We start from the raw sequence: 202,859 nt of genomic DNA on the forward strand, positions 1-202,859 counted from the left end.
CCAGCAGCTGACATGAAAGAACAAAATCAAAACATGCTCAATTGAAACAAATTCGTGAAGACTTCACTCCATTTTTCTCTCTCTGAGCGGCCACGGCCACTTTCGTTAGATCACGAAACTCTTCTTCTTCTACTCTGTTAAACGGCAGATTACAGCCATGCTTCCGGCCTGTAGCGCCCAACTTCTGCTGAGTTTCACTCCAACCCATTTGATAAAAATTGCGCCTAAATTCGCATTTCGTTTTTCACGACACTACAAACGTTTGCTTGGCAGTTGAATGGAAACATGACTTCATTCCCATTGCTGCAAATAAAATGAGCACGCTGACTCAGCGATGTCCGTTGCACATTGTTAAAGTTTGCCAACATTAGCCACCACGCGCTATTGGTCACACCAGACATACGAACGCTGTAAAGCCTTATGTGTGTGTTGACATTAGCAAGGCTGTGTTTTATTGCGTATGATTCAACTTTTCATTTGCAAAGAGGAACAATGACTTTTCTTCTTTCAAAGGTTACGCCGCCTCGCTTCAAGCTCACACCCAGAATGTCGACCGCTCGAACAGAAACCTTGTCACCCGACAAGCTTCGTTCGTCGTGTGTGCAGCTGAAGGTAAAACGAGAAAGTCAGGCGGGCCGGATGACTGACAAACTGACAGATGCCAAACAGAAGGAAAATGGAGACACAGGAGGCCCTTGAGCTTTAAAAGGAAAGAACATTTCATGCAACCTTCAGTTCTCCACAGATGGAGAAAAAAAGAAAAAGATTTGAAACGCAAACGTGACTATTGCTAAAACCTCACTGCAGCTGCTGCCACCTGAGAGAGGGGGGGGGGGGGTGGGGGAGAGAGAGAGGGAGAGAGAGCGAGAGAAAGAGAAATAGAGAAGAGAGAAAGACAGGGAGAGTGAGAGAAAGAGAGACAAAGAAATAGGGAGAAGAGAGAGAGAGAAAGAGACAGACAGAGAGAGAAAGAGAGAGAGAAGATAGAAAGAGAGGGAGAGAGAAAGAAATAGACAAAAGACAGACTGATATATATATATATAGTACATATAACCACATGCTTGTGCAAAAAACAAAAGGTGCACTCATGTTAATCTAATGTGGCTCAGATGAAAGCATTCACACATCCTCCACATCTCATCGCTCTGGAACTCAACTCCCCCCCCCCCCCCCTTGTTTATAGCGCAATCGATGGCAATGGGCGGTTCTAATCGCAAACGAATATAAATATTTGGGTCTTTTTTTTGTTCATACCGTTTGGCGATATTACATCTCGCTCGCTCGCTCATAAATTTCCATCGCTCCCATCCCTCCTCTCTCCCCGGGTTTTTCCCACGGGAGGTGCCAGACGGCCAGTAATTTGGTTGTCTTGGCTCGTCTGGAGTAACACCTGCCCCCTCTCTGGGGAGGGAGAGAGCCTTTCAGCCAGGGGCACACATGGAGGCTACCACTGCCTTTAGCTGCTGACCACTGTGTGTGTGTGTGTGTGTGTGTGTGTGTGTGTGTGTGTGTGTGTGTGTGTGTGTGTGTGTGTGTGTGTGTGTGTGTGTGTGAATGAGAGAGAGAGAGAGCGAGAGAGAGAGAAAACATGTGTGTGTGCAGAATGCTTTTCTTATTTCATCTTGCATTGTGTGTGTGTGTGTGTGTGTGTGTGTGTGTGTGTGTGTGTGTTTGTACAGTGGGCTAAACATGAGTCTGTGTGTGTATTTTCATCTGTATGCTAAACTGGGTTTGCACTTATTTCACCTTGCATTGTGTGTGTGTGTGTGTGTGTGTACAGTCGGCTGAATGCGAGTGCTGTTGCGCGCGCCCGTCAGCTTGAGCGCGAGCTTGACGTCGCCCTGTGCGCGAGCATCATTCCAATCAGCTGAATATTAGCAGCTGTCGCTATTAGCGCTCTTTTCTTCTTCTTCTGACGGTGCAAACCTTCGTCACTTTCTTAAATATTTCAAAACAGGAAGTTGTTTTTTTTTCAAGTATTTCCGTTTTAATTCAAAATAAAAGCGGAAAATATGAAAAGTTTGTTCATTAGAAACCAGCTGTCACACACGACACCTCTACTACAAAAGATCTGCATAAAGCAACAAGTAGCCTACACAACCCTGAAGAGACAGAAAATCTTTGGATAGAGGATATGTTTGCTTTTTTTCTTCACTATAAAATTATTATTATTATTGGATTTCGTAATACAAACAGACACAAACAAACGAAACCAAAAAATAGAACATCAAAACATTGAAGAGAATAAATTCAGACTTTTCTTTTCTTTTTCTCAAAATTATTAATATTACTTTTTGGTCACAGCCCTCTGATAGGTGGTAGAAACTGTTTTACATCATTATTTATATGATTATTCTATCATTTTTAAATCAAACGCTAATTCTTGTTTTATTTATTTTTAAGCAGCCCGATTCTTATTCTCCGAGCGACCTCTGAACACAACAATTTCGGGAAATAAACATTTACGGGGCCAATGAACCCCATGTTGAAGTGCTTTATCGTTGCTATTGATAGGCAATAGACGTGACATTAAAATAAATTAAAAACAAAAAAACATGACGAACATTAAACTTACATCAAACCAATAAGTTATGTCATGGATCAACAGAAAGTGCCTTTTTTTCAAGAGTGGAACACCATCATTTTTTCAAGTTCAATTTCACAGCCTAAAATATAGAAGCAACAAACAATATACATTTATACAAAACAAAAAAGACGCCAGCCTATATCAACATGAATAAATTAGCCTTAAATATCAACAATCAAATAAATAATTCCATACAATAATTTAATAAAAAGAATGATTAAGGTCACAATTTCATGTCATAAGTGGCACTTACGCATCCCCCCCCCCTTCCTTTACGGAAAACATCACCTAAACTAGAATCTAAAGCTAGATCTCGTTTACATCCTTTCATTTCGATGTGAAAAATGTTTGTTTGTTTTATTACACCTCAAATAGAGACAGCGAGGGGGGGGGGGGGGGGCTTGAATGTGTTCATGTTATTAGGTAGGATTCAACTGATAGCGTTGTGTTGGGGGTGGGAATTGAGGTTTCTCTGAAAACCAAATTATTGAAATTCATGATGACATGATATTCTTATTATTCCTCTCCATTTCAACACCTTTGTTGAAGGAAAACATGAATGCTCGCGGGGCGTGCTCGCGGGGCGTCCTCGCGGCCGGCCTGCCCCCCCCCCCCCCCCGTCTGTCTGTCGGATCATAATCAGTATTCTCATTATTGCATCGAACAGCTCAAACGACTCGGCGCTGGTTGCTTTTCTTGTTGTTCAGTGAGCGGCAGGACTGGAAGTTGAGGCTTTCACTCAGGAGCAGTCCCCAACACACACGCAACTTTGCAACAACCACCATCACCACCGCTGCCGTCATCAATAACCGACGCTGGACTCACGCTTGGAGGGGGGGGGGGGGGGGGGGCAGGTATGGCAAAGTCCCAGCATCCGGGGACTATTCATTTGGAGCGAGAAATTCTTCCATATAGATTTTTGGCCCTGCATGATGTATTGTATTGACATTCTATATTAACATAGGGTGAAATATGTATTATATAACCTCCGTCAATTAAAGGGTTTTTAATATTATGGTGGATTGAGGACATTTTTTTTGCACCCGGAAATTGACAATATTAAAGGCAATGTCCGCACAAAATATGAGCCAAGGCTGCAAAGCCCCGCATCTGCTTCACAAAGTCCACCCTGCTGCCCACTTTGCCGTACCCTATGACCCCCCCAGCCAGAGTCCAGTCAGCTCCACCCAAACCATCTCTGTCCCTTTTTTGTTGTGTGCTTAAACATCCAACACGTGATTGAGATAGGAGATGTAGCATATCGCCAGTCTGAGGATCTCGATCTTGGAGAGCTTCTTGTCCGGGGGCAAGGTGGGGAGTAATTTCCTCAGCTCCGCGAAGGCCACGTTGAACGCCTCCACGCGGATCCGCTCTCGGGTGGCGTGGGCCGAGCGGTACTTGGCCGTGGCCCTCCGCCGCCGCCTCTTCTCCTCGCGGCTCAGGGGCTGGTCGGACCGGCACTTAGCCCTCTCCTCGCCCTCCGCCAGCTCGTCCGAGGTGCAGCCGGCCGACCTGAGGCCGTTGAGCATCGACTCCGGGTCGGACTGGGTCCAGGAGAGGTCCGCCTCCGCCTGGTCCGGGCTCAGCATCATTTTGAATTCTCCGGCGTTGGCAGTCGCTCCTCCTTAAGAACCTGTGGACGAAACCAGCTGTTAAAACATGGATTTGTGCTATTTACCCAGCTGAATTATAGATTACAATGAGCATCTGCTTAACTGTTGTTGATCGAAACTCGCAAAAAAATAACACAAAAAAACATGAACAAAAGTCAATTAAATGTAATTGTTTTAGTGTTTTCTGACACCCGAGGCCTCAGTGTGAGGGATGCCACAGCGGGGTGCCTGTCTGGGTGCCAGTCTACGTTCGTTGCATAATGACATTACACTTCATAAATAATGAATCCCTTGAAGAAAAAATAAATCGTGTGATGGTTCATTTATTAAAGCCGAAGGCCTTAAAATAAAGCCGATCGATTAGGAGACTTTCTTTTCAAATAAAAAAAGAAATGTCTGCTTCGAATATTTTTATTTGATAATTCTTAATAACGCGAGTTGTGACGACTTGAGGAGGAGAAAGTCCCTTTCTTTGTGAATTAACATAATCAGAATTGGCCATCTGTCACAGTGTGATGAACACATCTGCTTGGCTGAGGCCACGGTGACTTGACAGCATGGAGGATAAGACGGCAGAAATAATGTTGACATCTGGACATGACGGTATCTGAGCTACAGTGTGTTTTTATTAAGCGAGGGAAGTAAACATGTAGAAATCAGCGGAGGGAAAATAGCTCATAGAGGCACAAATATTTTAAAACACTTGTTTTTTTCCAATTTTCTTTTTCCTACATTTGAGACTCACCTTGACAAAGAGTTGGAGGAAAGAAATCTGCTGGAATCGAACTTCAAATCGCTCTCGAGCGGCGCTTCAACTCCAGATTAAGTCATATTCGATGTTCGATGAAAAGATGGACCTTAAAATTAGCGGACAATTTTAAAACAAAACAAAAAATGTAAAAGTAGTTTCTACTTTTTTAGCCTCGAACTTGCAACATGGGAATCAGGAGAGAGAGAGAGGGGGGGGGGGTTCAAACGTGAAGTGGGTAAAAAAAAAGAAAATGCTTCCGCGCATCAAAACAGTCCCGAAGTCTTACAGCTGATTAGCGATCAGTCCATAAAGAAATAGATGATGATGATGATGTGCGCGGGGATCAGTCAGCAGCCCCTACACCCCCCCCCCCCCCCACCACCACTCCGGTGTGATGGAGAGACAAAAGAGCAGATATAGTGGAGAAAGTGCAGCCGGGGCTACTCGTCCATCCGCCGGTGGAAGATGACGGGCGAGATAAGCGCGGCTCTCCCCGTGTGAGGGATGAGCGGATCGGAAGGCAGTTCGCAGATAATCCCCTCTCTCTCTTTTACCTCCAGTCCTTGTTCCGCCGAGTGTCATATGCGAGATAAGATCCAAACGATCCCGACTAATAAAGGCTCACTTCGGGGATGGAATATATTTGAGGAATGGTATTGTCTGACGCCGCCCCCTCTCTCTCCTTCCCTCTCCCTCTCTCTCACACACACGCACAAACACACACACACACACACACACCTCCTCCTCCCTCTCTCCTCACGCCCCTCAGCCCTCGAGCGCTCTCCCTCCCGTGGGAGTGTAGTGGGCAAAGGGAAAGCAGAGATGTGTGCATGATAAAAGGACGGGGAGAAAAAATAAATAAATGCCGTGTTGTGAGTTTGTGCACGTGCGCGTTTTTTCCCCCCTGATGAAGAGATGATTTAAAAAAGAAAGAAAATTTAACTCCGTTTTATATTTAAGCGCAGGTAGGAGAGGAAGATAGAGCGTGAGATTTTCAAATTAAAACAATTTTGAAAGCTTGAATCCTAAAATGTCTTTATTTTTCAATACATTTGAATTGAAGATGAAATAAGATAAGGGATACATGTTCCCATGGGGGTTATTCAACAACAGCTCAGTGAGGGAGAAGGAAACACCACACATGGTCTTAGAAAACAATAACACTTTCTGAATGATCAGACAGCATAAGTGCATAAGAGTTTATGTGAATAATAAACTTTTTTCGTATTTAATTCCTCGTTTCCGTGAATTCTACTCCTTGTCACGCGTTTGATTTGCCACTATTTGTTTTGAATTATTCTTGTTATAAAGTCTTGTTTATGACTCACACAAACTGTCTGCTTGATTCCAATTTTTGTCAATTTGGATTAAAAGTGTCAGTAATACAAAATACATTTCAACAGGAGCAAATGTCAGAGTTGGGAGTCATTTAAGATAAGATAATATCAGATCAATCAGAGTGGCACCAGCTCTTTAAATCACAAATTAAAAATCGAAATCTAACCTTTTGTTATGATTAACTGTCTTTTTCACGACTAATAGTAATTCATGCAATTTGAAAGTCCGATCTCGAAAATGTTTGGATCATTTTAGCTTTTTGGAAACTAATAAAGAACTGAAAAGAAAACTAAATCTTTTGATGGTGATTTTAACAGGATCTATTTTTTGTTTGTCCTACAATTTAAATTGTTCTTTTCTTGAACAATTCCAACAACAACAACCACTTCATGTCCTGTTAGTTTAGCCCAGTGATCCCAACATAGGGTTCACGCCCCCTTCAGGGTCAGGAGATAAATCTAAAAAGGTCCTCCTGAGATGATTGCAAAAATGTACATTTATCCTTCGGACTCTTCTCTTTGAGACACATTGGATGATTTGACATTGTCTAACCCGTAACAGTTATTGAAATGAAACAATGTGAGAAGTTTCGAGCAGGAAACGTCTCCTTGGTGGAGCTGCAACTCAAGACACATCTGAAACATGACAAGGAGCTCCAACCAGAACTTTGTTGGATATACTCACACACACACACACACCCTGCCCTCCTCCCATCATGCATCCCAGTGCCCAGTGGCACCACCAGCATCGGGTCACGGGGGCACAGTTCCAGAGGAGGGACAGTGGCCAGTAAGTGTGGGGACTAGCTGCGCCTAACGAGGTGATTAAAACGATAAGGGGAAGCACGGATGACTTGCCGTGGCCCGCAGCCACCGTTGTGCTTATTGCCGGCACACACACACACACACACACACACACACACACACACACACACACACACACACACACACACACACACACACACACACACATTGTGAGTGAGAGAGAGAGAAGAACTACCGCAGTGCCAGAAGGACCATATCAGTGAACACTCAGCATGTGACCGTGTCTGAGAGAGAGAGAATGTGTGCACGCGCGTGCGTGTGTGTGTGTGTGTGTGTGTGAGATGACGGACAGCTAGCCTCGGGTTTCGCGGAGTGTGTGTGACACAGAGAGACTCACAGCGGGGTGTATCGGAGACATGTCAGGACCAGGAGACAGAGGCCTCCTGACAGCTGGAGCCCACGGACACACACACACACACACGGACCACCACCCTAATTGCTCCACAGACGGAGAAGTGGAGAAGGTCTATGCTTGGTGGTCTGCGTCAACTACCTCCCCCCCCCCCAACCCTCAGTCCGCAAGGCCCTCGGCCAAAGACATGTAGGACCCCTCGAAGGCTGTTTTGCTTCTGCCTGCTGCAATTACATGCCACAGCTGATGTTCTGACCGCGGAGACGGGGAGGCGAACTGCAGGGTGGTGGAGTCACCAGAGGATGGTCATTTCAGTCAGAGGGATGACGCTTGGCTTGGTCATGACGTTGCTGGTGAAAGAGGTTTTTGTTTATGTGCACTACTGAATCTCACATTAGGTCACTCTTCAGTTTAAGAAAACAGAGTATTATTCAGATTTATGAACATCCAGAAGATGATGCCTGCGGTTGCGCACGTCTGCGTGTCTACCATCCTTTGATGAGGAGATGAAGGAATAAGCTCACAGACAGCTCTGTATGCATATATGCAATGAAATGTGTCATGTCATGTTGGTAAAACCCCAAAACCCAGTCGGCAGAAAAAATGTTGCCATTGTGCATATCTGCAAACCTGAAAACCATGGGATACTTTGAATGTCGACTTTCATGAACCAAAAATATGTTTCATGTTAACATATGTTAACAATGTAATGTAACAATGTCACGTAACAATGTAATGTAACAATGTCACGTAACACTGTAATGTAACAATGTCACGTAACAATGTCACGTAACAGCCGCAACAACATACCGAGCATGAATAAATTACTCAATGTTGGTAACAACATTACTATGGTAAATAAACTGCCCTTAGCGGATGTCCTTACGTAAAGTTATGTAACAAGCGCAACAACGTTACATGACAACATGATGTAACAACCACAACAACGTACCGAGCATGAATAAATTGCTATGCTCGTTATTAATCCACTTAATTTACAACTGGGCTGCAAAACCTCTGTAACACATTCATTTTAGAGTTCCTTTTTACAGATTAAGAGTAGGGGAAACTTGACTGCTCAACGCCAAGAAGATGGAAATTCGTATTTGACATTTAAAATATGTAAACACACAGTATCTATTGACATCTGGTCCTTTTCTCACAACGTAAAAAAAATCCTTCACTATTGCATTCAATGAATATTTCAACCTCCTAAGGTTATTTGTAAACCAAACTTTGCCACGATTGTTTCATTTCAGTTCTGGCAAGCTATGGAAATGAACAGATCCAACCTTTAACACTTCTTAAAAACTAAATCTAAATGCTTCGTGTATTCGTTTTAGGGTGACATATTCCTTTGAAAAGACCACCTCAGGAACAGGAGTTTAGTCTGGGATGAGCTGCCCTCTCACTGCGGTTCCCATAATCATGCAGAAGTGGCACACACACAGGAAGCAGTACACTGATTTATGGTTATGATTATTCTTTGCAGGGCTTATATCGCCGATGCAGCTGAGGCCTGTTACTGCAGAGTTTCTGCGGAAATAAGATGCAAATTTGAGACCTGACTTTTTGGAAGAGGGTTGCATTGTATTCCAGGCTAAGAAAAAAACATTTAAAGTCCACAAAAATACCTTCTTTTTTTTGCGTAGGTGGGCGTCGTTTTAAAAGGAGCTGTCATCGGAAAGTTGTGACGAGACGTCTGTAATGGAGCTGTTTCTCTAATCAGTCAGAGTAGACGACCCAGCTGTCTGAGCCGCTTGTTACAACAAAAAACACCTTGAACTCGCACGACATACTCCCACCTGTCACCTATCACACGCTGCGCACACACACACACACACACACATTCAGGAAGCAGTGGGATGGAGCTGTGAAATGGGAAGGATTAGTCACTTTGTCAGGAGATGTATGAGGCTTCTCTCAGGTGGACGGCGAGCCACGGGGGGCATCTGGGAGAGGGGAGCGAGAGGAAATTAGAGGCCGGAGAGGGAAGACGGAGGGGAGCAGACACGGAGGTGAAAAATGAAAGTGCGCAACAAAAAAAAATGAAGACGAAGCGCGAGGAGATGCAGTTTGCGAGGCACAAGAAAGGAGACGACCGAGCATTTAGCATATAGAAACTCTTAACTTGACAGCGCGATCGCTCGGCGCAGTTCGTGAATGCCCAACTTGTGCATGTCTTCTTCCAGGGTAGTGAATTAGGCTGGACCCTGGCCTTGTGTGTGTGTTTGGGAGGAGGAGGAAGAGGGGAGGGGGTGTGGATTCAGGCCTGAACAGGAGGTGTGGGATCCAGAAAGCTGGGGGTCCCATGTGAGAATGTGGCCGGCGTCAGCGCTGCGGTGGCAGGCCTCGGCACCATCTGTGCTCCCAGCAGGGCGCCCGCAGCGCCTTCCCCGCCACCCAGACACATATGGACACACAAAGGTGCTCTGTCTCACACACACTGGGGGAAAACAGTGAACGGTGAGAGATGGGAGGGAGGAGGATGATGGGTCCGTGGACTGCGCAGTGAACGTGGCGTCTTGTTGATGATGCTTGTTGATGACTTCAGAGAGCGAGTGGAGGCATTATTAGTCAGCAAACCACCCAGCTGTGTTTTGCCATTCACACAAATCCCCTTTACCTTCTTTTACTCTCATATTACAGGGTAGATGTGTGGGATTACAAGTTGTTTAGAATTTCTTCATTGTCTTTATATAACTTGCACACAAAAAAAAGTAAACAAGACATTCAGCCAGAAGATTGTCTATTTCTATATCGTCATTCTTACTGCCATTGGGTCTGATTCCGTGCAAAATCAGACAAAATCATGCAGGTTCACCAGAAACTGGTGCAGGGCCCGCTGGAGGGAAGGGAGGCGCGGTAGAACCGGAACCAGGACCGCGCGGTGCCTCTGCTGCAGTAAAATACGAGTCTTAACTTTTGTTCTTTAGGTGTAGAAACATTTCAGAACTTAAAGACATTTTGGGAAAGACAGCTTTCTTGCTGAGAGTTAGATGAGCATATCGGTACCAATCTCATGTCTGTACGATAGCCGGCTAACTTAGCTTAGCATTAAGAACGGAAACAATCTGAACTCCATTTTGGAGACATGAATCCAGTCCTCGCCTCCATCTCTTCCTCCTCCTCCCAGTTCAGCACAGACCGACATTTTCCATCTCCACAGCCTCTCATACCTCTTCCTCCTGCCCGCTGACCCTGCTGTCTTGGCCCCCAACCCCCCCTCTGAAGCTGCACCTGCCTCATTTACCATGTTGGTGAGCTCACCTCCATCTTCCTCATACCTAGCACCTCTCTCTCTCTCTCTCTCTCTCTCCCTCTGGCCCTGCAGCCTCCCCCCAGTGGCCCATGTCCCTCCATCCAGGGCCTCCAGCTGGCTGATGAGTTCATTAGGCCCAGAGCTCTGCCAAGGAGCATGCCGCTGTTCGGGCCAAACCGGGAGGGCATCATGGGGGCCCCTGGTGGTCATTGGGCACAGTCCACGGTCATTGGAGGCGGGACAGAAAAAGTCCCAGAATGCCCCACATGTCGACATTCAGGCCATTCTTGGAGCCGGAGACTGTTATTTCGCACATTAGCAATCTGGTTTTGGGGCCTGCTTCTCCCCCGAAACTTCGGCGGGGGAAGAGCGCGAGGCGTTGTGGTCTGAAGGGGTCCACATAAACAATGAGGGAAACAGATTTCTAATAATCCCCACAGGTCGCGGTGACATCTGGCCCCCACACTTGAACGTCGGCTCAATTAATTCGCAAAAACACAAAACAAAAAGTGCCGGGGGGCAAAGATCTGGGGGGACTGAGCGGGCCGCTTTGTACGTGTGTGTGTGTGTGCGTATTGATCGTGGCATTTGATCAAGTGGACTGTGGCGCATGAATGTGTGAATTTGGCTCAAATTAGTCGAGGTGCACGGCTGCTTTACCGAAAGAGATAATCACGCTCCTGTTGTTTTTTCCAGACGGGAATCTTGTGAAACAGCAACAAAGAGGCGAGTTAGTGGGATGAGTTTGAACTTTTCCTTCACGCGCTTCACCCGCAGTTCTGCCACGATACCTCCTTTCCTTGCGCGCTCACCTTTTCCCTCCTCCGTCCTCTGCCCTCCTTCTTCTTGGCGGCGGGTCAGCTGGGGTCGGGGGCCTTCCGTGGATGGGCTCAGGTGTAGCCTCAGCTGGGCGGGAGTGTGTGGTGGGGTGGGGGGGGGGGGGGGGGGGGGGGGGTTGGGGGAGAAGGAGAGGGAGGAGACGAGGATTCTGTCCCACAGGCTACCCGAGAGGGAGTCCGTCAAAAAGAAAGAACAAAATAGGAAACAAACACGTGCAAGTAAAAAAAACAAAAAAAAACGACAACAGCTTTGTCCCTCACCCCTCTTTCTACACCTCCCCCCCATCCTCTCTCATCCTCCCTCACTCCCTTCTCTCCTGGGAGAGGCCTGGCCGGGCTTGGCCTGAACGCCATCTGCTGCATAATGTAACGGGATGGAACTCCAAATCCTTCATTTCCACTCACTGCCTGTCATCTGTGTGTGTGTGTGTGTGTGTGTGTGTGTGTGTGTGTGTGTGTGTGTGTGTGTGTGTGTGTGTGTGTGTCCACTCGTACAGTTGCATATGCACGCGTACGCTGGAAGGGTGTGAATGTTTGAGCGCGTGTGAGATCTCATTTTACGGATGTTGTGACATTAGCTCGCCCGGCGATGATGTTGAGTGACGGGTTCGATGAAATAAAAAAAAAGATGACGCCAGGATTATTCGGCTGGTTATTAAATATGCAAGCCGCAGCGTCCGCGGAGGGGCAAAAAAAGGGACGACTCCCGAACTCCAGATCCGTTTTTCAGATGTAACAAATCTGAAGATCAACTCCTGGGGAATCTTTAACGATGGCACCTTGCCAGGGGACGTCACAAATCTGCTTTCGGTTTACTAGTTAACCAACACAGAGTCGTGTTTAAGTGCCCCGCCCCTCTCCGCGGTGCTGGTAACCCGGAGGTGCAAAGAGTGGTCCCTCCACGTCCCCGTGGGGCCGCTGTGAATTGGGGGGGGGCCATCTGTTTTCTGGTAATAAGCTTTCTCTTCATTCATCCTTTCTCTCTCTCTCTGCCCTCGTCTTCCTCGCCATGTCTCCCTTCCTCTCTGCGTTTGATTCGTTTTGGAGGGTTTCCCGTCGCTCTTTCCCCTCTGCACGCAACACAAAGACACAAAAAATAAAACAGAAATAAAAGACAGACAGAGAGACAGAGAGGCCGCGGAGCTTCTGGACACAGACACAGGCTCCGGCGCTGCGAGTTTCGGGGTAATCGGAGACATGGTGAAATATCACAGAGTGCACCCTGAACCCTGACCAGCTATCCGTGGCTGTTGACATAAAGTAAACGTGACACATCCCTCCTCACATAAACCCATGCACCCCCTCCAGCTGCCGGGAGGCCACTACAGCCCGTGCGTTTTATTTTTCTTTGTTTTACCGGTTTTATGCAGCGGCTCTGGCTGCATTTAGAGAAAAGCGCTTCATTTGTTTTGCATTTTTTGTATTCGGTTGCGTGTTGATAGTAACGGGCTCTCATATCGGTTCAGATGTTTTCTTCATTTGCTTTGGTTTCCTTGCAGTGCGCTGAGCTCTCGGGGCCACATGAGTATCTTCTTCTTTTTCTCCAGATAAGCTGAAAATAAATAAACGATTCAGCTATTTCATTGTGATTATTTGGTGTTTTCTTCGTCTGCAAAGCACATTTCCAGCAGAGGACGATAATAATTTGGGTCTTGTTGAAGACCGACACACTAACGACCTCCACTCCCATCATCCTCCTCTGCTGGAGCCGCAACCTCGCTTACCGGCGAGTAACCAACGGCTGCCTGATTGTTTAAGTTTTGGAGAAACATTCGGTATTAGATCGATTTGGGGGGGGGGGGGGGTAGTTGCCATGGCTACGGCGCAATGTGATGGGGGAGACGCTGAAGGGGACGACAGCGGAGGAAGGGGAGTAGAGTGGATCTAAGTCCACAGCCACGGCCACGCGGGCGGCGAGTGGCAATCGAGTGTGAATGGAAGCCACGGTCCAGCTCCAAGAGTGCACATGCAGCTCCTGCGCTTTCAGAACTTGCCCTGCACACTCAACAGAGCAGGACAAATGAACACACGCACGTTTGCAGCTGTGCGCCTGCTCCGGCATGGGCGCGCCAATCCCAACGTCACGCAACGCACATTTATGTTTCATTATTGGGGGGGCCCCCCGCGCGTGACAACGTCGATATGTCATCTGATATTGTTCATTATCCCGGCTGTTGCATTATCCGATTTATGCCTTCCTATGGCAGGTTTCAACACGGCCCGGTGTTATATCATGATTATTATGAGCGGGTCCGGGCGCCGGGATGCTGTCTGCATCTCGTTGAGGCAGAATGAAGTGGATCAATATACCAGAGGGGGCTGTATCGGTGGGCTCTGCATGTGTGAGTGTGTGTAGACAGACAGCCTTGGGAGATCAGAGCGCACAACTGCTCGCGGCTTCAAGCTTCTCTCTCTTTCTGTGTCTCGCGCACACGCACACACACACACACACACACACACACACACACACACACACACACACAGACTGTTGTGATGTTTTTTAGTTTTTTGGGGCGTCGAAACAAATATAATCTCACAGTATATCAGCCTGCGACTGCTTCTTCCCTCCTTTTGTTGTGTTGGTCGCAAACTTCATGAAGCCATATTTCTTGGGTGACGCAGCAGACAGGCAGCGCTCGCTTGCTCTCATTTAAGTGCAGATTTTACAAGCTGTTTGCGACGGGAGCTCGTGCTCGTCGAGCCGTGTGAATACATCTGTTGTGTCGACCAAAGTGCAGCACAACAGGCTTTCGGTGTTATGAAATTGAAAAGCCCTGTAATAGCTCAGGTGCACTGTTGGTTTGTTCTGAGAAACTGATTTGCTCTTGTTGGAGGGATTTTCCTTTATCACCTTTATACGCACACAAACACACACACACACACACACACACACTGCTGTTACCTTGCAATTACACTAATTTAATGCACCATTCCCCTCTATTAATCCCGAATTCTGTCCACATTTTTATTCAGGCTTTAAATGAAGGGGCTGCCACATGCATCACTCCGAACAAAAGGGAGGTTAGATTTATTCGCCATTTGGGCCAGTGTGGGTGGGTGGTGGTGGTGGTGGGGGGGGGGGGGGGGGTCATGCATGGGCATAACCCGGGCCCCTAAAGGAAGGCCCCCGCTGCCAGCTGCCAGCAATAATTAAAGCGGCCCTGCCGTGTCTATCACTGATTATGTTTGACCTGGCTAATAAGGCGAGTGCGTGCCACCTACGCGTGGCAGCGGAGCGCCACAGCCCCCGTTTCAGACGAGGTTATTAGTTTGATGCATTGCTGATGACAAAAAAACGTGCGCGTGTTGCTGAAACATCAGTTGCGTCGATGCTGCAGCGCTCGATGCGATGGGTGCAAAAACAGAGCGTAGGTGTTGTATCTCCGAAATGTCAACTTCTACGGTAACGAATTAAAGTTGTTGTGAAAGGAAAATTTCAAAATGATGCGATATTGTGACAGGCAGCTGTTTTCAGCAGAAAATGCTCTATTTGAAACCACGGCACACGAGCGGCTCAGCACTAAACGGACACGGTTAGCGAGCAGCGGGTGAACATAGCGGAGCACTAAGGTGGTAGGGACCAAAAAACGGAGATAAAAAGAGTGAATATTAGACGTCAAATAAAAATATTTGCCTGTAACTGCTGGACGTGTGAATAAGCAACTGTTCAGCCAGTCCACTTAAAGAAGGTTGTGTCAATGTTGTGTTCACAATTTTGGTTCAGCTGCAAAAACTATTATTATGGCAGGTTAAAGGGATATAACATTTATTTAAAACAAATAACTGAAAACAATGTCCAACACTTTGGGTAATTGATTAATTATTGAAGACATTCATTAAGCAAAACGATTTTTTATAGTCCAGACAATAAATTCATTAAAAAACATCCTCCGTTTCAGCCCGATGACATTTCAGGAACATCCGACTGGATGAGAAGCCGATAGAAGATCACGAGAAACTCAAAACTCACCAAACCTGCTGAGGAACAGTGCGAATGTTCACACATTTATTCCTACTTGTGAAATGATCACTGTCTTCCCAAATGGCAATCCCAGGGAGGGCTATCCTTTAGTAGCTGCCTCCGCCTGCGTGTACGCCAACATTGCAGCAATCAGTATAAATTAATAATCAGTGAATCAAAGTGCTTAATTTAACGGGGGCTATGAAAGATTAATACCTGACATTATCCAAGCTGCTGGGCTGTAAGGGGAACCACCCAGGCCCGGGGTAAACCAATCGCGTTTCTATGAATATGACATTAGACACATTGATGCGATGTGTTACATCAATGTCAGCCGGAGTCTTGAGTAGAGCAAGTCTGGATAGAAAGTCCACTGACTGTGACTGGTCTATTTCTGTCCCTACCTCCCTCCATCCCTCCCTCCTCGGTGGGTCTAGAGGCGAGAGATCAGTTCAGGGTGGAGGAGAGCTGGTGTTTGGCCCGAGGGGCCCTTGGACACAGATTCTGTCATTGTCCACAGCTGCCACTCCGCCCCTCCCTTTACCCCCCCACCGCTCCGTGGCCGTCCTCACCTTAAGGGCATCCCCCTGCTACCCCGCCTCCCTAATGAAGAGTGACACGCGTCCGGAGGATCTGATCTAGTCTGAAACCGGGCCCTTGCCTCTCCTGTTTTGTCTCCTATTATTGACTGCGGCGGCTCACACTGAGTCGCGGTGATGAGAGCGCCATATACCCAAGAGGCAACGCTCCCAAATCGGAAGGGGGGGGGGGGGCTCAAAGGGCAGATGCAATTGTATGGAATCATGAGGACCTAATTGTCTTTATTCATGAGGCGCGTGATTGATATTAGGGGAAAATGAGACACTCTAATTGTCCTCTTATATGAGGAATTTCTGACTGGATGAGTGTGTTGTGCATGCATCCATGTGTGTGTGTGTGTGTGTGTGCAGTACTGGGTGAGATATCAAACTGACAACTCCTAAAGGGCATCTATGCAGCGGTCTCCCGACATATCACTTGAAATAATTCATGTTGTCCTTTCTGACAGTTTCTTGCCTTTATTGCATCCAGAGAATCCAGACACGACATCATCAGCAAGAAATGGATACACAACAAAAAAACAAAATAAAAAATGGCAAGCACCTGCTCGGCTCTCCTTGTGGCCGGTACAGTGGCCAGTCAGGCACGGAGGACTTTAATACGAACGTAACATACCTAATGGTGATTTAGTTACGTCAAAGATACAGCCGTGTCCTTTTGTTTTCCCTTCAGTAGCTTTACAGCGGTTGAAATCATCTCGTTCCACGCTGTCTGACAGCCTTGTATATATTCTGACGCTTTATGGTGTTTACACAGAGTGAAATATTCGACTCCTTGTTTTCTACGGCTGCACCGTTCCATCAAATTCTAGATGTATGTTCGAGAAATTTGATATGAAGTTCAGTGGGTTTGCGGAAAAGGTGAAAAACGTATTACTTGTGATTTTGAATATCCACAACTGTACAATAAGGACATACCGAGACCAGACCAAAAAAAGATATTCACTCTGGAAAAGAAAAAGCTCAACCGAAGGTTGCCTTCTAGACAGGACCCTGAAGCAATATTACCGGCCCCGCTGTGGCGAAGGCCTCTGATTGGCTCACCCTGACGACCAATCTCACTCCTCATGCCGAAACCCAATCAATCCAACCAACAAATGCAACCGGCACCAGCCAATCAGAGGCAGTGTAGAGCGGGTTCTTGATGGAGCAATTCTGAAACGTAGCGATCTAGTGTTAGCAATATTAGCATTGTAGCTAGGGTGGGTCCATTTGATCCTTTAAGTGGCCATCTTTGGGTATAGGTTGAAAAACCACTCGGTTAAGTTATGGTTTTGGAGTTGATACTTTAATGAAATCGTTGTTTTTCCACCAATCGTGTCTGTTCCCTCAAGCTAAGAGAGACATCTCAGTGTCACAGTAATAGGTCCAGTGTGAGTCTGTCGGTCGGTCTATCCACGCAGCAACCCACCTAGCAACCTATGTGCTGCACATGAGGCATCCCGCTGAACCATAATTGGAATCCATGAGGGAAAACACCTTGACTGGCTCAGGTAAGCGTAAACTCCTGTAATGTTGCCGTGTGTGTTTATGTGGGCCAATGTGCACACACGCACACAAATGAAGAGATAGCAGAGCGTGCATGTTGATGCATATGTGTGTGTGTGTGTGTGTGTGCATCCACCAGTGTAATGTGATAAGCTCCAGCAAAGCACATACCTGATGCCATTAAATGCAATTTCCCCTGTGTGTCAGCTGAGCCATTTGTCAGCTGCTAACACTGCACGCTTTATTAAAAACCTCATCCGCTTCAATTAACGGCGCCCGCAAAGCAGTTTAACTCCACTCTAATCCTGTAAAGACGTTTAAACAGGCAGTACAGTAGGTGCAACATTTCAAACCCCGTCAGCGAGGTGTTTTTAAGGATTTCCTTTCGCCGCTCTCCTCATCACTTAAAGTTGGGGTTCTGGTCGGGAGGGAGTGGGTTCAGAGTGAGTGTGCAGATATTTCTCGGTGGTTCGGCCTCCGCAGTGGCATAAGTTGTGGTGGAGCAAAAAAGGGAACGCCTACAATCCAGCCGAGCCCGTTAGGGTTCTGGGTGAAACTCTTGGAATATAAAAGGGTTATCGGTAGAACCCCTTGGGTAGGTTGAGGTTTGCATTTCTTCCTTGTTAAAGGTTGTTTTGGGGGAGTTTTTCCTCACCCAAATGGAGGGTCTGGTATGCTGTGCAGATTGTGAAGCCCCTCGAGGCCAATTGTGATTTGTGATATTGGGCATGTATGAATAAAATCGACTTGACACTCCTCAGAGATGCAGCTCCCGGATCATATTGTGAGCCAAAAAATAAAAAAAGCAGCTACAATGAACTCAGTGGAGAAGTGGATTTGGATGAGCAGCTTCACTACATGTGTGGGCGTTGGATGTACATCCTTAGGTGCAGAATTGTCCAATATGGACGTTATTCCTGGGGATACCATGCAGAAATACTGCAGGTGATTGACAAAAAAATCAAAGCCACAAAGTTTACAGCCAACGGACCCTTAAACGCTCATTCTGCACAAGAAGGAAGGAGGGAACAAAATGACCTCTCCTTTCAAATAACACACCCAGGCTGAAGGTCTAAATCTGCTTCCCACAAGGATACCACACATGCTCTTCTGCTTTCTTCCACTCTCTGCTGCACACACACCCTGTTCGCACATAAACACACACACACGGTCATGCCAGCAGGGAGGTGGCGGTTAGCGTGGCGCTGTCACCGGGGGATTCTGGGTGGGGTTTGTGGGGAAAGGGAGAGGTGTAAATTGGGCGAGCGCTGGGTGCAAAGCCTCGTGAGGGAAAGCTTGGTGCTCGTCCTCTTGATGCTCTGTCACTCACTCACTCACAGCCCGAGAGATACAGGTGGTGGGTGAGGTGAAGATGCGGAAGGGTGGGGAGGGGTTTGGCTCTCATTTGTGTTATATTGTGGTTGTATCAGGACCGCGGGCTCCGTTGTGTCTTCCGCGGCGCCTCTTTCTTAGACCCCGTGCCTACTCTCAGTGCACTGAGAAACATCACATTCGATTTGAAAGCAGAACGAAAATGTGGCAAAGAGCGAGAATGTGAGAAAGTCCAGGAGAAAGACTTGCGATTGTGATGGTGTTGACCGCGAGTAAACAGGTTTACCCCGTAATTTCATATCCATCGACTTGACGTTGATGAAATTTGAAACTGGAATCAGCGAAACGAAAGCTAAAGGCGAGCAGGTGTGACTTGCCTTTGATCATAGCGGAGACCAATTGCAATTAGGCCCAAAATGGCTTGACGGAGGTATCAGGGGGCCGCTTGCAGATTATGTATTTTTAATCAGAGTTGTTAGCATCTGTGATGGATGCCCATTTTACTCACACCAGCCTCCGATGGCGTATGACATGTTTCCTGCCTGTGAATTACCTCAGTGTGTATGCTGTCCATTAACTGCACGAGGAGGTGCACATCCCCCCCGAAGTGTCGCCCACTATCTCAACTGGTGAGCTTCTGGGAAACAAATGTTTCTGAGGTAGCCATTGCTGCTAGTGTGGCTGAAAGACCGCACAGGCCTCAGCTGACATTCTGTTGATCAGAACTAAATGGCGTGACGGCGTCACACCTATTGTAGCCTTTTTATGTTGGCTCCCAGTCCGTTTAAGGATTGATTCTAATATTTTATTGATTACTCTTAAGCCCTTTGGCTCCTTGCTGTTTTTCACACCGGTGCCTTATGTCTGCATCGTCCCGTCTTAACAGATTTCGCTGGGGGCGGATGGTTAGGCTGCAGATTGTGCCGGTTTAAACGGACCGAAGCTAAACCCTAAACCCAGTAAAACCTATATTTGACAAAAGCTTTTGCCGTTAAGGCCGCAAAGCTCCGCAATGACCAGCCTGAGGAACTGAAGCTTAAGTGCTCCACTGTGCTCAGTTTGGTGCTCAGTGGGTTCTCAGAGACATTTTCCTGGTAAAGCGACGCCGGTGAGAGCTGTGAGAGTGAACCAAAACTATACGATAATATTATAGCTGATTGGAACCCCTTGAGTGATAATTCTCTGTGGATTCATAACAAGCGACACCTTCCACAAGCACACAGTCATTTGATCCACTGTTAACACAAAAACACGGGAGTACAACAGCTTGAAACATTCTGAGACTCAAAATGGCAGCTGCGTTCTGTCAACAGCCGTTGAGATTCAGACAATCATCCGGAGAAAATCATTCTCATTAAAGCACAACTTATTACAGTTTACGCGGCATAAATATTCCATATTTACTAAAGGCTGTGTTTGCCAGTGTGTGTGTGTGTGTGTGTGTGTGTTTGTGTGGCCCCTAACTCGACCATGTGCTAACCCCACACAGCTGCAGAGTCCCCTTGAGGGTTTGTGGCACAGGCAACAGAGGAAGGGCGGAGGAAGAGGGGGTTGGGGGGGGGGGGGGGACGTGGACTGAACACTCATCTCCATGCCGCAGTGTTCTGGCAAAGACATCGTACACCGCTGTGGATGTGCGTCTCTTGTGCTGTTGCTCAATCTTTTTAGGCCTGTCAGTTCGGCTTTTCATCAGACAATTCAGCGGGCGCAGGGGTTGGAGAGCCAATCGTGTACTTCGGTGTGTTAATGCGCGTGTACAGGGGACAGATACTCCTCAGAGGGAATCAAGAACCACCGACTCTGATTGTTTTCCTTTTTGCAGCATCTCCAGTATGGACACTAATTAAATCCAGGTGTCTTTTCATGTGCCATAGCTGAACGAAAATGTACGATTATGGGATTTGTCTTCATAAAACTACACAAATCTGTTTGCTGGCGACTTCTTTCAGAAAAAAGCAGCTCGGAGGAGTCCGGCCTGAAAAACAGCAGTGGAGAAACCAAGGAGTCTCAGGTTCCACAAATATCCCTGTCAATCAAACGTCGTTTCCTCTGAGTGCGTTTTCTATCTGTCAAGGGTCATAGAGAGTGAGGATGAGACCCGCTCCCTCCCTCCCTCCCGCTCCTTAGAGGTGTATCTCTACCTTGTGCATCACGTCTGGGCATGACCTGTTGCTAGGTAACCCTGGGTCACAGCTGCACACTATGGCAGAGCCTTTTCTTTTTTTATTTATCAGTGAGTTATGTGGGAGACGGGGCTGTAATTTATTAGTTTGATATTGGGCAGGCAGCGCAAGTTTGGGATTGTAAAAAGAAGAGACGGCCTATAGCTCATCAAAATGCTTATTCTGATCCCGGGCCTCGGTCCGCTGAAGAGATTCACAACAGAGCGGATCGCGGCATTATAAATTCATCCGCTTTTTTACTAAGAAAATCGAGCATCTCCAACAACAAAGCCAATGGTAATGCAGTTTCCATGCTGGTAATTGAACAGATGTGGTCAGAGCTTAAAGGACCGAGAAAAAGGGGAATTCATCTCAGTACAGTATGTGACTGATTCATGTCCAAGGATGAAGTGGGTGCAGACAAATAGTGTTATCAAGCTTTGTAGTCATGACAGAGACATTAACCCGCTGGTACGAATTGATGCAAAACTTGCACCAGACTGATTGAGCTAACATCCTGAGATAAAGGGTTTTCAAGGAAATAAAAGGCTAAATTAATGGCTAAATATGGTAAATGGCTGGTCTGTTCGTCAACTGGAATATAGTTTAAGCAGCTTTTTAAGGAAAAATGCCTGTTTAGTTTCTTGCAGAGCGTTAGATAAGAAGATCGATACCACTCTTAAAGCAACAGCCAGAAGATAACTAGCTTAGCTTAGCATAAAACTGGAAACAGGCGAGGTTAGCCAACACCTCAAAAGCTCGCTGATGTCACATTTCCTCTGCATGGTACGTGATACGTCACTGTATTTATTAAATAATCTGATTGGTCAGAGAGACACGGGACTTCCTGCACAAAGCTGCCATTTTGAAATAGCCAAGCTACCGTCAATAGTGACTTTTTTCATTCACTCGACACAGAAGTATTTTAAAATTTCAGCCCGCTAATTACGGTGTAAACTTCGCCATACACTAAGACGTACACAATGTACACTACGACGTGTGTCAAGCTAGCCGTTTCCCTCTCTTTCTATGCTAAGCTAAGCTGTGTGGCAGCTAACTGTATTTTGACCAGACAGATACGAGAGTGTCTTCTCTCGTCCAAAAATATTAAAATGTTGCATTGGAAGTCAAAATCTAGGAAGCAGTTCCACACTTTATACTTGACGACATCACAAATTTGAGTTTTAGCACTCTAGTTTTTTGATTTTGGAAAGTTGTTTATGTTTACTAATATCTTTGGACGTATGAATTTTGAAATTAGGCGTAGTTCCCCTTCAAGGCAGCAAGGTAGAAGTAAAAAAATATGATTACTAGCAGATCCAAGTGTGCTAATACGCTAAACTGAGATGGCGAGCATGGTAAACATTATACCTGCTGAACATCAACATGTTAATGTTAGCATGTTAGCATGCCTTAAGTTTGGCATTGTCATCTTGGTTTTTCGTTCGTCACCATCTTGGCTTTTTGCAACCACAAGTGTCACAAGAGGGTGGAGCTTAGTACATCGGAAAGATGAATAAGAAAAAGTTTCGGTGACCAGAAACCTGTCAATCACAAGGTAGCCCCGCCCTAAATCATCCCCTGCTTTATTGTCTATTTGACTCTAAATGGACCATAATCTACGACATGAACATCATGATGTACTGAAGAAGACTTGAAACTGGAGATTGAGACCATAAAATCATGTTTACAATGTTCACTGATGGAATAAATCAAGAGAGAAGTCTTTTTGCAACCAGAGGAGTCGCCCCCTGATGGTCAGTAGAGAGAATGCAGGTTCAAGGCACTTCTGCATTGGCTTCACTTTTCAGATCAGGAGGTTGCCACCTGAGCCCAAAGCACTGCTGCACCTAAACTAGCATGGCTGTAGACTCTTTGTCTTGTTCTTACATGATAAAAAAAGGTTACATTCAGTTTGTTATAATTACAAGGAATGTTAGTTTCTTTAACAACCATTTAATAACAATAACTTTAAGAAGTTATTTTAGCCTCTTTAACCTTTTAGCTCAATTTCTTCCAACATGTTTCTAACATTGGGCATTTCAAAATCAAGTGTAGAAGATCTGCATTTGTGTTTTTACATTTTTGGCTCATACATGTTGTTATTGTCAGATGTATGTATGTTATAAGCAGTGTAAATCCAGCTCGCATTTATGTTTTATAAAAGTTGTTTTGAATAATTAGTCGGGCAGTTATCGATGAACGCATTTAGTAATAAAATGTAAATGTATCAGAGGAGGTTCTCTAGATACTTCAGGAAAGGTTTCCACAGTGTCTGATTTGTTTCTTGGAAGAATTAGAAACCAACCAGTTTATTATCATATCAGAGATTCCAAAGTATTCTCACATTATTCATGGTGTCACTTTATCACAAAACCCTAAAATTAGGTTGGCAAACGTTGGGACAGACTGCTACCATCTGAAAGTTTTACAGTTTTTGAAACACGTCAACGTGATATTAATTTGTGACGCATCTGCTGCCGTTGACTCGGCCACAGATCTCCTCACCCTGATCAAAGCATCCCGGGTCCCCGGGAGAGGACTCTAACACTTTGTGTTAGAGTCCTCTCCTTAATGCGCGTGTGATGAATATTTCTCAGATGCTTCCTTTAGGCCATATCTGATCAAAACAAATGCACCTGCACTTTTTTTTCTCCACCCCCCCCCCCCCCCCCCTTCTTTGCAACTGCAACTCCCCCAGGACGAGTAAAAATTGACTCCCTGGCTTCCTCCACCAGGCAATTACGTGCCATCTGTTCCCATCTTGGTTGTTCCAGCTCGTTTTGTTTCTGCGATTGTTCGGCTAATATCATAGGCCTGAAAGTGTTAGAGAGAGGAAGGGGGTGGCGGAGGGGGGGGGGGGGGGGGGGGGGACACACAAAAATGAGGAGTGGCATGAAGAGGAATTAATCAAATCTAACAGCAGAACCAGATCTTCCCCTCTGAAAGGAGATAGTCCCACAAGAATGAGGACCATTACCATATTCATCACCTAATATTGCCGGCTGTATGCAAAGCGAGAGAGAAGAGTGCGATGTGACTTTCTTGACCGCCTTTCTAATTCCATCTGTGCAAGCTTGCAGACTTCTCTTTTTTTTAATTGTTTGTTTGCAACAAGTCTGCTTAGAAGCTGCTTTGCTGTGATGCTGCCATTTGTTTGGGAGTGGTAATAACAACCCATTAACTGCCCTGTCACACATCGCACTGATATTGATATATATAGATATATGTGTATGGTTGTTATGCTGCCATGCTGAATCATATTATTGTTTTGTTACAGTAACTATTGGGCCCATTACTCTCTGCCACACACACACGGGCCGTGGCGCCGCGCGGATTTAATTGCGGTGATGTTGCAGGCGAGGCGAGCAGCTGGATCGGAGAGTTTTAACAGTGATATCAATAACGGAGCGCCACCTTAGGCCCATATAATTTTCCGTCCCTCCTGACAGAGCGGAAGATAGAAATAATCAGTCACAACACCAGCCAGGCAGCCTGTAGGACCCCGCGTGACATGCAGCAACAGTGATGGCTCAGGACCCATCTGTGTCCGTGGGGGGGGGGGGGCAACGCTCTGTGTGTGGTGTGTGTGAGGATAATCGGTGAGATGTTGGATCCTATAAGAAGATGGAATCTGTCACACTGCTTTAAGGCTCATACAGTAGATAGCCACTTGATCCACTGATCCAGTGAGAAACAAGGTCAGGTACGTTTTCTGCGCCTTCGTAAAAAGTCGGTTCACTTGGTTCTAAAGATATGAAACAACTTTAAATATCTCGTCTCGTCTCGGGGGGGGGATGAGATGTATTACTGGACATTTAAGAGCATCATGAACACAGAAGAGGAATAAAGAAATGTTCTTCTTTTACAAAAGCCTCCACCGATTTTAAACAAGTGGAATAAAAACAGCGGATCGTCCTGACTGATCTGAGCACCACCTGCAGAACGGAACAGAACGAGTTCAAGTTGCTTCATATGACGTAACTTATATGTAAGAAGTCTCTCGTTAACATACATTTTTCTAAACAGAAGACTCCGTCTTGTCACTCAGTAGCCTCTGCGCGGTCGTCCATCCGCACTATCTCCATGACGGACTTTTGAAGAGTAAATTAGCTAAACAGCTTGAACCGTTATAACTAAGTAGACATCTATTTACCCCCCCCACCCCCACCGCTCCATCTATTTACTGTAAATATAATCACATTTGATTCGAGGCGCCCAGCATCAGCTGTACAGGTGGATCTCTTTCTTTGAAGCTTTGTATTTGATGACATCTAGTGGTCATATGGTGAAACATGCACATAATGGGATCATTTATAAAACACCAGATAATTATTAGTAGGTAATATGTATCAGTATAACATATTAAGGATGAAGTCCTTTTATTTCTTGCCACTTTCTCCATTTTTGGATGGAAATGATTTATTGTGAAGCCCCAAAACGAGCAACCTGAGTGTGCTTTTAAACCCTCATTTAAATGCAAGTAATTCAGCATCAGAAATATTGATATTACAAATGATATTCTGTTATAGATTTGACTCTTTAACCATCTGTGTTTTGAGTATTTCCCTCAAGACAGAATCTCAAAACAGTAAACCTGCTCTCACTCCCAAAAGTCCATCTCCATGTTTGCATTTCAACAACAAAACCTTCACTGTTCATCTTTTCAGATCAGTTTGTTGACAAGTTACCACCCAAAAAAAACAAATAATCCTGTGCCGAAGGCAATGAAAAGAAAAGGGGGAGGGAAAAGGGGGTGAGACGGGGGAGTGACGGAGAGAAGTGGAGAGAGGAACAACTGGAGGCTGTGGCAGAGAGAGCCGCGGAGGAGGAAGAACACACCTGGAGTTCAGGTAAGACGTCTTTTTGTTTGTTGTTTTAATGCACTGGTGTAATCGTATATTTTATTCTTACATGTTGCAGCTTAAATCTGAATAAAAACTTCTCTTCAGCTTTTGTGCTCGGAATGGAATTTTAAGATAAAGATTTTGTTGATTTGGGGCATTTTTCTGGCTATGCACTTCTTTGTTTTAAGCCACTGAAGTGCGTTTAATATACATTTCAAGGAGGCCTATACCTTTGAGCTCCATAACTTACGGAGAATGGCTCCTTTGTTTAGTTTCGCTCCGCTGGAATGCTCCTGAACATCCCGCGTAATCCTCTCAATTATGAATGGCATCATTTATTCTGTAGCCTCAGCACCTCGGCGATGGACGTCCGGTAACTTAGCAACTACCGCCTCTCATTCAACATTAAAGAGGGGTAACGTGAGACGATCCGGTGGCCTCGCTCCGGGCGAGCAACAGGGATTTGTTACCGACACACAACCTACATTTTCCCTCAGCCCAACAGACAGATTGATGACTCCTTACCTGTGAATGTGTGTGTGCATTAAGGGCCGTTTTGACATTGAGATTGTACGCAATATTATGTTGTTCTTTAAGTTCTTATTAATGTAAAATCTCAACCACTCTGAGCAGCATACGACAAATGTCACCCGCAGATAACATCTAGAACATCGTTTCTAAAACATGGGAAAGAGATTTGATCCTTTGGCACTCTTAGGTCACATGTTTCCAGGGGGACTTTATTGTGAATGCGCAGGTAAAATGACACCTCGCCCTTTCATCCTCGCAAAAGCCTTGTATTTTTTGCTCCGGGAGAGGCTATGAAAGCTTTATACTAGGTCTACACTGTTCACATATATGCACACACTGGTACCCACGATCGCCACCTTAGAAAATGATCCATTTTCCACATTTCATAAAGAACTGACCCTTCTCCTGGCAGTGTCTCACATACCTTGTGTTGGTGGTGAAAGACCGAGTTCAGTTTCAATGCCTTGAGCAGATAAGCGCTGGTGTTTCCACCAAGTGACAATGAGGGGTCTGTGCTGCATTCGGAAGCAACTGTTCGAGACCGTTGAGGTCTCACGATGAGTGATGTTAAGAGATGTGACTTGGCATGAACACATAAACCTCTCTGTCTCACCTTGTTACGCAATGACCATCCAATGATCACATAATGTCGGACAATAGCTATCAAATCTAAAAACATGAAGTCAAAGAAGCACAACATGGCTTTGGTGATCCAAAGCAAATGTTTGCTCAATAGAGAGGTACATTAAATTGTTGGTTGACACCCAATTTAGGTAATTTATTGTTGTAGTAATGTAGCGATCAATGGCTGCCAACAGTGTTGAAGTCTGAATACAATGCTGACCTCGGGGAAACAGGACAGCGGTTACCTGAGAGCACTTTAATGTCTCTTTAGAGAAACTGAATATTGTGAGGGACAGATGAAGTTGCAACGAAAGGGGAACCTGTGTCCCAGTTTTGAAACAGCAGCAGAAATGTGTACACAAGTCGTCACATGGTGTATGTGATACACCGGGGTCAACAGGTTGGTCAAATAGAAGGGTTCATTTACAAAACATTACAGGATGAATGTTCTAGACAAGACCGGTTTTCTCTTTGGTTGTTCTCGTAGGGTAAAAAGCACCAATATGTTGCTAAATGCTTTGTTGTAACACATTTGTTATTTGCATTTTCTCTTTGTCTCCACAGAAACATACTCAAAAAGTAGTGAAAGGTAAAACCCCAGAGAACAAGAGGAGTTTTCCGATCTACCATCCACAATGTTAGTGCGGTCTCATTCAGAGAGAAGAGCCCTCCTCGGGTTCTCAGCCCTCCTGACACACAGCACTCCAAAACAGAGAGATGTAACCCCCCCACCTCCTCTATCCTTCACCCCACGGGAGTCCATCTTTACACCCGCATCTCTTACTTCACGACCTCCCTGGGTGACTCAGGCCCTCTCCAACCTGGAGCAAGGAGAACGAGAACTGCAGAGCCTCGGGGAGCGGCAGCAGGCCGAGGTGGACGAGGTGAACCGTGAGTTGGACAGTGCTGCGATTGAAGCTCATAGAGAGGAGCGACGGCTTCTCGAGAAGGTGGAGCGGGACCACCGAGAGGCCCAGCGGCACCTTAGTCAGGTGAAGAGGGAGAACGCTGCAACGGTGCGAGTTGTGCAGTCACTTGTTGACCAGCAACTTAGAAAAATTGGACAACTGAAGGAGCAGATACAAAGGTGGGGCGGTACAGTTGGTGGATCCAACAAAAATCAACTCCAAAGAGGAGTGGCAGAGGTCACCCAACCTTGGGAGATCTCTCTAACAATGAAAAGGGTCAGTTTCCTAACAAGCCCTGCGTCCAAGACCCTAAGCTTAGGGGAAATTGATGTTCGAGAGCAAAGTATGACCTACCCAATTGGTGTCTGTGGTGTCGAAGGACAGAAGTGTGCCTTGCACTCAGGGGATAAAGCATTTTCAAACAATACCCCTTTTGAAATTCGAAAGGAACCACAACCAAACAGAGCTGGGCATCGGTACAGTCCAGAGGAGAGCAATACGGCAAACAGTGGGAACATGCGTGTTATCCGGAAACTACATCTGTCAAGCTCAACAGAGAACGAGGACGATCTCAAATCCCCCACCTTAAAGTCCCCCGTACCGAGACGTCATGGCGTGTCCGAGTCATCCCAAGATGAGGAAGTGGAGTCTGTGTGTTCAGACACACAGGGCCAAGACCTTTTTCTTGCTATCCCACCGGTCTCCAGTCAAGGAGAATCTGAAGGTGATGAATCTGATGGCAGGCAAACTGGTACAAAAAGGCCCTCCACGCTGAAGGGTAAGAGGAAGCAAAAGGCCCTTGTCTTGGTCTCATGTGAAGAACCATCCTGCCCTCCTGAAGAAACTGATGCAAAAAGCAGTTATGTGACAATATCTCCAAAGACTAGGGGCAAAGGTTCACTCGCCACGCACAGTCTTGTAGATCTTTCCACCAGACATCATCCACTTTCTAGACACACCCTACCAAAGAAAAATACCTCAAATCAATCATCAATGGACAGTGGAAGCCCTCCATCCCCAGTGGACAGTGAGGATTCCTGTTACACCTATACGGTGAATACTCCAGTCAATGGATCCCTTAAGCAAGGGCACTACCGCTCAATGTCCACCACTGAACTCTCAGGTAAACTTTGTTCTTTGATTAACAGTGACAAGGATGAGCGTAGAGGAATCAGGAAGGTTTGCAGAATGCGTCTTGCCTCTGAACCTTCAACTCTTGAACAAGGTAATGGCACGGAATCTGACAGGAACACCCTGAGCTCTAATGAGCGACAATCAAGATCCCAGACTCGTGTTACACAGGATTCAAGTTTATACCGAGTGAGCAGATCTCTGTCCATGTCCGCCATTGAAGGAGACAAATTACACCAAGGCAAGGAATCACAGCAATACCACAAGGACAAGAAAGAGAAAGTTGTGCCAGCTTTGGGGGAACTGGAGGAAGAGGGTGGTTCAACTGCGTTAGACTCAGCTTTTCTGGTCAAACAGTTTGGAAAACAAGGATCAGGTCGCGCTGACTTCAACCTACCAAGTGGCGTCCATGCAACTGTCAAAGGGCAACTATTTGTAGTGGATTGTGGAAACGCCCGCATTCAGGTGACTGATCTCCAGAAGAATGTTGTGCAGCAGGTGTCTCCTACGGGATCAGAAAGGTCTTCCCGCATCTGCAACTACTTTGACGTGGCTGTGAACTCAAAGGGCCTCATTGCCCTGACCTGTGCTGCTGAACGAGCTGTGTTGGTGTTCAGCCGTCATGGACGCCTCCTGCAAACGTTTGGAGGCACATTGATTGGTTCAACCAACGAAGAGCTGGATGCTCCCAGAGGGGTGACTGTGATCCGTCAAGATGAGTTCTTGGTCGCTGACATCAAGCGTGGCACCCTAACTTCCCTCAAGCTGGACCCTAAAACCGGGGCCAGATTGGAGCGCACGGTGGTGACCGGGTACCACAGGCCCTACCTAGTGGCAGCCTGTCTCACGACTGGGCTAATGGCCGTGTCCGAACGAGGAAACGAGACTGGACGTGTCCCATGCATCCGGGTCCTGGAGCCCGGCTGGAACACTATCCGAATCCTGGGGGTGTGTTCTGGCTTGGGGCCAGTTCTGACCTGCCCTTGGGGTCTCTGCATTGACAACGATGGGGACGTCCTGGTGGCAGACTGGGGCAAGCAGCACTACCGTGTTCTCCTCTACCCATCTAAAGGTGTCGGCTGGCCTCTGGTGAACGACAGCCTGAGTAGCCCAAGGGGCCTGGCGCTGCTCCCTAATGGCCACCTGGTCGTGTCAGACAGCATGAATCATTGCATCAAGATCTACCGCTACAAGTGAACCACAAAGAACGTCGAGGACAGAAAGAAAGAAACACGTAGAGTCAAGAATAATTGATATGATAGGGCGAGAGGGTTACATTTGTAATAGCAGGCAGTATAATATCATTTTTCTTTGAGTGTAATGTACAGCCTCTACCTCCAACCAGCTTTATTTTGTCGAACACCATTGATTAGATTTTAATTGATGATGGTACTTTATGCTTTTTTCATTACAGCAGATTAGTACAAATTATTTTCATCACATCTATTTAGTACAAAAGATACACATAGTGGATAAAAGTATGAATGCATGCTTTTAAATTACTCTCGAGTGTTGTTCTAATCTCGATTGATCTATAGTAATGCATGGTGGCCCATAATGCTGTGTGCCTGAATGATATTCAATGACATTTTGTGAACTATGGCCAAATTGGAAAACATTTCATTAATCAATAACCAAGACAAATTTGAGAAGTACAATCTACCGCGTAATCAGCAGATCAAACTATTGAGTTTGCTCAAGCTTAGGGGGGGCTTAATTATTTTTGGACTGTACATTTCTCTGACTAAAAATAATTAAACTTTGATTTAAATCTAGGTTTGCATGATTCTGTTGTTACTGGGGCTATTGCCCAACCACACCTAACCTAAGAGGCTGGTTTTTAGGCTTTTAGGTGTTTCTCTGGTGGCCGTGTTTGCCCAAAGTGTGTGTATTACTAGAAAAGTCTTTCACCAAACAAAAACGATCGAACAATTTGCCCCAATTTCTAGAGCTAGGAGTGGGAACATTTTAACCGGAAAGATCAATGATTTCATTTGAAATCCAGAGGGAGAGAGATTGTGAATGATCTTACTCATCATTTTGCAACAACTAAAATTCCAATGTACACACACACACCCACAGTTACCTAACTTGTCCATCCACATACGTCAGTATAAGAGTGTGCGGGCTTTGCACAGCTACAGCTCTGTTCCACATCTGAGGACTTCACAGCATGGAGCTGCTCCCCAAAACCCTGTTTCTGTGCTTAGCACTTGCCCTCACCAATGGAGGACCTGTGTGAGTATTAATTAACTCTTCAATCTTGAAATAAATTCACACTCAAAATAGGTGATAGGTGCTCTAGCTCTAATCTCGAGATGCTTTCAAATGTATTTTCAGTTATGTACCACAGCATTATATGGGCACATATCTATAAATACAGGGGGTACAAATAAAGTATAGCTTATACTATACGCCTTATAGTATAATGCAAACAGATACAATAACCCTGTAAATGGCTCCTTCAGAGTGCCAACTTTTGAGGCTGTGGGTGTGACTTTGGGTTTTTGTTTCATTGGATCACATTGAACTATATGATGTTTCCGTTATTTTGTCCCCCCCTCTGTAATTTGGATCATTCCTACTTTCCTGTATTTTCTCCTCAGCAGAAACGTGCAAGTCACGGTGCATTCATGTCACAACTCTATCTGCTGGCTCACAAAGGTCGCCATGTATACAAATACAGCGCAAAGCTGTTGCATAACTTTGGTGGTGTGTCACTGATTGACCCCCCTATCGTCATGATTCAAGGATTTTTGGAAATGTAATCTGATACTATGCTGAACTGCAGAAAAATCTATTTTTATCATCCACAGGCCGCCAACTGATGTAGCAGTAGATGGTGGGTTTTAAATGAACATATGAATTCACAGCCCTGCTTTCTCACAGAAACATTAATTTCTCTCCAATGATACACATATTCTGTATTTCAGTTGCACTAATGGTAACAAGTGCTGTTATCTCCATGTTTAGAAGCTGCTCTACCAGACCGGTGTGAAGGCATTGAGTTTGATGCCGTCACTCCTGACGAGAAAGGAAACACTTTCTACTTCAAAGGTTTGGAATAATTCTACAAATAATGATGGACTTTATTGTCTTTTGGGGTTATTGTCTTTCTCTATTATCCTTTTGAACCAGGTTTGGTGTCAAATAGCTGATAACCTAAACCTAACCACAGGGGGGCGCTATGACTTTAACAGGAAGGAAACACTATTAAACGGGGGAACGGATTTCGACATAACACCGGTACCTGGAGAAGCAGTTCACATCAAAACAAACACATGGAAATGACACGTTTAGCGTGTAGCAACATATTATTCTTGCACATCCACATAACGGGAAGAAGCTCGGCTACACGCTCATGATAACCATTCTAACAGGAACGAAACGAAACTCCAACACCAAGCAACTAAACGAGCGCACAGCAGAACACACGCTAGCGCGTGAAGTTGTGCTAATGTTGCTACTTCATGCTAACCGCCCAAACAATGTCACTCTGAAAGTGTCTGAAATATCGTGTCCAAAACTAAACCAACAGCAAGAAGAGGAACATAAACTTCAAGTTTAAACAGCCATAACCATAAAGATGTCTTACCTTTACTGTTGCGTGTTCAGAGTTGTGTTGAAGGGCGTGTTCACGATGCTAATGGCTAACGCTAGCGTACCCACACTGCTAATGTACAACGTTACTCCAATGTCTCGTCATCATTTTTGAGCATATTCAAGCCGTCTTGATAAACAACCTATGCTCACCCGTGTGTGTGATAACATGGTCTGTCTCGATTAATTGTGATACTGGCCTTCAATACAGGCATGAGCTGGTTAAATAGACCTTATGTCTTTTTTTAATGGGAATATGTAAAGAGGTCTAAATGGTTGATTTTTGTTGTTTTTACATCTCGTTTTTACCTATATTGACATATACATTCAATTAAATTGGTTTTAGTTACCTGAGAACATTTGAAATGGCACAGACGGTACACAAATGTACCAAAGTGGCCAATTTGTAGATTCCGCCTTAACATCCTCTACTGAACATACTCGACTGAAACCTCTCCATCTTTGCTGTGATTCACTTTATTGGTATCAGTCTGTGTGAAGGTAATGTTTAAATGTTGCGCTATGGTATTAAAGACATTTTGGGCTGTGACTGCATCATTCCACACGAGTATTCACTGTAAAAGTACGCAGGTTTGTTCGGTGGAAATAACATAGATAAATAATGCTGTGTCCTATCTTCATTTAATCTGACCCAGTAACATATGTACTGATGATTACACGTCTGCAGAAATACCACAAGTGGTGCCTTCATTATCATACCAAGATGATTTAAAAATACTTTGTAGTCTACTCAGTGCCTGAGCCAGAGGCCCAAACTGAATATTGATTGATTGCATTGACAAAGTGGATGTTTTCCCTTCAGGCAGCCACTTGTGGAATGGTTTCCACGGTGCGGCCCAGCTCTCCAGTGAGTCCTTCAAGGAGCTTGATGACATCCATCACATCGGCCACGTGGACGCCGCCTTCCTTATGCACAACGCAGACAACCCAGGCGACCACGACCACATCTATTTCTTCCTGGTATGGCCCCCGAGGTGCGTTCGTTTTTCTCAGCTCCAGAGCAGTATCTCTGTACCTACATGTTGTCTCATGTCACCTCCAGGATGACAAGGTGTTTAGCTATTACAACCACACTCTGGAGGCCGGCTATCCCAAAGAGATCCAGGAGGACTTCCCAGGAGTCCCCTCGCATCTGGATTCAGCCGTAGAGTGTCCCAAAGGAGAGTGCACGGCCGACTCGGTTCTGTTCTTCAAGGGTGCGTTGGCCTTCGCTGTAAAGATATCCATCTCACGAAATAATGTTTAAATTAAAATGAATAAATGAAAGAAGGAGTTGATTGTCTTAGGCTGCTGTGAATAGATAATTAGTAACTCAAACTATGTTATCCCCCCCCCCCCCCAGGACATGATGTGCATGTGTATGATATTATCACAAAGACAGTGAAGATCAAGACGTGGCCCCATTTGCCTGTCTGCACCTCCGCTCAGCGCTGGCTGGAGCACTACTACTGTTTCCACGGACACAACTTCACCAGGTTCAACCCGGTGAGCGGAGAGGTGAGCGGCTCCTACCCCAAGGACATCCGCCACTACTTCATGAAGTGCCCGGACTTCGGTGGGTTTCCTCTGTCGATTCGGTTCCGCTGATTTAGTGCGGAGCTATTTTTCGGGTAATCGCGTAATCGTCTGTGTTTCACTGCAGGTCATGGAGGTGACTACGAAGTCCCGAAATGCAGTGAGGTCAAGTTAGATGCCATCACCACTGATGATGCAGGCAAAAGTTATTTATTTGCAGGTAAAGTAAAAAAAGAAGAAGAAAAAAGTAGTCTTTAAAGGAATAGTTCAACATTTTGGGAACTACAGTAGGCTTATTTGTGTTCTTGCTGAGAGTTAGAGGTATGAAGCTCGAGCCAGGATACTATTAGCTTAGCATGAATACCAGAAGCAGGAAGAAACAAGCCTGGGATATCACGACCAAATCTTACAAAATGACACCCCCATCAGCATCAGCTGAACTTTGTACTGCGCTAACATGCTAAACGTAGAGCTGCTAGTATCACAAACGAGATACAACGTTTTAGTTACTTGGCAAGGCTAGCTGTTTCCCCCTTTATGCTAAGCTATTGCTAATCACCTGCTGGCTCTAGCTTTGTCCTTGACGCACATATATGAGAGTGGTATCTATCTTCTCATCTAACTCCCTGTCATCTTACCTACATTTAAAAAGCGTACCTCCCAATATGCAAAGCTATTCCTTTGGATTTTTTTTTTCTCGGGTTGATCATTTCTTTCAAGCTTGCTCTAAAGCTCTCACAAGACGCCCGCTCCATCTGCTCAGGCTCCATGTACATGCGCCTGGACACCCGTCGTAGCGGCCTCCACGCCTTCCCAATCACCAGGGCGTGGAAAGAGATCAGCAACGGGGTGGACGCCGTCTTTTCCCACGCCGACGACATGTACTTGATCAAGGTAGACTTTGAAGTAACCGGCAAAACTTCACGCGTCTATGCGTGCGTGTTGAAGTTAATACTAAAATTGCCTCCCGTGCTGCCAAACCCCTGCAGGATGATCAAGTTTACATCTACAAAACAGCGGCTCACTACACCCTGATTGAAGGCTACCCTAAAACCCTGGTGGAGGAGCTCGGAATCGAAGGACACGTGGACGCCGCTTTTGTCTGTCCAAATGAGCACACGGTTCATGTAATCCAAGGTAAGGTTACGGACTTCTTATATCTCGTTTGGTGATTTTTTTTGGGGTTGCTTGGAATGTTGACAAAACATCTTTCTTCCAACAGGAAAGACGATACGGTACGTGGACCTTATCGCCACACCCAGGGCCGTGACCGACTATCCCTTGCCCTTGTCCGGCATCGACGCCGCTCTGTGCGATGCGGAAGGAATCCAGTTGTTCAAGGGCTCGCAGCATTACAAGTACGCGACCCCCATGCTACTATCTATGAGCAGGATGGCCCCTCACCCTCTCCCCATTACCAACGCCCTGTTGGGATGTCGCGATGCGTAGTTTCTCAGTCACACTAGAGAGTGGAAGAGAGAGGGAAGATGTGTAAGCTTTTGATAACTCCCTCCCTCCCATGCATCGTGGAGTTTAAGTTGTTTCATGAATAAAATGTGGAAAACGTCATACTGGAGTCAAAGTCAGTGATTATTCTGTCAACATCTTATGATATCTTTATGATAAAAAGAACATTTGGTCACACTTTCTAGATAACATGTCTATGATCCAAAGTAAATGTATGAAGTAATGACAGAGTTTGTCCACTAGAGGACCTACTGTACAAATGAATGTGAAAGTCTGAATGCAGACGGGGGGGGGTTCTCTCCATTTACTAATGTTTTCTGTAGTGTACTGAGCTCTGAAGCAATTAGCAAGCAATATGCTTCAAAAGAGAAGCAATTTATGGAGACAGCTCTCCACTCAGATCACCTGAAGAGGGAGCTGCTCCTGCTGCACTGACTTTTCACGGATTTCAATCACAGAATCGCAGATGTAGACAGATGTGACAAATTGCTGGTGGCCAAAACTTTATTTTTTTATTTTTCCTTCAGTCACCGGGGTCGAGTAGTGCCGCGTAAAGCACGGAGAGGCCTCACAGTCGTGCAGACTGAGAGTGAAGCACTCGACCAGCTGAGCCACGACAGAATCCCAGACAGATTGGCTCTCGAATTAAAAAACAAGAACAAGAACAAAACGAGAACAAGATGTTCTCAGCAAGAAAATACAGTCAAGGACCTATGCTTTTCGTTTTTAGTGCAGTCATCTGCATATCTGTCAGTGTGCTGAGTAATTTTAATGGAAATGGTCGGACAGCCCAGAGGTCGGACAGCATTAGCAGGCATTCAAGGCCTTTTCACTCCCTGGAGAGGTTTTTTGTTCAGCCAAAATCCCTGGGACTTTCAGCGAGCATAAAGGAAGTGCTGGCCTCAGCACAGCTTAATGGGCGAGGCCATGAGCTCACACACGCACACACACACACACACACACACACACACATACCGGAACACACATGCATGTGCACATAGAAACACCTCCGCAAACACACACATGCATAGCAGACAGTACGTGTTTTCATCGCGCACACAGAGCGGCCGGCTATCAAGTAATATCAACATGCTGTGATGATGCTGAAATATTACACATGCTTTCTTTTATTTATTTCCTTTTGCTTTCCTGAACAAGATTAACTGGCATTAGCCTCAGGTAGCAAAGATCAAATGGAAAGGTATCATCTCCTGGGGAGCATGAATCTGATCAATAAATTCAATCCACAGGGTCACCAAAACATCCATCCTCTGGGGACCATGAACAGCTGCAGGAAATGCGTTCACAATCCAGCCATTGGTTTTCAGTATTTTGATTTACAACATCACAATGTTTGGGCATCTATCTTGTATTTTTGTCCCATGATTTGTAAATCATGGGTTCTTGAAATCAGAATAAAAAAGAAGAAGAGAGAGAAAGTCCAAAAAGAAAACGCCAACCATGGCAGGAAACAGTTATTGGTACAAAAAAAGTTTATTCAGTAACAGTTCTGTAAACATCTGAGGTAAATGAACATTTACATCAACATGTTCCTTAACAAAAAGGTTCAGACGCAAAGGCACTGTGGGGGGGGGGGGGGGGGGCACCATGAACATCCCATCACACAACGTCTGTTTTCCATCGCGGGATGCTTTTTGATTCATGGCACGTCCGTGGTGTAAAAGTTGGAATCGCCAAAAGTCTCCCAATCGATATTCAGGACAGAAAAGAACAATCACTTCAGATTCATTTCTTGTCCGTCGCAAGTCTAATTTGATGGTGTTATTTCCATAAATAAACACAAATATGTTAATATCCCTCCACCAAGGACACCCTTTTTCTTTTCCATTGATAATATCTTCAGTGGCCTACAACTAACTGTGCAACTCTTTATCTACATGTCAAAGGTACTAACAGCTACAACAAGGTTATGAAATAAGTAAATAGAAATAGAAATATAGAAATAAGTCAAATGAACCTTGTTGTCTTGTAGAGACGACGCGATGTCTTTTTAAAGTGTTATTTTAGTTGTCCATTCCCAGAAGGGTTGTTCAACTGATCGCGTGGGCGGAGCCATGATTGTTTGGTTCCCGCGCAAAGGCTCTTTAAAAATTCCTTCATGTATCGTGATTTCTTTGGCACAAATATCTTTGGTTCGTTAAATATCTTTTATTAAATCAAACACCTCATGTGCTTCCGCTGCCGTAGTGTGCTGAAGTTGTTTATTGGCACCTCAGTTTGATCCGACACAGCAGAGAACCGGTCTGTGGTTCATCCCATCTTTGGAAAACTTGTTGTTGTCGAAGTACAAAAGGAAAAGGGGAAATTTATTTATTTACCTGGTGGTAAAACGTTTAACCCGACCTGAGCAAGACTACAAAAAACACAAATGCCGTGAGATGTGGTTGAAAGCGTCGGGAAAAAGCGAGTAAGGAGACCTTGAGTTAAGATTATTTGATCAAACTCAAAAAACAAACATTTTGTTTGTATTTAAATGTGGAATCAGACTTTACTTTGACTTGTTTATTTTTGCCTGCAGTGTTTAAATGCTAATTGAGGCACATGTGGTATAAACTAGCCCTTTTTCTAGTATACTCGTAGTACTCTTTCAAGTATAATCAACTCATATTCTGCTCAGAGAGAAACGCAAAGAGACACAAATACGTAACTCTCCTCTGTTCACTTGCTCATAGGGTGCATTACTCCTGAATACAAACACTTATGATCTGATTTGATGAATTAAACCTGCTCGGGAGGGAATTTATATCGGCCATTTTCTGTTTGTTGTTGTCGGCAGGAATTAATGAGAAGAACAAAAAAAATGAGCATTCCTATGTGGGATGTCTGTGAAGAACTGACAGCAGAAATAAAAGTTTCTTTTTTTAAGATCATATTGCTTTTTTTTTTTTTTTTTCAAAATAAAAATCTAAAAGCTACTGTGTAACCTACAGCTAGTCTGGAAAAGGAACGTGGAGTCCTCCTATACAGAAGAGCGAGGGGGAACTCCACAGTTCTGTAACACACTGCAAACACAAGCGTCAGAAAGAGGCTGTACGATTCCTACGCTCTGTTCAAGCTGCAGCGCTCCTGTCAATGTAGTTTAAGCCCTTAGTCCTGTACTCTTTTAACAGATTACCTTCTAACACCGGAGCTTTGCATGAAGTGACCTGTGGGGCCAATGTCAGAAAAAACGCTAAAGCACTTTGGATTTTCTCGATAGAAGTCGTTATAAATTTGCAGCTTGACCAGTAACCAGTAAGTAGGAAGTTCTGTAAAACATCCTGTGGTGCCTGTCAACACGATCAATCATTATATATTTACATATTTATATACTTCATATAGTTTACCCTGATGTAACTGCAGAGATGTCATTTTGTAAACACTGAAACAAGATTAAGGTAACACACACACACACACACACACACTCACACACACACAGCCTGTGACGCCTAAGGACTACGTCTCAGGGTGGGACTGCTTTGTCGCTCTCCTGTCACTGCATCCCTCTCTTCATTGAAACTACAGGCTGGCTGAGCGCCGGACACGCACACGGACAGACGCGACGCGACGCCACGGACCGTTCAGCTCCATCATCACGTCACAAGGAAAAAAAATATTTTTTTTAAATAAAGAAACAAAAGTGCAAACCTCTCCTCAGATGTCTCCCGGCAAAGAAATGAAATGAAATGAAAGTTAAAAGAATATAGCATATATATATATATATATATATATATATATATATATATATATACTACAGTATATATATATATATACTGTCGGTGTGTGTGTGTGTGTGTGTGTGGTTTTATGCTGTTGTGCATATGTGGGAAGAGAGAATGCTTCTGTAGGTTTCCTGTGTGTACACAGCATGTCTGCACGGTTGTGTGAAATGTGTGAGTGTGTGTGTTTTAGCTACACTGCCAGGTCGTCGGGGCGAGCTCGGCTGGACCGACTCGGCTTCAGGACGTCTCTGGCGGCGGAAGCAGGAGGCGGATGCATCTCCGCCCTGGTGACCATGGTGAAGTCGTCATGGGGGACCACAGAAGGAGGCGTGTTGTCCTCATCCGCCGCCGCCTCCTTCGGTGCGAGCGGGGAAAGGGGGGTGTGACGAGGAAGTGTAGGAAACGTGGAGTGTTGCTCCCCTTGTGGAAGTGGCGGGGTGGTCTCCTCGTGAGGAGAGGAGGAGGCGGAGTTGGGAGGAGAGGGAAGATGAAGAGGAGGGGAGGAGGAGGAGGAGGAGTTTTTTCCTTCCAGATTGTGGAGCTCCAGCGCCATGTTGCTCCAGTTCTGCTCCATTGCCATCAGCTGCTCGTGGCTCCCAACACTCACTTTCCCGCCATAAAAAGAAGTGGGCAGCGCCTCCAGCAGGAAGTCGTCAGGGTGGAACGGCGTGCCGTACACCTTGAGCCTGGCAGGCCCGGAGGCGGAGTTTAAGGGCATCCCTGCGGCTCCTCCCTCTTCTGCCACGACCCTCACCACGTTCACGCTGGCGTACGCCGGCAAACAGTCGAGCGCCGGCGGAGAGGTCTGCTTGGGGATCGTCTCGGCGTCCCCGGGCTCGTCCCCACTCTGCAGCGGCGACTCACCGCCGGGTGCGAACTCGTTGGTGACCCCCTGCTTGACCTTCTTCCAGCCCAGGTGGTAGATCTCCAGCAGGTTGAGGAGCAGAGAGACACAGGCAACCACCAGCATGAAGATGATGAAGATCGTCTTTTCGGTGGGCCTGCGACAACAGACGAACAAAACCACATTTAATTCACAAATGTATTAACAGAGAATATATCTAACAGAGGAAATGCTACGTCCTTTTCCACGCATAATGCTTGGTGTTTTGAATAGGAGGGATATCGAGGGATCGCCTTCGCGCGGCTCTACAGTCTAACCTGGAGATGAAGCAGTCCACAGTATTGGGGCAGGGCCAGCGGCCACATTTATAGAGCGGCCTCAGGTGGAAGCCGTAGAGGAAGTACTGTCCCAGGATGAAGCCCACCTCAAACAGAGTCTTGAAGATGATGTTGAAGATGTAGGTCCTCAGTAACGCCCCGCGGATGCGGATCTTCCCGTGCTCATCGCGGATTGGCGGCTTCTCCTTCTTCCCGCCTCCTCCTCCTCCTCCATTGCCGACCCCGTTGCGATAGAGGGGGTCGTGGTCCTCCTGGTGCCGCGCGGCCTTCCGGAGGTCCTCCTCCCTCTCCCTCCTCTTCTCCTCCATGCGGACGATGTGCAGCACATGGCCCAGGTAGATGAGGGTGGGCGTGGAGACAAAGATGATCTGCAGCACCCAGAAGCGGATGTGGGAGATGGGGAAGGCCTCGTCGTAGCAGACGTTCTCGCAACCGGGCTGCTGCGTGTTACAGGTGAAGTCGGACTGCTCGTCGCCCCAAACCTCCTCGGCCGCTGCGCCCAGCACCAAGATGCGGAAGATGAAGAGGACGGTCAGCCAAACCTGGGGAGGAAGGATTAAAAAACACAGTCAGTCCAGGTGGAGACGAGGGCTCAATGAGTTCAAATACACAGAAATGTGAAATTAAATATTCTAAATTGTGGCCTTTCGATTGTGTGGGAAGAAGGAGGTGAGCCTGATGTCATATCATTTCATATTTATCAATAGTCCATCGGTCACCTTTCCAATCACAGTGGAGTGTTCTTGAGCATTCTCCAGCAGCCGCCCTAGAAAGCTCCAGTCACCCATGCTTCACTCGATGTTCTAGCCTGCAGAGGAAAACAAGAGTGTGTGATGAAGAACACAGGGGCCCCCCCCAGTGAGGAGGGTCAACAACCAGAGGAGAGGCAGGAGACAGAGAGGAAATTAAATCTTGTTCTTGCGTTAGTTTGCCTCTCAATACTTTTCGCGACTCTGTCATTTTTTTAAACAGCTGATCACTGCAGTTTATAGCAAATATCTCTCAAAAGAGAATAAATCGTGCATTTGTTTGGGACTATTTTCAGCGGTGGACTAATACACATTTAGGGCGCTGGGACTAATTACTGCAGAGAAACATGCAGCGAACGCTTCTCAGTAATAGAACAGACCAGGATCCGGATGTGATGTCTGTTCCAGGGTTCAAAGTCAGAGGTGACAAACAAAAAGTGCCACGATGAGGAAAAGAGGAAGGCCGACTTACTAAAATGTTGTTGTGTCGTCAGTGACAAATCCATCGACCAGAGATCAGAAGAAAAACTCGATCTGCAAAGAAGAGACAAAATCAACTTTACGCCTCACAAAAGTCACATTTACAGTCAAAGGTCACATACGTGGATTACATCTCACCACTTTTCTTTCTTGCTTATTCTTCTCGTCCGCATGGAGTCAGTTTATCGTACGGCACATTTAAATCTGCATGCATCATAAAACACAGAAGACAATATGGTTGTGGGGCCTTTCAGAAGAAGCTCTAGAAAGACAGAATAAAACTGTATCCGTGCACCTGTGTGCCGCTCTCTGTGAATGTGTGTATATTTATGCGTGCGAGTAAAACTTGCTGCATGCATATGCACATGCATTTTTTTGTGTACTAGTGTATGTGCGTCGCAGAGCTGGCTGGCTTGTGGACAAAAGGCCGGCCATCTGTGGGAAGTGAATGAGCGGATAACGGGTCGTCCCCGTTGAATGCCGGACTCATCGCATCCCAGGAATGCTGAGGCGGGCAAATGTTTGCCTGGGATCGACAGATACGTACGCACACGCAGAGTTACGGTTACACGCTACGCCACGGACGACTTATTTCACTTCTAATATGAAGGTTCTGTTACTTTTCCCCTCACACAGAGTAAACCAGCAGCCTGAGAAGGAAATGTAATTAACACAATAAACCTTTCAAAATACACCGTTTCAAATTCATACGTGTCTAAATAGAAGTGGACAAACTTTCCTTGTTTCCTTGACTTCTCCGAACTGTGAAAGGAAAAGGGAATGTTGAATGAATAGACTGATTACTGTAACTGTCTGCTGATAGGCCGATCTAACAGCGGCAGGAGTACATGTACATGATGTGTTGACGTGATGAAATACCATCTGTCAAGACAGACAATAGAGAAGCTCCCAGATGGACATTGTCCCGGCTGGCGTGTGCTTTTGATGGATCAGAGGTCTTTGTGCTAAAACAGCCCAAACAGTTAACTCTTGGCCTGCCGCGCGCGCCCCGAAAACCGCTTTAAGATATGCGGCCAGCGGCCAGGATACGCAGAATGTGCACATAGTTGTGTAAAAGTGCATAAAATGCCCAAAGGTGCATAAAGTGTGCAAAGGTGCGTGATATTTTGGTACCGATGCATAAAGGTGTACGGGTGCATTACGTGTCACAAAGGTGAGTAAAGATATAATGAGTATAAAGGTGTGAAATGTAAATAAAGACGCTGAATGTTCGTAAAAATAAAAAGGGTGTCCGTGTTTTGGCTCCAAAGAAAGTAGCATCCATTGAAAAAACATCCCAGAATAAACAGGGAACATGGAGCAGCAGGGTGCACTCACTTGAAACTACAGTCTGGTTTAAGTAGCCTGCTTACATATTCAATATATGTTAAAAATAGTAAAATGACATACATGTGTATTCAACACTTCCAGTTTTGATGCAAAATTGGAATTTTTCACAATATACCAACTGATGTTTGAATAAATACAACAATGACCAAACTCTAAGAGAATACAATGGCTGGTAATGGGGAGACACGTTTTTAAGGTTTATAGATTATTATATATATTATACAACACATCCTCATTTGCTGTGCAAGACCCAGATTGGTGTGTTATTAATGATAGATAATAATAAGCAAGCATCAAGCCTCTGTTATCAGAAAAGCATCCTTCATTCAATTGGTGAAATATTAGCGGCTTCCTGTCTGCCGTCTTTCCCACAGGGAAGTGAACGCAGCATGAGAGGTGCTCATAATCCAGCAGGTGATGGATGCTCATCCCTCCTCTTCCCTCCCACTCCAGCCCAACACCATCACTCCAGCTTCCACTCCACCTGCTTACCGCTCTCCTCTTTCTCTCGCTCCGTTCCTTCCTCTTCTTTCTTTTACTCCCACGGGTGGGCTCGTGGCGACCGGGCGAGGAGTGGGTGAGATTAGTGAGAGGGGGAGAGAGAGAGAGAGAGAGAGGGCAGAGAGAGAGCGAGAGAGAGAGAGAGTAAAAAAAAAAGACACGAGGCTAGTCTGGTCTCAAAAAAAGGGCGCGTGTGGAACCTGTCTCGCGAAGGCGAAGCGCAGCGGCTGCGTCCGCGTGGCCAAGGCCATCCGCCACTGTCACACATTGGTATCCCCGTGCCTGGGGCGCACGGGGGGGGGGGGGGTACGTGCTTGTATGCGCGCGAGTGTGTGTGTGTGTGTGTGTGGAGGTAGTGGCAGGGGCCACACGCGACTCCACCACATCACTGTTAAGCCAAATGTAATACTATTTCATACTCCACTGCTACGACTATTACTACGACTACTACTGCTGCGACTAATAAACACGTAGAGAAAAAAGGATTTATCAGAATAGTTTTTTATTTAAAATATTATTTGTTATGATTATCATTACTTCTGTAGTTGTCGGCAGTAGAAGTGGTATTGGGATTAGAAACACTTCATATTTAGCTGTAGACTAATATCTGAAGTTAAGTTGTGCCGGAAATATGCAATAATTATAAAAGTTAGGAAAAATAAACAAAAAATGTTTTTAAAAAAGCATAAAATCGCATTAAAGTTAGCATGTCTTTCATAATTGTACTTCTCCTTAAGCAGGATATCAAGGTTTGTTGTTAGAAGACGAGAAACTATTTCACGTGGTAACTTGTTATGGGTGGTGCAGTCACAGGTGGTGCAGTCACAGGCGGTGCAGTCGCAGGCGGTGCAGTCACAGGCGGAGCAGTCACAGGCGGTGCAGTCGCAGGCGGTGCAGTCGCAGGCGGTGCAGTCGCAGGCGGTGCAGTCGCAGGCGGTGCAGTCACAGGCGGTGCAGTCACAGGTGGTGCAGTCACAGGCGGAGCAGTCACAGGCGGAGCAGTCACAGGCGGTGCAGTCACAGGCGGTGCAGTCACAGGCGGCGCAGTCACAGGCGGCGCAGTCACAGGCGGAGCAGTCACAGGTGGTGCAGTCACAGGTGGTGCAGTCACAGGCGGTGCAGTCGCAGGCGGTGCAGTCGCAGGTGGTGCAGTCGCAGGTGGTGCAGTCACAGGTGGTGCAGTCACAGGCGGAGCAGTCACAGGTGGTGCAGTCACAGGCGGTGCAGTCACAGGCGGTGCAGTCACAGGCGGTGCAGTCACAGGCGGCGCAGTCACAGGTGGAGCAGTCACAGGCGGCGCAGTCACAGGCGGAGCAGTCACAGGCGGAGCAGTCACAGGCGGTGCAGTCACAGGCGGAGCAGTCACAGGTGGCACAGGTGACAGGTAAAGATAAGTACATAAAGTAGGAAATGGTGAGTGTATTTATATTCAATGAATTGTAGAATTGACAATTAAGTATTCATGAACAATCTCAGAGATTTGATGTAAAAATACAGTTTTGAGTTGTTGACGCCAATTCAATCCTCTCCACCTCTTGAATGTTACATTTAAAACATCAAAAGGTATCACAGAAAATGTTCACTTTTTGAGTGGTATGAGTGTTTTTTAAGTCCTTTAACTGCATGTATCGTCCATCTTGTTCCTGCTTCCTCAGGTTGAGACAAGTGACTCGTGGCTTGTTTTATTCCGCGTCCTCTCTCGGCTGGATTTTCCGCATGTTTTCCTCTCCTTCTGACTACAGAGACTCCTGAAAAAGAAGAAGTTGTGGACTTAAGGAACTTCTGCGCTTTGATAACCCAGATGAAGGATGAAGGACTTGATTTGAATTCATCACCTGACTGTCTGACTGATGAATGCCTCTACCTAGTGACAGCCTTGGCTACAAGATATGCAAGCTCAGCCATGTTAAGGACCATGCAGATGGAGGAGGCAGTGGCCATGAAGACGGTGAAGATGGTTTTCTCGGTGGGACGAGAGATGAAGCAGTCCACCAGGTTAGGACACGGCCACTGGTCACACTGCACCAGCCGTGGCATCTGGAAACCATCGTACACCACATAGAGGGCATACCTGGAGAGACAAAGACACATGGACAGCAACATGGCAGGATTATACCAAACCAGCAATATGACAGACACGCAGACAACCAGACTCGTACATGAAGCCTCCTTCAAACAGCAACCTGAACACCAGGCTGCAGGCGTACGTCCACCAGAGGGCACCAGCTATCGGGAGTCTCCTTCTCTTGAGAGTCTCCAGATCCTCCTCCTGGCCTTTGCTGCTGAGGGAACCAGCTCTACCAGAACCCTGTCAAACCACATGATGTGAAAACTTAAAACGAGAGAGGATACAACATTGAACATGTGATAACATGACATGACAAGATAAAGCAAGACATGACATGACAATACCTGACAAGACGAGACATGGGATGAACAGAAGCTGTCTCCCACCGGAGCAGCAGACAAATGAAACCGTACACACACCTGGAGGAGCCTCTTCTTGTCACCGTGGTTCCGATAGGCCACATACATTGCAACCAGGAGCGTCGGCGTGGAGACAAAGACAAGCTGAAGACACCACAGACGGATGTGGGAGACGGGGAAGAACTGATCGTAGCAGACGTTTTCACAGCCAGGCTGAAAAACAGAGGCAGACGCGCGGACTGTTGCAACAATGAAAATATAACCGAACGGTTGCTTTATAGATGTTGTATTCACATCTAAATAACATGAAAATGGACATATTACATTTGCACGACGGGATCACTGACTGGGTGCCCTACCTGTAGCGTGTTGCAGGTGAAGTCAGACTGCTCGTCGCCCCAGACGCTCTCAGCAGCCACGACCAGCACCATGACCCGGAAAATAAACAGCACCGAGAGCCAGACTTTACCCAGGCTGGTGGAGTGACGGTTTGCCCCGACCAACTGGGCGTACAGAGCAGGCCAAGACATCCTGAGGAAACAGTCGCAAACATGAGCAGGACAGCACAATGGCACGATGCTGCCGGCAGAAGAGCGGAGCTCTGCAGCAGGTTTGGCCGGTGCCTGACAGCAGCACAGAGGGAGATTCAGAGGGGAGGCCGTGGCAACAGATGAAAGCAGAGCGGGGCGATGAAACAAAAGAGAAGTTTGATACAAGAAGAGGATGAAAAGGAATGAAAGTGAGAGGAGGAAGAGCGAAGGCCCAGCGCCAGAATTCATGTGAACTGATGATCCTCTCTGCCCACTGTGGACTGTACTGAACGGAGCCCACCCGTCTAAAGACACACTGAGCACACTGTACAACCCCACACGACTACAGTCCTCACTGAGCATCACCATTCACACTGAACCATCGATTGATGTATTGATTTTTCATGAGAGAGAGAGATCAAGACGATAAAAGCTTTTGTTTTCTAAAATTTCTCTTCCAAAACTGATTCGGTCTTCAGGCAGATTTTCAAAAGAAAATACAAAATACTTTTCTCACCTTGTTTCTGCACAGTCAGGTTGTTTGCAGGAAAATATTCCACATCTTCCTTTCCTGCACGGAAACAAACAAACAGCTCACTGTCACTCCAGCCCTGGCAAAATGAAAACGATGAATGTTATCTGGGTCTGAAGTACTGAGCCAAACACAAACCTGCAGCTCCTCCTTCCTTCGCATGAAATAAAAAGATGAGCCTCCAGTGTCAAGACATCCAGAACATTATGAGGTGACTTCCTGTAAATGGTCACCAAGAACAAAGTTGCATTGTCGTGAAAAGGTGTGTGTGTGTTTGGAGGTACACGTGTGTGTGTGTGTGTGTGTGTGTGTGTGTGTGTGTGTGTGAGGTAACAGGACACAGGTAGTGACTTTTCAGAGCCCGACCATCACTTGGCAGCGGCACAGTGCGGCTCTGTGTGCTGCTAATGTGACCGAGGAGCGCTCCTCACTGTTTGTTGAAGTGTGGGAGCAAAACCAACTTCCTCAGTTTATAGCTGTAACACAGCTACAATGTTATGAGGTTCATCGACATACGTGTAGCAGTATATATATATATGCTGAAAAAGGAAATAATGAAGCTAGAGTTGTACACACTGTAGTTAGAGTCTCCTCCGCAGAATGAGCACCTCGAGGGGCAGGTAAACGTACTGCGTTGAGACAGAGAGGGCGTCTGTGATTCTAATGGTGTCATTATGGGAGTAACAGCCGCCCTTACTCCTGATGCATATCGATGAATGGATATCAGTGTCAGGACCGGACTCAAAGACCCAGTGTCTGATCTCTCAGTCGGGACAGAGGGAGAAAGGCGGGCGGATTGTTTCAAGCTGGTCCATGCCATCTATTCTGATGGGAGCTGGTGGTGGGGTTCACACAAAGTGAATGAGTAGGGAGAAAGGGAGAGGGGTAAAACAGAGCTGATTGTTAGGGTAGCTCCTGATCAGCTAGCCAGCAGGAGAACAGAGGGGGCCAGTGTGCACACACACACACTGTACAGCATTCACATATAAGTTACCCAGAAAGCCACACACACACATACAAATGCAGTAATGAATGAGGGGGAGAGCAGCATGTGACTGTGAGTTCTGTAGGTGGACTTGGCGGACTGATCCTGGACCAGCCAGTATGAAAGTCTGCGAGATGTCTTGATGATTTATGTGACTTACAGATTTTTGTTTTTCCTTTCAGTAACATTAAGCAGCTTCAAGGTGATGTTTATGTTCTACACTTTGCAGATATGTGATGACAGTGATACTATACTGTACTATACATAGTGATACTATGTATGTATGTATATATATATATATATATATATATATATATATATATATATATATATATATATATATATATATATATATATATATATATATATATATATATATATATATATATATATATATATATATATATATATATATATGTACACTATATATTATTAGATTACAATGCACAGGAAACAGGCAAACAACGATACGGTACATACTTGATTTAAGGACTTGACCAAGCAAAAACTTTATAATGTTGGCACGCGCTCAGTGATGCATAAACACTCCGAGTCAGTAGGGGGCGATAGAGTTCTCGCTGGTTTAATTTGGTAAAATGCACCGGAAACGGAAACGCTTCAGTCTCATTCGTTTCTGCAGCTACGAGAAAATATCCACGCAAGGTGGTAGAAGCTAGCACCGATACCTACGTGCATTAGTATATCTGTGAAAAATAACAATGGCCCTTGAATCACGGATTACGCAGGAAGAAATCAAGAAGGAGCCGGAGAAGCCCATTGACCGAGAGAAGGTAGACCGAAGCCCGGTTTTTACGTTAGCGTGTTTACCTTATGAGCGCTAAGCTAACCTACGTTAGCTCTGAATGCTACGCTAACAGCTTGGAGACTGTTTGACTTAACGTCCCGTATTTAGGATACATTCTAAACATTAGAACATAAGTACCCGAGTGTTGTAGTTTTACTTGATGATATATTATGCACTAGTCATCACAAGTAAAAAAAAAACAAGATTGGATTTTGGCGTTTATACCGTGCTAGTGCTAGCTTGCTAGTGATAGCCTATGGTGCTAGCTTAGCATGTAGTCCTCGTCAACCTAACGTCACAGAAAAATACATTTTATGGTTTAGTTATTAAATTGGTTAGCTTGAGAGGTTACTAAAAAGTGACTGAACATATCCCGCGTGAACTGAAAAACGAAATTTAAGTTTCTGGGTAGACACTCAAAACGTGCTAAAATGCAACTTAAAATAAAATAAAATACGATTTAGGTCTCCAATGCCAAGCAACACATTCATGCTTTATTTGTAGCTTAGCTCATAGCTCATTAACTATTCTTTAGTACACCATGTGTATGCATTAAGGTACTACTTACATTAGAAGGTTACTATCATGACAATTGACCAATTACATCACTAATTTAGTTAATATTTAACTTAACTGTATATTGGCACTCAAAATGTCGTGTGATGTAGTTACTCGGTGTGACCACTAAGGGGCAGCACACTTTAGTGACGCCACTACTGTACCTTTCAAAATAAAACTTTCAAAACACCCAGATGGGATCCCTGTTTTAGATCGTTTTCCATGTTTGTGTATAACAGGTTCACGTCCAAGGATTTGTGTTGATCGTTGTAGTGACACCAAATTGAATTATTTGAAGGAACTGATATATGCCATTAAAAAAACAAAAACATAATTGATATTGATGCGTGTTTTTGCTGCAGACCTGCCCCCTTCTGCTGCGTGTTTTCACCACCAACAGTGGCCGACACCACAGAGCAGACGAGTTTAACCGTGGCAACGTTCCCTCCAGCGAACTGCAGATATACACATGGTGAGAGCGCAAACATTTTGCTTTGTTTTCTTTGTTGTAGTAGTAGTGGTATGTGCCAATCCAGAGTTTTAAGATGAGTTAATAAAATGGAGGAGACTCTCCTTGTTCAGGTACTAATGTGTTTTTTTTTTTTTTTTTCCCAGGATGGATGCTACTCTGAAGGAGCTGACCAGCCTGGTGAAGGAAGTGTATCCCGAGGCAAGAAAAAAGGGGACCCACTTCAGCTTTGCCATAGTCTACCACGACCCCAGAGGGAAAGTGTACAGGTTAGTGTCACACTACAACAGCACTGGTTGGACTCGTGGAGCAGGCCTCTTGTTTAATGTTGAGGTGAATTTGTGTGCATTGTATGTTGACACACCTTTCTGCTCCACCTTTGCAGGTTGAAAGATATCGGCAACACTGTATCCGGCAGGAAGGGCGCAGATGACTCCATGACGTTGCAGTCTCAGCGCTTCCAGATCGGAGACTATCTGGACATAGCTATCACACCGCCCAATAGAGCCCCGCCCCTTAACACACGCATGAGGCCCTTCTGAACATAAACAGACGCGTAAACCGACACGCATCAACAGTTTGTTTTTTGTCTATTTTTTTTTCAATTGCATCATCTTGGATGTTTTTTTTTGCCTCATTTTATAAAATGTGACATGTAATAAAGCTGTAATTTTTTCCAAAGTTTCTGCCCCTTTCTTTGTAACATACTTTGAGATTGTATTACAAATGTAGTCTTTTTTGGGGGGGGGGGGAGTCGTTGCGTTAAACTGCACTTTTATTGTGAAAAACAATTTTATTAAATTTAAGTTGGACCATCAACTTTTTTTCTGGTGACATGTCAAGTTATCTTTAAAATTTATTAAGTTTGCAAAAACAACTCTGGGATCCAAACTGCCTTCAATTATGGTCGATTTACAACACTGAAATTCAATTTCAAAACTGCAGGAATGTTACATCGAAGAAAGTATGAAAAATTAAAACTGTTTTTGGATAGTTGAAGCTGGAAAAAAAACACCAATATGTATCAAAAGTGGGACAGGAAATGCCTTTCAGAAAATATTATTTGTTTGTAGCGCTTTTGGTCATTGAGAACTTTATTTCGATAGTTATAACCGGAAGTTGAAGGATGTCCGGCGGCGCATGCGTAGTGCCACACACGGACAGCTAACATAAAACAGCCAAGATAGCCAACTGTTAGCTAACTAAAACAGCTGTTTACACACTAAACACGTTGAAATGTTTCGTAGGAAATTGACGGCGCTAGATTATCACAACCCCGGTGGATTCGACTGCACAGGTAAGACGAAACTCGTCAAGTATTCGCTCATAAACGCGAGTTAAACGTGGAGCCGGAGTCCTGTCACTGGAGACGACATGCCAAACTCTTACGAACAAAATAGCAGTTTCATGCTGCTTTTTGGCTGAGAAACTTGTGTGCGTTTGTTCACGAGATAAAAATGTGTACGAGCTTCTTATAGGCCACACTTTTATTCGGCTTTATTATTAATGCCAACTGTTCGTTGGTGTGTCCTCGCTGCATCAGATGAGACACAGTATAGGAACTGCGTGGTGTGGCTCGAGGACCAGAAGATCCGACACTACAAGATCGAGGACCGAGGAAACCTGAGGAACATCCCGAGCTCAGACTGGCCCGAAGCCTACCAGAAGGTGACACCACGTCTTTCTTAATTAAAGCTTGAACATGAACCCTGTTATGAAGAGGATATCATTGTTCCTCACATGAATGACATGAGTGTGCTTTTCTTGTGTGCAGTACCTGCAGGATCTGAACTGTCCGTTTGGACTTCAGGAGAAGCAGGAGGCTGTGGACTGGTTACTGGGCCTGGCTGTAAGATATGAATACGGAGACAACGGTAAGCAGCAGCAGGAGGTGTACATGTGCAGGGACTGTTGCCTGCTACTACGCTGTAATACCGCTGATGACCATTAGATGGAGACATTGTCAACGGAATATGTTTTCTAATTATCTGGTGTTGCAAAGCAAGTTAAATCTTTATATCTCTGTGTTATCCTCACATGACACACTAACACATTCTCTATACAATGTTTGCATTGTGTTCGTCCTCAGTAGATAAGTATAAGAACTGCAAGCCGCTGGCCGCCTCCAGCAACAGCGACAAAGCGGTGGACCCTCTCCTCAACCTCGACGGTGAGCAGAAAAACACTCCTCGGCCTGTTCCTCGCGCACATTTTTAATTTCTTCATCTATTTGTTTTCAAGGTGAAAGATCTTTGTTTTCATTTTGTTTTTATAGGCAATTGTCCAGATTTCAAAGCAGGAGTGACGGCTCTGGCCAACATCCTAAAGATCCAACGGCATGACGACTACCTGGTCATGCTCAAGGTGCATCTTTAATATTTTCTGTTTGCTTTTTAATGTCTCTTAATTGTTTGCTTTCAAGACTTCATATACTTGTGTTTCTATGTGCTCCCGCCAGGCCATTCGTATCCTGATCCAGGAGAGACTTTCTCCAGAAGCCATCGCTAAAGCCAGCCAGAATAAGGAGGTGTTGTAACATTCTGCATCTAGAATGATGTCCAGAGGTTTTTCTATGTCACAAGAAAACCCTGAAATATATGTGTAACGTCGTTTATGTTGCCGTGTTTCACAGGGTATCCCGGTAACTTTAGACAAGCACGTCTTGGGCTTCGACACCGGAGGTGAGTGCAGGAAGAGCAAATCTCCAAAACGTGCATAGAGTGCACAAATGTACCCACTAGAAGTTAAAAGTGACATAAATGTTCCCCTCTAGACGCCACTCTGAACGAAGCGGCCCAGATCCTGCGCCTGCTGCACATCGAGGAGCTGAGGGAGCTCCAGACCAGGATCAACGAGGCCATCGTGGCCGTCCAGGCCATCATAGCGGACCCCAAGACGGACCACAGGCTGGGCAAAGTCGGCAGATGAGATCAAGGATGACGAGGGACGCCAGGAGGGACTGATTAATTTGATTTTGAGGGGGGGTGGGGAGAAGAAGAAAGCTGGTCTTTGTCAGACATACATGAGTTTGTATTTCTACGTGAGATCAGAATTGATGAGTTTTGGGGAGTTTTGTAGCAAATGCAAACTGTTTTTGATGAATTAGTGTTTACATACTCGTTTGGGCTAATGTGTGGTCTTACCTTGTGCTCATCTCCTCGCTGCCACAACCCCTCCCTCACAGAGGAGCTTCTGAAACATTCAAACTGACAAGTTATATTTGTATCTTTTTGTTTCCAGAGAAAACAGCTGGAAGAACAGGTTGTTTTGAAATGGTTGACATTTGAATCTATAAATACAGCTGAGCAGAGTTGGTCTCCTGTGCTTCTTGTTCCTCTGTGAAGCGTCAGAACAATCTATGGAAAAACAAGTACCAAGTCACATCTTTATTGTTATAAATATCACATCTTATAAAAAGATAAAGATTTGAAAAGTAGTAGTAGTAGTAGTAAAAAATATTTGGCAAAAGAAAAGAATGTCCTTTCATCATGTGAGAAACGGATTAGTATATATGGCACGATCTGACCCGGAGTCAGATTGAACTGGTTCAGCCACTCAACAGCTGCAATGATTTCACACCCAGAATATTTTCATGGAATTTGAACAACAGTTTAACAGCCCCTCAGTGTCATTCTTCTTTGGCAGAAAACCTACACTCATACATTTTTTAAATTGTTCTGTAGCTTTAAATCAATAGAAAAACAAACAAAACTTGCGTACAAAAATACAGTAGAAAAAAACAAAAAATGAGGTATAAAACAAATTTACAAAACATTTATTTGGGGATTATATCTTTAAGGTGAGATAATTGGGGTCTGGGTGAGTGGAGGGGTTGTACATTTGGTCGATCTGGCAACAGGAAGCCATCTTGCGCCCTGCTGAGTGTCCTTTTATTTCTCTGAGGGACACTGGTGGAGAAGGCACTCTTTGTTTTACGCCGGTCGCCTCAGAACTTTAGCACCAAAAGGACCCTGCAGCTGCCGGTCTGTCGTCAGTGGCTCCCTGAGACACACAAAGTCAAGACATTTAGAGGACAACATATAACCTCCATCTCTACGGGAAGTACAAACCTTCTTTTTGTTTAGAGCTCCGGGTGGAAATGAGGATCTACAGGTCCCAATTTCTCTTCCTGTGTGAATCCAAAATGTGACAGGATGGGAGCTTAAGTGCTTCGGCGGCCTAATGACAGAACAAACAGGCCGTCCGTCACGAACAAAGCCCTGCACTTAACAACTTGTGGCGACTGGGGATTCTCCCCGTAAAGAGCGTGTGTGTGTGTGTGTGTGTGTGTTTGTTCAACAACAACTTAAGCCTCACCTTTAAGCCTCTCACGGCCGGCTCCCAAACCCCTTAACGAGAGCGTTTTAGAGCCGTCATCACGGCCACAATTACACCGCACGCCGACGCCTTTGAAGCCGTGACTTAGCGCGAGGCTCCGGGGATGCGCAGACGTGACATTCTGCAGTTCACTCGGCATCGTTGTGACGAACCGTGTGCGCTCTCTTCTGCCGTGAACAGGTTTGTTTTTACACTCTTGACGGCGGCATCTGCCACGGTGCTACTTTAGGGATCGTCCTGTGTTTAGAGCTTTGTACTTTAAAGGGGTTTTAATACGAAGCTTTGGGAGGACTCGGGGCCATCTGCGGACGTCGAACACATCAAACGTGACGCAAAAGCGCAAAATACAGGTCGAGCGTCTCGGGCAGCTGTGTAATCATTGTTCTCCTGTCTGTTTCACACACGGGGGGGGGGGTCGGAGCCAGCTGTGTGATGACTGTTTGGTGATGAAACGCAAACGTTGGTTTCATCCGACAACAAAGTCATTGACTTCATGTGCAAACTATTCACTCGTGTGGCTTTTTATATTGAGCACTACTGTCGTGTGACAGTACCTTCGTAATATGGTATTCCATCTCCTCCAGACACGTCTTATGACATATAAAAATACTCTCATTGAATACCTTGTAAAAAAATATAAATCTACTTCTCCCTCACTGAAAAACCCAGAATCTATTAATATAGTTTATGAATCTATGACAGTTCAAACTCGCACATGAAGCTCATTTTTACACTCTTGTTTTTCATGCATCGAGTGTTTACTGCTGCCCGACGTGCAGGTGACCGACACTCAATGTGTGTGAGAGAGAGAGGGGGCGTTTGGTTGTTGTTACACAGCTTTAATTACACATGTGAGCCGAGTGTGGACAGAGTGCGGATGACAGAGTGATAGTGTGTGTGTGTGTGTAGGATTCAGTCATTTCACAGTGTACCTGATAGACAGTGGGTGGTGGCTATTGCGATGCCGTACAGGTGAGAGCGCTGGTCGGGCAGGTACTCGTCGGTGATCTGGCTGCTGTCTTTGTTCACCGCGATCACTCCGTCCCTGGGGGGGGGGGAGACAGAGAGAGAGACACTGAGGACAGGGGGGAAGGCAGCGATCAGCTGACTGATCAGTGCTCAGAATTAAAGACAACATGAAGGTGGAGGAAGGTGGCTACCTCCTCCAGTCAGTGTAATAGAAGTGGTTCTTGTAGTAGACCATGCTGAACGGGTAGTTGAGGCTCGGGTGGACCACTCTCCGGCCCGAACCGTCCGGGGATACGCACTCTAAGCGCTTTGTACCTGGAGAAAAGGAAAAGGTGTGTATGAGGTGGCAGCTGTGCAGGATTGATTCTCCAGTGGAAATGATTTCAGGGTCATCGATGGAGGTGTTTACCTGCGTCGGCCCAGCAGACTTGTCCAGAAGACGAGTCGTACGTGAGGGCGTTCGGCAAACCGATGCCGTCAGACACCACCACCCTGCGGTTCTGTCCGTCCACTGACGCGCTCTCGATCTTCGGAGCCTCTCGGTTCCAATCGGTCCAGTACAGAGTTCTAGAGGGAAGGAGGGATTATAGAGCGCGGTGCCACTGACCACTTTAAAGTCGACACGTTTTTGCAGCTGTGCGACTTTTTGGAACTCATCGCTGCAATCTGGCTAATATAACGAGACAAGAGGAAATCCACACACACACACACACACACACGAGTGGGTATGTAAAGGTACAAGGGCTCAGGGCTCGAGGGACCATCTGCCTGATGCTGATGAGGTCACGGCCAGGTTACTCTGAGCAACGTGCGACCTCTGACCCCGGCTCTCTCCCACTGCATTTTTTCAGTTTCATCTGTATACGCCAGGAAAAATGGACCACACACCGGCTGACCCAAAATAGACACATTCTTCCCTTTCAAACAAACTTTCTGCTTCATCGTTTTCATGAATGCGACCAAATCAAATCACATTTTATTGTTTGCAACATTTCAAAGCTGCGCTCGGCGGGGCGATAACAGGCGGAGTGTGTGTGTGTGTGTGGGCTGCCTTTCGTCTGTAGATGATGGTGTACATGCGTCCGCTGGGAACTACAGGTAATACACACCACATGAGCAATCAACTTACACACACACACGCACACACACACCATGAGTACATTCATGAATTTGATGAAGGTACAGGCGAGCAGATGTCGGCGTGTGAGACGTTCGTACACGCTTCTATAATGCGTGTGCGCTTACTTTCACTGTGTGTGCCTATGTCTCCGTGTGTGTGTGTGTGTGTGAAAGGGCAACATGTGCAGGCTCAGAAATCACAGAGCACATGCTTCATCATAAGTGTACCCGTGTGAAGCGGTGATTACCTTTAGGACTTGGCTTTCTGTCAGAACACACACATGCAAGTATGTAAACCAACCCACACACACACACATACACACACACACACACACACACACACGTACTTGGCATTCAGTCAGAAAATAAACTTTTAAACTGTCAAACCAACAATGTGCTGTTTCATGACTTGTGTTTTGCTGCTATGTTTAATCATTTGTATCGGCTGAATTAACACACACACGCATACCTGTTGATTATGCGATTAGCTGCGATGATGAAAAGCAGATGTTGTTGCTGGAGAGCTGACCGACCTCATTGCCTGTGTGTGTGTGTGTGTGTGTGTGTGACTGTGCAGGATTAATAGCGTCAGTAAATCCTGTCCAGTATTCTTGGCTCAGTTTGGTGCAGCACTGACAGAGAAAGCACTAAAAGTCACTCACATGACAGCGTCAGCAGACATGCGTTACTCCTGCGATCGTCTGTCTCGTACTGATGAAGTCATGTTCAGCGACTCAACAACAATCTTTTCCTACGAAGCAACCGGCACTGTACTGATGAATCAGACGCCCTGTTGACTCACAGCCCGACTGAGGACAGGCTGTGTGTTTGTCACGGTCGTGCTCGCGGGCCCAAAGCCGTCTGCGCCCTCTCCTGATAGAAAACCACACTGCGGAACTGTTTCTCCTTCTGCCTCGGCGGAGCACCCCCAGCTTGTTACACTCGATCGCGAGGAGGGTTGTGTGGGTGCTTGTGTGTTGTTTTGCTCCGATTTGTGCGAGTCCAGACTAAAGCGTCACAATTTAGTCGACAGTAAAACTTAGTTTCTCCACAAAGAATCACAGAAAGCGCCACTGTAAACCTCAGTGGACAAAGACCAAAACACTCTGGTGGAATGGCTCAGGTTTGTTTGCCAGAAGACAGACAGACACAAAGACTTGCTGGGTCTTTACCCGGTGGAAGAGACCACGATGATGGCTCGAGGGTTGACCAGGTCCGTGCCGAACAGCGTCCTCCTCCCGCTGCCGTCCAGGTTGGCGGTTTCGATCATGTCCGGGTTCGAGTCGACCCAGAACATCAACCTGCGTTTGACGTCCACCGCCAGACCCTCTGGACTGACCAGATCTACACGGGAGCAGGGAGACCACATAGAGGGTTGAGAGATCATTTAAAACACACACACACACACACATCACATCACAGAAGTAAAGGAGCGCCAGTGTGTGTTCTTACTTGTGTTAATGAGGATCTCTGGCTCGGCACCAGCCACCAATGAAGCCCTGTTGATGGTTCTGGCGGACAAATCTGTCCAATAGACCTGGTTCTCTTCGCAGTCGTAGGCTATACCGACAACGATGGAACCCTGGAGACACACACATGGACATAAGCATAATGAGGTATGTCGACATAATCACAGCCACGCCGGTGTCGACCTTATGCGGCATGAAAAGTAAAGAAAACAGATACCAGATGTTAAAGGGGGACACATGGACGCGTGTCCATTCATCTCTTACATGTAGGGTCAGTAGCGTTTTGGACCGGGTTCCATCTAGTCGGGTCCCGTTAAGGGGCAACGCTCCTATTTTCTGTCCCTGAGCGTACAGCAGCGTTATGTCAGCGTTGGGCGGAGGGGTCACGTCTGGGCGGGGCAATGGGCGCACGGTGGGCGGGGCCGCTGAGGGAAGGCCTGGGACAAAGATTGGAAGTGTTGGAAATTACATTTCAGCTGTGCTTGGTGGCCCCAAACGGCACGGCGCTGGCGGAGAGACACTTACACGCAGGTTTGACGACGTCATGTGATCGGGTGCCAGGGACCTCCCGTCCGTCCTGGTCCACGCACCAGCAGTAAGTGGTCTCTCCGTAGCACTGGACTGGACTGAACTGTCCATCCGACTCGCACTGAGGCACGTACTGTTGCGGCTCCGGTTTGCCGCCGTAGTGCTCGATCAAACTGGTCCTCCATCGCTCGCACACGCTCTCGGGGCGCTGGGTCGGAGCCACGGGGACTGAGGGGGACACGAATCAAACACACCCAACGCTGTTAACGTTTTTAAATATTAAAATCCCATTCGGTTGCAATTCATCTCATTATTTAATCCGATTGTCAGGGTGTTTTCTTGCTGGAGTTTACGTTACAGTGATATGTGGAGTGCTTGATTAACGGTGCGGGGAGGCCCTGTGTTTAAAGAGACACACACATCTTGCTTTCGTCAACACTGTTTACCTTGTGAAATCTCTTTAATAACTCGCTTTACAGGCCAGCTTTAAAACTAAACCTGAAACCACTTTGGGCTTCCACTAATGTTTATTCTGGCCTCTCTCTCGCTCTCTGTGCGTCTCTGATGCCAGACACGTTGCTCAGACTAAGAGGGAGATCGGAGTAACATCTGAAAGGAGGGTGAGAAGAGAATAGCTCCGTAGTGAGAGATCAGAGAGGTTCAGAGCGAAGAAGGCGAACTAAACAATCAGGACTGAGGTCTCGGCGAGTTTGTCCGGCAGCGTTCACTGTAGTGGCGGTCAGCACGCTGCCATCCGGTGTCATGAATCACTTGGTTTTACTTCTATTTAGTGTTTAACCACATGATCAACTGAGTTCAGTGGTCCACGTGTCTCTGACAGAAATGCTAAATCGATGATATTTCAGTCTTCGGGCTGACTTACTGTGTTGGCAACGACTTATGTGGCCACACAGATGTGAGAGCTTAATGTGTGTCTGATGCCGGCATCACGTAAACTTCTAAATATGATACAAACGTAATTCAAGAACTAAAATGGACAAATTACAGGGTTACGTCAGGCTCACTGTGGTCGTACCGAGCAACTGAAAATGCTTTTAGTTTTAATAAAGCTGAGCGAACGTCTGTGTTTCTGGAGGTAACACCGCTTCCCCACTCAGCTGCTCAGGCGGCCGCCAAGCGACCGCTTCAGATGTTTCGGACGGTCGTAAATGGGATTTATAGCAAGAGGTGAATTTATAGAACGGCCTCTGTGTGAGTGAGAGGGCGAGAGAGGATCACAGAGAGAGAGAGGGTGGGTGTGTGTGTGTGGGGGGGGGGTTCTCACCTGGTTTGTCACAGTCCACAGATGGTTTATGAGGTGGAGTCTTGGTTCCTTTCCTCTCCTGTCCCCTACTGTCCACGCACCAGCAATACCCAGAGGAACCGGAGCACTGAAGCACATCACAATTAGAAACAATGTCATCCGCACGAATGAGAAGAAGAAGAGAAACAAGAGAAACGCTCTGCAGAGGAATCACAGTTTGTACCTGTCGGGGTAGATATTGTCCCTCTGCGTCACACAGAGGTATGAATACTCCAATCCAACCCTGTCCCTGTGGAGTGGTGGTCCGAACACCGTCTCTGTTGTGCTCACAGTGAGTCTTAGGACGCTCTGGTTCATCTGGAAAAAATAACAAATGTACAGAAGCGTTATGATTGAATGAACGTGGCTGGTTTTGTCTCCTGACTGCCAACACTGCTCTCTTTGCTGTGAGTCCTTATCTGGTTCTACCGGTTCTATGCAGATGACACTGTCCTGTATAAACTACACACTATAAATACGTCAGGCTGGCCCCGTAAAGGATTCTTTTCATCCTGTACGAGTCATCCAGAACGCTGCAGAACTCCTTCACTCTGGTCTTCTTCCTCTAAGCTGATACGTTTAAACAACCTCGTCACAGCCACCGTAGACAGCATATATACAATACAGCCCGAGGTTCTCCTGGCAGGGTACAACTCACCTGGTTTGTCACAGTCTCTGGGTGGTGTACCAGGTGGTGTCCTGGTTCCTGTTCTCTCCTGTCCCCTATTGTCCACACACCAACAATGTCCACTCGGGCTGTGGCACTATCACAACAAGGAAAGATTGTTTCGGTATTACGTCTATCATGCTGTTTAACACTAAACCACAGTAAAACAGGTGTGTTGTGGATGCCAACCTGCAGCGGTAGGTACTGTCCGTCAGCGTCGCATTGGGGCACATAGATAGGTTCCCCGTCTTGACCGACAGTCTGAGCTCTGTCTCTGTGGTGCTCACAGTGAGTTTTAGGACGCTCCGGTTCATCTGGAAAATCGTCACCAAAAGTCGTAAAAGTAACAGACAAACTGCATCAAGCACATCTCAAGTTGCAGGTCTTAAATCCACATGAGGTACGATGTACCGAGTCAACATGTTTTTACAGACGTGCCTCTATGCTGATGACGATCCTCTATCCTGGGCAAGCTGACCTCTGAAAGTCTCTCCTTCCTCTTTGATGGTTTCATGACTTCTGCACAGACTTCAGCCTTCGCACAATCCCTGACTTATCCCGAACACGTGGCACTCATTACGGCCATGTTCTCGCTCTGTTGGTCTTCACTGTGCAACTCTGCTCGGAGGCTTGTTCAAGCTCTCCTCATATCCTGTACAACCGAGTACAACCCCCCCCCCCCCCCCCCCCCCCCCCGGATTCGCTTCTGAAGTATTTTCCGTCAACCCTAACAACTCATCTAGAATGCTACTGAAGTGATCTTAGATAAACGTTAAAGTCACCCCAGCGAGTCTTGCGCAGCATAGATTCGCAGGCTCACCTGGTTTGTCACAGTCCACAGGTGGTGTACCACGCGAGGTCCTGGTTCCTGCTCTCTCCTGTCCCCTATTGTCCACACACCAACAATGTCCAGTTGATCCGTGGCACTGAATTACACAACAACAAGCAACCATTATTACACTTAACAAGCCTCGTGAGAGAGCAAAGGCATGAAGTCTCTTTACATTGAAAGCAGATCTCACCTGTTGAGATGTGTACTGTCCACCTGAGTCACACTGAGGTACGAACACTCCTATTAAAGGGTACCCCTCTGGACTGGTGGTCTCTACACTGTCTCGGTGCTGCTCGCAGTACGTTCTGGGACGCACAGGCTCATCTGAGGGTTTCAGATGAAATAACAGTAAATAAACAGTCACACCAGAGTACAGAAACCCGATGACGTGCCTCAGAGCTGGTAACCGACATGTAATTACAAAACCTTCAGTGTACGTGTATGAAATGGACCCTTTCCCTCACCTGGTCTGTCACAGTCTGTGGGTGGTGTACCAGGTGGCGTCCTGGTTCCTCCTCTCTCCTGCCCCCTGACGTCCACACACCAACAATGTCCAGTGGAGCCGTGACACTGGAGCACATGATATCAGAACGATGCTTACGTTTCTTCACCTTACTCAAAGCTTGCATGACATTCACGAATAAAACTACTAATCTGTCACCAGACGCTGACCTGCAGTGATGTGTACTGTCCGCTATCATCACACTGAGCTACGTAGGCTCCGACAACAGGATGTCCCTCTGGACTGGTGGTCTGCACGCCGTCTCTGTGGTGCTCACAGTGAGTTTTAGGACGCTCTGGTTCGTCTGGAGGGATGAAGATGAACGACAGCAGGGATCATATGCATGTATTATATATTACATATTTACATAACTAACTATTATTTAGATATGTAGCGCATAGTCAGTCCTTCACTTAATGTTATTAAGAACAGTGTTTATTTTCTTACTGACAACTCGTAGTTAAAAAGGGCTTAGGGTCATAAAATCCATTCAGCCGCCACATCACCCGTTTTTCCAGGCATTCCAAGGCTGTGACCCAATGACCTCAGTAGTGCACCACTTACAAGGTTCGACACACACTTCACATACACGTGCTGCTTGACTTGTCACTGAGTTGAGGAATTAGGGGGTTCACAGGTCAATGTTTATGACACAATACACCTGCTGACGCCGGTGCTGTTACTGCAGCGCTGGAAACAGTGTGAAGCTCTCAGGAGAAGCTGAATCGAGGGAGGGGTCCGTCCGCTCCTGTATGTTTTTTGTTCTCACCTGGTTTGTCACAGTCTGTTGGTGGTGCACCAGCTGGGGTCCTGGTCCCTGTTCTCTCTTGTCCCCTACCGTCCACACACCAGCAATGTCCAGTGGAGCCGTGACACTGAAAAATACACGTGTTATTTGTCAAATGAAATTCAAAAGTCGTCAGTTAGCTGACCACTCATCCGGTGCTGACCTGCAGTGGCGTGTACTGTCCTCCTGCGTCACACTGAGGGACGTAGGCTCCGACAACAGGATGTCCCTCTGGACTGGTGGTGTGAACACCGTCTCTGTGGTGCTCACAGTGGGTCTTAGGACGCGCTGGTTCGTCTGAGGAGAACAGCGTAACATTCGTTTACATGGTACATTATAAACTGATCAAATAAACCGGCCACAACTACAAGATAATGCCAGTAAGTCTGTTGAGATTGATCTGATTGGATTCAATTTGGTGTGTTACCCGGGCCGAACAGCAGCCCTAAGCCTAAATGCAGTAAGCACAGCCTGCCAGCCGAAATCTCACCTGGTCTGTCGCAGTCTGTGGGTGGTGTACCAGGTGGGGTCCTGGTTCCTGCTCTCTCCTGCCCCCTAACGTCCACACACCAACAATGTCCAGTGGAGCCGTGACACTGAAATGACAATACCAGTCACCGAAATGAATTCACATATTTTAAGTTTTGAAATAGTAGTTACATTAGTGATTTGAAAAGAGTATTTCATGTGTTAAACCAATTGCAAACACTGACTTGTAACGATCTGTACTGTCCGTTAGCGTCACACTGAGGTACGTAGGCTCCGACTATAGGATACCCCTCTCTGTCAGTGGTCTGCACACCGTCCCTGTGGTGCTCACAGTGAGTTGTAGGACGCTCTGGTTCATCTGTGAAGGAAAAGAAAAGAAATTATATTCAAGAATTTGCTGTTATGTGATCATCTTTTGACCCCATCATATCCTACTGAAATAATAAGGTTCAAGGCAATTCGTTCATTAAATAATTGGTTTGGAAGTTAAGTTTTATCTTTTCTTTTGATTGATTTCATTGATTTTTGAATGGACCCAGAAGGATGCATGCTCCTCGCCTGGTTTGCTGCAGTCTGTACGCGTTGTGCCAGGTGGTGTTCTTGTTCCTCCTCTCTCCTGTCCGTCACCGTCCACACACCAACAATGTCCAGTGGAGCCGTGACACTGCAGTAAGTAATACCAGCAATGACATCAAGAACATACCATGTTTTATCAGTATGAAATACAGTGACCCTTCCTTTGGTTGGAGGCGATAAAGAGTGTTCGTTTGTGACGAACCTGCGAAGGTGAGTACTGTCCATTATCATCACACTGAGGTACGTAGGCTCCAACAACAGGATGTCCCTCTGGACTGGTGGTCTGAACACTGTCTCTGTGGTGCTCACAGTGAGTTTTAGGACGCTCTGGTTCGTCTGGAGGGATAAAGACACGAATATAATTCTCCAGCTTCTCGGGAAAGAGTTGAAAACACAACCGCTGGTTGATGCTTTTTGATGTAATAGGCTGGAGGTGTGTTTTTGTTGATCTCACCTGGTCTGTCGCAGTCTGTGGGTGGTGTACCAGGTGGCGTCCTGGTTCCTCCTCTCTCCTGCCCCCTGACGTCCACACACCAACAATGTCCAGTGGAGCCGTGACACTGCAGTAAGTAATACCAGCAATGACATCAAGAACATACCATGTTTTATCAGTATGAAATACAGTGAACCTTCCTTTGGTTGGAGGCGATAAAGAGTGTTTTCAGACACTTCGTTTGTGACGAACCTGCGAAGGTGAGTACTGTCCATTATCATCACACTGAGGTACGTAGGCTCCAACAACAGGATGTCCCTCTGGACTGGTGGTCTGAACACTGTCTCTGTGGTGCTCACAGTGAGTTTTAGGACGCTCTGGTTCGTCTGGAGGGATAAAGACACGAATATAATTCTCCAGCTTCTCTGGAAAGAGTTGAAAACACAATCGCTGGTTGATGCTTTTTGATGTAATAGGCTGGAGGTGTGTTTTTGTTGATCTCACCTGGTCTGTCGCAGTCTGTGGGTGGTGTACCAGGTGGCGTCCTGGTTCCTCCTCTCTCCTGCCCCCTGACGTCCACACACCAACAATGTCCAGTGGAGCCGTGACACTGAAATCAATCATCAGACGTTTCCAAATCAGTACGTCGCTCAAGTCCTCAGTCGGCCGCGTACTTTAGCGCTCTATGCGTCACCTGCAGCGGTCGGTAGCGTCCGACAGAGTCGCACTGAGGGACGAAGGCCCCGAGACTCGGTCGACCGCCCTGTTCCCCCCCGCTCTGCAGGCTGTCTCTGTGCTGCTCACACTGGCTCCTTGGACGAACTGTCTGTCCTGTACAGACAAATAATATATGTACATATATATTTTACGATGGGTTCTTTTTGTTTCCTCCCACATCTTTGTAGTTTATATTGGACATGTACAGTTAATCATAGCGGAAATGTATCAGTTATTTCCACATTGGATACATATTTATATATTTGTTTGTGTTCCTATGAAACAAAGTTTTCTATACAATGTTTCAAGAGAAACAGATCAGAACTCATGGGGAACATGATATTAGTCGTAATCATGCATCACTATAGTGGCAACTTCACTGACCTTCCTGCTGGGAACAGTAGAAACCATCACCATGAAAGCCCGGCTGGCACTGACACTGGAAGGAGCCCAGTGCATTGACACATCTGGCGCTGATGTGACACGGAGAGGAGCTGCATTCATCCACATCTAAGAAAAAATAAATACAACAACCACAAATGTAAAAACGTAACCTACAAATTGGAAGTTAGTCAAAAATACTGATCTATACCGATCTATATCTAGAAACTCATTCAGTTCAGTGGTATCTTATCAGTGTTTGGATCTGTTCCAGGCCTTATGTAAAGTATCTGTCCATCAGGGAGGTAGGGAGGGTTTGAAGGAAGTTCATCAAAAGTTCACACTGATGGGTGAAAGGACACACACACACACACACACACACACCCTCAGGACCTCTCTCCTCCACACATTCCAAAGCCAAACACACATTGTGTCATTGCTCCATTTGTCTCTCACTTTCACCCCCCTCTGCTGTCTAATCTCACCCTCTCCTTCTCACATTAGGCCTCTCATTCCCGCCCCCGTGTTCTCACATTTGTCACCCCATCCTCCCCTCTTTGCAGCTGTGCGCCGCTGCCGTGGAAGACATGTTGTGCCTGCGCTCGGGACAAATATGTGGACGTCTTCCAAATGCACGCAGCGCCGCGTGTTCCGAAACATCTCTTATGCGGCCAACAAATGCAACGGACATGAAGACGGGCGGATGAAATGGTTGTTTGCCGTTGTGCAGTGTCAGCAGAAGGGAGCATGTTTAGCAGCTGGAGCTGACGTCTTTCTGAAGTCAAGCCTTTATTTTTAGTGGCTTTAGATGATTTCTTTGTTGATGTTGGAGCTCAGCTCAAAGACAAACCACTACAAAGGGCTTGTCAGTAGTTCTGGAGAATAATTAACAGGTGTTGAAACTATTTCAACACACAGAAACACAGGTGAGCCTGCTTACTGAACTTTAAAGTAAAACCTTCAACAGTCGCCTCACTGGGAATTAATAAAGCACCTGTGCTCACATCAGAATATCCTTTTTTGCTGTTGGTTTTTAGCCTCGCTAGAGATAGCGATGTCCGTCTGTTGGTTGGTTGGTCGTTCCACACGGAAATATAAGAGCTGTTGGATGGATTTCCATGAAAGTCGCAACAGACTTCAGACTGATTTTGGCTTTAAGGGGCTTTCATTGCAACTCACCAACACAGGTACGCCCGTCGAAGCCAAACTCGTAGCCGCTCTGGCACTGGCAGCGGTGGCTACCGGGCAGGTTCACGCACTGAGCATGAGCGCCGCATGAGCTCAAGCTCTCAGCACACTCGTCCACGTCTGCAGTGAGACAAAGGGAGACAGTTATTCTATGAACTCGTGAGCCTGCAAACCAGGAATCCCAGTCTACCGACAGCTAGCATGTGTGTGTGTGTGTGTGTAAAAGCTGTAAACACGGGTCATTACTGGTGCTGTGGTGTTACTATAACATGTACACCTGGATTCTTGGCTGCATTCCTATGTGTGTTGTGCAATAAACAAGACAAAACCACACAAAGATTATGTGACCAGAGACAGACACTGAGGCCTAATTATGGAAACTACGGCTGAGCGAGAGAAGAGAAGAGAGTAGTAGAAGTACAGATGATTCCTGCCATCCAGCCGGTGCTTGACCCCTCTACTCTGGATGGACAGATGTTGATGAAACACAGACGCTCTCTCTGCCTGAGTCTTTGACTCTGTCTGCATGTGTTTGTGTGATGGAGTGAGACAGTACTCTGTACGTGTACGCCCATACGAAGCGCTGACAGTTACCGTAACAGTTGCGTCCGTCCCCTCTGTAGCCAGTCGCACACTGGCACTGGAAGTCCCGGCCCTCCAGTGGGATACACTGGGCCGTGGTGTCGCAGTCGTGGTTCCCGGCGTAGCAGGGGTTAACCAGCTCCGGCTCCGTTGGCTCGACTGCACAGAGGAGGAGACACATATTGGATTGATTGATATATACATGTGTTTTTCGGTGTAATTGTGCACCTTGGTGCTCGTCCATATGGCTTCTGGTGGGTTCCGCCTTAAAAGGAAGCCAAAGAGACGGACAGTAACAGCATCACATCCAGAGACACGGACTCCGCAACACTCCAAACGTCCTGAATTGAGATTTATTGAGACCCGGATTATTCGACGGTCAAAGTCCAGTTGATTGCAAGCCTAACCAAACGCACATGTGAAATCACTCCACGCGCATTCCCGTGGGATGGTTTCCTCTTGGGAAGTCATGTTCTCAATGTTGGACATATGGATGATGTTAAGACACACACACACACACACACACACACACACACACACACACACAGACAGACAGACAGACAGACAGACAGACAGACAGACAGACAGACAGACAGGGGGATGAGTGAGCGGATGTGCGTTCAGGGTTTCCTCATACCAAAGCAAGAGGCAATTTCAACTTCGGACTGATTTCTGGAGATTCGGGGGAAGGCAAACAGCAGAGTGAAGAAAACCACGGGACACCATGAGAACAGAATGCGGAGGGCTCGTAAATATGCTTAGAATTAAGCTACGCACAGCGCTACTCTGCCTCAAAATGTTCCAGGGTGAATCAGGACGGGTGGCGCGGTGGGAATCAAGCCCCAAAAACTGGCTCGGTGTCGAGGTTTAAATGATGCTCGAAAAACAGAATTGAAAACAGAAAGTGTTATTGACTTTTAAGGAGCATGCTGGCGTCGCATTTGCTGTCGGATAAAAAGAAACACAGCACTTCTGATGTCAATCGAATAGAAATATTGTTCCAAATATGGCAGCTGTATTAGGTTTTCAGAAAGTGGTTTTAGTGTCTAGACAGTTTTACTTGGCCGTTATGCTTTACAGACGCTAACCACCTAAAAGACTAATATCTGTTTTGATGATGTTAAATTAAGTACTCTCGGGTGGACTTTTTCTTTACCATCGGGGGCATATAAACAACACACACACACACACACAGCTTGCTCCCATCTCCTCAGCCCAGAGGCCAATTCTAGCTCATTATCAGAGAGGGACCCTTCAAAGTCCTGAATGCGCAGATGAGGAGCCGAGATACACATGGATGGGAGGAAAAAAACAGAGGGATAATTAGAGAGAGAGAGAGAAGGTGGAGAACACACAAACGCAAGAACTACACACATCAAAGCAAGTAGTTTCCCACCTGTTGGTTTTTCTAAAACACACACACACACACACACACACTTCAATGGTTTGTTCCCACCAAAAGTGAGTTTTCGCCCCGCCTCGCTCGGTGACAGCAGTGTCATTTGCATTTATTCGTGCCACTCGCGTCGGAGCGTCGTAGAGGAGGAGGGGCTTATCTCCAAGTGGATCGCCCGCTTTCCCTTGTCCCGACTCCAGTAATACATTTTTTCTATTTTATTCCATTTCTCATTCTATTTCTATTCAATCACAGTATTGACTGAAACCCATTTTTAAAAGGCCCGCACCAGCGTTTCTGTAGGGTGTAGCCTGATTACTACAAATAATACTCTACATGTGCTGCTGACGTTTTGAACGTTATATAAGTTATATAAGAATCAGACATGTGACAGCTGTTCACAAAGACGTTGACAACACATACTGAAGCTACTGAAGGTAGCGCTCTCTCTCTCGCTCTCTCTCTCTCTCTCTCTCTCTCTCAGTTCAGTGTCTTAAGTTAGTCTACAATCTCGGATTCTTATGACATCAGTGGGTAGCTATTCTACCCGGCAACCCCCCGATAGAAAATCTGTCATTGGCAGGGATATTATTTCCCAGAAAGTGTAAGACCCTTCAACACACACACACACACGCAGAAACTTGGCCTGGATTCAAAAACCGGAAGACGAAAATCCTGCCCTCTCTCTTTCAATCTCTTCCTTTTCATCTCCATCATTCGGGGTCTCTTGTCTCTGCCTGCTTTTCATCAGGCTCAGTGGGTAAAGGAAGCGGGACCACTGTGTGTTGACAGAATGGGACACGTGTTGTATTTCTATGCACTTTTTTTCATGTTTGTGTAGTCTCTGTTTTCCTGCTGATATCTGGAGGAAATGAGTGCGAGAGAAGCTAAAAATTAAACAAAAGAAGCATCTCTTAATTTAAATACTTAAGAAACAAGATAATAATTCTACACGATAAATGTGATGGGTATCAGCCGATACGGCTTCCAGCAATCAGCCCCAAAAAGAGTACCGTAAGTATTCATTTGCTGATAAGAGTCAAATAATTAGGTCCATTGTTTGCCTCCATACAAATATCACAGAGCCAAACCATTATGGTCAGAATACAAAGTTCTGTGGTTTTGATTTTGTGTTCTGGTGCCACAAAGTACTTTGGGAAACCATATCCCTCAATGAGGTGGACATTCTTCTCTCCGCACTCGCCGTATTTGTTTATTTCTCCTCGTGCCAGCTCACTCTGAAGGACGATGTCAACGCTCCAGATTTCAGTCCTAACGACCAAACCGAACCAGTCACATGGCGAAAGTCAGCTCTGACGCCAATCGCGGTCACAGTGATCCTCAAAGTGGTGCGTCTGCAGCCTTTAGTGCACAATGAACCCAGAAACAGCAGAGGTAACGCGGACTCTTGTACATTGTTTTCTGATGCGTATAATCATCCCTCGGCTCGCGGCGTGTGTTGTTTGAAGCGGAGCTCTGTCCAACTCTGCTGCGTGGTTTTGGCTAAAGGTTTCAATTACTTGGTGGTCTGGTCGCTCGTTGTGGCCCCGGGACAAGAAAACCTCATGTTTGATGCCCGAGTGTGTTCACCCACTTAAACACTGACAGTGATGGTCTGGAAGGGATTTAAGCAGTCACTCAGATACTCGCTTTCCCAAAATAATGAGCCAATGTTGTCAGCGGGCCAGTGTTTTCCACGTGATGGAGCTACCGTCGACAGCGACACTCGACCCGGATTTTGTGGAACTGGATCTATGTATTTCATTAAACCAAACTCAGCCCAGAGGATTGGGATCGTAGCCTGAAATCTGCAGGGTTCGGGTTCGGTTCCACCTGGACTCACCTCCGACTGGGCTGATCTTGTTGGTGATGGCGTATCTCAGGATGCGCTCCTCCTTGACGTACATCACGAACACCCTCTCCATGGTGATCTGCAGCGTCTCCAGGACGGCGGCGCGGTGGTCGTGCCGACAGTCGCGGTAGGTGATGTTCTGCTTCAGCTGGAAGGAGAAGGACTCGGAGCCCCGCTCGGCCGAAACCACCGAGAACTCCCTCACGGAGGTGGAGGTCGCAACTGGGGAAAGAAAAAAAGTGTAAATGTTTTTTTAGGCGCACGGAGGCATCAAACGTTGCACAGAATTCGTCTCTCGTGGTTGTTGCTGTTACCGGATGGGTAGTACTGGTAGGTCTCCTTGAAGGGATCCATGGTGACTTCAGCTCCAGGGGGCAGGAAGGGCACGTTGCCACTGATTACAGTATCCACGGTGAGGTGGTTGTGGTCGTCAAGGCCGCGGCCCGTCTGGACGATTGACAGGCGCTGGTTGCCGGGGTAGAAGATCACCTCTGCACGACGAGTGAACTCGGCACCTGGTGATGAAATAAGTCGACCGATCAATTCTTCTTCTGTTTGCCTATTTATAGATTATCTTCAATGCACAGCAACGATGCAGCAGTTCAATATCATTTCAAAAGTTAAATGTCTGCAATGGCTGCATCTGTGCAGAACACACATGCATGCACACACACACACACATATACAAACAGCTGTTTCCTGTTAGAGACGGGAGGGGGGAGCTTGATATCACATCACATCCCTGGAGACGATACAGCTGGTTGGGAGACCGAACACACACACACACACACACACACACACACACACACACACACACACACACACACACACACACACACACACACACACACACACACACACACACACACACACACACACACACACACACACACACACACACACACACACAGTAGAGGAGTTTCCTCATCTCTCTATCGATGTGCTCAAGAGTGAAGATGTACAAGCGACATCATTTGACCAAAACACACACGCACACACGCACACACACAGTTTACCTGTGATTTTGAATCCCGCTTGGCTGTTGGGCAGCTCCAGAGCAAACAGCCATCCAAACAGCTCTCCTATCGGTGCGAGCGGCATCAGAGCCCAGCCCACCGGCTCGGGTACCTGACCAATCAACACAACGTTTACAAAAGGGGAAATCCAGAGAGACCAGAGACTTTAATGTGGATGAGAAGAGGAGAATTGAGATTCTCAGACTCCTACCTCGCTGATGGCAGTGTACGCTCTGCCATCGCCCACCACGATGTAGGCGTGAAGATCGATGTTGTTCAGCGTCACTGGAGTCGAACCCACGGTGACTGTTCCGCTCACCTTACCGCTAACTCGCTGTGGAGTGCCTGAACGAGCGACACAGGGGTTACAGCAACAACAACAACAAAACAACTTCAGCATTTGAAGAAAAGATAATGCGATCAATGCGTCTCTGTGGGTCAATGGCAGCGCTCTAACCTTCGGGTAGGCAGTGGCGTCCATTGCCGTAGAAGCCAGGCCGGCAGTGACAGCAGAACCCCGTGGCGTAGTCGGAGCAAAATGCATTGTGGGAGCACTGCTGTTGGAATCTAGAACGACAAGAGAGAGCGAAGAAAAACACGTTTAATGCTGAAAAAAACTAAAAGGACCAATGCAGCAGACCCAGAGATGTCGTCTTTTTTATTCCACACATTCCTCTTCTTTGCCTACATCCCCCACAATGCAATCCGACCTCTGTCAGTACAACCACTACAAATAGTTAGACACACCAGCAACAACAGGTATATATCATGCTCACTAGTCACATACCTGGCACATGTTTCCTTATTCTCCGTGGTGTACTGAATCACTGAGAGAGAGAATAAGTATTAATATGCGTTACATATACAATACTGATATCATTTATATCCCGCAGTCTCCTATCCAAGGTCCTCGGGAAAATGGCAACAGGACAAAACAGGACAAAACAGGACAAAACAGAGAAAGCTGTATGTGCAGACCACCGGTACTGTTGTTTGCAATGTTCAGAAGAAAGATGTTGGTCAGCTTAGCTTGAACACCGGGAAGATATATTTCTTCTGTTCCCAGTATTTACGTCATGCAGACGTGAATGTTTAAATGGAGACGGAACATTTAAGGGTTGTTTCCATATAAGTACAGATGGACAGAACAAATAAAAAGACAGAGGAAGGTTTACACACACACTCATCGAGGCACTACTTGGAGAGAAACCAGCTGTTGCAGTCCTGCCTCCCACACCCACTAATCCACTCACTCACACACACACACACACACACAGTTTGCTACATGAACTCCCAAAGGCATCTAAGGCTACATCCACACTCTTATGTTTTCATTTTAAGATGCATAACGTTTGCTACTTTCACGCCTAGTGTCCGGCAACACTTCTCTACTACGCCCCACCGGTTTTGTCCCAACCCCTAACATGGACACTTCACAAACTCTGCTGACCGTTTTAGTTTAAAACACTTTCGGGAGTATCGTTGAGTCTGGGCGGCAGAAACGGAGACTTTTGAAATCATTGATGCAGACTTGCTTCCTGATTGGCTCTCAGCAGTCGCGGCGTGTCCTTTCCCTGATTCGTCCCGCCCCTCTCACGTGACCCTTTTTCTTGTCTATGCTAGCGGCCGTTAACGTAATCCAAGCAAAGAAATCTTCCGGTCTTACGTTTTCGCCCATTACTGTTTTTCTTCTGCAGTATTTTCTGCAACTAAGCAACCAGCGGCAGAAAAGGCAATCTGCTATACATGTTACATGCGCTGCTCTAAACACCGAGAGTAATATAGTAAAGCAACCACTACTAAAACTTGAAGGATTTCTAAACCTCTCACTGGATTAAAAACACCAAATGGAACTTGCATAACTCCCAAATCGCTCTCTCTCCTTGTTTGTCTCTCCATTTGCCTTTTTGGTAAATGGCTGATTTGGGATCGTTTTTAGCATTCTGTCATCCTACTGGGGCGTCACACACAAACACACAAACAAACGCACATTCAGATGGACACAGGATGTCAGGATATTTTCTGAAGAACCGCACACACACACACACACACACACACACAGTAGAGAAATCACTGTGCTTTTCCACACGTTTTTGTTTGTTTAAAACAGGATATGAGAACTGTTTTAAATACTAAATGACGGCCTTATTCCAAATATACTCAATCTGTTCACAGATCTTTCTTTGCATTTTCCAAGAAATAAATGTATTTCCTCACTCCAAACTGAGTTAAATGACTTAATAAGATGGGCTTTTCGACCCTTATGTAACCTGGCAAGTTGACTGAGAACACATTCTTGTTTACGGCTAAAAGCCTGTGGTAGTCGTTGCAGGGGAGGGAGCGTTTCTCACACACACACACACACACACACACACCTGGGAGCTGCCCAGCACAACGGTGGTATTGTACTGCCAGCTGCTGAGCAGCTCCGTGTACAGAGGGCAAGGTAATGCTACCCTCCAGTTTCTTAAAGTGACCGTCCTGTCATACCTTAAGCAGACAACTTCATATACATATTTATATTTATACATTTATCTCCTACCTCCTGTGTCAAAATCAACATTGTCTTCGTCCACGCTGACCACGTGACCGCCAGGGGAAAGACGTGGTTCATTCCTGTGAGGGGGGTAGACATCCACCACCTCCAGAGGAACCTACAGGGGGAACAGCCTGTGTTTAACTGGAAATTTGTTTTTCCTGTTGTCATACTTTTTAACTCTCTCCAGATGCTACAAACCAGACTGCTATAATCAGCGCATACTGTACATTTTGTGTACAAATTCAACAAGTGATATTTTCTGAGAATTGGAATAGTCTGCCACTCAGTGCTGCTGTCTGCATGAGCAATATCAGGAACCCTCATCCCATAACACATCATTCTGGTCTATCGGCTTTGCATATGTTTCTAGTTGTTGATTTTTTTTAAACTGCATAATAAATGGCAGTGAAAACCTCGTCCATCTTAAAATGTTTGCTCGTAGGATTTCTTGCTGAAGATGTTAATTCATTTCACGTGCAAGGACGTTTCGTGTTACCTGTGGTTGCTGGTCCTGAGTCTGCTGAGCACCTCCCTCTGGAGGATTCGGGGGAGCGTACTGCCTCTCTGCTGGCTCCGAGTTGTACCTGGGTTCAGAGGTCAATGGCACATCTTTGCTGCCATACGCCACCTGATGTTCGGAATCCTCCGAAGGGGACGAGGGAGCATCAGGACTTGCTGGTTGAAGGGATTCTGAGTGGTCAGCGCCGGCGGGGGCCGTCTGGAATTCGGGGTCCCCGCCTGTCAGAGGGTAATCGTCTTCTTCCTCCTGGTTATCAGGGTCGAAAGTGTTGTCCGGGTAGTCCTCAAACTCACCATACTCGGCTGTGGTGGTGTCCTAGAAGCAGAAGCCATGGAGGGGTCAGAGGACTTTTTCTGCAAACAACTCTCGACAGTAAATAAAATGCATGAAACAGAAAAAGATATATCACCAGGGAGAGGCCATGTCCTCGAGTTGGCGGGGTAACAAGGAGGCCACCAATGGATGCAGGAACAATGTTATCGAAGGAGTAACTGTTCCCAGTGTGGAAAAGCCAAACACCTGGAATCCCTGTATTACCAACCCTAGAGAGCGAGTGACATGAATTATTTTCAGGTTCAAAGACCACCCTGCATATTACAGGGAATCAGCTCAGAGACCAATGTGAAAAGCTTTTTTTGTCTAAGTCAGCACGTCTTATTTGGGATAGTGTTGGCTTCTCAACACGTTTGCCAGATGTGGCTTTAAGAAGAGTTGTGACTCAACCTTGAGGTTTTTTACTTACTGGTAGAGGTTTTTAACACTCTGCTCATCGCTGGTGACGCTGTAGTGAGGTCCCTCGGTTCGGGAGAAGATCAGATACGTGATTTCTCCTCTGCTGAAGCCAACTCTAGCAGGGAGCTCTATCTCAACATTATAAGGCTCCTAGAAGCAGAAAATTGCTTAAACATTAATGCAATGTAACAGGAACATTAATGTCTACAAGTGCTGCAGCGGTAAAATAGCCACGCTAATCACGCTGTGACTTAAGGTCTCGTACACATAACCAGGTTACCTTCGGGCGTGTCCCAAAGAAGTTAAGGCCACCGTCAGGGTAGAGGAAGAGAACGTATGAATCCGTCTCATCGTAACCAATTACTGCCTGGAACGTATTGACCTAAAGAGAGACAAGAGACCCCAGAAGTTATTTTAGTGTAGACTGCATTTTAATTTTTTGACCCTGACGGCCAAAAGCAGCTTACTGGTAATCAAGATAGTGTCTAACAATCATGTTGAGCTCTGCCACTGTCAGAGGGATGAGGTCACCTCCTGCGTGTTCAGAGTCAGCCCGGCCCAACCGCCCTCAAGCCATTCTAACACTCACCGCTCATATTTAAACTTCACACCTCTCCTCATACCTCCTCTCTCCTCCCCTCCCCTCCTCCTATTCCTCTGCTGGAATTCTTGTTGAGACTTCTCACCCTTCACACCCCCCCCCCCTCCTCTTTTCGACCACCGCCAATTACTGACACACTGAGCATTTGGGTTTCCAAACATCTATTTTGCAAATGATCAGTGTCAAATAAATGTATTGAGTTAGTACGAACTGATGAATCAGGGAACAGTGGAGTCGCGCTCTGCCTCCCAAAACCGCAGTTGGAAAAACACAGATTTGTTTCGAATGAGGGGAAGACTGAGAGTGTTGTTTCCCTTCGGGACACAATCAGATTATCGGAACGCACAAGCACACACACACACACAGACCAAGAAATGTACACACACACACACGTCGGTCTCTCAACCCCCAGCCCAGATGTTGATCTTCACAGCTGTCTTCCTGTGTGTCTGGGCATCTTTCGCGATGATGTTACAACATGCAAACCAGACGGCGTTACAATGTGAGGCGTGGGGGTGCACACACACACACACACACACACACACTTATACAAGCCTTAACGCAAACACAGATGTCCCACCACCTATATTCCTCCCATGTGAACGTATGCGTGTGTTCCTAATTGTTTACATCAACATCTTTAAACTATCTTGTTGCTTGTGGGCAGGGAGGACTTTGTAGCCTCCGGGCTCTTTGTAATTACTGAGGAAGGGGTCTTTCTTTTTTTCTTTGGGAGGAGAAGAGGCTGGAGCTACAAGAGGGGATCTGCTTCTTCTTTGTCCTTAATATCCCTTCTAAAATGTCTGTATTTCCCCTGTTGTCCCTCCTTTTTCCTGGGAGGAGGGGGAGGTTAGGGGTGAGGGATGAAAGGATGCAGGGGGGGGTTTGGCAGAGATGGGAGAGGGGCCATAGGTCTGCTTTACAGTGGGAGAAATATGAGGAGACAGAAATTAAGATGTGTTTCCATCCAAATAGTTCTGAAAAGTTGAGTCTTTATTTTACCCTGTCCACACATAACATGGAAAGTCCCTTTGGTGTTTTTAGTGGCTGTATATCTACGCTATCTCAACAACAAGTCAATAAATTGTCATGAATTTCGTTTTTTTCAGACATTCATGGTCCCCAGAGGATGGACCCTGCTGCCTTTGGTAATCCCCTTTTTCCTATCTAGCATACAGAGACATGAGAGTGGTATCAATGCTCTCATCTAACTCTTGGCAGAGGAACAAAATGAGCACATTTCCCCCCAAGACGCTCGACTATTCCTTTAATTTGCGCTGCGCTCTCCGTCCCTCCTCTATCTGTGTGGTCATTCGCTGCGTCGGAGTCTGTCTCTGTGTTGTACCGTCGTGCTTTACAGACTCACAGCTGGAAGACAACAAATAGCAGCCAGCACACATCAAAGACCCCCCCACACACACCACCACACACATCTAACCCTCAGGCATTTTGTTACACCTTTTTCAAAAGACTGTCCTCACACTCCTAACATTGACCACAAACACGTTAATTGTCTCCGGGACGCGGCAAATGTTTGTTGTCGGGGTCGTCCTTGAAGGTTTAGGTGGTAACATCATCAGTGTGGCTCTGGAAATACCCAACAGCTTCACCGTATGTAGAGGGAGTCCATTTAGATAGCTGAGGAGCAACTTACCGCACTTCATACGTTCACATTCCAAGGTTTCAAAGTCAATTTCACATTTTCATTTCAGCGTGGCATCGATCTTCTCATCTACTGAGCGTAAAATGCATAGTATTCCTTTCAAGTAGGCCTCATGTTGTTTGCGGGTTTCGAATTAATGGTAGCTTTTGCTAAACAAAGTTCAGACTTTTGCAGAAAAGCGGGCGAACCTCTTAAGTTGACGTTCAGTCTACTCTCGCCATGTTTTCCCTTCGTTTGGTCGTGTTCAGTATTTGTGTATTCGGCGGTCTGGTTTACTTTAAGTAGTTTAGTCTACTCTGCTTTCCTAAAGATAGTTTAATTGACTCGCCTGTGTTTCGAATAAGTGACTCATCCCTCTGTGACAAATGTTCTGAATCATATTATAATTATCTGGAGCTGGGTCCCACTTTGGTGAGGCTGGATGAACGTACTACACTTGTTTGTTGGTTGCGGCGCAGCTGCAAACCGGCAGAAAGAGAAAGAGAGAGAGAGAGAACGAGAGAGAGAGAGAGAGAACGAGAGAGAGAGAGAACGAGCGAGAAAGAGAAAGAAAGAGAAAGAGAGAAAGAGAAAGAAAGAGAAAGAGAGAGCAGCTGCAGGCTAGTTGCCAGCCTCACCGGAGTGCTACAAGCGGAGCTGCCTACAGCGTGGGAACTGGCACACACACACACACACACACACACACACAGCCCAGGCCCACGGCCAGGAACAGTCCGGTCAGTATTTCACTGTTGTCATATGAAAATCCCCGCCCCAACGTTTTCGGTGGCTTTCCTGTTCTAACTTCAGCCTCAAAAGGATTCCCTGCTCTGAATTAAGCTTGAGGGAATCGAACAACGTCGTGACTTACGGAACCTTTTCAAAAAGCCTTTTTCATCAACTCAAGAACACATGGTGGGTTAAAACCATCGCTGCTTTTCTTAGACCCTGAAAGGAACATGAACATGTACGTCCTCGCCGCAACTACAAACCAGAGCTGCGACTGTGCTTGTAATTAGTCTCAGGACTGTGTCCAAGTTAAACTTGTGTACACTGAGTCACTTCAGTATTTTATTATGGAGGAGCTGCACAGCTAGAAGGGGACTACAGAAAGGAAGAAAGACAAAGAGAGGAGAGAAGAGAGGAGATAAAATAAAAGGCGAGGGCCGAACCCAACAGAGGAGTCCATTTATTCATTCATTCAGCCTCATCGGAGCCTCACACAGCCGACATGTAACATGCCGTTCAGCACTTTCCCTTTTTTTATTTTGCACATGTCTTTTGAAGAGAGCTCGAGGGGAAATCGGGGAAAAAAATGGTCTGCTGTGGTCAAATGTTAAAATCACATTCCATTTCAAAGTGCTGCTCATATACAAGAACGCTCTCAGGAAGGGAACTTCCTGTAAAGCAGGCCTTTTCCCTTCAGACGTCATTAAGGCACGCGCACATTATTCAAGTCAAGATTTAGAGATTGATATGAGAAGATGGGTGTCATGTATTTTCTAATTGAGTAACTTACTCGCTGTATCACATTTTAACAACACTCAGAGTCTACGGACGAGCTAACTGCTAAAGTCACGTCAACATGCTAACACGTTCAAATTGATATTGACTTTGATGTTTAGCAGCGTTGTAGCATTATGGTCAGAGCGGCGGCCATTTTTATATGTAGTTTTGCCATTGCGACTGTTGTAGCGAGCTAACTTCTGTATAAACTAAACCGACTGACGGCAAGTCGCGGACAATGGCGTTAGCAAGCTAGCTAGCTGCCTAACTAGCGGACAACTGGCTAGTTAGCTAGCTTGCTACGTCCACCGTGCTTTAATACCACATCGCGTGCAGAAAATGAGCCCAACGGGAGTGAACACATTTGAGAAGGGCTTGACCGTTAACGGATGTTCATATGTATAAAAGTTCCTTCAGCTTCAACTGATGAAGAGGCACATGCAGCGCTCTGCCGCTACGCCGTTGATCTCTGCCGCTTCGACTAACTGTGTAGACTAACTGTGTCACGGCGTCCACCAGCATGACAGGTGTCCCCGCGTGAAGACGGATCGCCAATGTGCCGCTCAAAGTAAAGCCTTGTCGACGCTTCTTAAAAACATCAACACACGGAAGGCCAGATTCTCCGTGTAAATGGCTCCGGTCATTAGCAAATTGGGCGACATGGCAGCGCACACAACAGAGTGTGTGTTGTTGGTTTCGTGAGAAGCAATTACTTTCCAATTATGATAATAGCCTCTTTAAGACTCATTTCATAGAAAACACAACCCCACTTCTTAGGGACGTAAACTCTCCTCTATTTTTCCTGTTTTTCCTTCCCTCGCTGCTCCTCTCGTGTCGCTTTCCGACCCCCAAACACCACGAGGCCTGCCCCCTCCCCCACCCGGTCACCCCCTAATACACACCTCAGGTTAATCAGTTCGCACACACATACCACTCTACCCCCGCCCAACGCACCCCACCCGGCACCTCTGGCTAATCAGTTCAAAGGAAGATGCTATCTTGACCCACTGAAGCAAATCCCAGCCCAGACTTTTCCGATGCGACAAACCACACAGAGCCTACAACACGGACCCTTTCTTGGCACCCTCAAGTGGTGGACACCAGCCTCTAATCAGCATTTGGTCAACACTGCATGGAGACTTAAGTCCAAAGTTTGAGGTTTGACGAAGATGCAATCGCTCATTCGTCCATTTGGCAGTGCTGCGATCACAATGAGCCCCTAGGTATTGAGACGCGTCGTCAGAGGCTTAATGCTGCCTCTGCCCAATGGACTATTTGAATGTTTCGCTTTTGATCAATCAGGAGGAAAGAAGGAGGAGGCATTAAAAGCAGCCAGACCGTGAAAGTCAAGAGAAAGAACAAACAGATGAGAGGGAGGGAGAGACACACAGAGATCACCCGGGGTTTTTTGTCCTTAAATCTACCACTCCCTCCCTCCCACATGCTACACACCAGGAACAACAAAGCCCTGTTTGTTTGATCGATAAGTTCAGCCTGCCTGGCTTTACTTGGAGTCCATCCCAAATACGAACTCAAACAAAGCCTTTAGTTCTCCTCTATGGGACACTTTCTTTCAAGAAGGTGCACAATTCCTGAGGAAAGTTTCTAGAAATGTAGTATTAATCATAAAGACAACAGAGAAAGTGTTTGATTGGACATTTTAGGCTCAGTTTATTCGTTGAGTGCTACTCAGGTCTTCTACTTCTTTGGAGGGAGCTTTCCTAACCCTGATGACATCACTATGACGTCGTCAGGGTTAGCTAAGCTTGGCCTAGGACTGTATTTGGTAACTTCTGCATTATAAGTGCAAAGCTGGAGAGATGTGTGCATTTCGGCGGTAAGGAGGGTCTAACGCAAGACGCTTTTTAATTGCATTATGGGAAATGTAGGATCCAGTGTTTTTGAAGCTTGTCCCCTGCTTTAACTTCAATCTTTCGATTGTGAAACACCCAACTTTATGGAAGTGCCTGAAGTAACCCTTTTTAATTATTCGATGAATGACCTCAAGCACAGTATCTCCGTGTATCTTTAATGTTGAACCAAGTTTTAAACTGGTAACTGGCTGACAAACAGGGAGGGAAGTAAAGTCCAACGGAGCATGAGAGCACTAATGGTGGAGGCGTGTTCGTGTCTACCTGTGTGAGAGGGGATAACGAGTCGGGAGAGGAGGAGGGGGCACTTTGATGACCCTTAAAGATGACCTCTGACCCCTTGAAAAGGTTAAGAGGCAGATTAGGAGGGGAAGGGGATTTACAAATAGAGCCCAGCCCCACCCCCGGCTGATTACAAGGGATGCGCATCCTCCAGGAATTTGGGATTGTGCCTCTCGCGTCACATGATCCAAAACATACCGAGAGGATGATAAATCAACGTGAAGACGAGACAGCGAGGCCTCCGGCTAGCGCTCTCAGTCCCCTCCACCCGTCTTACCTTGTTCGAAGGTCCGGCGGTTCGAGTCTGCTCCTCATATGCCGCGACGTTCTCCCACGTTGCGACCACGACGTGCGTGGGCGTGAATTTTGCATCCGGGAACCCTCGGTGTACATCCTGGGTGAGCAGATGGATGAATGAATGAATGATGAGGGGGGGAAGAAGGAGAAAGTAAAGGAAAGATGGAGTGTACAATGGATTGAACTAATGGATGAAGAACTGGAAAAAGGAAGAATCCAGATCTGTAGTTAAGCACAGTGCAACACGTATTCATCAAGCTTTTTCTTCCTCATTTCAACACAACAAAAGTCTGTCGATTAACATTCCCTTCACTTGTTTCAGTGGATCCACATACCCGGGACACTCGGTTGAGAACGCTGGGCGTCTCCGTCACCCGGTAGTAGATCTGTCCTCGCCCTCCGCTGGTGTCGATGTCGGCCAGAAACGGAGCCACCACGGGGAAATCTGTGGGGAAGCCGTCGTCGACGTACTGCTTTTCCATCGGCAAGTCCTGGGCTGAGATGATGCCGTTAGTGGCCACCTGGAGGCAGAGAGAGAGAGAGATGCTGTTTAATGAGGGCTACTGATGATGCTCCTGCAGACCGCTTGGGACCCCAACACCCTAAAGTTCCTCTAAATAATTGCTGCAGCACCATCATGAACCCACGGAACCGTCTAATGAACCCGTATCCCCTCATAAACCACGGGGACCTCCGTGGGCACTGCCGGAGCCCCCTCATGGACCCCAGGAACCACATAATGAACCCCCTAGATCCCCCTCATAAACCGCTGGAACCTCCTCAAGGACCTCTGGGCCTGATGATGTGTGCCGTGCAAAGCAACACTGAGGTTTATGTCTTTTTGTTTTGAGGATATCTAACCAGTCCCGGAGTGGAGCGAAGTACATTTTCTGTATTCATTTTGAGGTGCTTGTACTTTATTTGCGTATTGCCATATTTATTGCCATATACTGCTGTGTAGCTTAAACCCGGTCTCTCCCAAACACTGGGTCGGGACCCCTCAGGTGGGTCGGGACCCCTCAGGTGGGTCGCGCGACATTTGCATTTGGGTCGCATGGATGAATTTGCAGAGCTTCTTCCAATTAATCTTTTATTTAACGTTTATATCTGCAGTTCGCTTTTGAGCCACACGAGGGAGCCGGAATGTTCGCATCGTTCTGATAGTCGTAGCCTAACATTGAATGTTAACATTAAAGTGAGCGTACATTCTGTTTGTTTAACTGATGAGAGGAAACTAAAAGCCTGTTAACATGACATCATCATGCTTTAAGTTGATTATATTTTAGTACTTTGAGTCTGCAAAGTAACTAGTAACTGAAGCTGTGAGATAAATGTGGGAGTGTACAAACTACAACATCTCTCTCTGAGATGTAGCTAGTGGAGTACAAGTATTAAAGTACCTCAAAAATGTACTTCAGTGAAGGTCATTACACATTACTTAGGCAACTTTGAAAGCTGCAGTACTTTTACTTGTAATGGAGTAATGTTACAGTGAAGTATTGCTACTTTTCTCCCACGGCCATGAGCACAAGTTATTCTTAATCCATTCACGCTCGTCAATAAAACGCTTCATTTGGCAGCATTCAACACCCTGTTCTACTGTGGATCAACAGCTGCAAACATCACCTGCAAAGTTCACTTTCTCATTCTGCGATAAAGACAACACGCGCGCGCGCACGCGGTGCTAACGGGCGTCTACTCACGTATAGCTGGGAGTACCGGGAGTCGTAGAAGTTCAAGGGTCTGGGCAGGAGCAGCACTCTGGAGGTCTCATCGTCCCCCTCCGCCAGGATCAGATCCCCGCTCAGGGCTCCGTACGGGAACATATCGGCCCTCCGGATGGCGGACACCACGCACACGCCGCAGCTCCAGCACAGCAGACACGCAGCCAGCATTGACCCTCTCTCCATCGTGGAGCCGGGGCCGATCGGAGCAGCAGCTGGGAGCAGAAGGAGCGGAGGTACAGATGGGCTCCGGGAGCAGGGCAGCGAGAAAGACGGGGAAACTCTTCTCCTCCTCCTCTCCAGTCTGATGCTCTGCGGGGAGGAGGGGGGGCTCAGGCCCCGCTGTGATTGGTCGGAGGCGGGCTAAGAGTGACAGCAGGGCCGGTGCTGGAGGTAACATCTGGCTCGCGTTATATAGAGAGAAGACAAATAGAGCGTTTTTTTAATCCGGATGTAACTCTATCTGTTTCACAACAATGTAAAGGAGACATCGTGTTATTTTTACACATGCACGCACACGTGAGAATACCATTGAAACACATTTAACAAAACAGAAGTGTAAACGGGAACAACTACGGACTTTAAAAAACACACAACACACAAACTTAATGACTTATTCCCTTATACGATTAATATATGCGTGTTGGGATTCTAGAAGGCTAAAGGCATTTATAAAATATATTATAAGCACTAATTATTTATTTCCAACTATTTTTCCAGTTGAATGCATTTTAATCAATCACACAATTTACATGACAGTTATTCTTATTCTTCTTTTATTTTTACTACGTTACTCATTAAAGGCAACCTGCATGCGACCTTACAAAATTGAACTTGTGCGCCACCTTGTGTCTGCAACAGCATACAGCAGTACAAAGCATGTACTCCACCTCATATTTAAAACTAAAGATGAAAAGTCAATTAATTTAAAAAATATATTCGGCAACCACATAATCATTTATGTCATTCTTTAATTCATTATTACCCTGTCTTTTTACCTCTTCCGAGAGAGAGTAATCCTTCTCTTAGGAGGGACAGACACATGAAGTATGTGTACAAAATACAGAACACTAAAATTAGAAAATGGAAAATCAGGATGACAATATTTGTAGATGGACAAATGAAGAATATAATCAGGGAGGACACCTTCCGAAACAGGAAGGTCCCGAGCCTCACGACCTCGTCTCCACCTGGAACAAGAACAGATACACAAACACACAACGGGAGCGCACATTTCTAAGGCTCAGGCTCCTGGACCAGATCCAGGACCTCTGGGAGGAGGCACCGAGGACTGTTCAGAGGACAAGAGAAGAAAACCATTAAGTACATTCAGTGAGCTGTGTGCAACAGGACAGCCCAAGTGGAAGGAGTTGGTCCGGCTATGGCAACGGTCCAGTCGAGCACGTGTTTCACCTGCTGCAGACCAGACTGAGGGCAAAAAGCCCAGAGGGTTTTAGTACAGGCCTGGACGAGCAATAAATCACATCACCGAGGAATCTGATTTAAAATCCTACACACTCTGCAAACTACATGTTACAGTGGTACCACCGTATATTACTTCATTCAAAATGACATTATTCTTTGGGCTTTCAATAAAAACATAAGGTTTTGCCTTGTCTACATGTTGTATTGATGCGTCCAGGACTCACCTTTTGGCAACCAAACTAAATTCTCTGTTTGTGTTTGATCAGATGCTTGTACTAACCCAGAGCAACCAATAGGTGGAGGCAAAGGTCAGGCCACGTTATCCACCACGTTATAAATGATCACATCAGCCAAAACGCCCTCGATCTGATCACTGAAAAACCGCGGCGTATAAAATACACAATTTATCGCGTTTCCCTTGAAAAGTTGAATCATCTGATCTGATCAGATCATGCCGCTCTGTAATTACAGACTGCTGACATCAGATATTCACCAAAAATCAATGAAGTCATCAATGATTCAGATGAGGACCATTAGCAGGCTGGACACACACACACACACACACACACACATACATGTATTCTGTTGACATGGAGGAGTGATGAAGCCTCGCTGTGTGTGTGTGTGTGTGTGTGTGTGTGTGTGTGTGTGTGTGTGTGTGTGTGTGTGTGTGTGTGTGTGTGAATGGGAGCGAGGCAGACAGTGACACCAACAATACATGCAGCACGTGTCAGCACTTTAGGGGATGCCGAGCCCTCCACAAAGGCTGTTTACCAGCACAGCAGGCCATCGGACTTACGGGTTCATTAATAATTTAATTGCTTCTAAATAAAGAGCGCAGACAGACAGCGCTTCTTAAGATGCCCACCACAGTAAACTCTATCATCGTCTGGATCAAGAGCCCCTCAAGGGCCCTCAAGAGATCCCCTCCGTATGAATAAGTATGTTTAAAAAATCTGGATTCTTACCAGAGTTCTGGATGTAAATTATGGAAACAGTTGCGCCTCTAAACACTTGCTGTCTGACATTGTTTTGGTAGGAAAGGAAAGGAAAAGAGAAGGAAAAAAGACAATGAAAAGCAAGGAAAGGATATAAAATAAAAGGGAAGAGAGTTGAAGCAAGGAAGGGGAAATGAATGAAAAGTTAAGGAAATTAAAGGAAAGGAAAAAAGGGAAGGAAAAGAAAGGAAATGACAAGGAATAGAAGAAAGGGAAAGGGAAGCAAGTGATAGGAAATGAGAGGAAAGGAAAGGAAAGGAGAGGAAAGGAAAAGAAAGAAAATTACAAGAAATGAAAGCAAATGACAAGAAATTAAAAAAGGGAAGTGAAGCAAGCGAGAGGAAATGAAAGAAAAATAAAGGAAATTAAAGGAAAATATAATAAATGACAAATAATAAAATAAAAGGAAGCAAGGAAGACAAAATAGAGGAAAGAAATGAAAAGAAAAGGCCGAAATGACAGAAAAGGAAAAGAAAGAAAAAGCAAAGGAAAGGAGAAGAAAGTAAGACAAGGGAGAGGAAAGGTATGTTGGCGGCAGCGAGGGCAGAGGGCAAGGTGAGAGAGGCCCTCTGCTGCGTGAGGAAACAAATATAGAGCCGGGGTAAAAGGAGAGAACGGAGAGACTGACCTACAGCCACAAAGAGAGAGAAAGAGAAGCAGCAGGAAGACAGAGATGAAAAGAGGTAGAGAGGGAGGAAGGAAGAAGCAGGATTCCTGTGCATGAATTACTGTGTGGCCTGCTTATGCCATAAATCATATACTTCATCAACATTAACATGTCTGAGGGCCTTCCGGACGGAGGATGGACAGAAGTGTGGGCCGGAGGAGAGAGAGACAGAGAGGAAGCAGCGACAGCATAATGGCAAAATATTAGAATTAAGACCTCGTTAATGGGCCTGAATAAAAGGCACTCAAGTGCTTTCAGCGGCCCATTCCAGGATCCCGTTTGCCGTTCATTCCACTCATTTAAAACGGGTGAAATGGTGCAATTACAATGTCACTTTAATGGACGACGGGGCTTTTTGAAAAGCCGTTTGGCTAAAAACGAGCGGATGTTGCATCATGCCTTTATGGTCGATCCTCACTGGACAAAATCATCCGTCTCCACCTACACTGTGTCGAAAATATGAAAGATATGTTACGGGTCCACAGATAGAAAAACAGAGTCACATTGGTCCCGATGGGAAATTAAGGCCTCAAATCCACGTGACTGTGGGAGGAAACCCAAGAGGACAACATGCAATCGCCACACATAAAGACACACAGCAAAGCAAACACGGGACACTATGAATGGTACATTCGTGTCCAACCAATGCAGCAGGTTACACGATGTTCTCCAAACAGGCCAGGACATCTGCATGTTCATCTGGGAGACAGTCTTCCCTGTTGATTTAGAGAAACATCGATTCAGGGACTGAAAATCTATTTTGTTTTTGCTGCCTAATTCCAAAAATGTATCAAAAACACACAAAGGGTAGAACTTGTGGTTCTGTTAATGTCTACGTGAGAACTTCACACAACGGTAGTCTTTTCTAAAACTTTGAGCTCACCATTTGGACGGTGGATTAAATGGTCGTTAAAAAACTTTATTGTTCAATTCAACAATTTGATGACACCTCCCTGGGATCTGGGACCACTTTCACTATTTTCTGACATTCTGTGGACTAAATCAGAATTCACTTTTTATTTATTCATCTATTTATTATTTTACAGGCACATACAGGCATTGTTATATTGAAAAAGGAGTGCAATCGAAATAATGTCAATATGTAGATGTGGGTATGTTCCCTAACTTATGTAAACAGTAAGTGTATGTGCATAATGTGTGTGTATGTGCATACACTTAGTGATCAGCATTTCACTTTTTAATTTCACGTTTTCGAAGTATATCATATAGATATAATTAAAATTACCTTTTTGTGACTGGCCACAATTTTAAAAATGGTAGCGTAGACTTTTTTTTAAAGCAAATTATTAAAAAATATATGTTTAAGTGACCAGTAGTCTTCAAAGCCATGTGTCACCAAATTATTTAAATTAGGAAATTATTCGATGTGTATGAAATTTCAAAAATGTTTACATGATTTATGTTGGCATTTTTTCAACTCAACAGTGGCTCGCAGCCTCTCAGCTGTCTGTGTGCACGAGGTGGGTGTTCCCGTCCAGTGTGACGTCACCGCCTCATTCCCTGTACCCCCGAGCTCATTCATCCCTACCTCCTCACAGTGTCGCGCGCCTCGCCCTCTCCGCATCTCACCTTTTTAGTTTGTTTTTAAAAACCAGAGCGGCTTTACACCAGGATGCACTTCTCTCCTGCGTGACTGTAAAAACACGGACGTGGACGTCTTCAGGCAGCGGGGAGCAAGTTGTGAAGTAGGTGAGAACTTCTTTATTTCGGATGCGTTTCACCGCTTTGAAGCCCACGCGAGGGGTGACAGTAGTTGCCTCGCGCTTCAGGCAAAACTCCGTTTAGAAAAGACGCAAGTGTAAACTTTCCTTTCTGACTGAAAAACGCTACTTTTCCCTCAACTCTTTTTCCCCACGTCTGATTTTACAGTGTTACCCAGCTGACATCGCGACTGACGCAAAATCAATACAACCGGCTCCGCACGCGCACTGAACACCTGGACACATCTGTCAGGGCTCTACTTCCCGTCTTTATCACAGTTGTTACTGTCTTCTTTTAAAAACACGCTGTTTCTTTGACCGATTCAGTGACAATTGGCAACCCAGAACTTGAGCAGGCATCACCAGACACGTCGGGCTGAGCAAGTAGGTGAGTCACTTAATTGATCCACAACACACACACACATCCGTTTAACCATCCAGCCTGTCAGCTGATATCGGTTCACTGGTGAGACAGAAGAGGAAGAAACGTTGGGTTTCACAACTCCCACTCGAGCCGCGGTTCAAGCCGTGGAATTTGTGAGTGCATGCAAAATGTTCCTTTCTATGAGAGGGGGGGGGGTCTGTGTATGTGTGGGATCATTTAAGTTAGACAAAGACTTGCAAACATGGAATCAGAGTGGAAGTGTATAGTTGACATTGAGTCAAAACTGTTCGAGAGTGAGATTAGAAATCATTGGGGAACGTAAACAAACGGCGTTGCCAAAGCATCTTGTGTTTGATGGACAGACGGACCGGCTGTCGCAGATTTTCTTCGTAACTTTGGCAACTAAACGCTATGGACAAAATATCGAAAAAGTTGCTGATTGATCTGCAGTTGACCAACTGATACATGACTGATTGCTACCGCTCTAAATCTCAGTTATTGTTCCTTCCTTTCTGTTTAACCAGGATGGCTGCAGACTACTTTTTAAGGACACTTTTTTGACTTTTTTTTTTTGGGAAACAAGGGACATCTTTTCTCATTCAAATCCCAGCCAGTTTTCATCCACACGATGGACCCAATAAACTACACTCGGTGCCACATCCAGCACCACGTCGAAACCAGCAAGCCGTGGATCAGCGCCATCATGTTTGCCCTGGGCCTCTTCGGCAACGTGGCCGCCCTGGTGATCCTGGAAGTCCGGCGACGCAGAGCCATGAGGACCGCGAACATGTGGCGGCGCTCGCTGTTCCACGTCCTCATCACGGCGCTGGTGGTCACCGACCTGGCAGGCACCTGCCTGATCAGTCCGCTGGTGCAGTTGTCCTACTCGCTCAACCGCACCTTGGTGGGGATGACCCACCCTTCTCACAGCGTGTGCTCGTACTTCGGCGTCAGCATGACCTTCTTCAGCCTGGCCACCATGACGCTGCTCTTCTCTATGGCGCTCGAGAGGTGCTTCGCCATCGGCTACCCCTACCTTTACAGCCGGCACGTCACCAAGAAATGCGCCTACATCTCCATCCCCGTGGTGTTTCTGCTGTGCATGCTGTTCTGTCTCCTCCCCTTCGCCGGGTTCGGCAACTACGTGCAATACTGCCCCGGGACGTGGTGCTTCATCGACATGAACCCCATTGGGAAGGAGGACCAGGCCTACGCCAACCTGTACGCCACCCTTATGCTGGTGCTGGTGCTGGCCATCGTGGCGTGCAACGGGTTCGTGGTGTACCAGCTGTACAGGATGTACCGGCGGCGGCGGCGGAACGGCGGCTCGGTGATGGCGGCCGTAAGGCCCGGCGGCGAGCGCAGGGCGACGTCCATGGCCGAGGAGGTGGAGCATCTCATCCTGCTGGTCTTCATGACCATCATCTTCTTCATCTGCACAATGCCCCTGGTGGTAAGGCGACGGCTGTTGACTCGCATGCTTTTAGACATTCTGTAGAAATGCACACTCGTGTATATATACTGTGTGTGTGTATATATATACATATGTCAAAATGTCACCCAGGGCAGATACAATTAGCTGCATGTCATGCAATCTGATTTATATCTTTGTGCAACTGTGGCTCCACACACTTTGTGTACATGCGGCCCGAGATGTAGACAGGTCTACAAAGACCACATGTTTATATATAGATGTCATGCCAGTGCAGTGTGAAAGAACTTAGATCTTCGGACTTTTTAAAATAAGACAATGTGATATATATTCTGCAAATATCCTGTATTTTTCTCAAGAAAACTGCATGCTTATAAGGGAGTAAAGGGAGCCACCTTATCATTAACAAGGACGATGCATGACTGTGAATGTCCTGTGAAGAATCCGGGGATTTGATCCGTATGTCATCGGGAGGCAATTTGCACGGAGACCATAATGAGAAGGTCTGCGTCACAAAGTGTAATTCTACACCAGCAACCTTTAAAGAAGCCCTGGCTGCAAACAGCCCTAAAGGGGAACATCATGAAGAGTTCCATGATGTTATTTCCATGGCTTAAGATAGTTCGATCAATATTAGTGGACGTGAATTACTCTCCCTCTCAAAACCAGAAACCTGAGAAGTGAGTCTCAAACTTGTGGTGTCATGAAGACTGAAGCAGAGGTAGATGGATGGATGGATGGACAGATGGACGGATGGATGGATGGATGGACAGATGGATAGATGGATCCGCTGTTGTCTCAGTAAGACTCCTGGTCGAATAACAGTCCCGCAGTATACGATGTTGTGCACGTTAACGCGGAGAGCTCAATAAAAAGTGCCATCTCGTGCGCTGTGGCTGGAAATGCAGGGTCACAACCCTCACTTCTGTGACGATTGCCAAATTCTGCTCCGCAGTGATTGCATCCACAACATCACAAACGCAGACCACAGGCTCTTTAATGAGCACTGCAGAGCCTCAACGCAGTCACACTTCTGCTGCCGTTGAAGTCACGTGGACTGTGTATATTATTTTGACACTTAAAAACATGTGTGCAAGTCTTGTTATTACATTTAAACCATCTACTAAGTCTGTATCACAGACAAAACCGATGACTCGGGTACAGTGAGGTTAAACGAGGTCAGACAGAAAGGAGGCGGCCAGGCGACAAGAAGAAGAAAAGAGATTAAACAGATTAGGAACCAGAGCTTTCACCGCGGCAGGCAGAACTCGCCATCACGTTAATGTTCATTCTTCTTACAGTGGGAGTCGTCCACACCGGTGCTCTCCGCTCATATTTCCACAGAATGGCCACATTAACGTATTGCCAGACGTCTCCATTTGTTGCCCTGCAGGCAGATGTAGAAAACCTTTCACCATATTTCATTCAAAGCGCACATTATGCGATTACGCTGAGGGGGGGGGTGGGGGGGGGGTTAAAGGAACATCCGCCCTAATGTTCCCGTTCCCTTTCTTTAGATCTAGATTACGGCAAAAATGTCTTCTCTGTTGATTGAAGTCATTTCATATTTTCAGTGTTTAGCTGACGGTCGCAAAAGTTGTTTTTGAAAGTCTAAAACGCCATTAAATGTAGATTGAAGCGGAACATTCCGTTAGACAAAAACATGTTGTGAATATTGAAAATCTTTTGGACTCTGCCGGTATTGGAACTGTTTGGACACACGAGTCGGAAACAATCCTACGCAGGCACCTACTTCTACAAATACAATGCTACTAATATTACTGCAGCCTGATCTTCATCTGCAACTGTGCAGGAATACCGGATTTCAACACAATAAACAGACAAGCAACAGTAACTAGCACGTTTGCCAAGGCTACACATTCAAGCATACTGAGATGAATCAAATACATCATTTATGAGCCCTATAAACACTCATGGGTGTCCAGCCAGCAATGTGATACCACAGTCTGAGGTCACACACACACACACACACACACACACACACAATATTACATTTCTCTGCTGTGCCTTCTGTGCACCGGTTATCTGTGATTGCATTAAAAATGGAAAAGGTCAGACAATAGCCTTTTGGCACGGAAAAAGAGACGCATTGTTTGAGAGGTTGGAGAAATGATGAACTAAAAATAATACAATGGGAACAGAGTCACGGAATCAGAATGGTGCAGTTGCTGGTTCCAAATTCACTGATTTTGAGACATTCTTTCCTTTATATGACGAGTAACTGAGGTCTTAGAGTTGTATATCAGCGTTAAGGTTAACATTAAGTTTAATTATGACACCACAGGAAAACCCTGTCCCACCAATCCTGTTCATCATCAACAAACTCAACAGATTCCAGGTTACAAGACGGGCCTAGAGTACGAGCCAATCAGAGGCAGGGGAGGGCGGGTCCTACTACCGCGCCGACTGTCATTTCGGTCCAAGTTAAACCTCCCGACTTCATGCACCTCTTCATGAGTTAATGTGGGAACATACGAGCGTGCGTCTTTGAGACGGGAACATTTAGAACAGGCTCCCACATCGTGGTGGACCTAATGAGTACCAGCCACATCAAGGGAGATTATCGCCTCTGACTCACGTTTGTGCTCTGCACACAATCGTAAATATGTTGTTTTTGAAACTGGAACTCGAGCATCAGTCCCGGTTACAGATACTCATCAACACTTTTTATTACGCTTCCTGTCGGCGTTGGGAGAGGAGAAGAAAACGGGCGCACAGCGTGAGCGGCTAAACAAAACAATCTGTCTACAGCCGCGCACTCACGATCCTTCGCCCCACTCTGCTTCTGTCCCACGAACTCGGCAAGACGTCGCAGTGATGATCTCTTGTGGTTTTGGGATCAGTGTGAAGCTGCTCTGCACTTAAAGAAAACCGAGCGCACCTCAGTTGTTGGATAACTTTTCCCGAGGTAGTTATTTAACAATGGACATTTCCCTGCAGCGGTTGAGAGAACCCTACTCGCCCTTTAAGCAACACTCTAAGTGCCTTTTGCAGGCCGTGTGGTCGGCTGGGAAGACTAGCTGTCTTCATGGCGACGAGTCTTGCATCGAGGTTGTGTGGTTGAGCAACAGGAAGCTGGCCTAATGAGATTGGCGCAACCCACCGCTATCTCAGGAAATTGGGTGTTTGTTTTTATACGTGAGTCGAGCGAGGAATAAGGGAAAGCAGCGGCGTGTCAGTGAACGCATCGACTTCACTGTCCCCATCGCATTTATATTCATTGTCCCTCTCTGACTCCCCCCCCCCCCCCCGAGAGAGACTGGCAGCAGGAACTTCTAAAACCTGCCAACAAGTCATGGCTTCCATGGATTGTGTAGTGGCCATTTGTCGGCTAAATCAAACTTAAACAAATAATAATCAAACGCCACTGATGCACCGTGGTCGGTATCTTTACGCAGCCAGAAGAGAGTCAAATGTCCAAGCAGGATTCAATTTTGGTGTATTTATTAAATAAAGCAAATAAAACAAGAAAACAAACTAATTAACAAACTCCTGTCGTGCTGTCTCTCCTGTCCTGTGTAGCTGGTAAAAACTATACGCCCACCCCGGTGCATGCTGGTCCTACCTTTCTACTTGTTTAAATAGCAACAGGTGCCCACAGTAATTACCCAAAAAATAATAGAAACAAACAAATTACTATTAAAGAGAAAAATAATCTTAACATATGAAACATCTACAATAATTAAACAATACTACTTATAAATGAAATAACAAAATACAATATCAAATAAATAGCTCCAACATTCCAGCCCCTAATTGTGCATAATATCACAATTATTATTCTCAAACGAGCTATTCCTATAATAAACATGACCTAAAGTTAATCTTCTTCTTGACTCCTACAACAAAAAGAAAGATTAGAGAGAGAGAAAAATAGAGGTCGAGAAAACATCAGTCCATGATGTTTAGTCTGCTGCTTCCAAAAGCAGACAGAGCTTCGTCACCGGCCTCTCCAGAATGCTGGTCCTGGTTTGAAGTCGCACAGACCGCACCAGCCCCTTTGTATCTGGTCTTGCCTCCAAAACTTTTCCCATCATCCAAGATCCTCTTGGAGCTGTGGAGTCCGCAACAAGGACAATGTCTCCAGCAGTGAGGCTTCTTCTTGGCCTTGTCCACTTTTGTCTCTCTTGCATTATAGGCAGGTACTCAGAGATCCATCTCTTCCAGAAGAGTTCAGCCATGTACTGTACTTGCTTCCACCTTTTCTTGATGTATAGATCACTTTGAATGAATAGTCCTGGTGGCATGATTGGTTTGCCCTTTAACATTAGAATGTGGTTTGGTGTGAGAGCTTCAAGGTCATCTGGGTCATCTGAGACTTTTGTGATGGGTCTGTCATTTAGAATTGCTTCAACCTCACAGAAAATAGTCTGGAGCCCTTCATCGTCCAGAATTTGCTGTTGCAGAACTGAGGTGAGAACACCTTTCACTGAACGAATCAGGCGCTCCCAGATGCCGCCTTGATGGGAAGCTGCTGGGGTGTTAAAGTTCCATTTTATGCCATCCTGGACCAAAGCCCTTTGAATTTTGTCATGATTCAGAACAGCCAGACTTTCCTTCAGCTCCCGGTTGGCTCCAACAAAGTTTGTGCCATTATCCGACCTGATAGTGGAGACTGCACCTCGTCTACAGATGAACCTTCGTACTGCATTTATACAGGAGTCTGTGTCTAGTGTATATGCCACTTCCAAATGCACAGCACGACTGGTAAGACAGGTGAAAAGCACTCCATATCTCTTCAGAAGACTTCTTCCTCTTTTAACATTGATGGGCCCAAAATAGTCAACTCCAACATTTGTAAAAGGAGCTTTATCAGGCAACACTCTCTCCTCCGGCAAGTCTGCCATCTTCTGTTCACCAAGCTTTCCTCTGTTGCGTTTACAAACAACACAGTCAGATATGACTTTCCTGGCAGCGGAATTTGCATTGATGATCCAGTACTTTTGCCGTGACCTTGACAGCATGTGATTTCTTCCAGCATGTCCCAGCTGATGATGGATATGGCGCAAAATCAGCGTGGATACATGCAGGTCTTTGGACAAAATAACTGGATGTTTGGATTCTGCTGGCAGTGCTGCTTTACTCAGCCGACCACCAACTCTGAGAATTTCATCATCCATTACTGGGTCTAGTTTGTACAGCGGACTTTCTTTGTGGATGTTTTTAAAGCATCCTTTCAGTGAGGCAATTTCAGCTTTGAACTTGTGTCGTTGTACATATTGAATGATTGACTGCTCTGCCTTAGCAAGATCTTCAGGTATTATTCTTTGTCCTTTGAGTGTGGCTTTAAAGCTTTGAACTTTTCTTTCCACTTCATGCTCCCGATTCTTCAGATCGTCCTTTCTGAGGCCTGCAGAAGCACAAAACTCCTTTCTCTTCTGTCCCAATAACAAGAGACGTTCCTTGACCTTCAGAAACCAAGCCACAGATGTTTTTAGTCTAGTCCAAGATGAAAAATAGTAGATCAGGTGGTTGGTGGCATTTTCCAAATCCTTGATGATAGCATTTACCATTAAGTCCCTTTTGACCTCTGGGTCATCTGCAGAAATCACATCAAGATTCCCATCAAGTTTAGGCCACTCCTTCTTTGACTGATAGAGAAACTCAGGTCCACTTATCCATCTCCTGCCTTTCAGGAAATCCTCAGCTCTCATTCCTCTTGATGCTTCATCTGCTGGATTATCCTTGGAACCCACATATCTCCACTGATCTACATCTGCTGCTTCTCTGATGAAAGAGGTTCTGTTTGCCACAAAAGTGTGGAATCGTCTGGTTTCACTAGAGATATACTTAAGGACTGTTGTGCTGTCCGTCCAGAAGACTGACTTCTCCAGCTTGAGTTGCAACTCCTTCCGAAGCATTTTATCCACACGAACTGCAAGAACTGCGGCCGTGAGTTCCAGTCGAGGAATTGTGGTCTGCTTTAGTGGGGCAACTCTGGCCTTTCCCAAGAGAAATGCAACATGTACTTTATCATCAGTTTCCAATCTCACGTAAGACACAGTTCCATAGCCAACTTGACTGGCATCAGAAAAGTGGTGAAGTTGTGCTGTAGCAGGTTCTCCAAAGTCTCTGGGCTTAATACAGCGGTCCACTTTGAACTCAGACATCCTTTGCAGGTCCTCAAGCCAATTAGACCATTGTTCAGCGAAAGAGTGGGAAATAGTGTCATCCCAACCCAAGTTTCTCCTACAAAGCTCCTGCAGTAACAGCTTGGCTGGCATGCTGAATGGGGCTAGAAATCCCAAAGGGTCATAAAGTGAGCTGACCACTGACAAAATGCCTCTTCTGGTGTTTGGCTGTTGTTGTAGTGATGTCCTGAACTTGAACTTGTCAGTTTCAATGCACCACTCTAGTCCTAGTGCTCGCTCCATTGGAAGTTGGTCTGTATCCAAATCCAGTTCCACCATTTCTTTTGGTCTTTTGTCCTCAGCGATTGACAGCAGCACTGTGCGGCTGTTGCTGATCCATCTTGAAAGATTGAATCCTCCTTTATGACAGAGCGCATTCAAATCTTTGATTATTTGCAGTGCCTCCTCCTCTGACGCCATGGATTTCAGGCAGTCATCCACATAAAAATTATGTTTGACTGCATTTGTCACTTCTGGAGGGAAATGTTGGACATTATCATCTGCAGTTCTCCTCAAAGCATAATTTGCACAACTTGGTGAGGATACAGCTCCAAACAGATGTACTTTCATCCGATACTCCAGTGGAGACTGCGCAGTGTCACCATCAGACCACCAGAGGAAGCGGAGAAAGTTGATGTGCTTTTCTGAGACACGAACTTGATGAAACATGGCTTGGATGTCGGCCATTACTGCAACGGGCTCTTGCCTAAATCGGACGAGGACTCCAATAAGAGTGTTAGTGAGATCAGGTCCCTGCAAGAGCTGGCAGTTCAGTGATGTCCCTTTAAAAGTTGCTCCACAATCAAAAACAACTCTTAGTTTGCCTTTTCTGGGATGATAGACTCCATGATGAGGGATATACCACACCTTTCCATCACTTTGTTCGAGTTGATCAGCAGGTACCATCTCAGCATATCCTTGAGTTATCATGTTGTTTAGGAATGCGGTATATTCCTCCTTAAATGGAACATTCTTGACAAATTTTCTTTTCAGGCTTCGGAGGCGCTGTTCTGCAACACAGCGATTGTTAGGCAAGACAGAATTTTCCTGTCTGAAAGGTAAGTCAATACAGTAATGGTCTCCAGTTAATACTGTTGTGTTGCTCATAACATTCATGAACTTGATGTCTTCTCTGGACATTTCAATCTGCTCCTCTGATGATCTCTCATTAAAGTCATGGTTATACTGTTTAACCAGCATTCCTTGCAGATGTTCCACAGAGATTCGGTTGGCTGTTACAGCAGGGCAGCCACTCTTACTCCTACTGCTCTCGCCGCGAAGTGGACCATTAATGACCCAACCAACTCTGGTTCTGACCGCATAAGGCCCTTCATCCTGGCTGTTTATCAGCTCCCAAGGCTCCATCACTTTTGGAGCATCAGTTCCAATTAGTAGCTCAACACCTGCGTCAATGTCGTGGAGCTTAACATCCTTGAGGTAAGACCATTGATCAAGATCCTCCTCTCGTGGGACGTTGAGTGCAGAAACAGGCATGCTCCTTTGAGTTAAAACATCAGGTAACTCAATGAAATCGTTTGTGCTCATACCAGACACTTCAAGGCCTGACAGAATATGTGCATTTACGATCTTCTTTTGATTCATTGTTCTCAGCAGAATACTAGTCCTTTTACCCTTCAAGTTCAGTTTTCTTGCCAAGTCCTCTGTACAGAATGTGCCAGAACTCCCTGGATCCAAGAAGGCATATGTCTGCACCGTTTTGTTACCTCTCTGGCTCTTGACTTTGACTGCGACAATAGAAAAGATGGAATTATCTTCATAACCAGCCCCGATATGGCCGCAGGTTTGAGACATGGTGGTTGAGACGCTTGGAGGGCTCACAGACTGTTGGGCTTGTTGAAAGGTTGTTCTTTTGTCTTGCCACTCTATGTGAAGGACTCCTGGGTGCTTTTGGTGACACACATTGCAATCCAAGCGACTCCTACAGTCTTTGCTTGTGTGGCCTACTTTCAGGCAACCAAAACAAATACCCTGTTCTTTGATAAAGTTAATTTTATCACGATGTCCTTTAACTTTAAACTGTGAGCATTTATCCAATGAGTGACGACTTTGTTTACAAAACAGACAGTTGTGAAGAGAGGAAGACGTCTTGTTTCCTGTGTACTGAGTGATGACTCCTTCTTTCACTGCAGTAACATTGGTGGCAAAGCTGCTTCCTTTTTTCCTTTGCTTCAAGTAACTAACGTTGGAGACCTTCAAGTTGGTAGGTTGTGAGTCCTGAATGTTGCCAAAAAGTGGATCTGAGGCAATTCTGACTTGTTTTTCAATGAAAGCAACAAGATCCTCAAACAGTGCTCTCCGGCCACGTCGCTCTTGCAGATCACAAGCAACATTTCTCCACCGTTCCCTTAACTTATAAGGAAGTTTCAAGATGATGCTCCTCATATTAGATGGTAGGTCCAGTTCCTTCATATGCATCATTTGCTCTGTTAGATTTGAGCATCCTCGAAGAAACAGGGAAAATGATTGCAATGCTTTAAGATCTTCACTTTTAACAGGCGTCCAGCTGAGAAGCTTTTCCATATACGTAGATGCAATTTTGTATTCGTTTCCAAAGTGCTCTGCGAGAAGACTTTTGGCTCTGTGGTATCCCTGATCTGAAGGTAGATGTTGACAACTGCACACCAAGTCTCTTGGCTGCCCCCTGGTGTATTGTTCGAGAAAGTGCAAACAGTCACTCCAATTAGTTGTCTTCTCCTCCACTCCATTTTCAAAAGCTCTGATAAAAGACCTGTACTGAAGAGGGTCTCCATCAAACACAGGAATGTTTCTTACAGGCAGGACAGAGCACAGATTTTGCTGGACCAGCAGAGCAGCGATATCATTTTGTCTTTGCATCACATTTACAATGTCATTCTGATGGGGTTGAGGTTGCACAAGTCCTGCTTGACTTTCATTCACAGTTTGTGTCGTTTGACCTGGAGAATCAGTCTTTACGAGCATCTCATCAATTTGTGTGTTTGACCTTTGTTTAGGCCTAACAACCTGTGGTTGCATTATGGGATCAGACACAGAAATAACATCCTTTTCAACAGGAACAAAGGTGTAGGCATGGGGATTTAATAGTCTTGCTTCTTTGAACTTGTTCCTTTCAACATAAGAGTTCATTCCGTCTGAACATTTTGAGCCACGCTGGGATGAATTTATTTCCAAGACATGAAGCTTTGCACTTGTAGCTGCCAATTCCGTTTCAAGTTCCAATTGTTCCTTTTCTTTCTTCAACTTTTCCTTTTCCCTCTCCAACTTTTCCTTTTCCCTCTCCAACTTTTCCTCCTGAGCTTCGATTAGATGTTTCCTTTTTAGAGCAGCAACGCGCTCCATCAGAGCTGCCTTGTCAGCCTCAGCTCTAATGCGTGCAGATGATGTTGATGAAATCCGTGATAGCTGGGAATGTGTCTTTACAGAGTTCATCTTTACACTTAACACATTAGAAGCACTATCTTCAGGGTTTATTTCATCTGCAACACCTTGGTGGTCGAGAGAATCTTTACATGGCTGCACATATGGGTAACCCATTTCAGACAGCCAGCCTTTTACCCTTTCAGTGAAGTCATAGAACATTGTCATTTTTTCTTTGAAGTACAGATTTTGCCTTGTAACTTCATCTTGAGGTAAAGGTAAGCTCACAAAAGATGTATGCATGTCATTTGCATCTTGGTAACACTTGATGAATGTAAAAAGCTCAGCATTCACTGAATTTACATTTTTATTGGAAGTCATTAAATCACTTATGTTTCTCAAACACTTTTTGGCTTGTTTGCATTGTGCGGTCCTCTTTTGCTGGTACATTTCCGTGTAGAACTCCAAGCCTTTAGAAGTCATTTTAATGTCTCTTCCTGCTGACGGCCTTTCAACATCCGTCGCCTGAACGTCAGACATTTTGAACACTTCTTCCAAACTGCTTGTCACACATCAATCAAATCCGTCGGACGTGAATGCAGGTAAAGTGCAGCAACAAACAGCAAAGGCGCTTACAGGCCGCTCCTCCAATTCACCACACACACACACTGAAGTCGGGCTTTTTAATGAATGAAAGCCGCCGATAGTGGTGCGCGGGTGTTGCGCAATGTCCATTTGTAGCGATTCAACGCAGTCAGGCTTAAACATCCAGAAGCACGTACATCACTGTGAATACAGACTTTTAAACTCCACTCGTTTCACCGTCTTCCTATACGGCAGTCGTATCACGTACCCGTTTCTTCTGAGATGTTTCAGCGCTGTGTTGATCCGGTCCAAAGCAGTTGTCCCGCTGATATTGAATCCAAGAGTGATGAATGAAACAATCCTCTTTGATCATCCATACGAAATCCAAAAACGATCCAACCCGTTGTGGCTGTGGTGGGATCGGTCCTTTGAGTCCAAGAGCTAAGCTTTTACTTTAGTCCTAGGGCGTAGTTTTTACTTTATGTAGTGGCCATTTGTCGGCTAAATCAAACTTAAACAAATAATAATCAAACGCCACTGATGCACCGTGGTCGGTATCTTTACGCAGCCAGAAGAGAGTCAAATGTCCAAGCAGGATTCAATTTTGGTGTATTTATTAAATAAAGCAAATAAAACAAGAAAACAAACTAATTAACAAACTCCTGTCGTGCTGTCTCTCCTGTCCTGTGTAGCTGGTAAAAACTATACGCCCACCCCGGTGCATGCTGGTCCTACCTTTCTACTTGTTTAAATAGCAACAGGTGCCCACAGTAATTACCCAAAAAATAATAGAAACAAACAAATTACTATTAAAGAGAAAAATAATCTTAACATATGAAACATCTACAATAATTAAACAATACTACTTATAAATGAAATAACAAAATACAATATCAAATAAATAGCTCCAACAGATTGTATTAATGTGCTGGTTCCCAACCTTGTGGGCATTTGCACCACAGACAGGAAGCAATGAATGAAATCAGCTGCTCACCGGCGCTACTAAAAACAGCTGTATTCAACGGAGGTTGACTTGTCCTCAACAAAGGTTTTAGATATATTGTCTTCATCAGTCATCACGGTCGAATGAAATACATTTATATTTTGAATCTAAACATGCACGAGTTCTATTGTTCACCGCCCATAAACTGGTCCCAGTCTTCATGTGCTGCTGCTGCTTTCGAGGGTTTAGTGTGGGATTTAAACCAGGATCTAATGGGATGTTTGTAATTCTAGGATGTGGTTTTCTGTGTGCGGGTTCATTTCATTCCCCCTCTCTCTGTCCACCTCTCAGATCCGGGTTTACATCAACTCCTTGAGGCCTACCAATGAGTCTCACAGAGAGGACCTGAAAGCCCTGCGCTTCATCTCCATCAACTCCATCATCGACCCCTGGGTCTTCATCCTCCTCTCCCCCAGCGTGCTGCACTTCTTCTGGGCCTCGGTTTGCCGGGCGCCCCTGGAAACCCTCCGGGGCTCCATCCTAAGATCATCCATTGCCAAAGAGAATTGCCACACCAACCTTGAACTGTCTCGCCCGACGCTGGAGTACACCAAGCATTTTCGTTCTGTGGAAACTCTATGACCACAACAGCGCTTTATTATTTCATGCCTGTATTTATTGGACACTAATACTATATTGTGTTAAACGGCTGAAGCAGCTTGTGCAAGGACACATTAAAGTAGCCTACAAAGCAGGCAATGTATTCAACAGAGATATTATTCATAATTACACTATGTCTAATATTTGGGGCATGACTTTCTCTTGATCTTCAGAACATTGTCTCATCACCTCTGACCACTGGTCTGCTTTGGTAACCTCCTCCCCTCGCACGCCTTGCCAGATCCCTGCTGGAAGGGTCAAAGGTCAAGAAGCCCAGAGAGACTTTTTGGAATACAAGAAAGTCAAAGCTTCACTCAGGGAGTGATAAACACAGAAGAGGTTCTGTTGAGGATGTACATTTCATTTAAACATCTACAGTATTAGACACATATAATATTATAAATCATAACAATATTTTATAAAAGTTCTTCATACGCGACTTGAAAACTTATTTTTATATATATATATATATATATATATATATATATAATATATATATATATATATAAAATATATAAAATATATATATATATATATATTATATATATTATATATATAAAATATATAAAATATATAAAATATATATTATATATAAAATATATATATATAGATAGAACAGCAGAGATTAAATGTTTTTACATCATCTGGCTGTCATTTTAACCCTCCAGTTCCGCCTCAGGTTAACGCCGTTAGCTCCGTCAGCACTTTTGTCATAGTTTGCACTGTTAGCGCTGTTAGCTACGAGCCGCCAGCTCAGCCGAGATGCTCCCGATCTTCTACCTTTAAAAAGTAATTTTGGGACTTTTTTCTTTTGCCCGGTACTTCTGTTCCGTTACGTAACCTAAAAGAAATTAGGAAATTATGAGACGAGCGCCCTTTATTCTTATTCATCCACTTGTCCAATGTGCGTCTATCCAGAGGCCCATCATTAATGTGGGACAAAGGACGTCCACGTGAGAGTGCCACTAATAGCCCAGATGGACAGCGTCATGATTTCGCTCTGTGATTATATCCTTATTGATTGCTCAAACATGTTGGAGCACAATGAGAGAACCCTGATTTGCTTATAATGATGCCAGATCTAACTGATCTCACTGAAACCAGAGTTTCCTGGGAAAATCAGGTGGTTTTCTCCACGTTCAGGTTTGTTAAAATTACACAACACAGTGAGGGGAAATGTAACTTCCACAGCATCTCTTCCTTGGAAATTAATCAAATTCAAAAGGAGAAGAGGGTAAGCTACTGCGGATTTGTTTGCTCATAAATCTCTGGAGGAAAATTCATAAATATTTGTGTGAATGGGGTTACGTAACAGCAGCTGGGATCCAGTTGAAACTGAAAGAGATTGGTCCTCGTGTGTTTTCCAAATGTGGGAAGAAAAAAAAAAGTTTGAGCGTCGGGTAAACTTAAACTTAATTTGAAAGTGTCACGGGTGTGTGTGAGAGTATGTGTGACGATGACGTTCGGCGTCTTACTGCTTCCTGTAGTCCTTCCTGTGCGAGTCTCGCTTTTACGCGAGTGTGCGTATTGCAAATATTTCCAAAATGCATGCATTGTGCGTCCGTGTGTGTGTGTGTGTGTGTGTCAGACAGCACTGAAATGTAATGGTGTCAAACCAGAATGCTACCGACCTGGATGTCTTGTTCCCTGTAATTATAAAGTACTGTAGATGAAACTGAAGTGTGCTTGTGTGTGTTTCATGGCTCGTGTAAATAAACATCTCATCCACCGTATGTATTTTCTGTCCGACCTGCTTTGTAACCCTTTTCCTCCACACACACACACTCACACACACACGCACACACACACGCACACGCACACGCACACGCACACACACAGTTTGTAGATGGGTTCCAGATGTGGCGTGTCTTTCAATTAGAAGTGTGTATTTTGTAGGAATCCCTATAGGCAGACGCCTATAGCCAGTTTTCCGTCGTGTGTGTGTCGGAACACAACCTATTTCTGTGGTTTGAGCTCAGTAGGTCGATGTGTGGAGGGTAAGCGTCGACCACATCAGCCTATGGGGCCCTTTGAAAATCACAGGCCATGTCTGCAAACAGGAAGTACCTGCAGCCGCAGTTTTCTGATCATTTATGTGCTCATTGTTTTGGGGTTTGTTTCCCACATTCGCGACACTAAGGGAATTGAGGGTTCTGTTGCCATTAGCCAGCGAATGTGTGATAATCTAATTTATATCGGGATGATTCAGGATTGGAGACATTAAATGTCGCTACCCATTTATACGCAGATTTCTCGTCATGTCACGGAGACTTCCTGTTTCTTTGCATGCGTTTTAGATGAGTCACAGGCCTTTTCCTCTCACCTCTAATCTATTAGTATTTACTTCAGCCCCCACGTCACTTCCATTTAAAAAGTCATCATGGCTTAGATTGATCTCGTTGATGAGGGTTAGGTGTGAATGTCGCAACTAACTGCCACTAACATGACGTACGTGGGAGCATCAGCCGTGTTTCCATTCACATATTTAGATAATACGTCCTCATTAGGGGTGTAACGATACGCGTATTCGTATTGAACCGTTCGGTACGAGGGTCACGGTTCGGTACGCATGACGAACCGAATACGTTTGAATTAAAAAAATAAAAATAATAATAATAATTTTATTAAAAACACCTTTATTTAACCAGGTAGTCCCATTGAGATTAAAAATCTCTTTTGCAAGATGTAAGTAACAATACTACATAACATTAAGGAGCAGTTTTTGTTTTTTATGCTTATGTGTTGCTAAGAAGACCTAGAAGATGGGTCACTCAGTTCCATCATTGTTCAAAGTCAAAGAATAACTTTATGATGTTAGTTGAAATGAATAAATATATTTTAAAATCAAGTACATTTCTCTGGCATTTATAGTTTTCTACTGTACCGAAACGTACCGAACCGTGGCTCCACTGTATCGTACCGAAACCAACCGTGAATTTTGTGAACCGTTACACCCCCAGTCCTCATTAAGGTGTTTTTTGCCTTTGACGAAGGTTGATGCGCTAAATGGCATGCGGAAAAACGTCTTTAATAAGTTCTCACACAGCGGACATTTGACTCACAAGACTGAGCAGTGTAACGTCGCTCTATGTCTACTCAACGAGTAAATAAACACCTTAATACGGGGATACTATATGTTGTGGGCACAGTTAGCTGGATAACAGGACCAAAGCATTGAGTCGGACTCAAACCCGCGCTGAAAGCACACGTCATGCGATTACATTGTAACATCACCCCCCCTCACCACCCCCACCTCGTAATTACCCATAATTCACTGTGTATCATGCATGCTCTCTGTCAATTAACGTCCCATCAAAAAACAATTACATCCAAACCGCCCAAGCAGACATGAGGAGCACATCAGCATCATTGAGTTTATTCCACGTAATTGATTAGCTGATTAATCAACCCTGTCTGTGTAATTGGGTAATGCGTGTCTTCTTGTGTTGTGATTAGGCCAGAGGAAGGAAGGAGCTGACCTGTGTGTTGAGTGTGTGTGTGAGAGTGTGCACTTTATTCCAGATAGCGGCACCATAATATTGGAGGCTGAACCACTGATAGCTGTGGGGCCGGAGGGTGGGGGTGCTTGGAGTTCCAGCCAGGTCATCTCGCCAAAGTTAAGTCAACCATCAAAAGAATTATTTGGGTTAAAGGAAACCTCTGAGTCATACCAGAAGGCCGCCCAACGCTATTGAGCTTAGTTTCATTTTACTTTCTGCAGAATTTCCTCATTAGTCAAACTGAAATTAGTCGGTTGACAACTTTTGATATTTGAGTCACATACAACTGCCCACAGAATATTTTCCACTTTCATATGCACATTATAATCATCTCTGGGAACTAGATAATGATACCAATACTACCTGTTAGATTGTCTTCTTTACGGTAATTTCTCGCCATATTTTCCTGTTACAGCTTGTAACTTGAGGTCTGTCAGGACTGAGCTTCTGTGAACAAAACACAGCAACCGCTCTCTGCAAACACTTGCACTCTCTCAGCTGTTTGGCCGGTCACAAACTCGGGTAGAGAAAGCACCAAAAAGAGGGTTACAAACTCCTCGCTGCTGTGCTTTTCCAGCCTGACTTTAGATTTCCATTTGAAAAATGAACACCCATCTTCTTCACCCTGATTATAATGAAGGAACATTCTTCTGGTAATAGCCTTTTAAATGGCCTCATTAGTCCTCAAGGCTTTTCATTTTATTTTTACAGAAATCACATCCATGCTTCTTACTTAAAGGTAATTTAGCAGCTTTATAAAAACACGTTTGCTACCTTTTGACAATTTTGTATGTAAACTTGAAAACTTTATGTGTTGTTCACACACAGTCTCTGCAAGCTGCATATGTGTTGCGTTAGAATAACAGGCTTCAGTCCACGTTTTTTTACTCAAGTGTAAAAATGATCCAGAAAGGGTGTTCAACATGTGTTTTGTGTCTCTCTATCTTTGAGCTTCTGAACAGCTGTGGAGTGATTTGGGGAGGACATTTGAGCAAAGAAAGGGACGGATGGGGAGGTGAGGGACATTTTATCTTTTTAACTTGTTGAATTGGACTGTAAAAAAACATAAAAAGCATTTTTTTCCTCCTCACTTATCTAGACGGGAGTTTCATTGACCGTGCGTCCTCATTTTCAGACTCGCTTACACACATTACATCACCATCTGAGGCGTTACTGCTGGAATAGAAACCCTGGCGCTGGTAGCAATCACCGGGCCGCGCTGCTGCTCTGACATCACCGTGACTCGGTGAGGAGAAAGTGAGGAGGCGGTGGGGTGAGAGTCGAGGTTTTGACCCTCGAGAGCACTTCCTCTCTGCAGGGAAAGTTGTTAATATTTGAGCCTCGAGCTCTGCCGCCGGCCTACGAACTGTCAGAGTAAACAGAAATAAGCAGCAGTGCTCAAAGGGGCCAGCGGCCGTCGGTCAGGACAGAGGGATGTATTCAAGTGAAACGTTTCCCTCGCACACACATGCAATGTGGTGGCATTTATGGTGAATTATGAGTAAATCAACATGCAAATCTGGTACAGTGCATACAGCAAATGCATGTAAAGACGCGTTGATGCATAAATACATTAGTTCATGGTCGTTTTAGGATGGGGATTTGACAGCATCCCATAATACATAATGCTGCGTAGATGGGTTTAGTCCGTCCGTCCTCTGGTGTCTGCTGAGTGAAGGCAAGCTGTATTAGATTAGTGCTGTCAAGTAGAAGCCATGTGAAGTCTTAATGATGAGGACAAAGTACGCTCATGTATAAATACATATTTATGTCAAGGTTGCACAGCAGGCTGCAGGGGGGGGCGGTCCCAAACGCAGACAAAAACGCGGAAGCGGCAGAAACAATGCAATGATTTCATTTCTTTTTTAAATGCGTACACGCTGGAGTACAAGCATAACGGGCAGGAAACAGAAGGCAAGGACATGGGCAAACTGGTACAGAAGCCCCCCCCCCCCCCCAACATAACTGGAGACTGAACAAACAGAACCGGGCCGGTACTGAGTAACGGGGAGGTGGGAAGAGGTGAGTAGGAGCTCAGGTGACTGCGGGGCTGACGAGAGACGGGAGAAACTAAACGCAAGGGCGGCAAAACAAGACACCGCTCACCAGCCACGTTGCAGTTTACATCCACGTCTGGACCTTTGACCACTGAATTCCAATCACTTCATCCTTTAGTCCCAAGTGTCCTAATCAACATATCGAATATTGTCCAGAACTGTCTGGCGTCACTGAAGACACAATAACAGTACTGATATCAGGGCTGTTGAAGCAGCTGTGTTTACATTCATATAGAATAACACTGATTAGCGTGACATGCTGCGGGAGCTGATATTTACGCCGATGATATGAAACCACAGATACGACGTGTTCACCGAGCAACGCGTCCTTGCCAAGCAGCTGATGCTAAGATGGCTGAGTGACAGCGGCGCGGGTTTCTTTGTTAGCCGTTAGCTGCTATCGGTTCTTTTGATTTGTATCAAGAGGAGACGGGTCTGCGTGTCTCGCAGGATGCATCTGTTCAGAGAGGAAAGCACCAACAGCCGGACCGCAAGGCAAGTTTATTTGCATAGCACATTTCAACAACAAGGTAATTCAAAGTGCTTCACATAAAACCATTAAAAGCATCAAAACATAAGGCAAAAGAAAAGGAGATTTAAAAACAATTAAAGAAACAGTGTAAGAAATAAAATTCAGTAGTAAAAAGTAAAGGAGATTTAAAACATACATTGAAACAATAATTGATGTCTCCCTGAGACATTACGCTGCACGCAATCAACCACACGCTGCCGCAGAGAGAAGCCGACAAAGACAGCCGAGCGGCCAGAGTTGACTCGGTAAAAGGTGTGTTTTGTTTGTGACAGCTGACGGGGTGAGAAGTCAGCGGTCTAGACGTGTGCTGTCTAGGGGAGAAGTTAAGCGTGTGTGTGTGTGTGTGTGTGTGTGTGTGTGTGTGTGTGTGTGTGTGGTCATTTCTCAGATTTGCAGCTAAAACAATAAATCACTCAAGCCGCCACAGTTGGTGCTGAGAAACAAATGAGTCAGAAAACACTTTCCTCCAACTCTGACGACTATAAACCCGTTCAACCAGAGAGATACTTTGATCTCTATATTTTTGCATGTAGGGAAGATAGAACAATTCCGTTGAGATCCCATCGCATTTAATTATCAAATTGTGACCAGAGCTACGTGGGGCATCGCTGGCGAAAAACACGGTGTGGCTTCTGTTAAATTATGTTTTCATAAAATCTTCTAAATACTACGAGTTTGGCACGAATCATTATTTGAATTTTATTTGAAAACAACTGAGGAAGAACAGGATATTACGCATGCATTTTGTCAGTTTCAGGGATCAGTCAGATTCACTATGTTTTCTGCCGCGGGTGATCCTGAGTCAGCGCTCTGTTGTGAAACGTTGGGAGAGCAGCGAAGAGCTAACGCCGGGGGCGAAGCCAGCGTCTTCTAACAAAACCCTCCCTTTCTTCTGCTCATCCATTGGCCGATAACTCCCGGGAGATTGTCTGCGAGGCCAAAGGGTGCGCCTCAAACAAAATCAACAAAGCAGTTCCACTTGGTCCACTCCTGGTCGCACATTACTGTGTGTGTGTGGACCGTGTGTTAGTACTGTATGTGAACCAACAGTGAGCCTTGTCAGGACCTGCTGGAAGCACACACACACACACACACACTCACACACTCACAGTATTACAAAGCACAAAGGGAAACACAAAACAACTCAAAAAGTGTAGTTTAGAAAAATGTTTTCTCTCTTTTTACCGCACTGTTGACGCCAAATTAAACCTTCCGACCGGCTTTCTGAAAAAAAGAAAATAAGTATTTGTCTTCCCCGGAGACGGTGGAAGGCGGATGCTTCTGTGGTCTTCCTGCTGATGTTTTTGTGGCCACGCTGGGGCTAAATGGACGCTATCGATCGCGAGTCGCGTCTCTTTTCCAAACCGAACCAGCGAAATGATGAAGATCAGTGAAGACACAGAAGAAACGGTTCTGGAGACCCCCGACTGATTTCAGAAAGAACCACAGAGAGCTGGGAGTTTTCCACAGATAACCGCCCTGATAGAACGTTATCGCATGTGACCGGCTCAGCGTTCTCACGCTCCGTTCATCCTGGACCGGAAATGCCACCACGCCACATCGCTGGACTTTCCCGCCAAGGTAAGCTCTGGCTGCACGCTACAATGTTCTCTTGATTTGATGAGACCGCGGCTTCTAAGCAATCAGCTGATGTCCCTTAGGTGATTGTGTGTTAATGGAGCTTGGTAACTTGGTGTGTGTGTGTGTGTGTGTGTGTGTGTGTGTGTGTGCGCGCGCGCGCGTGCGTGCGTGCGTGTGTGTGTGTGTGAGCAGCTATTTCCCGGCATCATGTGTCACTGAAGTGATGGCGTAATCACTTTCTGGTTTAAATGTCACACATATTGAATTTGGCTCCCTCTGCTCTGATGGTTTGAGAGTGTTGTGATGTTTTGAACTGCATTTCCCAGAAATCACCGGTCGATCAAACACAGCTCCAGCACTATGACGTCCTCTCCTTATATTTCTCTGTTATATATAAAGTCAAAAGATCCAAGTAAGGAAAAGAAGAATACATGGAAAGTAAAAAAATAAATATAATAAAGACTCAAATCTTATAACTGAATCGAGCTCTTTCAGTATCTATGAGTAAATTGTATTTTTATTCCACATAAACTATATAAAACATTGATTGCTGGGTAATATGTATGGTGTTGTATGTCCAATGTCAAGTCTCTAGTGACGGTACAATATATACCGTAGTTTAGGCCCAAATGTCGCTGCACAGTGAGGGGCATTTTCCTGTGAAAACTCAATTTATCAGAGCAGGAATCTTTTGAAACCTTCTTTTGGATGCAGTTGGGTTTGACCTTGTTGTTGGCCGTGCTCTGAGGTGCACTCTGTTATATTGCCGTGACGAGACAATGCTATAGGAGGGACAGCATTCAGGCAGCGTCTTATCACGACATATCTTGTCGTGATCTCGGTCGGTTCAATCAGGATTTGTCAACTTTATCAAATTCCTCCCTAAAAGGCAGAGGGAGGCCGAGGCTCCACAATGCATCAGTCATTCGATTATGTGTCAGTAGCACTTGATTCGTGTAAGGGCAAGGTTTTGGTTTGTGTCAAACTGCTTCTAGCAGGTCTTATGTTGTATCCACAGTATTATTTGACTTTTGTGTGTTATTTGCTGAAGTAAATAAATGCTGAACGGCTGGATGGAATATGCAGTCTGTCATTACACTTCCTGGACAGTAACCGGGAGGACAGGAAGGGGAACGTTATCACATTTACAAACTTTAAATATCATTCTTCCGTTCAAGTCCGCCTCTGATAATAAATACGTCTCCGTTTCAACTGGCTCCAAGCTAAAGTGTATTCAGTGCACGTGTGTGTGTGTGTTTGTTTAAATGAATCTGCAGTAGGTGGTCCTGCAGTGGGGGCCAGATAAAACTGCTGCTGCAAATAAACGATGGAGCTCGAACCAAAAGTGCATGTACGCCGGAATAACAACATCATTTCCGACCTCATAAATATTGACATGTCTCCATTTGTCTCTGTTGATCCACTCCCTACCCTCTATTCCCTCCACTCCCCCCCCCCCATAGATAATCTTCCTCTACCTTCCTCGGATCGCTCTCCGTGTCTCTACTCCCTTTCCTTCTGACCCTTTGCCATCCGTAAATATTGATAGACCTCTCCTTATCGCTCCCTTTTTCTGCCATGTCCGTACTCCCTCCTTACCCCTGGTGAGTTAGGGCATAAACAGAGGGCTTCTGGAAACGTTGCCTGAGGCCTCGAACGGCTCACTGCTACATCAAAGGACTACAAAGAGCGCAACGAAAATATGGCCCCACGTAATCTGCATAACTTCTTTCCTTTGTTAAAGGATGGGCTGGTTACACATCATTCTTCAGTCACAGACCAGAATAGAGAAATCTCTTGATCTCTTCACACCTCCGTTCACACATCACATGTTTAATGCATGTGGGTGACCTGTGCGGCCACACATGGGAGCTATTAAAGGCCCCGAGTCTATGATTTGCAGCTGCATACATTGAAAATAAATAAATAAATACCCGCTTTCATTTCATCAAAAGTGCCCCACTGCCCTGAGCCCCGTTTTGCACATCCTGCTCAACCTCACCTGAACTAATGACCCATTCCGGTGACACATTCCTATCTCAATGAACTGGCGTTCCCAGTGGACGGGTCAGTGTCGGCGGGCATCAAAGCGATGTTCCAGAGCTGCTGAATCATTCAGACTCCGCTGTCCGTGAACGCATCGGAGACTCGGCTACCGAGCTCGGCCACCTTTGCAATCGCGCGCGGCGATTGGCACAATGCGTGGCGGTGACAAAGAAGGCAGGACGTCAGCTTTGACTTATTGTCCCCAAAGAGACAATCAACCCCGGCATTCAGACATAAACAGTCACACAGGTGTAGCTGTTACACTGGTGCGACATAACGAAGCATCGCAATCGCACACACACACACACACACATACATGTTCTCGCTCTCTTCAGGAACATCAACGCTGCAGCACATTCCAGAGGAACACAGGCAGAGGAGGATGTTTACCGGGGCGTACATATGAGACACAGAGAGCAGGATGTTTTCTCTGCTGTAGCTCCATAGACTGTACACACACACACACACACACACACACACAGCACCCTACATTGACCCTTTTTGTACATAAAGGAATTATAATAATATGAAAATGCATATTGATCCAGCAAAACCCTCTTAACGGCAGCAAATGCTGACTACTGAAGTGCATTAGGTGCATTACAGTAAAGCTGGAAGATTATACTTAGAACAGTAACATATCGACCACTTAAAAAGCTCCCACGGGGTGAAGCGAGGGAAGTTAACAGTTGAACCGCGTCGACAAGGCCGAACCTAAGGTCTGACATCCACAGCGGAGCTCGGCCATGTAGGGGAAGGCTTTCTCTGCGTGTTGGCCGGGACGTGAGCATGAAATGATGCCGCCGTTACGTAATAACCAACAGACACGTCCAATCTGGGAGGCCGACAGAGATCAATTTTCCCCGCTGGCGTTGTACAAAAGAGAAGCACTGCTGATGTTTGTTTTCTTGTGTTTACTGCCGGGTTTTATGTTCTACAAAGAGAAGAATTCACTTTTTCCACCAACACACATCCTCCAGTGGGCAGCGGATAAGCGAAACCTTCTGGTTCGGCTATTATTTACTTATGCGAGCGAGAGAACTGCCAAAGAAGCTGCGAAGAATTTTGTCCAGATGCGCGTGGAAGTATAGGCCTGTAAACAATTACACAGACAGACAAGGTGGGATTAAAAGGACAGAAATCGACAATTCATCTTGTTGATCTTATTAACTTAACTAACATCGTTGGTTCTTGAAAAATAGTTTAGTTTAAGCGCTTACGGCTCTTTTTAAAAGGTGGAAAACTTGTATTTATATGCATTTAATGTACAGAAGTCAACAAAGCAGCAAAAAGAATTGCTTAACCACAATTTCTGTCTATTGTGGTGGAAGACCTGTTTGACCCGTCGTTGACGAATATCGTGAAACAGAACTTGTCTTATGTTTCACGATATGTTTTAAATATGTTTAAATGTTTTACTCTTGCTGTACGGGAACATCCTTCTCTGTAAGGCATAGAACACGATAATATAAGTGCTCGTTATTCGACAGCAAGAAGAAGAAGAGAATGTGTGTGCGGTCAGCTGCTGCACGGGTCACAAGTTACAGAATGCAAGCTTGTGACAGTTTAATAAGAATATAAAATTACACATTCTGCTCACAACCTCCATTTACAATCCATTCACTCCAATGCAATCGTTTCTGCAAAGGGCAATTTAATCTTTAATAAATAATGACTTTGTTCTTTGTGTGGTTATCCCAAAATAAAATCCCAAATCTTTGAAGGCATTAACTGCTTTGTTGGCCATATTATAAAGTGCAGCAGCACAGTGACCTCTCCCTGTGCCGTCCGTTCGGTCCGCACTGAGTTTCTCAGCCTCTGAGGGCCGGCAGGAATGCTGACCTCTGCTCTTCCTCTTTCACTCCCTGCTTTGCAATTAGTTTCCAGCCAAAAACATGCGCCTTTTAATCCACGCTGAATTTTGGAAAGCACCGAGTAGAGAGAGAGATCTTAATCCTATGTCCCCCCCCCCCCTCGTATAATGTTATTGCAGCCGAGGGAGCAGCGATCAGTCACGCAGAAATAAACTCGGAAAACTACAAATAGAACAAATATTATCAGATCACATCGCTTTGACCTTTTTGTCTCCAATTCTACATGTCATGGACTCATCACAGAGGATGGAGGCCAGAATAGAGGCTGCAGGTTGGCCTCAGCAGCAGCGGAGTCGGGCGGCCGCGTGGAATCCCGACAGGAACAGAAGGTCCATGTTTGGAGAATGTAAAAAAGGCTCACCGCTCCCCTTTTGAAACGTTATCGCAGAGATTTAAACATGAGCCGAGCTCAAATGTAACAGACCTGAAGGAAGGAGTCATTGAGAGAATAACAATAATAAAGGAGACGCGAGATGAAAGGAAGGAACCCGGAGGAACTCCAATAAAATCCATCGACCATCATGTGAGGTTTGGTCTGAGAGCTTCTCATCCTGTCAGGCAAAGGGTCTGCAGAGAGACTGTAAAGATAAATACAACTAATTTACAGCAGCAATAAAATGTAGAACGAAACATAATAGGTACGTGAATTTAATTTTCTCTCAGACAACGAAGAAACATTTAACGGACGTTTCTGCTGTTGATACAAAAAAAAAAAAAAAAAAACGCTCGCTGTCAATGTTTGCCCTTATTTGAGCCCTTATTACCAATTCTGGGCATGTCTTGACTGGACTGGTTACAGGCTGAAGAAAATACTCCACCTGGATTTCTAACAACCGGGAGAAGAAAAAAATACAACAACTCACACTTTCTGTGTTTTGGCTGCACAATCTCTGCCAATTAAGAGCGTAGCTGTCAGATAGTCTTTCTCTTCGTGTCACTGACACTCGCTGCCTTTGTCTGGCTGTCCAAAACCTGCTCCAACACGCGCACACACACACACACCTACAGATTATTTTGTCCGCCATTCCAATAGCTGCTGAAAGGTGTTGTATTGAACGGCTGCCAGGAGCTGGAGGTAGGAGAGAAATTCTTCGTCATGTATGTAAGTCTGTCTCGAACCAAAACATCGGGAAGAAAAGCAAAGAGAGCGAGAAGATATCAGTTTCATTTTGAATTCAACATCTAATCCTAAACTGGTCTGGTGACAGTGCAGACTTATGTGTAACTCTGGTCCTGGGTGACTATGTTGTTGGCTCCCCCTATTGGCACCGCTGGATGCTGCGGTGTGAATAAATCTTCCTTCGTCCACAGACGTGTTTCCACTTATTCTCCATTAGCGTGACGCGTCGTGCCCAGCTCGGCGTTGGGTGGAGTTATTACGGGAGGTCGTCAAACTCTGTGAACTAATGAGGTGCAAATTGTCTAATATTGTGCAATGAAATGGAGACAGAGGTCTTTTTTTTCCTGACACATTAACGCCTGACTGTGACTGATTTGGGCCGTTTGCCTGGACTTTTTCCACGCAAAGGGTTTTTTTATGTGCAATTTGCTGCTCTGACTCATCGCGGTAGCTGTAATCACGTCACTCACGTGGCCTTTGCTGCGAGATGTAACGCAAATGCTCCCCGAAGCCGAGGGGATCTGTAATTCAGTATCGTATATCATCATTCAGCTCGTGAGAGCAGATTTGGACTTCTCTTATTTCTTCTCTTCGTAGAAAATTAAGAAAACTTTTTTTGTATGAAGTGTGTTGACAGCAGAAATGTATAAGTAAAGTATACTCAAAAGAGTCGATATACAGACTAAAGAAACAGTGTGTGCTGTTGATTGGCACTATTCTCCCACAATGCAATGCACAAAGGAAAGTTTCTGACTCAAGTTTTCTATTCTAAACTAATTCTACAGACTCGTCTTATTTTGACTCATCAGTGTCCCGACGCCCTTCGTGGTTTAACTCCTAATTCTCTCCTGTTGCAGAGAAAAGAGGAAGCGGCACAGCGAGGTTTCCATGGCAACACACTGCGTCGCCGACGGCAGCTGGCCAAATATTAGCAGTGACCTCTCTGGGGCTGATGACTTAAACAGCCTAGAGCTGAACATTTTGGAAGGGTTATTCCACCCGACACCTGGACAACCTGTTAGCGCAGCGTGCGCTCCAGCGACCTGAGAGGTGTGCGACGCCCAACGCTCGACAGCTTGAAACATCACAGGGATGTCAGGGGAGGTCATATTTGGCTCTGCGATAGCCCGACAAACTAACTAACCGGTTAATATTTAATTCGCCCTGAGAGCGACACAGCTGGACACACCAGACTCGCCGTGGTGCGTCCTGTCCAGAACAGCTCAACACACAGACCGTAAATTAACCTAAAGAGCGACACGCGTAACAGGTGGAAAATATTCTCGGTGGCATCTAACCGTTGACATTCATAGCCACGGTATACAGAGGTGACACAGCACTTTGAACTTTACTGTCACGCGCCAAAAAGGTCTTAATGGCCTTTGAAGAGAGTTATTTTCTATCGCTGCCTGGCTCATCATTCGTCACCCCGTCTGTATATCTAGACAGAGCTAACTGTGCTCACTGCTGCAAGTAGTTTCCTCCGTGTTGACGTGAAGAACTGCAGCCTGGCTTCAGCAGCGAGATCCTCCGTGTGTGTGTGTGTGTGTGTGTGCGTGAACACAGATGGAGGGACATCCCGTAGGAGTTTCAGTGTAATCATGGTTCACAATCTAAAAAGTAGATATATTCCCACACACAGCAGCATCAAGTTCTCACACACACATAAACTGGGCTTTTAACAGTAATAGGCGAGACACATGAATACACAGTGAGTCATGACTCATGAGGATGCAAAACTTGGCTTGATTACATGGCAAAAAACCCAGAACAACAACAAACAAGCTTATAAAACGAGAGGGCTATTTTCAGATGCAACGCAATAAACAAATATGATCTTCTCATGGCTCTTCTGCGTGTCCCGCCTCCCCGTCATCCCATTCGTGCATCTGTGTGCCATTATGTTGCCAATTTACTGTGATTGCGTGCGCCGAGCCAGATTCCTTCTCCACGCGCCCGCATGCGTGCCAACTTGTTGCTGCTTTCCATTCTCCCGTATAGATGCTGCGCAGAAATTTGAAGCCGGTGATTGCGGTCGGCGTTGTGCAACAGTTGAAACCTTTTTGAAGGGAATAGCTTTTGTGAAGTTGGCCTTTTGTGGACCAAAAGCTTTATGATTATACTGTGGCAAATATTATGCTTACTTGTTTTCGTCAGCTGTTCAGATCTCTTTTAGGACTTTTTTTTGAAGCGTGAATGCAATCGGCAGAAGTAAAAAGCTGACGTTAGGCTATGAACGAACTGCAACACGGTTGCATGAGTGCAAGTATAAACACAACAATGATGTAAAGGCGGACTAGTCGGCAGAATGACGTTTAGAAGTCTCATTCAGCCACTCGTTAGCAACCGGAAGCACTGTTTAAGTCAAGCCTTACACATAAAAGAAGGATCCCAGTCACTTCCCACAGTGAGGGATGCAGCTTATTAATGAAACACTGGTGGATCAGTACTGGGTAGCCCAGGTATCGGGACTAAAAAAGTCAGATCGTTGCATCCATGTGGAACAAAACGTTAAATATCTCTTGAACTTGTGTTACATACAGACCTTACTTCAGGCATCTGACCAAAGCGCAGTTTTAAAAACCCACTGACTTCGAAAACAAGTGAAAAAACACGCTGACTCATTTCCTGATTCTAGGACTCATTCCTGCAGAACTCTATTGTCCTTCTCATTTAATCTTTTTCAATGAAAAATCACAGACTTCTCTCCAGTTACTCACAAAGAACAAATTACATGAAACCGCCTGCAACAGTGAACGCACCGCTTTCGGCATGAGGCTCTGTGCATCATAAACTGAATCATATACGTGGTCTGCTTACGCTAATGTCATAACTCGCATGTAGCGCCGGCTGGTCTGCAATCTAGTTACATGCTCGATCTACGCGGGATCATTTCCCTCCTGATGGCGTGTGCTGACTCAGGTCGTTCCGGGATGCAGCAAAATACAATTACTTAGTATGTTCGTCATGAGGCTGTATCGAAGAGCGTACATCTCCATCAGCATGTTTAGGGTACGGAACAACAGATTAAAGCCAATCTCTTTAGTCTTGCCTTTGTGTCGTTTTTATTTGCCTGCTTTTGTATTTTTTATGTATTTAAAGGGAGTTCAATCAGGGCTTGTGCTTCAATAATTCCTCAATTTACATTTCCAATTTCTGCTCATACGACTATTATTATTAACAGCACGAACACCCCATTGATGTTATTAGCTAGATGTATGTAAATGTATGTAAATGCATTCAAACACACACTTGGTCAGAATTCATAGACGCTTGTCATGAACTTTCGGGGAAAAAGGACCAGAATTACAAGGAAAGTGGGAGAATTTTATAAATATCTTCTGAGCCCATCAACAAAGGCCGATCTTTTTCACCGTGCACGTTTCCCGACTGGCTCGTGCTGCCGTCAGCAGCTTGTGAAATTGGCCTTTCGCATGTTGTTATTTGTCATTTATCAAACCGTCTGCGGCTACATGGATCACTGCCACAGTCGTCCGGCCAAATGGGCAGCAACGCTATTATCGTGTGTCTCTGAGCAGAAGGGAGAACTGTTATAAAGCCTGTGACAGCAGTTACTTCACTTTCTCTCACACACAGCTGACACATGAGTTGGGATCAGATAAGCCCTTTAAGCACAGAACTATGACAAAATGTTATTTTATTTGAAAATGTGGTTTTTTTTCCTGAGGCAGCAACACAGGATTTAATCCTGTTCTAATCACTCCTCTGGAACAAAAACCAGAAGACATACTCAACTGTGAAATGCGATATGTAAACACACACCGATTTGCTTTTAATCTCGTTTTCCTGCTCTGCTCACTGCTCCTTTGACACTGATCGACTTGAACAACGCAAAGCACACCAAGCGCTGACTTCATGAGGGAGAAATCCACTCCAAGACATGAATCATTCGCTTTTTTCAGGAGGACTTTCAGTCAGTTACATTGTTTTTTAGCAGTACTCTGAGACAATCGCACTGTTCTTAAAAGGACTACTTCAAGCGTTGATAAGTTATTATTTCTATAGCTGCAGTTAAATGCAGTATTGATGGCATTGGTGGTAGGGGCCGACATAAATCCCAGGGACCAGCTATTGGTTTAAAGTGACCAGTTAGATTGAATCTGACACTACGTGCTAAATTAAGAAAATCCAGATGTGTAGCATCATTCCACTGTGGTGTAATACAACAAACCATGCAACATTCAATTAAACTTTTAGACAATACGCTGTCATCAAAAAGAAACAATGTCATAGATACATGACTTACACACGTGTTGGCCTACATATTAAATAAGCATAAAAATCATATAATGCTTATAGTATGATACAAGCAGTAGTGAACGTTAAAAAATCCTTGACTTACTTCCTTATCTAGCAGTTTTATGTTTGCTATTCAACATTTAGCCTACAGGTCAATTCTAGTGAAGCTAATTTGCAGCACAGACAAAAAAACAATATGTTTGTGTGGGAGAGAATGCAATGTTACTCATATTCAACTTACGTTATTGGACGTCCATGTCGCTTCTCTTTTCTTTCAGTGAATGAAGTATCTGTGTCCACAGTAATTTTGTTTGAAGACAGGACTCCTTGTCTTCTCTCTTCATAGCTGCTAGCTTAGCTAACTAGCGTAGCTTTACAAAAGCGCGGTAAATTCGCAGCTAGGAAAACTAGCTAGCTAACTGTCCTCTGTTTAATTTAAATACTGCTAACATTTAGTTGTTTCTTCTGAGACCAGGCCGTGAAAGGGTTCACACTTCTCTTCAGACTCTTCTCCTCAGACGTGTGTCCATTCACAGTTCGCCATGACAGGGACTTCAGCTTCTTTAATACTTTTAAATGTTTAATCTAGCTTCTCCCTTCGGTACGTTTGATGAGGGTGCAGTACCGTGTTTCAACCACACAGGTTGGCTAACATGTACCAAGCGTTACAACCAAGAGGGGCGCTGTTTCACGCGTTTACGAAAAGTTAAATATTTTTTAATTGTCATTTTTTGTGTACTTAACTACTAAAACTACCAACACTTTTGGGCCATCAAAGTAAAGGAATTATTTTTTTTTATTTTCTTATTTCACCATTGGTTCTTTACTGTCATTGGACCCTCTTTGACCAGCCCTGAACCTTTTTCTTTCACTGCATTGGTCAGGCAGCCACCAGCACACAGTTGACCTTTCACCTTTGTGTAGTGCCTAATGGGCAAAAGGGTGGGCGCTGCTCAGTGCTCGCACTGTATATATAGATCTACAAAAATAGACCAATTTAAGGAGCACTTTGTTTAAAAGGAGAACACTTTACAGGACAGCCCCATTGTGTAAACATTTATATCTCAACGTACCTCAAAACATGGGCTTGAAAAATATTTAATGTCATGATCTCATTTATTTAATGTTCACAGTATGTCCAAAAATAACAACCAAGCCCTTACAGTATAAAAAAACCTGCCAGTCTTGTGCTCAGTCCGTCTGTTTCATTAAGAACAAAGACAAAAATTTAAGCTGAAGATTCACATGGATTCAAAAGAAATTCCGCCCAAAACCACAAGAGCCCTTCAGATCCTTCAGCTGATGGGTCAAGATGGATGTTCCCTTTTAACGGAGACACGAATTGATTCAAACGACTCAAAGTCCCAGAAACCACATCTGAAACCACCGTAATAATGAGAGCAGACCGATCCAACTGACCTCTTCCACCTCCTCTGTTCTGCATCTCAACTGCTGGGAAAAAAAACCAAAATGGCGCCGCTGTCGTTACGGGACAGGAAGTGGAACGATGGGGAAAATAAAACAAATTTTAAGGACGCTTGCAGGACGTAAATATCCTTCACGTAAAGTCACTGCAGTTTCCATGCATGGTGTGATTAAAGAGGGAAGGCAGACATGGTAACAGTTAAAACATCACTGTGGCAAATCATCTGAGGAAGAGGTAACGGCGTCTGATCCTGTGACTGATGAGGATGTTGGCTTTCTGGAACTGGAAAGATACATTCACACCAATGACCAACAGCTTAGCACATACTGTAGGTTGTATCTTTAATAATGAGGAGTCAGCAAATCGGGTAGAAGCCGAGTTCACAGGAATCAGTGACAAAACCGCAGCGGTAGGAAACCAGGAAATGAAACTACAGGGAACAGAATATGTGATCAGTCATATTAAACCGACTTTAAGTTCACAGTGTCTTTTGGTGCTGCATTGTGTGCCCCATCGTGTTCTCTTCACAGTTCAGCGTGAGGGTGATTGTCATGCGCGGGAAAGCTAGAGGAGGACTCCCCCCCTGCTTTATCTACCGCCACGCCTTCTTCCACCTTGGCCTCAGGAGTCTGCTGCCGGCTGGAGCCGGGTTCCTGCATGTCCATGATTTTCAGGAAGTCCAAAAACTCGGCAGCGGGAGGCCAGCTGTCCCCACCCAACGTCCCTGCAGAGACAGGCATGTAGAATTACATCGTGCCATGTGACACATTAAAGAGGATTACATGCCTTCAATGTAACGCAACAACAAAGTCGTTTTTCAGTTTATAATGTTCAACTGCAATAAACCATGTTGCAGCTGAAGCTAGATTCATGATCATGAAAAATGACTCAACATTTTCGAGATCATTTTCTCTAACTTCCAGAATATTGAGTGCCAGAAAATAAGAGAAAGTCTCAATCCAGATGTCGGCCTTTAAAAACACTTGTTCGTCCAAATGCTGTTTCTTTAAAAAACCTGAACGCTAAAAACACTTCCAGTCAAAAGAAGAGTTTCGTAAGCTGCCTTGCAGGGGAACATAGCTCCAGGAAGTAAAGAGTGGAGGCTTGAAGCCACTCTGCGTCTCTAAAGACGGCTGCAGGTCTGGGGTTTCTCCGGAGAACCGATGGAATGCGCGGCAATTGGTTCAGATAGACCGGGGACGAGTCTCAGCGAGACCGGCGTCTTGTCTCGGCACTCACCAAACGACAGAGTTCAAAAGGTCAAGCGTTTAAAGCCTGAGGTTAAATCGTAAGTTAAAGACCCTTTTACTATCGATACACGTGCAGCTGCTCAACTCAACGCCTCTATTGCATTCCGTTCACATTCCTCAGACGGGAAAGCTACACGCTGGATCCTGCCTTCACCCTCTGGGGAGCATTTGGCATTATACTGCATGGATTTGTTGTTCTACGGTGTACTTTTGTTCTTTACCTGGATTTTTTAACATCTTTGATTAATATTCTAGCGTAGCATGTAAAACTTCACTGTTTTTGGTTTTTATTGTTTATAAGTCTGTTCTTGTGTTGTGGTTTTTCGGTACGTCTCGTCTCAATCGTGGGTTTTGTATTGTGACGTTTTATGACTGTGGAAAATAAAGATATTGAAATATGATATTTGCGTAAACACTGGTGTGGTTGATGGGGCAGAGTTCGGGCCGTTCTGCTGCGTATGTGATGTGGGTTCAAGTTTGGTTAACCAGAAAGCAGATCGCTATCGCAATTAAAATGAATAAATCCAAAAGATTCATTTCTGTGTTTACGTGAGACAAGAGTTTGGAATAATTTCTGTAAAATGAACGTTTATTTGGAACGCTTTGGTTGAGTTTCCCTTCAACAAATGAATAGTTATTCATTTTTAAAAAAGGGTAAAAGTATCCCATCATTTTCACTGTGCATTATGACACAAGCATGTTCTATTATTAAAATAAATAGGGTTGAAATATCCTGTGGTCTTGTATAATATAATATTATGTTATATATAATACATACTGCTGCCTTCTATTTTCTTAACTCTTTGCTGTGCAGCACTTCCTCCTCCTTACCTGCAGCCGCCTCGGCCCCGTCCTCGACTCTCCGCACCCACTGCAGGACAGAGGAGGCCATGATGGGCGTGTTGGGGGAGTACTGATAGATTTCACTTCTGGAGGGCAAATGGGTGAGGACCAGGGCAGGGAGGGGGGGCATGGAGCCCAGGTACGACCCCAGGACAGACATACCAGCTGGAGTGCGGCCGCTGGAACACAGACGAAGAAAACAATTCAATACCATCTGGTGGGATCATTTTTTTAAATGACGGATCTATCACGTACAGGTGGATCCAGCAGACCAGGTATCGCTCCATCCGCTCCCCGCCCAGCTCCACCACTCCTAACATCTCCTCCAGCAGCACCTGGTTCTGCCTCCGCCCGACCTCGTCCTCCTCCTCTCCCACAAAGAGGAGGAGGAGGCCTTTGCCCAGGGAGAGGAAGGACGGCAGGTTTTCCACCGTCAGCTCAGGCTGGAGATAAAAACAGGGATGGAGGAGTTTAACGTACACATTATTACAGTGACAGAAATAAGAGATTTGGAAACAGACGGCTCAACACCACCCAAAATAATATACAAAGTATAACAATTCTTTTATATTCAGTCAGCACAAAGCTCAATATCTCACATCAGGGTTTTTGCTGTTCACAGCAGCTGCTACACTGAGCTGTTAGGCATCAAACCTGCCTGTGAGCGTCAGCACAAAGGCATTAAGAGGCAGCAGTTATTTGACTGACTCCACCGCCCTTCATACAGTCCCTCAGTTGCTTTATTTGTAAAATAAATTGTGCTTTTTAACTGGATAGACCTCTGAGACCTTGATAAAAACGTGGACAACAGCGCCACCCAAAGGGACCTTTGGTTATTGCTCAAAAGAGCAAAATAAAAACTCAAAGGGAGAGCTGAACGCGCTGTTTGCACATTATTGCCTGGTTTCTGAATGAGTTACCTCAGACGTGACGCATGAGGACACCGTGTCCACACTCTGTGGAGCCACACATGGAGCCGGTTATCCGTGACATCGTGTGAACGCTTCCATCTCGGCTTTCACAAACTTCCGAGAAGTTACGTCCATCATTTATTCACGCCGATTTCATTTCAAGAGATATAAATGACGATCTGGCTCACAAATTTGGCTTTGTTTAAACTCTAAAATTTAAAACGTGACAGACGAACGTGCACAGCCTGTTTTACCAGTGGGTGCAGCAGTGCGGTGCTGATGCGGGAGAGCAGCTCCTCGGCGGAGGTGGAGGCGGTCAGCGCCGAGGGCCGAGTGCGTGCCCCCCAAGACGGAAACACCAACACTGCAGGAAGATCCACGCTGTGCTCCGCCGCCCTGCAGAGCACACGTGCAACATGAACACATGTTCAAAGCTCATTTTGAAGACCATTTAATGATGCAAGAACAGCTGCTCATCACACATAGACTGAGGTGACCTCTCCTCTTCATCGCACGTGTATGTTTTTCAAATTCATGTGAAGTACAACTTCAAGCCGTCCGGGAAAACCTTGAGGCAGGAATGACGAGACTGAGTTCTTACCATTTCTCTGCCAGCCCATCCGTCAGCAGTCCGGTCAGCGCCTCTCCTCTCAATGACTTTGCTGCTTCAGTGAAGGGCCGCACAGCTGGCAAGACAGGGCGACATCACCATGACATCATCATCATCATCATGATGCGACTGACAGGTCAGCGGCTTTAAGGGACGTCCTGGAAGATATTTCTGCAATATTTTAGGAATTCAATATCATTTTACAGCCCCTCCCCCCCACCTGCATCTGCTTGTGTCTTAAACAGTCCCAGTGCACGATCGGGCTTGTAGCCTGCCAGCCCGGGGAGAGGCACTTCCTGGAGGAATGATGTCACTTCCTCTTGGGTGGACAGTCGCGCCGGAGAAGCTGGCTGGCTCCTGGTTGAAGAAGAAACATGTAAGATTGTGTGCACAGACGAAACATACACAAATGTACGCAGATCCAAAACGTGCATGTTATTGTTGAGCGTGTACTGAGTGGAAGACTTCACAGGTTAAAGGCTCAGAGATATAGCTACAACATGGTCTGATTGGTCTCATTCTGCTCTAAGGAGACACTCAGTCAAGACATGATGAAATCAAAGCATGGATCGAAGTCTCTGGGTGATAATGGGACAAAACAAATGATTATAGAAAACATGACTGGCCAGCTAGATAAGCAATGACTCCAAGATTCCCACAATCTGAAAATATATTTGTAAAAGCTCCCTGATATGGATTTGTATTGTCCTGCTGTGAACATGTGGCTTATATACGAGGGTGTTTCCTGTTATTTTCTTATGCTTTTGCCCTGTAAAACACGGCCATTGTTCGCGGTTCTCAGGAACAGATGTCCTTGGTGGAAAGATGTCCAAGACAAACATCCCGACGGGGACATTTCACTTTATTTTGTCTTTGGGGTTTTAGAGTCCTGCCTTCAGATGCAGTGCACTTGTTGTTGAATGAGCCCTATAGTAACTTATTTTATATCAACATGTAATAGGTACTTTACTTCAATAGTTGGGGGAGTCACAAGCGACAGATAAAAAAAAGTCTAAATCAAAGCAGCAGAGGCTGAGATATGTTGACTTTCCCAGGAATGGGTCAAAAACACTGAATCCTACATTTCCCATGGTGCAACTTGATAGTCACTCACTAGGCCACCCGTTTAGTAGACCACATCTTTAAAACTCCTCGTTTTTTACTTTTGTAACTTCCCGTTTGCAGTGTTCAGGGCGAAGCGGAAATCCCCCTGATGCCATCACGATGACATCATCAGGGTTATTTCATCTCCCTCTAGAGTCACAGATGACACTATTTAACGGTTTCCACAGGCTGAGAAGTTCTCTCTATACTCTGTACTCTACGCTCTTCAGAATTGGGATTGGAAAGGCATTTAGGAGAATATACTCAAAATCATCTCAAAGACAAATCCATGACCAAAACTCACAGCACGATGAAGCGGTGCAGCGCCTCGGCACCCAGCATGCCTCCGTAGTGCTGGGCCGAGTCCTCGGGGCGGAGCAGCAGGACGGTGGGGAAGACCGTGACCGGCCGGAACGGGATCGGGGGGGAGCCGCCCGACTCGGCAGCGCAGAGGTCGGTCCACTCCCTGCAGTCGACCACACACATCTGGACCTCGGAATCTTAAGGGATTTAGTAAATCAGGCAAGCGTCAAGATCACGACATTTCAAGACATCATTGGATGAGCTCTCCCTTTATCTATCTCGTCATTACGATCATTTTGAAAATAATCTCAAGGCTCTCTCTTACATCTCCAGAAGCTGTAGCTAAGATACAACAAACGATTCTCTGAGACTCTAATCAGGTCGTCCCGTTTACCTTCAAGTCTCTCGGCGACGTCAATGAATGAGCTGAGAAAGGTCTTTGAAACAGCCTGCCCTGGTGGTGAAAGCAGAAACGACCGTTACTTCCACCCACGTGCATCTCGACCCGATATCCGACAGGACGGGAGGGAATAGAGCTTACATGGGAGGTAGAAGAGCGCCACCGTCAGGCTGCTTTCAGCCACTGTGGCGTGGAAGTTGTCGGAGGTCAGCTGGGCGAGCGAGTCGGCGTCCGGCAAGTTGAGGCGGTTTTCGAAGACGGACTCGGCGATTTCATCGTCCAGCATGTCTTTGGGGGGGGGGGGGGTGGACACGAAAAAGCCATGAACACCCTCTCTCCCTAACTCCTCTCTCTTATCCTCTCTAGACACTTACGCAATTTGGAATCCAAATCCTCCTGCTCCTCCTCCTCCTCCTCCTCCTCCGACCCCTCCTCCTCCTCCGACCCCTCCTCCTCCTCTTGATTTGTGAAGAGCTCCAGCAGCTCATCGGTGCTTTTTGAGTGCAAATACTTCACCTCTGAACCCTTGAAGCACACACACAAACACACGAAAGGTCAATCACACATGGCTGACAATAATGAGTCATCTTTTTTTAATGTATGGATGTATTCATGTGGGCGTCATACTTTCTCAGGCAGCCTGTAAGCAGCATTATATTCATCGAGGGTTTTCACTGCAGGACTCTGCCTGATAACACACACACAGAAGGTAGATTTAGACTGGTTTGCTGGGCATATAGTTCATTCTACCTGGCAAAAGAAAGCTACAAAATAAAAATAAAAGAATGAAGAAGAACACTATTAATAGTAATAGGATCAGATCCATGTTCTTGTGTGTACCTGTGCGTCTTACCTGTGCACGAGCACCAGCAGGGCGAGGCCGCGGAGCCTCCAGGCCAGAGCGGTGGCCGTGTCCAGGTCCTCTTGCTTGGTGGCGGGACGGGAGAACAGGAAGACCTGGGGGGTGTCCTGGTAGGGGAACTGAGGGGGCTGGACCGAGGACGGGTCGTCGTAAACTTCAGACTGTGCAGTGGAGAGACACATGAGATTATGTGCGATTGGATACATGAAAACAAAAAAGATGAAACGCTGATGAAAACATAGTTACTACACGCTGGCCCTTTAAGACTACAACATACAGCGACTGTTCATTTCCATCCTGCTCACCACTAGCGGCGCCTCCATGAGCTGCAGGAAGGAGTGGAGGCTGAGCGTGGACAGCGGTTTGCTCATACGGGTCGTGGGACAGTGCTCGGAGGTCATGGACCCGCCGTGAGCTCTGCAGTGGAGGAACCACACTTGAGACGTCTCGTCGACGCTGCGGGACAAAGACGGAGAGACACACACACGGTGAAGACTTTCTCAGGCGGGGTGGAGACAAAGAACAAGAAAAACAACCTACCGTACCTAAAGTGGTTCAAAACTGGGCCTCCAGTTATGAGGATGAACTGGTATTTGGGTCCGTACACATACGCCGTCTCCATCATCGACCTGTGCTCTTAAGAAACACAATCGCAGACAATACTATTCATTTAAGTAGTCATATAAGTAAAATCAATCAATTCGACTGAGCCATCTTTCACAGTGCAATCCATGAGTAAATGAATCAGCCCTTAAACAAATCATCCAGATCATCTCTATCGCTGACATTCGGCCTCCGTACATCCGTCCTTTCCTTACCTTGTGTTCCCAGGCTGCTGACGTAACCCAGCGCGATATCCTTCTTCCCTCTGGCTGCCTTCTCCATGGCCAGCAGGTCAGTTTCTGTGTGAACGTACTTGATCTCCTCGCGCAGAATGGCACTGGAAGAAGGAGACCAAATACAAGTACATCTTGTTTATGTTCATTTGTAGTATTAAACAATATCAACACTGTGAAAATACAAGCACTACTTATCACTATGTTAAAAATACTACTTGTAAATAGTGTATTGGATGTTTCAGAAGGACTGAACGTTAAAGCGTCACACTGATGGAGCGTCGCTTACTCACAATAGGACCTCCGAGACGATGGAGTTGACGTCAAACAAGGTGTCCAAATTAAAACCCAAGAACTCCTTGCCACCCCTGGAAGGAGGACATGGGGGAAGAAAACGTCAACACAACGCACGTCTTCTGGTGTCTCTCGTGAGAAAGTCAATCGAAATGAAATGGCTGTACTCCACACACCTGAAGAGAAACGCCGTGTTCAGCGCCTTCTCTTCCGCGCAGTATTCGTGAACCGGCTCTTTATTGCAGTTGACCTGAACGGGAAATAAAAGACAAAAAAAGCACTGAACTGCCACCTCTCCGTCCCATACACCTCCCGGTATACGCCTCCACATTATGAAGTGAATGAAAAGAAAACTTAATGTCAAACTTCTATCAAACTTCTATGACAGCAGGACTACGGTGACCTTGCCAACCAGCACCCCATAACCCTGCAGAGCGTCAGCGGACTGCTCCAACTCCGCCAAGAAGAGAGCGATGGTTGAGGAGACTGGGGACAGAGATTAGCGACTGCATTTAAAACGACCATACCAAATGTGGAAAGAGATTTGCGCCTGTGAGCGGCCCACCTTGCTGCTCAAAATAGATGAACATCGTCTTCCCAGAATGCAATTTGTCGGTGAAGTCCGCAGACGTGTATTCCATCGGGGCCGACGTGCTGGCCTGCTCTGTGCCGCCTCCTGACCTCCCCCACAGCAGGACGACAGCAATGCACGTCCACATGATGGAAGAAAGGCTCCGTTTCTGGGGGGAGATCACAAACTGGATCACAGTGGATCACAAACTTCCTGACAGACAGGACACAGCAGGTGAGGCTGGGAAAAAAACACATCCAGCACCCGGACTGTCGGCACTGGTGATCAGAACAACCTGGAGCTGAACAAGCTCATACTGTGGAGATGACAGTTGACCCCCCCCTTCACTATTCTCAACAGCACTGTGTCTGCTGTGGAGACCTACAGGTTCCTGGGTTCTCGTGATGTTCTACTTTGTTGTCCTTGTTTTAATTTTTTTTGTACATTTGTCATTTCTGTGTATGTAAGTTGAGAGCAACGTAAACTGCCAATAAAGCTGATTCTGATAAGCAGGGACAACAAGTACGTTAGAAGAATGTGAGCCTTACCAGAGAGTTGAGGGGTTTAACTTGCAACGTCCGAGTGGCACAAACGTTAAAAACCACGGTTAACGGAGACGGCTTACATAATGACGCTAATTAAAAGCAGCCGTTTTCCCTACGCGTATAATATCAAGAAAGCCCCAAACGGCGCTTTATGCTTTAGTTACATACATATATATATGTCCACTTACGTGTTATGCCAGGGAAGTTTGTAAGGTTATTTTTCCTCAAGCTGCACAGTGAAATTTTAAAAAATGTGTCTTGAGTGATCGATGCTTCACACTTCCTGTTATCATTTCATAATAAAATCCTCAATTGGCGAATTTGTTGCGATGCGTTTTTTTAGTTGTCCGAACAAACTTGTATGATAAACGTGACAATTATCCTATAATAATACGTAAATGATAAGAATGTGGCTGTTTTACAGTTGTTTGTCATTCCCAAACATTGCAGTTTTGTGCACGCCAACGTTTTAAGCTTTTATTTTGAAGGCAACCATGTTTTTTTCCCGCAACTGTTGGTTATTGCTCAATGACTTAACGTAAATATTTGCGAATTTTTTTGATGACCTCTTTCTCAGAGAGAAACGCCCACTTTCTTAGTTGAGCCAATAAGATCGGGGAACAGTTTTGACTTGAGCAAACACCCAATCACAGGCATACAAAGGGCGGACACTGCCGCAGCTGACATCATCATGAACCAATGGAGTGAGGATACTGTGGAGGTTGGGCGGCTGGATTAGCCAATGAAGCGGCGCACTGAGAAAGTGGGTGTGAGGACGTCGTTTCGCTTGGGAGATTTATCCGTGGATTTAGCTCTGAAACTGGCAATAGTCTGTGGCTCCGGAGTCAGCTGTTTCAGGAGCAAATGAGCCTGACATTGAGCCAAAATGGCGGCCTATGAAACGCTAGTTTCCGTTTTCGTCGAGCGCAAGGGGGGCGGGTCTAAAACTGCATCACAGCTGATCCGGAGATTTCCCTCCCCTTAAGTTGTTTTTTGCAGAGAACGGCTTTGCAGAGATTCACAGATGGACCTCTCTCTTGTTTTCTTTCCCCCTTTCTTGATATTTTTTAACCTAGCGCATTTTTTTAAAACTAGACTCCAAATTTTCTTCAGCCTAGTATTGGATTTAAACCCCTACGCAGCTTCATTATGACACTTATTTTCAGAATAAACTGCTTTTATCGCACATTTTCACCCGAATGCCCTCGTCTTTTTGTCATCCGCGGTGAATTTAGCCCGGGTCTGACCCAGTTGTAGTGTTTTGTCGCCTTCACAGCATCCCATGTGTTAGTGCGAGCGGGCGGTGGAGATGTTTTCTGCAGGAGAGGAGGTCGAGTCCCACTTGTTTACCTCACTGAAGGAGTCCCCTGGAGCTGCAATCTCCCCGACACTGGAGCTCAGTCTGACTGCCGTCTACACCGTCTTGTACTCCTTCCTGTTCGCCTTCGTTTACCTGCAGCTCTGGCTCATTTTGCACTACGGACACAAGCGCTTCAGCTACCAGAGTGTGTTTTTGTTTCTGTGCTTGCTGTGGGCCGCGCTGAGGACGACCCTCTTCTCCTTCTACTTTAAAAATGTGGTGCAGGCCAACCGGCTGCAGCCTCTGGCCTACTGGCTGCTCTACTGCTGCCCCGTCTGCCTTCAGTTCTTCACACTCTGCCTCCTCAATCTCTACTTCACACAGGTAAGACTGCACTGGGCGGGGGAGTAACCTGATTTCATGAAACTGCTGACATCGCAGTTTTGTCAACAACAATTTGCCAAATACATTTGAATTTGAATTCCAGCATAGATTAAAAGACCAGATGTTCCAAAACTACAGCTCCCATGATGCTTTGACAGTTTGTTTTATGGACCCAATAATTAATTGGTTAATTTACATATTAGCAGAGCAGACCGTTAACACACAACCTTAAAGGAATAGCTCGACATTGTGTCAACGCTGGGTCTCGTGGTCACTGAGGTTTCCAGGCAACCAGCAGGGACTCCAGTCCCCCCCCCCCCCCCCTTGCAGGAAAGAATTAAGATCCAACATAAGAGTATGAGAGCTTATGATGTGCTGGTAAGTTGATTTTGGTACCTTTAGACACAGCCAGGCGAGCTCCCCACCCTACCTGTTTCCAGTCTTTATGCTAAGCTAAGCTAGCCATCTCCTTACTCTACCATCACACTTAATGGACAGACGTGGTGAGAGGTATCAATCTACTCGTCTAGCTCTCAGTAAGACGACAATCAAGCCGAAAGGCAGTTTTGTGGTCGGCCAATGTATAACTGTCAAGAAATGTCCGTTTCTCTAGCAAAGTGACTTTAAACTCGAGTTTTAGCTTGCAGAGCTGCCACCGCGGAATGGTGAAATGTGGTTACTGTGGTCGCTATTTGGCCCACATGCTACATAGAGTTGGTTGACTGACTTGAATCAGGTTTGAAGGCTCTGCAAATTGGCTAAGTTTGAGACCGAGTGGTAAAAAAAAAGCCTGTGTCAAGTGGACAAGACTGGAGCGAATGTTCCCGTCACAACCTGTGTGGTATGGAGGATAGAAAGAGAGGGGCACAGTTGGTCAGTCGCAGTTGTTTAACACCTGCCCACTCCGAATGTCATGTTTCTCTGGCAGCAAACACCGACGCACTTTGGGACTTTGAGTTGGTTGAAGATCAAACACGGCCCTCGGAGGAAAACACAGGATGCATCTCAGTCACATAAAACATGGGCGTGAGTGGAAAGGAAGCTCGTTTAACTGGCTGAGTGGAGATGAGGTAATGAAGACCGCTGAAAAAAGATTGCGGCACGACCTGCGACCAGTCAACGCATACAAACTGCTGAGTAAACAACTTCCCTTTGTCGGGTTGTTGTGCTACTTTGCAAAGCACAATTGGCGCACTGCTCTTTTTTCTTTCCACCATTACCAACAAAATGGTGTTCTCCGATGTCATCGTCAGTTTAAAAGTCTGCATCTCAATCTATGACCTGAGTAATAGATCATATTTTCTCTCACAGTAGAATCCTGCTTTTTACAGTCTCGGCCATATTAAAGTTATAAATCAAACACTAAACCATTAAAATAATCATTTCTGCAGCTATAATCAATGATATCTCAATCAATCAGTGATCTCTCTTTGATGCTCAAATGAGCCAGAAGTTTTCCTCGGGAGTTGGTGGAGACCGAAACGGAGCTAAAAGAAGAGCGAGCATTGGGCTTGCACAAATGCAATTGGCTTGATTTCGCACAGTTTATGTAATCATGTGACAACGACAGGCTGACAAACTACCATTGTGGTGCCCTCGCTGACTTTTGTCGTGCATTTATCGTCGATTGAACATGCTTTTTTTTCTCCAAACCACCAAAGATATTTACCACCATATTTGACCAAATCTCCACCTTTTGCAAGGAATATTTGGCACCAGTTTGTTCAAACAATATCACAACACCGTTTGTGCGTTACTGCCGAACAGCGCTGCTCAATGTCGGACTCTCCGAGAGTCGTAAACCGCTGACACATCATCATGCCACCGTCTGTTTTCTGATGAGTCAGGCATGACTCCTGACCTGCTATTTGCTTCCCCTTTATCTCACGACAGACAATAATAAGGGTAATGTTGAGCTGCAACCTATCAAATCTCATTCTCTGTAGATTTAGCTGTATTTCCCCCTGTGATGTTTGGGTACACATGAAGTAATCTGGTCGTGTTTTGTTGGCTGGCTGCTTCATTTGTGGGTTACCAATTAGCTCCTGGCCTACATTCCCACACAAAAGGCTGAGTGTTTAACGTGTGTTTACAATAAACTCAATGTTGAGCAACATTCGAGACCTCTGTGGCCATCTCATCATATCATATCAAACATGACTTTGGTCAAAGACAGTTAATAACTGAATCAACTACTGTACATTTGTGGTAAACTGTTTTAAAAACCAGCTTTTGTACACTCAAACTGGACTTGTTGAGTGTTTTTACTGATAACATGTTGGCAGCGGGTAGATAATAGATATGTAGTTTTTGTTTGGCTTGTCTTTATTTGGTCAATTTCATACCGTATCACAGCTAGAAACCGGATTTACATTTTTTTATTTAATTTGTTAATTTGTTTGTGGAAAGTCCACAAAGGAAAGTGCACTTCACATCGTGTTCTAGCCTCGATTGCTAATAAACTGAAACCCTGGACAACATAAAGGCCGGCCTGCATACCGTGTCAAAGTCAGTCAACTCAGACGACGCCTTTTTTTCCTCCTGACTGCTGCTCGCAAGTTGACGCCCGTGTCTTTTGTTCGATCTCTCTGTTTACTTATTAATATGAAGTCACGTCCTGTAATCCCTGCTGTCGGCCCAGCGGTCCGCTCTAGGCTCGGAGGCCAATAGGAGAAATTGGGAAGACCCTTATTTTATTCCTCTCAACTATAAAATCATCGCCTCGGGCAAAAGCTGTTTTGCATTCAGCCGTCAATTTTAAAACAAAACCTCTCCTGCTCTCTATTTTCTTCTATCTTATCTTAATTGTGACATTTTAAAAATGCAATATGTCTTATCACTGTGTCATGATATATATTGTTTTACTTTTCTTTGTGTAGGTGATGTTCAAGGCTAAAGCCAAGTATTCCCCAGAGCTCACCAAATACAAGTGAGTCTGTCCTTCAACTTCATTGTTTTTGATGTTGTTTGCAGTTTCCTCCTCAACAACCAGACTCTTTCTTTTCCTTACTTCTCTCACACACTCAGCTGCTTTGCAGATTCAACACAATGCATTTTAATTGTTTAGTTGTTGTGTATGAATAAAGTCCCATTGTTTTGGCCATCCTCTTGACTGTCTCGTCTCTCTCTCCCTCCCCAAGGGTTCCTCTGTGTTTGTTCTTCCTGTGTCTCGGCGTGTTTTTCCTGGTGGTGAATCTGACGTGTGCGTTGTTGGTGCAGGGAGCTCTGGAGCGCTCCGAATCTCCGAGGTAAACAATACAAACGCAAAGAACAGAATGTTGTCTCCTTGCGCAGTAATCTCCCGTTAGGCGCCCACGGAACAGTTTCACTCAAAGAGTTCGTGACCTTTGTGTCTCCAGTGACGGGGGCGTGCGACACACGGTCCTGGCCCGGGTCTTGATCAACGACAGCCTGTTTGTGCTGTGCGCCGTCTCTCTGGCCGTCTGCGTCTTCAAGATCGCCAAGATGTCCTCTGCCAACGTTTACCTCGAGTCCAAGGTAGGACGATAAAAGGTAGTAATTACAATGCATTTTGCTCAGGCAAAGTTCTTGTAGTACTGCTTTGTGTTGAGGCTGATTAACGCCAAAAAAAAAAAATTCTTTGTTGGTAAGCTGTAAATTTCAATGGATTCCCGACTATGACTCATTTGAGCTAACTTGGCCCTCAAAACTCAATTCCTGGCCTATATAGTCTGCCATGGAGAGGGCCCATATCTGACATTGAATCACAGGCCGATAGCCAACTGATGCATGACTTGTAATAAGCACGGTTTACTCTTCCACCCAGGGTACATCGGTGTGCCAAGCTACAGCCATAGGATCCATGGTGATCCTGCTCTACACATCCAGAGCCTGTTACAACCTGGTGGCAGTGGCCCTGTCCCCACAGGACAGACCCAGTACCTTCAACTACGGCTGGTACAGCTTCTCTGATCAGGTACTGCACAGAGTGTGTTGGGTTGTAGAAGGAAAACAAGCTTTTATTCTGTCAGAAACCCAGTGCCTTTGTTTGTTTGTCTGTGTGTGAGCGAGTGGACAATCCATCTTAGGAGCTTTGGGAAAGCAATGCCTTGTGGGGTAAAGGGCTTTGTTTGGCTATAAATAACCGTGTTTGTGTGTCCTGACCTACATCATGGATCAGGACTTGAGACGGACAGGCCATTTTAAAGGGTTCCATTGTATGCGTGGGTATAATCTGATATTTAAATATCAAGATTCAGGTGATTAATCTAAAATGTTTGTGTGTGTGTTGCAGGCCGATGTGCAGGAGATCAGCGGTGAAGCCTACATCGCGTTTGGGATCATTCTGTTCTTCTGGGAGCTGCTACCTACAAGTTTAGTGGTGGTTTTCTTCCGAGTCCAAAGACCCAACCAAAACCTGGTAATATAGCACGTTGGAAGTACATATGCTAGCGATGATCTGTGGGACAGAACCGTAAATCTGCAGGACTGTAAAGAGTAATGGAGCTTGAACATCTCTTTGACTCTCAGGCTCCAGGAGGGATGATCAACAGCCACAGTTTCAGCTCCAGAGCGTATTTCTTTGACAACCCTCGGCGGTACGACAGTGATGACGACCTGTCCAGAAGCATTAATAGTAGGACGGATCGGGCCAGGTGGGCACACACCCAAGATAATCAATACCCTGACTGATGAAATTACCTTTGATTGATTTCTCTTCTGCTTATCCTATCCCCCCCTCTCTCTTCCTCTCAATCCGTCCCTCAGCCTCCTCTCTACCACTCCCCAGCTGGGCACGTCCAGTTGGTACGGCTCCATCCAACGCAACGGGACTCTGGCGGCGGGCGCTGCTCCCACCCAGCAACCGCCGCCTTCCACGGCCCCGCTGCTCTTTGCCTACGGAAACATCCAAAGTCACCACCACCAACACCACAACTACTACTCCACCCCCCAGAACAACAACAACCAAAATCATCATCATCATCACAGTAACTACTATTCCACGCCACAGAATTATTATGGCGGGTCGCAAACGTATTTCTGCACCCCACAGAATTGAGCAGGGTCCATCCGTAAAGATTGAAAAAAAACCTGACTACGGTCATAACTAACAACGTCCTGCTTTTTTTTTTCGTCGCCAATTTGCTTCCCCAGATACATCAAAGGAGGTACTTTTGAGGGATATTCTGAGGCATTGCTCCAAACCAGGTTGGGCCTAGAAGGTTGGTTCGCCAAATTATTCCAGAGAACTGTGCTTGCATCAGTAACTACAGACACCGCTGTTTAAATGGCATGTATGGACCAGAACGAAAGCAAGCGCAGGCCATGGACCAGAGTTTTAGCACGAATGTGGCTGATACACCTAAAACCACAAAGACCAAACTTTTTATGTTGAAACATTCTGGTCTGTTGTCATTTCTAAGACTGGAATCATCAGGGATCAGGTAATTATCCTATTCTTGTAAATGTCATCCAATTGTGGTTCTATGGAATGTACCATTCTGCTCAGATGGGGGCCATGTAGCGGGCTAGCTAACGTGGCTAATGCTGAAGCTGCCATGGTTTGTTCGTCAACAGCTCGGGACACAAAGACGTTCTATTCGCTCTGCATTTGTCCAACTGTTATTTTGGTTGTCAAAAAAGGGTTGTGTGACTGTTTTTAATGGGCACGCATTCATACAATGGTGGTTATTTTGGTGGGAAAAGAACGGCGAAGGACGCTGGCGCTTTATCTCTGATTTGCCTTTAGCTGTTGTAGCAGTGAGAGCTAGCTTATCAGTTAGCTTAAACTCATAATCTGTTTCAACTCAGAAAATTCTCAGAGACCTAGCAAAACTGAAAATATAAAAAGCTAACCGAACTTTCATCCTTCAGAACTTTATTATTGCTTTCAATGATTTATTTTTGGCGCCATAGAAAAGCTGTACAAACGACGTTAGCAAGCTTGAGACTTTAGCCTGCCTATCCATCATCCATGTAGACTGCTTACAGCCGCAGAATATACGCGAAACTTCGATGTAGCTGCCATATGCGTGTACTTTGTCAATCTCAATAGCACACGGTCAATGTGTAAGTGTGTGAAAAATGTAACTTCTAATCAATGCATTTTTTGATGGGGGAAGAGTGTCAACAGATGACTTTAGCGACTGACTCAGGCTTTCACAAAATCTGCTCATGTCACTGCTGTCGGATTATATTGAACTGCAGCCAAATCCAGGTTTACGTCCCCATAATTATACAATGGAAACTATGTGAAGACAGGGAGTGCCATACAAGTCAAGTTGCTGAATGTTGGGGATTAAAAACATGTTGATTTTTACTGGGTTACTCTATCATTTGGACACCAGATCAAAGTAGTAAAATGTATCAAGTAGAAATCAACCCTGGGATTGTGCATTAACAGGGTGGAAATGTTGCTGAAAACAGACGCTTGACCAAAAACCTGTCACGTGATCTGATCCTTTGTGGGTTGAGAGGCAAAACTTTGCACTTAGACGTTCACCTTCAGAGAAAAAGGCTTCGGCCTGAATGTAGGCTTTTCGTCTCCAGCTTGTTTCCTGAATCTTCTTCAATCATCATCTGTATTGAATATTTTACTATTTATCCTCTGAGAAAGGAAATATCGATGTGCCATCACATTTTGTCATATCTTATCGTTTCATTCCTTAAAGAAAATATTTTTGCACAAGAAACGGCTGGTGTTTTTTTAAGTGTGTGCGTCAACTTAATCCGATTCCTAATCCACGTGTGTTTGAGTCTGTGTGTGTGTGTGTGACCTTAAATTCTAGGTTTTCGAGTTTGCTTTTATACGTAAACAGACTTCAGCTGTCATGAAACTCAATCTGTAAATGACCATGTAAACTCTGACTTCACACAAGAAAACAAACAAAAGCATTACACCCATCAAGTGTCACCGGACGCTGAAATACAACCATGGAACTGAAGTTGTTTCCAAGTTGATATCATTTATAATAACGTTGCTTTATCAGCTATACAATGGCAAATGTTTTATGAATTGTTTTGTTATGGATTGGTTTATCCGTGGTCATACTGAATGCAACCTATTGGGCGACAGATCAAACTGTGTATGCAAGAAAAGCACTACCATGTTTAAATAAAGGCCTACTGCACTGTTTTTAAGACAAAGGGGATCTGCATTCACATGATTTATTTTTCAAAAGAACATGTACAAGCAACAAGTCTGATACAGCATACAGCCTGAAATCTAATTTGAATGAGTTATACTGACAACCTTAATTGTGTAGGATATTGCAATTGAAAACGATCTATTTTTATAGCAAAGATCATGTGTTCTGTGTTTGATGTCATTACAAACGATGATTTTGACTGTTTGCTAATTATTTCAGTCCAGAATCGTGATTTAAAGGAGAGCAAGATTCTGGTTAAGACCGCATTAGGATTCATACTCATTTGTATTAGCTATTTTATAGGTGGGGGCAGGGCCAAAAGCTGCCTCCATAAACATCACCTGCCTCTAGAGCCAATTATATCTAAAGTATCATTAAATGGAAATACAAGTAAAGAACAAGCACCTCAAGTGTACTGAAGTACTAGTTCTTGCGTTATGTACTTTGTTACAACCCACCAGTCTAATGGTCTGTTTCACTGGCTGCAGTTTAGATGAACAAACTGCTTTTCAATTGATGTGCTGACTGTTTAACCCCGCCCATATTCAGTCTAATTCAATCAAATCCAGTGGGTGGGATTAACCTTTCGACATTGATTTGCAAGGCTGCAGACAGGTGGACCCCTCTCCAGATTAGATAAGAGCAAAATTAAATTGCAATAGCCTGGTTTTAAACCAGTCGAGGACAGTCACTTTGCATATTTACAACACAATATGTAGAACTCAAATACTTTGCACTAAAATCAAGTCAAGATTTGGACCAGAATCCATCAACAACACAACTTAATACCCATATATGTTGGTTTACAGCTGAAAAAATGGTTATTCTTTAAAGGAAAAGCATCATGTTCTAAACATTAAGTTGAAAAACACACGTGTAAAGGTTTCCAGTGTTTCTGTAAGCCGCAGCTTTGCAAAACTGATTTGATCCTTAAAGAGATTCAGCTTTGTTATTTCGTTTATTTTTACAATTTGCTGGTGTGTTCGTGTCTCACTAAAGGACGCTTACGGTCAGCTCTCTCTGGGTGAGTTAGCCAAAGGTCAGCACCACCCTGCTGCTCCTTCGATCAAATAAAATGTGATACATCACAAGAAAAAAAAAGACAAACATTTAAGGCATCTCGGCCGTTGGTCCTCAAGAGTCAACACACGGACACACACACACACACTGGTGAATCATGAACACACATGTACTAAATTAATGTATTCCAACAATTAAAGGAAAGTGATCTTTAGGAGCTTGTGGAAACATTCTAGACTGAGAATCATTTTAGGTTTCAATTAAACAGACATCTTAGGTGTTTTGTAACATCTTAACGTCTTGTTTTTAATGAAAATCAGAGCAGCCGGGAGGAAAAGCATGATGCAAAACCACTTACATTATAGAAAGTCACAACTTCAGAACCACTTCCTACTGCCGGTACTTCTCTGCAGCCATTCAAAGTCTCAAAGACGCCGTTAGATAAGAAGGTTTTCCCTCAGACAACGTCTCACTCGTCAAGTTAGTGTAGAGCGATGAGGAAGCAGTCCTTGAAGTTGCGGGTCCCGAACGTGTCACCTGCACTCTTTTTTTTACAGTTCATCGTCGTCATCGCCGCCGCTGCTGTCCCAAGACGCCGGGCTCTCCGATCTCCGAGGGAGGAGCTTGTGCTCGTGTCAGGATTCCTCTCCGGCTTCCTGGTTGATCACTTGGTGGTACCCCTGGCTGCCGATCGGCTCCTTCTGCCAACAGATCACGCCGAGGAGGACGACGATGAGGATTAGGAGCAGGCAGCCGGACACCGCCAGACTGATGATGACTTCTGCAGACGAATGAAGAAAAATGGCTGAATGGTGGCACAATCTCTTTTTAATTTGCAGTCAGTTTTTGGGTTTTCACCTTTATCTCTCCCCTGCGACGGCAGTTGACACTCCTTGTCGCGGTCATCTGAAATAGAGGACTTTGTAATTCTCACAAAGTCCTCGAGGGGGCAGTCTAGGGCGCAGCCTGGTAGCTGCAGAGGGAGCGCCTCCACTGTGCTGTCGTTCCGGTAAAACAGCGACACCGAGGCAGAGCTGGGTGGACACAGAGAGAGAGATTGACAGTCTCCGATTGCCTGATGTCGCATTTAAAAAAGATTTTTGACTTTGCTGAATCTGTGTTGAATTTCAAAGTAAAAGTCATCTATTTATTCCACTTTGCATATTTTTTAAACTTTCTTTCTGGGATCAGCTCCTCAGTTGCGCATGGAGTCCGTTGATTAATTATTATTGATCAATCGAGTGTCTACAGTGTATTCTGTGTTTTACCCGTTGTCGTCCCTGTACAGCTCAATTATTTGACAGGAGGCGTACGGCGGCTGTTGTCCGTTGAACACATTCAAGCTGGACTGCAGAGCGGCTACAGTGGTGTCATGCTGTGGAACACATTAAAACATTTAGGGAAACCGCTTACGCTACAGCCAGAAGATGCCTAGCTTAGCATAAAGCATGGAAACAGCTAGCCTGGCTCTGTCCAAATGTGAAAAAAAACCAATCCATCTACCAGTAATTGAAAAAGTCACTCTTACCGCTGACAGCATCATCATTTTCATCCTCTGTTTCGGGTCTGGGACGGCCATCTTGGAAAGATTCTTCACTATTTCCCCCAATAGGATACCTTAAAGACAAACAGAAGCTCTTACTTCCCCATTTAGTCCTGTATTTAAATCTTAAGTCTCGTGGTATGCCATCAATGAATGGACACACACACACTGTTCATGTCGACTCAATCCCACATACACTGTCCCTGCTGCTAGAAATACTCACTAGAGCACCAAATGTAGATTAAACCGCTGCTGAAAAAAAACACTTTCTTCCTGTTTTAGCAACGTTTGAATTTCACACACATACCTCCCTGCAGCCGGCTCTTTTCTTGCTGTTTGTAGAACCCGAATGTGACCTGTGTGGAAAACAAACAGTGTCTTTACGTTACTTTTAACTAGACCGTAGCATTGACGCCATCACGAGCCGCTAGAAGTCCTAAACGTACAGAAATGCCGCTGCCACTTTTACCTGAAATCCAAAGTCTTTGAGCACTCGGAGCTTCTCCATGACATCAGGAGTCACCCAGTCAGGAGCCGTCATGTTGTGACGGGACTGAATTCAGGCACAGAAAACACAGCGGGGATTAAGAAAGCCACGACAAAGACACTGGTTGAAAGAGGAATTTCAAGAGATGCATAACAGCTGGAATCAAGCAGTAGCTGAGTTGAAAAACTGTCTTTTTTTTCCTCTGGCTCCAAGTTACCCACTGGTCCCTGATTTCATACTTCAAATTGTGTGTTTTTGACTCACGACATCCCTGAAAATGGAGGTACAGATGCCTTTAAAATGACAGCAAGACAGTGTATTGATTGGAGGCATGCTGAAAAGCAAGCAGTGACCTTTGTTAACTAGATAAGACAAAAAACACAGATATGAAACAGAAACCAGCTGCACAGTTCTGTTCCTCTAAGCCCTCGTCGTGTTCCTTAAAAAAACCGACGAGGGCGGTCGAGTCACAAGACCGAAACCCAACACCATGAGATTTGGTCAATTACAGTTTCGCCCACAAGAACTTTACAAATAACTTGCGTCCGTTGGAAGAACAGCTTGTGAACCGGGTCGTGAATAAAGGGACGCTCTTATTTTGAAATGAAAGCGTAGTAAACCAATTAGCCATCGTTCATTCAGAATAATAGTCTTAATTTCCTGTAGTTTTGCTGGTGTTCTCACCTCACAGAAGAGCGTGTCGTACACGCTCCACATGTTTTTCACGGCGGTGTCATTCAGTCCGGTTTCATTCTTCACCAGCTCTATGATGTCCTGCAGAGAGGAACGCGGTAAAAATGGCATTAAAACATGTCGATTTGAGACTCCCCCTCGACGTCACGTAACCCCCAAAAAATCCCCCGTACCTGGTACATGGCGGTGACGTTAATAAATTCCTCCGTGTGCTCAGTTTCATTCATCAGCTGTTTGTAGCGAGGACAGTCCTCCAGAGGATAAGACAGAAGCTAAAGAAATAAATAAATTAAAAAGGAACAAAGACAGAAGGTTCAGTGTACAGTCATTTACAGCAAAGGGGAACTATTTACATCACAAACACATACCCTCTCTTCTCTTTGTGGCACCGTGTGCACCGGTATCGGCTGCCACTTCAAGTCCTGCGTGAAGACCTGCTGACCAGCGGGGGGGTAGAGACCTGGAACGACAGACGGGAGACTGTTAATGGGGGGGGGGGGGGGGGGGGGGGGGAAGAGTACGAGGATCGCTAGGTAGAAAGGAGGGCGGCGGTAGGAGGGCGCGAGCGGACGTTCAGACCTGCGAGGTTGGCCTCGGCGCTCATCAGGGTGCGGTCGTAGTCCGTGCTGCGGACGGAGATCTGCGGACAGAAGGAGTCGCCGGTAAAGGGGTCAGAAGAGGACAATGAACTCCTCTCGGTAAACAACTCCATCATGCTACAGGAATGCGGGCACCAGTGGGGAAACCTGTATAACACCAGCATGCCAAAGCCCCTCCCCCTTCTAAATATTTCTATGAATCAGCATCTGTCTGTGAGGTTACCTCGCGTCGCTCATAGGATTCGTTCAGGAATACTCTGTACCGATTCCTCAGAAAGTGGCCCAGATCAAAGTGCTGCCTCATGCCCTCCTGAAAAAAAAAACACATCGATGACGTCACAGGGTGTCGGTAACAAATGTGAGCGTTCAAGTGAGACAGTAAAAAAACAAACAAAAAAAAAAGCTGATCAAATATGGAAATGTATCAAATAGGTCAGCATAAAAAATAAAAAGGAAGTAGTTGAAGACAACACGGGTGCTGACGCTCTGCCATGACTCCGGTTACAAACGGTCCGCTCTACCTGCGACAGCTGTCCGAAGCCCTGCGGCCAGTCGCTCTCCTGGTGAGGGTCGGTGGGGTAGGCTTTGACTGGTGACCGGTCGCCGTGACGAAACAGCTGGAAGGGGAGACAGAGAGGAGAAGTCAGGCAACACCCAACTGACAAACAACTAAAAACACTCCCGCAATAGCATGAAAAAAAGATTTGAATGGCTAACAATCGGAATGGAGCTGCAAATGCATGCAAATGGCCTGCAAGCATGATGAAAAAACATGTAAATGTATTTATGACGGGCCTTAAAGTGAGCCTTCCCAGACACAAAAGAAGCCCTGTAGGCCCAGATGTTGGTGTAGCCTGAAAGTAATACCCGTATCTGGTCAATTAGGCCACATTGTGTACTCCACAGCGAGCAAAGGACTTTATTCCACTATCACCGTCCTGCGAGCATCTCCATACTTTGCATTGGAAATGAGCAGACTCTGCTCTGCATCGTGTTGCATTGACGTAAACATGAAGCTTATGCATCTCTGTCAAAACAAGAGCTTTGTGGGGATGAGCTGTGAACAGGTCACAGGGCAGGAACCGGATCTGCAAGTACTTCAACAACACCTGTGGAAGTTCCTACACGACACAAATCACCGTCAATACGCCCCGGTATGCAAACATTTCTGAGTAATCATGAGCGGTCATCAAGTATTGTTAGTACAGCCCAATGGTCACCTGACAAGTTCCTTTACTGGCAATTGATTCCAAGCGTTTGCATAAACAAGATCTAGCTCGACATGTGCAGAGTTCCTGTTGTGCGGTCTATGACTCTGAATACGAAACAAGCTTTTTATACAGTCTGCAATTCAACTCTACTCATTTTATTTTGAATGATAATTGCATCTCAATAAAATCCACACTTTTGCAAATGGTTAGCCTGTGCGAACCAAGCACACAATTAGCTTCTTTGTAAAAAATAAATAGAATAAAAAGTGTTGCTAGGTGGATTGTTGGCATGCCGAATTAACCACGAGACCCACATTATTAACCGACGGGTTAATTCGTGTTCAGAACAATATGCACGTTTGCAGAGAAGCAAAGAAAACACAACACTTCTTCAATTGTGAACGCAGTTCCGCGGAGCGTCTCTCCACATCGACGCGAAACGCTGCGAACCACGCAGCTTCCGTAGCTTCCTACCGATTTATTAGCAAGCACTCACCACAGTCACGTAGACCAGTTGTCGGTCTGCCAGACAGACGGAACCGACTGTTAGAAGAAAGAGCACCGCAGCGGACACCATGTTTAAAGCGAGAGTGCTAAGCTCCAGAAAGCTGACCATCACAAACCACCTCCTTCACCCTCTGACTACTTCCTACCCACGTCCACTCCGCGGCCCTAACCCAATAAGCTCGCTCGCAGTCACGTGACTATTATGACGCGCGAAATTCAGACGGGGGCCCCTTCACGCCCCTATGTCCGAAATTTAACTGAACACGAGCTTCATAATTCCATCATGACAAACCTTTCCTGGAAAAATAATGGGCCTCCATGTTAAACATGTGCACACAAAAACAAGCCAACGGATCCGAGTGGTTACTCGCTTTGAGGCCTGCAGTTTTCTTCCTCTGCCACTAGAGGGCCGTGTTGTACCGTGTTGTACTATCTACAAACACCCTCTTACACGTCAGACTTGTGGTTTTTGCAATGAGACTGCTGGAGCTGGAGCTTCAGCTGCAACAGGTCCACAAATGGTGTTTATTATTACAAGTGGAGAGTCAATATTGGACAAAAAATAACGTCATAAATGTATTGACAACCATATCTAATAAATAAAAAAGGTTATATGTGCCTCTGGGAACTGGAGACTAAACTATGAATTGGTTAATCATAAAAACACTTTACAACAGATTAATTGACAATTAAAGTAATCAATACGCGCAGCTTTAATTGCAATTATGTGATTGCAAAAGTGATATATCTTCGGACATATGTGTGTTCTCTGTGTGTTTGAGTATGTGCATGCATTCAGGTATTTACCACTGAGGCCTTTCATCCATTTGGGATACCGCAGGTCTCTGGGTCATATACACACTTGTTTTGAAGTGAGCAACAATCACATGGGTGTTAGAAGTTAAAGCTGCATGTGTGGAAGCTTTGATGCTTGAAAAGGCTTTCTGTGAACGTGGGAAACCTTTGGTTCGGCGCACGACCCACTCTACTACTATCATAACTGGTAACAATAGTTCTAATAGCTTTTACAGGTTTTGAGACAAAGATTATTATCATTCTTGACTCCTCTGCTGAGGAAGACTGCTGGATGCAGTTGAAAGCTCCAGATAGAGTCTGTCCTCGGGCCTGTTCACACTGGGGTAGAACAACCTGCCGGGGCCCCTGTTACAATTAACCAGCGGTGGAAAGAATCCCAAAAATATTCCGCCGAGGTAGAAGAGCTCCTTAATTTGCAGATGTCAGACGGCAACAGCAATCTGCATTGGTAATAAAAGCTCCCTGGGCTCGGGCCCTGCAGAGGGACAGAAGACACCCAGACCGGTGTTGAATTAAAAACCCCTGCGGGAACGTGTCAGCACACCACATCCCATGCACCGCCTGCAAAACACGGAGACGCAAAACAACAATATCCAGCTCTCAGCGTCATCCCCTCGGTGTTGTTACCACGGTATTGTAGGTCCCTGCCACTTAGGTGTCGACAATAATCTCTTTGTTCCCTTTGTTTTTTTATTATTGCCTCAGGCTGTTTATATCTGTTATGTGTTACTAAATCCTGGCAGAGGTGTTTATGTTTTTCAGATTATAGGTGACGGCTAATGCTGAAAACACATGCCACGGCTCACTTGATCCCCCCGACAAATGAACACTGGTGCGAAAACAGAAAAATAGCCAAAGGCCAAATGTCACCGGGATCACACACACACACACATACAGGCATCAACAATATCAATAAGGAGTACAATGGTGATTAGAGGAGGCGTGGATTACCCTTAATCTGGAGCATCTATGTGTTTGTTTAAAGGGGCAGACACCCACCCCATCACCCACAGCATCTCATTCACACTGACACCCAATTGGGTGTAATCTGCTTGTTTGGGAGATTATAAAAAAAAGTGTGTTGGGGTGGACATGACCAATGATCCCAAAGATCACAGGGAGAATTACTGGCAGAATTGTCTTGATGATCTGATGAGGCCCCCCCCGGAGCGCTAGTTTATTCGGCACGACCTTTTGGTGCCCTTCTGTTTTGTCTCTTTGGGATCCACAGCGAGGAGGAAAGAAAAAAGTTGGGGTTAGAATTGCGTGCAGCAGGGACGAAGAGCCAGATGATGGCAGCATTTCTGCAGCCTGTTATGACACAGGCCGCCTCTGACGCATTCGCTTTCGCTTTCGTCATTCCTGTTTTTCATTCAACAAAAACATTTTTTTTTTTAAATGTGCAGTACAGTGCAGCACGAGCACGAATGGTTATCAAAAAGCACAGAAAAAAACAAGCATTTTTCTTTTTTACATGGCAAAAGCTACATATTGGAACACTTAATGTCCATAATTGTTCCCAAATGTGGACACTGCTGTCGTGTTGGACGGGAGAATACATGGTGTTGAAATAGGACCCATTGAGTTCCAGCTGGAGAGGAATACCCACAGGTTTAAATATAGACCACAACGCTCCTTACATAACAAGCGGGACATCAGTGTTGTTTACACTCTTACAGCCTCAGCACTATGTTACACATTTCAAATCCTCATAAATCCAAATTGGCTTGTCAATCGCACTGTGACATAATAGTAAGGAGGCATCACTCTGCTGCAGTACATACGATCTATAAAAGCAGTGTTGGGTGTGTGTGTTTTTGCACACACTTGCCTTTTTCTGTTATTCAACGGGCTTGTGATTTATGTTTCTACGACAGGGCTGTTTGGAAAAGCAAAATGGGGCGGGGGCTTCGCGCGCCTTGAATTATTCAAGCGGCCAATGGGGAGCGTCGGAGCCGCGTGATGGACAGGCACGGCCCCTGCAGCACGCGCCGCCCCCCTATGACTGTGTTGTATTCTGTTTTTAGAGCAGCAGCGTCACATGTTGTTTTTCTCCAGGATCAGATCAGTCCCCCGGTCTGGTTCCGGCTGCACTGTTGCTCCTACCGTGGCGGACAGAGGACGCAGCTTTCGGTGTCTGCGATGGATTCGATTTTTTTTATTTTTTTTTAACGTGCATCTCTGTGAAGTATTTATTTGCTGCAAGTAAAAGAAAAGGAGCAAGTAGCTTATCTGGAACTTGGGGGTAAAATAAGAGACGTGGAGAAGAAATGGCAAGTCCTCCGGTGACGGGAGCGCACCTGTTACCTAATGGGAAGAACGGCGTGAAGAAGTGCGGGTACCTGAGGAAGCAGAAACACGGACACCGGCGCTTCTTCGTGCTGCGCGAGCCGACCGAGCGCTGCCCCGCGCGCCTGGAGTACTACGAGAGCGAGAAGAAATGGAGGAACAAGAACCCCGCGAAACGGCTCATAACTTTGGACTCGTGTCTGTGCGTAAACATGCGGGCTGACGCCAAGCACAAGCACCTCATCGCCCTCTACACCAAGGACGAGTACTTCGCCGTGGCTGCGGACAGCGAGCAGGAGCAGGAGAGCTGGTACACGGTTCTGACCGATCTAATAGCCGAGGGGAAAGTGTACGACAGCCCCGCTTCCACCTCCTCTTTAGTGGGCTTTGAGGAAGCCAGCTATGGACTCATTGCCCCTGCAACAGCTGCGTATAAGGAGGTGTGGCAGGTCAACTTGAAATCCAAAGGTCTGGGTCAGATCAAGAACCTCACTGGAGTGTACCGGCTGTGTTTGTCCAGCAGGACCATCAGCTTCGTCAAGCTGAACTCTGAAGCAGCCGCCGTCAGTTTACAGCTCATGAACATCAGGCGATGCGGCCACTCGGACAGCTTCTTCTTCATAGAGGTGGGTCGCTCGGCGGTCACCGGGCCCGGGGAGTTCTGGATGCAGGCGGAGGACTCTGTGGTGGCGCAGAACATCCACGAGACCATCCTCGAGGCCATGAAGGCCATGAAGGAGCTGTCTGAGTTCAGGCCGCGGAGCAAGAGCCAGTCTGCCAGCACCAACCCCATCTCCGTGCCCTCGCGCCGCAACCTCAACAACCTACCCCCCAGCCAGACGGGCCTGGTGAGGAGATCCAGAACAGATAGCATGGCAGCGATGTCCCCAGGGAGAAAGTTTACGTCCTGCAGGGTTAGAACGGCAAGCGAGGGGGACGGAAGTGTGACCCGGCCCGTGTCCATGTCCATGTCTGTGAACGGGAGTCCCACCAGCCCAAACTCTGGGAACCACCTCATCAGGTCCCACACCCTCAGCAGCGGGCGCACCTGCAGAATGCTGGATTCCTCCTCCAACCTGCACCACAGCCGGTCCATGCCGGTGTCCAACTCTCCACCGGTCCCCTCCAGCCCCATCAGCATGTCTCCCAGAGGGGGGGCCAGCATCTCCACTCCTGACAAAGCCAGGCGGCCTTTCAGCTGCAGCGCTTCAATCTCCGGCTCCCTCAGTGACACTGGCTTCATGCTGTGCGATGACTACAGCTCCAGCCCGGGTGAACTCAGATTCATCCCCCTGACCCGCAGCGACACGCCCGACTCTCTGTCCAGCACGCCCCCGTCCCGCGACATCAGCGACCCTTGTGGCTACATGATAATGGAGGAGGCGAACGGGTCTGGCGGCGACGGTCTGGCACAGGACATGGCTTACAGGAAACGGACGCACTCCCTCACCACACCGCGTCAACAGAGTGTGGTGGCGCCGCTGTCGTCGGCCTCCCTGGATGAGTACACGCTCATGAGGATGGCCCACGGACTGAACTCTCACTCCGCCTCGCCCAAAGTGTGTTACCCCGAGGATTACGGCGACGTTCAAATCGGTTTGTCCAGGAGCTCCAGTAGTAACCTCGCCAGTGATGGCTACATGCCAATGACGCCAGGCGTGGCAGCCCAGGCGGGCAAGGTCGACGACTACATGCCCATGAGCCCCATGTGTGTCTCGGCACCGAAGCAGATTGTGAACCCGAGGGTGCATCCTCAGGCGCCTGCCGGCGGCGGCGACAAGACCAACTCCCCCTGCAGCAGCTCTCTGGAGGACAGCGGCTACATGAGAATGTGGTGCGGCTCCAAGTCCTCCATGGATAGCCCAGACAGGCACGGTGAATACATGAACATGTCGCCTGGAAACCCACCTCCACTCCAGACGCCCCCCGACTACTACTTGGGCCTGCTCACGGGGGAACCAGCATTCGTGAGGTCAGCGTACCAGGCCGGCTCCCTCACGCTCCCTGCTAAACTTCAAGCCTCCAAAAATGAGGAAAGCAGCCAGTACGTGTTGATGAGCCCTCAGAGTTTGAGGCAGAGGGCGGGGGAGTCGGACTACTATTCAGTGATGCAGCCCAGTGCATCACAGACCTCACCGCTGAGCCCCTCGGTACCTTCCCCTGTCAGACACGGCCGGGCGGAGAACCTGGCCTACAGAGGGCGGCTTGGCAGGCCTAACCGGCTATACCTGGACACCCTGAGGACCCTGCCCAGCATGAACGAGCACCCCCTGCCCGGAGAACCCCGGAGCCCCGGAGAGTACATTAACATTGACTTCAGCGGCATCAGATTCTCCCCACCCTCCGTCGTCTCCACAGAGAGCCGGTCTTCATCTCTGACAGACTACATGAACCTGCAGCTGGGCTCACACTCACCCAAGGAGACTGACACTCCCGCTGAACGCATGGACACACTCCCAGAGTTATCCATGTGCTCAGAGGAGGATGGAGCGTACCATCTGGAGAGGGAGAAAGGGTCTCAGGGCCTCGGCGATGAGGTGAAAAGTGACTACACTGAGATGACATTTGGGATGACCAGCTCCCCTCCACAGCTTGTTCCTCAGAACACAGCAAGGTATGTGTAACTGTGCTGGGAGGGAATGAATGAAATCAGCAATCATGATGTGAATCCAAATATGAAGCATTATCCTCCTTTGGTTTCCTCTTAATAAATGTATACTGGTGGTAACAAAAAGCATAATTTCAAACCTTTGGTTGGTGTTTTTTTTTTGCTAGCATGAATGTGAATGTAACCATGTCATATGATGAACTTTTTTCCCAGCTTCCAGAGCAGCAGGGAGAGCAGGCTCTCTCTGGAAGACCAGGGAGTCCCAGAAGGCATCGGGGCCTTCCTGCTCGGGGCCTCCTCCTCTACAGTGGACCCCGACTGCTCCGCCAAGGTGATCCGGGCCAACCCGCAGGGGCGCCGGCGCCACAGCTCCGAGACCTTCTCCTCTACTGCCACCGTGACGCCGGTCTTCCCCTCCTTTCCCCGCGGCGACGCGATGAAGAGGCACAGCTCGGTGGAGAACATCTCGTCCCGGAGCAGCGAGGGCTCCGACGAGGAGTACGGCAGCCCCGTGAACCGGCAGAGCTCGGCCGCCTACCCGAACGGGCTGAACTACATTGCCTTGAACCTGCTGGACAACAGGGACGTGGAGAAATGCGAGGACCTGGCCGGCTTCAAACCCACCAGCAGCTGCAAAGCAGGTATCAATGGATTACACAGCTCGCCATATGTCTGTTTGGGATTCAAGGAGGCCGCAACCACTGCCAAAGGTGAGTGAGGCGCCTGCCGGATGTGTGCAAAATAATGTTTCTGAACTTTCAGCTTAAAGTCCGGATGCTGTTCTTGTTTTGAATGAGGGAAAACTTTTTTGTTTGTTTTATCATCTGTAAAAAGTAACCAAAGCGGTTTGGTTTTACTGTGACAAAAAGAGAGCTGGCAGCCAAATGGAAGAGAAGAAAAACAAAGATGAAGGCAAACTTGTATTTCCTTCAGAAATTCAAACTGTAGGTGGTGCTGATGTAGCCTTCAAGTGCTGCCCTTAAGCTCCGACTTCTGAGTACTTTCATATCAACATTTGCAATTAAACAACAGAGTGCCATGAGGTGTCAGGGTCGAAAATGAAGAGTGGTTGCAGTAAGATGTTTTTTTTTTACAGTTTTTTTTGTTTTGCCTCATACTTAGTTGGTCCTCCCACTATTTCCCCACAACACGTGAACGCAGCACAAACGTGACCAAGCTGAGAGCTCTGAAGTAAACAAGCACCACGACGGAGCAGGAGGCCTCGCTGCTGCTGCCGACACTAAAAAAAATAAAAAGTAGATTTTGGAATTCCACCGACGCTTATTATGAATGAAAGTTGTTTGCGCAAAAAAAAAAAAAAGACTTTTTAAAACCTTTTAAAAAAACACTTGGCAGAGAGACAGTGTAGTTATATTTTCCAGCGCGTGACTGTTTGTGGGGGAGCGAATGAATGCCTGCATAGCGGGGGGGCGGGATGGCACGTGCACGCCACTTCTGCCTCATTAGGCTGTTCACTTACCAGAAGTAAGACAAGCAGAGAGGGGGGGGGGGGGGGGGGGGTGGAGCACAGCTTTGTGTGCTCAGTAGAAAGAGGTGGGGTGTTTTTTTAGTTTTTTTTTTAAAGCGACAAATAAACGCCAGGTGAGGCCGTCCTTTTGAGCGAGGTGCATTCTGGGAGCGTTTGCGCCGGCGGGCCCCGATGACTTGTTTACTGAACGCTCAGGCCCACTGCTCTGTGGGGGTAAGGGAGGTCACAGTGCGCCGGGGGCCCCACTGGCGGAGGGCTTTGGTTTTCGTGTTCATCAGGACGTCCCACTGCCTCCTATAGACCCCCACCCCCCCCCCCCACCCGGAGCCAACCACCTCGAGCTTCACAACGGTTCCTAAGGGTGACGTCGCGTGGACTAAATCCATATTTTATTCTCTCTACGGCGTGGAATGACAACACTCTGCAGGAAGATAAAAGTGCAATCAGTCCCAGCTGCTTCCACGAGACTGCCCTCCTTCCTCATCAATGAAACCCTGAAGTCACAAGCTCTTGACAGCTGGATACGTTCTTTCGGTGCTCCACCTAGAGTCGGCTTAGGCGCTCTTAACGCCTGCCACACGGGTCGAAGTGTTTGTTTACCTCTGCTCTCCGTCTCCTCTCCGCAGCTCAGCCAGGTGGATGTTCTGTACCAGACCCAGATTAGCCAAGTCAGCCGTCTCCGTTTCCGCTTCCTCGTCTGACTAATACCTTTATCTGGAGAGGGAGACGACCAGCTGCTGCTCCTGTCTTCACACGCATGCAAACACCCTAATTTCCCTTCCCTTGACCACACTAGCATGTAAAATCATCCATACCATGTCTCTTTCTCTCTCACACACACACACACACACACAACCTACTCACTAATGACGGCCCCCCCCCCCCCCCCCCCCCAAGGATGCAGAGCGCATGACCATCAGCATCGTGTGTGTTTGTGTAATTCATCGGCCAGATGAGGCATTCGTGTGTCCATCGACTCAGAGCCCCGCTTCCACTCGTCGTCATTCACCCAGTAGTAGCGCGAGTGATGTCATCACAGGGGGTGGGGGGGGGGGGGGCGGATCCGCGTGCACCCGGAGCGTGCTGCGTGCATACCAATGCTACTTTCACTCCCTGTGTTATGTGTTTTTCGTTGCGATGTTAACGGGAGCGAAAGGGGTCCAGCCTGCACAGCCATGCATCCCTAACTCCCTCTGAGCATGCTCGGTAGATGCGGCTGTCACAACAAGGTGATTTGGATGACATCATCTTTTTTTGGGGGGGGTATTTTACAAACTAAATCTGCTGCTCACACACACTTTATACTGAAACATTTTGCATAAAGGCTGCATTGATACGTTTTCCACTGCTGGGGTTTTGGCCAACATCGTGATTTAGTGGGGCCCGTGTGGCTCGTTTTTGCTGCTTCGCTGGAGCTGCTGAATAGTTTATTTACGTCGGCGTCAGACCGGCGTTGAAGCCGAGATCCTGCAAACATAACAACCCAAGCCAGGAAATCCAAAAATGCCATGTTACTTGATATATGGAGAACAAACACGCACACGTTACACCGCGGGGCTCTTGTGTCAGAGTTTCCAGGCAGCGTGTGTGTGTGTGTGTCGTTGAACAGAGGGGGGTGGGTGCTAAAGTAGGCCAGGATGTTCCAGACAGAAGCACTAGCCGCTACATAACTGCGTGGCCAGCGTTCCCCACGTTTAGCCAGCCACGGCTCCAGATGAGATTACAGCCTCTGCTGGCGAGAATAGAAAGGCCAGTGGGTAGATCAGTGAGGGCCGGCGGCCACTCTGCGGACAGCAGCTGGCCGCTACGCGACGAGAGGTGTGGGCAATTTGTGTCTCTTTAGCCCCCCAAAGAAATCTGTCTGAATTGGCTATAAAAAGATAAAAGCATCAGCCAAACGGGGATATCTTCTCTGTGTCAGTAGGTGAACTCTTGACGTCTTAAAGGGACAGTTCACCTTCACCACAAAGGTAGTCGCGTTCTATTCAAGAGACATCTCTATGGCCAATGTCTCCCTTTGAGCTGTCCCTTTTTTAATAGTAAATTATGTCAGATGCAGGGGACTTATCTCTGGATTCAGTGACTGAACATCCAGTGTCCTCAACTGCCCTCCAGCCTTCTCTGTTTATCATTTCACCGTTTAAAAATAGAATTGTGATGGGGCTTTTGCAAGACTGCTCCAAAAATGGCAACTTTTCGGGACCGGAGAGGAAAAAAGTCAGCCTTGTTCTCAGGCTTCCAGTTGACCCAGTGTCCCTCCCTCCCTGCACTCTGCTTGCGATGCCCCCGACCCCTTGTCCACACACAGACTGTCAACAGTGGCCACACAATCAATGCAAAACAAATGCATAGTTAGTTTCTCTGTGTGTGTGAGAGATGCGTCAGCTACTGTAGCTGGTTCTCCTCCGCTCAGCCCGTGTCCATAGCAACACGGCAGCGCGACAGGAGACCCCCCCCCCCCCCCCACTCTATCCCAGATTATGTAATAACGCTCGCTGCTCTGCCATCCTTCAAGCAGCTTCCCCTGTCAAAACAGCTGGTGTGTTAAGAAACGAACACACACCATCTAACCACCTGGACATTGGTTTCTGGTGAGAAACACTGAATTTAAAGATGACTTTTGTTTTTTTATAAAAAAGGATTTCACAGTTCAGCTTTAAGTCTCCATGTAGAGTTCATCACTGGTGGCCTTTAGTTGGTCCAAATGTATTCATTCACAAATGCTCCTCCTATAGTTAAAGCCAAAAGAGTGTTGTAATGATCTGTCCACTAACTCCCTCTTTTTCTCTCTGGCCGTCTCTTTCAGACTGAAGGACTCCTCTATCCTTTGAATTGGCGTCTTCACCGACCTGCTGCTCAGAGAAAGAAAAAGAGTCCACTGTGCCCTTCCACCGGGCTCTGTGGCCCTAAAAGACTGTCTGGACCCTCAGCAACAATCATATACACACACTTAGGAAACAAGCAGGTCACCGTCTATGCATGTCATGAATTTCGCTAAAGGCAGGACAAGTGTGTATGTGTGCGAGCGGGTGGATGTTTGTGTCGTGTGTCGGTGCGTCTCATGTTCCCTGCGCTTTCAGAAGCCATCTCACCTGTGACCTACAATTTGGCGCAAGCACAGAAGCAAAGATAGTCAGATCGTAACAAAACTCGAATGGTACCCAGATTCTATTTATTTACCTGAGGGCAGTTTTATGACTGCCTTGTGTGAGTGCGAGTGTGTTTCTGAGACAAAGTACAACTAACCGGTATGACAATGAACAAAGAAACGTACTATACAAATGGCCCAGGGAGCGAGGATACCAAGGTACACGGAGTATATAACTATATTTAGATTAACATGTTATTTATTTTTGGAAGATGAATGTCTGATAAGACCTACCCAATGCCTTAATGTCTATACTGTCTTTATGTTTTCTATGAAATAAGAGATAAATATTCTATTACGATATGTCTGTTTGGACCTACATCGCTATTGTTGTTCTGTTGTGGAACTTAACAAGCTTACCAGTAAAGATATTATTTCAGAAATATACAGCACAGTGGGGCTGCTTGAGATCTGATTTACTGTATTGATATTAAAGTATTTTCTTAATTACTAATTTCTTATTTATTCTAACTTTGTTTTTTTAGTCCAATCAAGGCGCTGGACTTAAAGAGTTATATTTCTAAATGTCGTTATGCATGTCTTTATAACTCAGCTCAGACCCCACAGCACCAGGCATCTGAATGCACTGTACCTCCCACAGTTCCTCAGTCACTTGAGCCCCTAAGACCTCACACACTCCTACCTTCATACCTGTACGGCCTGCCGTTGAGCTTGACGCAGGTCACTCTGCTGTGATATCATTGGACGGTACAACTGTATAGTTGAGGTGACGATGGAGGGGGAGCCGATGAAAAATGACACGTTTGGGGCACAGTGGAGACGTTTTTCTGGCAAACCAGTGTCTGCAGTGCTGGACAATCGCTGTAGAAGTAGACAGGCCAACACATCTGGCACCATCATGGAGGGTCACTGGAAAACCAGCTGTCTGGCAAATATAGCTCTATTGCAGACATAAAGAGTTTGCTCTAGCTGAAGAGAATTACGTAATGTTACAAGTTAAAGCAAAACTGTGTAACTAGCCTATATCACTAAGTGACACCTATGTACTTACAATTACAGGATAATGCTAAAACAAATTATAATATTAGCACACGTAGGAAAATGGCATCAAATCAGTGTATCTAATGTAGCTACCTACTGGCTGACATCAGCTAACAGTAGCTACAGGCTTACATTAGCTAATATAAGCTACCATTAGCTACCTACTGGCTGACATCAGCTAACAGTAGCTACTGGCTTACATTAGCTAATATAAGCTACCATTAGCTACCTACTGGCTGACATCAGCTAACAGTAGCTACTGGCTTACATTAGCTAATATAAGCTACCATTAGCTACCTACTGGCTGACATCAGCTAACAGTAGCTACTGGCTTACATTAGCTAATATAAGCTACCATTAGCTACCTACTGGCTGACATCAGCTAACAGTAGCTACTGGCTTACATTAGCTAATATAAGCTACCATTAGCTACCTACTGGCTGACATCAGCTAACAGTAGCTACTGGCTTACATTAGCTAATATAAGCTACCATTAGCTACCTACTGGCTGACATTAGCCAACATTAGCTACAGGTCATACCAGACCAAGTAAGGTAGCAGCAAAACTCTAGAGTGTAATGAATTGAACAACAGTGTTTTAGTGCTTATGAAGTTGGAAAAAATCTTTGTTTAGAAAATACATAGCCTCTCTTTAAAGTGAGCTGTTGTAACTTTTGCTGACCAGCAGCCACTGTGGCCACAAGTAGCAAGCTATTTCAGGATAACTATAAAAGCCAACAGATTGCTATCATTCGCTAACAATAGCTAGGCTACCATAAGCTGGGGTGTTTCATTACTCATAAATTCAACTTTTCAGTAGTTGGAAGAAGATTGTCTTATGGCCTTCAAAAGTTACAAAGTCTCGGAAACTGAAGCTGTGGCCCTCCGAAATGGCCGCCAGATGTTGAGTTAACATCAACTGAAAGCCCTCTGTAATGTCCTGACTGTTTGGTCCTCGAGTCGTCCACTGTGCCAACTCCAACAGGCTCACAACCCCCTTTATTGTACAGTAGATTGTAAAACTTTTAACCATGTCTGAATGTATCGCTGAGCTGGTAGGAACACCACATAAACATATCGTGGGTTACTGTTTTTGACAGAGTTGAATAATATTGGAGCTGTACCACGCTAAGTTGTGGCATCTATTTATCTACAGAGTCTTGAATGTGTATATTGTGTACATAGAAAGAGTTTAACTAAAAACAATCAAAAATCTTAGATTTTACCTATGTTGCAATGATATTCCTGTGTAAAGATTTTGGCTACCGATTTTTAAAAAGGGGATCGGGGTTTTTGCTTTTGGGGTTGTACAGTGTATTGTATGCTTTTCGCCCTCACAGTCTGACTGTATGAAAAAAATACTCTGTCTATTTTATTATCGCGATCTCTTGGCCTTGTTGACTCACTTTACCTAATGGCATATGCAACAGTGACATGAATACAATCTAGTTTACAACCGTGGAACCAAATGTAACTTTGCATTGATGATTTTCTTTTCTTCTTGTGGCGAGCAGAAGCTGTTTTGCTCCTTGTACATTTCTCTTTCTGCCAAGTGTTTTGTTTTTTGTCGCTGGGAACTTTGTTCTTGACGTGTCTCAAAGCGCTTTACCCATTTCTGTGTCCATGGACAGAGACTGATCTTGGATTCTGAATGTGTCGTTGTCTTCCATTGTACATAATTCAATATACTGTTTATTGTGATGCTCACAAGAGATGATTCTAATGATTTATAAATTCTGGTAGTCGAGTATTGCTTTCGTCTGTATCGATTATGGATAGCATCCTACAGAAATAAATGAATTTATTTAAAGAGGTACAACTTTGTCTTTGTTTTTTATTTGCACAAATAATACATCATGCAGCCTAAATGACAAATAGAATAACTGTGGTGTACTGTTAGGGCCTTCTAAATACACTGCTATGAAATTACAAATATATATTTTTCATATGAAATTCCCATTTCTAGCCCTACAGTAAAGATGCAAAATCATTTATACTTAAAGCAAGACTTTGTCACTTTTGCTTAATATATTTCAGAATTGTGTCTATAATATAGCCATCATAACATCTAAATAAACAATCATTGAATCATATCACAGGTAGAGGGGGAGTCATAAAGTCAGCAATACAGCAATATCCATTTAATGTTTTCTAACATTAGCTACTGTAAGCTACTGGTCATACCAGACCAAGTGAAGTTGTAGCAGCAAAGCCACTGAGTGTATTGAATTGAACCAGGATTAGTTTATTGCTTATAAATTCAACTTTCAATTTGTATTAAGAAGAATGTTTTTGAATTATATAATCTTCCCCTCAACGACTAGTTATGAACCTCACAAGACTCCAAATCCCATCCTGCCCCTTTTCTTCTCCCTCCCTCACCAGAAAGTAATGCATTTGGCACAAAGTCTAATAGCTTCCTGACTCTTTGTCTAGAGAGGCGGATATCCTACTGTGCCCCCGATCTGCGGAAGAATGAGGAGTTGAACTCTCCGGACGACACTTTCCCTCTCCGCAAGTGTTTTTATTTCAGACGGAGGCCGAGGCGGGAAGCTCAAACTGAGCCAATGACTTCCTGTCAAGCCACGCGTCTCCAGAAGGGCCGACGTAGTCAGAGTCTGGAGGTCAACAGCTTTGAAGCAACACATTTCACCTGCTTCCAACTCCCACACACTCACATGCAGCTGTTACACAGGGACCTTGTGTTTCTTTGCCATGCAGTTATCTTTTTCCACATGTTCATTGTAAAATATAAGAATATTTTCTGTTGACAAGGTTGACATTCACATATTTGTTCCAAGTTTTTGTGACTTTTGCGCTCAATGACGAATGTAGTTGTGGATTTTAAAAGAATAGTTTATGTTGCGGAAAGTTAGATAAGCCTGACACCACGATAATGTCTGAACTGAAGCTAGAGGGGGTTTAGCCTAGCTTAAAGTAGCTGGAACGAAGGGGAATACACTTAGCTGCACAAAAACAGAAAAAAACAGTTTTGTTGTGTATCAAGAAGTAGTACAGCATGTTTCCACCTTAAACCACAAACATGCTGGTAGGGAGATATTTGGTCTGGACATAGCCGGGCTAGCTATTAACCCCCGGTTCCAGTCTTTGCTAAGCTAGGTTAACTGCTAACGTGCAGCCTCACGGAGCCGCTAGCACGAGTCTTTGTGAAGGCTCAGTTGAAACAGGTTTGAAACTCAGCGTGGTGAGTTAGTACACGGGCAGGGGAAATGTGAGAATAGGAACTGGCTAACATTGTGACACGTGTGTTTCGTCAGCCAGTTTGTCCCCATAAAACACGGAACCCTTTAAATTGTGAAATATATCCCACACTCACAATGTGATTATGATGCAGTTGCTTTAACATTCTCTCTGGGCATCAAGTATCTCCAGTACAGACACAAAATGAACACACACAGGCACTGAGCGCACACCTCTGACTGGTGTGTATTAATGAGCAGTATGACACTGCCAGTAGGGCAGCAGAGAAGAGCCTTACATAACCCCACCACCACCAACCCACAGGAGGGACACAGTGTTCCTCATCCTTCTCGGCACTGACTGTCAGTCTGAAAAAAAACCTTCCCCTTTTGTTTTTTTAAAATGAAATCTGTATGGGCACATTTGTGCTCCCAAGGCAAACCGCAAGAGAAGGACACGAAAGCAGAAGTCTTTGTGGCATGATGCCTTTGTGGTCCCTGGTTGTTGCTTCTTTGACATAAAGGGCAGCTTGCTAAATAACAATGTCACGGAAGTGAATTTCTCAAGCCTGCGCAACAACGGTTTAAAGGTTCCCAAAATAGAGTTGACAGGATGCTGCTTTGAAGTACAGGTAAATGTGTGTGTGTGTGTGTTTATCTGATCTATTCCTGGATGCCCTCAATTATTCCCACAATCACATGCTTGTATACGCACGCAGACAAACGAGGAAAGAATTCCTGACATCAATCTACGTCATCGCCGTGCGATTTGGAGGCTCGATCGTCTCCGACTTGTGACGAACTCTTAGAAGTCTTTGGAGATCGGGAAGTTGTCCAATTTCCATTGAAATCGAGTGCCATGCATTCCTTTTCCAAAGGGGGAATATGTAAAGACTGTATTCGTCAATTGGATCGCAAATACACTGCAAGAGCAATCAAATAAAAATGTTTTTCTGACAGCAATATATCAACTTTCAAATCTGTCGTTGATAAACAGGTCATCTGCGATCATGCAACAGGAAGAGTGGCCCACGAGAATCAAACCCCCGTACCCCCTCCCTGACGCGTTCGTGCCTTGTTCTTCAGAGAGAGGCCGAACTGGAAATAATCTTGTGATACTGAACTTTAAACAGTATGTACCCTGTGGACTCGATGCACCCTACATTGGAGCAGCATGTGTGGTATGCGCTGTAGATTAGGGTCTTATAGCTGCTCCTTTAGCAACCCTGAGCTCCACTGGGCCTCCCTCCCTGCCAGCTTGCGGCCGTGCTGTGCTGCGGCTCTTGAGGGGATTGAGAGTCGCTGGCCCCATTATTTCTCCCTGAATCAGCCAAAGGAGGGTTTTCAGCCGGGACTCACTGAACTTCACCGCACAGCAGCAGCAGGGCGGAGCTGTGACCCACTTACAGTAGCTGACTCTCCACAGAAAAGAGAGCACACAGCGCTGGTGAGCCCACATGAAAACATAACATACTGACATATATTTTTTTGAAACACCGCACTCTGTATTCACGCTGTATTGAAGAAGACTTGAAACTAGACCAAACCGCACTCTCTTTAACCTCCTTCTCCTGGAGCAACAACAGCACTCTAAGTTACATGGAGGTCAACAGGTCAATCAGCCCTCATGCATTCTCTCTGGTCCTTTTTGGCTTTTATCAGCCATCACTTCCGCATGCTTGCCTAGACCAGAAAGCTGCCTCAAGGCAAGGCAAACAATCTGGACGCTTGGCTTCGTATCTGAAGACTGGGGCGTTTTTCATTTTGATCTGTATTTTGTGGATTCTCGCTGCAATACCAGGGAAAGATTCCGGGTCGAGATGTCTGCTTGAGAGCCTCACGGGCCACTATTGTCTTGAGCTTGTCTCTGCTCAGTTTGACTCAAGCCAAGGTGGTTTAAATTTGTAAATGTAATGATCAATGAGGCTTGAGTAGCATTATCTGGTACTCATGTTTCAACTTAGAATACTCAAAATCTTTTTCATTGTCTCTTAGGATTCTTAACTATATAATAAGTGAAAAGGTTTCAATGAAGGTTTGACGGATATATGTTCTGCCTGTGAGGTGGCCTGTACATGCACGTGACTGTGTGTGTGTGTGTGTCAATGGAAAGTCTCGGCAGCTCTGAATCTCTTGGTCCGTGGCATTCAGACTCCACGTATTTGGACAGCATGCGGAGCCCATGTCCCGCCCACTGCTCACAAACACTCCTGCTGCTGTTTACCACGCCGGCAGTGGAGTGGAAGACTCCAGCCTGCCCGGTCCACATGCCGCCTTATCAGCCAACACTCTCTCGCGGCTCGTCAACATGTTTTGCGACGGAAACACTCTGAGGAGAACGCTGCCTTGAACAAAGCCAAGCATGAGTCGACTCCTATTTGCTCCCCGGTGAGCTGGTATGATAGCTAGTGGGCTGAGAGCAGCCAGCATTATATGTCAGTTTTTCTCATTTTGGAGTCAGCTTGAACAGAGTTTTTCTCCCATGCTCCCATGCTTCCGTATATAGCAAAACATGACCCGTACCCGAACACGTCACACTGGAAACCCTTTTCACTCTTGAATTTTAGTTTCTCGTCTCATTAGTTGAATTAAACCTCTGAGCAGAGCCACAACAAGAAGGAAGAAGGAAGTTAGAAACTAAGGAAGTGATAAAATAGGTCTAGGAGGCGAAAAGCTACAGCATGGCTACACCGATGTAGCTAAGCTAGGCTAAAATGCTAACTTGCAATTTATTGATGAAGAGATCAGTCAAATGGTTGTATTTCCTTAATGGCACGTACAATGCATGGTTCTATTTTTGAATGGAATAGCTTTTACGGGAACTCAAACTAGCACTGGACTTGGAGCGGGGGGGTAACCGCTAAACTAGCTCTGTCCAAAGTTCCTTCCAACATAACCACAACTTATTTCCCCCCTACAAATTAAATAAACAAGATATAATGTGCTCATTGTGCTCAATGTAAATTATTAACTTAAGACAGAGCCCAGCTAGCTGTTTCCCCCTGCTTCCAGTCTTTATGCTAAGCTAAGCTAACCACCCCATGGCTCTAGTCTAGATTGATATTTAAAATACATATATGAGAACCAAAGATTGGCTGTTAAAGTGTCATGTAATTATTTCTAGTTTATTATGATTTAATTAAAATATCATATTTTAGACTTCAAGATGAAACAATAGACCCGTCGCTAAGTCTCTGCTGAATATGTTTGACTTCCCGCATGTATCCTTCCAATGCACATTGTGGACCCTTCTGTCCCCACATCAGTGTCAACATATCAGTTCATGATATTCAGCTCATTTCAAAACAAGTCTATGATCTATTCTTTGTATTTTTGTATGTCAGTGTTTGAGGCGATCCTCTGGTTGAAGCACGCCGGCCTATATGAGTCACTGCAGGCCTCAGGCTGAACATGTGAACACACATTGGGCTCGCAGACAGTGGAATGCTTGTGAATACACCTTCATACTGCGTCTTGAGTTTGCACAACCTTTAAATGTCGTGTTAAAACAACCATATATTTCGCTAAAGCCATATTGCTAGCATGACAGAATACATTCATCACGATGTTTACGTTCCCTATTGTGCAAATAAAAACAAATGCACTGCAGGAGTGAACCACTGTTTTGTTTTGTTTGCCATGTGTGTGTTGTGTAGTAAACAAGCTACATATGAATTTCGTATTCTGCATCCCTGTGTTGCATAATAACAACAAATGATCCTTGAATCCTAGAATGCCAAATGGCTCGAGGACCATTTGTGTTCATGGCATTTAATCCACCATTAATCATGACTCCTTGCTTTGTTTCTTGTCATCATACAAATCTCTTGGAAAAGCTGCATAAAAATGCGAAAACACCATACACACACACACACACACACACGCACACTGTTTGCCCTCTGATCCACATGCATCACTGGAAAACATTGGCCTTCTGCACGACATCCGAGTTTTAAGCACGGCATTCTCAGCCGCGATCAAAAGATTAGGAGTTATGGTGACTTTGATGCACAAATACAGTCATGCGCATGAAGCCTGTCAGCTTATCCATGTTTCCATCTCTGTGTGTGTGTGTGTGACATTTCACTGCATGAGAGCAAACAACATGAAACACACAGCTGTAATGAGCCTTTTCTCAAATAATGACTAAAGACGCTATGTGCTATGTGATCACAGTTTTGTTCTCTGTATTTTGGGGTAATTTCCCATCGTGGGCGTGTGAGGTTCTTACTCCTCATGCACTGCAGTGTTCAGGTGTGAGGTAATTCGTGCCACCTGTGTTCAGAATTAAACACCCTTAAGATGCTCGAGTAATCTGGAGGGAGCTTGGCCTTCATATACGTTTCTGAACTTAACTGCAGTGTATTTCTTTTCTTTTTCACAGTCAGTGACGTGATGTATTCCTTTCTCTCGTGCATCACATGCTCCAGTTTCCTGCGGCTCTGCGCGGTTGGCAGTGATGTTAACAGGTTCTCCGTAGTGGAGGAGGATGGTGTTTCAGAGCGTAGTCAGTGAGACATGATGCGAATGAGGCATTAGCTTAAGCCTATAATGCGGAGCATGGCAGTTTAACATTGAGGGCGGCCCCTTCACTGCAAAAGCAAAGAAATGAGAGTGCCATTGATTTTCTAGTCAAACTGCAAGAAAGCATTTGTACTTCCCAAAATGTGGGATCTAGTGGTAAGGTTGTAGATTGCAACCAAATGAATACTCCTCCCCTCACTGCTCCCTTTCCAAGTGTGCTGGAGAACTACGGTGGCCTTCAGGTAAAAATGGCACCAATGCGGAAGTGCCAAAAACTGCAGTTCCTCAAATCGCCACTTGAGGCCCATAGACCCCCATGTTAAAATCCCCAACTTTACAGCAGAAATAAACATGTTTACAGCCCGGTATGAAGAGCGGTTTTGCTCGCTACAGCTAATTTCCAAGTGAATAACAACTGTTTATGGGGTGAATATTTATAAAAGTCACCCATTTAAATTAAAATAAGGCTTAAAGTTAGACATAATTAAGGGCGTGGCTGCTTTGCGTGACAGGTGGGTGCAGGGTGTACGCTGTAGAGACATGGGCGGTGCAACATGGTGGACTCCGGGAAGAGGCATAAACGGCTCATTCTAAGCCAATGAAAACACAACGATTCTTAGTTTCAGGTGATTTCTGAGCCACGCAGGATTTAAAGGCAGCTTGAGTTTGTGTGCCCGATGTGGGTCACCGTGGCTCAGAACTGATCCACGGGCGCGTGGCTCCGAAGTCGGTGCCTCGTCGCTTTTCGACCTTAGTCCCGGGGCTTGTTTACCTGCTGAGTGGAATGTGGAGTTATGTAAGGCTTAATCTATCAGAGAGTACGTTCCCACTGTTACCTGGTCACAGGGCAAAACACACACACACGGACGTACACAGTGACTCGACGAACAGCTTCATGATACGGCCTTCCTCGTGTCGCACAGGGTATATCTGAACTGTGCTCAAACAAAAAAACACAACCCTGTGTACACACCGCCTCAACACACACACACACACACGAGTCTTAAGGTCGCACACCGCGTCTGAGCGCCGTGTGTCCTGACGCGTGGACTTTTATGACCAATAACTGGGCTTCTGCGGTCGCACAGCACACATCGGGCACACAAACTCAGCTTACGTATGCTGAACACATACACCCACACACACACACACACACACACACAAACACCTCAGGCGTTGTTCACCAGTCTGAATGTGTTAATGGAAATGTCCCCTCATGTTTGCTGAAAACACACCCCTGACGCGTTTCCGTGATAGGTTTTTGTGTTGTTGACGCAGGTTTCCATTCGTGGAACTCATCCCAATTCGAATTACGGGCCGCTGGGAAACACCCCGCAACGGGACCTCGTTTTTTTTCCACACAAACATATCGGTGTATTGGAAGTGTGATGGAAACACGTACACAATCGGGATTAAGCACAATAAAGGACCCATTAGGACAGATCCATTATGGTAAACCCCTTTGATTAACGGAGAGCGGCAGCACGCAAAGATGCTGTGCCCCCCCCCCCCAAAAAAAACTGAGCACCAAATCCAGCCCTGTGCAAGAGTGAAGCCAAGAACAAAGATCCGAACACCTCATCGGGCGTCCAACAAACGCAACAAACACGAGATTGTCGTAGTGTTAATGGCAAGTGTGCTGTAAACAGAGCGTGACCTTTCATTTGGTGTAGCGCCTCTTGCTTACGCAACTAAAACTAGACATGCCTGCATGAGCAGAAGTTCTCTTTTTTCCAACAAAACATGGACTTGATACTTGTTTTTGTTCCACTGAGGAGCAAGACAGAGGTGTGATGAGGTGAACAGGGTTTCAGACGGATAATGAGCAATCTGCTTTCTGATACAGAAAAGTAGATTGGAAAGTAGTACCGTTAATTCAGTGTCACTTAAAAGCAGCTTAATGTATGCTGTATGGGTCGGTGAAGGCCGTAATCAGATGCTGATGGAAAAACATGTTTCTACTCATACTTGCTCATTGGATTATGGCGAGAGAGTGCCAAGTGTCCCAGATTGGCAAAGAAAACAAAAGCATGACAACAACACACAGAGAGACAAACAACACGAGAGGTAGAGCGTCCGTGATTGATTCATGGTCCCTGTAGGCAGGTGAAACAAATCAATCCCACCCTGTCGCATTCTTTCTAATGGCCAGCAGGGGGCGACTCCTCCGGTTGCAAAAATAAGTCCGATTGTAAAGAAGTCCATGAGAAAATGACTCTACTTCTCACCTGATGTATCACCTCAGGAAACATTGTCAACATTCACACAGCAGAATGTGTCAACCACAGAATGAGTGCTAACAGTATTTAAGATCAAACTTCACGGTTTACTGTCTTGGCACCATTCCCCCGGTCCGAATCAAAGTTTGAACCCCCGTCTCCAACAAGATGTCCCACTCCCTCAGAACATTGCCGTGTCATTCATGTTGAATGTTACGCAATGAGTTGTTTTTGAGCGGTATCTTGGAGCACAAAGTTGCATAAGACGCATCAGAGGGTGCTGCCTGGTTGTGTCCTCCGCGGCGGCGCGCTTGGATTTCTGAAGGGACTCGTCTCGTTGGCTGGAGTTATCGCTCAGGAAGCTCTTATCAGTCGTCGGGTTCAAGGCTTTAGTTTAGCGGATAGCAACTACAGTCACAGTGCTCAAAAACACACTGTGATCCACAATATGACCCTCATGACAGAGAAGCCTGAAAAGGAATTATGTTCTTTTTTAATAAAGATGATATATGTGGCTACACCTGTAATCCATACGGTTAAAATTGCTGATTAATTGTCCTTAAAACCTAGAGATACAGGGAAATATCCTAAATAATTGAAGGTGTTTATTTCAATTCTTCAATACTCATTACATCTTCCATGAGTCAGTATACCGGTAGTAGACAGGTGAGTCTGATACATGACAATGAGTTGACTCAACTAACAATGGCTCATTCAACTTCTAACAGAGTGGTGAATAGATACATAGATAATAGACTGTGAATAAAATACAAAGTGTTTCAATTTACCCAGGCGTAGTGATGTTGAATGGACGTAATAAAATACGTTTTCTGGACTCACAATTTCTATGTTGCATTGAAACAACAACACTTAACAGCAACCTCATTGTGTTAATTAGATGCCCACAATCTAACCCTTCTTTGTTACTCCATCTGCTTCGCTTTACTGCTGCGAGGGCTTTTATCTCCCGCTTTAACCCAAAACCGAGGCCCAATCCAGGTCACCGAAAGGCTGAAAGGCCCCCCCCCCCCCCCCTTCTGCTCTTGTGCCAAATGATGTAACCGAGCAGAGGGTCGGCCGGCTGAGCGGGGAGACGCGGGCAGACGGATTAAACAGGTATAAGGATCACAGTGTGGAATGGCAGCGATGTGTGAAGCTGATCCAGTCAGTTCAGAGCGGGGAAGGTCACTGGGTGCAGTCTGCCTCGCCCTGCCAGCCGGGCCAAGAAAAAAAAAGAAAGACGCCCAGCACGGTATTTTGTGTTCCGCAGCTGACATTTGCATGAGATTTTGTGGCAAAGAGTTCGATCGCGCCTCGAGGCGCCGGCGCATCAGAAGTGGCTTTGGCAAGTGTGAGGAGGTGTATTTTTTACTCCCTCTGTATATACAACAGCTGCTGGGAACACACATTAGTCCCCGTACGGGAAATGCTGTTCTCTCATACGTGGCCTGTATTTGTGATTGTTGCTAATGTGTGTCAGCTTTAGCCTCCGGGCCCCCATCTGCAGCTGGTATTCTATACTTACTGATACCGAATGTACATGCCATACCTCGTTTTTGCTGTGTTCTACACTGAATTCAGTAGAGATAACAGAATTGATCCCGGGAGGGGGAATTCAGTTGAAGTAAGTCATGAATAATTAAGAAGTAGAGTAGGATTATAAGAATAAAAAGCAAATAGAGGGAAAAATAACGACCTTTACTGAATCACGAGCAAAGTGAGCAAAGTAAAGTACATGACACGTGTTCAAAACGGCCCCCTTCAAAGCTAACCTGACCCGCCAGATGTTTTGTCACACAGAACCATCGGAGAGGCCATCATTGGAAACTGTTCGGAAAAGGGCGGGCACTTTATAAAAAATACTTGGGAGTCGATTGGGCGAACCATCTGCCAATCAAACTCTCGCCGAAGCCAGTCGGGGAGAAGAGCGAAAATATTATTTGCGAAAAAGTTGCGAATAACGCTTCTCTGTGTCGTGTCACACACACCTAAGCCACGCCCCTAGCTGCCAGGAGCTCCTCACGGGCCGCCGATTGGTCCGGTCGCAAAGGCATTTCGCGTGACCCCTGTGACCTTTTGAGAATCCATCAAACACATCAAACAGCTGTTTGTCAACTGATCTTCGAAAGTCCTTCTCGTCTCATCCGTTTCTACCCGTTTCCATCTCTCGTATTGGGATTCACCGCGTCCTTTCATGAAAAACGTCTCACAAACCACGCTTGAGTAATAATCAACGGGAAGGCTTTTGGTGAACATCATCCCCCCAATCTGTCAGTGAGCAACAGGGGACAGGAAGTGTTTATGGTGGCAACACATCACCAACAAGTCCCTCTGAATGAGGAGGCTGACGCACCGCTTAATCATCGAGCCAATTCTCTCTCTGTCCCTCTGTGCCTCCCTGCCAAAATCTCACTACAAACACCCCCTCCTCTTCCTCCTGCTCGTACTCAGTCCCAGCACGAGCTGATGCATGCCACGGAAGCAGTGACGTCAGTTGTTTACTGTCTTGTGGGTCGCTGCTAGTTGCAGTGCAGCAGCACATCCAGCAGGGCTTATGTAACCTCGCTGCCCGCTGCACGACAGGAGGGTTACTGCAGTGTGTGTGTCTGTGTGCGTGCGTGTGTGTGTGTGTGTGTGTGTGTGGGGGGGGGGGGGGGGGGGGGTCTTCATGGTGCAGCCTGCACGGGATCACACAGTCTCAGACAGGTGCATGCACGTGCTGCACTAACACAGCAGTAAGCCCCCCATACTGGCCAGCTTTCCTCTCCGCTGCATTGTGTGTGTGTGTGTGTGTGTGCTGTGAAAACACAGCGGGTTCACTGCTGGAGCACATAGTAGCTCCAAACGGACCCCCTGCCTTCCCCACAGACGCACGCACATATCCCAGGATCCTCCACTGCAGCAGCAGCGGACAGGTAAACAACCCCTGGCTCTGGCATGTGACTCCGGCATCAGCGCACGCGCTGCTCGCTCCGCCACAGGCGCGGGTCGCCCCCTGTCGGCAGCAGGAAGCAATGAGCAAGACCAAATTTGGGTTGCTGTCAGAAGTGAGGAGTCTCACTTTGTTTTTCAGATCAACATGAAGCAGGTTTTATAGTCTCACGAGGGCATCGCTGTGGCAGAACGATCGTATATGTATGTTTCAATTCGAAAAAAAACAATATTCAATCTGCCATTTTCCAATGCCTCAAAATAACCACATAAAAGTGTGTTATAAACCTTTTATCACGTGTTTATATGCTGCTTCTCAATGCTAAATAGGACATCTTAAAGGGACAGTTCACCCCCCCAAAATCAATATAGGTTGTGTTGGTGTGAGTTGCGAAAGGGAACACCTTCTTGCGGTCAACAAGTGCGCATTCCTGTCTTTTACTACCAGCTTACTGGCTCAAGACCAGATCCATTATGGTAAACAACCCTCCCTCACTGCAGCATCTCGGTGTCGCCCTCTGCTGGCGAAAGGGAGGAGCAACAATGTTGCGCTCTGCAGGGCATTCGCACGATAAAGGTTCCGCTTTTGTTTCCGGGGGAAGGTATTCCTTGTTGGTCCCTGCTTTGAGTACGAGGAAGTAGTCCAACATGTAGCTCGCGGGGAGAAGCCTGCCATTCGCTACCTCTTCTTTGGAGGATAAGAAAGCAAGAAAGGTAACGTTAAAATAAACATGTCTTTATTCGTCAGCGCGTATCGTCACTGTTTCTAAATGAAGCTGGAGAACAACAGCTCCCGCTTCAACGGTCTGTTTCCTGTTTGTTTAAAGAGCTCTTGTTTGGAGACATGTCCAACTCCGAACCTGTTGAAGTTTGATCTCTGTGGACCAATAATCTGCAACTAAGCAGTGAGTGGAATAACAAGAATCATAATGTATGTGGAAAAAATTCAATGTTTATCTGATTACATTATACTAGGTTTGTCATAGCCTGTATTCATAATCATAAGGATGTTTTATTGTTGCTATAAAATCAAGCCTGATTGTGAGGGCAAAGATCACAAACATAACAATGATATCCTCACATTGAAGAGTGATATTCAAATCTTTCCATTCAAATTTTTTCATAAAAAAAATTAAAGAATAATCTATTGTCAAAATAGCTGCTGATGATTTTTCATTTATGATATTTCATTTGTTGGATTTTTCATCTGGCTGATTTTAATTTATTTCAGATTTCACCATGGAGGGAACTTCCAGCAGCGATGCTGCAGGTCAGCCCTTTGTTGCTGCTCAGGTCCCTTTCCTTCACCTTTGTAACACTTTAGAGAAAATCCAGAAGTCTAAACTCCGCCCAGAGAAATCCAAGGTCCTTGGGGATTTCGTTGAGTCATGGAGGAAGTTTCACTCTGCCCTCCACAAAGACAACCCAGATACAATCGACTCTTTCTACTCGGCCATGCGCCTCATAGTCCCCTCCGTCGAACGAGAGCGAATGGCGTACGGCATAAAAGAGAGCATGTTGGCTAAACTCTACATCGACGTGCTGGGCCTCCCAAAGAATGGCCCCGAAGCCAATAAACTGTTGAACTACCGCGCTCCGACTACATCCCAAGGAGAGGCCGGAGACTTTGCCGGCATGGCGTACTTTGTGCTGAAGAAACGGTGCAGCCAAGGAACCCTCAGCATCAAAGAAGTCAATGACTTTCTGGACTCGGTGGCCATCAACAACGCGGGCAAGCAGAAGGATCTCGTGAAAAAGAGCCTGCTGCACCTCATCACCCGGAGCTCGGCCCTCGAGCAAAAGTGGCTCATCAGGATGATCCTGAAGGACATGAAGCTCGGGATCAGCAAAGAAACCGTCCTCGGGGTCTTCCACCCGGATGCGACCGAGCTCTACAACGTCAACACGGACTTGAACAAGGTGTGCCGGCAGCTCCACAGCCCCTCCGTGTCCTTAAGCGAAGTCTCCATCGGGCTCTTCTCCGCTTTCAAGCCGATGCTGGCGGGCGTGGCGGACATCCGCAACGTGGAGAAACAGATGGGAAACGCCCCTTTTTACATTCAGACCAAGCTGGATGGGGAGCGCATACAACTGCACAAAGACGGCGACGTGTACAAGTACTTCAGCAGAAATGCTTTTGAGTACACCCAGCAGTTCGGAGGGTCCCCGCTGCAGGGCTCCCTGACGCCTTACATCCACAACGTTTTCAAAGGCCACGTCGTGAACTGCATCCTCGACGGCGAGATGATGGCGTACAACCCCACCACGGACTCCTTCATGCAGAAAGGGAGCAAGTTCGACATCAAGAAGCTCATGGACGACTCCGAGCTGCAGACGTGCTTCTGCGTGTTCGACGTGTTGCTGGTCAATGACCAGAAGCTCGGCAGGGAACCCCTGAAGAAGCGCTACGAGACCCTTCAGACGGTTTTCACGCCAGTCAAGGGACGGCTGCACCTGGTGCCAAAGGCCGACGCCAGGACCGTGCAGGAGGTGGTGAACGCCCTGAATGACGCCATTGACGGCAGAGAGGAGGGGATCATGGTGAAGGATCCCATGTCCATCTACAAACCTGACAAGCGGGGGGAGGGATGGCTGAAAATAAAGCCAGAGTATGTGGACGGCTTGATGGATGAGCTTGACCTGCTGATTGTCGGTGGCTACTGGGGGAAAGGGAGACGGGGCGGTATGATGTCCCATTTCTTATGCGCCGTAGCCGAGGCTCCAAAGCCCGGAGAGAAACCCTCAGTTTTCCACACTGTCTGCCGCATCGGCTCCGGCTACACCATGAAGGAGTTGTACGACCTCGGTCTAAAGCTGGCAAAGCACTGGAACGTCTATCGGAAGAATGACCCGCCAGCATCCATCCTGTGTGGAACGGAGAAACCAGAGGTCTACATCGAGCCCTGCGACTCGGTCATCCTCCAGGTCCGGGCGGCCGAAATAGTCGGCAGCGACATGTATAAAACCAACTGCACCCTGCGCTTCCCCAGGATCGAGAAGATCCGCGACGACAAGGAGTGGCACCAGTGCATGACCCTGGCAGAGCTGGATCAGTTCCGCAGCAAGGCGTCCGGGAAGCTCGCCTCGCGGCACCTCCGCATCGACGGCGACGAGCCGCAAAAGAAGAAGCGCAAGCTGCCGGCCAAACCCAAGAAGGTGGTCGGGATCATCGGCCACTTCAAGCCCCAGGACCTCTCCGGGGTCACCAAGGAGACGGATATGTTCGAGGACGTGGAGTTCTGTATCCTGAATGGCACAGAGGCTCGCCCCAAGGCGGAGCTGGAGAAGGACGTGGCCAGGTAAAGTGAAAAAAGCCTTTTGTGTCAAAATCAAACAATAGTGTGAATCCTAAATAATGCAATGATTACTGGTGTCTTTGTCTCATTAGGTGTGGAGGGATCGTGGTTCAAAACCCGGGTCGGGACACCTACTGCGTGATTGCCGGCGCGGAGAACATTCGCGTGAAGAACCTGGTCTCGTCCGACCAGCACGACGTGGTGTGGGCCTCCTGGCTGCTGGACTGCCTGGCCCGGAAGGAAGTGGTCCCGTGGCAGCCGCGCCACATGATCCACATGTCGCCCTCCACCCGGGAGCACTTCGCCAAGGAGTACGACGGCTACGGCGACAGCTACTTTGCGGACACGGACGAGCAGCAGCTGAGGGAGGTGTTCGGGCGGATGAGCGGTGCGGACGCGGCGGTGAACGCCGGCCAGGTGGAGCAGCGGTACGGATGGGAGGACCTTCCCACCAGCATGTTCAGACCCTTCCAGGTTTACATGGGCAGCTGCGCCGACATAGGAGACCCTGAAACCGCCATAGCTGCCACCTGTTTGGACATCAGGGCTCTGGAGTTTCGCTACCATGGAGGTACGGTGATGCAGAGGTTAGAGGAAGGAGTCTCTCATGTCATCATCTCAGAGGAGACCAGACTTCTGGGTTTAAGGACTCTGAGACGCTGCTTTAGGGAGAAATTTAAGATTGTAAGGGACTCGTGGGTGACTGATTCAATCAAAGCAGGGCACCTGATGAATGACACGGACTACTTGCTTTGAAGAGTCTTCTGGTGACACACAGAGGGTTTAAGGAGAGAAGTCCTTGTGTAGCTCGCGTTTTAATTCATTTACTTTAAGCAGGTCGAAAAATAAATAATCACTGTTTTAAAACGACACTGTACCGTACAGGGATGCTACTTCTCAGGGGGTTCATGCAAACTTTATCAGTTTTAATTTTAGTCTTCTTAATGAGTGATTAAGGCGGCTTGTTTAGTTTTAAATGAACGACACTGTAAAAGTCAGAAGGCAATGATTGGTTTTTCAAATTTTTAAAGTTGGAATTGTGACTTTTATAAATACGGAAGCTAATTCATCTTTTTTTCAGAAACTTTTAGCCGAGCAGTTATTAACACATTTTATGGAACGAGGTTTTTCACAATCGAGGTTTGGGTTTCATTTACTGTTTACAGATATGAAGCTGCTTTCGTCCTCACTGATCTGCCTTTTAGATATGAAATCATGAAACACAATAATCCACAATGGACTGATGTCAATTCACCGACAGTCTGTAATAATCCTATCTTTCTACGAGGAACCGCGTGTGTAGAATTGTTGGAGGCAAAAGAAAAGCGGGGATTATTGTGGCGCGTCTTGAACATGTCTGTCTTTTTGTCGTCTGTGTCTTTTTTGCTTTTATTTTTTCACATGTGAAGCAGAACTCTAATAAATACCTTTACTCTTTAAAACACGACTTCTGTGTAAAGCCTTTGCCTCGACTCAGCCGGCCGAGAGAGAAAACCGGTTCCGCTCAAGGCCCTCCGACGAAGATGTGGCCGTGTTTTTCGCCGCTTCCAAAATGTCACCGATACGCCTTGGGACTCATTGATATGTTCTAACCTTCATTACCACGGCCTCTAGGGTGCAAGGTAGCTGCGTGTGGTGTCGTGGGCATTGTTGTGCTTAAATGCCGCATGAATACATTTTCAAAGGCAAAGCGATGAGGTACCTGTTCTCAATCGCCTACACCGGAGAACGTCTCTTCTTGGCACGTCGCGGCGCTCCCTGCAGGGTTCGTTATTCTGTTCAACAAATTAATTAGAAGTCCACCTCTGAGACAGTCTTGGCTTCAGCAACACAAAAGCATAAAACAGTTGAGAGCTTATGTTTCAAGATGAAGGCATTGTGCCTCGGTCGGCCCTCTTATAACCCGTCGCCCACTCTGGACTATTTCCAGGTGCTGCAGGCGTGAGCGTTGGACTGACAGGCCTCAATTAGAGGAACTCAACCAGCGCTCGTACCAGCGTGGCCTCGTGTGCACGCGTTGGTCCGTTGGTCTTGAAAAGTCTTTGCTTGCTTTGGTCCTCGTCAGGAGCAGATTGGCAGCCGGCTGAAAGCTAGCGTGGCAGAAACACCGTGCCCTGATTGGGATGCTTTTTTGGAGAGATGGTTTCCGGCAAGCACGCTCGGACACGATGGGGAGCAAATGGTTTTGAAAACCATTTTAGTCATTTGCTTCAAGTTGTGACTGTGGAGGGGAGGAGCCACTTGAGAACTGACTGGACGAGCCTTTAGCTCATGCTAAGCTAACCTAAGTGTCTGGCTTCATATCGACCATCATCTGGAGGAAAGTCTGAATAAATAACCAGGATTTTGTGTCGTTTCGTCTGGTCTATCTCCCCTCAGGTTTATCTTGTGGCCCCTTGTTTGGGGGCCCCGACCCCCAGGTTTTGGATCCAAGCTAAAAAAAATAGTTCCTCCGTGAAAACAATTGCTCTGCCTTCCCTGTAAAGCAGCTGATAAACACCAGATTATTCATATTTGTATGAGAAAAGCTTTCACAGATCGATGCGCTGATCACTGATCTCTAAAACACAAAGGCAGCCTGAATTATATAATTATGAATTATAAAGTACACTTGAATTTTAAGCGAGATAAAACAAGCTAAATGCATCGGTATTGTCCTTTTAAGGAGAAAACAGGCTCCTTTCTTTTGATGGGAGCATCTTGCCTGGAGCTGAAACCAGGTGAGTACCAACCTGTCTGACTGGTACAGTGTCAAGACAACTACAATACAGGCCATAATAAGGCTGTTAGTGGAAAATTTCAAAATAAAATCACAGTTATCACAAACTATCCCGAGCAGCACGTTTTATTTACTTATTTATTGTTCTGTGTCGTCAGTACAGCTGATGCTTTCACTTATAGTGGTTGCTTTTTAGTCCTGTATCTTTTGTTCCACACACTTAAATAGTTGAGATGGTATTTTATTTTGGTGGCTGACATCATAGGCTTTAATTTTGAAGTCACAATCACAACATTCCTGGTGTCATTTCAGCGGGCTCTCTCTGACTTGACGCACTTCAGTGCCGAGGGATGCGGCGACTGCGATGCGCGCGCATAACGTCAGCGGCGGAAGATTAGGCAGCACAACACCGGATGCTGGGCGATTTCACCATCAAAATAAAATATATGTATCTGAAACATAGTATGAAGTTGTTTTTTTCAGAAATGTAAACAAAATATAATTTTGTGGTGATTCAAAATTCCGTATACATTATTATTTTCAATGCTTTATTCTGCTGAACAGTATACATTAGTAAATGCACTAGAAGGCGATACGTTTCTTTGTCTACAAATCTGTAAAATGACAAAAAAACAACTCAAACACATTTCATAAAATGGGGGGGGGGGTCAGGGTCTCACGATATGAAGAGGGTAAGATAAATAAGAAATAAAAACATGTTTGTTACTCAGTCACGTAGAATTATGTTTAATGGGTCACAAATAAAAACTGTTTTGTGTTCAGGGTGAACAGATGTTGGGACACGTTGGTCTATATAACGGGGCACATGAAACAAGTTTCTCAGGCACGAAAATAAACACCACCTTTATGTTGAATGGTGCGACCGGAAATGCTGACTTAACTCAGCTTCCTGCAAACACACACCGTCTCCTGGCGAACATGGCGGCAACTTGACAACGGCAGCGAGATGAAGACGGCGAGGGCTTGAAAAAGAAAAGAGGTCCGTACCAGGCTGCAGGCCCATCCGCCGACACAAAGGCAGACAGCTTCGCCATGTTGGGAGAGGATAGCGCCCTTGTCCCTGCACGACCGAGGCCGGGGGAAACGTAAAAAACGCGTCGGTGAGTGTTTCTAAAAACGGAGTCGGGGCTACGCAGAGGAGCGGCGCGGCGCGGAGCTCGGGGCGGGCGGGAGGACAGCGGCTTCACCGGTCAGCCATGGAGGACGCGGCCCGTGGTCGCCAGCGTCTAATTTCCCATCCGGCCCACGCTCGTTTTAATGGGAATTACCGCTGAACGCAAAGGCAAGCCGGGACCACCCACCGCCTGACATTCCGAGGGGAAGAAAACGCGAAGCGGACCCCCACGTCAATGACTGTTGCGGCAGAGGAGCCCCCACGGTGGAGTCGGCCGGTTCCCAAAATATGACCAGGGGTGCTGGGACGTGTTGGCAGCAAGAAGATGACGACGGCTTCCAAATCTGGCTGGAGCCCCCCCGCGACAACCAAAAGCCATTCACCGACTCCGAGAGGGCGCAGAGATGGCGACTGTCCTTGGCATCCCTCTTGTTCCTCACCATCCTCCTCTCTGATCACCTGTGGTTCTGCGCCGAGGCCAAGCTGGCCCGGACCCGGGTCAAGTTCGCGTCCTCCCACCTCCTCTCACCCCAGACCCACTCAGCACACAGCAGCCTCAGAGGAACCCCAGATGCTATTTTTATAGGAAACTCTACCAAACATGTGTGGCGTCTTGAAACTTGCCACCGGGATAGTTTGTCTAAGAACTGCTTCACTTTCGCAGACGCCGACCATTTGTGCGGGGGCCTTTCCGACAAAGAGGGGACGCCGGCTGTAAATATGAGCGATTTGTACCTTTCCTTTTGTAACTCCTACTCCCTGCTGGATTTGTTCTACGGGTCGACGAGTCCGGACAATTTGAACTGCAGCCTCGACGTGCTCGGCGACGGCGACACGGCCAGATGCAGCCTGTGCGTCCAGGCGTACCAGCGCTACGACCAGCACGCCCAGGAGAAATACGAGGACTTTGAGCTCCTGACTCAGAAATACGAGCCTGGGGCATATTCGGTGAGGACGTGCATGGAGCAGTGCAAGGTAGGCTGCAGAAAAGGGAAGGGGGGTTGGGGGTGGATGTGGTGGTGGTGGCCATCTGTTGATTTGGGCCCAGATAGATGCCAGTTTTGGTCCTCCTCCTCCTCCTCCTGTCGCCATGGAGACGGATGACAGATTCAAGGAGACTCCCGGCTCCGGCCCTCATGTTCATTCATCTCCTCATTGTGTTTAGGCCCCATGCTAATGTGCAGATAGAGGCCCTGCTTGTGTTTTTCTTTCAGCATCCGGAACCATTGCTCCGTCTCCCCCCGTTCTCGGTCCCCCGCTCCGGTGTTCGACATCGATGACCGCCCGGTGCCTCTCGCGGCTCACACACTCCCCACCGATTCGCCATCGATAACCCGGATGGGGTTGTTAGACCCGCACTGTTGCACAAGCCTTTTTTTTATGACGGTTTAATGTGCAGGAAGGAAGCCTATGCAAACAGCTCCGGGGGAGCCTGTGTGTGTGTGTGTGTGTGTGTGTGTGTGTGTGTGTGTGTGTGTGTGTGTGTGTGTGTGTGTGTGTGTGTGTGTGTGTGTGTGTGTGTGTGTGTGTGTGTGTGCGTGCATGCGTGCGTGCGTGTGTGTGTGTTGTCGCAGTCCGCCAGGTGTTCATCATGGCCGCCCCCACTCCATATCGAGAGCGTTTCATTAAAGTCAAGAGGTGGTTTCCCTGCCTAATGTGGCAGAAGGCTTTCTTCAGCTGGACATGTTTGCTCATTACAAGGCACATAGGGGCCTCGTGTTGGAGCCCGGGAAGAGCGGGGGGGGGGGGCTGTTTGATGACCGCGCACTGTTTACCCAGCTCACCACAAAACGCGAAGCGGGGGTCAGAGTTGATTGTAACGGGGTGTCCGGGAGGCGCGGAGGTCCGAGAGGCTGCCTTCAGCACCGCGGAGAGAGCTCCGGAGCTGTCCGCGGTGCTGAATGCCGCTTCTCCCCCCCACCCCCTCCCCCCACCCCCCTCCCCCCTCGGGCTCCATTCACAGAAGCCCTGGCCAATCCCAGATGGCCTCCATTCACCCAACCGGTGGCAGAGACACGCGCATATATAGGCGTCAAAACGCGATTCTGATGAGGCCATCTGCCCGCTTCAAAACCAGTGCAACGCAGACGGAGCCACTGGGCCTAGACTGCAAGGCTAGCTTAAATTTAGAGGAGGAAGAGCATAGACTGTGTATGTGTGTGTGTGTTGTATTCATCAAACAATGATTCACTTTCTTTTATATTCGCTGTTGGATGTTTTAATCCCGGCAAAGACAACACAGCTTTTTTTTTTTTATACAGTAGGAAAAGATAATTCCAGCATTCTTACAAATTTCACATTGTTATCAACATAAACACACTCACACACTCTCACACACACACACACTTTGTGCAGACACGAAGTAGAGCTTTCACATGTCTTGTGCAGGTACAGCTGGATGGGTTTAAAGCCGTGCTGTCGCCTACATGTTTGGATTCATTCTGTTCGGTGCAGTTAGTCGAAAACTCGTTGTCGTTGGATCTTGGACTTTTTGTGCCAACAAAACAAGACTTTTTTTTTTGGGACGATTAACAGATGAAACAATGGTCGGATGAATCAACAGCAGACAAAATAACCAGTTCTCATATTCCCCATGAATCATCGTCGCTGGAAGCTCAAAACACTCATCGCACCAAGGTTCTTTACTTATGTTGAGTCGGTAAAGCCTGACCGAAGCTACTTCAGGGTTTAACTTCAAGGTTGGCCGGTTGCCGGCTGTACAATATGCAATCGTGTCACACAGGAAAAGAAAAGGCGATGGCCACCGTTGTGACATAGACGTGCCGGCAAGCCATTGATGGGAGCCTTTCCTTTCCTCCGCGAGCTGACCTCCTGACACTCAGAGAGAAAACAGTCATTTAGCCACGCTGACTAATTCCTTCTCACCGCCTTTTCTCCATCGCCTTCTTGATTATAGGCGCTCCCGCGCCGCTGCCGGCCGCGCGGGAGCGAGCGGTGCCAACTCTAAAGCGGTAATGTCGAGCTCTCGTTGAGTTAATGGCTACCTGCCTTCGAGAGCAGCTCAGGCGGGTGCTTGCTGTGCGAGCTGTCTGAAATACAGCAAGACAAGACTGAGCCGGTGTGTGAAAACACATCAAACGGAGGAAGGTCTGTGACACCTCAAGGGGTGATGTCTGACACGGAGAGCTGCGTTGTTTGTTTGCGCTTTGATTCCTGTAGCCCGAGGTGAAACATCACAAGGCCGGACGCGGCCGGTGTGCTGTTCCTCACGATGGCAGAAACACACGACTGTGATATACGCGCTGATACATCTGTAATAATAATAACGATGAAAGTGGGACGAGCGAAACGACCCCGAAAGCCTTAAGGCCTACAAACACGCTGCTTTGTTGTTACTTTCTTCATCGATTAATCTGCAGGTTGTTTTCTCTTTAATCCATTTGTCGCTTGGTCGAAAATGTCAGGACAGAATTGCATCTCTCGCTGGTGTGAGGTGGGCATGGACGGTGTTGTGGCAGGGCGATAATTCAATACGATGACTAGAGTATACAAAACCATACGGTTATTTCATTTCGACTATTATTTATTGAATTACCAGAACTAAAAAGTAACTAAAGTAACTAAAAACTCTGAGCTAAAAAGATGGATCTCTCTCCCTGCTTATTCTCTGTCTGCAGCTACTGAAGTGTTGTGAAATACTTTCAAAACCAATCACTGCTGAGCCACACACACACAAGCTCCAGGTCCAATTGAATGTCTAATCTTAGCCGGTGTTGTGTGCGAGTGGAAAGGAGGACAGCGTCCACGGCGTCCTCCTCTCCTCAGATCCTTGTCCACCGCCCACATCTGCATTGATCTGAGCTCCTTTTGAGCCGGAGGGACGGGTGGCAGCAATACCAAGAGGTTGATCCCTATCGATTTGCGCCGAGCCCCTCCGCCATCTCTCGTCCTTCATTTGAGAGCGGGCAGCTCCTCCGAACGACATAGGGCAGTGAAGACATCATGTCACTATCTGAAGCTGTCTGATTATGCCGAGGACCTGTGTGTGTGTGTGTGTGTGTGTGTACGCTTTAGGTAGACCGAGCTGCACTCTCCTCATCTGTTACCCCCCCATCTACATCATAACAGTGGACAGTTATGCCATTCAGCAGTAAATGATGTGTAACAACAAGGATATCGGTTCTCAGTTGGGGGGGAGGCACTGAAACATAATCTAAACACAGATGGAGCCTCATGAAGTCGTGCATTTGGATACACACACTCTCTCATCCCCACATCTATCATCAATCTCACAGTCACGAATGTGGTTTATCTCATCTGCATGAATATCCTGTAAAGTAAATGCTGCTTTTGTTAGCCTTTTATTCGTCACTCATATTGGCTCCAGCCTCGTGCGCATTAATGAACGACAGGTTGTTGCATCGGCCACCCGTCCAGGTTGCACACGGAAGCGCTCACATGTGATTCACGCCCGCGGGGCGCGTGTGGATGCTGACCTTGGACAGGGCTTTGTCCCTTCGAGATGCTGGGCCCGCTCCACGACGGCCCCTTTTTTTATCAATGGGCAGACCCCTGAGCGGCATGCCAATGAGCCTGGGAGAGAGGGAGGGGGGGAGGGAGGGGGAGAGAGGGAGACTAGCTGCTGCAGTGCACGGCAGCGCTTCCATATTTGAGCTGTGATCGGAGAGCCGATCAGATCACGTGAGATAACAGCAGGGCTGGCGGAGGGAGGGGAACCGCACCGTGGGGGATACACGGGTTAAAGTGGGTGACCCAGTTAATCGGCCTCATTTCACCTCTGTGGTATTTCCATTATGGCGGCCATGTGAAGTCATTTCTCCGGCCTACAGTCATGTTGTCAATCAAAGGTGGAGATTGTAATTAAAGCCACATTGTCACTTTGTAAAGGAACGATTCCATTTATGCAACTAATGGCATTCCCATCAGCCTCAGCTGTACTTTGTGTTTAGCGCTCATTATGTTAGCATGTTAACACTTTACACTCAGATGGCCACGGTAAACATTGCACCTGCTACACAGTGTTTTCATTGCTAGCATGCTGACGTTAGCATTCAGCTAAAAGCACTTCCTGTATGGTAAACAAGTTTAGCAGCTTCTTTTTGGGTACTTTTTCCTTTGAAACTGATTTTACATACTTTCATAAAGCTGGCAAAAATTGAAGCAGCAGTGGCTCGAAACTACATTTCCCACAATGCCACTCAGTGGTCTTTCAAACTCCAGTCTCTACTACGCGACGCAGGCTTTCTGTTACAAATCTGAAGTGTCAAAGCCCAACGAGTCAAACTCGACACAACCCCGATGATGTCATCAATTAGGTAAACCTGATGATGTCAAATTGGGCTTGAGACTTCACATTTCACTTTAACAAGCTCCCTTCAAAGCCACAACGCACACAACTGCTACATATGATCGATTCAAGTAAAATTATGTTGGTGTCTAAAAATCTGTGGAGTTTGCCCTTTTCCCTTTGTTGCATTTATCGTGTCAAATCTTAAAAAAAAAAACACACCAATTGCATTCTTAAACATATAAATCTTCCCCGGAGATGAATCGCATTTAGTTGCTGTTCTCCTGAGCACCACCGAAATGTAATTATAGCAAAAACATTCATTACTTTGGCTTCGTAATTGTGAGAAAATGGAGATGTTGCACGCAGGATGAAACACTTGTGAAGCACCTGAGGGTCAGACGAATAGCGTCATACATTTATGGGCCTGACATCAATTAGTCTAACAGTCATACTGTCTGCGTCGGTGTTTGAATGGATTATTCTTTTACAGGGACAGATATAAGCCTGAATGCATATCCGTGTGCTGTATTTAAATAATGTAGAACATTCAGGAGCAGGGTGGAGGTTTTGTGTCCTTGTTCGGGGGGGGGGGGGGGGGATATCCTGTGGGGCGACTCCAGATGATCACATCTAAATCCCCGCACCACTTTGCACTAATGGGATTATCCGACTTCCCCTTATTCCCCAGGAAGGCACCCCTCTCGCTCTCGCTCTCGCTCTCGCTCTCGCTCTCGCTCTCGCTCTCGCTCTCTCTCTCTCTCTCTCTCTCTCTCTCTCTCTCTCTCTCTCGCTCTCTCTCTCTCTCTCTCTCTCTCTCTCTCTCTGTCTGCATGTATACGGTGGACGAGGTAAAAGGTTAGAATCTCCGTTCAGCTCCGTGTGGCCCATTAGGGTGATTGAGGATGATGCTCCCGTTAAATGAATTGTCAGTCACTGGACATGCGTTTTATTTACGAGAGCGCCGGGCGGCAGTTTGCCTGTTGTGCAGTTCCTTCCATTAAATTGCTCAATGCGTGATGGACGCTTCTGTCTTATGCATTAAGTTGATATGACACAGTGTGACAGACTAATGCACTGCCGGCGTAAGATTCAAAGGACAGAGAAGAAAGAAAGAAACGGGACGACGATAGACTCGGAGTTAACGTTCACTCGCATCAGAAGGTGAATAAAATACTCCGTGTGTCATAATTAGCATATGAATTCTTGAGTTATGGCCAAAAACGTGTTGTTGTGAGGTCACAGTGACCTTTGACCGGAAAATTCTAATCGGTTCAATCTTGAGTCCAAGACGTTTGTGCCACATTTGAGGAAATTCCCTCAAGGCCAGTCCAATCACAAAAACATGTTGAACCGATTTCAGTGATGGAAAGTTGTTTTGCAGCGATGGAATCAATCAGACTCGGAGCGACTTCCCTTTTGTGTTGGCGCATTCCTCTTAACAGTGTGTTTTTTTTAACTTACGGTAAAGCTCCGTCAACAAAGAGAACACTGAACACAGAAGGAACAGTTGGTGGCGCAGCAGGCGAGTCTGCAGAGGAAGTACATCACAAACAAAACCGTTTGTTTTGGTTTTAATGTCAGTTTCTGCAACTTAAACAGTAATATTCCCCATGTTCCAGCTGTATCGTCTGGTTCACAGGTAATTTAACAGAAATACTAATGGTAATAACATTTCAGCTTTTTAGTATTCATTTAAACTTCTTCAAAGGAAAGAAGTGATGCTGTATTGCTCATCATGTGGAATCAACACGGCTCAAACCAGATGCAGTACGAGGTTTTCATGCCACAGTAGCGTGTATCAGTGAAAATAATCACCGGAGTATCGATCAATCAATCCGCCCCTCTGACATCTCCCCCTCTCTACGACGGCTCCGTAATAACAGGAGATGTTAAAAAGTGGGACCCTCTCAGAATCAGCCTCTAAAATGTCCCGGAGATATCGGCAAGGTTCTCCCGCAGTCACAAGGCCGCGATGCGAGGGGGGGGGGGGGGGGGGAGCGCGTGGGCAGACTGGGCGGCCTGTTGGCTGTACAACTGTCAATTTGTCCTTGTATGTTTATGATTCATTCCTGGAGAGCTTTTTATGAACATTTCTGAAGTGTGATGTAGCCGACTGGTGTCTGAGAGAGTTCGCTTCATGCCACAGCTGTCTTCTTGGCAAATCTTCTTGACCACAGTTATCTGCCCTCCATCACTCACATGATGATCTTTCACATTGTCTCTACCCTCTTGCGTGCGGATCAGGTGCTGACGCTCAATCGCTAAAGCTGTACAACCCAAAAGAGATGACATAGAATGTTTAAATATCTGAACGTCATATTAAAGTCGCAGTATCTACGGCATTGAATTGAAATGCTCACATTGTTTCGGGGATGTCCCAGCCGAGCAGCCGCAAGCAGCCGCAAGCAGCCGCGAGCAGCCGAAGGAGCTGAAACCTCAAGTGCAACAGCAGCACAAGCTCCGGAGGCCTGTCGATACCTGTTATGGATCACGAATCAAGGCCTCTGTTCACTGTTACTGACGCGCTTGCTTCTGAGAAACCCGACATGGCTTCTCGTGACGTGTTTCCGTTCGCTTTGTGTATTTATAGCCGTTTGCACAAATAGAAGGTGCAGAGATGAGAAAAGAAACAAATAGAAACATTTCCGGTTTGCTCACCGGGCTAACGTGCTTTGGAGTGAACTGGCCAGTTCCGAATGAAAAAAACGCATTTCAAATGACATACAGGGTTGTGTTTTATTTTAATACTTGCTTTAATAAAAAATAATGAATAGGCAATTGGCATTCATAGTTTTGATGATGTATTAAAAGCTGCTTAGAGCTACTGGCAGGACGTTTAAAAAGCTAATTTCCTTTCTACCATCACATGATGGCAATGACTTACAACATAATACGTTTTTAATGTCTTTAAGATTGTTCCTCCGCTGCTTATTTTGCGACCAATTGTGAGTTTTATCTGGTCAGAGGTGTCGGGAACTTTAGGCTCTGTTGGATTTGTAGTCCTCCGTCCTCAGAACCCTCTTTGAGTGTGTGTGTGGCATGTGAAAATACTCCTTTTGAAAATGTCTGGTAAAATCGACCAGGTGACCCCTTCCAATTTATCAGGAATTCATTCTTTTTTTGCACACTCAGGACAATAATGGTGCTATCAGGAGAAAAAACACAGCCCAGGTAGTGCGAGAGCCGCTTCCTGTCCTCCCGCGGCCGCGATTTGTGCGAGTGGCAATGATCTGTGTCATTCAGCTCATAACTGGGATCTCACTCTGCAGCTGACTCATGTGCTTTTTATAGCCCGTCTCTGTCATTCCACTTTATCGCCTAGTGTGTGTGTGTGTGTGTGTGTGAGACACACGCCGTCCTGCTGAGAAGAAAGAGAGTGTTGATACTCGAGTTAAAGTTCCGACACACCCGGGAGTGTAAACCAGCACGAGGACGGTCAGCGCGCTGCTTGATTTCGGGGAGTACAGCTCAGGGACGGACCACTACTGGCTGAACATGTGCTTTTATTTTGGTGCGACGTCATTAGACATTATGGCTTAAAGCTAGGGTAGGGGATTTCTTTTTGAAAACCTTTTTTGTTGTATTTGTTGAAATTCTCTTGACATTCCGACAGCAATCAATAAATAAAATGCTCTGACAACAAAAAAACAGGGAGGAACCCGAATGCAGATATTAGATGAAGATGCTTTTAATCAAACAAGTCGTGCAGGCACAGCCGGCAGAGCACAAGCAAACAGAACTCCAAAAACAAAATGACAAAAGAACAAAGGGGGGAGGGGGCACAGAGGCTAAATACACAAGGACAGGAGGGAGAGACGAGGGACAGGTGACCAGCAACAGGTGAAACCGGTCAACAAACAAAGGCAGGAAGTAAAACGAGACGTGACACGACAGGAGAGAACTTTCAAACTAAAACGTGACAAAACCCTGAGTGCCATGGCAAAAAGAGATTTGACATTTTATGGAAATACTATTCTAATACCGCTATTCCCTTTGTTGACAAGAATGAGACGAGAAGATCGATGCCACTCTCATGTCTGTACGCTTAGCATGAAGCTAGTGCCCGGCAGGTGGTTGGCTTAGCTTAGCATAAACACTGGAAACAGTCTTTGCTCGTCAGATGTAACGGGAGCTGTCGGCCTGGGACGAACTGCTGGACGTTGGCGGAATGACCAAAGCTGACCTGCTGTTAGGGGTGAGGGGGGGCTGTTAACCATCTGAGCCGAGCTGTGGGTTCCCCGAGCAGAAGGGAAATGCTTTGTCGTATTATAAGGGTCTTCTCGTCACATCATGGACGTGACATTTCTCTCTCTGCTGGTTGCTAATTTGTGTCACATTGAGCGCCCCATGCAGCATCAGTACATTATGAAATAGTGTGTCACCCCCACCCACCCCGACACACACACACACACACACACACACCCCACGGAGACACGGCAGCGCCAGCATTCGCTTTGGGCATGTTTTTCCACTCTCAGATTGATTGATGCTACATGACAGCACACAGGCAGAACTCCCCCTCCCCACTCCCATCTCGCAGGTATCAGATGCACATTTGTTTTTCTACCTGCCAATTATTTTACGTGCCAGACAGGAACACAAACTCGGTGCATTTTAAATGGAACTGGTTGCTAAGAAATCAGCAGTATCATTGGTGTTTTGTTAATTTGGTTTGATTTGTATTTACCAAAAAGAGGACATTTACAGTTTTTGGCAGTGATGGTGCTATTAGAGTTCTCCTTGGGGGGCATGAACTTTTGGTTCTGACTCACGATGCTGGTACAGCACTGGTTAATTTGATTAGTGCAATATGGTGTTTTTAGCAGACGTAGCTGTTGCTTATGCTGCGTTCAGGAAAACCCAAATTTCTGATATCTGACTGAATAAAAAGAAGAAAATAAAAAGGCCGCTTAAATTTGGAGTTGCTACTTGTAAACTCCATGTTTGGATAAAAATGATGGAGTAATGTACGAAGTGCTGAGTTTACTGGTCTGGTCATTGCTACGTGTTTTGACAGTCTGGTCGTCTGCCATTACTTCGACTGGAACCATGGAAGAGAGACAGCTAACACCAGCTATAACATTATAGCTTCTATAATGTGTAATAAACACAACACTGCGTGTGTGGGAGCTGCCAATGACTCAGCTGTTTAGATAACACGAATAAAAAAATACTGTAAGTGAATCAGTGATTCTATTACCAAGCAAGGCTAACTAGCTTCCACTTCCAAGTTGTAGTACTAGCAGCTTCCACTCATGCTAGGCTAACTAGCTTCCACTTCCAAGTTGTAGTAGTAGCAGTATCCACTTATGCTAGGCTAACTAGCTTCCACTTCCAAGTTGTAGTACTAGCAGCTTCCACTCATGCTAGGCTAACTAGCTTCCACTTCCAAGTTGTAGTAGTAGCAGTATCTACTTATGCTAGGCTAACTAGCTTCCACTTTCAAGTTGTAGTGGTAGCAGTGTCCACTTATGCTAGGCTAACTAGCTTCCACTTTCAAGTTGTAGGAGTAGCAGTATCCACTTATGCTAGGCTAACTAGCTTCCACTTTCAAGTAGTAGTGGTAGCAGTGTCCACTTATGCTAGGCTAACTAGCTTCCACTTTCCGAGGGGAAGTACTAGCGGCTTCCACTCAAGCTTGGTTAATTAGCTTTCACTTTGTACTTAAAACTTAAAACTAAAATATGTCCACAAATGTTTTCGTCCTCTCTTATCATTAGCTGCCGTACTATACTGTAGTTTATTTCCTTACACAAAGATAATTTGAGTTTCTGTTTGACTTTAATTGTATTTTAGACCACCTGATGCATTTTCATCTGGTTTACGGTGGACTCTGGAGGAAAGTCTGAGGTTTCTTGGTTGAAGTTAATAAACAAAATAAAACAGAAAAAGCAATATATACTGCATAGTCACAGTCATTTATCTTCTGAAGAGTATGTTCTGGCTGGTGAGCGCACTGCGTGCATAAAGAAAATAGGGAGCAGTCCACGACTTGTCCTGCAGTCTGCCTCTTATGTAATAGTAATAATCACTGTGGTGGAATTCAGATGCCAGCGCTGCTGACACTTATCTGCCAAAGCGTCAGCGTTTGAATCTTAATTTTTTTGAATGTTATTTATAGGCTCTAAAAAGATTTGCATGCAAGCACTGGCAGAAAGTGCCTCACTGGCGCATTTTACATCTCTGCGTTACTGTAAACGTCCAACACATCAGGATCGCCTTGATTTCACCTTTGATTTGATGACTGCTGGTGCTGGCTGATGTGACACTTAAAGCGGGGTAAAGCGCCGTGTGTACACATGGCCAGGCTGTGGGGCTGAAACGGCGGAAATGGTTTCGCCAGCTCGGTGTGTTTCCTGTCGGCGTCTCCGGCCTTCAGTACATTGTTTGATGCAGACTGAGCTGCATGGCGACAGAGGCTTTTTGAGTGCCAGGTTCCCATTCACACTGATCACACATTGGACTGATCAAATCAGACTCCAGGCCTGCTTCCTGACTAACTCAATTTACTCTCATACGCTTCCCTTTTCACGCTGAGCACACGCAGACACACGCACACACAGATACCTGGTTGTGCGCTGAAACATGTGCACACAAACAGAACGCCAACAGAGAGCGGGGCAGTACCCATTGAGCTCTAATGAAAAGCAGAAAAAGCCGTTACCGTGGCAACTGCCAGCATACATCTTCGGGAGGACCCAGATTTCCTGTCTGGCTGCGCTCGTATTGTTTTGGTTCTCTTTTGACAGCCGCAGCATCCCTAGACGGATTATCTCACAGCTGGGAAGAATTTATGCAATATCATCGTGAATTAAACGACACCCGTTTGCGCAGACGGGAAGTCGCCGCACTGAAAATGCCCGGTCGTGGATTGAGCGCCCCCCAAAAAACCTCCACAGAATACCAGACGAAAACTTAATCAGTGATCTGGGCCATTTTTGTCTTGTTCCTCTGTAGAGTCCCACTACGGCAAGATCGTGTTTATTAAGACAGAACATCGAGAGAAAAACGTTTTTAAACCTGCACCACAAGGTTCAGATGGAGACGGATCTCCCATCAAGGCTCTAAAACCAGAGTGTTGACCTTTTTTTCTTTTTTGAAGGATGAGTGTATTTCCTGGAAAACGGGGTTTAACCCCCACAGTACAGCTTATTCCTGTAAGTCATACGTGTCTGGAACGTTTTTGATTTTGCAAAGCATTCGGGTCATTATCATTCTCATCACCATCACCGTAATCAGATTGTTATAATTATTATAATTGCCCGTGCAGTGTTTGTTAGCTTTGTATGGCGGTACACAAATCAGACCCCCATGTGATTTCTCAGCATTCGAATATGCGAGGGATGTTGGAGGAGGGGCACAGTTACCTTTTTTCAGAGTCTGGTGGAGGTTCTGGATGTAATTCTACCAAACATCCACAATGACAGTAACCGGACCCATTTACTGAGCCATTTAGTGGTAAATGACACAGGGGATAATTAGTGTTCTGTAGGTGGCTATGGCTCATGCTAAATGTTAGCAACAGACAGGAAATGGAAAGACAGGGAAAGCTGACTTAAAACTGTGACACAAATATTGCGAACAGCCAGTACTGGAGGTTACCGCCCGGACTATGGGTGCGTGAATTTGATCACTTTCAATCAAACCTGATCAAACTGGATGAAGCAGGTTTGCTGAGTTCATGTGTGTTAAAGTTTTAGCAACAATAATAAACAACTACGACATTCAAAACTTTGATTGTTGCCGACTTCGTCGAGAATATTTCATTTCTAAAGACGCTTGCTTTCAAACAGGATAATGGGCCTTGCAACATGGTGGGCCTGTTAAACAAGCAGCATGCTAGCTTTGATGCTAGCTTTGATAACAGAGCTGCTAGCGTGGCTGTAGCCTCTTAATACAGGTTAGCCGGCTTCACACAGAACTTCATTTAATGCTGTTTACAGTTCAGGACTTTATTATAGTCCAGGCTTTGTGCGAACAGCTCCATTTTTAATAGTTTAGTCTCATTTTTCATCAACTTGAGTGTGTTATTGTTGTATTATTTGTGTGTTTGCTGTAATATGGTAATTCATGAATTCATCGTGATTCATTTAAAAGTGTTTTTTCAACTGTAAAATGTCCCAATGTTCCTGTACATAGCTTTTAATAACAATAATGGCACATAATGTTTTTTTTGTCTGATCCAAAATCTTTTTATTCGCTTGTAGCTCTTCGTACAAACGTTATTTACATGCAAACGAGACCCCGTAGCAAAAGTCACACAGGGTACATCCCAAGTCTCTTATTTGTCATTTCCTCGCTTGAACCGGACGTTGTTCTGCGCTGCCATGTTGACGGCCGTCCCAAAGCTCTTATTTAGGAGCGAGGAGCGAGGAGAGACCCCCGAGGAGCCATGAGCGAGGACGCACGAGAACAGCCTTCCAGGAAGTGTTTTCCGGCCGACACGCCCCCTGATTAGTTATGTGTTATGTGATTGGACGCTGCAGCCGATCAGACTGATCAGATTTTTCTTCAGAGGAAAGGACGTCTCTTGTATCTTAAAACATATTTCCTCGTTTCCTCTCTCCTCGCATGGTTTCCTTGCGTCTCTCCACGCCCCACCAGGTTGGTGGAGATTTCGGCAGCAGGCGGGGGGTGGGGGGGGTTCTTAACACATCTAAACACAGTCTCTGTGCCGTTCTTTTGCTGTTATTCCCCTTCTCTGGTGTTAATCCTAATAAAAAGCACATGCCAAGATAGCTAAAAATGGCAGCGAATCCAGACTGTGAACCCTCGGTTCATTTTGTCTTGCTAAGCTTTTCCAGGCCCGAGGCTTTGGCTATTACGTGTCACCATCTGTCTCCCTACATAGATGCGTCTGTGCATTTTGTATTACATCCCGCCTCCCGGTGAACTGCAGCGAGTGTAACTCGGAGGAGGGACAGAAACTTGAGTTTGATGACGTTATTCGGGGCGCGCTTGATTTAGAACTGCATCGCTGTACACACCAGCCTAACTCTCAGAAGGCTTTTCGAGGCTTTCGACAAACCGCTCGGTGGCTGTGTGGTGTAGAACTGTCTGATTTTGAGAATCGATTATTGGTTCACGTAAGTTTACAAGCAAAACTGCAGTGAAATCTCCAGTTCCAGCCAACCCATGTGTGAGGATTTGGTGCTTTTCTTTGTTTTATATGACAGTGAACTGAATATATTTGTGTTTTGAACCGTTAGTCACACAAAACACGACATTTGGAGACGTTCCCTTTGAACATGAATTGATTAAGAGAGAAAATAGTGTGTTTCAGCCCCTCTGGTGCTAAACTGCCTTTAGTCTTTTAATGTAAAAAGGTTCTACATCTACCACCGGCTGCAGCCGCCTCTCATAATCCATATCCCGTAAACAAGCAAATTATCACTCTGGGTTTGGCATGCTTTACTTTCTGTTAGCTAATGCTCTGCAGGAAGATTTATTCAACGTCCCAGAAGGCTCTTGCCTTGGCTCATAACTCCTGAGCTTTCATTAATGCATGAAGTGCCGGGTATCCATTTTGGAAGTTTGTATCCGATGGTTTAAATATACATGCAAAGACTCTTTTCAGCCCGAATGTGTCTGGATGTACGACTCAACAGATGGAGGCCTAAGTTCATGTCAGCCTCTCTTCTTCTTCCTCCCCAGACGGCCTATAAGCCCTGGCTGTGCGCTCAGTACTTCCCCACCACCCAGCTGTCCTGTCCGAGGAAGGTACCGTGCCACCAGTACTGCCTGGAGGTCCAGCAGAGCTGTCCGTTCATCCTGCCCGACAACGACGACCTGATCCACGGCGGCAGCCCCAGCTTCATCTGCACAGGTTAATACCGACCCCCCCCCAACTGCCTCAGAGAAAGAAAAACATGTCGGGGAACGGTTATCAAATGTGTGTCTCCGTATCTGCTGGTGGTGTTTCCTCCAGGAACAACAACAACAGGCGAGGGCCGTCTCTGGAGGCTTTCTGATGACATCTAGTGGTGCGTTTGGGCACGGCCGGGCTCAGGCGCTTTAACAACGCAGTGATGAATTGACTCTGGCCTGCGTCTCCGCCGTTTGCTGCGGTGTTGTACAGTAGTGATCCCAGAGGACTCGGCAGCATCAGCACAGCCATGCTGGGGTTTGAGTTAAGGGACCGTGGAGACATTATTAGTGGGGGAAGGGTAGTCAGACGAGGGGGGGGGGGCAGTCTGACAGGAAGGACCCTCTCCAGCAGAGCGGGAGATAACTTTAACTCACCCCTTGCAGGATGAATAATGAAAATATATATATTAGAGATTAAATGTTAATGTGGTTTTGTTCACTTTCCTTCACTTCAGCAAAAAGTTAAAAAAAAACAGATTTATATATCTTATATTGTAATTCAACTTGAGCCTTTTATTTATCTTCTATCTGTCTCTTTATTATGAAATAAGGAGCTGGATTATTCATTATTTTATGTTTGAATAAAATTCCACTTTGAAAATGATAATTCCAGTCATTGAATAAAGTATATTATGAAAGTATAACGAGATTGGGGGAAGGGGATTGTAGGTTTTTTGTTGTTTTTTTAAAGTAAATATTAATTCAACCCCCCTCCCCACCCTAATCATTTCCATACAGCTCCCAATAAGAACAACGAGGGTCCTCTCATGTCCATAAATAAAGAGTTTTGGTCTTTTAGTCCATTGAACAACAAAAACGTCCTCTTCACTCACTTTCTATTTCTTTGACACTTTGCTTTTATTGTCTACTGATACGCTTCTCAAGACAACAAGAACGAGCAAACACACACGGACCAATCGAGTCACACTGCAAAATGACATCAGTCGATCAATCAAGTATCGTGAATGTATTCACGCACATACACATGAAGAGATGTGTGTATATACAGCTTGTCGCTGCTGTTTTTAACCGAACTGGAGCAGGTTTTCAGGCTCCATCCAGATGCCCTACTTCTATTTGATCCTGACGTGTCTCCCGAACACGGGGCCGTGTTACATTACGATCATATTCGTTTTTATTCACATTAGAATACATACAAATGGACTTGTTGTTATTATGATTCCGTCCCAGTCACGTGATGAATAGGAAACCCCTCCCCCAAAAAACCCCAAATCACCGTGACACCCAAAAAGTCATCCTCTCTCTCCCTCCCTGTCTCTCTCTCAGGGCTCCTGGCAGATCATCTATCAGACAGCGAGGCGGAGTGCTGCGACGTCCGGTGGGACCCCAGAATGGACAGCCCCTCAGGCGGGACACTAAAAAGGACTGCCTCCTCCTGCCAGCCCGAGGGGGCCTCGGTCACCTCCGCCGCCACCCCGAGGCTGTGCAGCGGGCGACTGAAGATCTGCCTGCTGGCCCTCGTCCTCCTACACACTGTCATCATCATCTCGGCCTCCCACAACTCCACGCTGGTGGGCGTGGCGGCCATTTTCTCGCCAGAGGAGAGCGCCTCGAACGAGGAGTGAACCTTTTTGGGGTTTGAATCCGGTGCGTCGCTGGGGAGCGACGGCGGGGTTCTTTTTTTTCTTGCGGGGCTGCCGGGGGACACGTCTGGCGAGAAACACGCTGGAGATGCCTCTACGATCTCGCCCGCCAACGAACCATCAGCCACGGTGGGAGTGGGAGGGTTTTAACTGGAGACGAAAGGTGCCGGGATTGGACGTCGAACCGAACCGAGGCGTTTCGAGAACCGCCCCCCTAAAGGACTGACCTCTCGCCACTTGAAACCTGCTCATTGTTTCTATCCCACCCAAATGTTTTCTAGCATATCGTCCCTCCCTCCCCCCCCTCCCCTCCCTTCCCCCGACGTTTCCCGTGTGTATGGACGGCACGTCGAAGGAAAAACAAACGGACATCGATGAAGTGTCGCTCACTCACTTACCTTTTTTCAATTTTTGCTGCATTTCTTTCAGGTGCCTGAATGTTGTTTTTTACAACTGTTTTCCACTTCCTGCTCTCCATCACCTCGGCGGCATCCGGCGCGTGTGCGATGCCGCTCGAGGGGCCCGTCGGGGGGGCCCAAACTCATCCATCACTCACGTGGGTCTTGTTTCTCTGCAAACAGGAATGTGTGTGGTTCCTCTGTATTCTTGACGTTCAGCATTGTAGTTTGTCCCGCTACACCTGTTCTCCGCCCCTTCCCCCACCAGCTTGACGACGGTACATGCCGACGCGTTTTAGGACCTTAAGTGCTCTGAGGCCGGCTCGCTTTCTCTTCTTCTTACTTGCCGGAGACCAAAAGGAGGCGACAGGCGTCCTCTGGTCTCTGGAGTGTTCAGTTTACCTCGTGCGGTGGCGGCGCAGAGAGCCTTCGGAGTATGGGAGACTGCAGGGACACGAGAGGACGGTTGCACGATGCCAAAACACCAGGGGCCTCATTTATCAAGCGTGCCAACGTTCATTTTTAACGTGCGGAATGCGACTTTCTACTTTTACCCAACAAGACTTTCAAAACAGAAGTCAGAGCGTCTTTAGTTTCAGCTTCGGCTCAGTTACGAGGGGAGCTCAAACCAAAGCCGACAGACGTGATTGGACGGGGGTTCGGGGTTTAACGATTAAATTACACATTCTTTGGGAAAAGTTGGAAAAAGTCATTACGAGCCCCGATCCAATGTCGCACGACTCCTGACTGTATAGAGCCTGGAGCAGATTCGGGAGCTTGTTTTCTGTAACAGCGTAGTTCCTTCGTATCGGCAGGGAAAAACAATCGTCTCTTCAGTTGTCGGTGGTCAATCGGCAACGAGCCTGGGGCCACGGTTCTTTCTAGGTTTGGACGGCGAGGAGATGTGTGATGGATTGAACCCGTCCGGCACTCGCTTTGATCAACGAGGCCCCAGATCTTTGAGTGCCTCTACGCCCAGTGAGGCAGATGCTGGCAATGGAGCAATATAGACGGGAAGAAAACAAAAAAAGAGTCCACTTCAGTACCATCGCCTCGTCTTTTCTGTATCGCAGAGGAGGTGAGCAGCCAGCCAATCGATCAATCAGTCCGTTGACTCTTAAATACCCTTAGACGAGCTGATCCCCGCTATCTCTCACAGACGATAGCAAAGGGCTGTGTTAGTGTCGGAGTGTGAGGAGTTTTCAAAGGGCTGATCCATCCGGTTTTGTTCTGTTTGTTTTATCTATTTATTTATTTTTGCCAGCTAAAGTGCACATGAGGGCAGGGCCGTGCAGGGATTAACAACGCTTTTAAAGGACTCGGGACGGGAAGCGAGAGATTAACCCGACGTTAAGATCTGATGCCGCCGAGTGATATACCAAAAATAAAAAGTCTCTTCCCCTCCCCTATTATTGACCTGACCTTGGGTCAAGCGGCCACCGTTGAGTTTCGCTATTCACGCGTCAGAACGGGACGTCCCGTGTTGCCTCCCCCCCCCACACCCTCTCTGCTCGGTATTGACGTGTTGTGACGACGAGAACTACATTCCCTCGAAGACAGCAGCAGATGTAATCGGCCCACACTTTGCGCTTCGTCCCCTCCGATCTCTAGCTGTTCACGATTTGAGTCCTGTGGATCTATGCAGATGAAACCCACCCCAAACTAACACCCACCCACCATCCTTTCTGTTGTAAATACTTACCTCTTTCCCCCCGACCTGCCCCTCCCACTGTTGGAAACTCACTGTGTTTTCTGTTCGCCTCCTTGGTTTTTTTTTTGTCTGTTTTTTGAGATTTTTGCCGCATTTTTTTTCTTCTTCTGTTGTCTAAAGCAGTGGTGTCAGTTGATGAGTAGGACTAAGTTGGATGTTAAAAAGACGAGATGAAGAGGTCTTGAGAGAATTATACAAAAAAAGAAAGAAAAAAAATTATAACGAAGCTTGAATTGAGAAAAGGGTTCAAATATAGAGAAAAAAAATTATGATAAAGTTGTCATATTGTCATACTAGAGATGCTTTAGTTTGCTAATTTACTTTCTTTTTTTTCTACAAAAGATGAAGATGACTTGGATGAAATTATTTATAAAAGTGCGTCCCACGAGTCATGATCTTTTTTGGACGTAAAACGAATACATTTATTAACATTTTGTTCAAAAGAAAATAAATATAAATTCTGTTAAACATTACTGGTGTTTGTGCTTTCTTTCCACTGCAAGTGTATTTGACTTCAATAGTAACAGAAACCCAAAGTGAAATAAAAAAAAGACATTATGAAATATATAATCGTGAATAAATTCAGTCAAATATAAAAGTGATCCAGCAATTTGTGAAATATCTGAAGAGGCTATTAAATCTCGAGTCATTGTTATGAAATGTTATGTCATCTTTTAGGATTTTATTGAATATTTATATAATTTTAGACTTTATTATGAAAAAAAGAATGATGAAATTTTATTTCATTACAATAAAATAAGTTTCATTAATTTCGCAAATTATTGTTCCATTAATATATTTTGATAAATGTATTAATTTTATTATGTATTATTATTATTATTGAGCACTTAGGGTCTGCAGTAGTATAATCCTCATGTTCACCAGCAGAGGGCAGTATAGGACCATATCTCAGGCCACTGTATGCCTGTCCTCCATACCGGATGTTGTTCTCACCCTCAGTGTTAAACGTCATCATCAACACGAAGAAGTTATACGTTTTAATTTAAATGTTTTAATTACATTTATTATCACATTTAGTATCTTTACTTTGCAGTCTTCACTACATTCCAAGTGGTATTACAGAGTAAAAAAAGACATGGAAAACTCGAAGGAAATTATGAGAAAGGAAGGAAATGGATGAAGAAGAAGCTGCTGGTGTGTTTGCGGCCGCACGAGGGCAGAGCTTCAGAGAGGGGTGTTACATGTCCAATGTGTTGCTAAATCCAACCAATCAAACCAACGAAGGCAACGAGCACTAGCCAATCAGAGATATACAGAGGAGGGGGCGGGTCATGCAAAGACGCTTTAACGAAAAAGGAAAATTACAGTACAGCCGGGCGGAGCTAAATAGGCGATGTAATTCTGCACCATGTCATTGTGGTGTGTGGTCAGCTTGTTGTACCTCGGCAAAAAAAAAGGTTACAAACTACCTTAATTCACCACTGATGTAATTTACCTGCCAAAAAGCAGCTAATTAAGTGACACAAATCAAACACCCACGATGTGCGTGTGTGACAGGTGCATGCTAGGTCTGGCTAACTCGCTAAATGCTAAAATACATTAATGGAGGTTCCTCCTGCGGCCGTTTCTGCTTTCAGTTAGGAACTTTTAACTTTCGGTGAGTTGTGTGACGACTTTTTAGTTATTTTTGTATTTATTTTTTACCGTGTATTGAGAATAGACGAGCAGAAAAATTCAACAGAGCCGACCTGACTGTGGAGGTCTTCGCGGGGCACGAGACTCATGACGTTCGGACACGTGAGTACGACAATGTGTGTGTGTGTGTGCTGTTGACTCTGTAGAAGCGTCAGGCTAAGCTAATGTAAGAGACATTAACTTAATATTGCTCTTCTTGTTGCACCCGCTGTGGTGTCCATTGCTCCTTGTTTATTTATTGTCGGCCATGTTTGTTTGAGTTTTGTCTCTTTTCTGGTTAATGCCTGTCAGACTATGAGGAAGTGGTTGTATAAATGTATAATTGATGAGTTGTACGCTCAGGCCTCAAAGTGTCTTTCTATAGAGGTGGAACTTGGACACGAGGGCTTTGTGTTGTGATGTTGTTCCACTAGTGAGTATGTTGACATTTTATGCAATTATGCCTTCTCTGTGATGAAAAAGAATGGCTGCCAGGGGTGTGACATGTAAGCAGTTTGGAGTGTTTGGGGTGTTGTTGCTGGAGACTGAGTTAGTGTTTGCAGGAATATTCTTTCCATTGGGAATTCAGGCAAGCAACGTCCGTGCCCTCATTGAAAAGTGCAACATAAATAAAGGACATCAATGTTATCATTGTTGCTAATGCAGCATCTCTGATAAGTGATCTGCCATCCTCTCAGACTGAGACAAAAAGCCACCAATACCTCGATGCAGCCACGAGGTGGCACCACGAGACCTGGTTCAAGAGTGTGCACTGAGGCCGGCTGCATGGATCACACCGGGACAAATGGAATACAAATAGTTTGATGGTTATATTTTTGAATTCAGCAAGTTAAAGGCCTTTAGAAGACTGTTGGATTTAAGAGGCTGAAATACATGTAAACTAAATAAAGTGCATATATAGTACACAAAGAGCTCAATCAAACGATACAAATGTATGACAAACCTCACTGTGCTCACATTCAAATATCAACACAGGGCAAAATGTGTCGACATGATGGATCGACAAACACTCCGTAGAGATGCTACGGGCGAGCACGTTCACTTAAATATAATTGAAAGCATCATTTCCTCGTTCTCAGCCTGGCATTTAACATCAAACCCGTTGATCAATCTTTAACGCAGATGTCTTTCTAAACCATTCCAGTGGCGAGTCTGGCTGTTAAAGTGGTTCAACCGCAATTGTTTTCCCACCGTGTGGCATTTCACGCAGTTTCCCAAAGCAGAGCTCACCCATCTCCCACTCCGCCCCCCCCCCCCCTCTATTTTCTTCTTCTTCTTCTCTCTCTTAGCCACACGTCAACTGACCTGACATTTCCCCATCTCATGGGCCATTCATGAGCTACTTCTGGAACTTCGTGGTCTTGTTATACCAAGAAATTCCTAATTGTGTCTTCAGTGTGAAAATGCACTTTCTTCACCAGGTCTTTCTGGGTATGTCCATATCCATTTATACCATTTTTGGACCCGAAATCCCCCAAAACACATTCTCCAAAGAGCATTCTTTGCAGCTGCAGCGTTTCACCATTTTCCACTGATGTCCAGCAATCACGCAAGGGGTGCAAATCCCGCACAGCGTCGACATGTGTACATGCAGCGCTTGTGTTGAAATCAAACAGCCAACCGCCAACCAACAAAAAAAAGCCCAGTCTGTGTTCTTGCTGTCACGCGCTCCAAATGAGTCGGAGATGCCGGCAGCATTCCTCCCACATCCCGTCCTCTCGCTGCTCACTTTCCCTCCCCGGTCCGAGTTTATTTACCGAGCGAGGCTGGCATCTAACTCGGGCCGAGGCGCTTCAGCGTCTTGACACCTCATCTTACCGCATCACCGCATCAACCGCCCGGCACACCGTCCATCCGACGCCGGGGCTCGTCTGCATCAAAGGCCCCCGCCGCACCAGCAAGTTGGAGGGGGTGACAACAACAACAACAAGAGATCCCTGGCTGGGTGCATTTATTTTACTCCGATGCTCCTGCCTGAGGGAGACCAGCTTGGGTTCAATACTGTACATGCAGCTTTGAGTGGAGAGGCAGCTTGACACCATGGCGAGGGAGAATAATGTGTTTACATGCTGCCTTTTTGTCTGAGGGAAACGCAACAGCAAGCCGCTGTTGCTGCTACACGCACACACACACACTGCTGATTTTCAGTGACTATGCAGTCTTACACCGTGCCCCGTGGGCACCCATGTCACCGCCCATCTGTCTTGTGCGTTCTTGTCGAACAAGCTCCCCGGAGCCATTGTGTTTTTCGATCCGCAAGCAGAAAACAGTGTTAAATTTTAATGCGACGAGACGTGTGTGTGTGTGCGTGTGTGTGTGTGTGTGTGTGTGTGTGTGTCCGGAAGTTCAGGGTTGAATTCCTGTTTGCAACACCTGCAATAGGGTTAGGGTTCGATACATTTGAATTACAGTAGTCGATCAAATAGGTTAACATCGATAAGTATTGGTGTTTATTTAATTATCATTATTTAATGGGTTTTAGTTGCTCCAGAAAAACATATGCAAAGTGATCACGTGTAGACGCACTGCTCACATATAGAGGCCACGTTGATGAGAAACACCCCGCAGGTGACGGGTTGTTTTCAACATCAACAGGTGGCTGATTTTTTTTAAATTTTTTTAAATTTTCTTTTGCAGCAGGACGACGAGGGGTTTCATGGGAAACGTAGGCCTGGGATTAATTCCCAGAGGGCACAGAGCGATCGCCAGTCCGGACGCGTTCCCTTTCACGGCCGTTCTAGAAGAAGACACGGATGTGCACGTGCTACGTCGGCTGACTTTAATGGAACCTGGCACGCTGTAAACATTCTCTTCTCCGTTGCTGGCACAGCCTCCGAGCGGAAAACTGTGAGCAATGCGGGGACATAAACTCGTTTTTTATTTCTTTTCCCCGCGTCCAAGAATCCGTCAAAAAGTCACAATTGCCAGATGGCTTGCCGCCGCACCAGACATTTAACAGACATCACTCTTCTTCATATAACAGAGCTGTAAGTGAGTGACGGCACAGAAATGTCACAGGGTTTTTTTCCCCTCGATGCGCACTCGTCGTTCATAAGTGAGCCTCGTTCTTTGCTGTCAATCTCTGCTCTTCTTCTTCCTTTTAGAAAGTGTCTCAAAGGTCAACACGGGTTGCCTTAGAGACAACACGACAGGCGTTCTTCAGACTTCACCGCAGAGGACAGCGAGCCACGTGCGCGTGGCTGTTAATCAGTCCGTTCTAGAACACTGCTGTGGACCCAAAAAACGAAGGCGTTTAGTCTCATTCAAGCCGATGGCGGTGTCGTCTTGCTCGCACTCGAGGAAAGCGAAAGCTTTAAGAAACACGGCGGCGTTCTCGTAATGAACACGCTCCGCGAGCTGTGCATTGTAAAGATCCGTCAGAAGGACTGACGTACAGAAATGTGACATTTAATTTAAATTTCAGCACGCAGGATGTAGTTGGTTAGAAAGCCCACTTATCTAATGTTGAGAAATGTAACTTCCTTTTGTTTTCCGGGAGTGAATCCACATATTAATGCTGTTAATAATGCCAGTTTCATACTTCCATGTGTTACAGGCTCAGATTCATTATTAAGAGTGGTGTCGCCTTATCAAATCTTCTGCCTGAAATATGTATTTTAACAGCGTTTGGTGCTGTCAACGGCACAAAGAGTACAGTCAATCAAATTTAAAATGGTTGTGTCCATCCCTCTGTCTCACAACTTCTCACTAGTTCTAGTTCCCCATCTGCTGGTTTAATGTCAGCTGTCTCTCAAAGGTTGTTTATGGCTGTTGAATCTCTGGACTTCATTCTTATAACTCCACGCTGATGTCAGGTGAAGTTCAGTCAAACGCTGTGAGAATGACAAGAAGGCTGACATGAGCGCTTGCAGTCGCTCTTATTAACTTGCATCGATTTTAGTCATGAAATCTATTGAGTCGAAATTGGGCTTTAATGACTCTGGTTGAAATGTTCGCTTTCAGGCGAGTTGGCTTTGTCCTCACTGGCAATCACAGCTGTCATATTCATGCAGGTCTCTCAGAGGGAGCTGGGGAAGAAATAAAGTCTCCAAAATAGCCCAACAGTTATTACATGTGCTCAAAATAAATACCCGCCGGCGAGTGTGTCGCCGGGGGGGGGGGGGGGGGTTGTCTGCTATCTGATTACCCCGAGAGAACGCGGAGGAATGAGGGGGTGCAAACACACATTGATTAGAATCAGGGAGAGCAGGGGAGCGTTTGCTGTGGAAGAACAAAGTATCTCTGGAGACTCGCTGCCGTGTCTGTGGCTGAAAATGTGAGTATTGATATGTGCGTGTCTTTACCCCCCCCCCCCCCCCTACTCTACAAACATGACATCTTCTCCAGATAGCTGCTGGTGGTAAACATTAATCTCAAAGCCATTTGGAGTTCCTTCTGGTGCTGAAGTTAATTTGACTTCAAATCATACACCGAGCTCTTTGGCCTCGGGGCAGATGGAGGAGATTGTCTTAAACCACAACATAAGCGCAGATGGCGAATACAGAACAAGAAAGTGATTCAATCATTCTTTTGGGACGCATAAGAGAGCTAATAATCATGAGCTTCGACTCTGAGAAATAGAAGTTTCCGTCTTTTCCCTACAAACCCTGTGTAGCAGTGTACACCAAATGAAATATGTGCGGATTTGCATACATTTCCAGAACAGTCTGACCATTACATCAAGCCATGTTCAAGACCCTTGCTTAATTTTGTTGACATGCTGGAGTCAAAGCTTTTTATTTGTCTTCTTATCACGCCATAAATCAGGAAACGCTGTCAACAGCCAGAAAACAAATTCCAGTGTGGCCATGTTTTTAGGATTAAAGGGTTGTTTACATCAGGCTATGAATGATGTATGAATAAACCTTCGGAATATAGCTGGGAATGAAACTGGAACGTTTGATATGTTTGTGCTACTGAAGTGGAGATTTGTGGCTCAGAGCCTGAGAAAAAAACTCACTGGGGAAATATATTTTATAGACACTCCAGGTGAATGGGGTAAAAGATGCACTGATGGATATCGCCATTACATCTTCCCCAGGAGATAGTTTCATACTTACTTTATTTTTTGGATGTTTTCTTGTCTGAAAGAAGACAAAACAGCTGCAGTGCTTGCGTTGGCCTCGTGGTGTCTCGCCTGGAAACGTCTCCGGTGCGAAGTTCCAGTGAAGCTCAGGTTCAAAGTAAAAGGTTCAAAGTGTCTCTCTCAGGTCCAAGAGCTCAGGATGTCCCCTTCAAGGTCCGGTTGGCTGCAGCCATGCAGAGCGCAAGTACAGTACGATTCTTTCCAAATCGCATAAATAAATCCGTGTTTGAACCCACAAAAGGAGTGAGATTAAATCGTCACTCAACAGTCCGGCATTAGAAGTTTCTCCTGAGGCCCTCTGGGAGTACAGCGGACTGGAAATCTTTTGAGCATCAGGCACCTTTTTTTTATTTCTCGCGTTCAGAGAATAATAAAGGAGCACCGGCAATAACAAGAGCATGTGAAAAGTCAATTTACAGGATGAGTGAATTGCAATTGGTCTCGTCTGAACTAACGTTCGCCGCCACCTTTTGTCAGTGAAACATCTCAGTTCTGTGTTCCTTCGAAAGCAAATGAATACAAACCGCCCGGCCGACAGACACGATTGATATTCAGAAGGCTTAAGAAACTGTGAGCTGAAAGTATTTTCCCAGAGTGGACGACAATTCCTTCACGCTCGGCTCTCAGCGAGGTGGAGCGATGGACAACATTTCCATAAATGGGCTCTTCCTCAGAGCCACGCCGTTTGAATACATTTTGGAAAAAATGCGCTGTTGGAAAAGCCAGTTCTCTTTTTTTTTATTTAGAAGGATTTTGCCGGCTTTTGGAAAATGACTTTTCAAGATAGAAAACAGCTTTTGGACGAGTGCCGGTAAAGAGTTACTGAGGTGCTAGTCGACCCCAAAAAAAAAAGAGTCCTTATCTCTCTCGAACGTGGAACACTTGAGCAGGACGTGAGCTAGCTCCCTCTCTCTCGTCGGCCTCTTTGAAGCGGTCAGATTGATTTTCTCCGGGTGTTCTTCTTTCAGCTCTTCACGGTGAGCCACAGATGTTCCTCCGCTGTTATGGCAGATATATTCTGCAGCGGTTTCAACTTGTTTTTTGCTCGTCAGGAGTTTATTTATGAGCCGTCTGGAAACTGTGTTGAGCTGGACTAGTTTCAGACATGGCATCTTTAAAAAGTTAGGCTTCTTTTTTTCTCTGCTGACCCTAAACCGTGAGTTTTGTGGAAAAACAAATGTCTTAAATTCCAGTGTTTTACTGGATAATTTACTAAGATTTTGCAAGATGGCGCCGTACATGAAAGCTCTTCTTAATAAGAAGAAAGCAGCTTTCAGGTCTGGGGACAGGGACGAGCTCAGGAGAGTCCAGCGCCACCTGAAGTTGATGATCAGAGAGTGCAAGGACTCCTACAGGAGGAAGCTGGAGGCCAAACTCCAGCAGAACAACGTGAAGGAGGTGTGGACGGGGATGAAGCAGATTACCGGCTTCCAGGTTGAAGGCAGACAACCAGGGGGCTCCCTGGAGAGCGCCAACGAGCTAAACTGTTTCTTCAATAGGTTTAGCTCACAGCCCTCATCTGTGTCCTCCACACACCACACCTCCCAAACACCCCCCCTGTGACGACTGGCCAGGTTAGGAGACAGCTGGAGAGTCTCCACCAAGGCAAGGCTGCTGGACCTGATGTCATCAGCCCCAGGGTCCTGAAGACCTGCACCAGCCAGCTGTCTGTTGTCCTGCAACACCTATAAAACCTGGGCCTGAAGCAGGAGGAAGTCCCGGTGCTATAGAAGATGTCGTGCCTGGTTCCTGTACCGAAGAAGACGACACCGTCTAGCCTCAACGACTACCGACCAGTTGCCCTCACATCACATGTGATGAAGGTGCTGGAGAGGCTGGTCTTGGCCCACCTCCGACCACAGGTGAAATCCTCACTGGACCCTCTGCAATTTGCATACCAGCCTCGTGTGGGGGTGGACGACGCCATCAAATCCCTTTGAGGCTACTTCGAGAGACTGTTTGTGGATGCTCACTCACGATGCAGCGGAAAAGGCCCACACGGCTTATTTATCCGCCCGAAAACTGCGTGAACATTTCAAACACAGCCATTCTCCGTCTCTTTGAAATTTCCTGGGAATTATCATATTTCTTTGAACTTTCGGGGGGAAAAAGGGACATTTTCGGTGCATTTTTGTAGAAGTATTTTCGGTGAAGTGTGGACTGGACCTGCTTCACATTGTAGCAGTGCAGAGAAAATCCTTCCGGCGAACCAGGCGTATTGACTTAAGGCATGTAGATACCGCATGACTTGCTGAACACGGATGTTTGTTGGTTCACATGGCCTTTACCGGGATACTCCTTGAAGGCAAAAGGCACGGCAAGTTTATTTGTATAGCACATTTCAACAAGGTAATTCAAAGTGCGTCACATCAAAACGAGGCAAAATAAAAGGAGATCTAAAAAAATTAAGAACAGTCATTGAAACAATAAAAAACAGTAAGAAATGAAATGCAGGAAATTGATAAATATATTTGCACAGAGACATTTGCACAGTGAAATGAGAGCTCCGGTGTGTGTTCTAGTCACGGGCTGTAGCCTTATATTTGTCTGTGAGTTTCTGTTATGTTAGCTGACTTATGCTGACTGACTGCAGAAAAATTAACCCCTCTGTCATGCTTCACCCACTCTCTCTCTCGGCGTGGGTGGACACTGACCGATTACTTCAATGGGAGGAACAAACGAGGGACTGTTGAGTTTTTTGGGGTTATATAACTGTGTGCTGTACCTTCAGCCTCTTCTGTAAACCAAACACTCTGCCTTCTGCTCATGTGACTCCTCACCGTCGGGCCCTTGGAGCCCCAGTGCCTGTCAGGATGATTGACAGCAGCCCTACAGGCAACTGAAGTCAACATCTCTCTGCTGGATCAGTCAAAGATTGATGTTTCT

At 46.0% G+C, this 202,859-nt stretch overlaps 14 protein-coding genes across 19 annotated transcripts; 8 read left to right on the forward strand and 6 right to left on the reverse strand.

Moving 5' to 3' along the window:
• Positions 1-3,807: 3,807 nt before the first annotated feature.
• LOC306797371 (helix-loop-helix protein 2-like) lies at positions 3,808-4,179 on the reverse strand (the record flags this gene model as incomplete). Its single annotated transcript, XM_079296708.1, has 1 exon — positions 3,808-4,179. One exon carries the CDS (start codon positions 4,177-4,179, stop codon positions 3,808-3,810), a length of 372 nt encoding a protein of 123 aa, XP_079152834.1.
• Positions 4,180-31,322: 27,143 nt separating this feature from the next.
• On the forward strand, positions 31,323-35,734 carry hpxb (hemopexin b; the record flags this gene model as incomplete). Its single annotated transcript, XM_079296846.1, has 10 exons — positions 31,323-31,387; positions 31,966-31,991; positions 32,123-32,206; positions 33,573-33,730; positions 33,813-33,966; positions 34,113-34,325; positions 34,413-34,505; positions 35,049-35,179; positions 35,275-35,422; positions 35,508-35,734. The coding sequence occupies 10 exons, from the start codon at positions 31,323-31,325 to the stop codon at positions 35,732-35,734; spliced, it is 1,299 nt and encodes a 432-aa protein (XP_079152972.1).
• A 3,930-nt stretch (positions 35,735-39,664) lies between these two features.
• LOC306797330 (gap junction alpha-3 protein-like) lies at positions 39,665-41,444 on the reverse strand (the record flags this gene model as incomplete). The annotated part of the gene is made up of 3 exons (XM_079296651.1): positions 39,665-40,475; positions 40,636-41,198; positions 41,376-41,444. The coding sequence occupies 3 exons, from the start codon at positions 41,442-41,444 to the stop codon at positions 39,665-39,667; spliced, it is 1,443 nt and encodes a 480-aa protein (XP_079152777.1).
• Positions 41,445-45,007: 3,563 nt separating this feature from the next.
• LOC306796974 (gap junction beta-2 protein-like) lies at positions 45,008-46,693 on the reverse strand (the record flags this gene model as incomplete). The annotated part of the gene is made up of 5 exons (XM_079296083.1): positions 45,008-45,484; positions 45,601-45,807; positions 45,896-46,044; positions 46,224-46,376; positions 46,523-46,693. 5 exons carry the CDS (start codon positions 46,691-46,693, stop codon positions 45,388-45,390), a joined length of 777 nt encoding a protein of 258 aa, XP_079152209.1. The 3' UTR covers positions 45,008-45,387.
• Positions 46,694-48,842: 2,149 nt separating this feature from the next.
• On the forward strand, positions 48,843-50,723 carry sap18 (Sin3A-associated protein). The gene is made up of 4 exons (XM_079296314.1): positions 48,843-49,001; positions 49,936-50,045; positions 50,189-50,311; positions 50,428-50,723. Exons 1-4 carry the CDS (start codon positions 48,930-48,932, stop codon positions 50,582-50,584), a joined length of 462 nt encoding a protein of 153 aa, XP_079152440.1. The 5' UTR covers positions 48,843-48,929; the 3' UTR covers positions 50,585-50,723.
• A 472-nt stretch (positions 50,724-51,195) lies between these two features.
• rtraf (RNA transcription, translation and transport factor) lies at positions 51,196-53,352 on the forward strand. 2 transcript variants are annotated; one of them, XM_079296460.1, is made up of 8 exons: positions 51,196-51,339; positions 51,586-51,710; positions 51,817-51,916; positions 52,132-52,212; positions 52,318-52,406; positions 52,501-52,569; positions 52,675-52,723; positions 52,816-53,352. In XM_079296460.1, the coding sequence occupies exons 1-8, from the start codon at positions 51,279-51,281 to the stop codon at positions 52,968-52,970; spliced, it is 729 nt and encodes a 242-aa protein (XP_079152586.1). In that variant the 5' UTR covers positions 51,196-51,278; the 3' UTR covers positions 52,971-53,352. The 2 variants fall into 2 exon arrangements, with proteins under 2 accessions (XP_079152586.1, XP_079152587.1); XM_079296461.1 differs by having other exon boundaries at positions 52,135-52,212.
• Positions 53,353-53,413: 61 nt separating this feature from the next.
• Positions 53,414-83,146, reverse strand: nid2a (nidogen 2a (osteonidogen)). Its single transcript, XM_079296697.1, has 43 exons — positions 82,880-83,146; positions 81,512-81,697; positions 81,157-81,273; positions 75,258-75,359; positions 74,988-75,127; positions 74,655-74,787; positions 74,222-74,560; positions 73,729-73,840; positions 71,974-72,013; positions 71,644-71,753; positions 71,398-71,531; positions 71,187-71,298; positions 70,485-70,685; positions 70,162-70,392; positions 66,935-67,081; positions 66,332-66,460; positions 65,156-65,281; positions 64,749-64,885; positions 64,559-64,664; positions 64,307-64,440; positions 64,076-64,181; positions 63,824-63,957; positions 63,604-63,709; positions 63,270-63,403; positions 63,047-63,152; positions 62,720-62,853; positions 62,539-62,644; positions 61,940-62,073; positions 61,732-61,837; positions 61,458-61,591; positions 61,256-61,361; positions 60,625-60,749; positions 60,427-60,532; positions 59,953-60,086; positions 59,751-59,856; positions 58,463-58,693; positions 58,202-58,374; positions 57,921-58,050; positions 57,641-57,812; positions 55,759-55,916; positions 55,541-55,664; positions 55,313-55,425; positions 53,414-54,044 (listed from the first exon to the last, which is right to left on the reverse strand). Exons 1-43 carry the CDS (start codon positions 83,084-83,086, stop codon positions 54,034-54,036), a joined length of 5,832 nt encoding a protein of 1,943 aa, XP_079152823.1. The 5' UTR covers positions 83,087-83,146; the 3' UTR covers positions 53,414-54,033.
• A 5,546-nt stretch (positions 83,147-88,692) lies between these two features.
• On the forward strand, positions 88,693-101,207 carry ptger2a (prostaglandin E receptor 2a (subtype EP2); the record flags this gene model as incomplete). Its single annotated transcript, XM_079296847.1, has 2 exons — positions 88,693-89,549; positions 100,917-101,207. The coding sequence occupies exons 1-2, from the start codon at positions 88,725-88,727 to the stop codon at positions 101,205-101,207; spliced, it is 1,116 nt and encodes a 371-aa protein (XP_079152973.1). The 5' UTR covers positions 88,693-88,724.
• An 18,134-nt stretch (positions 101,208-119,341) lies between these two features.
• Positions 119,342-128,395, reverse strand: txndc16 (thioredoxin domain containing 16). Of its 3 annotated transcripts, none has more exons than XM_079296736.1 (20): positions 128,339-128,395; positions 127,600-127,774; positions 127,438-127,520; positions 127,211-127,284; positions 127,034-127,108; positions 126,723-126,844; positions 126,450-126,540; positions 126,210-126,360; positions 125,896-126,065; positions 125,670-125,730; positions 125,417-125,567; positions 125,184-125,330; positions 125,037-125,096; positions 124,644-124,839; positions 123,456-123,592; positions 123,227-123,311; positions 122,880-123,021; positions 121,970-122,157; positions 121,703-121,893; positions 119,342-120,345 (listed from the first exon to the last, which is right to left on the reverse strand). In XM_079296736.1, exons 2-20 carry the CDS (start codon positions 127,751-127,753, stop codon positions 120,146-120,148), a joined length of 2,478 nt encoding a protein of 825 aa, XP_079152862.1. In that variant the 5' UTR covers positions 127,754-127,774; positions 128,339-128,395; the 3' UTR covers positions 119,342-120,145. The 3 variants fall into 3 exon arrangements, 2 of the variants coding, with proteins under 2 accessions (XP_079152862.1, XP_079152863.1); XM_079296737.1 differs by lacking the exon at positions 128,339-128,395 and adding an exon at positions 128,154-128,220; XR_013773123.1 differs by having other exon boundaries at positions 120,209-120,345; positions 121,987-122,157.
• A 933-nt stretch (positions 128,396-129,328) lies between these two features.
• On the forward strand, positions 129,329-136,680 carry gpr137c (G protein-coupled receptor 137c). Its single transcript, XM_079296569.1, has 8 exons — positions 129,329-129,834; positions 132,714-132,763; positions 132,975-133,082; positions 133,194-133,332; positions 133,622-133,771; positions 134,090-134,215; positions 134,326-134,450; positions 134,563-136,680. Exons 1-8 carry the CDS (start codon positions 129,460-129,462, stop codon positions 134,852-134,854), a joined length of 1,365 nt encoding a protein of 454 aa, XP_079152695.1. The 5' UTR covers positions 129,329-129,459; the 3' UTR covers positions 134,855-136,680.
• A 270-nt stretch (positions 136,681-136,950) lies between these two features.
• Positions 136,951-143,127, reverse strand: acp2 (acid phosphatase 2, lysosomal). The gene is made up of 13 exons (XM_079296299.1): positions 142,993-143,127; positions 141,807-141,902; positions 141,509-141,595; positions 141,266-141,326; positions 141,055-141,146; positions 140,860-140,958; positions 140,678-140,767; positions 139,976-140,059; positions 139,814-139,862; positions 139,492-139,580; positions 139,232-139,338; positions 138,822-138,997; positions 136,951-138,744 (listed from the first exon to the last, which is right to left on the reverse strand). Exons 1-13 carry the CDS (start codon positions 143,110-143,112, stop codon positions 138,599-138,601), a joined length of 1,296 nt encoding a protein of 431 aa, XP_079152425.1. The 5' UTR covers positions 143,113-143,127; the 3' UTR covers positions 136,951-138,598.
• Positions 143,128-145,949: 2,822 nt separating this feature from the next.
• Positions 145,950-154,627, forward strand: LOC306797019 (insulin receptor substrate 2-like). Its single transcript, XM_079296177.1, has 3 exons — positions 145,950-148,722; positions 148,930-149,426; positions 153,012-154,627. The coding sequence occupies exons 1-3, from the start codon at positions 146,090-146,092 to the stop codon at positions 153,014-153,016; spliced, it is 3,135 nt and encodes a 1,044-aa protein (XP_079152303.1). The 5' UTR covers positions 145,950-146,089; the 3' UTR covers positions 153,017-154,627.
• A 13,220-nt stretch (positions 154,628-167,847) lies between these two features.
• lig4 (ligase IV, DNA, ATP-dependent) lies at positions 167,848-171,944 on the forward strand. Of its 3 annotated transcripts, XM_079296185.1 has the most exons (4): positions 167,849-167,943; positions 168,057-168,134; positions 168,461-170,528; positions 170,618-171,944. In XM_079296185.1, exons 3-4 carry the CDS (start codon positions 168,469-168,471, stop codon positions 171,279-171,281), a joined length of 2,724 nt encoding a protein of 907 aa, XP_079152311.1. In that variant the 5' UTR covers positions 167,849-167,943; positions 168,057-168,134; positions 168,461-168,468; the 3' UTR covers positions 171,282-171,944. The 3 variants fall into 3 exon arrangements, with proteins under 3 accessions (XP_079152313.1, XP_079152311.1, XP_079152312.1); XM_079296187.1 differs by lacking the exon at positions 168,057-168,134 and having other exon boundaries at positions 167,848-167,943; XM_079296186.1 differs by having other exon boundaries at positions 167,910-168,134.
• A 2,249-nt stretch (positions 171,945-174,193) lies between these two features.
• On the forward strand, positions 174,194-191,392 carry nalf1a (NALCN channel auxiliary factor 1a). The gene is made up of 3 exons (XM_079296374.1): positions 174,194-175,354; positions 189,306-189,477; positions 190,806-191,392. Exons 1-3 carry the CDS (start codon positions 174,668-174,670, stop codon positions 191,102-191,104), a joined length of 1,158 nt encoding a protein of 385 aa, XP_079152500.1. The 5' UTR covers positions 174,194-174,667; the 3' UTR covers positions 191,105-191,392.
• Positions 191,393-202,859: the final 11,467 nt, after the last annotated feature.

The sequence above is a fragment of the Melanostigma gelatinosum genome (assembly GCF_949748355.1).
Source record: "Melanostigma gelatinosum genome assembly, chromosome: 24".
Lineage (NCBI taxonomy): Eukaryota > Metazoa > Chordata > Actinopteri > Perciformes > Zoarcidae > Melanostigma > Melanostigma gelatinosum.

Coding starts and splice junctions, on each gene's coding strand:
- sap18 (XM_079296314.1), top strand. CDS start 48,930: ATGGCCCTTGAATCACGGATTACGCAGGAAGAAATCAAGAAGGAGCCG. Junction 49,002..49,935: donor AGCCCATTGACCGAGAGAAG/GTAGACCGAAGC, acceptor TTTTTGCTGCAG/ACCTGCCCCCTTCTGCTGCG. Junction 50,312..50,427: donor CCCAGAGGGAAAGTGTACAG/GTTAGTGTCACA, acceptor CCACCTTTGCAG/GTTGAAAGATATCGGCAACA.
- nid2a (XM_079296697.1), bottom strand. CDS start 83,086: ATGGAGAGAGGGTCAATGCTGGCTGCGTGTCTGCTGTGCTGGAGCTGC. Junction 74,561..74,654: donor GAGGACATGGCCTCTCCCTG/GTGATATATCTT, acceptor TTCTGCTTCTAG/GACACCACCACAGCCGAGTA. Junction 55,426..55,540: donor TATTACACTGACTGGAGGAG/GTAGCCACCTTC, acceptor CCCCCCCCCCAG/GGACGGAGTGATCGCGGTGA.
- rtraf (XM_079296460.1), top strand. CDS start 51,279: ATGTTTCGTAGGAAATTGACGGCGCTAGATTATCACAACCCCGGTGGA. Junction 51,711..51,816: donor GGCCCGAAGCCTACCAGAAG/GTGACACCACGT, acceptor TCTTGTGTGCAG/TACCTGCAGGATCTGAACTG. Junction 52,213..52,317: donor CCCTCTCCTCAACCTCGACG/GTGAGCAGAAAA, acceptor TTGTTTTTATAG/GCAATTGTCCAGATTTCAAA.
- LOC306797019 (XM_079296177.1), top strand. CDS start 146,090: ATGGCAAGTCCTCCGGTGACGGGAGCGCACCTGTTACCTAATGGGAAG. Junction 148,723..148,929: donor GTTCCTCAGAACACAGCAAG/GTATGTGTAACT, acceptor CTTTTTTCCCAG/CTTCCAGAGCAGCAGGGAGA.
- gpr137c (XM_079296569.1), top strand. CDS start 129,460: ATGTTTTCTGCAGGAGAGGAGGTCGAGTCCCACTTGTTTACCTCACTG. Junction 129,835..132,713: donor TCAATCTCTACTTCACACAG/GTAAGACTGCAC, acceptor TTCTTTGTGTAG/GTGATGTTCAAGGCTAAAGC. Junction 134,216..134,325: donor AAAGACCCAACCAAAACCTG/GTAATATAGCAC, acceptor TTTGACTCTCAG/GCTCCAGGAGGGATGATCAA.
- acp2 (XM_079296299.1), bottom strand. CDS start 143,112: ATGGTCAGCTTTCTGGAGCTTAGCACTCTCGCTTTAAACATGGTGTCC. Junction 140,060..140,677: donor ACGACACGCTCTTCTGTGAG/GTGAGAACACCA, acceptor GCCTGAATTCAG/TCCCGTCACAACATGACGGC. Junction 139,581..139,813: donor AAAGAGCCGGCTGCAGGGAG/GTATGTGTGTGA, acceptor TTTGTCTTTAAG/GTATCCTATTGGGGGAAATA.
- txndc16 (XM_079296736.1), bottom strand. CDS start 127,753: ATGTGGACGTGCATTGCTGTCGTCCTGCTGTGGGGGAGGTCAGGAGGC. Junction 127,109..127,210: donor AACACGGCGTTTCTCTTCAG/GTGTGTGGAGTA, acceptor TCCTCCTTCCAG/GGGTGGCAAGGAGTTCTTGG. Junction 125,568..125,669: donor CTTACAGGCTGCCTGAGAAA/GTATGACGCCCA, acceptor GTGTGCTTCAAG/GGTTCAGAGGTGAAGTATTT.
- lig4 (XM_079296187.1), top strand. CDS start 168,469: ATGGAGGGAACTTCCAGCAGCGATGCTGCAGGTCAGCCCTTTGTTGCT. Junction 170,529..170,617: donor CTGGAGAAGGACGTGGCCAG/GTAAAGTGAAAA, acceptor TTGTCTCATTAG/GTGTGGAGGGATCGTGGTTC.
- nalf1a (XM_079296374.1), top strand. CDS start 174,668: ATGACCAGGGGTGCTGGGACGTGTTGGCAGCAAGAAGATGACGACGGC. Junction 175,355..189,305: donor CGTGCATGGAGCAGTGCAAG/GTAGGCTGCAGA, acceptor CTTCCTCCCCAG/ACGGCCTATAAGCCCTGGCT. Junction 189,478..190,805: donor CCCCAGCTTCATCTGCACAG/GTTAATACCGAC, acceptor TCTCTCTCTCAG/GGCTCCTGGCAGATCATCTA.